Below are 288,358 nucleotides of genomic sequence, written 5' to 3'. Positions count from 1 at the left end.
TCAAGAACAATTATCAAGGAGCCAAAACAAAGAGATCTCCAGTCCAGAAAGTAGACAATGAAATAGAGACCAGAGGTCAAGTCCAGGCCTCAACAAAGGGGAGTTCCTGGAATCTACTGCACAAGAGAGAGAGCCATTCACATTGTAGACACAGAGTGATTTGTGTAGCAGTGAGTGTAGAATATGGAGATTCTGAGCCTCCCAACCAAGTCCTAAAGTGGAAGGAGAGAAACTCCTCTTGCATAAACCCACACTGACACTCACGGTCACACACATACATGTTCACATACCAGAGGATACTCACACACACTAACCAGTGCTTGCAGGGGCATGGCTGTGCCCTGTCTGGTCACACACTCTCACTGTTCTCTGCTGTCATCTGTCTGCCACTCCCCAAGGCCAGTCTCCACTGGGCAAAGGCATAGTAGGACTGGAAGCATCCTACTATTCATGGCTTGTCCACCCTGATCTCAAGGGTTGATGAACAGGTAAGACCACATATGAGATTATGAGAACCTAAGGTAGCTGTCTCCAGGGTTGAACGTGACCCCAGTACAGAGCTATTGATGGTAATCCATAATATACTAACTTGAAAATATTCTATTTGAGGAAGGAGTGAGCTAGCAGAGACTTGGGTCTAGTTCATGGTCTCTGTATTCAAGAAGAAGCCAGAGACCCAAGTGTGAATAGAAAAGATGGTAATGGAGAATTCGGCATTCATTGCAAGGAGCAAGCTGAGATGTGAAAATCCTTTCCTTAAGAGCTTCCTGTCTCAGCTCTACATGTTGCACAACTCTGGTTGTTTGTTTTAACTTTTGTTTTATTTTCTGTTCTTTAGATGTGCTCCCTCCTATCCCCAGGGCTTTTACACAGAGCCTTCCTTCTACTTGAGAAGTTCTCTCGTCAACCCCAATCTTTTATTTCTCCACAGAGATCCTTTCCTTCTTACTAAACACTTACAAATCCATTAGCTTCAGATCAAGCACCATGTTCTTGGAGCAACCCTCTCTGACAGGTCCAGGGGATGTCTGGGTCCCTTCTTAGGAGAATATAGAGTTCTGTTCTTTCTTTCACATCAGTTTGTAGCCATATGTGCATTGAGTGGGATGCTAATGACTGATGTTATAGAGGGGTTGCAATTATTGATAATAAAAAAGTCAAGGTAATATCATGAGATTGAGTGGGTGGGGCGAATGAAAGACAAAATATTTAGAGGTCAAAGAATAAAAGTCAGCCTACAGGAAAAGTCATCTCTATGGGTATTTGAATCACTGAGGAGTATGATGATGGCAATAGTTGGAACAGAGAGATAAAGAGTTGGGAGCTGGGGATCCCTGGGTGGCGCAGCGGTTTGGCGCCTGCCTTTGGCCTAGGGCGCGATCCTGGAGACCCGGGATCGAATCCCACATCGGGCTCTCGGTGCATGGAGCCTGCTTCTCCCTCTGCCTGTGTCTCTGCCTCTCTCTCTCTCTCTCTCTGTGTGTGACTATCATAAATAAATAAAAATTAAAAAAAAAAATTAAAAAAAAAAAAAAAAGAGTTGGGAGCTCAAGGAATTAAGTGCAGTTACTTGAGGAGGGGAGGTATGTGTCTACAAAATAAGGAAGTGGCTGCTATTGTCTGATGTAAGAAGGGTCTAAGGTGGATGAATTCATGGAAGAGAAAGGAAAGATTGTCTAGAGGTTACAACAAGCAGCAGTGAAGGTACTTGTGTCACCAACAGGCCCCAGATGGATGAGGATTTGGAGAGACAAAACCATGAGAAGCTTTGAGAAGTTTATAGGGAAAGCAGTTTCATGAAGAGAGAGTCAGATTTCACTTACAGCAGGAAGACTAAGGGAATGCTCAGAGAAGAGGCAAAAGATATGGTGGATTTTACTAATGACTGTCGTAGGTTTCCAGAAGCCTAGAGAATTAGTTTCACAGGTTGGGACATTGTGGGAGAAGGGGTCAGAAAAGTTTGGAATGCTGTAAGAATTAGCGGTCAAAAGATAAGCAATGGTCTACAGTCCAGAGCTTCTTTGGGTGACCACCAAGAGCAGGATAAGGTGTAATAAAATTAATCCTGGATATCCTCACAATCCCAAGGCTATAAACTCAAGGGTAGGGAGGACTGTAGGACATTCCCCAGAGAAGGAAGAGTTCTCATGTGTCCACTTGGTTCCTGCTAATGGAAGTGAGGGTTTCTGAAGTGATCATACTTTGAATATGGGGACAGTCTCAATCCCTGGCAGTAATGGTCTACAGAGATGCCAATGCAGATATGTGAGTGACAGACAGAGTCAGTAAGAGGACTTATTTGGAGACATAGATTCCTTAGCTCTTGCTGATGGCAGCTTTCAGAAAGGTGACCATGAATAACAGAATCATTTCTACTTTGTTCTATATTTTGATGGCTTCATGGGTGACTTCATTGTTTCAAGGCCCTTATTCTGTCCTTGGTGCTAAGGCTTGGATTGAATTCGCCAAACACTATCCCAGAGTAAGAAGCTCAATTTCCTTTCAACAACAGAAAGTCTTCCTTGGTCTGGCAGCTTATACACTGCTCTATTTTTCACCTGCCACTCATCATCAAACCTGTCCTGCCTTTGGGAGACTGTTCTTACACCATGAGTAGCTTCCATGTAAACTGCGTATTTAATTCTCTTTTATTTTTCAAATCTTTGACTTGCTTTCCAATTAAACAATGCTGACAGAGAAGCTGGACCCCCAACTGGTTATTATTTCCTTCCAATTGATTATTGCCATATTTGATCCATCATGGATCAAATTCGATTCATGCTCTCAATATTCCACTGAGCATAAAGTGTAACAGACCCTATATTCCCTGTTTTACTGAAGTCACCCTTGCCATGCCCAGCTGTGATGAATTTTTTTTTTTCCTGAACCGTCATAAACTCTCTTCTAAACATAGCAGACATTACTACTTGGAGCAACACAGTCTGCTGTTTTTGTGATTAAAGTTTACTAAAAGCAAGCAAATGAATGACAACCATACCTGTGGGGTTATTTTTGTTGGAATCTGTATTTTCAGTATACTTTTTTGTTGTTGTTGTTTTTTACTGATGGCTCTTTTGTCAGTAGAATTCGCTAACTCATTAAATTCTGTTGAACTTAGGTAAGAAATAAAATATTCCTAATTTCTAATCTTCATGTTTGAAAACATCTTTAACTGTTCACATTACTTCCTATGACTTTATTCTATGTGCTATGTTACAAGATTTTGCCAAACATGGCTACCAACAATTTGCCATAACCTGTATAATTTATAAATTTTATTAATCAATTTAGATAATATTTACTAAATCTGGAATTAGAGGCAAATATTAAGTGTTTTTTGGTTGTTTGTTTGTTTTTAATTCTTAGCCATAATCTTCTGGGGTCATCAAGCCCATGGTAAATGGATCACTAAAGAAATTTAAGGGCACTGCTGTTAATTTTCCCTAATGTTCCCAAATGGCTTAATTGTGCATCTAATACCAGAAACACTAAAATATAAAGAAGAAAGAAAAAGAAAGAAAGAAAACTTATTTTGTGGGTGTTGTAAATAAATCAAGAAGTGATATAAACTGCCTTCACTGTTACTATTCAACCCAGTCTGGTCCTGGAATTTTATTTTCCCAAGACCAGGAATGCTTCTCCTTCAGATGGAAATGGTTGATAAAGAATGCGGCATGAATGACTCTATCTAAGTTACGACTAAGTTCTGTTTCCCCCCACTATTTTCTGCTTGGGATGGAAAAGAAGAGATGACTAGATTTCAATAATTCACCTGAAAAATGGAAGTAATAATTAAATTCAACTGTTTTCCTCCTTTATCAGGACCTATTCATTTATTCAACAAATATTTATTGAACACTATTCATCCATTTGACATACATTTATTCAGTGCCAATTATGTACCAAGAGCTCCTCTGCATGTTAGGAATACAATAATACATGGAGACAAACATGATCCTTCCTTATAAGTAGCTTTGCTTTTTCCCCCAGAAAGAAAGAGTGAGGGAGGAGGGCAGGGAGGGCAGAAGGACAGGGAGAGAGAATCTTAAGCAGGTTCCATGCTTATCCTAGAGAGAAGGCAGGACTCAATCCCAGGACTTTGGAATCATGACCTGAGCCAAAACCAAGAATCTAACACTCAACTGACTTAGCCACCCAGGTGTCCCTCCCTGTTAGTGTCTTGAAGTTTGGCAGAGAACACCACAGTGAAAAGAAAAATAAATGAACAGTTATGTCATGTAGTAAATGTTATAAAGGCAAGTTAAATAGTTGCTTACCTGAAGAAGTGATGTTAGAACAGAGATCTAAAGGTGAATAAAAATTAACCAGAAGAAAAAAACATGCAAATGATCAGAACAAAAGCCCTGAGGTAGAAGGAAGCATGGCATAATGAAGGAAAGGAGAACATTAGAATGGAAAAGAAAGTCAAATAAATAGTGTTCGTAGTGACCACACCATGCAGTGCCTTGCAGGTTATTATTCATTCAAGGAGGAGGGAAAAACCACGTAGGCTCTTGGTCAGGAGTCAGTGGTGGGAGGTGGGTGACATGATGAGATTTGACTTTGAAAAGATTCCTTTGGTGGTAGGATGGAAGGGGGGGCCTCTCAGTGAGGAGGCCACTCTGTAATTTAGAAGAGGGATGATGCTGGCTTGGAGGAGGAAGTAAAGATTCATGAAGAGATTAGAGACATTGTAAGAAATAAGCAAACGTGTTGATGGGTTGGATTATAAGTGTAATAAATGGCAGTGGGAAGACGCTTTCATCCCCACCTAGATGGTGGTGGCATTTACTAGGGTAAGGTACCCTGGGGGAAGAACACACTGGGTGGATATGGGAGGACAAGGTAGCAACTTTAGTGTAGACTGCTAATTTGAAGCACCCATAGAGAGATACTGAGTGTGTAGTGAAATTATATTCAGATTTCAGAAAGTAGGTCTGGCCTGACAATAAACATTTGTGACTCATTGTCAGATAAGTGATGATTGAATCCATGGATGTGAATAAAATTGTTTAGGGAAACATAAAATGAGCTGTGAAGGGGGCCCAGGATGGAGCCTTGGGCAACTCCTAAATGTGAAATTCTTTCAATTATTTTCTCCCTTCACTCCATCCTTGCCTTTCTGCGCGTGGGCATGCACACACGCACACACGTGGATGCATTCACATGCAGACACACCCCCGTGCACACACACATGCATGCACATATACACACACATGCACGCATACACACACATGCACACACATGCATAAACTTATGCACACATCTACACCCACACACCTAACTTCAGAAGAAGGGCTCAGCACCATTTCCATCATTCCCCAAATTTTTCCATCTGAGGTGGAGCTATTGCTTGTCAATATATTTTTAAGGCCAAATCATTCTAACTAGAGCAAAATTAATTCTAACCCATTTTAATCAAATATACATTTGTTATAATACTGTTCTCCTTTCTCTAATGTGATATAATTTATGATCACATTTAGGGGTAAATTTCCCTTAGAAAATTGTTAAGATCTGTAACCTATTTTCCCATGGTGATGAAGGAACACCTGGAGAGTACAGTAAATGGGACTTATCACTTCTTTGAGGATGATAGTCATCATTTGTCTCTTTGCTCTTAACAGAAAAAAAATTAATTAATAATGCCCATGTTGAGTTCAATTCAAAAGATTTCGATCAACTGTGAAATGGAGTGTTAACAACACTGACCACTAAACTCTTTTCATGTCCTCACCCCACTGCCTTCTCTCCAGCTTCCTTCTTCTTCTTTCTTTGCTGAGCCCAAATGCAAGGTTTAAACTTTATCAATTTCAAATGAATTTTAACAGCCAGGCTTCGCCATGGATGTGTGTCTTCCGGCCCTGCTTGCACAAGTCCTGCTACTTGGAATGCCCCTCCCTTGCTTATTAGCCTGGAAAAGTAGTAGCCACGCTGCCCTGCCTCAGGTCTTAGCTTGGGTGTATACTTCTGTGAAAACCCCTCACCCCCAGGGTGGTCCCCGAGATGCTCCTGCCCCACTATGTACTTGTTACATCTTTTATAGCCTGTCATGCTCATCCTCATTGCCTTATGGTTAAATCAGTGTGTTTTCTTTCAGTTTCTCTGTAAAACTGTGGTAACCCAAAGGCAGGAATAAGGGCTTCCTTATTTTTTGTATCTCTAGGACCTACTGTTTTTGTTTGCATATCATGTGACTCCAAAAATATTTTAAATAATCAGATAGCATAAGAAACCATAGAGTTGTATAGAATATTTGGTCCAGTCTCTGCCTTAAAGGTGAAAAATATTCAAAGTTTTGAGCGGTTAAAATGATTATTTTTTCCTAAGGGAGGGAAAGCAAAATGCTCACTCTCACCTTGTTTAGGAGTTTTAAAAATAAAAATCCAGGGATGCCTAGGTGGCTCGGTGATTGAACCTCTGCCTTTGGCTCAGGTCATGATCCTGGGGTCCTGGGATCGAGTCCCACATCAGGCTTCCCGCAGGGAGTCTGCTTCTTTCCCCTGCCTGTGACTCTGCCTCTCTCTGTGCCTCTCATGAATAAATAAATAAATAAAATATTTTAAGAAAATCAAGACAATCATTTGTTCACCTATTGAACAAATGTATGTTGTCTGCTATGTATCAGCCATTGTTATAGGCTCTGAAAAATATCATTTAAAAAAATGAAGACAGAGAGAAAAAAACATGGTTTTTATGACTTTCATGAGGTACAGTGAAGAAGACATAAGCATATGAAAAAATTATGCAAATAAATGTTAAATTAAAACTATGGCAAGAACTATATAAGATAGTTGATGGAAAATTACTGGGTGCTATGGAAATATTTACTAGTAGTTCTGAGGCTGTTATTTGAGGGTGGCAGGGAAATGTCCGTGGGGAAGTGGTAATTCAATGAGTTTTGACAGAAAGGTAAGAGCTAACCAGGGTGAAGGAATGGGATGAGGAACGTGGGGAGGACCATAGAGAGGAAAAGAAGGTTGCCTTTGTGTAGTAGTCAGTGTTTGGCTCTTCATCCTAAGTGCAATGACAAGCTTTTAAAGCCACATCTTCTTAAGTGGCACTCTGAGATACTTAAAAATGTGATCACAAGAGTTAAAATTTATACACAGTAAGATCTACTTAGTATAAGTTGAGATGATAAAAACCTTTCTGGATGCTTGATTGTCTACCAAATGGGTGTAGGAAATGTCTACGATCAAACTGCTCCCCTGAGGTGACAGTGGCCTACCTCCACGAGAAAACATTGAGGAGTAGAGGTCTGTGGGGGATCTCTTGCGATTTTAAAAGGCATATAAACCACGTTTTGAAAAAATAAAATATGAGCTTTCCTTCCTAAGCTGTAGAACTTTTTAAACTCTGTTCGCCTCATACCTTCAGGCAGGAAGGAGGAAATGCAATATTGGCAAAAAAATTCACTAGAGTTGGCCGGGAATGATGTGTTTCTGGCACTCTGAGATACTTAACACCTTTCAGAATAGAGGAAAAAAGTGCTTTGAAAATGTTTCAGCAAAGCACACATGGAGAATATTCTTGATCAAGACAGGCTGTCAGCACCATGTTTTACCACTGCTGTGCCCCCACCCAATTCCATCACTAAATATATTGTGTTATTCTCTCCGATGGGGTCAAAAGTCTAAGAATTGACTATGGTTTCTGCCCTGTCTCAAGTAAATTTATTTGCAAAAGCTGTAGGAAAGGATTTTCTTTCAAAAGCAAACCAACATGTAGGTATATATGGTATTTAATTAGACAGTAAAGATGGTACTACATCAGCAATCTTCCAGAACATACACATGAGTTTAGAAAAATAGGTTCAGATGAAATAAAGTGTTTTTCTTACCTGGGTCAGGCTCACAATCCCTCTCTATCTTACAGAACTATTCTGAAACACTTCACTGTAGTAATAGTTTGATCTCTTGATTACATCGGGATTTATTATCCACCAGTGTACATCTTTACAATAAGAGAGCTGAAATCTAGTGTGTTGGAATTCATTGATCAAACTGGTCACATTTGCTAAAATTGTCCAGAGAGTGCTAGACAGCACTTCAAATTTGATCTGATAGTTGTAGCCCAATCTTCAATGGCAAACGTTTGGAAAATGATAAACAGATGGGAGTAATCAAATAAGAATGGACACAACTTGCATCTGTTTTGAGGAGCAGTTGTGATTTAAGTGAAAAGAATGTTGGACACGGAATCAGCACATCTGGATGTGAATTTGAAGTCTGGTTTACTTATTAGATGCTTAATTTGAACCAACTCACTTAACCTCTCTAAACTCCAATACTCCCTATTGTAAAATGGTGTAGCAGTGCCTATCTCGGAGTGGTTTTGTAAAGACTAAATTGCTTCAGCATATTAATGTGCCCAGCAAGAGCCTGGGGTACAGTAAGCTTTCAATGACTGGTGGTTGAATCAAAATGGCATGAGTTCAACCTGAACATTGGGAAGCATGAATTTTTCTGGATGAAACTAAGATATTGCTTTGTAAAAGGTGAAGGGCAATGGCTGAAGTGGGTGGCCAGCCTGTGCCAAATGATGTTTTGGGGTCTTGATAGAGTGTTTGCAGAACACCTATTCTCTCTGGGTAAGATGAGCCTTTCCAACCTCACACCTCATGTTCTCAGTGTCATACTGGGCCACTCAGAGCCCAAAAAACCTCCCTAAACTCGTGAAATTATTTGTTCCAGTGACCATGGATGAGTTTCCCTGGAAAAGAGAAAAATTGCTATTCCAAGGAGTAATCAAAGGTAATCCAATCTCAGTAACAGTGACTGTACATATTGCTGTACAGTGCAAAGCATGAAGTACATGCTGAAACAGAACCATAAATAAAGTTTTATTTGCTCATTGAGGTAAGGAATTTAAGAGAAAGGTGGGGTTTTCAATACATGGTATTGTATTTGAAGAGCAGAGTTTCACATATATGGAGATGTCCAAAAGCATCTAGAACTGAGCGTTAGAACAAGTTAGCAGAGTCACAATATTAGAGCAAAGAGCTTGTGCAAAAAAAGAAAAAAATAGAAAAGAAAAGAAAAGAAAAGAGCTTGTCCAAAGCAGACATTTCCAATGCATTTTTAGTGCTTTCTTTCTTTTTTAAGTTATTTATTTATTTATTTATTTATTTATTTATTTATTTAGACTGGGGGAGAGGGCTGGCTGGAGGGAGATGGAGAGTCTCCAGCAGATTCTCCACTGAGCATGGAGCTTGATGTGGGGTTTGATCCCAGGACCCTGAGATCATGACCTGAGCTGGAATCAAGAGTCAGATGTTTAACCAGCTGAGCCACCCAGGTGCCCCAAGTGGTGTCTTTGGTACTTTCAGTTTCCACTTTTCCCCTCCATTTTATCCATTTTTCTCTTTTCACCTAGAAATCCTAGACAGCTAACACCTGCATTTGTAACCTGTGCTCTGGTTCCTCTAATCAGAAAGGAAACCTCCTCCATAAATTCAATTAGATTAGTGTTACACCCCTCCCCCCAACAGGAGATTTTGTACTCCAGAAGAGGAAGCACTAGAATAGAAAATGAAACAAACCATACTCCATACAGTTTCAGTGTCCATAATGAAGGACATGTGTGGGAATCGGGTAAAGATGGCAGGGAGGGATAGAATGCTTTCCACCATGGCCCTGTTGGTGACTGGCTACTTGTCCAGGAGTAAACTGGCCGTGTGCCTTTGCATAGTGATGTCTGATAAGGGGGGGGGGGTGAATGTAAAGGGGCAAATGAAGCCACCAAATGCTCCAAAAAAATGTGCTTCTACTATTTTTTTTAAAGATTCCAGGTTGATTTGGCAGCCGACGTTAGGAATAGGGTTTTGGAAGAGGGTAGGAATGTAGCTGGTGTCCATGACCTATTAGGTGCAATGGAAAGCCGTGTTTGAGGAGTTGAGGGGGGCAGATAGGATGCAGAGCGAGAACCCCTTCTGAATGTGAATCCCACATTCCAAATTTGTTCCCAGAACACCTGACAGAAAAAAATTCTTACATTTCTATGATAACAGGTTGAGATTCAAACGAACTTTATTTCCTTGCCCTTCATTGCTAGTATCCATGCACTTCATTAAACCACTGTCATTTTTTTTTCCTCCAGAGATGACTGCTTTTCAGTTCCAGGTGAAGTGACAGCTAAATATAATGGAGCATAAATCAATCTGCAAACATCTGCTCCAGGGGCCTTTGGAAGGGAAGGTGAGGAAGTATACATACATATGTAGACTCTCTGTAGCAAGACTGGATTTATTGAGATGCTCCCCACATCCTTTCAAGAGTCCAGGATTCAAAAAAGTGTCTACAATGAAACAGGGGGAAAACCTGCGTATTCAGTATCAGACTTTCAAATCTTTGCAGCAGGAAGCATGGCATTAAAGTTGCTCATGAAGCTTTCTAGTGGAAGAGGTGATCTTGTGTGTTTGAGTGAAAGAACATAACCTAAAGCATATGTAAAGAGTAATATTTAACATAAGAATACATTATTAAAAATGTGTTAAAAAAACATGGTTCTCCTAAGGAAAAATATTACAGGAAAATGTATGACTAGAGCTCAAGTTTAAAACTCAAATATCAACATTCACGTTTTCTTTCTTCCTTTTTTCCCTCTCTCCCTCTAAAAAGAAGACAATGCAGAAGGTTTCAACTGCAATTCTCACAAAAAGTTTATGATTATTTTTCAGTGATACCACTAAAAATGATGTGCATTTAATTTTTATTTCTTTGCATCAGCACGCTAAAAATTCAATCTGTAAGCATTAAAAACTTTCTGAGTTATTGAAAATAAATGCTAATACAATGGAAAATTGCAAGCATGATACAATGTAAAGGTAATACATTTTAACACGTGTTATTCTGGTGTGCTGAATCATAGAAGTTGGGCTCATACACTGCAGGTATAAAAGCCCTCAAAATGTTTGCTACCAAATATGGAGGCAACTCAGGAGGGTGCTTTGCTACAGAGTATGTATTTTATGTTTGTCTTCCTAAATCTTGCCAATAGTTATTAGTTATAAACCTCAAGACAAATTTGCAATAGAATTTTCTGTCTTTGCTAGAAAATCCAATTGGCAAAAATCTTGGCTGGTAGACAGGGCTTGGGGGTTACCCAATCTTTGGGTTTGAAATGAGTTTGGAGTACATACCTATGATTGCTTATTTTTAAATCAAGAGTATACTAGTACTATAAAAAAGAGAAAGTAAGTACCCTGCAGGATACATATCATAAACCAAGAGCAAAGACATGTTTCTTACCCCTGGATTGAGTGAGGCCTGCCTATTTTACCATTATAACTGCCTCAACTCTCATGATCATCGTGTGTACGAAAACTGACGGTGAGGGGTACACCTGGGTTCTAATCCAATGTTGTCAGATCCTGGGGAAGTCATTTATTCTGATTCCTCAAGTATAAAACTTAACAGCATGATTTTTGTTATTGTCAACTGTGATACAATATGTGATGCCCTGATCCGATGTGGACCATTAGTAGCTATTAGCTCTTATCCCCTGATTAGGTAATTATGTGAGGTGATGGCTGTATTAACTAACCTTACTGTGGTAATCATTTCACAGTGTATGCATGTATCAAATTATCACGTTGTATGTGCCTTAAATATACATAATGTTGTATGTCAAATATATCTCAACAAACCCTGAGAAAAAGACAAATAAATAAATAAAAGCACTGATTTCACATTTTAAAAAAATTGGTCATACTTGCTCTCAAGACACACAAAAAAAGAAACTGTTCAGCAAGTAAGTATTCAGTACCTGTGGTGTGTTAGAAAATGTGCTGGGTACCAGGGATATATTTGTAAAGAAGAAGAGAAAGAAATAACATTTATTTAAGAGTTGCAGATACTGATCTAGATATTCTACATTAAATCCTTGCCCTCCAGGAACTTACATTTGGGTGGCATACAGATGAGAACATTGGCTGATGCAGTACAGTGCAGTGAGGGCCAAGAGAAGGTTTTCTCAATGGCAAAGGGATCATATTCCCTTGGGCAGTTAATCAGAACTTGGGAGGAGCAAGATTTCTGAGACAAGATGGTATCAATGTGAACTGCTTATGGGAAAGAGAAGTCCTCACCCTCTGAACTTCTGAATGCTGGGATAAAAGCCGTAGCATGAGAAGCAGATTGCACACTTGCCACCCTTGCAATGCTTTCTCTGCCCAGGGGCTTCGGTCTTGACCATGACTTGCTTTGGTCAATGGAGTGTGAACAGTTTTTCTGGGAACACAGGCTGTAAATATGCCTGTGTGGTTTCACTCGGCTTTACTACTCCTGCTATGCATCATGATACAAATGTGCCCAAGGATGCTCACAGTGACTACATGTGGAAAAGTCCACAACCTGATCTGAAGTAGAGCTCTCCTGTTCAACTCATAGACCAGTCCACAGAGAACATAAATAAACAAACAAAAACATGTTGCTCGTTAGAAACCATGAGATTTGGAGATTTGTTTATTATGTAATTTTTTTTACAGGAAAGAACACGGACTCATAAAAAATCTTGTCCTGAACAGATATTCTTTATTCTTTCCATTTCTTTAAGGGTGAGGCTAGGTGTCATGTCAGAGAACAGCAAAAGTTAGTTCTATCGAAGGCTGTGGCACAGCTTAGGTATTCCACTCAATCAGAAGTTCAGGATTCTCCTGGACTACACTCCTTAGTAGCAGTTCAGTTATCAGATGATATTAACACCATGTTTAAAAGTATAAGTTTTGAATCAGTCTTCCTTGAAAGGAACCTTAATTCTGCTACTTCCTAGTCAAGTAAATGTGGGCAAGATACTTGTCTTGATTTGCCTTTCTGTTTGAATTTGCATATAGCAAGAGAAGTTTCTTTCTAATAAGGATTATGATAATGAAGATATACTGTTCGGTACAGTTTTGTCAAATAGTAAATTGTCTAAAAACTGGGCATCACCACACGATCATGACTTTTCTACTCCCACCTCCAGTAAGATTTTCAGGATGTTTCATCCAACTTTCTTCTTCCGTCCATTATATTTCTGTGATATTTTTGTGCCACTGTGGCTTTTTAGTATTCCTGGGATGGTGGTACCCTAAGGAGTGCCTGGATTCCTACTCTTGAATTTTGGCTGACCTGCAGAGACCTAAACATCCTTAACAACTTGAACTTATTTTTTAATAGACAATGCTAATACCAGGTAAAAGCTGGGTAGACTCTTGAGAAGACCATACTCTCTGAGATTAACTTCAGCTTCTTGTTGCTTTAGAAACCTCTGCAAAGAAGAAAAGAAGTGGTTGTAGCTTTCTCTAATGGAAATTTTTTCCCTGGCAAATACACTCTTTGATTGCATAGCAGCATTTAATTCACAAAATGTCAGGGAGAAATACTGCTAGCTCATTTGGCCCTCCACAAGGAACTGTTTTGTCTAAGATCGGGTATCTTAGTCATCAAGGCTTTTTATTAATGTATATTTCTAGGCAGCCGCATGTAGCAACCACGTGGCAAGGTTATGTTTCAGAAACGTGGCTGTCTTATAATAAAGATGTTTCCTTCATGAGGTAATGTTCCTGAATTATATGCTGGGTAATCCATGATCCACTAAATCCATGAGGTAATGGGTCTAAAATATGTGCCATAAACCACAGAATTTTTTTTGATGGGAAAACTGGACATGGATTATTCTATTTCCCCGAATATCAGAGTGGTCAGGATGACTAAAACTGACTCCCCCTCCCCACTTTTCCTCTTTTCTTTCACAAAGATAGACAAAGTAAAAACTCCCCATTATCTCAGAAGGAAAAGTGATTTATTAAAAAATCTTCCTGCAAAGAAAGAAGGAACCACAATCTGACAGTTTGAGATGTAGGAAAGTATGTTGTGACAAATCCCCCTCCCCAACCGGCACACATTTAAGCCATTAATATGAGTTTTTATCTGTTAATTAAGTTACAGAAATGAGGATAAATCTTCACTTTGAAAGAAAAGGCATTAGTATAAAATCAGGACCAATGATTTCAAAATGAACGTATCTTTCCTTAGAAAGAGTCACCATACCCCTTGCCAGTGACTCTCCCTTCTGGAGGCACAAAACTGAAGCTACTTTAAACGCAAATATATAAACATGTATGCACATATACTTCAAGAATCTTAGTAACCAACTGGCTTAAACCCTTCATTTTGTAGATAATGAGACAAAGAGCTAACATTTTTAAATGCCATCTGTGGTGGTTTTAAAATACATCCATAATTTTTTTATAAGCTCCCCTCAAAAGATAGAATCTAATTATTCTGTCCTTGAGAGTAAGACAGACTTAGAGACTTACCTCTAAAGAAGAGGCTGCAGCCAAAATAACAGCACATGACTTGAAGACGAGGTCATAAGCGACATTGCAGCTTCCTCCTAGCTTGCTCTTGGATTGCTTACTCTGGAGGAAGCCAACTGCCATGTGTCCATGTCTGTGGAAAGTCAGTGAAGTGCGGCAGGCAGGATTCTGTGGTCCTCAAGCTTCCCACACCCTGGTTTACGCATCCTGTATAATCCCCTCCCCTTGAATATGGACAGGACATAGGAATGGGATTTTAGATTACTCTCAGGACCATTATGGTTCTACAGAAAAGATGATAGATATTCATTCCCATGATTATGTTATTTAAGACTGCCATAGCAGACTGGAGAGATTTTTTTGAGGAAGTAAGTTGTCATGCTCTGGCAGGGGGGGTAGGGTGAGGGTGGGGTGGTGGTGGCATGTGACTTTGAGGAAATAAGCTGCTATGTTATGAGAGGGCCATGTGTGTAGGACCTGAGGATAGCCCTCAGGAGCTGGGAGAGATGGCTGGCCAACAAGACGGCTTGGCCAGCAAGAAGATACCGACCTCATTCTTATAGCCACAAGGAGCTGGATTTATGTGAGCATGGAATGGGACTCTGAGCTTGAGATACAGCCTAGCCAACATGTCAATTTCAGCCTCAGGAAGGAACCCAAAAAGAAGACCCCATTTAACTTGTACCCTGCCTTTTTACTCATGGAAACTGTGAAATAGTAAATTTGTGTTGGTTTAAGCCATTACATTGGAAGCAATTTGTTACAAAGTGGTAGAAAATTTATACAGAAGTAAACTGAGGTCTCCTGCCAGTAACTGGCACCGTGTGAACCAACCATCCTGGAAGAGCATCCTCTAACGCTCTCAAGCACTCAGAAGACTGCAGTTCTGGCTGACATCTTAACTGGAACTGCATGAGAGGCCCAAAGCTAGGGCCACCCAGCTAAACCGTTTATGGATCATGTTTTTATTAATGTTTTTTAAAGATATTTTAGGATGTTTTGAAGTCTCCCTAGCCTGATGGGGAGAGGCTATCTCTCAGGGCTAGCTAATTCCCACGGATAACAAACAACTCATCTGCCATCACAAACACGTTGCACCTGCAACTGACCAATCCTGAATCCACACTACTTACTACCTCCTTTGTGTAATTCTCACACACCAAACCAATATTTCTCCTGCCTTGAATCAACCTAGGGCCAGGTACCAGACAACTAAAGACCACCCCTACAGCTCACAGCCCACTGATATTCTACTGGCCTATCCTAAGCTTTATCCCTTGTCCTGCTTTGTTTTTCCTGCAGAAAACACAGTAAAGGCTCTACTTTCTCCTTCCCCTTCTTTCTGCCTCCTGCCTGAATCTGTGCTTCTTCTCCATGCAGCCCTGCATGGTGCGGCAAGACCGCTTTCTCTTGGCATTAGCGTCTTCCTGTTGTCACTCCATCATCTCCATAAATTAAAATCCCCTGAGTATTTTTTCACGCTGCTGCTCCTTAATTTCTAATCCACAAAAACCATGTGAGATAATCAACATTTTCTTCTATTTTAATCTTCTGAGAATTAGGATAATTTGTTATGCAGCAATATATGACTAATACACCATCTTTGCCCCAGTTCATTCATTGGCAGGGCCAGAGAAATGAGCCCAGGTTCCTGATCCTCCTGGATGCAGGGTGAAGTAGCAGAATGGCACAGGCTCTGAATTCAGATTTCAGTTTAAATAAAAACTGCTGCCTGCTGTCTTCTTGAGTGTGGTCATGTTCCCTTAATATCACTGGAGCACTATTTCCCCATTAAAAAAAAAAGATTTAATAACTTATTTTAGAGAAGGCGGAGGGGCAGAGGGATAGAGAGTCCTAAGCCAACTCCTCACTGAGCTCAGAGCCCATGGGGATGATTGTGGTGGGGGTCTTGATCCCACCAGCCTGAGATTTTGACCTGAGTCAAAACCAAGAGTTGGATGGTTAATGGACTGTATCACCCAGGCACCCCTACTTGTTTTTAAAACTGGAATCATACCTAACTCATCAGTATTTTATGAGATTTTTGAGAACTGAGCAAGATAAAGCTTATAAAAGGGCTTTGCATAGCACTGAAGTTCAGTAAATATTAGTTCTTTTTTCTCTTCTAATCTCTCCATTGCCATTGAAATACCTACAGTTAATAATCAGTTGCTAATACAAAGAAATTTTGTCAGTCCTAAGATCCCTGCACAAATCTCCTTGTATAAGCAACTAACATTTGAAGATAATGGTGAAGGACTACAGCTGGAATAAGAGGAAGAAAAATAACAAGACATCAACCTGCATGTGAACAAAAAGACAAATCATCATCACCATCCTGAGAAGTTTTAGTATCCCGTTGAGTGTATTTCATAATCTTGGATTGCTGAAGTGAAAGGGGCCACATTGTTCAGATGGAGTTGGAACATTGTGCCAGATCATCACTGTTCTGAAAAAGAGGTGGGAGAGAGGAGAAACATTGTGATTTTTATTGCCTGTGCCTCCCCTGTCTATTGCTAAAACCCCCATCCCTGTCTTCCCATCTTTTCGGTGACCTACTTCTTCCTGAGAGATATCATGTAATAAAAAAAAAAACAGATCAATGCCAGTTAGCTTACTTATGTATCACCTTAGCTACTACATCATGTCAGCAAGATGTATCAAAGATGACTCACAAGGAGTTTACATCTAGTTGAGATAAAAGTTATAATATTTTTTAAAGATTTTATTTATTTATTCATGAGAGACACACAGAGAGAGGCAGAGACACAGGCAGAGGGAGAAGCAGGCTCCATGCAGGAAGCCCCATGTGGGACTTGATCCCAGGACCTCAGGATCACGCCCTGGGTTGAAGGCAGGCACTCAACCACTGAGCCCCAGGCATCCCAAAAGCTATAATATATAAAAGTAAAAATAAAAACCATGTGATAGACAACTAGATCTCAACAATGATCATAAAGTCCTAAATGGGTATTCTAGGTTGGTTATTTTGAAAGGAGATCATCTCCAAAATCATAATCAATTTTGATATTTATCTTTTCAATACTGTAAACAAAACTCCCTATACTCTAACCAAAATAAATTTTTCTCTCTTATGGTTTGTGCTATAAAAGAAATTTTTGTATAACCAAATACTGTGTGTGTGTGTGTGTGTGTGTGTGTGTGTGCTTTTTCTGTGTTTTCTAGAAGTTTCGTAGTTTTGAATTTGATGTTTAGGCCTATGATCCATTTTGACTAAGTTTTTAAAATTTGGTATAAAGTAAGTATGGCTATCCAATTGTTCTAAAGGTATCCATCCCTTCCCTATTGATTTTACTTGAGAAACATTGCCAAAAATCAAATGGTCACGTATGCATTTATTTTGAACTTACCTATGCTGTTTCAGTGACCTATATGTCAATACCAGATAGCCTTGCTTACAGTGGCTTTATCATTAGTTCTGAAATCAAGTAGTGCAAGTCATCAAATTTTGCTCTTCTTATTAAAAATTATCTTGGTTTTTCTATGTCCTTTATATGATTATGTAAGTGTAAGAAATGTCAATTAATTGATACAAAAGTTGTGTCAATGTTGATTGAATTTAAATATATATATATATTATATTATATATGTGTGTATATATATCACTGTGGGGAGAACTGATATATTAATAGCATAGAAACTTCCAATCCTTAAGTACAGTCTATGTCTTAATGATTTAAGTCTTTAATTTATCCCAGTAATATTTTATAATTATAAAACACAGATATTGCACATGGCTTTTTAAAGCTATTCTTATATTTTCGCAGTATAATGCTATTATAAATGTTCTTTTAAAATTTAATCTCCAAGTTTTCATTGCTAGTCTGTAGAATTGCATTTGAATTTTATAGATAGAACTTGTATCCTGTGACATAAACTTACTTATTGGATCTAGCAGATTATTTTAGTAAATGATAATGTTCTTTGATCAAAAAAATTTAGCTTAGTTTCTTCTTTAAAATCTGTATGCCTTTTATTTCATCTTCTCCTCTCTTGACACTTTCCAAGTCTTTGAGGTAAAACATACAGTTTATCAATTTTGAGAGTAATGTTAGCTATATAGATTTTTCATAGATACCCTTTGTCAGGTTAAGAAAACTCCTAGTATGGGTGTGGAATTTCATCAAAGGCTTTTTGCATATTTATTGAAATAACCATATGATTTTTACTTTTAGTCTCTTGGTATGGTGAAGTACTTGGTTGATTTTTCCAGTATTGAACAAACTTTTACTACAGAGATGAACTCCACTGGAAAACTTTATATAACCATTTTGTTTCTCTGATTATATTTCATTAAAAATCTTTTTCTTTTTTCCTGAGAGATATCTGTATATTTATTATAATATCCTTGTCTGATTTTATCAGAATAATGGCTTATTACATAATTTGAGAAGTGTCCTCTCTTCTCTTTCTCCTCATCCTCCATCTTCTTCCTCTTCTCCCTTTTCTTCAATATTTTATTTGGAAGTAATGTTTCTCCTTAAGTTTCTTGGTAGGAATTACCAATGAAGTCAACTGCACCTGGAATTTTTTTTTAATTGTATGAAGTATTTGTTTGTTTGGATTATCAATTACATTTCTTTAGTAGCTATAGAACTACTAAGGTTGTTTCTTTTTGGATTTAATTTAGTAGTCTGAGGGCACCTGAATGCCTCAGTGATTGAGCATCTGTCTTTGGCTCAGGTTGTGATCCTGGGGTCCTGGGATCAAGTTCTGCATCGGGTTCCCATAGCGAGCTTTGTTTCTCCCTCTGCCTATGTCTCTGCCTCTCTCTGTATCTCTGATGAATAAACAAATAAAATCTTAAAAAAATTAATAATCTGTTTCTTTTAAGGAATTTGCCCATTTTGTCTGAGTTACTGAATTTATTGTCATAAATTTGCTCATGAAATCCCCTTATGATCCCTTTAATGTCCATAGAATGTATAGTGATATCTTTCATTTATTTCTGATATTGGTGATATCTATCTTCTCTTTCTCCTGATCTATCTGACCAGAAGTTTGTCAGTTACATTGATCTTCAGAGAATTAATTTGCTTTCATTGATTTTTTTTTTCTGTTTTGGTTCAGAAAACAGAAGTTTTCTATTTGATTAATTTCTCATTTTATCTTAATTATTTGCTCCCTCCTGCTTGTTTGAGTTCAATTTGTTCATTTATTTCTAGCTTTAAGGTAGAATCTTAGATAATTAGCTTTAGACCATTATTTTCTATTCTATGGAAACATTTGATGAAATAAATTTCTCTCAAAATATTGCATTAACTTTATCCCATAAATGTCTATATGCTCTGTTTTTATCTTCATTTGGTCTAAATTCTTTCTTAATTACCTTTCTTTGACCATTGGATTACTTAAAGTGAATTATGTGATTGCCAAATATTGGATGATTTTCTACGTATGTTTTTCTATTGTTGATTTCTAATATAATTCCATTGTGATTAAAAAAACATATGTTTTGTGTTTGCATAACTTTCATCTTTTTAAATATACTTAAATTCATTTTATGGCCAAATATATGCTCTATCTTAGAGAATATTCCATATGCACTCGAAATGTATGCTCCCTTTTAATGAGTGTTAGTGTTTGAGTTTAGTTTTTGAGACAGCCACTCTTTCCCATCCTTATGCTGATTCAAACATTAAAAAGAAATAGATTGAAATGGGATATTTACGGGAAAAAAGATCCTATGAGTTTAAAATGAGGGCCAATGTATAATTTGTTGGAAAGACATTGTAAATTGTCATTGATAACATATAAATTTAGTTTTATTAGACACCATAATAGTTTTTGGTACCATAGTTAGTTATGATACATTTGGTTTAAAACACTGCAAATGTATTGTCTTACGGTTCTGTAGGTTAAAAGTCTAACCTGGGTCTTGACTGGGTGAAAATAAAAGTGTTAGCAGGGTTATGTTACTTTCTGGGGAATACTTTTCCTTACCAGCCATCAAGAAACCACTACATTCTTTGGTTTGTGGCTCTCTGTCTCCATCTTTAAGGCCAATAACATTGCATGTCTTTGACCATTTTTCCATAGTCACATGTAATTTTGACCACAGCTGGGAAAGAGTCTCTACTTTTACAGACCCATATGATTATACCAGGGCTATTTGGATAATTCAGGATAATCTCTCCACCTCAAGATTCTTAATTTCATCTGCAAGGTCTCCTTGCCAACATATTCACAGGTTCTATGGATTAGGAAGGAAACGTCTTTGGAGGAGCCATTCTTCTATCTATCACATCCTTTCTATGTACTTTTTTTTCACAATATATAGTATTTCTAAATGGTGCTTCTGCACTTGGTTCGTTGTCAAATCTGTACCTCTGTGCAGGAATGCAAAAGACAGTAAGGCAAACGACTTTCTTTGGATTGTAAATGTGATGCCAAAGCATGGAGTGTGACACCTTGGAATCAATCCTAGGTGCTTATGACATAAGGCTCTGTGTGGCCTGTGATCCAGAAGAGCAGTTCTGTCACAGACACACTGGGGAAATGCAGCTGGGTTACTGCAAAGCCTGCCCACACTTAGGCAACTAGAAGCTCCATCCTAATCAGCTCTGTTTGAGCCCCATCCCTGTAGCTGTCCTTACTTTGGACCCTCCTCTCACACAGGGTTCTGCAGTAAGGGAGGAAAATGACAAGTGACATGTCTGGAGAGTCACAGAGAAGGGAACTGGCACACTCTACGCTTCTAATCCTTCACAATGTACTTGTTCTGCTTTGGAATGCTTTCTCAATGTAGGAAGACTGGTTGAAAATCTGCTACAACTTTTTATTCTTTACACACCTCCATAATCTGCCAAGATTCACTAATTCATTTCCATGTGGGCCAAAACATTGTTTCCTAACTGAGATTTCATATTTTTCTTCTGAAGATGGAGTCGGTACAATGTTGTAATTCATGGAAAATACATTAATAGACTCCTAAATGAGCATTTTCGTGCAACCCAAATGGAGATCTTAGGCAACTAATTTATTCCCCATAGTTTCATCATATCATTTATGTATTTGGACTCACCTCCTTTCCTTATATTAAAATAATTAGAAGTGTTCATGAAAACTAGAAAGTGTCTGTTACAACAGAATCTGTTGTTTGCTGTGTACTAGAGCAAAGTATGTTTGCTGGGATATGCATAGCTTGGGAAATCTGTTCTTACTCCTAAGGGCAATTCTGGCTATGTGCAAATAGAAATACGAACCAATGGCTCACTGCCTCCTGTGGTCCTGTGTGTCCAAGGAATACCACTCCGACTGCCATCTGGTTTCTCAATTACAGCTCAACAGGACAACTGGTTTTCTGCCATTCTCTGATAAGGTAATTGGTTACATGCTTCTATCCATCAAAACTTGATTTGAGGGAGGTATAGTATTGCTGTTATTGCTGTTTTAATACATACGAGCCATTGTGTCTATAATTTTTGTTTCTCATGCCCACCTCATATCCCCTAACACATGTTTATAGACAAGTTTCTGAATTATCAAAAGCTTGTGCCCTTAATAAACACAGTTGTCTTCAGAATCAGATTGTGAAAGAAAACCAGATGGTCTAATAATCACAGTGTTGAAAGGACATTATCAGAATATAATATAAGTTGAATTCCTGTGGTTGATACCATAGATAATTAGAAGCTACATTTTTAAAAAGCTAACTAGTTGCCAATGGACCTTATTTTGTAAGCTTGTTCAAACACACACTGAGAAAGAAACAAGTTTGAGAACTATTTGCAAAAATTCAAAACTGTTATAATTAACACTAATGGAGAACCAACGTTTGATTTTCTATGCTCTTTACTAGAGTTTTAAGTATAAGCAATAGAAGGGATATAATATAATTTTATCTCCTTTTCTACCCTCATGTTTTTTGGGGGACATTGCCATCAGGTGAGAATAGAGGGAGGAAGATAAGTTGACAAATGTTCAGTCTATTTTAAACCAATCCATACAAATAAGATGATATGTATTTAAACATGTCTTTTCCTCTTTTCCCCCGTCTTTTTCTTAGAGAAAAAGAAAAGATCTCTAATCTATCTATCTCTCCTTCTATCTCTAGATCTATACCTAGATATAGATCTAATTTTATACTACCTAGGTATAGAGGGATAGATTAGGAATATATAGATAATCAGAGGTGATAGATAGATAGATAGATAGATAGATAGATAGATAGATAGATGATGGAATAAACACATGCACAAAAGCCCTACTTTTTCTTATAGAATTAATTCCTCTACATATGGGACATGTCTAGGTTAGAGTCATGTATGTATGCTTATGTGTGTTGGGTGTGTGTGTGTAGGGAAAAAAATAAAATTATATTTCTGTAGTTAAAAATATTTCTGAGTAACAAAATGAATTAAACACCTCAATCATAGAAAGAGAAGCAATTCCCTCATTATGGCTACTCATTGAAATTTGATGGGAGTCGATCAAACACAGAAATGTTTGCCATGATTTTAATTAATTTCAATGGCTAAGTAGTGTCTCTGCCTTGACAAAATACCATCAGAACTCAGGAGTCCAAAAGCACTGGTGTTTGTAAAATAGTTTTGAAAGATGGATCACATTGCTGAATATAGAAGCATACCTAAAAACAATTGCATGTGGCTGTGAATCAATAAGAAACAAGGACAAAATACGAACAATAAATTGGGGTGGATAAACTGCTGAGAGCCATCTCCAGAGGGCAATACAAATAAAACGGCAGAAAAGTTCCCTGAAAATTATGACAGAATCAGGGCAAAATGCAGATTTTATAAGATTCTTTGGTTAAAATAATTTAATGGAATGCATATGCACACACATAGGTAGAATGTGTCTGTAAGGCAATGAGACCTATTTAACTAATTTCATATACAAATGTGGTTCCATTCAGATGTTATAAATTGAAAACTGTCAATTTTCCTGTGGAAAGTTATGGCACCTATCTATAAACAGGCACTTTTTATATTGACTTGGCTATAAAGGATGTTGACTGGCTCTACTTCCTGGTTTCAAATGGAACAATTATGTATTTTCCAGTCAAGCTTAAAATAGGTCACACTGAAACTTTAATGAGATTTCTTCTCATGAGGAACTTCTTCCTAAAGACTTCAAGGCCACTTTTATGAGCAAAGAACAGGAACTATTCTTTAAACTCAAACATTCAGATTCATTTTCTTAATAAATCCAATTATCCAGATGTTCTTCGCCATGTGAGGCCAAATATCTGGATGCTACTATCTTTTTTTTTTTAATGCTTCACATAAAATAAGTAAACCTTTTCAGATGGTAGTGTGTGGATATACATCATAAGCCTTATATGGTTTTCTTCCCTCAAGTGAAGCTTTAGCACTTTTGAAGTTCAGTTCTTTTGCATGTTAGGACAGCCTTGGAAAGTTGACTTTTCCCTGAAGAGAATAGCATGACCTAGAGTTTGAGTGATTTGTTTCTGGTTAATGACAAGGACCCTTAGCAAATCGAACACAGGAAAGCCATGGTCAATCACCTATGATTATATTTAGGATGTCTGGAATTGAAGCAGTTTGAAAACTAATGCCTGCAAGCAAAGAATCAGATAATTTGGCAAATGAACAATATCCTCTAAATCATCTTCTAAAATAATCATGGTGTTTATCATATTTTAAATTTTCAGAAAAGTTTTTCCCATATTTTCTCTTTTTTAAAAAATATATTTAAAATTTATTTTAGGGAGAGAGAGAGTGTGCATGTGCATGCACACGAGGGAGAGTGTAGGGTGGGGCAAAGAGTGGGAGATTGAGAGAGAGAGAGAGAGAGAGAAATTGTAAGCAGACTCTGCACTGAGCGTGGAGCCAGATGCAGGGCTCAATCTCACAACCCTGAAATCAGGACATGAGCTGAAACGAAAAATGGGACCCTCCACCAACTGCCTTACCCCACATGCCACTCCACATTTGCTTTTTGATATCCATCCTCAAGTCAAAGTTCACCCTGAACTAAGCAGAAACTCCTCATAGTCTACTTTTTATTTTTAACTTTGTGGTGCAAAGGTAGGTGCCAAACTTTTAAGATTCCAGTCATTATTGTATATTTTTTACCTTTATTGATTTTATTGCTACAAGCCTTTCTGCCTATTTCTTAATTAAAGGCAAAGAAATTGTATGTAAAAGCTGTTGCATGATAGAATCATGAGGATTTATTTCAGCAAGGAGTCTTCACTGAATACCACTGGTCATCATTGTGGTATTTGCTTTTATTCAGTTTGGCCATTTTTTATTTATCCTTGCTCTGGATAAATATTGCATGTTTTAGAAGCAGGATGCAGTTATTATCGACAAGTTGATAACATTCCAACTCAGGGAGTTTTAGTAACCTAACAAAGGTTGGACCTCTCCATCGATACAGGAATCCTCATGAAAGGATACATAGCAGTCTGCAGATACATCTGTGAAGGGAGACAGAGAATTCTTTCATTTTTAAGTAGGAAATTGGTTAACAATTAAAAGTGCTAGCAAGTTTGGCCAAAGCTTTCAATCACATCAGTCATATATGGTCTGGAAATTAGTTCAAGTCTATGGACTATTTCCTGATACACTTAAGATCCCATTAGTAACCCCAAGCATCAGTGCAATTAGACCAGAATCAATATTGCTGTAAAGCATGGGGAATACACATTATTGCTCGCTTCATGGTTTAAATCCATCATTTATTCACTGTGTGGCCTTGTTCAAGCTAATACCCCTCACTGCGATTTAGTTTCCTCATCTGTAAAATGGGTAACATAATGCATATTTTACTAAAAGGGCTATCTTCAGTGCTTTAGTCATTAGGATCCTACAGGCTGTTTTTAACATGGCAAGAACATAGCAGCTATAAAAACTGAAGTTATCTCATCTAATACCATTCAAGATTTTTCAATGACTCCCTATTACTTTTGGAGTGAAAGCTAAAGTCCTTAAGATGGCCCAAAAGACTATATAATCTGTCCTCATTCCTGGTCTCTTATCTCTTTATCTTCATTTTCTACAGCCTCTCATGGCTCCAGCTATTCAAGACACATGGTTCTCTTTGACTCTTCATAAACATAGTTATGCTTCTATCTCAGGACTTTTGCACTGTCTCCTCCCCTGCACAGACTAATCTTCCTCTAAACAACCACATAGTTCACTTCTTCAACTCTTGGCTCTGCTGTCACCTGCCCAGTGTGGCTCCATTTAAAATTACAAACTCACTGTTAACCTTTTTGTTTCTCTTTATCCTTTTCTGTTTGTGTCTGTGATACCTGATACTCTCTTTACCATGCTACATAATTAATTTGTAGTGTTCAGAATTTGCTTCATTTCCCCCCGCTAGAATGTTGAATCATGGACGTAGATTTTGTTGTTGTTGTTGGCTTTGTTCATTAATTCATCCCTCACGCCTAAAACAGTGGTTGGCATAAAGAAGGTACTCAAAAAATATTTGACTAATGAATAAATGGTAGTGAGTTTTTGTGTTATGATTTGGCCTAATTTACCTTCTTATGACTTGGTTCACTGCCACCTCCTCTATCATTCTATTCCAGGCTGTAGCATATGGCAGGTTAATCATTCTTCCCAAGGAGGTACAGCCTGGTCAAGAGCACAGGCAGCCTCCAGCTACCTTGGAACACGATAATTCCCCATTTCTCTGCATTTGCAAAATAGCTGCACAGCAGTATGCCTTGAGTGAGCATCCAAGAGGCTCCATAGAACACTGCTTTCTTTGTCTTGCTTTGGGGAAAAAGAAATTCTCAACCAAACTCAATCCTGCCAAGTGCCACAATTCCCCTCCTTTTCATGCCCTGCAATATAAAGTCAGCTCAGGATCTACTTGTCAGCCATAGCTGACAGCACCTTGGTCCTCATGTCTTCACTGGACACTGTGACAACCAGCTGTGGATAAAGCCTCTGATGGAGTAAGTCCAACTTGACTGTTGTTGTTAAGAAGAGCTGTATGCAGTGACACAGAATGCTCCTAAATCGTTTGGACACGTGAATGGTATCAAAGAATGGCAGAAATAGTGAAGACTTTAAAGATGACTTTCTTTTAAGTGAAATTCTTCAGTTTACCTCTCTTCTCCTCCTTCATTTTTCTATAAATACAAAGAGTATAAATTAGGTTGAGGGAGATGACAGATGGTCTCAGAGAGAAAATGTGAACAAGAGTTGCTTTGTTTTCATTTGGGCAAACAAGATGAGGGAAGCTCCCACCCCAGCATGTGAGGGACAGGTATGGCTGCTGAAGAATGATTTACAATACTCTAATAAACTTTTTTTGGATTTAAAAATAAATGTCTGCTCATGAAATCAATATTGCTCTACTCTGCAGTAACATTGAAGAATAAATAAAAACACCTCCCCCAGAAACTGGGTTGGGGAGGAGACTTCCCTGAGTTAATACTTAGCAAGTTTAAAATCACAAGAGAACACAACTGTGTATGAATTACACCACATAAAATTATTCCAAGTGGATAATTTCTGCAAGTAGGTGGAATGACAAGTAAGCATAATGTAGGTATGGCTCAGTGATTGGCATGCCAACTCTGTGACTCATTCGTGATAGCAGTTTTTTCATTAGCTTACTCAATGGGTCCTAGTGTGCTAAACTTTGGGGGAAAGATAGAGAAAACAACTCTCTCCTTCAAGGAAGTCACGGTCGAATATGGGAGAAAAACACAAAATGTGATTTGCCTTCTAACGTGGTTACTGTCAAAGATATGGTAAGGAGACATAGAGAGACACCGAGGGTGCCTATCTCAAGTGGGAAGGCAAGCATGGCACACATTTCCAAGAGGTTGTCACAGGTCAGCAGAATGTTGAGAAATGCCAAAATTGGGAGAGGATATGACTAGCAAAAGGAGAAGCTTGAGTTTAGGATGAGGGCAAGAAAGGGCATGCCAGAAGGTACACAGGGCAACAGGTAGGGGATAGGTTGTGCTTTTTCTGCTATCCCAAGGCATTTGAACTTTGTATGGAGAACTATGAAGAGGTTGTGTGCAAAGAACAGACATGACTAACTTTTTTCAAAAACTAATAACACTGGCAATACAGGGAACATATCAAAATTCAAGCCAGTGGTTAGATGATGGTTTAATTCATTGAGACCAAGATCTAAAAAGTGAGTATTTCTGAGGGAGTGGCAGGTCAAAGTGAATTGCTGCTGAATTCAGGTTGTGATTCCTGAGCTTAAATACTCCAGGAAATGTTTAGAATAGTTGAGGAGAGTGGGTTTGGACTTAGGAGAGATCAAAACTTGAGAAGGACAGTTGAGATCAGGAAGCTCTTCATGATGGCATGTATGGCCTCTGGACATGTTCACTATTTCCTATCTTCTCTTATTAGAAATAAACTCCACGAAGGCAAGGACTTTGCGTGCTTATTTCTGGATCTCCAGCACCGAGATCTATGCCAGGATCACAGTGGGCACATAGGAAATATTTTCTCCAGTGACTTATTTAGAATCATAGTCGGAGGAGCTGTGTTTGGATAAGATCACTTCTTATTTGGAGTGGAAATGAGAAAGGGTGTAGAGTGGAATTCTAAGCCAAACACTGAGTGAATGATACCATTCAATGCTGAGAAGGAAAGTCCAGGGAATTAAGAGATGGTGGTGTTGCCCAAGACAGTGGAAGAGACTGTGGAAAACAGTGTGAGATGTCACAGAGCACTAGGAAAGAATTTATGAATGACCGACCTCACGGAAAGATCTAGAGTGGGTCCAGTGCATAGGTGGAAAGCCAAAGTGCCGAGAACTAGGCGTTAAATGAACAAGAATATCATTACTCTTTTTAGACACTTGAGATGGAAAAGGAGCACACAACGGCTGCCAAGACATATTGGAAGGGAGAATTTTCTGTCTGTGTAGTTATTAGGGGCTGTTCAGGAATGGGGGACTGGGAGTGGAGTCTGATCACAGAGGAGAGAGAGAACTGGAAGGAGAAGACCTACAGAGGGTACAAGACCAGGTTGTCTCATTACAAGCTGTATCCTGAGTTTCCTGCAAGCACTGACTACAGAGAAAACATCCCACAAATCCTTATTAAGCAAATGAATATATTGTCACATGAGATAATGATAAAATAAATGAATATGCAGGGTCCAGATGAGGAAACAGGTAGCTTTGAATGGGAAGTGGGGTGGTTGGTGTCTCTGCCTTATTTCTCCCAGGTGATTATGGCTTGACTTCCACATACATTTATTTTTTTTTCCAGATATTAAGGGGCTAAAGGTTTTCTGGGCCCTTATTGCCTTTTCTTCTCCTAAACTCGTACTTTGGTGTTCTGTCCTTACAGAAAATGAGGCGTGCCCTGAACACATACCTGTGTCACTTACCCTCCTCCAGCTAAGCTCTTTAGTCCCCCCTGGTTCTTCAAGCCTCGTGTCACTCATTACCTCCTACTTAGGTGTGTACATCCTCAGCTCTAGAGAGACAAACCACCCTGGTGGCAAACCACCCCCACACCCTGCTTGGCGTCACTATCCCACTTCTGAGCATTGTATGGATTATTTGAGATTCCTAGGGAAACTTTTCTGTTGTTTTGCAATTAAACCTGTTCCCTGCCTCTTGTAAAATGTAAGTGAAAACCTTGCCTCCTCTATGAAATTATCAGACTCCTCACAAAATATTAGCTGAATGGTGTAACTCATCTTCTGTTTTTATGAATTGACTTCCAATCATTTTCTATGGAAACAAGCATGTCCTAGAACATTTACTAGCATAGTACTCTTCAAGGGCACACCTGGGGATGCCGATCATTTTCCTGAACACGTGCTGGAACTTCTTTTTCTCCTACTCATAGGGATGCAAATAAGATTTATGCTCAATTATCCCTAATAAATTTCATAAACCCCAACATAGTTAGTAGTAACAATTTTTAAAAAGATTTTATTTATTTATTCGAGAGAGAAAGCACATGCAGAGGAAGGGGCAGAGGGAGAGGGAGAAGCAGGTCCCCCACTGAGCAGGGAGTCTGATGTGGGGCTCGATCTCAGAACCCTGAGATCATGACCTGAGCTGAAAGCAGATGCTTAACCAACTGAGCCACCCAGGCACCCCCAAAATATATTTTTAAAAATCACACCAATTTTTCAGACTCTATGGATAGATGAGAGCACAATTAAGTCAGATTTTATTCTAAAGGATAGAAAAATTTACTCTGTATGGCTGAAGACTGAACCCTAAATTCAGACTAGCTATCTTATCAATCTGAATTTCTAACAACACGTGTAATTAGACAATTAGTCCCCTCACTAAATTAATCACCAAACCCAGAATAGCAATTCAAATGTTATGCCTTGTTCTCCACTGAAGAGCAATGTAGATAACGTTAGTTTACCTTAAGAAGTTGTATTAATTATCTCTTATTGCGTGACAAATTACCTTAAGACACAGACATTTAAAGGACATTGTTTTGGAAATTGTCTCGCATAGACTGCATGGACCAGGAGGCTGGGAGCAGTTTAGCTGGGTGATTTTGTCTCAGGATCTCCATCTCCTGTCAAGATGTCAGCTCAAGAGTCTTTTGTATTTGGCCCGAGATCACACGAAATCATATTTGCACTATTTTATTACTTATTCAAGTAAGTGGGAGGGGCTCCACAAAGCATCAATACCAGGACTCAAGAGAGTGGCTGGGAGTCCTGTTAGCCCAAAGTCCAAAATTTTGTAGAACTAATGTAAGAAAGAACTACATGTATGCATACAGAGGTATATCATGTATTCAAACATTTTTAGAGTATGTGTTCATATATCTGGTGTTCCTAATAGGATTCCTCTTATAATAAAGATGCCTTGTTTACTTCCAAGTATTTACACTCTCATAATACTTAGTGCCTCCACTATAATTAGTGCTCAACAAAGATTTACTGTTCATAAAAAGGAGATGTTAAGATATCTATATCTATATCTATATATAGATTTAGATTTGCTTTTAAACATTTCAGAGAGAGCTAGAAGTCCAGATTGGTTTTCACTTTGGCCAAGTTAGTCGGCTGTATTTATTCCAAATGCCCGTGCATGATTTCAAGGGCATAATGGATACTACAGAGGCCTTTAGCCTTCCTCCAAGAAAGCTGGAACCCCTGTTGGGATGTGGATAGCAGATGTGTAGTCCTGACGCTGGGGATTGTACTCTATTTCTGGATTAGATGTTCATTAAGGGAAAGTGGTGTTGATGAGCTTTATACTCAGGATTTACCACTAATGCTTTCCAGACCCACAGGAACTTTATTCGTTTTTCTCCGCTAACCTGATGGTACTTAAACACAGCCCCGGGAAGTCTGAGAAGTGTCATCTCTATGTAGATTTTGTCACCTAATCTTCCAACTTGAGGCAAAAGAATGACCTAATCAAACCTAGTTCATGCCCCATGTATTCATTTGCCCTGATCGGATATGTAATGCAGAACACCGGTGCGGGCACACTGACACGGGTCAGCATCACTCCAACCCCCCTGTACATTGTGCTGTAATGAGCTGGTTAGGACTCTAGTCCCAGAGGCAAATTATTTCTGGCTCCCAAATCTCTGTTGCCTCCTCACCTTGTAAAAATAAAGAGATGATGGCTGACACATCTACAGGACTCTCGTGAAAAATGGCTAATAAAAATCCAGCAAAAGCCCTCTATAAATACAAAACAGTACTAGATGGAGCATGCTCTGACATGATGATAAGTTCTAACAGACATAAATGCTTTCAGGATAATTCCCTGACACTAAGGCCTAAGTAAGTGCATTTTCAAGAAATTCATTCTGTGGTGGACACTCCCAGGAAATCAGTATGTACCTTATGGCTTTTTTGTGTGGCAAGACCAGTGATCTTTGTGTATGTGGGGTCAGTGTATGTGGGGCCAATGCCAGTGACACATGGAGCATCAGGTAACAGAAAGGACTGATGGAAATAGATTTGTCACTGATTGACTTTGGTCCTGGTACCTTCAGCTCTGCCCAGTTGGCTCCCTTTGAATTCTGCCTGTGAATAATGATACTCTGGGTTTGTCAAGTGAAGATTACTGGCTTTCAACCAGATATTTTCCAGACTGTTCTGTTTAAAAGGAACCCTCGCACACTGCTGGTAGGAATGTAAATTGGCACAGCCACTGTGGAAAACAGTATGAAGGTTTCTCCAAAAAATTAAAAATAAAACTACCATATGATCCATTAATTCAACTATTGGGTATTTATGCAGGGAAAACAAAAACACTAATTCATAAAGATACATCCATTTCTATGTTTACTGCAGCACTATTTACAATAGCTAAATTATGGAAACAGCCTAAGTGTCCATCAGTAGATGGAAGGACAGGGAAAATGTGGTATATGTACACAGTGGAATATCACACAGCCATAAAGAGACAAGCTCTTACCATTTGAGACAACGTGGATGGACCCAGAATGAAATAAGTCAGATGAGAAAGACAAATGCCGTATGATTCTGCTCATAAATAGAATCATAAAAAATAAATAAACAAATAAAAAGCAGGATTAGAACTATAAATACAAAGAACAAACTGGTGATTGCCAAAGGGGAGGGATTGGGGGTCGCCAGTGGGAGAAGAGGAGAGGGAGATACAAGTCTTCACTTGTGGAATGAGTAAGTTAGGGAAATAAAGCAGAGTGTAACAGTCAATGATATTGTCATAGCGATGCACTGGAAGAGATGGTGGCTACACTTGCGATGAACATAGCATGATGTATGAACTTGTCAAATCACCAATTGTATACCTGAAACTAAAGTAACATTGTGTGCCGATTATATTCAAATCAAACACACACACACACACACACACACACACACACACACACACAAACTGAAACATAAAGATAAATGAAAGGCAACTCTTGGGTCACCTACTTATTATGTACCTGCACCCTCCCCCCATCCTTAAACAAGGGCAGATTCATGGAGTGAAGATGTCAAGATAGCTTCTATTGAGGAAGCAGGATGGAGGTAGGAAGATGTAATCATATTTGATTTTGTAGTATCCTACCCTTCTTTATAAATATGCTTCTTGACAGCACATTCTTAGTGGATTGAAATTTATTTTCTTCTGAAGGGCTGGAAGAAGGTTAGGAAAGTTGGAAAGAATTATGTTAAATCTCCAATAATAAAGAGAAAATTCCTGGAAACTAGCCCAGAAATAAGGAAGGACATCAGAATTAGAATCCCAGGTTTGTCAACTATTAACTGTGCAAAATTGACAAGTGGTTTCTTACCATAACTTCATAGAGAAGAAAAATGAGACATAAATATTAATACCTACCTGTGTATGAGGATTAAGTGAGATAAATGTGGGTCTCTATTTTGAGGATTTTGAGGTCAGCCATGGATTAGGGCTTTTTAAAAACTTAAATGGGCCTATCCAAATGTGTGATTAAAATTTTGGGAGGGATATTGTGTGATATTTACATCAAGTTAAGAATGTATTTAAAATTGATTCTTAATCATATTTTCATTCTTTTAAACTTGTTCTGCCTCATTTTCTCTGTGATAATAACTATAATTATATCCATTCCTCATTATAAAGCTACTCCTTTTTCTTCCTTGACATTCTGCCTTCATTGACTAATGAGGGTGAAGCTAGGCTTGAGATTATTTATAAAATTCAAGAGATTGCAAAGGAAGGTTATATGCAGTCTGCATTATATGCTATTCCAGTTTTATTACCTATAAAACAAATTTGCCAAAATTTGCATTTGTGACAAAAGCAAGAACCTATTTCTACATGTGTGAGCTGCTAAGAATCAGGTCAAAGCTCTCCTGTCTAATTTTGGCCAGTGCCTCACCATTGTCTTATCTTGAGATCAATTTTACTATTCTTCTCTTTTCCAATCCCTCAAGCTTTTCAGTTATTACTGGAGTATCTTTTTTCCCTTTGTTTTCATCTTATGTCTGGAGTCCTCAATAGAGATTTGGGATGGGTAACATTCCACTTACAGTCTAACTTTTCATGGTTAAAATTAATATTTCATAAAGGGAGAAGTCTAGACTATTATTCAGACTTTTAAGGCTTTGGAGAGCAAGACTTGTGGGGAAAATGACTTCACACATTTGCTTGTAGATATATAACTGTGTGTCTATAACTAATAGATCATCTACAGGTAGTTCATTTTCCACTTATGTATTGCCTGCTAAAAATGACCTTGTGTTTCCTGACACATTTTCAGGTGAAATGCTTTTAATAAGGCTATTCCTATATTGCTACATTGCTTCATCAAGTAACATGTCAATTTGGCATTTTCTACCTGTCTTCTAATCCTCCCTTTTATTTGATGTGATTATCTGGTTGATATAAAACTATTTACTTTGGTTACTTAATTATTTCAAAGGGAAAGCAATTTTAGTGTGCCATGATTTTTTATATATTACTTACAGACAGACTCAAAATGCTCTCCACCCTTATCCCCTTCCCTATCTCATTTCAATTCCCACTCCCATTCCATGGCCCCCTAGCTTATTGAATACACTTACATTATAGCATTCCCTTTTAGCCTGTATTGTAATTGTGTGTTTTTCTAGTCTGTTGTCCATAATCACAGTGAATTTCTTGAAGGCATGGACCCCATTTCCAGCACACAGTATTGTTAGTGACCATAATTAGTTCCGGAAATATTTATTGCAAATAAATAAATAAATGTCAGCTACCTTTCATTCATATTCAAAGGTAGTTTTATTTATTGTCATTGCTGCTTTTACCCAATTTCACTTCTTTTCCCAGTTAGTTTCTAAATAACAACATAAAAAAATGAAAATAAATTTATCCTTAGGCCAACACACAAAGTTTAGAACCAGTTTCACTATATAGTTCATTTTTTTTAAATTCAAAATGTTTGTTTCTGTATTATTTACTATTCTTGCCAAAGAAATCTCTGATCTGAACACCAACTCATCGGATTTTTATTTTGTTCCTTAATGATACTCTTTAAATCTCAGCAACTAATCTTGATGGAAATTGATTAAATGACATATCAAACATTATACAATTCTATTATTTGAAAGTATCTTGGAGTTCATCTAATCTGTTTTTTAATTGATAATGAAACTGATTTAGGTTAATTAATATTCATGCACCCAGGAGAGGTGGAATGTTCATTTATTTTACTTGTTCCAAATAGAAGGTATGGAAAGAAACTAGAAAACATATGAGTTTTCAGAACTGAGTTCATGTTTACAAGACTAAGTCTGGACCACAGTGTGATTTAGAGGTGACATATTAGTTTATTTCTGATTCACACAAATCTGGGATGTTTGGCAGAGGCTTTTCTCCCTTCCAGGCTTCAATTCCACATGCATCCATCATTCATCAGGGACATGGCCATGTAAGCAGCTATGTGGGTGGTACACCAACTCTTAATCACCTGAGACCTAAACAACATACATCATTTTTGTCTTCTGTATTTGGCTAAAACTAGTCATATGGGCCTACCAGACCTTCTCCCAGCCAGTCTCTACCAAGTTATACCTCCTGATCACCACACATTAAGTGCCCCATTTTCTTATATACATAGTAGACTGACCTCTCTCTAAGGAAGCCAACAGAAATACCATCAAATCTCTTCATCCAGTTCAGAGGGCAGGGTCACTAATTATGCCCATCAAGGAGAAAGGGATCAGAAATGGAAATTCACTGGCAATCTCTCACCCAGATTGTTTTGATCAAGTATGCGGCATCCAATGCCTTTGACGATCAAAACACTGTACTACACGGTAAAGCAAATTTTTAATATATCACGATTCACTTGTCTGTAGAGACTAAAAGCAAAGAACAGCAAATGCATGCAAAACATCTCCATGACAGAGAGGCCTGGGTGGCTCAGTGGTTGAGCATCTGTCTTCAGCTCAGGTCATGATCCTGGGGTCCTGGGATAGAGTCCCACATAGGGCTTCCCACAGGGAGCCTGTTTCTCTCTCTGCCTGTGTCTCTGCCTCTCTCTGTGTGTCTCTCATGAATAAATTTTCAAAATTCTAAAGAAAAATCCCCATGACATTACTTTTTCAATAATTTCTCATGGAAAATGCCAGTGTTGTTGGTTCATACTTTTAGAAGGAGTAGCTATAGCAGGTCAATATTTAACATCCATTGAGTCAGGATGATTGGCTTGCTTAACTTTTATTTTTTATTGCCTTCAGCAAAAACTGAGGTGAGCATTTTTAGGCACTAGTTAAAAAGTGGGGTCATTTCACTAGCTATGAAATGATCCCTGGATCTGCCCCATTCAAGTGCTGCTGTGCATAATACGATGACAGAGGCACAATTAAGATTAAGACCTCTCTTTATGAAGGCTAAACTGATAAAATTGTACAAAGTAGCCTGAAAATAATTTGATGCATGGTTTTTGCTTTCCTTCACCTTCAGTCAGATCCTCAGAATATTATACAAAATCAGATGCTGCAAACTGTAGCAAGAGGTGGCCCTACAGCAGTGTGTGTTTTAAGGTTTATCTTCTCTGAGCTTTTTGAGGCTGAGCAAACATAGTTATCCATGGAATATTTCTAAGCTTACATTTGCCTAAAACCTAGGCTCAAACCAATTAGCAAAGTTCAGCTATTCAATAAAAGGACTAGGGAAATGATCATAGGGCCATTTGACACCTCTTCAGAAGAACAGCAGCTATTAGTCCATCACTTAAAACTTTTCTAAGAATAACTTGTAGCAGCAAATAGTTCAGTCTGAATTTTCATTCTTATACTTTTTTGTTGAAGGCATAAACTATATCTTTAAATGTGAACAGGACCCCCATATGATTCCAGATAGTGCCTTCTTAACTAAAGGGGCTGTGAATGGACCTATATGCAACTCAGGAAAATTTATTTTCTGGCTCTGCCTCTTTTTTTAGTGGACAAAATCCAGCCTCAAATTTCAGGCTGTACTTTGCAACAGAATAAACAAAGAAATGGTTCAGTTAGTGCATATAAACTAAGGAAGGAAAGGAGGAAGGAAGGAAGGAAGGAAGGAAGGAAGGAAGGAAGGAAGGAAGGAAGGAAGGAAGGAAGGGAGGAAGGAAGGAAGGGAGGAAGGAAGGAAGGAAGGAAAGAGAAAAAAAGAAAATAGAAGAGAAGGAAAAAAAGGAAAGAAAAGCACCAAGTTTTCTCAGTCAAAGATTTTTCTGGAATTGGCCACTGGAAGAAATTTCTCCTCTGCGGGTACTACATATAAGAGGAATGAATTAAGTCTTTTACAACTTATTGACAATAAATGTGACATTAAACTTTCAATGACTTTTTTTTCAATTGTGTCATGATTATAGTTATTAGATCTTACAATGTCCCATAATCCATTTATTCAACAACCATTAGTTGCCTATATAATCAGTGCTCAGTGTTAAGAGAAAAATGGTGAATGGAACACACTGTCCTTACCCTCAGGGTGTTCAAGACCTAGTGGAAATACAGAAATATAGGCAATTAGGCCCTATTATTGGAGAAGCCAATCCAAGAGAGCAGAGGGACTGGGTGTCTGGGTGGCTCAGTGATTGAACATCTGCCTTTGGCTCACATCATGATCCCCAGGGTCTTGGAATTGAATCCTGCATCGGGCTCCCTGCAGGGAGACTGCTTCTCCCTCTGCCTATATTTCTGCCTCTCTTTGTGTGTCTCTCATGAATAAATAAGTAAAATCTTTTCTTAGAGAAAGAAGGCAGAGGGACAGAGCAGTGATGGGAAGCATCTTCTAAGCCTCTGGTCAAACCTACAGAGTCCTCAAGGGAAGAAAATCATGGCCATTCTGCAGGAGCCAGGAGAAAGGATAAGAGTCAACATAACAGGTATAAGCAGGTACTTAGATTAGGAAAAGCTGTGTTAAAGAATCTGATCTTCTTCCTGTGGACAGTGAGCCCAATGGAAATTTAATAAGTAATTCTGTGACTTAAGAAAAAAGAAAGGAAGAAAAGGAAGGAAGGAAGGAAGGAAGGAAGGAAGGAAGGAAGGAAGGAAGGAAGGAAGGAAAGAGGGAAGGAAGGAAGGAAGGAAGAAGGGAAACCTACCACAACTATGTTGAACTCCATCCATGCTATTGTGATGATCTTTAATAAAACAAAGCCTTTATGAAATGCTGCAGGGAGCAGGAGAATTTAATGCTTGTGGCATGACCCGGTACCCGTCCTCAGTAGAGCAGTTGATTCCTACTCCAGGAGAGACTAGGTTGCAAAAGACATTACCAGTCCCCTTGCAGGCTTGTGTCTCTTACAGTAGATTCACACTCTGCCATCCTAGCATAGGCCACACATCCAGTGTGGCTGCTTGTAGCCACAACTGCAGTGAAATTGCACCAATGGCCAAGAACATCTGTGGTCTTGTGACCTGGGCTTATTGTAAATGCCTCACACTTTCTGCTCTCCAAGTGAAGGAAGACAGTTCTCTGCATCAAAATGAAAAACAACAGCTTTGCAAACCATCAGCAAGTTTTTGATACAGCTATGTCTTCAATGGACTAAGGACGGAGAGTGTTACTTTCCTTAGAAACGTGGGTACTGGGAAATTTATCTTCCCTGTGTGTTACGAGAAAGAAAAAACATGTGTCCTATATGCAAGTGTCATCCTTTCCAAGGATGCACCAAGTCCCCCCCCACATAGTGGCCTCATCCTTGCCCAGATGCATCCATATCCGCCAGAGAATGCTCTCTTTTGGAGCTGGAATTTAATTTCTTTACCCAATGAAAAATTAAAATACTTAAGCAATAGCATTCAGTAACATTGTCTGCCATCTGATAATGCACAGAAGTGGGGCAATTATGCTTCGCTTCGGGTGGCTGATGAGGCCACTTCAAATTTCAGGCATTATCTAATAATATCCTTGCCTGTATCCAAGTGCATCGTTATAATTATTAGCCATAAAGAAAGTGGAGTGTATGTATGGGGGAAATAGCTTTAATTATTTAATTTGATGGTGTGACAACACAGTCTTGCCACTACAATTCCTGCAAATTCACATCCAGCCCCAAACACACCACACCTCATAGCTTGGTACCTCTCTGCATGGGTTCTAATTTAAATTCTGGGAAACCATATAATTATCACTTCCAGTGAAGAGGGCTTCAGAGTGCAACTGCTATCAAGGATGTATTAAAATAAAAGTAAAAACATACTGAGGGACCAGGGGAAGGATGTGTTGGGCAGTGCCACTGGTTCAGGGGATCTTAACGCTCACATCATTCACAGATTTCTCAATTTGGGGCTTTTTTCTTTTCTTTTAGAGACATCTGCTGCTCACAGATAAGTTAATGTCTCCTCAGGTTGGTATAGCTTGGGGAAGAAGTCATCCTTAATAAGGTGGACATACGTGCCAAAGAGAACATGTAATAGTGTGAAAGCACCTGACTTTCAAACCAGTGAGTGTAGTTTTGACCCAGTCATGATCTCCTTGACGACCTTTTAAGTCCCAATAGAGGGACTTGTGACTAGTCTCCAGGACACTAGATTTCCAAATACAGTCTGCCCCACAATATTTGAGGTTAAGCTATTTGGCTGACTCAAAAGGATTGGAAATAACAAAGCTGTGCATGTTAATCATAGAAAAGAGTGAACTTAGAACATATAATTGTTGTCTTCCATCATCTGCTAGGTTGGTCAACAGGAAACTGAGGTTTGATTTATTGATCCTCATTTCTCCGGTGGGCACACTATCTCTAAGAGGTAAAAACAGATACTGAGAAGCAAATTTTCCCTCAATATAAGTTTTGTTATTATTTTTTTATATAAGTCTGTGACAGGGATCCCTGGGTGGCGCAGCGGTTTGGCGCCTGCCTTTGGCCCAGGGCGCGATCCTGGAGACCCAAGATCGAATCCCACGTCGGACTCCCGGTGCGTGGAGCCTGCTTCTCCCTCTGCCTGTGTCTCTGCCCCTCTCTCTCTCTCCCTGTGTGACTATCATAAATAAATAAAAATTTAAAAAAAAAAGTCTGTGACAACACAGTCTTGCCACTACAATTCCTGCAAATTCACATCCAGCCCCAAACACACCACACCTCATAGCTTGGTACCTCTCTGCATGGGTTCTAATTTGTCATACCATTTGTCATACATATTTTGTAGAGAAGTCTTCTGCCCTGGGAGAGGCAGTCGCTTAGGACACCTGTAGAGGCCCTTCCAATTCGACTCAATCCAAATTGTGTGGAAGGGATAAGGAACAAAAAGAAGAGCTAGTTTCAAAGTCTATTAGTAAATTTAAATCTATGTCATTGAAACAGGTCTCTGAAGGATGGTAACCTGACTTTCCCCATCTATACCTCCACTCTCCCTACCACCCACTCCATGCCCCACTAATGGTTTCCAATGGCAGAAGTCCAAGATAGAATAATCCTGTTTGTTTGATGACTAGACATCCTTTATGCCTAGAGGATCATCTCTAACAGCCAAACAAACTGAATTAGCGCCTAATGCGGAAACCAGAGCACTTTCTGGACTTGAAGAGAGCAGCCCAAATCATCCATATTGCCAGCCTGATTGGTGTCTCCCTAGAGGAAAAATCACTTTATCTTATTTCAGTTGATTATGACATGCTTTAGGGGATATAATTGACTGCAAGGGCACTGAATTTAAAATGTATGTTGAGGTTCTTGGGTAGCATGAATCCACAAATAGTGTACATAGAGGCTATAGACTGACATATGTTTCTCACTTCCTAAAAGCAAATGTTTTGATTTGACTTGATTTGCATTTGGGGTAAGTAAAGTGGAAACGGGAGACGAAAGTCTAAGCTGTTTGGAAAGAAGGGACTAAGTCTGATCTGAATTTTGTAAATTAATGGAAATTAGCCCAGTAGGGAGAATAATTTAGTGTTATTGATTTGTCCTGCTCATAGCCCAGCTAGAGCTTATGCCAACATAACGTTATTGTATGAAATCTCCCTGCATTATATAAAAATCTTTCATTTGTTCAGATTACTTTCCCTCCTAGACCTAGATGAGATGGATTTCTCTCTGGTAATGTGACATTGTGGGGAAGTTCAGACCTTAAGGGATTCTCTTGCTGCTAACTATTTATTACGAGGAAGCAAGAGAGGACCCACTGGTTGTCTCTGGGTTCAGTAGATGAAGACAAAATGCACACTAGAAGAAAAGAAGAGTGGATAAGACAAAGCCATACACCAATAGTTTCCACTAAATAATACTTTTAGGCAGACTTTCATGATGCTATTGTAATATAGAGATTAATGATTTATGAAGTGACAGGATTGAATGATATCCCTTTTTGACTCTTTGAGTGCTTTCCAAATTCCAGTAACCCTAGCATCAACTGACTTTTTAAATAATGAAGACCATACAGATAGGGATCATATTATCATGGCTGTTAATGCAGTATGACTAATATTGAAGAGAAAACTTTTATTTCAGATATCAGACTTTAAATATTGTTCTCTTTAATATGGAATCAACAAGTTTTAGAAGAGTAGCATATGTCATTTCTTGCTATAGATTCAGTATGTCACTGCTATTAAAAATGGTGGAACTCCATTTCAATCAGTTCTAAATTAGTCTGAAATTCTTATCAAAATGAAAAATAGAGCACTTAATAATCAGCCTCTGGCTCTTGTTCCAAGAATAGAGCATGAGCAGGAAGCCTCATTTTCATCACAGGTAGCCCTGAATGTCATACCCTACCAACATTCTGTCATAGTACGTTTGGAGAATATCTTCTTTCAATAACCTTTCCAACTACTCACAGTACTGTGAACCATCTTTATAACTCTGTGAAGTCATGTAATATCCCAAACCAAGATCTGTTTTGTTTGTCTTCCTCTATGGTAGTCTGAATAATTTACTTTTTTTTATTTTTAAGGGGGGGGGGGAGTTAAATAATTAAATCAGAATAGTTTATCGAAGTATATATGCTGCTGCTTAATTTCTAATCCAACATTTGTCTTTAATGAAGAAGAATTCATTTGTTATATCACCAGGTCAAGTTAGCATTTTGTTTTTTCTTTCTCCCCATTCATTTTAGAATTATGATTATTCTTCATTCATTCTCATATTCAATTAATTGGACAAATCTGAAAACCGACTAAACATTCTGCTTTGGCTTAAAAGAGTGAGAGGTAGGGAAAAAATAGAAGAGATGGAAGAAAAAGGGAAGGAATGAAGTTTTGAGCAATGTCTTTGTCTCTTTAAGCTCTACTATTTATCCTAAGTACATAAGATTGCTAAACAATTATGAATATCATTTGATTATCACCACTTGTGGTAAAAAGCCAAACTCTGAATTGCATTGATCCCTTTTGCAATTTATGAAATCAGGGATTCCATTCAGATTCAGGGGTTTTTGGAACCATAGGGTACTATCTTCATGTCCTTTATTTTAAAAAATACTCATCACATAGCCTCCTTGATTCTCTTTCTTAAGAAATAGTATTAAATTTTGATACTGTTAAGAACATGTTAGTTAATTTTAGGCATTAGTTGGAATTCAGATATTGAGTTACCAATAAGTAATCCCTTATGTTCATATGCAACCTGCAATGCAGTTTCAAGTTTGGTTGTAATACAATCCAGTCATTGTGTATTTGGACAGCTGAAATGTCAGAAAATGTTTTAGATAGTCAACCAGCATGGGAGAGAGTTTTGAAACCATGACCTGACATTTCAAAATATAATGCAATAGCACAATAATCCTAATCATTCAAATATTCACCAATAATAAATATTGAATATAAGCACAGAGTTTTTAAAATTCAAATACACCTAGAGCAAAGATATCACACCTAAGTACCTAAGTCATAATCCATATATTTTCAGAGACATAAGGATGAAATTATCATTCTTCCTTATCTAAGATGGTTAATTCAGTTGAAGTAAACAGCCATTCAGGGGTGTTTATCATATTAAAAAAAAAAAAAACAAAAAAAAAAACACCTCACTCTGAAATGTGACCAGTCTCCTATGCTTTGTTTTGAAAAATTCCTTGACAAAATAAATCAACTAGATGTGTAAGTAAAACTGTTGCCCTGACTCTGAAGAAATAAATCATAGTAAAGAAATTGCATACTGATTTGTTTCTTCTCCTTAATTAGTTGATTATTTGGAAATAGGTGGTGTGGCCAATAAGGAATTTCTTGAACCATTTTCTCAGAAAAGATCCAGGCTGGAGTTTTCTTTTCTTTTCTTTTCTTTTCTTTTCTTTTCTTTTCTTTTCTTTTCTTTTCTTTTCTTTTCTTTTCTTTCTTTTCTTTTCTTTTCTTTTTTTCTTTTCTTTTCTTTTTCTTTTCTTTTCTTTCTTCTTTTCTTTCTTTCTTCCTTCCTTTCTTTCTTTCTTTCTTTCTTTCTTTCTTTCTTTCTTTCTTTCTTTCCTTCTTTCTTTTTTAAAGGACCTACTTCAAAGACAAATGTTTTCATTGGATTCCTATGTCATGTGCCACATTCTTGGGTCCCACTTCTGTGCCTCTTTGTAGGCCACACAACCTCATTCTTATTTCTTGACCCTTGAGTAGAGAAGAAGAGAGATAGGAAGAAAAGGAGTCATTTTTGTGGATGAACAGATGCTTTTGAGAGGGCTGAAGGGAAGAGTATGAATTTCATTTTCCAGGACAGTTCCTGAAGGATGGGGTGTACTTCTAGCCCATGAGGTGACTGATAGTGATGATGGAAAGGCTGATATGATTTGTGAGAGAAACAGAAGAGATGGGGAAAGAAACTTTAGATATTGCCATGCTCTATAACTTCCCTTTGATATTGTTCAAAAAATTCAAGAGTTTTCTTTATTTTGAAATTACTTTTTTAACTGTTGAACTTTGTTATTTGAGAGTGATACAGAGATAGAGATGATAGAATATCATTTTATTAGCATTAGAATTGTAAAAGAAAACTCCCATGTCTATTTTCTAGCAAATTCATAGCTCATTTGTTATGTCACAGCTCTTTGTTTTAAATAGAATGCTTTGAATTGTGTATTATATAACTGCTTGATTTTTCTCTCAGAATTCTGTTTAGTTTTTTAAAATACCCTGAACAAAGTCTTATACATTATGTTGAATAATTATATACTATTCCATATTTTAACTCTTTTTTATGAGAAAGCCGAAAAAAGGCCAAGTATAGACATCAGTGAGTCTATATTTCTACTAAAAACCATTAAAATAACTTAAATTCCACCCACTTATATACAAGAAAAGACAAAAGCCATTTCTTATTTGTTTGCATTGTTTTTGTTTTGTTTCTTTGGGGTTTTTTTGGTCCTTATTCAAGGACAAAGAAAACATAATAGCATATCCTCTGCATTTTACAAAACACATATGTTCATCTGTGCAATTTAAATTGAATAAATAGGCATGTAATTGTATGTATCTGATGTTTATACAACAGTATTTTGGATGCTACTATGACTATAGGAAATATGACTCAGCAAATACTGTATCTTTTGGAAAAATAGTTCACTTAAAAGGAGAGGTTATATGATTCCTTACATTTTACATAAGATCAATTATTTGTGGTTTGTAACATGTGTGAAGACTGTAAATTCCTGAGGAGTATGAATGCATGTACATATACAGATATATTCATTTATATATATCTTATGTATTTTATATATACAGATAAATCCTCATGTGTAATCTAATAATTATATACATGAGGATGTAACTATGTGTGTATGTGTATGTGTGAGTATAAAATCTATTTTTTTAAGGAAAAAGCATACAGAGGGAGAATCTCAAGCAAGCTCCATGTTCAAGCATGGCATGGGTCATGGGGCTCGATCTCAGGACCCTAAGATCATGACCTGAGCCAATCAAGAGTTGTTTGCTCAACAGACTGAGCTATCCAGGTGTTCATGAACACACACTCACACACACATATACATATATATGTTTTAAAGATATATATGTGTCTATATGATTTTAACATAATATTGAAAAATAGCACTTTTAAAAAGCCTTTAAATGAAATAGTTGTGAGAATCTGCGCTGTTAAACTGTTATTAGTTTACCAGGTACTCATCTACATAAATTGGGATAAAACAAATGTCTTGATCTGACATGTTTATTTCATTCAAGCAGGCCTAATAATTGAGCTGTGAAAGCTTAGCACCATTTGGTTTACTCTATTTACTTTCTGTTCTTTAAAGTGTGACACCGTTCTTCATCTAAATAAAAGTTCTATTGAAATTCTCTTTCTTTTAAAATATTCTGGCACCTTACAAGCATGCTTCACAAGAAAATTTTTGATTGCTGGGTTTGGGTGTTTGTTTGTTTGTTTGTTTGATATCAGCAACTATAAAAGAATACCCTCCATGATTGAGAGGAATTAAGCCGTACTTGTCCTGGGCTTGTTTTGATAAAGCTATAGAATCAAATGCCTGGAGATTTTCCTAGACCTTAGTTGGTGTTTCTCTCCATTGTACAAAGGAGACCAGGGGTAGATGCACAAGTAAATTGAAAACCAATAAATAGTGAGTTTAGAGGGTACCTAGAATTGCCGATAGGAAGTGAAAATATTAGTCATCTGCGTTTTTGTGCAATGCTATGTGTTGACAAGTCCGTCACAAGTGGGAGTGATGGTCAATTAAATTATCGAAAGTCAGTTATGTGCTCAGTGGATTTTCTTAGACATATGGATATTTGATGTTTTACAAACATAATATACTTTCTACCTGACTAGATTGGAGTTTAGCAGTCACTCATTGTATTATTACATTTCACAGTGAGTTCATTGCACTTGGTGCACTTTATGGCTAATGTACTAAGAGGATCTCAGTTAAAAACTGCAATTATAAATTTATTTGAGAGGACTTTTAAAGTGGCTTTCAAATTACTGAAATACATGTCCAAGCATTTCAGCCCTTAGTCCCACTCACCAGACTCCCTGTCACCTGGATTAAACAGAAGAATTCATGATACACAGACCCAAAACTCTGACATGAAGTCATTACCTAGTTTTTTCTAGTACTACATGAACATAACAACTGATATAAATGAATTCTTAGTTTAAAAATCCACTTAGTTGTGAGCTCTATTGTTTGGTGCTAAATCATCATTTTAAACAAATTTTTGACTTTTTAATCCATTGTTTTTGCACCAGTTAACTAATTTTGAGAAGGGTGAAAATGTTTATGCATCATGAGGATAAAATTATAAATTATAGGGGGGGATCCCTGGGTGGCTCAGTGGTTTAGTGCCTGCCGTTGGCCTGGGGCATGATCCTGGAGTCCGAGGATCGAGTCCCACATCGGGCTCCTGGCATGGAGCCTGCTTCTTCTTCTGCCTGTGTCTCTGCTTCTCTCTCTTTCTCTGTGTCTCTCATGAATAAATAAATAAAATCTTTTAAAAAATTATAAACTATATAATGGTAAGAAAATACTTGGAGCTGACATGATATTGACTTCATTGGTCAAAATAAATCGCTCTTTTTCAATAGTTGCACAAACTTCAAGGATTGATATTCATGAAGCCCATGCAAATAGTTGGAGATGTTAATAGGTGAGTGTGAGTGTATGAGAGAGAAGGAGGTGGAGGGAGTATTAAACCACTTAATATATCACAAAAGTGGAAAAGTATGAAACTAAAATTTTCATCGATCCACCAGTATTCTGATAGACAAGGCCACAAGTATGCAGTCCTGTTTCCTTTAGGTTGACCTGTCATCAAGGCAAGTGAATATGAATCTGAATTTCATCTCAGTGTTTGAAGTCTTGGCAGAATATCTGTCTCCACGATGCTACCAGGCCATATAGAGTGTTGTCTAGGGATGATTGTACCGGTTCTGGGCAAAATTGTGGCCACCCTTCCCTGTCCAGAGTCATACATTGAAGTCCAAACCCCCAGAGTCTCAGAATGTGACTGCATTTGGAGATAGAATATTTACAGTGGCAATTAAGTTGAAATGAGGTCCAAAGGTTGAGCCTGAATCCAGTCTGACTGATGTCCTTATAAAAAGAATTAGGACGCAGGTACACAGAAAGAAGAGGATCAGGGAGGAGAAAAAGGCCATCTACAAGTGATGATAGAGGCCTTAGAAGAAACCAATCCTACCTACACTTTGATCTTGGACTCCTAGCCTCCAGAATTGTGAGAAAACACAATTTGTGTTGTTTAAACCATCCCATTAAGTACTTCTTTTTTTTTTAAAGATTTAATTTTTTAATTTTTATTTATTTTTTTTATTTATGATAGTCACACAGAGAGAGAGAGAGAGGCAGAGACACCGGAGGAGGGAGAAGCAGGCTCCATGCACCGGGAGCCCGACGTGGGACTCGATCCCGGGACTCCAGGATCGCGCCCTGGGCCAAAGGCAAGCGCCAAACCGCTGAGCCACCCAGGGATCCCCCATTGCGTACTTCTTTATGGCAGCCTACCAAACTAATACAGTATCAATTCCAAATCTTAAACAAGGCAGGTATTTTGTGCAGGAAAACAATAGAATATTAATAAAGTCCCTCTGACTTACGTTTTTTTTTTTTTTAAAGATTTTATTTATTTATTCATGAGAGACGCAGAAAGTGAGAGGCAGAGACACACACAGAGGGAGAAGCAGGCTCCATTCAGGGAGCCCGATGTGGGACTTGATCCCGGGTCTCCAGGATCATGCCCTGGGCTGAAGGCAGGCACCAAACTGCTGAGCCACCCACGGATCCTTGATTTACATTCTTCTGAGAGTTTGTTTTTCTTCTTCATTTCTCCTATATCTGTTTTATGATACTGTGCTGAGTAGATAAAGGTAAACGTGATCAAGGATTTCTAAATATTGCTCCCAAAGTATTCATCTCTTTGAATATTAAACTTTTGGCCTTTCCCATAGAGTCAGAAATGTCCTGATATTGATTATTTTGCACTACTCTAGCTTCAAAGCTTGGAATGATGTTTAATATAATGATTTTTTTCATGCTCTACTAAGGAATACCTGCCATGAAATCAAAGGAAGACATTGATTTATGCTCTAAGAAGAATGAATTGAAAATTGAATAAAGACAAGAGAAAATAAAATTTCTTAGACCAAGAACAAATGGAAATTGATTTAATTTACTGAAAAGAAATCACCTCTCTGAGTAGTCAAACAAAGCATTAGAATCTCACTGACTACCAGGAAAGGACAAATTAGAATTAGAAGCATCTATGAGTATGTGGCCTCCAAATTACTATAATACCATTCTGGTAAATTTCCCCATTTTACACAAAACATTATGTAACATTTCAGGGAATCGTGATTTTTCCACCAGTAAAGTATAATGATATTAAAATGTTTTCCTCTCTTGCCTTTTAAAGAAAGATTAAATTATATTCTATCTTGCGGGCATACAACACATGCATTTTTGATAGTGGTGCTTGAAACATATGGACGTTTCAGCTGTCTGTGGTTTTCCTGATAACTTTTCACTCTCATTAAATAGACTTCATTCCCAGAGCCATGGATTGGAATCTTTGGATAGTGAGAGATGCGGATGGTCACAAGTAAAAGATAGATTCCTTACTAGCATAGAATTGATCCTAAGCAACGTATAGGATGAGAGGAACCTGGCAGCTTATTGACTATAAGAAAGTGACGAGGAAGCTAAAGAAAAAATTTTATTTATGTATTTATTTATTTATTTATTTAGATTTTATTTATTTATTCATGAAAGACACACAGAGAGAGAGAGAGAGAGGCAGAGACATAGGCAGAGAGAAAAGCAGGCTCCATGCAGGGAGCCTGATGTGGGACTCGATCCTGGGACTTGATCCTGGGACTCCGGGATCACGCCCTGGGCTGAAGGCAGATGCCCAACCCCTGAGCCACCCAGGTGCCCCAGAAATTTATGTTTAAATACTCTGTTCTGAAAAATGATGTGGTAGATTTGGAACCAAAGTGTAGTGTATGAAAATCCTGATGACCTGAACTGGTAAGATCTTGCCTTGGAGGAAAATTGCAAAAAGAGGCTACACGGGACTTAGCATGGAACAAAATCTACTGAAGCTCGGCATCAGGTATGAGGTGTAATTTATGACAGAAGAGGGCACACATTTGGAAATATACATGAGTATCCATCTGACAGTCGCCTCTAAACTTTTGTTTTGGGGTAATTCCCCCTGAGGGTCCCAGCAGTTGCAACCACGCTCTATATTTTACATTTGTCATTTCCCCAGCCACCTTTAATGTCGTCTTATTGATAGCTCAGAGGAAGCTGTGTTTGGGTGAATTAAAGGTCTAATAGTGCCCATGTTTGGGACAAAACAATTTCTGGCAGAAATATGGAGGCGTTGATCTGCAAGAGTTCAACATGAAATGATTTTGCACATCAGGGACTAAGGTGGCAGTCAACCACCAGCATGAATTTAAGAGCTCACAGTAATTACTTCACAAGAGGATAGTACAAGAATGGGCTTCCAAAATCTATGGATAGAAGAGTGCATCGTGTGGACATTATAGGAAGAACCTCCTAAAGACCACAAGGAAGCCAGAGATTTCTAACTTAGACTACACACGAAAATCATCCTGTTCCCCCCACCCAAGAATTTAGAGAACAGAAAAAAAATTACCCCTAATTAAAATGTAAAGGCAAAGCACAGTCAGTCAGAGCCCATTGCCCTGGACCAATGAGGCATTACATTAATTCTAGTAAAGTTAGTACCGTGTGTAAGTAAGGGAACTAATCATTAAAACAGGATGGTCAGCCTAATGGAAGCGTGGAAAAAACTCTCAAAATAAATGGATGGTAGGACCTATCTGAGGACTGTCTAAGCTATAGAAATGCTTAGTCAACACCAATCTTATTCTGGGTGCCATTGACAAGATCATTTCTATTGTGAAATGAATGTGTATGGCCATCTTAGTCTGATATACTAGGCTGTACATTAAATACTTAATTCACACAGATCTCTTTGTTTTGAATATACATTTTCATTAGGTTTTGGCTTCTCATATACATCTATGTCATCAGCAGATTCAAAACTTTGATATGGGAGGATATTTGGAGTAGCAAGGTAGTTGGAAGAATGGAACCGAAGAGTAGACTCAAGGTCAAGCTTCCATAATGTGCACATCCTCAGGAAATTTATTGTATTTCTGAGGAAATTTGCAGAAGAACTATTAGAAACCCTGTACATGGTGTTTCTTGGCACTGAAATTATTTAGAAGGAGAGCATGGTTCGTCTTGTCCCCTGACACTTCATATCCTTGTTTCTTTTTACTTCATCTGCTTGGGACATATCATTTTCTGTTTTTGACCTCTTGCACTAGAATGCTGTCTCCATTAAGTCAGGGAATTTTGTCTCTTTGAGCACTATTTCCCTAGCACCCAGAACAATGTCAAGGACATAGCTGATAGTCCTGAATATTTGTTGAGTTAATCCTATAATAATCACATGCCTATAAGCAATAGGTGCCATCTTTGATATGGGAGCCTGGAATTCTTACAAAAGAATTCCAAATATTTTGTTTTCAGATAGAATCGTTCCCACTGTGAGATGTGCTGTTGTTCAGAAGGATCATAAAACTTTGGATACCTAACTTTGAGGGTTATAATCCACTTTTTTGGTTACATAGAAGTCTGCTTAATTTCGTAACTCTAAATACCTTATTTACTGATATATCTTAATTTCTTCAAGCCAAAGTTCTTTCCTGCTTTCTCTGTCGGTTTGTTTTGTTCTACCTTAATTTTACTTACTTTAGATTGAAGGCGTTATCACTCCAGGTTATGTTTGGAAGGAAGGATATTTCTTGTCAACTGAAATTTCAGTTTTCCCCCAAATTTTGAGGAGATGATGTTTCTGTTATGATTTCACAGAAACTTCTTATGCCTTTTTGCCTTCAGATTGCCTGAGAGTTTTGTTTGCTTAATCTCACAGGAGGTTCTCAGAATCTGTGTATCTCAAAATTGAGCTGTAATTGCTAATTTGGGATTTAGGAAACAAGAAGTTGGTATGGAAATGGATAGAAATATAAACATAATTCCTAAGTCTTCCCTAGGTCACAGAAAGTGGCTACATTCCCAAGGAGTTCAAATGTTGAATACGTCACCTTCTTCTTCCTCATCTCCCAACAGGTGCTTTAATCCCTGCCATCACATCCTTGAACATCAAAAATCGCCTTGAACATTTCCTCTGACAGGAAGCACATTGTCTCATATGTTGTCCATTTCATTATCACGTGGTTCGGAAGGATAGCGAGTTCTCAATATTGAAAGCTCTGTCTCCTGGTGCTCATTCTGCAAGCCACACTAGCCTGGCTCTTGTCTCCACATTCCTCCACAGGGGCCACTTGTGGCACTTATGACAGTAAGTCCAGTGGCCCAATGCCAGAATTATCTTATTCTCTCAGCAGTGTTTGACCCAGTTGGCGTTCTTGACTTCTGGATGTCTCCTTCTGCTTTTCCCTCTTGCTCTGCCACTTTCTCCTGGACATTTGCCCACATCTCTGGGCATTGCTGTCCAGTCTCTGCTGCCAATGTATCTACCTCACTTTCAAAAGAAAAAAAATTAATTTCCAGAAATTCTTTGTACCAGATAAAATACATACCTAACTGTTCATGTTTTTACTTAGAAAAGCACCTAGCATTGGGCCTGCGACATACAAGGTGCTTGATAAATTGGAGCAAATTGATTTTCTACTTTGAAGGATAACGTTCATTAGGATGAATTTTTTTTTAATAAAAAATGAAACGTCAGCAAAAAAATTAACTGATGATCTCACTCTGTTATTGAACTCGATTGAGTGATAGTTAATATTTGCAAAAGTCTGAAGCATTTATTTTAGTTAACTGATGGTATAAGAAGTACCTTAGTGATGGTTAATGATTTAAACAGACTCAGGATATATGAACTTAACCATTTTTTTCTCAGTGTTCAATTATGCTCTCAGTTTAACCTGCAGTAATTCAAAAGGAAACAAATCCTTCCTTAATGAAGGAAAATTGTGCATGTTTTACAATCCACAAATGTGGCCAGATTTGCTTTAATGGATTCTGTGTCTTGAGGAGATAGCTTAAGGCAAAGTATGGGAAAGATTTAAAGGAGAAGCAAATTCCTTTGTCCTTTTCTTTAATAAACACCATCACAATTGACCTTTAAAGCTGATAAAGCTATAAGGAGAGACAGGAGCAGATGCAATACTCTCCCAGACCTATTCGAATATATTTAACAGATGGCCAAGGCAGTGATTCTTTATTCAAAGAAATTTCAAGTTGATTATAATTTCTGTGCCAGTACTTTGTACTATCAAGGTCTATCTTACAAAATAAATTGAAACAGGAAGTTCCCTAGAAAATCAAAGACCCTTTTCTTTTGCTGGTCTGGGTTTGAGATAAAGAGGATGATAGTTGCAAGTGGATTCAGAGGTGGAAGACTCCAGCAAGCATCTGCGCTTGCTAGTTCGGTGCTGTCCTGAACACTGATCTCAGTATAACCCACAAAGGTGTGGGAACTCGGTTGCTTCTTGCTTGAACTCAACAGTTTTGATTTGTTATATTGTTATTTAGCCTGAAAATGTGCACCTGATCTTTCCAGACTCTTAAAATCAACTAGAGTGCTATTGATCCTCCCATCATTCTCCTGCCTTTGGAGAGTATGTGTGAGTAAGACGGTGTGTACTCTTCTGGAGGATCTAAAGCTATTCAGTATGCTCTTAATTATAAATAGCTCTTTCTAAACTTACTACCGCTATGAACATCATCTACTGATAGATACATATATAGTCTTTCTCTGATACACCCATGCACATTGATATTCGTACTTTTACAGTCACATATGCCACACATTTCACTCCCAGATGTCTCCCTGCCATAGCTATTCTGCACTTACCATCTAAACTATCTGAAGCCATTAATAGACACCTGCTTTGAATGAATTGCACACACGGCTCCCCGAGAAGCCCCGGGAGGAAGGAAGTTTCTCTGAGCTGGCTTCAGTTCATTTGTTTTCGAATCTTTCAGCTCTGGGTAAGAGATATCACTCAGCATCGACTGGATGAAAAATTGAAATATAGCACAAAGAACATTCATTACTCTTCACTGTTTTTCAGTTATGATTAATATTTTTCCATTATTGCTTTCCTTCTGTCTGTATGTTTTAATACTTTGTGCTTTTGTGGTGGTGGTAACCATTTGGAAGTGATTTGCAGACCTGACATTTCACCTCTAAATACTTTCTTTGCGTTTCCCAAGAGTGGAAACATTTTCCTACGTGACCACAATACAATTAAAACACATCTGATCATTAAAATTAATTTAATTATACCTAGTTTGGTCCACAATGTTGAGCAATGACATGAATTTTTTAGAGTTCAGGCCAATTTTCATGTTGATTGTCCCATAGTCTGGCTCTCTTTGTTCCCTCATGACTGTCTCTCTCTCTCTCTCTGTATATATATATATATATATATATATACACACACACACACACACATACACAAACACACACATATATATATACACACACATTTTTTTCAGCAGAAAGAACCACATGGAGGATGTTGTATATTTTTTTATCGCCTCCCTTCAAATGGAACCTAAGTTTTATTTCACTATTGCTGATGCTACATTGGGTCACTTGGATAAACGTCTGTCCACTCAACTCATAAGAAATAATCCACGAGTGATTGATATTTTTAAACCCAGAGAACATCAGTCACCCAGTGCTTTTAGCATCAATATATTGCCATCTGAATTTTCAGCTTGTAAGTAAGCCTTTGTTAAATTTTCTAAAATTTAAGTTTAAGAATTTAAAAAGCTGACATAAATTAATGGATGATATATTTAAATCAAGGGTAAATACAAGCTAAGAATACTTTAGAAGAATTGTGTGAAGAACAACTACCTTTTTTTTCATTACAATAAACATTTTCATGTATTTTCAGAGATAGCCTCTTTAGAAAGTTACGCCAGAGCCCTATAGTTCTATGTTTTAGACCATGCAATTTCTTATTTTTGAAATATTACTTCTGCTTTCAGAAAAATGATGAAAAACCAGAGCTATCCATTTGTGTGTTTATTTCCAAATCATTATAATTTTTCTTTAATAAAATAAAAAAATACACTTTAATAAAATAAAAATAATACACTTTCATTTCTGAGAATAATGAGGATTAATGGTATCATCTCACAACTGATAAGTGGTTGCTGCTAACATTTAGTGTATTTCTTCCATTTTTTCTAGTTATTTACTTTTATATTCATTTGTACTGTATTTTTAATTTTTTTAAGTTTGTGAATCTGCATTATATAAGAAGAAGAGCATCTAACTATATCACATATTAGAACTTTTGGTGAATAAAATAAAATAATGAAACAAAAACTCCACTAGCCAGTGTTACACTTCCTATCTTTAGTTGGCATAATTCTTGGAGGGCATAAGGCAATTTTTCCTATGATTCAGGGGATCTTCTGCGTGGAAACTTCAAAAGTGACTCTGAGATTTGGCGAATGGGTTGGAGGGGCATGACTGACATCCAGGTCAAGAAAGAACAATGATTGCCCCAGAGAAGAGCTCACTGGTTTTTCCACCGGATTCTGGCACTTTCTGGAGAAGGCCTAATGAGCTCAGGGTGTGTGGCAGAAGCTGGTACCACTCAGGGTTCAGCTATCCTACCATAGCCCCATGTTTGCAAGATAATTGCCAGCCTGTGAGTGTGAACACCAGAGTCTAGACTCTGTGCAGAGACCTTGGCTGCAAGGGTACTGTGGTGCACACAGCTCCGCACAACACCAATATGGAAGTCATATAAGAAAGAGTGATCGTGGATTCTAATTTCACTCTTTCCTTTTCTGGCTTTTGAAGACAAGCCTAATTCCTTGAAACTGAGTATGTCTCTTAGGTCTTCAGACTTAGATTGATTAAGAGGAAGATCTTTGGACTGCCCATTGATGACAAGCAATGATTAAAGGTGGAAAAACAAAAGCAAACAATTCAAACAAATATAGTAATGTCTTTGAACTGTGAGGCAATATGTCTAGTGATGTGAATCATGTGATTCAGACATGAAGGAGAGTCAAGGAAGCTAATGGCCCCACAGAGTTGCTCTTGCCCAAGTTACATTTGTTCTCAGTACAGAGGAAATTAACCAGGTAGAAGCATCTGACATCAACAAAGATGCACCCATTCTCCATCAAAGAAAAACAAAAGCTCAACCATGAAATGAATAGAAAGTCAGGCTGTCTTTTAATTTTGCTTTCTTAGCATTTTTAACTAAATAATGTAAATCTATATGAGGAGGAAGGCTGAGTATTCCACTTTTGAAGGGCAAAAGCAATCACTGCTACTATACTTTTCAGGTCTACTTGAATGAGAACATATATTTGCTAAAATCTGTACCTTGTTTAATTCTGAATCTTTACTTGACTGATTCATAGATCATTGGTCTTAACATGGCCTATAATCTGTTCATGCTTTATTTAGGGGGGAGACTATAGTCCTCCAAAGAGCCCATGGTTATCTTTGTTTACTGAATTATCACCTTGGTAAAGGCAATTCTCACTTTTTTGACAATTAAGTACATATTTTCAGAAATGTAGAGTTTCCCCCAATCAATAAGGTCTTGAAAGTTAACTAAATTTTAACTGTTAGCAGTAAAAGACTAATATGTTTTCATGCCCCCCTTCCCACTAGTCTTTGCGAATAATTATTTTTTAAGGAAAAAGAAAAGAAACTCCCTGCACACTTAATCAGGCTAGACTAGCCTATTTGGTAACTGTCACTTGAAATGGATGTGGTGTCACCTTTTCGTGAATGGATGAAAACGTACTCCTTAAATAAATGATAAACAGGAACCAGCAGTGACAGAGTATAACGAACAGGGTGAGAGGGTGGAGTGGGTATAATAAAAATAAATAAATAAGTGAACCAGAAGGGTTTTGCAAAGTGCAAAGATAAATCTCCCTGGGCTCTTGTTGTTTCGTTTACTTGAAAGACAGGAGGCATCATCTGGGTGCCCCTTGAACCTTTTATCTTTACCTGTACACAGTGTGACAATTGCCTTCTGACCTCAGGGACAGAGAAAAAAATGGAAGAGAAAAATCAAAACAAAAGAGAGCAATAAAAGAGGGACCGAGCTCACAAACTTGAATTATTGCTAACAACACAGCAATATTCCTTCTGGCCAGACTTACCCCAGGATAGGATCCAGGAACTGGGAATCTCACAGGAATTTGTATCCACTACTTCTTCAACTTTCAAAGATGGGAACAGTCAAGCTGAGTTACTACCTACATAGAAAGAACAATGAAATATTTGAAACCGCTGAAAAACGGTAAAGCTGATGAAGTATATTGTATCCCGGTCAGCTATTTTCTTCCTATAAATTCTGGGGTGGAAGTAGATTTGTTTAAAGGATAAAAGGACATAAAATACTTTTTAGAGAGATGAAAATATTTATCCAGAAAGTGGTAGAAGCACATCTAAGGAGAGATCTCTTATTATTTGAGAAGGCATTCAAAAAACCCTTTTCATTTTTTTTTCCAGAATGAGGATTAGAGCATTATTGTAATGTCTCCTGTCTTTGTTAAATCCTATACCTCTGTACGAAAAGTAAACCTATCAGGGAATAGAAGAATGGGTAATATATACTAAAGTGGGCATCTACCCCTAGTGCTTTCAATGAGAATGCTATTTTCCCAGTAACCTGTACATAATGCCCAAACTTCCATTTTCCAACATATTGGGAAGCATTTCAAGACATGATCACAAACCACAGACCCTTGTGAGTCCTTGGTTAGAATTCTGGACCATGAGTAGGAAAACTCAGGACAGAGTCTCCAAGGTCCTTCCAAGTTGAAGTTGTCCCTTGGTCCCAAAACCACTGTCCCATATTTAGGTTTGCAATGGCAGACCCCTTGGTACTAATGTGTATCAACATGCCTCCCAGTTACCATGAACACATAACAAATCATCCCTGAACATAGAGTCATGCAGTAACTATTTCTCATACTCATGGATTGTGTGGTTCAGGATTTCAGGCAAATTAGAGCAGAGAAAACTGCCTGTGCTCCATGATGTGTTCTGGGAACTCACTGGAAGACTCCAAGGCTGGAACTGGAATCATCTGAAGGTTTAGTCATTCAACGTCTGGCTGTTACTGCTGACTATGGGCCAGAGACCTGAATTCCTCTCCCTGTAGGCCTCTTTACTTGACCTCTCTAAGTGAACTAGTCTGGGCTTCCTATCTGCATACCGCTGGATTCCAAGGAGGAACATCTCAAAAGAAAGAGAGCGAGCCAAGAGGAAGCTGTATTGCCTTTTCTAATCTTGCTATGGAAGTCACATAGTATTATTTGTGCCATGCTCTATTGACTGGAAAATTCAGAAACCTGTCCAGGTTCAAGCAGGAGAAGGGGAGGGTGAGAGGAGGCTTCACTTCACAAGGAGGGGCAAGGTACTGGAAGAGCATGAGGAACTAGAAATATTACTGATATTTTTGGAGCTAAAGTACAGAATAGTTAAGAGATTTATTCAACAGATCCATATCTGGCAAGTAGTGGAGCTAACAAGCAATTCTATTTCTCACACTCAATGATCTGTCTTCTTTCAAGTACACAACGTGAAAAATATTATTCTCAGCTGAATGAGAGTTGTCTTCAGTGAGGGGGCAGATGACATCTTTAGGGGAAAAAAAGGCTCATAAAGAGACAAAAATGAAAGCGCCCTGAGCTACTTTACAAAATCGGCATCATACCAGCCTGACCTACAGGAATTATATATTATTTGAATGTGTTTTTGTAAAGAATGTGCTTTGTAAGGTTGTGTGATAGGTCTTATAAAGTTTTGTGATATAGTTGGTAAATCCATTATTTGGAATGTGTTTAGCCATGAAAAGGCTTTCAACCTCAAAACTCTTGAGTTTTAACAAAAAAAAAAAACAAAAAAAAAAACTCTTGAGTTTTAAACTGACATACTATGGCTAAGATCTGAAGATGTAAAGAGCACCATTGATTTTAATATGCTGATAAGAAACGAGTACTCAAGGCATGGAAAGTAACAAATCAGGACCTAAACAATATAATGTGATATGAGATATTTATCAGTATCAAAGGAATGTCACTGAACAAAACAAACATTTCTGTTGTTACTCTAATGAGCTAAAATACAAAGCCTATGGAATGAAACTGACCTTTTAAAAAAACTGTTAGTTATTTCTGAGTGTGGCTGTTTACATTTTATGTTTATATGTTAAAAACATATATGCATTTTAATAAAGTTATTATACATAAATATTATACTATAAGGCCTATATTATACTATAACCCCATATTATATTATACCATATTATACCACTTTATTAAAAATATCATAGCTACAAAAGAGTCAGCGTTAAGAAAAAAAAATGTATGGCTAGAAAGAGGAATAACTCAGTCTGGTTTCTCCCAAAGCAAAGCAGGAGACAGCTCCTTATATTCAGTTAGTTAATGTGGGAATGTGTTCTAAGGATGCAAGTATACAGAGAATGGGATTAAAGAGCAGGCAGAGAAAACACCACCACATGGTGAGTTTTTGCATTAGTCCCTGAGAACACTGACAGAATGGATCTTCGCTCTCTCTGCCTGGAGAATGAAACCCAGTGGACACTGGCGCTCATTGGACATTGTTGCTCAAATGGGCATTCAAAGCCTTCCATTCCTGGGTTGTACATGCTGAGAGCAGAGCAAGTTCCATTGTGTTCCTTTCACCATTTCAGAGGCCCCACAGGGCAGAGAGAGAGAGGGATGCAGCAGAGGAGTTAGGCAATGTGCTGTCCAGAGACACCTGTGCAAGGCTGGAGCATCAAAGTGTACTTTACATAAAATTAGATGTGTAGGTCTTACGTGTCCAATTCAAGAAGTGTTAACCGTTTCATGTATGGTCACTCTAAATTAGGTATGACTGTCATTACTATAACCCTACAAAGTTATATGAAGTCTCATTCTCATCACTTCTCCCCAATTTCAAGGTAACTACTTTCTGAATTCTATCAAATTAAATTGGGAACTTATTTTCACTTAAAATGCAATTAGTGTGATTTATAACAATGTAAATATATTGAAAATACATACACCATCGTATGGCTTCTTTTACTCAACATGATGCTTTTAAAATTCATTCATGCTGTTATGTAGGTCATGCTTTTATGTATCTTGTATATTTCTTCGTATTGTTTTATTTGTTACCCAATTTTATTGTCAAGTAATATTTTTCTTGGAATATACGGCTATCTTTTTATCTATTTTCTCATTGATGGTACAGTGTTTTCCAGTTCTTAAGAATTATGAGTAAGGTTCCCATGAAGGTCCTTGTATGAGTCTTTTGGTGGACATATGTTTGCACTTCTTTGAGTAAATACCTGAAAATGGAATTGCTGGGTCATAGAGTAAATATTTACCACAACATTGCTGAGCAGATTTACATACGATGGTGCTGTTTTATACGACTACCATTTGCTCTACATCCTTGTCAATTATCTTAGTGAATGCAGACTGCCAAGAAAACACCATAGATTGGATAGCATAAACAAGAAACATTTATTTCTCATGGTTCTAGAGGCTGAGAAGTCCAAGATCAAGCTGCTGGCTGACTTAGTTTCTGGTGAGAGCTCTCTTCTTCGGTAGCACATGGACACTTTCTTGCTTTATCCTCACTGAGCAGAGAAAGAGAAAGGAGAGAGAGAGAGAAAGAGAGAGAGAGAGATTATCTCACTCATGTTTTTTCTTTAATGGGCATAAATCTCATTCTTGAAGGACTCACCCTTATAACCTATTTATTTCCCAAAGGCTTCACCTCCAAATATCATCACATTGAGGGTTAGGACTTCAACATTTGTACTTTGGTAGATGCAATTTGTAGCATCAGTGTTTGCATATTATTTGCTTTGTTTTGTTTGTAATAATACCCATTCTAGTGGGTGCCTAATTCCAGGGTTAGTTTGCATTTTTCTAGAGAGTTATGGAGTCCAGCACCTTTGTAGGTTCTTATTGGTCATGTTTTATCTTTTGTGACATGTCTGTTCAATGCTTTCCATTTTCAATTGGGTTGTGTAGCTGTGTTCTATTGCTGCTGTAAGAAAGTATCACAAACTTAGTGGCTTACAACACAATTGTATTGTCTTACAGCATCTGCCACAGGTCTCACTAGGGCTGATATTGAAATGTCACAAGGTTGCATTGCTCCCTGGAGGATTTAGGAGGAAATCCCTATCTTTGCTGTTTCCAGTTTCCGGATAATACTTGCATTCCTTTACTCATGGCCCCTTCCTTTATCTTCAAAGCCAGGAAAGTCACATCTTTCTAATCATTCCTTGTGGTCAAGGTCACATCTTTTTTTCTTTCTGAACTCAGCACCGACAGTATCTCTAATTGTAAGAACACTTGTGATTAGATTGGACACACCCAGATAATCCAGAATAATTCCTTTATGTAGATATACTTGTAAATTCGTTTTGCCTTGGAAAGGGACATATTCACAGGTTCTGGAAATTAGGATGTGGGTACCTTTTTAGGGTTCATTATTCTGCCTATCAGGTCACTTGTTTTCTTATTGTTGAAATAAGTAATAAGAAAATTTTGGACACTCACACACACACACACAGAAGCACGCACGCACACGCACACACACTATTTTTCTTGGTCTGTAGTCCCTTTTGGGGAGTAGAAAATTTTAATTCTGATAAAGTCCCACTTGTCCTTTTGTTCTTTTATGTCTTTTTCATTTTTGTACTTTTTGCATCCTATAAAAACGTTTACTTCTTCTAATACTGTTAAGATATTTTTGTTTGTTTTATTCTAGATGCTTCATTGTTCCAGCTTTATGGTTAGGTTTATGATCCTTCTTTAATTATATTTGTGTATGAAGTGATGTAGTGGTCATAGTTCTTATCTGGTTTTTCCAGCACCATTTGTTAGAAGATATCCCCACCAAATTGAATTGCTGCTATAGCTGTCATTTAGGTCTGTATGCCCATTAGGGCCTGTAGTTCTGCTACACTTATCTGTGTCTACCCCCACCCCATACCACACTCATGATTATTGTAGCATTGCAAGTGTTGGAATCAGGCAGGAAAAGCCTTCAATTTTGTTCTTTTAAAATGGTTTTAGTTGATGTATTTAGTAATTATTTAGTATTTATTGTTTACATTTTTATGTAAATTTTAGAATTAGCTTGTCAATTTCTACCACAATCATGCTGAATTTCTTGTTAGGGTTTCATTGTGTAAATCACAAAATGTGAGGAGAAAGGCTATATTGAAAATATCAAGTCTCCAGATCCATAGATATAGAATTTCTCTCCATTATTTAGGTCTCAGAGTAAATATACTTTCTTATTCACAAATTTGGGGAAACACTTGGAATACTTCACTATTATGAAGTTAGCCGTAGGTTTTGCAAAGATGTCCTGAATGGTCATTGCCGGGCTTTGTTTCACAGTTATCAAACCTCACAAAAATGAGTTGAGAAAGTTTTTCCATTTCCTCCTAAAATTGGTATCATTTCTACCTTCTTTAAGATAGAAATAGAGATAATAATTTTTACATCTTTCTTCTTTCCTAGTAAACATACTTATAGCTGCTTATAGCTGTTTCCTTTGAAGCATTATTTTTTCTTATCACTCAATAATTTTTGATGTTATATTTTCATATTCATTCAGTTTGAAATGTTTCAAATATCTCTTCTGATTTCTTAAACTGTTTAGAAGTAATTTTGCTTAATTTCCAACTATCTGGAAATCACTTGTGTCACTATTATACCATATTATATTATATGGAAATATACTGTGAACCATAAATATAATTTAAAAGTTTCAAACATCCGTATAAAAAATTCAGATGAAATAAATGAAATTAAATGTAGTGATATATTTTATTTAACTCAGTATGTCCAACATAAATCATTCCAACATCTAATCAATGTAAAATTAGATAAAAATACTTTACATCATATTTGTACTAAGACTTTGAAATTTGATATGCATTTTACCCTTATAACCTAGCTCAATTTGAGTGAGTCACATTTCACGTGCTGGATAGACACATGGCTATGGGTCACCTCATTAGACAGCATAGCCCTAGCAGGCTGATACTCTACTTTTTCCTGAGAGCCCCATTTTAGGTCTTACTATGCTAACATACTTGATTTGGAAATGTTAAAAGAACAGGAAACCAACAAGTTATCTCTGCTAGGGGCTAGGCCTAGGTTTCTCTTATCTAATCCATGCCTCTACTTTTCCCAACAGAGGTAAAAACCGTTGCCCCTGTAGGTAATGGATTGATGAAAGTAGCATCTCCAGCTTACACGGGAAGTAGATGAAATCAGTGCCTCAGGAAGTTGAGCTTGGGCTCACCCATGGCATGCTGAGAATCCCCGGGGAGGGCGGGGGGGAATAGAAATAGTTCTCTTTATTATACAGAATAATTTAGCTTTTCTATGCCCCAAGCTGTATACCCAAATAATCCTCAAATGGGAAGTGGGGAAAACTGTCTCTTTGACACCACCCAACCTCTAACCAGAGGAAGTGGAATTAAATATGGCAAGCACTTCTTGTTAGTTTTGAATCATGCCTATGGTTATTCTCTTAGCAGTCTCCTGGGTTTTGTTTTGCTTTGTTTTATTTTTTTTTTTGTTTTTGTTTTTGTTTTACCATCTACTTCCTAACATTTCTGCATAAATTGTATTGGTTCCTCTCTATTTTAAAATGACTATGCAGGCAGCCCCGGTGGTTCAGTGGTTTAGGGCCACCTTCAGCCCGGGGTGTGATCCTGAAGACCCAGGATGGAGTCCCGCGTCAGGCTCCCTGCCTGGAACCTGCTTCTCCCTCTCCCTCTGCCTGTGTCTCTGCCTGTCTCTGTCACTGTCTCTCTCGCTCTCGCTCTGTCTCCCATGAATAAATAAATAAAATCTTTAAAAAAATAAAATAAGGTGACTATGCAATCATTTTTTGTAGTTAGAACCTATTTATCTCTATATATTCATTCATACATACATGTATGTATATATCTATACCTACATATCTGTGTGTGTTGTGTGTGTGTGTGTGTGTGTGTGTGTGTGTGTGTGTGTAAAAGATTCTCAGACTCATTCACCTAAATATAGCCTTTCCAGATTTCAGGGTAATATTCTTTTCTTATGACAGCTCTGATTTTTAGCTGGAATTTATGCTTTCAGTTAGTTTGCAAAATTTCTAACTCTTGTAATGTATAATATAGACCTTATTTTTAGCACTAAGCCCCTTGTCTATATAAGAGGAAGGTCTCCATAAATGCCACTGCAGAAGTACTCTGCTCTTGAAACATGATGATACTTAACTGACCTTGCCTTATCATTTTCTTTTTTCAGGAATTCCAATAAAACAAAACAAAAAAGCCACCTAACCTCACAATCCTATTTATGAATGCCCCCATACTGTTGAGGTGCCACAGCTATCATATAACACAGTGCTTTGCAAACTTTACTGGCATCTGAATTACCTGAAGGACTTATTAAAACAGAAATTGCTGGACCATACCAACTTACAGTTTCTGATTCTATAGGTCCCATGTGGGGCACAATAATTTGCCTTTGTAACAAGATCTCAGGCATTGCTGATGCTGCTTGTTCAAGGATCCAACTTTGAGAATCATTGTTACCATGATGCTTCATTTCCTGCCTTTTCCTTTTCCCAGTCCTCCACAGATGAGAAAAATGTGCAATCATAATACTGCCCAGGGATTTCTGAGGAGCATTATTAATATCCCTCAGAACACTCTACCCCAGAGGACAAAAGAAGGAAACACTGATCCATCAGCTCCTCTATCCCACCAGCCAAAGCTGGCCCCATGGACATGAACAACCCTGACCTCGTAGATTGCCCATCCATGAATGCAGAAAGGTTGCTGGTCATTTCCTACCACATCTTAGAGAGGTCCCAGGGAAGGGAACAAGAGAAATACAGTGCTAGCCTGAGGTGAGGCTTTGTCTAGCTGCACCGTGTGAAGCTGGCGAGAGTCTGCATGAGACCAGTTGTAGCAACAAAGGCTGAAGGTATGAAGTGAAGGGGAGGGGTTTTGCGGGAGGGGTTTTGAGTGAGGAGCAAGTGTCCAGCACAGTGGCATTTGTGAAAGCAAGATTCTCTTGATTTTATTGTTAAATTTGAATTTCATTTTATAGGAATATTTCTAAAGAAATACCTTTCTGACATAGTTTATTGAGGCTTTCAACTGAAGAGAAATTTGTCACAAAAGAAGGAGATAACAAAAAATCTTACTTAAAGAAATTGATATGCTTAATTTGGAGGATTTTTAAAAGTCAGGAAAAGGAACACATGGAATTACTTTTAAATTCATTCAAAACTTCAAATGCATTTTTTAAATTTATAATACCCTGGTATGGAAATCAATAAATTTGGCTGAAGTGTGTATGAAAGGAAAATACTGAGTGAAGAAGATATAATTTTCTTTTTTTTAAATAATTTTCAATATTCTAAAATTAAATTACTGGTGGATCCCTGGGTGGCTCAGTGGTTTAGCGCCTGCCTTTGGCCCAGAGCATGATCCTGGAGTCCCGGGATCGAGTCCCGCATCAGGCTCCCTGCATGGAGCCTGCTTCTCCTTTTGCCTTTGTCTCTGCCTCTCTCTCTCTCTCTCTGTGTGTGTGTCTTTCATGAATAAATAAATAAAATCTTTAAAAAATTAGATTACTAATAACCTTGGGAATCATGATTTATCTTTTTTCTGGTACATGGAAAATTTTGATAATATTAGTCATAACTAGTTTTTTTTTAATTTAATGGTTAAATACGATGATAATCCTAGGTGAAATATGTTTTTATCTATTCACCCATTCTTTTATATATAGGTCCTTAATCAATGAATGTATTGGATAAAGGTTATGTTTATAATTGGAGAAAGTGCCAAAATAACTTCCCAAGACCTTTATTTTATAGATTTCTCAAACTTGAATGCTAAGATGAAAAAGAATTCAGTATGTACTGAGAGTTATAGCAACTCCTTAATATTGTAATAAAAAAATTAGACCCTGATATTTGGGATAGGGGTATTACATTTTTTTTCTGATGCCTAACATTACCGCTTGGTTTATTAAGCTGATGTTATGGGTCAACTAACAGTAGGATGTGAGATAAGAAGAACTATTCCTGTTTTAGTATTTTCTTTCCATATATCTACACTGTGAACTGATTCTGCAGAACCCAGAATCATGCTTAGTTCTTAAAAGGGGCTGCTACATACATCACTGTAGAGAAGATATATAGCTAGAGTTAGCTTACTTTTTTTTCCCCAAAGATTTTATTTTTAAGTAATGTCTATACCCAACACGAGGCTCGAACTTACAATCCTGAGGCTAAGAGTCACACACTCTACCAACTGAGGCAGTCAGGCACCTAAGCTTAGTGCTTTTTTTTTTTTTATTTTCGAATATTTTACTTATTTATTCATGAGAGACACACACAGAGAGAGGCAGAGACACAGAGAGAGAGAGGCAGGCAGAGGTAAAAGCAGGTTCCCCACAAGGAGCCCGATGTGGGACTCGATTCTGGATCCCAGGATCATGCCCTGAGCTGAAGGCAAATGCTCAACCAATGAGCCACCTAGATGTCTCAGACTTAGTGTCTTGAATGATGTACTCACCTGGCTCCTAAGTATGTATAACCATTTTAGTGTATGCCTTCTAAACAGCTGGATAATTACATTGGACATTTACTATTTATTACTTTACAGATATTCATCAACCCTTTTTTATTCAAGTATAAGTAACCTACAGTGCTATAATAATTTCGGGCATACAATATATAATTCAATAATCCTGTACATTGCTCAGTGCTCATCACAGTAAGTCCCCTTCACCTATTCCATCTCTCTCCCAATGCACCTCCCTTCTAGCAGCCACGAGTTTGTTCCGTATATTTAAGAGTCTGTTTTTGTTTCCACCAACTATTTTTAATAATGCTGGGCACCTGGCTCTCTGCTCAAACTATCAGAAAAGAATCAATATCTGTCCCTCTGAGAGCTCATTGCCCAGTGCAGATGCCACACCCATTCACAGCTGACATTAGAATAATAATGTGAAGTAGAAGGCTGTGTGTGTGCACAGCAATTATGGGAGATTAGTAGAGGTTAAGGTCTAGTCAATAGGAGGGAAACAGGGACAATCAATGGGGAGTTGGGGGTAGTGCATAAGGTGGGAATGATTAGAGGACATGCAAGAGGATGAGAGGAGGAAAGGCCAGTGGGGAGCATTCCTAGGAGAGGTACATTTAGGCAACACCCAGGGATAGTATCACTGTGGAATAAACTTCCAGTGGTGAGGCTCTGCTGCGTTCTACAGTGGGAATCAGGAGGAACATTTGATTCGGTTGGAAGGTCCAAGAGAGGTTTTGGACCCTTGTCTAGGAGTGTGGCCTTCATCCTGAGGGCAAGGAGCTTGTTGCTACATGTGAATATCACAAAGACTAATGTGTGTAGAGATCCAAATGCCCTATTGCAGGGTCCACACAAAGCACAATTTAGTGACCTTAGTCCTGGGGTCTGGTAGTGACAATGGCTAACTCATTGACTTACGGTAGTCATTTCCCTTCTTTGTTCTCAGTTACCTTAGCTGCTACGAGATGGGCCACCCTATGTTTCAAGGCACTGTTGGAGATATTAAATAGAATAGCAGATAAAAGCAACTTCTAAGTATATTCACAGGACACACATGATTCATATCGTTTCCAGTTCTTAGGAGATGGATGTTTGACACACCAAAGCATCCCCCTCCCATGCAAATGATTCAGATGTTCATTTAACTGGATATAGTCTGTACCGGTGCCTAGGGAGTAAAGCAGGAGAGAACTGATGTAGGATGGACCAAATCTGAGGGTATAAAGGACATTTTTGGGTATTGCTTTCTTTGTGCAGTTGAGTGAAGAAATCAGTATGCATTTCTCTTTGATGCTGCCTTTACTTATCTATGTATATTACACATTCTCAGGAAACATCCACAACTTAGGACACATGATTCCAGGTTTACAATTTCTTTGAGGAAGCTAAACTCTAAATGAACATTTGGAATGATCTGCTTTCTGACTGCATGAGACAAGAAGAATTGGGAAATTCCTGTATAGCGTTTGCACAAAATTACAACAAATTTTCCCTTCCCTTAGGCTTCTTGACTCCCTACCTATCACTCTTCATTACCCAAATTCCAACTTGCCATGCATTCATACTGGAGAAAGAAAGAGTTGGCAATCCCACGGGTCACCCTCACCTTCCATCTTGTCCTGTCATCTGTGTGGAGAGCCATCACCCATGCAGGCCCTTGCTTATTTTGTGGCCCTGCATGAGGCACCAGGGGCCCAAACAAGTCACTTCCAAGTCACATGCATATGGTGCTGGGCAGCTTTCATGTGTTTCCATCTCCTCAACTTCTATCCTGTGTCCTCACCACACATGTGCAGCTCTTGGCTTCTCTTGAGTTTAATGAATGCTCTTAAACATCACGGGAAAGAGAAGAGTCAGGAAAAACTGGGTGCCCTACAAAATGTGCAGGCAAGGTAGACCTACCTCAGCCTGTGCTCCAGTGGAAACCACAGCACCATGGCCCCTCTATAGGTTCTTCCCACGCCCAGTAAAAATGAAAACAACATGGTAATAAATTAGCTGGAACTGTACTTCCCCAGGGTTCAGTGACAGCATGATAAATAACCCTGCACACGCACGATCTGGCTTTCCCTCTGCCAAGGTTTTCTGCTGTAAGATTTTCAGGCCTTAAGTCATGGTCATCAACACTTGATTAATACAGGGAGGGAAAGTTAAGATAACACTGGGGATATATTTCCTTGGACAATACAACATATTAACAGTAGAATATTAGATCTAAGTTAAGTATTTATTGATCTTTATAAGGATGATCATTTATATATATAATTAGTAGTTGAAATGCTCAAACCTTTCTTGCATAGTAGACATGTTTAAAAATCCTAGAGGCTCATCTTAGATTTGTTCATCTCTGATTTTTGAGGTTATATTTCCTAGTATTCTTATTTTTTTTTTTAATTTTGGTAAAGTAGATGCTATAACCTTGCCACATTATTTTGGGCAGGATTTATTCCTCAGTACTTTTTCCATTTTATATATAAATATATGGAATATATATATGCATATATATAAATTATGTATATAACACGATTGTGTTTTATAAATATTTATATCACATTCACTTAACCTCAATCCATCAAATAAATTCAGTTATATCTGTATAACTTTCACAGGGAAGGAATAACTTAGCATATAACTTTTCTAGCTAAACTACTATTGTCAGAAATAAATCTGTATTTACTGTCTGTATCCTAGTCATCTTTTTTTTTTTTTTTTTTGGATGAAAAAAGCTAAGTCATAAACATCCCTTTGCCATTAATTATTGCAACAGGGAAAGTGAGTGTTCAGGTAAATAACAATAAGGCTGATTTTTACTGATTAGCAAAGCTAGATAAAGAGAGAGTAAAGGTTTTGTTTTTATTTTTTGAGGGATGGCTTGCATAATTAACTCTGGACACTGAACATAATCTAGTCACCATACATGCATTTCTTCCTTGTAAGACTTTTCATCTCTTAGGCCCTAAAAAGTATGAGTCCAGACTCTGATGATTCTATTTGGGCTGACTGTGTTTGCATATTTGTGTGAGCAGCTCTGCTGTGTGTTTCTGCGGATCTATTTAAAGAGTGTAATAATAACAGCTATTATGTATTCAACACCTAATACACGGCAGCTACTATTTTAAGGGCTCTATGTTTTTTAACTTATTGAATTTTCAAAAGTAACCCTGTGCATAGATACTACCGTATCCTCTTTTTAAAATTGAGGGAACAGGAGCAAGTAATATGTTAGCTGAAACCATTCAGTAGGAAAGTGGCAGGACCAGAATTCAAAACCTGTAAGTCTGGATCAGGGGCTTTAGCTCCTAGCCAGTGCATTCTGCTCCACAAAGAAGAGATTTGGCATCAGAGGCAGAGAAAACAGCATAATTATCTCAAATAGCTTTTCCCTTCAAATATATTTTCTTTATTTCTCAAAGCTGAGTATAACTGGATTTCATGGAACTCTTGTAAATCCTCCTCAAGGAGAAATTCTTCTTATTAAATTCACCACATTTCCATCACTCCTTTACTATGCTCATTCCACTTCACTTGAATAAAAAAATCAAATTAAAATTGGGCAGATCCGAATGATCATAAAACTTGCCACAGTACATCAAGCTTTATTAACATGGAAACACACTGCTGTTGAATATTGAAAATTTATTTGGTGTAAGACATGACCAGTGAAGGGGAGTTTGGTATAACAAATGACCAGTGAAGGGGAGCAGGATGTATGTTTATTTATTTTGCAAAAATAAACAAACAAACAAAAGTTCACCAGATAGGCACCATGCTTTCTTCATCTTTAGAACCCTAGGACCCAGTTCCAAGTATGATACAAGACAGGCACTCATTAAATATTTGTTATATCACATATGCCTAATTGACTCTGACATACTCATCAAAATATTTTATTTCATAATTTGGATCATAGGAGATTTACCATGGAATAAATAATCAAAGTTTTAGAAAGACTTTGGTTATAAATAACAACAAATAATTCTTGTTCTATCAAAAATAAGAATTTATTAAAAAGGACACGTGGAACTCAAGTTCAAAAATATGAAACTGGGTTTTACCAGGCACTGGAAACAAACCAGAGGGGCTCCAGGAAGCCAGCTGATTCTCCCTTCTGGTCCCACGTTCTGTTCCTGCATTCATTCACTCTTGTCTTCAGTGATGGGTCTATGCCTTTCCACTAATTCATAGACATGATAGAAAGCAGTGACTCCAGCCTGATTCCCACATCATCCTGGCGTTGGTGCCACCAGCTAAGTGAGTCAACACTCCCTTTTCCAAGCCTGACTTCCTGGGAGTCAGAGCTCAGTTGGTCTCACATGGGCCAGACATCTATCTGGGGGCTGCCTGGTTTACTGCCATTCAGCAGAGACCATGGAAGACAAGTCCTGAAAAAGTGAGGGCAGGCAGCTGCTCCAAAAAACAAAAGCATGAGGGTGGGGCGATCATAACTCCTAAAGGAAACGTGACCAATTTTTAACACCTTTGCAGCCACCTTGACTAAAGCCATAAAAATGACGTCATTTTGCAAGGGAATATAATTCTATCTTCATATATAACTTTCATGTTTTTACATTCATAAAGTGGTATCTACATAATATCAACCTCTCTAAGAAGTTTAGGGAGAACAAAATCAATGAAATATTTATTTGGAAAACAAATATTCCAAATTCAGTGCTGCAAGAGTGTGTTGCTCCCATTTGCATCAGTTAATCCATTTGAAACAGAATAAATAGAAAACACCAAAACACTTTGGTCATTCAGGCTCCACTTCAGGTGTCTTTATTCCATCATGTGAAGAAGAAGTTAACACAAATACTAAATCAAAATGCATCCTTATTGTAATATGGGGTCCCGTGGGACTTTGTGCTCAGCGTGGAGTCTGCTTGAGATTCTCTTTCTCCATCTCCCTCTGCCTCTACCCCTGCCCACTCCTTCTCTCTCCAAAATAAATAAATTAGGGACGCCTGGGTGGCTCAGCAGTTGAGCAGTTGCCTTTGGCTCAGGGCATGATTCCTGTCCAGGGATCAAGTCCTGCATCAGGCTCCCTGCCGAGAGCCTGCTTTTCCCTCTGCCTATGTCTCTGCCTCGCTCTGTGTGTCTCATGAATGAATAAATAAAATCTTTAAAAATTAATTAATTTCTTTTAAATAGCAACTTTTTATTCTATACTTTAATTTTAATAAAACTGGAGTTATGAGGATATAGCTAGCTAAATATTGCTTTTGTCATTCTATTTACTTTGAAAGAAATACCCTTTATTCTGTGATCATGTCCATTCTGCGTTTTTTATGTTAAAATGGACAAACTGCTAGTTTTGTCTTTTAGCATCACTACTTGGCAAATTAAAATATTGAAGTATTAAGTAGGTGCCAACAATATCACTTTTGTTTAATTTACTTGTTAATAAAAAAATACTCCTTTGTACTAAAAACACAGATACGATAAGGATCTTAGCACAAATCAGAAAATAGAAAAGGAGTAATTGCAGAAAAACGTCAGAAGGAAAAGCAAAATTTGCAATTATGACAACTGAGAATATTTTGAAACCCTGAGTTTTGCAGAAGTTGAGTCACAAGAAATGAATTCCTCTCACGTTCTCATTGCCACGTGTTGTGGTAGGCAGGAAAGTAAGACACTAGGGCCCTAGTTCTGTGTCCTGTTACCTTACATGGCAAAAGAGACTTTGCAGTTATTACGATTAAGGATTTTGAGATGGGGATTGCCTGGCTGGGCTCAATCTAATTGCAAGTCCTTAAAAACAAGGAACCTTCCCCAGCTCCAGAAAACCAGAGTAATGACAGAGTAAGAATTGAACACTTTAGGGCACCTGAGTGGCTCAGTCAGTTAAGCGTCTGCCTTCGGCTCAGGTCATGATCTCAGGGTCCTGGGATCCAGGCCCCTGTCGGGCTCCCTGCTCAGTGGGGAGTTTGCTTCTCCTTTGCCTCTGCCCAACTTCACTCTCAGGGTTACCATGTTTTATTTCTTTGCTGGACCTCCCTATTTGTTGGTATATTTCCAACTTCAGGTAGCTGTTTTTGTGTAAGGTCACCTAGTTTTCATGCTGAATGATCAGAAGGAAACACAACTACGGGCTTTACTGTGTGTGGACTGAATCTCTACTGTGTGGGGACCAATCAAGGACTTCAGAAGAAGTGATGTGATTGGTCCGAAGCATGGCTGTTCATTTGTTATGATATCGTGATGGGTGGGCTGAAGAGGGGGCCGCTAAGCGTGTACTCTTTGCCATTACTCATATGTGGTCCTTGAAACTGGAATGTATCATTTGGGCACTCGTGTTGTTTAAACCTGGTCAGCTGAAATCTGTGCATACCACACCAGGCAAAGCAAGGGCTGTCGAAACTGGGATTGAGTACATAAGGAGGTGGAATAATGAAAACTATCAGTTTTGAAAAAGCCTTGAGGGAGAGAAGGAATGAATCTTTAAAATAATAATAAGGCTTAAAAAAACCACATTAAACAAAGTAAAAATGCTATTGAATGCATATAGATAATTCCATGCAATATGGGATTAAGAAGTACTAGCACATGGGATATGATATAAAAGAAATATCCCTCTCATCTTGAATAGAAGTGACAAAAGAAGACCCCTAAAGAAATCAGTATGGTCGACTACAGAGAAAGGGTTGGGGGAAAGCCAGCCAGGATATGCACATGGGACATAAAGACAGTTTTATAAAGGCAAAACATGCTAGGATTTTTTTCCCATAAAGCCCTTGAATTATGATAAATGTGAGTGCTATGTATGTATATTTGGAAAACCAACTGTGCCTTCTGCTTTAGTTGCCTTTTTTGCACCAATAATTTCTTAAACAATATTCTATTTCTACAGCATAGCTCTGTCACTGTAGTGTAGCCAAGCTTTTCTTTGACAAATCAAGTACTAAATAATTCATTGGTGCTCTGAGGGGAAAAATATCCACAGCATACTGCTACAGAAAGTTTCCCTTCCTCATAAACAGAACAGCTTAGCGCAGATATGCAGAAGCACGTCCTCTCCGTGTGTAAGCACCTTGGAAATGAATCAGGATGGAATGTGTGCATTAGGAAGGAGCTGGGCCCACTGGTCAGCAGTCTGTTCATCTTATTAATTCATCTTTGCTGCCATTGTTCTTTAACTGGGGTTAATGGCATTATATTGGCTTAATTAGCTAGGCATAAAATACATTCTTTCATTAAAGAAATATGGTTTTAATATGGAATCAAAAATATGGTTTTTAAATAAGAACCAATAATCATTTATGGGGTTTGTTTTATGTATTCTCAATCCCTTTATTTCAGAGAGTTTCCTTATATATTCTTAAAAGATACAGAGGACTGTAGACCAGTAGGGAGAGAACACATGTGCTTGAATAAGAAAATGTTGATACAGAATGATTGCTAATGGCTATTTGCAAGGATTCAAATATATTAGATATGGGAATACATAGTAAGGATATGGCTATCACGTCAATCACTAATGAGGACATGAAAAAGGTAAAACGGTTTTTAGAAAAATATTACGTTTCCTCAAAACCTAAAGAATGGAGCCAATGAAATTTGATTCTATTTTAAAAGAAACATCAATGTTTTTGCTAGATAAATGCGTATATCTTTCTCTCCCATTTGTGAGGTACAAAATGAGTTGAAGAAATAATGTACACCATCATAAGATATTTATGCTGCATATCTCCGGGGGTCTTGAAGTGCTTGACAAAACTCATACCATTAATTCTTTCTCTATCCCTGTGAGATAGGAAGCCAGCAGACATTATTAGACAATAATATAACTAATGTGCATATGTGGAAGCAGGCGGGCTGGTGAGTCTTCAGAGGAGCCTGGATCAGCTGCTCTTCTGCCTTTGGGGGAAGAAGAATGACTGCAGGGAAACTGTGCACTTTCCCAAATCTGCTATCCCTTCCCCTGCACTGGGATTTCTTTTGCCTCCAGTTTTTTAATAACTAAATTTATTTAAGTAACTCCCTAAACTGAATGCAAAGATGAGTCGTCAAGGAAGTGAACTTTCTCTGTCTCTTTTTACTTGCTTTCTCTCCACCTTCCGATAGCAGATTGTCCTGTAGCTTGAGTTTCTTTGTCCATAACCAGTTTCCCAATGAGGACTTTCACTCAATTGTACATCTCAGGCTCCACCTCCACTGGTTCAAAAGGAAACCAGGGCCTTCTTAATTTTATCTCCACCATTTCTGCAAATCCACACAAGTTGGCCCCCCTTAAACATTAATTCCTTACAAATTCAAGTCCCTTCAAAATTCCATTGAAGAACTCTCCTTAAGATCCTCTACATTGACATCACTTCTCTTTCCCCAATGGGCTGTAGAAGTTTGGCTGTAACAAAGGAGCATCTGCGTATATAACAAATTTGAAATCATCCCTGCCCTGTGCTGTATTCAGAATCATCCCTGCCCTGACTTTGGCCTTTGAAGGATAGTGGCGTTATCGTAACACCCGAATGTCTGTGATAATAATAGTGTTACATTTACCATGGGTTTCGTAATGTACTAAACACTTTACATTCACTGCCACATAAAATACTTATGAGGCTGGTATTTGGATTATATGCATTTTCCAGTTTAAAGAGTCTTTAAGCTCTGATTTTAAATCATCCTCAATTGCAGGTGTGGACTAGAACTCAAACCCATGATTCTTTCCTACGAGTTATATGTTCTGAACCACTAAATTCTAATGCTGCTAAAAATTCCATTTGCCAGCCAATGTTAAGCTATACATTTTTATTATTAATAAATAATTTCAAGAGGGCAAGAGGGAGATTCAAAATTGAGGTGTTAGGATTAGTTAAGTAATATGCCAATTTTCTTACAGTTTTTCTTTTTCTATCTTCACAAAAATACGTATTTTGTGCTGTAGCAGAATGAACTTGACTTATGTTTCACAGCTATGTAGCTGCTGCCATATATTGCTGATAGCACTATCATATTTCCAACAAATATATTTGCTCTCCACCCCACCTGCAACTTGAAACCTTGTATTATTAGAAACAGGTTTTACTCCATCATGATGTGTATGAGATGACAGAAGGGCACATAATGAATAAGTAGAAGTAGGAATATGACCTCAACTTCCTGACATTTTGAAGAGGACATAATATGTCCCTATTGCTTTCCTATCAAGAAAAGAACACCAGATTTGTGTGGTAGCTGTTTCAGCAGTGCAATGCATATGGCAGCAGGTATTGCTTGTTCTTTTCCTTCAGTACTGAAGTTGAGGTTTTCGGTAAAATATGAACATAATATTATCATTATGTCAGAAGAAATAATGTATTTGGTATCAAGGTTTCTCCCACCACTTAAGTAGTATATAGAACATAAGCCTGGTGAATTTTGACTGTGCCCTGTAATTTATTTAAATATGCTTTCACTCTCCTGGAAGTCTTAGGGGATTATTTTCAGAATTATTGTTTTGCAATGTACAGGTAATGTTGGGGTATTAAGAATTCTTCTTTTACAGCTTCATACCAGTTTAATTGGTATGAATTAAACATAACAATAATATGAATGATCACAGACCTCCTGGGTCTCAGCTTCCAGTGGTACTTTATTTAAAAAAAAATCAAATGACATGGACTAAATAAAAGAGATGGGTAAAGTGGGTTGAACGGTGTTCGTCAAAATATCCACAGCCATTGATTCAAACATGATGATGTAGCCCAAACCGGAAGATATTTACTAATTTCCCTTTGGCTCCTATTTTTAAATTCTTCTGAATTTTATTGAAAAGATGAATCTGTGCATTGCTGATTCTTTTTGACTATATTTACCTCAACTACATTTTTTTTTATAATTTCTAAGTGCTCATTTTGTGTAGACGGAAAGCAAGTTACCTTATGCCTAAAAATATGATTTTATATATTAAAATCCATAATTTTCATTTTACAAGATTCCCTTCCTTTTTAAGGCTGAATAATATTCCATTGTATGTATATGCCACAATGTTTTTTTTTTTTAATTCATTTATCCACTGATGGACATTAAGTTGTTTCCACATTTTGACTGTTGTGAATAGTGCTGGAATGATCATGCAAATGTTAATATGTCTTTGAAATCCTTATCTCAAAAAAGAGGGAAATCTTGCAATATGCAATATTGTGGATGAACCTGGAAGACACTATGCTAAAGGAAATAAGCCAGTAACTAAATGGCAAATGCTGCATGATTCCACTTACAGGAAGTAATGGTAATCAAATATATGGTATCAAAATATGATATCTAGTAATGGTATAAAAAATAAACTCATGGGAGCAAAGAAAAGGACTTTGGTTGCCAACGGTTAGGACAGGAAGGAAAACAGGGAGTTGCTAACCAATGGGTATACAATTTTAGCCATGTGGAAAAATAAATTTTAGAGATCTTCTGTATAACACTGCACCTATATATAATAACACTTTGGAAGTATTAGAAACTTGAAAATCTGTTAAGAGGATATGTCTCATCTTAACTGCTCTTAGGACAGTGAACTAAAATAAAAAGATTTTTCTAATGTAATAAAGAAGAGCAGGCTAAGGAGTAGACTAATCTACTAATTCCTAACCAATGCTACTTACTAATGAGTGATCATATATGAAAGTAAATAATAAAGTATGACTGATATTATCTAAAGTTTATTCAAGTAATATTTACTTATCAGTTATTATGTGTTCAATTCTTTGTAAGCCACTGGAAATATAAAGTTGAAAAATTACAGTCATTGGTTCAAGAAGTTTAAGTTGATACACAAATCACCATAGATAGTGAAAGGACTAAGTCACCAATTATGCTTGGGATGGAGTCAGGGAAAGATAACAGTTGTTGACAACTGAGTCGTAAAAAGTGAAAAATGGCATGAGATGAGAAAATAGATTCCTAGACTGACTAAAAATACTTTTAAAGTATTTTTAAATGAAGATACGGCATGATTCAGGGTCTTCAGATGTTTTAGTGTGACTAGGACAAATGTAACCAGGACAGGAAGGAGTGAGGTGGGGGTAGTGAAGCCTAAACTCCTGGGTGATAAAGCTGATGGGAACATGCTAGATCTTTGTTCTAGAAGGCAGGCTAAAGAATTTAATGGTTATTCTGTGGCAATCAAAAGGCACCAAAAAAGAGCGCCTTTTGGAATGCTTGTGGCTCATGGTTGAGCATCTGTCTTCAGCTCAGGTCATGATCCTGGAGTCCTGGGATCGAGTCCCACATCAGGATTCCTTCAGGGAGCCTGCTTCTTCCTCTGCCTATGTCTCTGCCTCTCTCTGTGTCTCCCATGAATAAATAAATAAAATCTTTTTTTTTAAAGGCACCAAAAGATTAAAACAGGCATATAGGATATAATGTCTTTGCCTCAGTAATAAAATGATAGCAACAATATGGCAGGGGAATTGATGGGGGGGGGGCAGAGACCAGGGCTTCGGGGACCCCTCAGGGTACCTTTTCAGCAGTCTAGATCAGAGGAGATAAAGGCTTGCATGAAAGCAGCAGGAGTACAAACAGAGAGAAGAAGAGAAAACTAAGAATTATGTAGTAGTATAATTTGAAAGGAATTAATAACCAATTACATGTAGATTATGAAGAGGGGAGAAAGATCAATAATGGTTGAGTTAACTGGCTTAGGTTACTGTGTTGATGTAGTACTCATTAAAAAGGGACATGAAATTTTAGAATATAAACTGATTCCAAGGAAAATAATGAATTCAATTTTGGAAAAATTCATAAGAAGAGATTCATAATTTAGAAGTCAAGCAACTCATTAGAGTTAGATTTAAGAGTCATTAGCATTTCTGTGGTAACCAAATCACTGGAATAGATAAGATCCTCAAGGGATCATACAAGAAAGGCAGTAGAGAACAAGGATAAACATCAGGAAGCACCATCATTTTAAAGGCAGGTAAAGAGGGAAGAAAAATGGTCAGAAAGAACCAGAGAGAGGGCAGCCGCCAGGTGTTCTTAAATCCAGGAAAAGGTCAAGAGAACTGACCCCTTAAAAGAAAATACCACTAGAATGGAAGGAGTTCCATTGGTTTTAGTGATGGTTGATATAGCAGCACAGGTGAGCCTAGGAACCAGATGAAATCACAGGAGAAGGATATGACATGTAAACCGGTGGAGAGAGGGAGGATAAAAGATAAAATTATCTTTTCCGTGATGGAGGAGAAGGGAGTGGATACCAAGAAGAAAAATAGAAGTCAGACAGTAAGAGTGACTTCACCAAGCTCAGCAGTTGAGAAAAAAAGAAAAAAAGCCTGGGAGAAATGTCATGGATAAAATAATTGTGTGGGAGATGGAATATTTAATGGTAAAGATCCAGGAGAAGCTGGAGAGGAGTGGAACGAAGAATTTGGTTGGGAAGCATCAGCCTTCAAGCAAGTGGGGAGAAAATGAAGTTCCAGTGCTTTCTTGATGGGTGGAGACCAGGAGGTGAGAGAGTCCCTGCCTGAAGCTCCCTTAATTTCTGTGTTTTCCAGGGTATTGGCTGCGGGGGAGGTGACAGCAGGGGAAGGCTTGATCAGAAAGATTAAATTTTAGAATAGCCACTGAGAGACCAGGTAGAGAAAATTAACCAAGGGAGCACTGGAGCACTGGCTGAGATTTCATTTAGTAAAAGCATCGTGATATTTGCTCATTCATTTATATGTTAATGTATTGGACAAATATTTATCAAGCATCTACTGTGCCCAAAGATTGTCAGGTGTGGAGAAATTAATGATGAGTAAAGACAGAATTCTTCACTCACATGGAGTTGAGGAAGTAAATAAGAAACACACACACACACACACACAAAAAAAAACCCACAATGCATCGTAAACTAAATGCTGCTGTACTCTATCATCATTCCTTGACTTTTTCCTACCAAGGACTACAGTTCTCATTTTTACAGGTTAATGTTAGCTTTAAGTGAGCTCATTTATTTTGAAGGCACTTTTTATTTTTATTTGTTTCAAAGATTTATTTATTTATTTGAGAGAGAGACAGAGAGAAAGAGCGAGTGCAGGGAGAGGTGGAGCAGAGGGAGAGGGAGAGAGAGAATCCCAGGCAGACTTCATACACAGTGGGGAGCCCAGTGCAGGACTCTATCTCACTACCCTGAGATCATGACCCCAGCCAAAACCAAGAGTCAAATGCTTAAATGACCGAGCCACTTAGCTGCCTCTTGAAGGCACTTTTTAAATTCTAAAGGGATCCACAGGTGATAATCCATGACCCAGATCTTGAAAACAAGTGCCATGGGTAACATGTAGAACCTATGGACACAAGACAAGTAATAGAGAAGAAAAGGGAAAAAAAGGACACCCACCACAAGATAAAAAATTATTAAGCCTAACTTATGAAGGAGTATTAATATCAAGAGAGTGCTTCGATGTGCCTGCTAAGCTTTGCGTGTGCCTCAAAGAGCTGTGACCGCAGCCCAACGACTAGGGACCTGACAGAGAAGAGTCTAGTCAGGGATGCAGATGCTTGAACAGGCAATGCTACGGCAGTGCAGGAACGCTATAATAGGGATCCAGAGAAAGTGCTAAGGCCTTAGGGCAAACGATGCTAAGGCTTACTCTTGAATAATGTAAAAAGCAGCAAGTGACTCAGCCACAAGCATTACAGTCACATGCTGTTTCCACAATTATATTATGCAAAGACAGAACATTAAAAGTCCTGTGTAATAAAATTGACATTCCTTGCAACAGGCTTTGACCACCGCCACCTCCCCGCAATGTAGTTCAGTGGCCAAAGTTTGTTCCATACTCATGCCCAAGGCCCCACAGGTGCTGGTCTCCTACCAACCTTCATGAAAAGGGAGGAGACCAAATAAAACAGGGTTAACAACCACCCTTCTAACACACAGGTTTGTTGAGAGATGGTTTTTCCTATTGAATCTTCTCAGCAGACTGGGTCTTCATGCTCTTCAAAGTATTTCATTTAAATTACCATCAAAGTAAAGTTAAGTTGGTATTAACCTTTTCTATTCAAATCATGCCCCTGAAAAGTAAGCACACCTTTCTGACATGCATGGAAATGAAATGATGGATTGATACACGTGGCACCTGGGATGGATGGGAGTCCTTCTAATGAGTGATCACCTGTGGTGTGACTGTATTGATTGTGTTTGTACATGTCAAATGAGGCTGGCAAGGATGAACTTGAAGAAATCAATCTTGGAACTCTCTAGGATAGCAGCCTCCTACTTTTCACAGGTACTAAATCATGAACTTACAAAAAAAATTTTTTTAAACCCGAAAGAGGAAAAAAAAAATCCCTGCAAAGTTTGTAAGGTACCAATCTCTTCCTGACACTATTTGGTTTGGCGGAGGATTTCTTGTCAACTTAAAAGACAAACATGTGCTCAGAGAATGATTTGTGGAGGACAAATAATTGCATGAGTTCATTTGGAGACACACGTTCCTTCAACTGCTGTCCTCTTGATACTCTGCAGAATTGTTTCTATTTCTATTTATTTTTCTTATAATTACAAAAATACATCAAGAGACCCATGTTCTGCACCCTCTTCTTTCAATATAACGATGAGTTATGTCTATGCTTCTCTCTTAAGGTTGGACAGAAGATTTAGGAGAAGAAATGCGTGAAAACAAAGGTGACAAAGTTTGTATTTTTATATTTTTACAGAAGTGGGTGGTTGTACATTAGTGAGCACTGTACACGCATACACGCTCATTCATTCACCTGTTGTGATGGAGCGTGTCACTTAGTAGTGGTTGGCTGGCTCAGTGACGTGTGACTCCCCACCTGCCTTCTTACAATGTCAGAATGCAGGTGAAGAGAGAGTCTGAGGACCTGTGGGACTCCCATCTGCCTGAAATAACTTTTGCATCTATCCAAGAGGAAAGCTTCCTAAGCAGATATACGGAGAAGAATACCATCCGAACAGATAAAACAATGCAGGGCCTATGTCCTGAATTTGCTTCCCTTTCAAGACTGAAGCATTGGTTTAGAAAAAAAAAAAAAAAAAAAGGCTCTGTGGCCAGAGGTTAGCCCTCTCTTTCTGCTAGGGAATGATCTTTTCATGTCTTTCTTTTTCCTTTTAAAAAGAAAAGAAAGCCATGCATCATGTCTACATCATCCTGACACAGCAGCCTGGCTGAGCAATGAATTTCTAAGTGTGCCTGGTGAGGTTTTTTTCCACACAGGAGTGAAACAGGCCAGTTCAGGGACACATAGACTTTCTACTAGCAGCAAAAGGGCATCTACTCACCTGTCACTTTCATTGCTTTGAACAAATGCCTTTAGATACTTTACGGTCTTTTTTATAAAGAGTTTATTTATTAGAGAGAGAGGGAGAGAGAGCAGAGGGAGAGGGAGAAGCAGAGTCCCTGCTGAGCAGAAAGCCTGCCCAGGGACTGGATCCCAGGACCCTGAGATCATGACCTGAGCTGTAGGCAGATGCTTAACCAACTGAGCCACCCGGGCACCCCGGCACCTCATTTTCTGAATCTCTGGCAAAAAAAGCACCTATTTAATCTTTCTTTATTAGTCATTTATTTAATATTTAATCAATCAATTAATTAATTAAACTGTATCAGTCATTATAGGAAAATTTACAGGAGAATCAAATATTTTCTATAACGGATTTGGCAGCTCTTCTTGTTTGTGAACATCATGTCATCCACGTTAGGTTGAAAAGCAGAATCACAGAATTGCCTGGGATGGAACATTCCTGGGGAAAAGTTCGCATTTGGTGGCTCCCCGGGCCATCTGGCTGAAGTGGACAAGGGATGTCGCGGACTATAGTAGCAATAAGGATTTAGCATGCTCACCTCCTTAGCTATAGATCTCAATTCCTATCATAATTCTACAGACCTCTCTTTCTCAACCTTTTGCTCTTAGACAAAGGTTCAGCTCAGCAGGGGAGTGGTCATATCCCTTGTGTGATACATCGTCTTAGATGCGGGGATCACATTCTGAATCTATAAATAAACACATGACTTTTCAGAAAGGAGAGTCTAAAAAAATCACACTAGATGCATCCCCTCCTTACTATCTCAACTATGATACATACTAAATCTAGCCGAAATGAAATTGAAGAGCCTCCTTAAAGGGGAGAATTTAGCAAAATGATGCTGACCATGTGTAAGAACAAAGGAAAGATGAAACTTTCACCACAACAAAAGATTTCTTGTAACATTTTTTTTCTTAGGAAACAAGGAAAAAAAAAGAAGGAAATAGATGCATTTTACTTGGTTTTACCAACTTACAGGCCTATGAATTAATCTCAGTTTCTTTGATAAAGAATACAACGTGAAAAAAAATTTGAACTCTTCAATGCTCAAAGATTGTTCATCTCTTTTTTTCTCTTTCACCTTAATGAATATTATAAATACTTTGAAAGATGATTGGCAGCTTCCTGAATAAAGTAATGTTTACATGAGTTAGATACTAGGTATATTTTTAATCATTTTGTAGTTCAACTAAACAGCTGGACCACTGGACCAAAGGATTTTCATTTCCAATTTTTGGATCAATAAAGGCATGAAATTCATTTTTTGTCTTTAAAGAGCAATTTGTGTAGTGATTGTGACTATGGATTTTCAATTTGGCCAACATGTGGGTATACTTAAAATGTTTTCTTTTAAGTATATTAGAATTGTAGTAGTAACAGTGGTGTGTGTGTCTGAATCTGTACCCATTTTGTGAGTGAATTAGTATTAGAGCTTGACCTTCTTGAAGGCTAACTAAGAACTAGTACTGATCAGTGTTGGAGACAGCAGAATTATCTCTCAGATAAACCCTGGGCTGGGCAAAAATAAAACAAAAATTGAGAACCCAAGCTAAGGTCAAATGTTTCAAAAAAAAAAATAGAAATAGTCATTGTAGCATGAAATGCAGTCTTCACTTTACTTTTCTCTTGAATACAAATAATAACACCAGCAATATAATTATCATTATAGAACTATAGGTTCTACATTATAAAGGTAATTTCCAGATTGCAGAAAATTCGGGAAATGGATAGAAGCTTCTAGAAAAACAATTAGATCACCACAAATCCACCCATCAGACAGCCAGTGTTAACATCACACATTCTATATGTGCGTCCATTGCTACCCTATGCATGACTTCCTTAGAATTCTAAAAGCTTTGGGGTGCCTCCATCCTACTCTTTACTAAAATTATGGGAGCAGTTCCTAAGCCACTGAAAATTAGATAACTGAATAGTGAATCTCAAAAATAGATTGAAAAAGGTGAATAAGGGCACTGTTTCATTAAGTAATGGATTTTGTCTTAGTGTGTATGTGTGCATGCTTGTGTTTGTGCACGTGTGTATGTGCACATTTATGCATGTGTGTGTGTATGTGTGTGATATTTGGAGAAAGTGTCATTCAAGGCACTCATCATGTGGATCTTATATTTCATTTTTTTAAATATTTTATTTATTTATTCATGATAGAGAGAGAGAGAGAGAGACAGAGACACAGGAAGAAGGAGAAGCAGGGTCCATGCAGGGAGCCTGACACAGGACTCAATCCCAGGACTCCAGGATCATGCCCTGGGCCAAAGGCAGGTACTGAACCGCTGAGCCACCCAAGGATTCCCCCTTATATTTCATTTTTGATGGGATGTCAGAATTAACTGAAAAGTAGATGTAGGACCATAGACATACATCATCTGGAGCATAGGATACTACTTTTACAAATAAATATCTCATAATAATTCAACTCACTACTATAAAATATCACATCTAAATTCAAAGCACCTGGTGGCCCAGTGGGTTAAGCAGCCAACTCCTGGTTTCGGCTCAGGTCATGATCTCCTGGGTCATGAGAAAGAGCCTCTCATGGAGCTGAGCAGCATGTCTGCTTAAAAGTCTCTCTCTCTGCCCTTTCCCCGACTCATATGCTCTCTCTCTCTCTCTAAAGTAAATAAATAAATCTTTAAATTCAAAGCAGTATACCAAAGACTCTTTAGAACTGTTATATCTACAGTCTTTTTTGCACGAGGTCCCACATCTGTTACCAAACTTCGCCATCCGCACTTTTTCTGCATTCCTTCATATCAAAATTTTAAGTGTAGAAAATAAGCTCTGGATTTCCTGATGAGCTAGAACTCAAGTTGCTTGTCCTGAAAACCAAAAAGGATTGTTAATATTAACCTAACAACCACATCTTGTTCAGTAATGACATCTGTTTCAATGACTAATTATAAAAATGGCTTTATAATTGAAAAAATCCCATTCCACAGCTCAGTGACCTCAGAGTTGAATCCAGTAGATTTCCAGCTTCCATCTTTTATCCAGTTGCTCTGTCCTTGTCTTCCTCCTTGTCTGTGCCATTTTTATTCCTCCCACCTTGTTTCCTTCCTGCCTGCCTTTCTGTTTTTCTTCATTCTTCCTTGATTCCTGTTCTCTTTCCATTCTGTACATTTTTATGCAGTAAATTTATTCGAATGAGTTGAATTTGTTGAATGTCCTGAAATGTGTACAAGCACGGTTTGTGTCTTCCCCTGCAGCCCGGAGGCTTGTGCTCCTTTTATCAGCATTACAGACATGACTCTGATATCAGGAATCCACATATCAGCAAGGAAGAATCTCTGTTACAAACTCGACTTCTCCTCTATAGACAGAACAACAAATGAACTGAAAACTCCACCAACCTTGGAGAGCCTTCAAGGTGCTAATGTCTGACAGCTGAGCTTCTTTGCAGGCTGCCCGGCAAAGCAATAAAAGCCTTAAATGGTTTGGGGACCACCAGTCCCTGCTTTGTAAAGTATTCATGAAATGGAATTACGATGACCCGCTACCTTGATATAATTTTCAGTTGCCTCAAGCTCTCTCTGCATTCGGTTTGACCTCCTTTGCTACCTTTGACATTGATCTATTCTTGAGATTGTAGCTATAGGCTTTCTGTTTGAACCTGAGATTAAAGTTGGAAATAAAAGTCACCATCATGTCTCTGCCTAGAGGTTGATGGGCTGGCATTGCTGCCGTCTTTTGTTACCAATTCGGGTGGTGGCTGAAGTGTCTACTTGGAAAACAGGATCTTGTAGGACTTCAGCTGCCATGAAACTACAAGTGGGTGGTTGTGGACGAAAGGAACAGTGTGGCTCTGGACACTGCTCCTGAACCAGAGAAGGAAAGCAGAGGCTCGCTGTTCTTTTGTGTTTGATATGGGCTCGTCCAGTACGTTCAGTAAGAAATGACCAGATCCATTTCTTTCTCCCTTTTCTTTGGGGGACTTGCTACGATGCGTGGCTGGATTTCATTTCTATTATTCTTTCTAGTCTGCTTGCTTTCCTGTCAGGTAGTTTTTTGTTTTGTTTTATTTTGTTTTGTTTTTTTCTCTTCTATGCCCCATCCCCAGGACAGTCTGGAGTATTTGTATTTCTACATCCCCCTGTGCCATTTCTGGCACTTACCATGATCTGCAGTTTGCAAAAGGGAATGAGTTTCTCTTGTCTCTTCTCTTGTGTTCTTCTGCTTTCACCTCTCATTCCCCTCCCCTCTTTCTGGGACCATCCTTCTGTTATTCAGAATAAAAGGGAAAGCTGCCTAGTTAGGAATGTAATGCCAAGAGGAAAATACAGTTGAATCTTGCAGATGTTGAAAAGAGAAGCAGGAGAGGAAAGCAAGGAGTCTGAGAACCTACCACCCTGGCTTTCCAGCAAAGGGGCTCCTTTCTCTTGCTAATTTCTACTTAGAAACAAAAGGTTTTTCAGAGATCAGGGAAATTCAGATGGTCCAATTTGCATTGCTGCTCACATAATATTCCTGTTCATTGACTAGAGAAAGCTTCTTTTTCTTTCTGCTACAAACGGAAGCACCTGTTTAAAAGAAATTGAATCAAATTTGATCTCAATTGCCGTTTTTCTCAAACTTGTCTCTGATGATCAAAGAAATAAACTCTGAAACCTATTAGTTTTCCTTTTTCTTTTTTCAAATCTGCACGTAATAACTGGAAGATAAGATGGCATGGCAAGGGAACATTGTTTCAAGAGTCAGAAGATGTAGGTCCCACTCTAAACTCGGTCATTAATTGTGTGATATTAAATACATCATTTAAATTTCTCAGTCTCCATTTCTTTTCTTATGAAATTAGACATTTGTATTAGATAATCTGTACCATCCCTTCCAGTTAAAAAAATAGTTTGGTTGTCCTTCACCTGTATAATTCAAAAACCTTTTTTTCTGAAACTTCAAGCGCTCTGATTGAAGAGCTATACTTGCAATGTGTTTATCAGATTCTTTGGGCTGCCATCCGCTGTGGCTAAGGCAAGTCTAGAACAGTCCTTGGGGCTTTGAAAATGTGGTTCTTTCCTGCCGAATTTTGTCACATTAGTCATTCCTTAAGGAGTTGCTAGTGAGGTAGGAAACTGGAAATGAGAACTGTGTTAGTAATGGTTTTAAAAGGAGGAAATGCATTTTTAAACCCTAGCCACTTAGAGTAGGAATTCCTCATGAAATCAGAGTATAGGCTTTTGAAGGCATGGACATAATTCCATTATCTCCTGATTGGCACATTGGGGGTCAGGCACTCAAAAATCATCCATAGGCAGTCAATATATTTGAGACTGATGACTGAGAAATGCTGAGAATTCTGACATTTTTAAAACAATTTTAAAGTAACGGTGTTCTGAAAGTGAGGATTTTTTTTTGAGTTTTAAAATATGAAAAAAACACCTCACAACAAACAAAAAAAAATGCAAAAAACAAAAACCAAAACCAAAAAAAACATCAAAACCCCCCACACAAAAACCAACCAAACAAAAATAAATAAAATATGCAAAATGCCATTTATTCTGTGGAAAAGAATAAATATAAACTGCTATCTATTTGCTAAGTTCTTTAACTTTCTTCCTCGTGTCCTCCCTCCCTCCACCCTTAGCATCCCTTCTATCTTTGCTCCTCCATTAGGAAGGAATTAAGGATAGATCCAGGTGAAGTGGACATGCAGCAGTCCCTACCTTAGAAACCTGCCCCTGCCTCCTGCACCCTCAGCCCCTCATGACCAGCACTCTGCCCCTCTACCCCCAACTCACTCCTGTATTTTCTTCATGACTCAGGCATGGCTTTGTCTCTTTCTGGAAACCTTCTTTCACAGCCAGTCTGCTAAGATGCCTTCTTATGTGTTCACAAAGTATCCTGACCTTACCTTTTCCAGGAGCGCTAATCACACTCATAGCTAATAGGATGGCTTCACTTGTGTAAATCAGGGACCTATACTGCCATAGAGGAACCATGGCCTCTGGAATGTGTTCATAGGACAGCTGGTGACACTGACAACATTCAGCAGAGAGCCTCCAACCTATTCCACCAGTTTTCCCCAATTTTCTCCTCTCAGGAATTTCCCATTCTCCACAACGTATTTGGAAATGCTTAGTCTTGGGGCTGACCCAAGTTCTTTATAGCAAAACAGAATCTTCACATTTTTTCTCCAATTTCTCCTACTCTTAAGTCTCCACTACTTGGCTCAGGGGCACAGAGAACCGTGAAGATGCTATAGAGCTGCTGCCCTTTCCACAAGTGTGCTAGCAGCTCTTGTGGCAACCGGTTGACCTTAAGATTAAACACAAATTCCAACACGTGGGGTTCCTGGGCTGTGTGCCTTCCAGCTGTGGGCTCCCACCATCTCCTGCTAGAAGTGAAAGCCCTTTCTTTTCCAGACACACAAGCGTTCAGTTCGTGTCTCTCTCCTATTTCCAGATGGTCACCTCCTCTTGTTGTTGCTCATCCTTGAGAAGAGAAGCTTTCAGCAGCCCCGCTGTATCCAGAAAGGTAATTAGATAAAGACACACACACACACACACACACACACACACAGACGTCTCTGATGGCCAGGCGTCTGATACACTGGAAAATGCACAAACACTTACTGAAACCTATGCCCATGAAAATAAAGTAACACTAGAGGAAAGAAGATGATCTCATTGGGTGATTTTCTGGAGAACGAGATAAAACAAGTTTATTTTTTATTTCTCTTTTTAAGTTTATTTTAAAGTTATTTATTCATTTAGAGATTGAGAGAGAGAGAGAGAGAGAGAAAGCACAGAGGGAGAGGGAGAAGTAGACTCCCCACTGAGCAGGGAGCCTGACGTGGGGCTCAATCCTGGACCCTGGGATCATGACCTGAGCCAAAGGCAGATGCTCTACCGACTGAACCACCCAGGTGCCCCTTTTTTATTTCTTTTGTTATTTTTGTCCTCTAACATAACTCAGAGTTCCCTTTTGAATTCCCTGATACTTGTGAGATAGACCCCCCCCATCTAATCCTGCCATGGTGGAACACACAGCTGGGAGAAAACATACATGCTACTAGAAGGATTCTGCAATTCTGCTAATGCATGTGGGATGCATAATGAATTCATTTCTAATATTCTATAATAAAATACACCTGTGGTATAAATTTCAAACATTTATAATAAGATATACATTGCAAGGCTTCTTGATATTTCAAATAAACAATAGATACATATTTGTCACGATTTTAACGAGTAGATGTTCAAGCCATACATTTTCACATGTATGCTAATTACTGTACTGTGAACATCCAATAATTGATTAAAAGGTATTTCTGCAGGTGTTACATCTGTACGAATACATGATCATCAAAAGCATTTTAAAAACCCAATAGCTAAGGGCAGAGATAGAAAAATAATCACATTCCAGTTACTTTAATAAAGGAACAAATGAAATGTATTTCCTATTTCCTACAAAACACTAAAACAAAATGTATTTGTTATTGTGTTTAATGATACTATTATCGATGTTATTGGAATCACACGTGGGCAATCTGTCTTTAACTCACAAATGTGGGAGCCCCTCTAGTTATTGAATGATGTCAGGAAAGTAGGTCGGTAAATGTATGCAGTGCCAAAAATGAAATAGTTTTGAAATTTATGAAGTAACTATGAAAATATGGAGTAGTGATCAAAGCAAACAACTATAATATCTATGGAAAAATACTACTGACTACTTTTAATCTCTTATTGGATATGTTGAGGTATATTAGGTTTAACCTGCTAACGGATTAGGTAAAGAAAAGAAGAAACACCTCCTTTGTGCACTCTCTATGCCAAGTGTTATCATATAGAGATGGATCTATCAATCATCTACATAGTAATCTATTTATCCATCAATCTGTCCCCTCATTCCTGTAAGATAGTTAATATTTCCCCAATATTACAGATGAAGACCTAGCAGAGAAAGTTCATCATATCTTGCCCAAGGCCTCCCCAGCAAATCGGGGGCTTGAATTCATATCAGCTTATTCCCAGGCTAATACCACCTAAGGAGCCTTCTTCTGTTTGGGTGATTTGGTGTGCAGTGATGACCACATTGTATCATAATGGGCTTTCTGAGTGCTGTTTTTTTCAACACCCTGTGGACTCCTAAATGCAGAGGTGATAACATAATTATTATTATATCCATCTCCACTAGCGACAAGCCTGGAATTTAACAGGACTTCCACAAATACTTATTGAATTGAAATAGAAACATACTACCTGTGCTGATTTAACTACATTATAATCCTCGATGTTCCAACAGTCTCCATTTTGGAAATAAGGACTGGTACGAACTGGCCTTGTACCAAAGCAGCTAGTTATTTTCCAATGTCCTCATTGTTAAGTTCAGTGTTACCTGATATTAACTCAATTCACATGAGGACAAAGGGAAATTTCACCCCATGACTTTTATTTTGGCAAATTCAGTTTCCATTTCCTTTTTTTATGTTGTTCCTATTCAAATATTTATTTCTCCGTCACTCAGGAAAATTTTATTTCTCATGTTTTCAAAACAATGGCAGTCATTGGTTCAGCTTGTTACAATTTTATATTTTCACTGGGGGCTCATATGCTTGAAATTCAAGACAAAGTAAATAAATTCTATTATCACAGGTTGTTATTTTTATCATTCTAGTCATACATGTAAGGAAATGTTACAATTCACAGTGAATGTTGCTGGCATGAATACAGAGACCACAGTAGAGATATATTCAAAGTGACAAGTGGGTTTTGCCTTAAGCTTTATCGGGACATACAGGGGAGCACCCCCTTTTCACAGGGGTTCATTGTCCTGACTTACACAGTAATTATTTTCCTTATCTACCCCAACAGACTACTAAAATAAAACTTCAGATCAAGTAAAAATGATCACCATGGCCTGCCTAGGAACTGGGAATGCTGTGATTCCTGGTTCCCACTGACCAACAGTCTATGGCTGGAGAGCAGTCAGAGCAACAAAAAGACACTGAAGAGAAACAAATACCTTTTACCTCTTCCCCTTAACTAGCAAACCACACTCTCTTAACACAAGGTGAGAGTCTCAAGCTGGTAGTTTTTATACTTGCTAATTAAAAAAAATCAATTATGTCTGTTGGGATGGAAGCCTAGAAAAATGACTTTATCACCAAAGTGAGTGAATGGCCAGAGCAGGGGTCAGCAAACTATGGCCTTGGGCCAAATCCAGCCCTCTATCTCTTTGTATAGCTCACAAACTAGGGTTTGTTTGTTTGTTTGTTTGTTTTTTCCTTTTTCCTTTTTAAAGAGTTTAGTTAAAAAAAAAGAAAAAATACATAACTTTAGGGTTTTTAGATGACTATATTTAATTTGACTCTAATATACAGCCTAGACTATTGACTAAAGATTAGCAAAATTTTTAAGGTTTTCTAGGCTATATATACCTCTGCATATTTTTTTTAGTTTTTCCCCCAAACTCCTTAAAAATGTAAAAAAAAAAAAAAAAATTACTATGGAGCAAAAACAGAAACACATGTGTGGGCCAGATTTGGCCAGGAGGCAGGTTCCTGCCGTAGTGGATGGCTGACTCATACAATAGAATGGAATCACCACGTGGAGAAAAGCACTCCATCAACCAAGAATTCTTCCCAACAAGATCATCTGCCTTGCACTGTTATGCACTATTATGAGATTGAGAAATAAACATCCATGGTACGTGATCCAGGATACATGTCAGGTCTATGTATATATTATAGTAACTAGCCTCCCCTAACTAATACCAGGAAGGATAATCAAGGCAGGCTGCCCCAAATGCTGACTGTTAAACCCAGATCTAGAGGGGAGAAAGCCATGTAGATACGTTCGAGAAAAGCATCCCAAACAGAGGCTCTGAGCCAGGAGAACATCTATAGTGTTTAAGGAACAGATAGGAGATGTGTCTGCAGTAGAATGACCAAGATGGAGAACATTAAGATTTGAGGTCAATGGAAGAAAGAGGCAACTAGATTTTTTTTTGTAGATCCTCATGGATCATTGGGTCTTTCCTCAGAGTAAAATGGTAATGGAGAGTTCTGAGTTGCGTAAGGCATGATTAGGCATAACAGTGTCACTCTGGGGACACCTGGGTGGTTCAGTGATTGGGCACATCTGCCTTAGGCTCAGGGTTTGATCCTAGAGTACCAGGATCGAGTCCCACATCAGGTTCCCTGCATGGAGCCTGCTTATGTCTCTGCCTCTCTCTTTCTCTCTCATGAATAAATAAATAAAATCTTAAAACAAACAAACAAACAAACAAACAAACAAATAGTGTCACTCTGGTTGTTGCCTGAAAATGTGTAAAGGGGATCAATGGTGGATGTGGGAGCCAGGTAGGAGACCATTGCATCACTCAAGTGAAAAACGGTAAGGAACTGGAATAAAATCACAGCAAAGGATAAGATAGAGCCCACAGCACTTGCTGACAAATTGACATTGTATATGACAGCAAGGGAGAATCTTAAGATGACTTTACCCATTTTGTACCAGGTAAAGTTGATACTTACTGAATTGAAGAAAAGTAGAGGAGGAATAAATCTGGGAAATATTAAGTGCCCAATTTTTTGCATGCTAAGTATGCAACGTCTATCAGACATGAACTGGAGATTTCACATTAGCTGTTGGATAGAAAAGTCTGGGACTTACGGGAGAAGTTAATAGGCTTCCTCTCCAATCTATATTCTTTTCTGCAGCACTATTTTATTTTATTGTATAGGAATATAACATTTTGTTTGCATTATCTTCCTCTCTTTCTAAGTTGTTTACTCATTGAAGGAAGGACTTATTTATTTTTAAATGATTATGTGTCCTGTAAAGCATATAGTGCACTCAATGAATGTGTTTCAAATAAACAAATGAGTGTAGGTAGGTGAGTCTATAAATGCCAGAGACAGTGTGTCCTTAAGTAAAATTCTTGCACTTGTTGTACATAGTAATTGGCCACAGACTGCTCCTGCTCCAAAACACAAAACATTTTTTAATGGGGAATATCTAAGACTTTTAAGAAATAGTGAAGAGCTTATGTCTAAAATATTCATATGTTCTCTGGGTAATTGTAATGCTAGCTAAAGTTGAGGACTATTGCTCTAGAATTATGATTATAGTTGTACATTCCTATATGTGAAAGTATTAATAGCAATTATATTCCATATCCAAGTTTTATGGGAAACTACCACCAATTAAGCATTTTATTCCCGCCCTTGGGCTCAAGATCTGTCTGTGAAGGTCACGTCCATTTAACTGTAGAAAAATCGCCTGGATTTTGTGATTTTCTGAGAAAAACAACAATGAAAAATGGAAAGGGGGAAACATCACCCATCATGCCACCTGAGAAATTTCTTAATGTCTGCTGAAATAAGTTTACGAAATGTGCAGGTTACCTATGGAATATATTTATTACATTAGGGACAAAATCAATGCTGAACTTCACAAATGAGTTAGAGGTTACAGCTTTCCTTAAACAATAAATTATACCAGATATTAGAGGATGTCTTTGGATTCACAAATGCACTTCAGCATCTTTTTTCCCCCTAGCTTCTTAGGGAGCACTCGCAGGGACCTTCAAGCAATGTGGTGTTTGTCACCAGTCACACCTGTGCATATGCTCTGGTGGGTGGAAATGAAACTTCATGACTTAAATAGATTATGGAGTAAGAAGGGATCTTTAGCAGGTTAAAGCAATTACTTAGTTTCCCTGGCTGTGATAGATTTTCATTGTTTCTGAACATAACCCTCCACAATGAAAGGTACATGTTGACTTGCTTATTCACCTGGGCAGCTGACTCATCTTTCTTCTTCCACAAGTATCAGACATAGACTGGCACGCCCACCACACACACACCCCTGCACCCCCTCACCCACCAGAAAGCCAGACAGCTAGCACATTAGCAAATATTTCTAATCTATTTGGAGTTTGTAATTTTAAAATGTTTTGATGTTAAAAAATTTTTTAGTCCTTGATTATTTGTGAATATTCTTAATTCCTAGTTCTAGTCCATTACCAAGACAGGGATCTATCTCAAAGAATGATGTCCATCACAGAAATTCTACCAAATCTGTCAGACTCCTGGAGTTTTAAAAGTAAACGACAGCTGTAGGTTTGGCATATGAATTTGCTGTATTTCACTTCAAACATACTGACACTTTGGAGTTACCCATATGGATGAGTAATGCCTGAAATGGAAAAAAAAAAAAACCTAATATATAAAAAGGTAAGTGCAAAGTGCATATAAAAATCCAATGAATATGACAGTGATAACTCAAAAAGTTAACCCTAATCTTCTCAACACTGAGTTTCAAAAACCTTTTCTTGGGGGGAGGGCACCTAGGTGCCTCAGTCAGTTGAGCACCTGCCTGTTGATCTCAGCTCAGGTCTTGATCTCAGAGTTATGCGTTCAAACCCCACGTTGGACTCCATATTGGGTGTGGAGCCTACTATTTAAAAAGAAAGAAAGAAAAAAAAAAACACCTCTTTTTTTTTTTTTTCTTTATTGCCAGTCATCTGGGCAGAGCTTACTGAAAGAATAATATTCCACCTCCCATTTCCTTGGTCACATTGGTTTGGGACAAGATAGATGGTGGGTGCTTAACACACACACACAAAGCATCCTGCATGCACTTCCCTGTCAAACTAATAGGTTAAAAAAACAGTAAGGGTAAAAGCTTTTAAGGACTGTGACATAAATGACATTTGATGGGGCAGAAAGCCTTACTGTCCATACAGCTTCAATTTGAGACTGGAAGATACTCAAGACTAGGTTTTTTAAAATATGTTTTAACATCTAAAAAACGACTTATGTGATTAGAAGCTGGGATAGTTTTGTCTCAAGTTTGCAATCAGCTTCTTTTTCCTAGACACAGAAATGTCATCCATAGTAACTAACTCTGATCCTTTTTTGTTTACATTTTAAATATGAGTGGCATTGAAGACTGAGGGTGGCCTCTGACACGTGGCACAATCCACAGGATGAGTTCTATTGAAGTAGTATTTATAAATTCTAAATGATAGAACTCTATTGTCTATGAACATCACTTTGATAGATATGGACCCCAAATTCATTTATAATAAAGCATACAGTATATTTAAGTATTTAAGTGCATGAATAAAGAATTGTAGCTAACAATCATTTTTCTTCACCTATGTTGCAAATAGTACTAGGGATTTAGCAAACAGTCTCTTCACCCTCTCCCTTCTAGAATGCAGTGGTTAGGAAAAAGAAAACACAAAACAGGTTATATGATTGAGTTTGAGCCACAGATATTTTGGTCCGTGATTCTTGGCCTATTCTTGAATGCTGCCCTTCAACCTCATAGCAATTTCAAAACCCTGTTCTAGAATGAGAACTAGAAAGTGCCAATGCAAATCTGTAGCTGGAAAACTAGAAATTGTTTTCAGCTCAGCTCATCAAAGTGTATAAAAGTATTTTTCAAATGTTGATCAACAAAAGTGACTTTGATTCACAAAAGACGTGATCAGTGTAAAATGTAATCAACAAAGACCATGAATAACAGAGCTTCCCCTCTTTTCATAATTGAATGTACAGTGATTGAATTTTAGAGCAATCCAGACTCCTAGCACTTGGCTCGGGATGACCATATCACAATGTAGAAAACTCCCATGTCCATCTGGCGCCCTTTTGTGTCCCTGATCAACTCGTGCAAATACTCAAGGCAATACGATAAATTTCAATCTCCTAATGTCTCTCTGTCTCTATTTTTCTCTTTATATCTCTCCATCTCCCTCTTACTTGCTACCCTCACCTCCAGCCATTAGCAATGGAATTTTTGTCTCCTACTTGGCTGAGAAAATTTAATTCATCAGACAAAACTTTAAGTTCTCATTTAAAAACTTGTTTATCTAAGAGTATTCTATCCTCATTCATTCCAGACTTGTATGTCCAGAGATCTAACATCTTCTGAATGAGTAAAAGGCATCTCATCTCAAAGGTAGTCCTTTTACAGTTCTGGATCTTTTCTGTTGGCCTCTCTCTGACAGATAATGAAAATAGTCATCCACCCAGGTAAGAAAACCATGTACATGATGTCATTTTTGAAACTTTCTGTCCTACTCCAATATAGAAAAAAATCCTTTTGCTTTTATGTCCTAAGTATTAATAGAAACCCATCCACTGTTCACTATCCCTGTTCCCATCAACATAGTTCAATTGTCACACAACATGTAATGATAACTTCTTCTGTGATTTGGTTTCTCAGTATCTTCTCTTATGCCCTCCAGCTCCTTCTTCACAATGCCCTAGGGCGATCATTTCAAAATGCAATGTAGTTAAAATAATTGACTTTTCATTTTGTTCTTATACATGATCATATGTCTTGATTTCCTAGTATGGTCTTGGTATATGCCTGTTGTCCCAGCTGTGTCTTCATTTCTGAATTTTTAATAAAGTAGCATCAGTAAGAGTTGCATTTTTAAAAAAGCAGGGGCAGGGGTCAGGGTGCTCCTGGGTGGCTCAGTCGGTTAAGCCCTGGACTCCTGATTTCAGCTCAGGTGTTGGTCCCAGGGTCCTGAGTTCAAGCCTTGCACTGGGCTCAACGTTGGGAGTGAAGCTTAAATAGATAGATGATAGATAGATAGATAGATAGATAGATAGATAGATAGATAGATAGCCAGGAGGGAAAATGAGTCTGTGTTTGGTAGACGTCTATTTTGTACTTCTAGTTTCTGCCAATGCCCATCTAGTCACGTGTGAAATACATAGGCAAGAGACAGAGTTCTCACTTTAAAGTCTATTACATTTGTAATACAGCCAGCAAAAAAGCTCATGTCTCTTTTTCTGAATCAGTACAACACCTCTCTTTCAATTACAATGTGGGGCTCTTGCTGCTTGAAAAGATGCATTCAGACACAAGCAGCTAGAGACAGATCACAAAGTCCTATGATATGCGTGAAGTCTCCAGGCTGCCAGTTGGCATAGTCAACAACAAAAAAATAGAAAACTACAGGTGTATAGGAGCCCAGAATTCATTCTGTAGAGGTTGTGAAAGTAGTTTTAACTCCTCTGCTACGTGTTATTTGTCAGCTTTGGGTACGTATCTATAATTATTTTATCAATTGTAAACTTTTGTGTGGTAAATCTTCCATCAACAATTAGATTACAAAATAAAATTGCATGTGTAATGAAAAATTAAATACTGACAGGTTTGTTTCTTTTGGAAGTTGATCGTGAATGTGTAACAACGCAAAATGATTTTGTCAATATTTAGCATCCATAATAGTGACAGCAGCTATGTTACAGATAAAATGAAACTAAGTCAAAGATCCAGTGAAGATAATCGGTATCTACTTCAAGAGTTCACAATTATTTAACTCAAATAAAGCTTTTCCATATCTTTATCTATGAAAGTTGCATTTACCTGTAACTGTGTGAACCATGACTTTTTTAATTAGATTGAATGATTATTTTAAAACTTAATTTCACTCATCTTAAATTCCAAATGTCCCTATGAACTAATAAACCCAAAATAATAGAGTAGTTGTCTTGGTCCCATTAGCATAAATTCAAATTATTGCAACAATGCAGTATTCTAAAGAGAAAATTATTTAGGTGGATGATAATATAAATACACATTTTGAGAAACATTTCATTACTGTAAAAACAAAACAAAACAAAACAAAAAAATGCCATTACTGAGTAAAATAGCAATGGAGAAGAAATTTACTTGGAATACAGAGTGTAGTAAGATAAAAATGATGGCAGATTTTTAGCTACTCCTCTTATTGAAAGGTAAAGGCTATTTCCCTTCCCCTCAAATCTGTACTGGACCCACTGACTTGGCTTGACAGTACAATATAGCAAGCTGACATTCTGCCCTTCTGAGGTTAGTTCAAAGGAAGCTGTGCAGCTTCCATTTTGACTCCTTCAAAGACACATCCTTGGGGAAGGCAAAAGCTACGTAACAAACTTTGAAATCAATCTAAGCTCTTCCAGCCATGCTCGCACAGGCATTATCCATGGAAGCTCAGTACATGAAATGTGGAGAAGAAACAAAAGAACACACCTCTGGTTAGAAGTGAGCCCAGACAGGTAAACTGTCTGGGATACCTCCAGCCTTCTTGTGAGCCATTGCAGTTGAGATCCTAATAATTATAGAGCCAGAAAGGACTAATGCCTGTTATGCCCTGCCAAATCTTTCTCGAGCCTATTCCCTTCCAGCTTCTAGTCACCAGCCAGTTAATGCACTGTGACTCATGATTGATTCAACCAACATCCCAGATGGTCACCAAATGGGGATTATCTTGTCCATCTTCCTTCCTACATTTAGTGTCAGAGATTCTATTGCAAGGAAGAACTTTTCTTTCTTCTTCCAATTTTATACAATCATTCATGTTTTAATATCAGAATGATTCCAATTCCATTCAATGAATTTGACTGGATAGACTCATTATTTATTTTGATTCTCAAATTTCTTACATTTGGCTCTTCGAGCTGACTCCTGGGTCTTTTTTATGTACCTCCATTGGTATTTGAGAAATTTCATTCTTTTGAGAAGAGAAAGAAATGCCAAGCTTATTTCCTTTCCCTTTTCCAGGTATTTCTCAGAGCATTACTGGTTTTCTTTTTTAGTGAGGTTAAATACTTGGTGTGTTCAGTGCTACTTGGTATCACCGCAATCCCAAGCCATCGCACATGGAATTTTTGTGGTCCTCCCAATTACTCTTTGTAAATAACTTCTCAGACAGAATAATAACTTTCATTATTCTCCACTTACTTCCTTGCTCCATCAGTTAACATATTTGAGCAATATAACCAGTCACTTAACCACCTCCTCCATCTCTAAACCTTGCTCCTGTCATCCAACTTTTGGATACCAATGTTTCTGTTAGGAGAGAAAGAAGAAAGTAATATAACTCTGAATCATGAGGAGTCAAAAAAGAAATCACAAAGGAAATTCAAAATATTATGAACTGAATGATAATGAAGATATACAATAACAAACTTATGGGCCACAAGAAAAATATTAGGGTCTATGAAAAAAAAGACAAATATATCAACAATTTCAATATTATTTAACTAGAAAACACACCCTTCCAACAAATTGCAGATGATTTTATGAAAAACATTAAAATAACACTGTATTAATTTTTTTTTGGTATATTCTTGACAAAGTACCAGAGACATATACAGCTAAGAAACGGGTTAAAGTGACGCGGAGCATTTTCTCATGTGCTTTTTGGCCATGTCTATGTCTTCCTCTGTGATTCTGTTCATGCCCTTTGCCCATTTCATGATTGGATTGTTTGTTTCTTTGGTGTTGAGTTTAATAAGTTCTTTATGGATCTTGGATACTAGCCCTTTATCTGATATGTCATTTGCAAATATCTTCTCCCATTCTGTAGGTTGCCTTTTAGTTTTGTTGACTGTTTCTTTTGCTGTGCAGAAGCTTTTTATCTTGATTAAGTCCCAATAATTCATTTTTGCTTTTGTTTCCCTTGCCTTCATAGATGTATCTTGCAAGAGGTTGCTGTGTCCAAGTTCAAAAAGAATGTTGCCTGTGTTCTTCTCTAGGAAACGAACAAGGGGTAGTGGAAAGGGAGGTGGGCAGGGTGTTGGGTTGACTGGGTGATTGGCACTGAGGGGGGCACTTAACGGGATGAGCACTGGGTGATATGCTATATGTTGGCAAATTGAACTCCAATAAAAAAATAAAAACGAAAAAAAAGAAATGGGTTAAAGAATTTTAATATGTACCATAAATAATTATTATATGTAATTTTAAAGTTCACAGAGTAACACAAAATGTTTTTGTTTTTAAATTTTGCTTTAAATACATAAAAATTCTAAAGTTCTTTAAAAGTAATAAATAGGGGATCCCTGAGTGGTTCAGCAGTTTGGTGCCTGCCTTTGGCCCAAGTGTGGTCCTGGAGTCCCAGGATCAAGTCCCACATCAGGCTCCCTGCATGGAGCCTGCTTCTCCCTCTGCCTGTGTCTTTGCCTCTCTCTCTCTCTCTCTCTTTCTCTCTCTCTGTGTCTCTCATGAATAAAGAAATTCTTAAAAAAATAAAAGTAATAAATAAAATAATTTTTAAAAAGCTGAGAGATTGACACTTGGGGGCCAATTAGTTAGGTATTCCTTCTAGAGAGCATGGTGCTGTGTTAGAGGTGGGAATTATGGTGAAGGTGTATCTCAGCCCTCCTTACCCATTTCAATGTGGGTTTTTTCTGGTACACCTGCTGTTGTAGGAGTTGCTCAGCTAGTTTCTGAATTTCTTTCAAGGGACTCGCTCTGTGAAAAGCTGTACATTCACTGAATCCATAGAAGGAGGGTAGTAAAGGAAGCATCTATCTAGCCAGTCTGATGAGAACTATTTTATATAGCCACCAATATATACTAAGACTAGTTTTTCATTAGCCAATCATATTTCAAAAATACATTTAAAATATCCACATATTTGATATAATTTATATGTATATTTGTTGTATATACATATATATGTATATTTCTTCTTACCATCTCCCTTAAATTGTCAACATGCCACTTTGAAGAACTCAGGATAATGTATTTTTTTTAGTCTTTCCTCAACATCAACCCCTTTCCTTTCTCTTCTGAGATTTGCAAACCAGATTTTATTTATTCTTCATGTACCAAACTTCATATGCCAAATTGTCTCCTCCTCAGGTCCTTGGGAAATGCTCCTGTACTTACATGAAACATTCTTCACTGTCTCCGCATAGCTAACTTCTACTCATCTTTCAGGCTTGTGTTCAATAGTGACCATCCTGATGAGGTAGATCTCCATTATAAAATCTTTCAAGGACACCAAGACACTACCCCTGCTTGGATTTATCACAGTTGGAAGTTTGTAGGTATTTATGTGGTAATATGTCTCACACACTATAAAAGTAGCCGAGAAAAGGCAGAGAGCACATCTGTGATTTCTCACCATGGGTACTAGCACAGTGCCTGTTATCTAATATGTGCTCAATAAATATTTACTTGGTGAGTAAAGAAATAAATGAATGACATTTTAAGTTAAACTGCTCTTCCATTTGGGTCCTTATATATTCAAAAGATCTTGCCTACTCTCTCCTGGGATTCCTTTGATTCTAGGTGGCACCACAGAACCACCAAGAGTCTTCCTGGATAATATTTTCTATAAATTGAGTTAAATAAATATGTTGCTACAAAACAAGCCATTAATGAACACTTTGAAACTGAACAATTATATCAGTTAAAATATGTAATATGTAATATGTAAAATATGTTAATAATGATTTCTACAAAATTTTGGACATGAGGTCTTTCGATCAAAAATGCAACTTCATGGGATAAAACTATCTTAAAAACTTATCTCTTTAAACTTACATGATTTTCCAAGGAATCTAACTGTAAGCAGTATTGAAGACAGGTGTGCTGGGCTTGAAATAACACCTTTAATTAGGAAGATTATTTCCTTACTTTTTTATATTTTTTAATTAAATATTTGTTAGAAAAGCTAGTATTTTTAAAACTCCTCTTGTAAATCAAGGCTGCAGTTTGGATTTTCTGGAGCGTTAACTCTGAGACAGAGTTCAGTGTTCAAGATGTTGTAAGGGAAAGCCCGTGAGATCAGCACAAGCTCTCTGGAAGGGAGGGACAGGAAGCAGATGCAGGCAAAGGATGAAGCTGCAGCCCCAGCCATCTCCACTTGGAGCTGCCCAGCTGAAACCACCTGTCTCGGTTGTCCTGCTTTGGGCCTAAATGGCAAGACTTTTGCACCTATACTTTGGTCAATGCACATGGCTTCGCCCAAAGGATGCAGTATCTCTGGACAGCAGACACAATTCCAGAAAGCATTGGTATTCTGACCACTTTACAGCAGTGGGGGCCTCAGGTCCTTCGTCAAAGGAGATCTATATGCACACCTCCATGCTACTACTAGCAATTTGTTATTTCATTATCCATTCTTGATTTTTCGATAAAAATAGCTCATATTTATTCAATGCCAAATATGAGCTAGATACTCTAGTAAGTGTTCTAAATGCATTATTTCATTTGAGATTTATAAAAACTCTATAACCTACCAAAATTTTAGCTCCTTTTCACAAATAAAGAAACTTGGACACAACACTTAGATTTCCAAAGGACACATAAATAGAATTTAGACCCAGAGACTCCAGCTTTAGACACAGAACTTTTTAACCCTATGGTACAGCTGCTTTCTAAAAAAATGCATAGCAACATAAAGGCAATAAATCATCTTGAATGTCCCAAATTCATTTTTGGTTCAGTGTACCCATTTCCATTTAGATCTTATTAAGGTGAGTTACATTTATATGAAAAAGAAAATTTTCTCTAATTATGCTATTGGGCTTAAGACGATGACCCTTGTAGTGATTAATGTTTGATGTCAGAGAGAGGACAAATACAAATAAACACATACAACCTGATGTAAAAAAAAAAAAAAACAAAAGCCAGTATCTCCATCTAAAAGTGCTGCATGGGTAATCAGAGATATAAGAAGGCAGAATGATATAGGATCCCCGAAGTGATTCTTTTACATTTAGGCCTCTTCAGGTGACTAACAGGAGATATGGTACGAGATATGCATGCGTGTGTGGGTGTGTGGCGGGGGTGGATGTGGGTGTGTGTGTGACAAAAATTGAGTTTTAAGGATCTAAATCTCAATGAGAGATCATGTTAATGAAACAATTTAAAGCATATTGCCATGGATTTTGCAGACATTTAGAAATAGCTTATAAATCTGAAAATGTACTATGCATTTATTTCCCTAGAGAATATTCTGTACAAACCTCAACCAACATATTTTGTTATATACATTAAGGACTAAATTTTAATGCTATGAGAAAAGAAAATAGCTAAACATTGAGCTATCATTGTGTGGACAGCTTTCCCACAGGATCAGGATATGATAGATGAATCCACACTAGAGTTATTGAAACCAAGAATGGACAAAGTATATTTATGGGGTATAGAAAAAGCAGAAAGGAACAAGTTGCCTTAATGGTTCATTTCTATTTCTCAATTCCTAGACTGAATGGTTATAAATTATATTAAATAGATACAGAAAATATTAGACACAGATTATTAAATCATTAACAACCCATCAACAACCACTAAAACACATTTATTTTATTTTAAGAGTTACCCATTTCATTATAAATGGTTTTTTTTAAAACTTACCCAAGGAATTTAATATAACAGGCAGTCTTTAAAAATAAAGTTAAGTAATTGAATTTAAATTAAAAAAAGGAAAGAAAAATAAATAAATAAAGCAAATGCATTTGAAATGGCTTGATATGTTATACCTGCCATATGCCCAAATAAATTATTTCCAAGACTTTTATATAAACTGTAGTCTACTCACACCATTTCTATAAATATATTATTACATCTTCATAACTCAATTCTTATACAATAATATAACTAGCACAGCTATTTTAAAGAAAATTTTAAAAATAGAGGTCAAAGTTGGCATAGACTTAAAGGAGACTCAGACTACAGGTATGTGTGCACATATGTGTGTGCGTGTGCATGCATACATGTGAACGCACAAGCACTTGTGTGCATGCACACATGCGCGTATGTATATCTCACACATACTTTCTTGGATGCCTACCAATACCACTTTTCTGAAAGATTTATGATACTGTAATGTGCCAATGCCAAGTATATTGAGAAACCAAAAGCAGCCAGCAGATAGATGATGGTTAAAAGTTACTTTTTCAACCAGTGACTTTGACGAGAGTGTGAAAAGTTTTACCTTTAAACTTCCCATCAGGACTTGCTCCAAACTTTTTTTTTTTTTAAGATTTTATTTATTTACTCATGAGATACAGAGAGAGAGAGACAGAGACAGAGGCAGAGACACAGGCAGAGGGAGAAGCAGGCTCCACGCAGGGAGCCCGACGTGGGACTCGATCCCGGGTCTCCAGGATCATGCCCTGGGCTGAAGGTGGCGCCAAACCGCTGGGCCATTGGGACCACCCTGCTCCAAACTTTTTAACAGATATCTATGACCACCCTGTGCTTCTTAGAACATTTATTAAACACACAATAAAAGTGTTATTTTAAGAGAGATAGTGGAGAAGCCTGGGTGCCTTTGTCTTCTATGGACACCTCCGCTTCCCCTCTTCACTCATTTTCCAGCCACAGCATGACATGCTCAGAGCTTCTCTTCTGTTTTCCCCATAATCCTGAAAAGCCCCACCCTCTTGTACATTTAACTATCAACTGAGTTATTTCCCAATCAAACCTTATCAAGAAGATATTTGGCAATTTCTCAGGTCTAAACAAGCGACTACAAGTTGCTCTCTCCCTTGGGTATCTACATGAGAAATGGCATTCTTATTCTTTGTGTTATTTTTTGTATCAAAGTCCTTCATCATAAGATTCCCAAGAATAGAGGCTTTTTAAATTTAATTCGTTGAAAAAAACAAAAAAACAAAAAAAAATAAATAAATTTAATTCGTTGTACATTACATTTAAATCAGTGCTGCTAATTCTTCCTATAAATACAAAATTACTGAAATTCTGTTTCCTAAAGGATCTCAATTTGCCTGTTTTCTCAGCAATACATTTTTTAATAGCAATTAAACACTGAGCCAGAGAATTCCTCTGAGATCAGGAACATCCTATTTGTCAATTTAGAGTAAAATACCTAAGCTCTTTTTCCCCCCATGAGCTCATATTTTTTGCCACATGGTATGCTTCCAATTTGCAGCCTGGCCTATGAAAATGCCACATTCATATTTCTAAACACACCTACAGATTAGAATAGAATAGATTTGTGGATGACAAAACACTGCTGTCTGGATTAAGCTCTGTGGGCATGACTCCATGGAAGCCTGCACAGCTGATAAGGGTAGAAATTTAATTTCTGCCTAAATGGAGCCTCAGTGGGAGAGCATATCTCTGAAAACTTCAGAGGTAAAAATCTGATGATTATAATTTTACCCAGATGGCCTTTCTTTTTTTGTATTCTAACTAATGTAGAGTAAAATGTCTTTAAATGAGTTTTCTAATTGCAGGTGTTCCATTCAGGGAGTATCACATTTCTCTAGCATTGATCTGTATTGTTGAACAAGATTCCCAATTTTCTTAGAAATATTCTTTTTGAAAAAAAGGGAAATATTCTTTCTGCAATTTATTTTTAAAAATAAACAGGATATTATTTTTTTAAAAAAAGGAGGTTGCATACGGAAGTATAGAAGTCAGTTAAACTTTGCTCCTCCAAGTATCATCTATCCCATCATTGCCATGACTAGTACTAGCTCATTCCCCTAGTCATGGGTGGCTTTTTTCTCACTCTTTAAAAAGATTCTTTTCCCGCCTACATGGAAGTAATTCATGATAAAAACAATTTTATCTCTAACATGCAATGATTCATGCACCAAAAAGGCAGTCAAATAGCTGGTTCTCACATCCCTGCAAATGAAGCTAAAATAATAGGTAAGTGGATGGGGCTGAAAGATTTAGAAAGTCTGTGCTGAGCTTAGCTGTTTACTGACATGCACAGTGTGAAATTAATGAAGATATCCTTTGATGGCCAAGATTTCTATTACTTTGAAATACTATAATGTAGATAAGGTACACGTATTTTAAAACACTATTACTGGAATCCATATCTTGCCTTTTCGGGAAATAAATTCAGATTTATGCCCTTCATTAATGAGAAACCTAATTCCATTTAAGATTGTGCAAACCATACTACAACAAGAAGGTGTATATGGCAGTTTTGCTCCATAGAAGTTTAATTCCACCCCTTAAATGGAACAATACTTAAAATGCAATTGTTCTAAAATTTCTTGGCAAACAGTTTCCCTAAACATTGGCCCAGTTTCTCCATCACTGCATTTAAGTAAGTTCCCAACTTTATTAAGACTTCAGGCTCTTTGTTGCCAAAAAGAAAACCCACTGAAAAAGTAAACAATGGGAGTTGGGTTTTCAAATAAATTTGGGTTTGCTTAGGCTGTTTAAAATTTGGTTTGGAAGAAATCAAACATTATTCAAGCTTTCAGAGATGAATTGTGTCAGAGTACCCCATTTTTATGAGCTTTTCAACTGAATGATTGCCTTTGGACTGGAAAAATTTATTTTCATAATCATTGCATTAAGCAGTCCTTTTATTTTAACTAGGCTTTAATAAGTAAAAAAAAAAAAAAAAAAAAGTGAAACAGCTTGATTGCTTCAGGGTTTTTTTTTTTCTCTACCAAAACTATTTGGCGATACTAAATGTAGGATAAGTTATAATCCCCCAGGAAGTAATTTTTATTGCCAACCTGGCTTCATATGCCAGAAGACTATACATCAACTACCAATGAACTATGAAATACTTCCTAAAGAAAACAAACAAAGTTTTCCTTTGTGATATTTTGCTGTGCCTGATTATAAGTGGATACAAAATACTAAGCACTTAAAATTTCAATCCATAGAGATAATTAGTGTTATATAAAAACTAAAGATGAGAGGAAAAAGTTCAGTTGGAGAATATCCTATTCAAAATTGAGGGCAGCCCCAGTGGCTCAGTGGTTTAGCACTGCCTTAAGCCCGGGGTGTGATCCTGGAGACCTGGGATCGAGTCCCACATCCGGCTCCCTGCATGGAGCCTGCTTCTCCCTCTGCCAGTGTCTCTGTCTCTGTCTCTCTTTCTGTATCTCATGAATAAATAAATAAAATCTTTAAAAAAAATTGACACAGACTATAGTAAGACTTGGCAAAATGCTAAATAAAATCCAAAGGTCACACACATGGAAGATGTTTTGAAAAGTCTTGTAGTGCTAGAGCCTTTAAAAATGACTTACTTTCACTCTTTGCCTTTGCACGTCAGTTATATGGATCTCTTCTCTATTTTTAAACAGTAAATAAACCAAAAAGAAAACAGCATTGTAGTTTGACCATCCATTTCTATCTTTAATCTCAGACAACTCCCCCTTACTAATATATTTAACCAAATCCCTCATGTAGCATTTTGTTATCCCCTTCTCATCCTGGGAAAAAGCTTGCCACCATTATCAATTAGCTAACACTGTGTATTTTTAAAGCTATTTTGAAACCACTTCTTAATCACCTCGCTTCCAAACTAAATAATCCCAATTCCTTTAACCTTCCCTCAGAGGTCCTGTTTTACACTCTTTAATCATCTCTGTGGCTCTTCTTTGGAATCCCTGCAAGTTCCCAGTGTCCCTAAAAGGCTTTGAAACCCAAAACTCAGTAATAATTTGTCTCTCTTTCATCTGTTGTCATGTGGTGAGAGCTGAGGGTTTGGCTTCTCCTATGACCTAGATTGTAGACAATTTAAGGATAAACATTATCTTTCTTTGCTTAAGAAGCATTTTTGCTGATAGTAATTTCCTATAGAATTAGGTACATCATGGATGCTTACCCATCCTTTTGGTCTTGTTTTGTTTATTGTTGTAGTGTCATGATCATTGAGAAGAGAGATGTCATGACTCTTGTGTTATATAAACTTATTTAGGTGCTCTGATCCCTTTTCCTATTTGGTTCTGCCATATAAAAGACAAGAGCTGTACTCTGTTGAGAAGGCTTATGACACAAGTTCTATGTAATGTAACAGTTGTTAAGCATGACTTTGTTTTATATTTGTCCTTACATATATTGAAAAGGAAATACGTATTTGTTAGATAATATCTGCCAACTTCTTTTCAAAATGTAAATGAATAATCTTGTCAACGCAAGCTACTGTAAAGACATTTGAATGGGGGAAAAAAGCCCCCAAACACTGATTTCTCTTTGAATTAAATACACTTGTACTAAAACTGACTAGTAGGAACACATGGCAAAAACCTGGCTACACACCAGTAGTAGCATTCATTAATTCCTGCCAAAACACTAAAGATGAAAATAGCCTATTGAGCATGGAATCTAGACCTTCAATATGATAATGATAAATAATAGAATATAAAATGATTAACAGTACATCATGGAGTGTCTTGAAGAATTTACCTTGAATGAACTAGAGGAATGGACAATAATACTGGCTTATGTTGAAAACGTGTAAAGAATAATAGTAATACTTATATAACCCAAATTATTTATTAAAAGTACTTTCCAAATGTATATTCATAAAAGACAGAGCTTGGTTGATTTATCAAGTATATTCATAGATTCTGAGTTATACATCAAGGCCATGCCTCTATTAGATTCATTCACGAACACTTATGTATTGAGTACTTTGTGATATGGCTGAGGCTGTTCTAGATTTCACAATAAACAGACAAACAGGCAAACTCTCTGTCTTCATTGAAATTAAATTATATTTATGAAATAGCTTGATAAAGCAATAAATATGTAATTCACTAGTAGGTTGGATATACTGAAAAGAAAGAAAAAGATAAAGTGGGTAAGAGGACTTGGGAATGTCAGAGATGGGTAGGTTGTTTTATTTAGGGTGATCAAGAAAATATGATGCCATATTGGCAGAAACCTAGCAAAAGTGAGAGAGTGAACTTTTCTGAGTCCTGGGAAAAGACAGTTTGGGCACAAGAATCATCAAGTGCAAAAATTACAAGGGCTGGGTATATTTGGCCTGTTCAAGAAAGGAAGTCAGTGTGACAGCAGAAGAATCAATGAGCAATAGAGACAGAGAGAAGATTTGAGAACAGAGTGATGGTAGAGAGGCCAGATCAGATCATGCACAATCTTCCAATCCCATGGTTATGACTTTGGGCTGTACTCTCAGTGAGATGAGCAGTCATTTGAAGACTTTGAGTCAAGGATTGATACCATCTTTCTTAACTTTTAAAATAACTCTTTTGTCAACTTATACAATAATAGACTATAGAGCAAAGTGTAGAGGTATTAAGACCACTTATGAGCCAATTGCAACAGTTTGGATAAGGTGTGGATGGTGATGATAAGAGCAGAAGAGGTGAGAAGTAGTCAGATTCTGGGTATGCTTTGAGAAAGAGTGGACAGGAATTTCCAACAGATTGAACTAATGTGTGAGAGAAAGCAGAATCAAGGGTGACTCTAGTTTTGGGCTTCACCAATGTTGTGTCAGGTCCAGTATATTGAAGGTAATGCTCTCAGCTAGGAATACCTGAAACCCTCACCCAATCAGAATTACTGATGGAGAGACCCCACAGACATGAACACACCCTTGTAGTTCTTATTACGATCACAGGATGAACTTCACCATGAAACCATCAGGGAACTTTGAGGAACAAGATCTATTACTTACAAGTTCCATGGGGTACACTGTCTGCCTGAGGGCCACACAATGATTTCACTGGGAGAGAGAGACAGATTGAGAGAATGGATCTGGTACTCTGCCTTTATTAGGGTGCAAGGTTGGGAAGTTTATGGTTTCTGGGGTCACTCATTACTGGCTAATTTGAAGCACAAAAGCAGGAATTAGGGCATGGGAGAGTGAATGTAGGGTAACTGAATCAGTCGATTATTTAGGTCACCCAGGGTTTTTTGAAAGAGGCACTACTTGGGTGGTGATTTTACTGGTAGCTGTGTCACACAACTGGTGGTATATTTATTCAAGAGAATGTCTTTTGAGGGAAGCTGGGTGGCTCAGTGGTTGAGCATCTGCCTTCCGCCCAGGGCGAAATCCTGGAGTCCGGGATCGAGTCCCACATCGGGGTCTCTACATGGAGCTGCTTCTCCCTCTGCCTATGTCTCTGCCTCTGTGTGTGTCTCTATCATGAATAAATAAATAAAATCTTTTTAAAAAACAGAGAGAGAGAATGTATTTTGAAATGGATGCCTCAGCACTGAAGAGTTTAATGTCAACCACTTATAGTGTAACCAAATAAAAGGATGAAGATTCAATTAACTGTAGGGATAACTAGGGGAAGATCAGTCCTTCCTTTGTTGAAAATCAGTTCTGCTTCTCTGTATTGATTTGTCCTGTTCCATTTTTTTTTCTTAGTTTCTTCTTTTTTTTTTAATAAATTTATTTTTTATTGGTGTTCAATTTGCCAACATATAGAATAACACCCAGTGCTCATCCCGTCAAGTGCCCCCACCTCAGTGCCCGTCACCCAGTCACCCCCATCCCCCCGCCCTCCTCCCCTTCCACCACCCCTAGTTCGTTTCCCAGAGTTAGGAGTCTTTCATATTCTGTCTCCCTTTCTGATATTTCCCACACATTTTTTCTCCTTTCCCCTTTATTCCCTTTCACTATTTTTTATATTGACTTAAGTACCTATCCTTCTGCCAGGACCACACTGGTTTGATAACTGTAACCATAAAATAAGTCTTAATACTGAGTATTCTTATTTCTCCAAACTTATTCTCTTTTTGTCAAAATTGTTTTCACTACTCTGTTTTGCCTTTCCATATTTTTTTTAGAATCATCTTATCTATATTTTCAAAAAATCCTGTTGGGATTATGACAGCAATTACATTAAGCCTACCGATCTATTTGGAGAGTATTACCATTATGTTGAGTATTCTAATCCATGACCAAAGTCCATCTTTCTGTTTATTTAGATCTTTGTTTTTTTCATCATCATTCTGTACTTTTCACTATACAGATTGTATACATATTTTGTTAGATTTTTACCTAAGTGTTTAGCTCTTTGGGTTACTATCCTAAGTGTTTTTATTTTTAATATCAGTTTATATTTGTTCAGTACTCAAATGTAGAAATATGAGTGCCATCATCAACTCATGACAGAAAAGTTCCCTTTCTTTCTTATCTGTATGCATTTAATTTTCTTGTTTTATTGTATAGGCTAGTATTCTAATCATATGACGAATATGAATGGTGAGAATGAACATTATTAACTTGTTTTCTGTGAGAATGACAGCATTCAGTCTTCCATCAACGTTAATGGTATGTTTTCTTGTACATGCTTTTTAACAGGTGGAGGATGTTCCACTCCACTCCCAATTTACTGAGAAATTACACCATGAGTGGTTGTTAAGTACTGTCAAATGCTTGCTCTGCATCAATTGATATCATTATGTACTTTTGCTTTTTTTTTGAACCTTCATTTGCAGATTACTTTGAAACATCTTTAGAATATTGATTCATTCTTGCATTCCTGGAATGAATTCTGCTTGATGTTAGTATGTTATTCCTTTTATATGTTGTGAGATTCAATTTGCTAATATTTTGTTGATAATTTTTGGGTCTATGTTCATGAAGGATATTCTTCAAAAGTTTTCTTATATTTCTTCTGTCTGGTTTTGATATCAGAATAATGCTGACTTTATAACATGACTTGGGAGCTGACATCTTCTGGAAGAGATTATATAGAATTAGTGTTATTCTTTCCTTAAATATTTGGCATGATTACATTTTAAAAGATTATTCTGGCAGAATGCACTGAGAAGATGTTCAAGCAAAATTGAATCAGAAAGGCATCTATTGAAGTTATTTTCCTGAGAGATAAAGGTGTCCTGGACAATTGACAAATAATAGGGATGGAAATAAATGACTATGTGTAGATATGATACCTAGAACACATGCTGGCCCAGTAGATGGTCACTTTAAGTTTCTTCTCCATTTTCCCTTAGCTGAATTTTCCTGGAAGAAATATAAATAAATCAGATGAATCTCTAGAATAAAGGTCAGCAAACTATGTCCTGTGGGCTGCATGTTTCTGTAAATGAATTTTCAGTGGATCACAACCACACCCATTTTATACATATGGCCTTTGGTTACTTTTGCACTATGATAGTAGAATTGAGTGGTTGCAACAGAGACCATAAGGCTCATATGCCTAAAATATTTATTATTCACCTTTCTGTAAAAGGAAGTACCAATCCTGCTGTAAACAAGTCTAAAAATGTGATAAAAGTTGTTAACTTATGTGCAGAGGTTTTCAGTAGAAATTTTTCCCTCAGAATAGAAGCTGACATCTTTACAATTATTTCTCACAATGACCTATACCAATACACTTTCCCCCTTGCATCCTTGCCCTCATACCTCTCTGACCTCAATACTTATTACTGTTGCATCATGCTGCCCATGCCAACCTCCTTAGTCTTCTCCAAACATTTAGACACTTTTTCTTCTTGGGACCTTTCTCTGGACATTTCCTCTGGCTATAATTTTCTTCCCCAAAATGTCCTCATGACTTGCCCCTCACTCCCTTCCATTCTCTGCTCCAGTCACCTTCCTCATCCCTTCATGAGGTCCACTCTGATCATCCTATTGTCCTTAGACTTCAGGAACTCTAAACTAATCTCTAAAACTTTGACAACGTCCAAATCTCTAGAACATTTAAGTTCCCATAAACGCTTAACAAATTATAATAAAAATGCTCTTTACATGGATGCTTAGATTGTACCATCCCCTAGTATAAGTATAGCCATTTCAAATTGTTTAAAATTCTCCTTTGCTGCACAAAACCTAATTCTTCCAGTAGTATGGAACGGCTCTAATATGAGTTGAGGTTGGTGAACATATAGTTAGATAGTAGTCTTGAATGTCTCCTTATTGTCTCTTCTAAAATTATTCTACTGGGAGCTGAAAATATGAATTGAACTAGTATTTAAGGAAAACTTAGTTCAAAATGCCAAAGGGATCAGTGAGATCTTTTTTTTTTTTTTTTTTTTTTTTTTTTTTTTGTGCCAAGGGACTATTCTTTCAGGTGATGCCTGACACAAAATTGGCTCACCTGGGCAATTAGCTTTCCTTCACAGAAGTTATCACATTAGGAAAAGCGTCATCCCTACCACCTCATTCCTTAATTCTACACATGCACCATCTCCTTTAGATAAATGTCATTCTTATCCTGTGAAGTGTAAAAACAACCATGATGTTTGTATCTGAGAATTCCAATCGAGAAATGACAAGAAAGCAGAATGGAAGATTTGAGAAAAATAAATCATAATTTCATTATCTCAGTTTGGAGTTAAAGTTCAGGAGGGCAAACCATCTAATACAATGTCAGTCTCAGAAAAAAAATGATGGAGTGAAATTTTTGCTTTCATGATGGCATCACTTTTTTCTACCAGCTAGTCTATTTTGTTTAAATTGTGTATTAAAATATTCAGAAAAATGTAAAAGAGTCTAAACCATTTAAGAAAGAAAAACACTGGGATATCTTTCAAGAAGCCAAACTATAAAATGCAAAATAAATCGAATAGAATTTTTTCAGTTAATCTATGTAAACTAAGTTATACTTCTTGAAAGAGAAAATGAAAGAAAAAAAAAAAAAAGAGTAGCTGGTTGCTAGGGTGACCGTGTCCTGATTGGAACAGACAGGGTCATGGGTTCTGATGTCATTGAAGCAAGTCAGGCCACGACTGTGTTTTCTCTCATCTGCTTGGAAACAGGAAGAAGACAAAGTCAGGACAGGCTGAAAGGATATTAATTAAAGCATCCCACAGAGCAGAGGATAATGTACAGCAGGAACTCAAGTATTTTTCTAGAGAATTGTTTGGATAGGTAAAATAATAATGCTGTGCATTCATAAGCACACTACAGTTTACAAACACTCCATTGCCTCTCATATGCCTGTAACCTCCCAAAGTTATTCAATTCTCAAACATCTTCCAGTGTCCCGTGTCTAAGAGCTCTTCTGCCTTCTGTCTTTCAAAGCAAGATCATCTCTCCCTTCCTAATATTTTTCATAGCTTCCTCCTTCCTTTCCATTCCCACTTCCATTTACCATATACCAAAGCTTCATCGGTTCCATTTTGGATTTTGGCAGCAGATTGCTAACTGGTTTCCTTGACCCCAGTCCCCTTCCCACCCCGATTGTAATCTCTCTCTTCCATTTCCATTAGATTTAAATTATGTTAGATAACACACAGGTATTGTTTAGGGCAGTGCCTGGGTTGAATAAATGTTTATTATTATTTTTATTATTCTACTTAGCAAACAGATCAGACAGCATTTCCTGTAAAAAGACTAACGACCGCTTTGGCTATATGCATATGTGTACAGACATTGTAGTCATATGTATATATTCATTTGTAAATACACACATATACATATAGAGAGAGAGGCAGAGGCTCTTAAACAGCCCATTCATTAGCTTGAGTGAGTTTGAATACTGTGAAATATATGCATCCATGCACATATACATTTTCATTTTTATTCATGAGTAGCCTCAAACCTACCCCAACCACAGTTGTAGTTTCAAACCCTAACTAGAACTTATAGCTCCAACCTTAGCCCCAGTGTCCACCTACATCACAGCACCAACCCTGAATCTTAAACCTCACGTGACTTCTGCTGTAAGTCCATAGAATTCCATCCAGCATTAAAGGATCTGCATGATCAGCCTTGCCTCTGTACCCAACTTGATCTACTCAAAACACAACTTCCTACGCCCGTGATGCTTTTTGCCTCTTCCTTCTGTGCACATTTTCTCTCTCTGCACCCATTACTTTGCTCAGGCTCTTCTTCCACCCCTGAGTGGAACCACTTTCTGCTCCCCTTTGTTTGAACCTGTGAGATTGACCCCAACTGCTCCCCTCCCATGGAAACTTCTCTTACTTCAGTTGATACTCTCTTGCTTTTTCCTTTCTTTGATGAAAATCCACCATTTGTGTTAGGAGTATGATATTGTTTATTATTTACACACTGGTGACAGGACATGGGATATATTCTAAATAACCAGACCTGAACTGAATGACTAGAACTGTATGTGAAGAAATGAGTAAATATAGAAAGATAAGGTGAGGACCTTGAGTGATCATTTGCTTAAAACCTTATGAACACATTCCCAACTTAATTGGTAACTCAACTAGGCCAAAAAGAATTATTATTCTATCACCCACTGTACACATGGAATTCTATATGGAATCAAATAGTTATGAAGCAGAAATCTTTCTAAATGCCAAGAACTAGGGAAGCATTTTACCCACATCAAATTATTTCAACCTAATGGTAACCCCACAATATACTATTATCATTATTATTACACTATTTTTATTTTTATTTTTTTTATTTTTTTATTTTTTTATTACACTATTTTTATACCAACTTAGCAGATGAAAGAACCAAGTCTTTTTTTTTTAATTTTTTAAAATTTACTTATGATAGTCACAAAGAGAGAGAGAGAGGGAGGCAGAAACATACGCAGAGGGAGAAGCAGGCTCCATGCACCGGGAGCCCGACGTGGGATTGGATCCCAGGTCTCCAGGATCGCGCCCTGGGCCAAAGGCAGGCGCTAAACCGCTGCACCACCCAGGGATCCCTAAGAGAACCAAGTCTTAAAGAGAAATGTATTCAATGTCACACATTTAACAAGTGGTGAGGCCAGGACTAAATCCTCAGTTTACTGACTTCAAGATCTATGCTTCCTATTTCTACACCTTCCTTGATGCGCAAACAACAAGAACCCTGCTTTCCATTCATATATTTGTTTTACTGTAAATTCAATCATTGATTTTTTTTTTTAATTGGCCTGGAAACACCTGGCCAATGATGCAGAGGGGCTTAATGAAAACAGAGATGCCTGGAGATGCTTGCTTTGGGTTAGCCTGATTCACATCAGCTTCAGTGACAAGTTCTGGCTAGTTGTTCTCCTGCAGAAGGCTCTTTTGCCACCTTTTATTATCCTGAATCCCATTACTTATTAAATAGGGATGCTTCTTTCTGAACATTTTGATCTTATAGTGTTCTGTGAACATAAAAAATATATGTTATTTTGACTGATTTTTTAATCTACTGATCCTGGAGGTAGGAAAGATAGAAAGGAATATATGTGATTCCAATATTTTGAGGAAAGCCCAGATAGATTCAGAAATGTTCCAGTATTCAGAGAAAGTGCTAACTGCCATGAAATCCTCCATGCTCACAAAAATACTATGTGAAACCTAGCAAGATTAGAACTGGGAAAAATGATTAAAGGGCAGGATGAGAGAACTCTTGTGTTTTTATTTTTATTTTTATTTTTTTACACTTAAGCTTGAGTAGAAAATATAGCCCCTTTGACCTAAGATGATGGCATCAAGAACCTTCCCCTTTTTAGCAGCCCTCAAAGGAAGACAGAGAGTAGGAAGGATAGGCTTGGTGTGGAAGGCTATTTTGCTACTGATATTGTTTAAAATTGCTGGTGCACAGTAATAATAAAAACCAGTGCTATTTTTAGTAAGGTTTACTATTATTTTTAATTCTCTGCAGATGATATACCCCCTTGTTGCCTTTCAGGGACAGCTCACTCTCCCTAATCCCCCCACCATATGCCACTGCCTGCTTAATGCTAGGAGAGGTCAGGACCTCAATATCATGTCCCAAGATTATTTGAACAAGCAGTTCTACATCTTCTGTACTACACAAGAGAACCCAAGGGAGCCACATACAACAAAAGGGCCCAGTATGGATAACAAAAGCATGGAATTCTGTAATATTTAATATATATTGATTTTAAAAAGTATTTAGAAATAACTTGCCATCAAAAATTCTAGAGTAAATGTCCCAGGATTCCAATATCTTCTTATAAGTCACATTATAATTGAGTCTGCTTTTAGACACTGGAATATATGGAAACATCATTGGCAAAGGATAGAGGCAAGAAAGAATTGGTAGAAGGAAAGGTTAATTGCCTATTTCTCTTAATAGAATGATTCATAAAATTTAGGGAGAGAGAATGTGAACATAGCAACACCTCACAACCCCGTGCACTGTTTCTGATCAAAATTAATGAGTTGTGATCAAGTTGGATAAACGAGTAGCTAGCTAATTAAGAAAAAAAAAAGTTTTGACTGTTCCTTCCAAGTTGGAAAATGCATCTACTTAAAGTACAACAAGTCTATCCAAGAAACTGTCAGCTGGGATTATCAGGATGGCCTCTCAAGACTTGACCCATTGCCCGGGAGGCCAATGCATGACCTTGATCTCTGTGGTAAAACAATATCTATAAATAATGCATTAAGCATTTTCACATGCAGGCTGAGTAACATTCTTCATATTTGCTCATGAATTCACGCTGCTTCTTATGATGCTTCAGTTTTCTGTATAGTAACCTTTAAAAGGTGATTACACGCTCTCCTTTAAAATGAGAGCATAGTACCTGTGAATTCCAATATAAAGCCCAGGGCTGTGAACTGTCAGAGAAAAAAGAAAAATAACATTTCTCTAACATCAAGTTAAATGTTTGACAAATTTGTTTTGATAAAAATATTTTACCTTTTCACTGCTTTATATGCAAAATGAATTAGTGCCAGTCCGAGTAGAGTCATTTTTTGCATATTTTTCTCAGATGGTTCCCACTTAGTAGGGCATTCTGAGGCTCTGGATTACCTGACCAAGAATATTTTACAGAAACTGGTTTTGTCTCCCTCTAAGTCCTCAGCAAATCTGCAGATTTACACAAACACAATGAAAAGAGGTCCTCATTATAACAGGAGCTTTTAGATTGGTTTGGTTTTCCTTCCAATCATTCTATTCACAATTAGTGGGCAATACACATAAGGCTCTCAGTTTGCATCTGACCATCTCTGTCTATAAAATCCAGATTAATGTTGCATAAAAGCATAGCCAATCTGCTGGAAGAAGCATAGAATTTGAAAAAACAGAAGCAACTGGCATGGCTGACTTCCTTTCTTTCTCAGAAATACACGTTTACCTTCTCACTTAAGCTTAGATTTTTGGCCCAACCAATTTCCTTTTGTAATTAAACTATATCTGAAAAACAGTAACAAAGAAACAAACCAGTAGACCACTCCTCCCCCACCCCCAGCAAAAATCCCCATAATGCCTGAGCTTTCAATATTGTTTAACATATATTTTTTTCCTTACCAGCTTTAATTGTATATCAGCTTTTCTGAATGAATCTTGTACAAGATGAACGGATTTTATTTGCATGTTTTATTCCATATTATTCTGGACAAGAAAAGGTTGTGTGTGGGGGTAGGGGAGACAGTAAATGGATTCCCAAACTGGGGTATTACTGCCATCTAGTGTGATGTGCCGTAACCCAGAGGGGAGGGAAAAAAATATCTAGGAGACAATTCTATTTGAGATTGTGGAGGTTTACAGGAAGGAGAGGGCATAACTGGGAAGAAATACCCACCAAACCAGTGCATTCACCATGTAATGAATTCCTTGCTACAAAAGCTTTCATATATGTGGTCAAACAATACAAAATAGTCTATTTCTTCCAGCAAAATGAAAGAACTCTGGTCAAGTCTAAAAGCAAGTTCTTTATGAGAAGGCACATTCCAACTGTAAAGGTTGTTAAACAGCAGGCATGATTTGTTCAAGGGGTGAATATCCATATCCCCTGAAAACAGTCCAGATTCTCCTACATCCATAGCTTTCTGTAAGGATGGCCATGTTTGCACACCGCTAGGCAGACAGTTTTGGTGGAATCTTGGTTTCCTTTTGAGCCCTCAGCTTCCTTGAAAAGAAAATAATATTTGCCACTCATTTCCATAAGCAGCTCATAATATATCTGCTGCTGACAGATATTTGACATTGGTGAAGACTCAGAGGATTCTCAGCTAAACCTAACCACAAAACAGAGGACATGATACACAAAACTCTGGCCAAAGATTTTTATTTATTTTTCCTTTACATAGTACAAAAGTATACAAAAAAAGTCAAGAGGGAAGAAATACTGTCTTTCTATAACCTTCCATAATTCTCCCTTTTCACAATTTTGTCCAGTTCTGGTACAGATTCAATCAGGTGTTAGTGGTGGCCTTTGAGGCTGATATCCAGCACCATTTCTTTTACTATTATAGGACAAATAATCAATTCTTTATTTCACTAGCTACCTCACCCCTGTTAACATATACACATATCCCTTCCATCACATCCTGCAGGAAGGTATGACCCCATAACCTAGGGACTTTGGTGCCCTGGCTATATTTAGAGATTTTTGACTTTAAAAGCTCAAAGGGGAAAAACCTATAGGGATAGCAGGAGCTAATTTGGAGAATTGTTAAGTGTAAAATCTAAGCTCAGAAGAATTTTAAGTCATTATCTATGTCAAAGTAACCTAGCATTACAGAGCCTTTCTGCTGGTTTAAAAAGTGACCTGTAGCTCCAGGTATCTCAGATAAAAAAAGCACTGCTCTTCCCACACAGGGCCAAGACATTCAGAAGGTAGGATGCTCATTGCTAACCATGCTCTTGAGAGAAGAACTCTAGGTAGGAGGACATGATGACCCCATAGCCCAGACTAGCATAATCTCCAGCTTCTCAGGCCACCTTTTGAATAGAAAAATATAAATGGGATTGTTTCTAGAGCTCTTCCCAGGTTTTCATAATCAGCTGTGCTTGAGAGGGGGATTCAGGTAAATGTTCTGCTGGTGCTCTCCTCACATGTCAATTAGGAAAGCAATAGGATGAAGAGTTGCTCCCTAGAGAAAGAAGACATGCAGAGATGGGGTGTGAGGCTGATGCATGTTTTATAACACACATAACATGGGGGATCTGATTTAATTGGCTCCTGGTATCATTTACAAGAGTGGCATAGAGATGAAGCAACTTTTGTCAGCCACAGAGAAACACAGATAGAACTGTTGTCTTGGGTCATGTTATCCAATGATCTGCCCTTTGTTTCGATTCAGTATATTGTATAGTTGAATATAAAAGTAAATCAGTTAATTTATCATTAAACATAGATCAGAAACAAATAACATCTTAACCTTCGCACAGAATTCAAGTTGACCTGCTTCATCAGAGACTCTTGGATTGAAAATTGAGCCCCCTGAAAAAAATTGTACCCCTTGCTCTCTGGAGCCAAAGCCCAGATTCCCCTGCTTCCTCATTTCATTTTTCCTGCCGCTCTGTATTTGTACGTTTGCATCTGACATGAATAATGTTACAACCTGGAGAAAACACAGCCCTCTGGTAAGGCACTCACCCAGCTTTTCTAGGATTAATCACAGACTAAAACCCTAAATAACATACTGATATATTAACTCCATTAAAATCTAATTCAGTGGCAATAACTTTTAGAAAGCCAACAAAGGGCTTAAGAAGAACAAAGTGAGAAAACACTAAAAAAAGGTAAATCAATGTTCGGTCTGAAAGTAAATCAGAATTAAAGACAAGAGTATGAATTAAAAGAAACCAGTCTTGAGTCTCAATCCTTACCACAAACTCATATATTCTTGCGAGGTTTACCTTTGAATCTACACATAAATTTAAGCAAGTAATATTGATGAGCCCTCAACTGACGACAGGCTCACACATGGTAGGATGCCCTATTCAAAATCTAGGAAATATAACATTGCCAAATGGATTCCATTTCCACTTTCAAAGACCCTTACCTAATGGTTTCATTGTGGATAGCTGTTACTTAACTCTTTTGAAGGCTTCTACATGGAGGACAGCCTTCTAGATTGGGGCACGAAGAAGTAGAGGAAATCAAGTATGTCTCAGCTGTCGTAGAAGTTGCCAGGATAAAGAACACGTGGAATAGCACTGAAAAAAATCCCAAGAGGGCAGACAACAAGACATTCATTTGAGAAAGTACAAAGAAAGGTGTGAGGACATAGGGAGAAGACAGCTATCTCTCAGGCAAGCCGAGAAGCCTGGACCACCATCTCCCTCACAGCCCTCGGAAGGGAACAAACCTGCTGATATCTTGATCTTAGGCTTCCACCCTCTAGCACTGAGATGATACATTTGTGTTATCTGAGCCACTCATTTTGTAGAACATTGTTACAGCAGCCCTAGAAAGCAAATACAAATTCTGGATCTGTAGGATTTAGGTCTGATGTATAAAATGCAGACTGGGATTACACCAGGGACCAGGAGAAAGACATTCCAGGAGGCTGGGCCAGGATGAGCAAAGGTACTAGGTGGGCAGTCACGGTGCACTTCTGAGTACTGACTCACATGGCCAGAGGTGCTACTCATGTCATTCCTATGGCTCAAAAAAGTTGCCATTCTTACTAGTTCAATCCTAATTTTATAGGAGACAGAAAACATCCAATCCCCAATTATTTTCCACTGGAAATGCTATTCCTCCCAATTTTATATTTAAAAGAGTTTTGAACACAGACCAAAAAAAGATGAAAAAAGAAATGCGTAATGTAGATATTTCTGAAAATGGTTTTTCTCATTGTATATAGTTTTGGGTTGGACCCAGCTCACATCAAACTTCTAGAAAAAAAAAAGAAATTCTGTAAGATAGTATTTTTAAAGACTTCATTTTTAAAGTAATCTCTACACCCACTGTGTGGCCTCAAAATTACGACCACAAGATCAAGCGTTGCATACTCTATACCAACCAAACCAGCCAGGCCCCCCAAGATAGATGGTATTTGATTTCATTTAGCTGCTGCCTCTGTTATACATTTCATCAAGAAACAAAGATTAGGGGTTCCCAGGGAGGCTCAGTTGGTTGAGCATCTGCCTTCAGCTCAGATCTTGATCCCAGGATCCTGGGATCTCCCAGCTTTGGGATCTCTGTTCAGCGGGGAGCCTGCTTCTCCCTCTCCCTCTGCCACTCCCCTCTACTCATCTACTTTCTCTCTACATTTTTTGGTACCACAAATTGCCCATGTCCATACGCATATATGTGTGTGTGAACTTGTAAACCTGCACTCATTTTCCATGGTCTGATGAATTTAGTCTCTGATGCTACCAAATACTAGTTTGCAAATCTGCTGCACAGTGAGTGCAATGAAAGAGCATTGTGTAAGACTCACGTAGTGATTCAAGTTCTCACTGGCAGGTAATTAGCAGACCGAAGGGGAAAAACTAGTATCTAAGACCTCATTCCACAGAAAGAACTTAAAAATGTGCTTTTTTGGGTCCCTTGAGACTTTGCTGAATGCTTTAGAGAAGGAAAGAAACAGACTACATTGGCCTCTGTCTTATTCTCTACTTCTCCCTTACTAGTTGACTCACTATCCTTGAGATAGCTGGTGCCCTGTCATGTGCATCAGGATTCAGATCACCAAAAATTCCTTTAAACTATCCTTTGTGTTTTAATCTGACAACTAATATTTGAGAACGACTCTTACAAAGCATCATGGTGACAACAATTTTAAAGGCAGCGTTGCAAGTTAGTGGAAATTGCACACTAGCATAAAATTTTCTATGAAATTCCCAGTATGTTTATTGGGATGTAAATAATATTTGAATCAATACTTGAAGAGAGGAATTATCTCCATCTAGGGATGTCAATAGGAAGGTATTTCATTTCACTGGTGTCACTGAGGCCGGATCTTAGAGAATGGCAAGAATTGGACTTGCAGAAATTCAGAAGCTTTTAGGCTAAGAGAATAGCATGAATCATGGATGGAGATAATGTAGCAAAAATTGATATTGAGAAGCAGAGACATTTTTCATACTACTATGAATTGGGCAAGAATTAACTGGGAACAGAGGTACCTGGGTGGCTCAGTCGATTGTGCATCCAACCCTTGATTTTGGCTCATATCATGATCTCAGGGTCATGGAATTGAGCCCCATGTTTGGCTTTGCACTCAGCACGGTCTGCTTGTCTCTCTCTGTTCCTCACCCCTCGCCCCACTCGTGTTCTGTCAAATAAAAAAATAAAATCTTTCTTAAAAAAGAATTAATTGGGACTAAATCACAAGTAGTCTAAGGGAATCTGGCACCTTTTTTCAGCCCAAACTATTAAAAATTATTGATACAAAATGTTCATTTAACATTGCAAACATAGGGAGAGGCTGCAGGTTGGTAATCAAAGTTTCAATGAGGATTTGTACCTGGGGAATGACAGGGAAAAGGAGATACAAGAGCTGAAACAGAACTGACATGGCTCATCCATAGAATGAATGTGAACATCATGAACATTGAACGAATGTGACAAAAGAAGTGAGTGACCACAGAAATTCCAGGCTGTAAGTCCAAGTGAAGGCAAATCTCAGGGAGAAAAGACAATGGAAAAGGCAGAGTGGAGCACTCCCCTTCTTGCTCATAAATGTGTTAGTGAAGTAATTCAGTTTTCCTCTCAGAGCAGGTCTGAGACCTGGAGGGGTAGAGAAGTCAATAGTATTGGTCTAACTAGAAGCACCACAGCTCAAGTGACAGAGAAGGTGAGGTGTTTTCCACTGCCCCCAGGAGGACTCATAATATACATTTAAAATGGATACAATGGAAAAAAAGATGGCCAAGGACAAAACCTTCCTTGACACTCAGACTTTGACACTCTCCCAGCCGTGCCCATTTCTGTCACTGTCATGTCTTCATGCTCAACTACTCAAGCCAGACATCTGGAAGCCATCATTAGCACTCTCAACTCCTTTGCTTGACAACTTCAATCTATCTCCAAATCTATTGATTTAATCTCAAAATTGTGTCTTGGATATGTCTGCTTTTCTCATCTCCAAGCCACCATATGGACCAGGTCCAGGCCACCATCACGTCTCACCTGAAACTGAAGTCATCTACTTACTGGCCTTCTTGCTTCTATTCTTGCTTCTCTACCATCAGTTCACCACGCAACAGCAAGGATGATTTTTTTTTTTTTAAATATAGGGTAAATTGTCACCTCCTGCTTAAAAGTGTCTAAAACTCAGCCTCCAAATTCTAACCACAGCTTGCCAGGCCCTCAGTTGTCATGGTCCAGCCCTGCTCATGTCTGTTTCTCCTATCACACTCCCTACCATTCGCTCCTATATAACCTCACTGGCTTCCTTTTACTCTTCTTAATGCCAAGATCCTGCCAGTCTATGGGTCTGGCACTTTCTACTCCCTTTGCTTTGAATGCTTTGTTATGGATCTTTACAACACCAGATCTTTCCAGTAATTCCCATCTTCAATTCAAATATCATTTCCTCAGAAAGATTCCCTTTACTTCATCATCAAAAGTAGTCCCATGTCCCACCTCTCATTCACTCTATTATGTCACCTACTTTACTGTTTTAAAGTACTTACATTATGTTTGTTGGGGAACAGCATCAAAGAGATGTGGTCTCTTTCAAAGAGATGTGGCCAGTTGACTCATTAGCTGGGCCTGGGCCCTTGGAGATTGTTTACCCTCCCTGTCCTGGGGATGTAGGTTCCCCTTGCCTCTCCTGCTCCCAGAGGCTGCTCCAGGGACCCAACCTTGAGTTGGTGAGGTGGTGTGAACACCTGCATGGTACACATGACTGAGCCCAGTTAGGATCTCTCTATAAACTTTTAAGATTTGTCAAATAGGTACAGGGATCCATTGGTCTCACTGGTGCCCATTGAAGTTCCCTTTGCTTATTAAAATTGATACCTGCCAACCTGAAGTGGGCCTTTCTCCTTCTTGGGTCTCCCTCTCCCCTTCTCATAATGGGGCAAGTTTCAGATCACTCCCAGGAAGCTCCCAAGATGGTTGTGAACCAACAGTGTTAAGGTATCTTATTGGTGTTCATGTTTTGTGTTTATTAGTCTCCCCATTAATTCTCCTCCTCACTTTCACAGCATACTGGAGACTAAATTGCATGAAAGCAAGGGCCTTTGCTGCCCTGTTCCTAAAATGTTGATGTAGCATTGCAAAGAACAATATACGATGGATAGATCTGACTACAGCTATCTGGACTGAGGTGCAGCCAAGGGAGAGAGACTTGGGCATGCATGCAGACCGGTGGGGAGGAAACCCAAGGAGAAGGAGGTATAGAGAGACGTTGGTAGAATAAGGCTTCATGCAAGGGGGTAAAGAACTTACTAAGTGTAGGGATTTATCTCGAGAGGACAAGATCCAGATCTTTCTGGAATGTAGGAGGTACACCCGCCTTTCCTTAGGAATCCGCTATCCATTAACAAAAGGGATTGACTAATTTTGCTGCACTTGCAAACAATGTTTTGGCCAAAAGGAAGTTTCCTGTTTCCTGTTGACTGGCTCTATATGTCAGATGCCCTGAGCATTGGCCCCCAAATTCCCAATATCTAGTTAAGAACTAATCATAGCAGAGATGATTTTACCTCTTCCTTAATGGCAACTTTACACAGAACACATGCAGAGTTCACCAGCCTAATCCACCTATGGCCAAGGGTATGAGTTTAATAAGTGAATTATAGGATTTTATTTTGATGGAAACTTAAAAATCATATGGGCTATACTATATAACCATACTATATATTACAAATGAAGAAAAAGGTTCAAGAGTCTGGCTAAGGCTAACACACTCGCTTCTGATTCCTAATTTAAGGCTGTTCCCACACATCATGTCTTGAAGAAAAAGCCAAAATCTTTGCTGTTATCTGCTCCTCTTCCTTCTCTACCCCAAGGAAGGTCCCAAAGTGCTACATAAGCTGGCACAAATCATGGTGGAAATCACTTCTGTGGAGGTCTGCCAAGTGACTTGAGTGTTTCCCTTCCAATTCAGCCAAACCCAAGGAAATTCTTTTCCAAGTTTCCCAGACCTCGGTCTTTTTTCTTGGTGCACAGATCATACAGTTTCCAAGGCTGCTCAGAGCACATCCTCCAGTGCAAGCACAAAACACTGACAGGATGGTGTGGCCCATCTATCTGTGTGTTCAGGGCAGTAATGACACTCCCTGATTCATTTTTCATGCTAAACTCTGCTTTTAGGTTTTCAGACATGCCAATCCCCTTCCTTCTCAGGAGTTGTGGTTATGCATGGGGTAGATGCGACATTTAAACATTTCACTCATTCATTTCGTTTGTCACCTGTGCAGAATCTTTGGGAGATCAAGGCTTCTTTCTGAGCTCTGGGAAGTGGCTCCCTTCTCCAGGGAAACGCATCAAAGACAAAAGTCCCCTCCTCCACAAATAACCAAAGAAATCCGAATAGAGGCAGAGAATGAAATGGGAAAGAGAGGTGCTGCTGAGTGCATCAGCCATGTGTGTGTTTTCAGAGCGCTCCAGCTCCTGCTTTGTCTTCTCTCTGGTGGCGGCTTTACACACCGTTGACTAACGCAGCAGAGTGACACCGGAGTGTGATGGACTGGGCTGTCCGATTTGTCAACTTTCAATTGCCTGCTGGAAAAGCAGAGTTGTTTGTCCCTTCTACTGCCCACGGCCTCCTCTGCTCTTCCTCCCCCTCTCAGAATACACGCATTTCTGATCATCTTAGGGATCCTTGCTGACTCTTTCTTGTGGTGTTTTGTCTGCTAGAATCTGATTGAAAAATACTACTGTTCCTCTCCCACCCCCACCTTGGCCCCCAGAAAACTGGCAGTCTTGACACTTTTCTGACATTTCTAAACAACCCAGGCTCTTCCTGCCAACTCCCAGTTGCTCCCTAAACCTTTTTAATCCTGTAGAATGCAAACTAATCTACAGAGAGAAAGGCGCCAGGCCTGGTCTGGCAGCTGGAGCTAGGAATGTCAGAGTGAGGAAAATGATAAATACACCTGCCACAGAGAAAGAGGGAGACACGGCCAGGCTCAGCGCTGCAATGAGGTTATTTAATGTACGGAGATAGGCAGGACACTCACCAGTACCCTCGAGTGCAAACTGCATAGAGGTGATTTGTTCAGAAAGAAAAATGACAGCTATTAATAATGTGCACGGTCTGGAAGTGGCCATGTTGAGGAAGACAGGGAGATAAAGGAGCAGAAACCTTCCTGCATCCCCTCAGACCACTCTCTGCTTCTTCTTCTTCTTTTTTTTTTTTAATAATAAATTTATTTTTTATTGGTGTTCAATTTGCCAACATACAGAATAACACCCAGTGCTCATCCCATCAAGTGTCCCCCTCAGTGCCCGTCACCCATTCACCCCCACCCCCAGCCCACCTCCCCTTCCACTACCCCTAGTTGGTTTCCCAGAGTTAGGAGTCTTTATGTTCTGTCTCCCTTTCTGATATTTCCTACCCATTTCTTCTCCCTTCCCTTCTATTCCCTTTCACTATTTTTTATATTCCCCAAATGAATGAGACCATATAATGTTTGTCCTTCTCTGATTGACTTACTTCACTCAGCATAATACCTCCAGTTCCATCCACGTCAAAGCAAATGGTGGGTATTTGTCGTTTCTAATGGCTGAGGAATATTCCATTGTATACATAGACCACATCTTCTTTATCCATTCATCTTTCGATGGACACCGAGGCTCCTTCCACAGTTTGGCTATTGTGGACATTGCTGCTAGAAACATCGGGGTGCAGGTGTCCCTGTGTTTCATTGCATCTGCATCTTTGGGGTAAATTCCCAACAGTGTAATTGCTGGGTCGTAGGGCAGGTCTATTTTTAACTCTTTGAGGAACCTGCACACAGTTTTACCATACACAAAGATAAACTCAAAATGGATGAAAGATCTAAATGTGAGACAAGATTCCATCAAAATCCTAGAGGAGAACACAGGCAACACCCTTTTTGAACTCGGCCACAGTAACTTCTTGCAAGAGACATCCACGAAGACAAAAGAAACAAAAGCAAAAATGAACTATTGGGACTTCATCAAGATAAGAAGCTTTTGCACAGCAAAGGATACAGTCAACAAAACTAAAAGACAACCTCTGCTTCTCTCCTTGAATTGGGCTCACAGAAATCACCAGTGCCTTATGAGCTACGACTCCACGCTGTGGAAGGAGATGGGTGGCTGCCTTCTCCACAGAAGCAACTGGGTTAACTTGGTATCAGGCTGGCCCAGAAGCAAAAGGGTGATATCAGGGAAAGGTGTCTTTCTGAGTTCTCTACTTCTCCCTGGTCAGGAGCACTGTGCTGGGCAAAGCACTGAGCTTAGAGTTATACTTGAGCTGAGAAATTGTGAAAATGCTTCTTTTGTCTTTCTGGCTTAAGTCAATCAATTATGCCAGGTCTATGGCCTACTAAAATGTTGCCTCCTAAGTAAGATACAGATGCATGCCTTTATGTGTGCACATGGAAACACACACACACACACACACACACACCACACCCCATGGCAACCTTCTGCTCTTTCAATCAAAGATAATATATCTGGTGATAGAAATTTAGAAGGGGGCTCAGGAAACAATCACAGGCTCAATCACACACACACAAAAATCACAGATGGAGATCTGCAAAATTGCCTTAACCAAATCTTTCTAAGATTATAAACTTCTAGAGGGCAAAAACCGTATCATTTCACTTAATTTTAAACCTGAAAACATGGAGCCATTTGTAGTTAGAGTTGGGGGAGATTATTTGGATGACAAAGACACTAGCGACAAGATAGTTTAAACTGTTAAATGCAAACAAAGTTATGACATAGGCAATTTAGTGAATTTCTTAGAGCAAAATGAGATTGGTTGATACTTAAATGGATAATGACAGACTGAACACTAGAAACTAGTGAGGCAACAGAGGAATATAGGACTTAAATAAAAAGCCAGTCTTTCCTTTCCTATCAACACAGACAAATCAACTAGCAACTGGGCCTTCATATGGAATCAGAGATTCCAGGTCTTCTTTTTCTCTTATTTTTTTTTTAATAAAGAAAATATGGCCACAATTTTATCAATTTTACTTAGGTTGAAAATAATGTAGCCTGGGCAGCCCGGGTGGCTTATCAGTTTAGCGATCCTGGAGTCCCGGGATGGAGTCCCACCTCGGGCTCCTTGCATGGAGCCTGCTTCTCTCTCTGCCTGTATCTCTGCCTCTTTCTCTCTCTCTCTCTCTCTCTCCCTGTCTCTCATGAATTAATAAAAATCTTTTTAAAAGAAAAGAATGTAGCCTAATGAATAATATGTGTCCATTTTCTTTCAAAATGCTGGCCTTATAGAAAGCTGATATTAATAATAATAATAATAATAAGTAACCTGATTTCCTACAGTACTTTTTTATGGAAAAATCAAAGTATGTCCTAAGGTCCAAAAAATTAATTGCAAGTTATTTTGAAGTGTACAATCTAGCCTTAAGAAATAGATTTCTTTTAAGAAACAGATTTTATAAAAGTATTTTGTAATAATATAAAGACTAGCACAAATAAATTTTTAATTTAAAAATTATTTTTCTTTGACATTGAGGTCAATATTTTTCAATGTTATAGTCACAAACCTCAAAGGAAATGTGTGTTACTTTATATTTCTGTTCTAAGTCAATGGAACCAGCCAATGGGACACAGAAGCCAAAATGTACAGTATATACAGTATATTTGCGATTCTTACAAATTCTAGAACCAGACATTGGTGAGTTTTCCACCTCTGAACCCTTTATGAGATGGTTTCTGCTGAGAAAAATCATAGTGACTTCATTCAAAAGGAGGGGAAGTCATGGAAAATTATATTTGAAATTAAAATATTTTATAGATACATAAATTTATATTATGTTAATTATATATAGTATATATACTACATGTATTATATACAAATATATAATAAATAAATATTATATATATGGTATATATAAAATTACTTTGGACAAGATTCATTGTGCTCCCCAGTCAGGTTTGGTTTTGTGAGTTTCTGAAAAAAAAAGGGAGACTGATCTTAAAATTTAAACAAAAGTGCTATCTTATCATAATAACGTTTCATTCCCCATGATCCAGAAAGGATGAAATTCATCACACAATATGCAGGGCTTTACCTTCAAAAAGTCAGTGAAGACACTCTATAACAACTTTATCTCCTAAGGGTGAATCTGTGAGATTTTCTAAGCAACGTGTCTGATTTCTGTATTCGTTAAAGAAATATCATGAAGTTCATTAAACTCAACACAGAGTTATTGAACACTTATTAAACTACCAAACTAAGTATCCAAAACATTCAGACTAAGCCTTAAAAACAAAATTACTCCAAAAATGCGTCAGAATCAACAAATACCTCAGATTTATGTCTAGTGAGACAACATTTCAATGGCTAAACGAGGGCCCTTGGGGGGTTCAGTTGGTTAAGCATCTGCATTCAGCTCAGGTCATGGTCTCAGGGTCCCGGGATCGAATGCCGCATCAGGCCCCCTGCTCAACAGGGAATCTGCTTCTCTTTCTGCCCCTCTCCTTGCTTGTGCTCTCTTTCTCTCTCTCTCTCTCTCTCTCTCTCTCTCTCTCATTCTTTCTCTCTCTCTCAAATAAATAAGTAAAATCTGTAAAAAAAAAAAAAACAAGCAATATATACTAACCGTACATAAATCTATCTCAGAGATATTATTTAAAAATTAATCAGAAAAGATGTATTTCATTTGAAGTCATCTGAATAGCTCAGTAGCATTCTGTCTAATAAGACACATTTTTTAAAAGTCTTTAATAAAAACATCTTATCTAAGTAAAAGGGATATGGGTTTCACTGCAGGAATGATAGTGCTCAGGAACTCAGAACAGATACTAGGAGATCAAATAACTTATTTTTGATTGATGAGGAATAACATATTTTTAAAAAGAATATTCTATTATTCTCCTACCTGCATTTTCAGTTTCAAATCTGCAAACTCCATAAATTTCCACTATACTTTTTTTTAAGTAATTCTGATCAATAAAATCCTATGAAAAAAAGCCGAGCAAATAATCATGAGACAAAGTGTTTTAATTGAGTCAATACTTTCTTCCAATAACACATGAACATATGGATACAAATTTATTTATTCATATTAAAAATAAAACAATTCCTCATTTAAGGTAACACAGAGTTTAAGTAGAAGCAACAACACTCTGCATAAACTGTTTGAAATTGACAGAAATTTGATTTCTCAGCATCCACTACAATAAGCAAGCATTACATGGTTTTGGTTGAAGTTGATTCAACTTCATAAAACATGGTTCTATGCAGCCTGAGATTATACTAAAATAGTTTATTCAACTCACCCTATAGCACAGTCATGAAGGAATTATGTTATCCTTACGGTTAGGATAGAAAGCAACAATAGCCATCTGTATGAAATTCATGATTTTATAACACCAAGAACATAATTATAATCATTTTCTATTAAAGGCACAGGTCAATAATTTGAAGACCATTTTCCATATCCAGATAATACTACAATCACAGCAATTATTTGCTTTGGCCATTACCCAACTCTGACCTGGGGTTATTAATCTTTCATTTACCCTCCACTCTTACTTACACAAATGTGTTCTTTTTAATGTACAAGAAACCACGTTCAAGCATTTAATTAGAACACAGGCAAATGTTACTGCTCAAGTGCTGTTCCACATTTGTAGATATGTAATCACTTCTTCTGGTGTCTCCTTACTGAATCGGAATTAACTTGGAATGATTGATAACTGAGAAACTAAGGAAATTTTAGAGAAAGCAATCACATAGGACAATATCTGATTTCATACTAAGTGAAGGAGAGGGGTACACCATGTATAAATTATTATTATAACTGAACATCCTAAGTAAGGGAAATCCCCATGAACGGCCTCAGTTGTGTACTGAGTTGGTAAAACACATATATAATTCTCATTCTGCTTTTCAATGTTGCCAGTTTTTCTTAGTGTCTATTACTTTATATATTTGCTCCTTTTTTGGAAAAAGCAAGAATGTGTCATATGTTAAGGATAAGGATATATCATTCATGTGAGCATCTCATAGATAGCAGTGTGTGTGTATATATATATGTACATATCTGTGTGTATATATATGTACTAATAAGCATAAAGCAGTGTTAATGGGTTTCAATTTTACCTGCTTCTGGATTATTTTCTTTTTTTAAGATTTTATTTATTGGGGGATCCCTGGGTGGCTCAGCGGTTTGGTGCCTGCCTTTGGCCCAGGGCACGATCCTGGAGTCCCAGGATCGAGTCCCACGTCAGGCTCCTGGCATGGGGCCTGCTTCTCCCTCTGCTTGTGTTTCTGCCTCTCTCTCTCTCTCTCTCTCTCTGTCTATAATGAATAGATAAATAAGTTAAAAAGATTTTATTTATTTATTCATGAGAGACACAGAGAGGCAGAGACACAGGCGGAGGGAGAAGCAGGCTCCATGCAGGGAGCCCAATACGGGACTTGATCCCAGGACCCCAGGATCACAACCTGAGCTAAAAGCAGATGCTCCACCACTGAACCACCCAGGCATCCCTGGATGATTTTCTTCTCAATATTTAAAAAAGCTCTCTTAGAGTAACTGTTGAAACAGTTGGTTTTAAATATCTACTCAAACTGTAGGAGCAACAAAATGTTTCATAGGATTTTTTTAAATTTATTTATTCAGGACAGAAAGAGAGAGGCAGAGACACAGGCAGAGGAGAGGGAGAGAAGCAGGCTCCATGCAGGGAGCCTGACGTGGGACTCAATCCCGGGTCTCCAGGATCACACCCCGGGGTCGAAGGTGGTGCCAAATCGCTGGGCTACCGGGGCTGTCCTGTCTCATAGGATTTAACAAAGAATGTCCCAAGCATCCAAACCAAACAGCCAGGATAAAAGTCTGAATTTATTCTTGAAACCAAAGGGCAATGTGATAAAGAAAGGACACCAGCATCTTTACAGGACACCCAGAAGCTTCAGACCTTGAGACAGACGGCCCACTTTGCCATAGGAACACTTAAAGAATAAACAAGCAATCACAGAAGCATTATGGAGAGTCAGTTATGCGTTTTCAAATCTATGGTGTAATAATGCTAATTCAATATGAAAATCATCCCATTAGCCATTTCAGTAAAATGGCAAATTAACCAATCCCTTATTATAGAAAGTGCCATTTTCACAATTTAATAAAATACAAATCCATTATGGCAAATAAGGTTAATGTGGAAAAATGCCATAGAAAGTTTAAAAAGGAGACTTTGTAATGTGCTAATGAATTCTCCTAAAAAAAAGTAGGTCATTTTGGCTCTGCTGTGCCATTGTTCTGAAACTAGTCTGGGAAGAAATATAGAGTAATAACATCAAAAACATAGAAACAAACACTAATTTGTGAACTCATTTAGATTCATAAACCTCTTTGCATATTCCTATAAAATATTTCTTTCAACAACAACAACAAAATGTTCCTCACAGCCCAGGATTTAGAAAGAGGAAGAATGGAAAGATTGTCATGTCTTCTCTGTATTCAGGTGATTACACAGACGGTATCATCTTCTTCCCAAGTCCCCAACTACCTTGCTGTCTTGTCACTTGTTAACTATAATCTCCTAATACATTTTATTACATTCTTAGAGAGGCAAAACATATTTTTAAGGCTCTGGCAATACAGATACTGATATAAAATTTTTTAAAAACACAGAGCAAATTTTAGCTTTGATTAACTTAAGATTTTTTCAATCTAAAATAAAGCTATTTTAGGTTGCATCCTAAATTTCGTGCTTTATAGTTTAGTGTTGCTTCAAACTAGAATGCTAATAAGTCTGAATGGAGAATCAAGAGAATCAGAGATGTTTGGTCAGAAGTCATAACATGGCTTTATGATAGAAAAATATAAAGGGTAGAGAATACAAAGTCAAAGGTATTTCTAAGGATTTTGGCTAGGCAAAATAGAGGAATAATCTATATGAGATGGGAGAAAGGACTAGAGTAGAACAAAAAACATGTTACCTTTGATCTCTGTTTAAAGAGGCCATTAAGAAGCCTTAAACAATTTGATCCCAAAGATTGCATATAAGACATCCCAAATTGTATTTGGGTCTAATGATGAGGTAGAGGAGGTCATTATTAGATGGACATGGCCAACTAAAAATACATTTATAACTTGTCCATGGGTAACTCAGACCTCTCTTAGCCCCCATGCAAAAGGTTATTTTTTAAATTTTTTTTCATGCAAAAGGTTTAATGATACAATATTAAATGAAACAGTCAGATAGGTTAGTATGTACTATTCTGTTTATGGTAGTGCCGTTTAGTTTTGTTCTCATTGTCCTAAGGGTAGTAATCTTTGATCTTAGAAACATAGGAGGATGAATGACAATCTGAGGTACTCATGCCAAGTAACTGGACTCTTCTGCCATACAAATAAACAAATTAAAACTCATTTGGCTTTTTGGGGGTTTTTTGTTTTGTTTTCAGTCACTTTGATCATTTTTATCATGAGGAAAGCACAACCTTCTAGCTAATTAATGGGATGTGCCATATTGGTTGGGAGTGAGAAGGTAAGGAGGAAAGAATGAATTCACGGGTGATTGGTAAATTTTAATTGTTGGAATCAGCTCTCAACTTCTGTTATGAATTCTAAGTTTTTGATCAGTAGATTGCAGGCCTCCAGGAGGTGAAGTGTGAGGAAGAGAATATTCAGGAGTAAGTGACATTTTGATACTGATGGTAGCTTACCAATGTTGAGTTAAATCTCTGCATCCCCTCTGGGGTTTTAAAATCCTGTGTTCCTGGGGCCCAATTCCACTTTGAAAGTCCACAAATCCTTCAGAGTCCTACTGTGTTTGCTTGAAGGAATTTAGAATCCATAATACACTCTTTAAAAAAAGAGAGAGAGAGAGATGGTGAAGAAACTGATGCTCAAAGACTATTTGATAGGTCCAGGAAGACATGACTAAGTAAAAGCATGTCCCAGGGTTTTCAGTTAAACTCTAGCATATATAGAACTGGTACATTGCCACTCCCAACCATACAACAAGAAAACAGTCTGAACTAACAGATTATCAATGACTTTTCTTAAATAATCAGAGACCTGTAGTCCCAGGACAAACCAGCATTCTGGAATCTAAAGAGACAGGTACATCCAGAGAGATGCAGATTCTGACGTTTGTTCATCTGGAGTAGAAGCCACTGGAATCCACACCTTGTAGTAATAGTTGAATGACTATTTTAATAAATAGAAATTGAGTTTAGACTAGTGTGAAAATGAGACAGTGTTGGGGGTAGCCATCTTAGGGAAGCCCCACACTCATGCAAACTTTCCATTTCAGAAGTCCCACCAGGTTCTCTTGGTGAGGATCAGAGAATGATCCCCTCTTGGCAGGCTGGGGGAAGGAAAAGTAGTCATCTTATCATCTACTCAGATTCTGTACCCTGACAAAAGCCTAGACCTGACAGGGGAGGGATTCACCAGATGGCAAACTTGAAACCTAATCCCAGTTCAGGAAGGAATCCTGCCCCAATTACAGCCTTCCTGTCTTCCTTGGGAAACAAAAAATGTCAGGTAAATAGATTGGAATTGTGGCAGTCAGAGAAGGGACAAGAAGAATGGGGAATGAAAAATTGTACTCCTCGAGAAAGAACAGAAGCAAACTGGGCAGGTTTTACCTCTGAGACACAGGCCCACTAATGACTGAGACTTAATGAGAAAATTATAGAAAGTCCCCTCCTCCTCCAATCCTGCAATAACCGACAAGTATCCAATATAATAACAGTGGATTAGAACTGAAAGACACCCAGCTATAGTTGAAGGCTTCCACATCCTTCTGTCAGTAATTGAAAGATCAAGCAGGCAGAAAATCAGTAAGATTATAGATAACCTGAATGACACTATCAATCAACTTGATCTAATTGACATTTATAAAATATTCTATTCACCAGCAGAATACACATTTTTCTCAAGCTCACATGGAATGTTTACCAGGACAGACCACATTCTGTTCTGTAATGTGTACCTTAATAAATTTAAAATTATATAAATCACACAAAATATGTTCTTAGAGCACAACAGAATGAAACTAGAACTCGAGAACAGGAAAACAGCTGGAGAATCGCCATGTATTTGGAAATTAAACAGCATACTTAATGGGGGTATGGGTAAAATCAAAGGAATGTAAAGAATATTTTAAACTAAATGAAAGTGGAGCTACTCCCTCCAAATTTGGGGGCTCCAACTAATAATATTTGGTAATAACATATATTAGAAAAGAAGACATATCTATAATCAATAATCCCAGCTTCCATCTTAGTAAACTGGAGAAGAAGAGCAAATCAAACCTAAAGAAATTAGAAGGAGGAAAACAAAATTTATTTTTTTTATTTTTATTTGTTTAATTTTATTTATTTATTTATTTATTTATTTATTTATTTATTTATTTTTAAAGTATTTTATTTATTCCTGAGAGAGAGAGAGAGAGAGGCAGAGACACAGGCAGAGGGAGAAGCAGGCTCCATGCAGTGAGCCTGACGCGGCACTCGATCCTGGGTCTCCAGGATCAGGCCCTGGGCTGAAGGCAGCACTAAACAGCTGAGCCACCAGGGCTGCCTGGAAAACAAAATTTAAAGCAGAATTCAATCAATTTAGAAATGGAAAAGAAATTTTAAAAAATAAGTGAACCCAACTGCCAGTTCTTTGAAAATGATAAATCTCTGGTCAGGCTAACCAAAAAAAAGAGAACAGAGCACTTTACCATATCAGGAATGAAGGAGAGTGTAATCACTACTGATCCCATGGATAGTAAAAGGACCATAAGGGAACAATAGGAACAATTTTGTAAATCCAAAATTAATAACTTAGATAAAATGGGCTTTTTATCTGGTGACACACAAACTATTAAAATACACCAGTAGGGCAGAAATGGATAACCCAAAAGGTTTTATAATATTTATTGAGGAAGTTGAAATAGCAGTTAATAATCTTCCACAGAAAGAAAATAGTCAGCTCACATGGTTTCCTCAGTGAATTTTTTAAACATTTGCCTAAAAATAAACTAATTCTATATAATCCCCCCCCCCCAAGTAGAATAGGGACCACCTATTCTCACTTTATGAGGATTGCATGACCCTAACACCAAAATAAAATAAAGCTATTGCAAGAAAATGAAAGCACAGACTAATTTCTGATGAAGATAGAGACAAAGATCTTTAACAAAATATGAACTAATCTAATCTCGCATAGCAGAATAAATCAGCACAACCAAGTTGAACTCATTCCTGGAATGCAAGGCTGGTTCATCATTCGAAATGTGACCAACATAACTTATCACACAAACAGATGAAATAAGAAAAACAGTGATCATATCAACATATTCAGGAAGATCATTTGACAAAATTACTGATTCATAATAAAACTCTTTAAAAAACTAGGAATAGAAGGAAATATCTATAACCTGATAAAAATGCAAAAAAATTAAAAATCTACAGCTAACGGAATACCTAATTATGCAACACTGAACACTTTCATACTAACATTAGGGACAAAGCAAGGACTCTTAGCAGTACTATTCAACTTTTATAAGTCATAGGTAGTGCAACAAGGCAAAAAGGAGAAATAAAACTATCTTCTATTGTACATGGCATGGTTGTGTGTGTAATAAACCCCCAAAACCTGTTTTTTAAAAATCCCTGATAACAAAATTCAAACATGTAGCTCTATATTTTTACTCTCCCTCTGCCAAATACTTAATGTTTTTGTTTTCATGATCTACATTTTATCTTGTGTTAAGAAATTTTATAGGTATAGTTATTTTAACTTTTGTCTTTTCACTTCCAATAAAAGTCTCCAAGGGCATAGTTGTTGTTGTTTTCTAGGTCCCTTGTCTTCTGAAAAAGAATAAAGTGGGAAGATTTGCATTACCCATGACTTATGGTTAGGTTACCAGAATCAAGAAAGTGTGATGTTGGCAAAAGAAAAGACATCATTGGTAAATGGAACAGAATACCAAACCCAGAAATATATCCACACAAATGTGGTCAAGTGATTTTTGACAAAGACACAGGACAATACAATGAAAAGAGGCATCTTTTTGACATATGGGACTAAAACATTTGTCTATATATATGTGTCAATATGAGATATGTATATAAATAATATACATATATGTCCATATGCAAAAAAAAAGAACATAAACACAAGCCTCACTCACAACTTACACAAAAATGAACTAAAAACGTATCAATTTATAAATATAAAGTATAAAATACAAACAGTCTAGAAGAAAACATAGGAGAAACTCTGTGTAAACTTCACTTTGGTGATGAGTTTTTAGATACAACATCAAAGCCTGATCCATGACAAAAATTGGTAAGATGGATGTCATTAAAATTAAAACCTTCTGTTTTGTGGAAGTCATTGTCAAAAGAAGAAAAGGACAAGTCACAGATCAAGAGGATATATTTGTCAATCACATATTGGATAAAGAACTTGCATCTGGAATATATACAGAACTTAATTTGGCAATAAATAAAATCCATTTGAAAAATGGGCAAATAATCTGAGCAGAAAACTCACCACAGAAGACATACAGATGGCAACTAAACATATGAGATACTCAACATCATTTGTCATTAGAGGAATGTGAATTAAAACAATGAGATGGGGATCCCTGGGTGGCGCAGCGGTTTGGCGCCTGCCTTTGGCCCAGGGCGCGATCCTGGAGACCCGGGATCGAATCCCACATCAGGCTCCCGGTGCATGGAGCCTGCTTCTCCCTCTGCCTGTGTCTCTGCCTCTCTCTCTCTCTCTCTCTCTCTGTGTGTGTGACTATCATAAATAAATAAAAATTAAAAAAAATTTTAAAAATAAAACAATGAGATACCACTACATACCTAGTAGAATGGCTAAAAGCTAGAGAGAAAAAAACTCTGATAATACCAATTGCTGAGGAAAAGGAATAACAGTAGGAGCTCTCATTCATTGCTACTGGAGATTCAAAATGGCTTAGCAATAAAGAGGAATGAGCCATCAGGCTATGTAAAGACATAAATGGCTATAAAAATGAGTGTTGTTAGGTGAGTAAAGCCGGTCTGAAGAGGCCATTTAATAACATAGGATTCCAATTCAGAACCCTAGAAATGGAGAACAGATTAGTGGTTGCCAAGTTTTGGGGAGTATTATGGTTGAATAGGTAAAACACAAAACATTTTTAGAATATAACCATTCTATGTGATACTATTACACAATATTATGCATTTGTTGAAACCCATAGAACTTTCCAGTACAATAAGAGAATCAATCAAAGGAATGAGGGCTTTTTGGAGAAGTGGATGGTTCTAGGGTTGGAGCAGAGAATCTAGAAGATGAACTAAGTCCCAGAATTTAAAGATGAGCTAAAAAACAAAAACAAAAACAGTGAGAGAATGTTCATAGGACACAGAAGCCAACTGAAAGATTTCTTAATGACTACAGCTAGAACCATTTGAGCAACAAAATAAATAATATAGTATTGAATTATAAACCAAAATATACAGTATATATCCCTATGTCCATACTGATATGAATACAAGGTAGAATAAATAAATGGAGTATAAATAAATCTCCCAAAGAGAAACATTTCAAATAATTTTGGTAATTGCTCATGCCTCAAACTGTTGGTGCATAATTCTCCCCTCATTAGTGTGACCTGCACATAGTAACTTCTTTCCAAAGAGGACATGAACATTGAGGAAGAAGGGGTAGAACCTAACAAACACTGTTAAAAGATTAACACTACTTCAGACAAATAATCAAGATTAATAAAAGTGTAAATCATGTTTTGAACAGGTACCACATATCTTTGCTCAACAAAAAATGGTTTTCCACTGTGATCTTTCCTCCCCAGACCCACAAACCTTGTGTAACCACGAGAGAAACTTAAAAAAAAAAAAAAAAATGAGGGACATTCCACCAAATACGTGACCAGCAATCCTTAAAACTGTCAAAGTCTTCAAAAACGAGGTAAGTCTCATAAATTTTCAGTCTAAAGGAGCCTGAGGAACATCTTGAATAAATGCAATATGGGATCCCATATAGGATCCTAGGACAGCCAAAGGACATTCAAGAAAAAAATAGTGATGTTGAAATAAAGTATGAGCTTGAGTTGTAATAATATATGAACATTGGTTCATTAGTTGCAATAAATGTACCACAGTAAGGTTAACAATGGAGGAAACTTGCAGTGTGTACAGGAACTCTGATCTATTTTTGCAACTTCCAAAAAACAGGTTATAGCATACCACATACCACACTAGACTGCCTCCACTCATCCAGGTATTTTTTTTTAAATGTTGCAATCCATATTTTTTAATATTACATTTTATTCTGTCCCTAGTGCTCCCTAAGTAACAGTCACTCAATAAATATATCCTGTATGCTAGTAGAGTGTCCTTTCTTAAATTCCCAGACAAAAATATTATTTTAAGGCGGAAAAAAGTTACAGTCACCAAAAAAATAGAAGCTCTTCATCACCACATTCCTTTAAAGGGATTCTTTCAGATTCTACTTACTTGAAAATAGAGGAAGAACCAAATTAATCTCTAATCAATGATAGCATGGAAGCCAGAAACCATGTTCTTTCACAAAACTTTTTTTTCCAGTCCTATGAGAATCGCAATAAAAGGCATGGAGCATTTTTAAATGGAAGGAAGCAAAATAACAATACACGTGAGCTTACAAAATTACACAGTGGAAAGGTTCATGAAGGCTTTTCAATGACAAAATTAATCCTGGAGTAGAAGAGAATCCCAGATTCTAGAGCTCATGTCTGAGAATCTTATTTTTTTTTTTTTTTTTGTCTTCCTCTCCCTCAGTGCTTTTAACTCTGTCTTCAACAGGCAGCTGTTTTAACTAAGTGGCTTCAAGGGGATGAGGTGGGTAGAGGGGTTATAAGGTCTCACCTGCCCCAACAAAGTCCCAATTTACAAGGGGTCTAAAAGAATTAGGATTTCATGACATTAAATCACGGAATCGCTGAATAATTCAAGTCAGTAATTCTCACTATGCAGATATATTTCACAAACATCTGTCCCCAAGTTGCATGTGGACAAATGAATAGTAGTAACTTGTTAGGTCTCACTTAACAATGGCATATTCATTAAGGGTCTCTATTTTGCCAATCTGGAAAAAATTAGAAAATGAAAATGAAAATCTTTTATCCACAGTAACATAGGATTGGGGGGTGGATACTGTCCTTTGGAAGGGACAGGAGAAGAAGTGGTGAATCTCTTTGTATCACTAGTATATTAGAAAAGCTTGCCTCTATTTTAAAATTGGAGATCTCACTGGGATCTTTTCTCCCATGGCTCACCTCCTTTGTCACCCTTTCCTTTATGAGACCAGGATACAGCTGGCACGGAAACAAGCATGAAAGAAAAGGAAAAAAAAAGTTTTCACAATGAGTTAGAAAATCCCCAGTTTATATGCTTCACTGTATTTTTATTTCCTAGTTATATACTTAAGATGCTCCTATTTAAACATTTTATGGCTTCCTCTCTTAAAGCCCTTTCTTTTAGTGGTTAAGTACCTTGAAGCCAAGATCTTACATTAAAGTAGAATCTAATTAGACCTTTCAATTCAGACAAGCTACTGGACTCTTTTAGCTGCATTATAGAAATGTACAGTAAAACACTTTTTCCCCTCTGTGGCGAAAATAGCAGTTATCTTCAAGGAAAAAAGAAGGCAAAGACATGAATTAGCCCTCCTCAATTTAAGCACAAGGCATAGGTAGGTGACCCTGCCTCTTTGTCCTTCTACATAAGAAGGATTTCAAATTTTGAGGCAGCAACCGGAAGTGGAAATGTGCCTTGTTGCTGCTTTTAAGCCCTTAAATGCACCACATCTAAGATGCCTTCACACTGAAAGCATGAAAATTGCAGTAACTACTTCAATAAGCAAGTAGTTTAAATATAATTTCTGGCACCACATATATATTCACCAGGAAAATGAGTTAAGAAAGACATTATTTGGTTTCATAAGAAGGAAAAACATAAAATTCTAAATATTCCTGCCACTGTGCATCCATGAGAGTAACATGATTTAGAAAAGAAGAAACGCTATTAACTAAGATTCATATTTCTGGCGCCACATGTCCCTTGCTATAGTTTGGCTCCTGGATAGGGTGCAGCAAAGAGAAAAATACCAAATAGGTCCCCAAGTATCCTATCATGATGTTTAAAGATGCCCAACATTTATAGCCAACCTGTCTCTTGGAGCTCCGAAATCCACATTATTTGAACTCAGTTGTAAATATTTAGGTCAGGAAAGTCAGACCCAATAAATAAATAAATAGATAGATAAATAAATAAATAAATAAATAAGAGGAGACAATGGTCATTTTCACTGTTTGAAGTGAGCTAAAATGTGCCCGATTTTTAAAGATGTCAGCATGCAAGAGTGCAAGACAAAGAGCATGGGATTTAGCAAAAGCATCTTGGTTTAATCCTGATGTGAGTGCACAGTGGCTGAGTGATATTTGCACGCCACTTATTCACTCTGAATTTCAGAGTTCTTATCCACGAGATGAAAACCAGAGCAGCACCAACCTCTGGTTGCCTACCAATGTGCCGACCCTATGTAGCAATAGTAGAAAACACAGTTTAGAATTCACTATCCAAAGATTTTGAATTTCCTGATGTTTACTGAATGTTTAACCTGGAGACATTTGCACAATTTCAAAACTTTATTTTTTTAAGTCTTTTTTTTTTAATTTTTTATTTATGATAGTCACACACACAGAGAGAGAGAGAGAGGCAGAGACATAGGCAGAGGGAGAAGCAGGCTCCATGCACCGGGAGCCCGACGTGGGATTCGATCCCGGGTCTCCAGGATAGCACCCTGGGCCAAAGGCAGGCGCTAAACCGCTGCGCCACCCAGGGATCCCAATTTCAAAACTTTAATGTAAGACTTAGCTACTGTTAATTATTAATATTGTTATAAAAACATTGTGGGTTTTTTTTTTTTCCACAAAATTCAACTTCTGCTTTTTAAACTGCGGTTGCCCTCATCACTATCATTATAGTTACAAATTCAGGTTTATGAATGCTATTTTCACCTGCTCACTTTCCTCTACACTCACCGGGGCATGGTTTCTAGTAATTTTTAATATTTTATTTATTTATTTAGAAAGAGAGACAGAGCACGCACGAACATGAGTTGGGGTATAGGGGCAGAAGGAGAGAAAGAGAGAATCTCAAGCAGACTCCACGTCCAGTGTGAGGACCCCCATCTCGGGCTCAATCCCACAACCTCGAGATCATGACCCAAGCAGAAGTCAAGAGTGCCAGGCTTAACTGCGTGAGCCCTTCAGGCACAGGCATGGTTTCTAGTATTTTGCACAAGAGGATTGTGCTATGTGGGGGTGGTTTAATGATAAACATTATTGATTATAGATACAGCATTTCTTGGGCTAAGCCAATCCATTAAAAAACAACAACAACAACAACTGTGTTTAGAGGAAGAATTGTATTTGCATAGTACAAAGAAGGCAAGCAAGTGCTATGGGAAATGCAATAGGATAGGATAAGATAACAGGATAACAGGCACACCCGAATCCTCTCCATGATGTGTCACAGCAATGCCACTCCTACATGTCTGCTAAAGCTCTTGATTTAGAAGACAACCTGCAAAAGTCCCTGCCTTAAGCATGGAATCTTTAGAGGAATCAGAAAAAAATTTGCTTGCTTTTTCATTTATTTGTTTTTGTTGTTATTTCTCCTCCATAGTTACAAATGGCATTATAAGACACTTCCAAGGGCTCCTGGGTGGCTCAGTGGGTTAAGCTTCTGCCTTCAGCTCAGGTCATGATCCCAAGGTCCTGGGATTGAGCCCTGCATCTGGCTCCCTGCTCAGTGGGGAGCCTGCTTCTCCCTGTGCCTCTCACCCTGGCTCATGCTCTCTCTTTCTCCCTCAAATAAATAAATAAAATCTTTAAAAAAAAGATACTTCCAGAATAGAAGGGAGCATATAGATGAATATAAACTAAAAAGGACGTCAGAGAAATCATTTTGTAATATATAAAAATAATGAATCACTATGATGTGTACCTGAAACTAATAGGATATTGCATGGCAATTATACTTAAATTTTTAAAAAAGGATATGCAATTTTCAGAGGCAAGAAATTAAACAGTATTCTTTGTCTTCTGGCCATAATTAAAGTACCACAAAACCTATTCTATTTAGCAACTTATTTAGCAATGATCAAAAACTTTGAAAAAGGTCTATATAAAGGAGAAAATACTAGAAATACAATGCTCAGGTGTACCATGAAATTATTTTAAATGTGTCATCCAATTTTAGAGGATCAGAGACAAAAATCTTTACGTTCTTTCACATAACACGATTTATTCCTTTAAAAATTTTCATTTGATCCTTGAAAACAAATTATTAATGCATTCATCCAAGTACCAACTTTGCCATTCCATCCATAAAAAAATGTATATTTCAGCAGAATCTGGGCAAATTCAATTTCTTTTTTTCTTTCAAATGAGGAAATCGATTATTTACCCTAGAAAGCCAAGATTAACAATGCCACATGAGGGTTATTATTCAATCAGAAGGGAAGGTAAAAATGAGGGGAGACGGGGTGAGTGGTAAAATTATAAACATATTGTGGTTAATATAAATAAAGACTAGTCATTTTTCTTTCAGTTTTTCAATTTTGCACAAGGAATATTCATTTGTTTTGTTTTGTTTTGTTTTTCCCTTTTAGGTCTTCTAAACTGCAAGACCAACTCTGAAGAGGTTGATTATATCCTCCAAGGGTCTAATTTAAAAATGGGACCAAAATGGGACCAAATAGAACACTATTAATGGAGGAGATCCATGGTCTACACACTGTAACATACCCTACCCCATCACAGCCCCACCTTTCCTCCTGCTACCCTGGTTCCTCCCACACTCTCCAGCCACATTGGCTTCCTTGCTCTTACTCAAAACTCCTGTTTCTTGTCATTTTAGAGGTTTTGCATTGATTTTTCCTTCTTTCTGGAAATTTCTTTCCCCAGGAGTCAGGACTAACTCTGCAACTCTGACAACCTTTAAGTCTTTCTGAAGATTGCTTTTCGATGGTATTTATACTGAGCACCCTGTTGAAATGTGCAACCCTGTTGCAAGGACCACACTCCAGTCAATTCTAACCAACCACTACATTCTTCTTCATGGTGCTTCTAAGCTTCTGACATATAATTATGCACTGTTACTGTTAACTCTCATTCCCTCTTCTCTGCTGAAAGGTCTATGAAGAAATCTAAGGTCTCAAATGATTTTAGCTTCCACCTTAAGAAATTAGAAAAATTAGAGCAAATCAAATGCAAAATAAGTAGAAAAAATAATAAAAAACTGAGCACATATCAGTATAATAAAAAAGAGAAAATCAAGAAAATAAATGAAAATTTTAAAAGTTGATTTTTGAGAAAATCAATAAACCTCCAGGAAGACAGATTAGGGTAAGAGAAACTAGACAAACCATAAACAATGGGAATGAGAGAGGAGCCACACTGCAGAGTCCATGGATTTAAAAGGCTAAAAAAAGAATATTTTGAACAACTTAATGCCTTGGAATTTGATATCTTGAATGAAATGGACAAATTCCTTAAAGAAATAAACCACCAAAGCTCAATCAAGAAGCTGATCAATTGAACAGCCCTGTATCTTTTTTGAAAAATTTAATTAATATTTAAAATCTTTTCCATGAAGAAAGCATCAAGTCCATACAGTTTTCCAAGAAACCATATGTGAAAGGAAGGAAACTCACCATTATACATAAAGTCTGAAAACCTGAAGAAGCTATTTTCCCAACTCATTCTATGATGATTGCCTTACTCAAAGACAAAACAAAACAAACCCACACACAAAGACATGGTAAGAAAAGTAAATTACAGACTAATATCTCTCCTGAATATAGTTGTCAAAATTCTGAACAGATTCCAGCAAATCAAAACCAAACCTACCTAAAAGTATTAATAGGCTATGATTAAGTGGGGTTTATATTACATATACAAGAGTCACCTAGCGTGAGGAGACCAATCAGTGTGATTCACATCGTATTAACAAAATAAGGAAAAACAGGCATATGATTACTGAAATAGATGCTGAAAAACATATTTGACAAAATTCAATACAAATTCTAGAAAATAAAATAAAAGAGCTCTCAGCAAAACGGTAACAGACAGGAATTTCCTCAACCTAATAAAGGACATCTATGGAAAATCTACAGCTTACATCATGCTTAATCACAAAAGGCCTCCTTCTCCACCTATATCATCCAGAAAACCCAACAGCATCTACTCTCAGAATTTCTATTCAACGTTGCACTGAAGGCTCCAGGCCCTTCAGGAAAGCAAGAAAAAAAAAAAAAAGGAGATCTCCATATCAGAAAGGAAGTCGGAAAATTTTGGAAAAAAATCTTAACGTCCTGTAAAATAATAGCAAAGCATGTAATGTTTGAGCAAATGGAGTCCAAAGAAGAAAGAAGAGAAAGAATGGGGAAGAAAAATATTTAAAGTAATCATGACCCCAAATGTCCAAATTTGGGGAGAGACACACATTTATGCTTGTGACCTGACTACCAAATCCCAAACAGAACAAATAAAATGAAACCCCACTCTTGAAATCCAAAATAAAAAGATGGCAAGGTCACCAGAACACATAATCTGTGAAGAACTGAAAGACAGAATAACCTAAGACAATCTAGAGTTCTACTCCCAGACAAAAATATTCCTCAAACATTAAGATAATATAAAGACATTTTATTAAAACTAAAAACCGGGATCCCTGGGTGGTGCAGTGGTTTGGCACCTGCCTTTGGCCCAGGGCGCGATCCTGGAGACCCGGGATCGAATCCCACGTCGGGCTCCCGGTGCATGGGGCCTGCTTCTCCCTCTGCCTGTGTCTCTGCCTCTCTCTCTCTCTCTCTGACTATCATAAATAAATAAAAATTTAAAAAAAATAAAAAATAAAACTAAAAACCTGTTGCCAATAGATCTGCGACACAGGACAAAGGAAGTTCTCTGGGCTGCAGTGGAGTAATGACAAGCTACATTAGAAATAATGACAAGCACTGGAAATGATAAATATTTGGGAAAATACAAGACGTATTTGTTTTCCTCCCAATTTAGAAAATAAATATTTGTATATTCCAGGATGGTCTTTCTGCCTGCATACACCCAGGAGAAGCAGTCTGCACTTCAATATCTTTAAAAAAAAGTATTTATTTATTTATTCATGAGAGACACAGAGAGAAAGGAAGAGACACAGGCAGAGGGAGAAACAGGCTCCCATGGGGAGCCCGATGCAGGACTCGATCCCAGAACCCCGGGATCAGGACCTGAGCCAAAGGCAGAGGCTCAACCACTGAGCTACCCAGGCATCCCTGTCCTTACCTTGTTTATGTAAAAAGCTCCTCCCTTGACTGCAGTCATAGTAATGTTTGCTTGAGGCTAATTCCCAATAAAACAAACAAACAACAAGCCAACAAAGACCATCTCTACTCAAGAGATATCTATGCTGGTCTGCTTAAGTCTCCAGCAGCACAGTTTTCCCAGAAATGTTTCATAGCTTTTTTTATGGACCTTAAAAGAAAGAAAACAGGTAAAGAGGCAGAGGTTTATGTCTCCAGTGTCTGATGGCTTATAACGCTGGCTACTGTAGTAAATAAGCCCTTAAATCTCCACGCTGTCACACCATACGCTTATTAGTCACCCAAAGCCCAATTGGTTGGGATGGGGAAGACCTGGCTGATCCTTCAGGAAAGCAGATTGACAGGGGTTTTTTCATCCTCGGCCAGAAGCTTCTAGGCTACCCTTTGCCTTCACATCCAGCTGGAAAATAATGTGATGAAATCTGGTTGTTCCTCCTTGAAAGTCTCCACAGAGTCATGTTTTTTATAAGAAGCTAAAGAAAAGGAAAAAAAAAAAAAAAACCAATGTGGAAAATTTATTTCAAACGATGGAGAATGCCAAGCTTTATAAGCTGTTCTAGGCCAGAATTTCCCTAATAACTGTCTCATTGGTACCTGTCTTTAACACTGACAATGCTTTCGCAATCCAATTGGGCAACCTAATTGAAAGTGCTCATATATATTAGGTGAGCAGAGAGTTGATGGACGGTGAAAAAGCCAGAATGATTAGAATGAAGGGCATTACAGGAGCTCAGCAGTAAATGAAAGGCAGATGGGACCAGGTGTCAGATATGAAGACAAATAGTGATAAGGAAGAAAATAAGGTTTGAATATGTTAAACAACAGGGAACTTTGAGAGGATGCAGAGTCTTTAATTAGGGTATAGATCAGCTAGATCTTTGAAACTCAACTCTGTCGATGATGTTTTATCATGAAATAGTTGGTCTACAATCACGGATGCTCAGTCTGCACACTCCTATCACCCCCCTCTCCCTTCAGACTTCGTCCTTTCCACAGCTTCTGAAGTCCTCAGGGAAAGTCTAGATCTTTAAGGACTCTGTTCAAAAATTGCTGACTGCTATGTAACCGGAGGTCATCACAGTTCCCCATCATTTCATTCTTGGCAAAATCCTATACATTGCACAGTAACCAGCTCCCATGTCACTATCTCTCTGTCCCTCCTCCAAAACCCAGGAAGAATCCACCCCTCTTCCTCTTTGACCCTACTGCATCATGTCCTACTCACTACTAATATTGGTTGGTGTTGCTGCCAATTGTCTTATACACTCTTAGCTCCTCTAGCCCCTTTATATTCTGTGACAAGGGCAGGGCCCCATCTGTGGCATGGGAGCTGCAAGTGGGAGCTGGAATGTCTGAAACTGAATGGAACTGATGTGAATGGTGTTGAGCTCCTCTGAGTGGAGCTGAATCGGCCAAATGAAAGGTAGAACTGCACCAAGGTAGGTTTCTGGATTTCTTGAAGAATCCAGGAATGGGAAATCAGATGACCAGAGAAAATGGATAGAACTTCTAAACATCACAAATCCCAACTTGTGCCTGACAGGAGTCAGTGTTAACAGTTTGAACTGATGGTCAGATATTTCCATGTACTTTTTATGCAGTAGAGACCCCACAGTGAGAACCAAAGTTGGTTCTGTTCACCGACAATTGTTGATGTCAGAATGTGGTAGGACTGCTGACTTAGTGTTCAGCAGAGTGGGAGCATCAGGAGAAAATTTTGTCAGAATGGGAAAAAGACCATCTTTCTGACACAGGAATGTGAGGAAGAGGGAACACTCCAGATCTCGTATTACACCAAAAAAACTGTAGGGAAGGGAAAACCAAATGGTAAATTCAAAAACATTTTTGAACACACACTGTGCCAGGCACTCTTGGGAGGTAATTTTAATACGTGATCTGATCGTCTCTCCCAACATCCTTGAGGTTTTGTAGAGGACAAAAAAAGGACCCATAGGAAAGTTAAAGGACATGTTCAGGTTTGTGCATCTGGTGATTCAAACAAGATATGTTCAGTTTCAAAACACGTGCCCTAAACAGGAAATCAAACACAAGCCTGCATGTCCTGTCATCATTCTGTTATAGAGGAAAGGTGTTTAAGGTGAACAATTCTTGATGTTTTTGACGTTTTTAGTTTGTTTGCATAACTTGGGAGTATGCAATACCACTGTAAAGGATTATAAATATAATTACAAGGTTAACAGTAATGACCAGGTGACTTCCAAGTTGCTGCAGGCACCAGCAGGTATATAATAAACAACTTCCCCAAATCTCCTCCCCAGCAATATGAAATAATTTCACATCTATGAAAATTCAAAGCAAAACCACACTCAAAATTAGTTGAAGACACAGAAAGCAAACGTGGCGCAGCGGTTTGGCGCCTGCCTTTGGCCCAGGGCGTGATCCTAGAGACCCGGGATCGAATCCCACGTCGGGCTCCCGGTGCATGGAGCCTGCTTCTCCCTCTGCCTATGTCTCTGCCTCTCTCTCTCTCTCTCTGTGACTATCATAAATAATAAATAAATAAATAAATAAATAAATAAATAAATAAATAATAAAAAAGACAAGCAAGTGCCAGTCACACATGGGACTGCCCCATCTCTGCCCTTGGTATGATCAGCAGCATAGATTGAGAAAACAAAAACAAAACCAGAAAAAATAAAATAAAATAAAACAAAACAAAAACAACCAAGGGGATCAGAGTAGAAAGATTAGCCAAGGGGCCTGACTATGAGCTGGTGTGACCATCAGAAAAAAGTTAATTTGCACCAAATCTGGGAGAAGTAACTGGGCAGATCAGAATAAGAAGGGCACAGAAGGAATTTCAAAGTATGTCTTAGAAGGGAAGATAACCAGAAATTTAAAAATAGTCACCACCTTCATGAAGCAACAGTTGCTGGAAATGTAGGTGATATGGGGAGAATAGGAGACCTGGTTTCACTTGGAGGAGGCAAGTAAGGTATGGCAGAGCACCATAAATGTCTATAAGATCTACACTAAGACAATCAGCAAAATTTTAAAATCTATGATGGCTGAACATGAAATTTTAAGTAAAGACAATAGCTAGCCTTTCACTTCCTGCCTCTCACACATCATCATGATCCTGGCCCACATTTCAATAAAACTTTATTTATAAAAACAGAAAACTATCCCATAGGCTGTACTTTGTGGGTTTAATCTTTTGAAATACTGCATTAAAATATTGTTTATCTTGATTACCGTGTATTGGGGTGCCCCATTATACTTTCTGCCTAAAGTGAGTACATCAATCACCTTTCCCTTGTCTTATAAGACACGTAAAATTCCAGTTATTAAGTAAAAGGACAAAACATCGTTAAGGAATCATCCCCATTAAAAAAAAAAAAAAGACTAAATGGGTTCACAGGGGGATGCTACCAAATTCTTCAAAGACCAGATATTCCTAATACTCTAAATTATTCCAGGCACTGAAAAGGAAGGGAAACTACCTGATTTCCTTTTTTTTTTTAAGCCCTAATAAATAAGCCAGATAGTGATAGTACAAAAAAAAAAGAGAAAGAAAAAAGTGTAGACCCATATTATACTCCTTAAATTCAAAATTCTAAAGAAAATATCAGCAAGCAGAATCAAAACATTATTAATACACTAATCAATACATCATAATAATATACTATGATATTTCTGCCTCTAGAACTTTGAAAGAACACATCTGTTACATTAAGTTGTCAGATTTGGGGTAATATTGAGACAGCCTTTGGAAACTAACATAGACATATATTTCCCAGCTCTGCCTTCTATAAAAGCCTAGAAACACTGACAGGAGTTCTAGGTTTCTCAGTCCCATTCTCCGCAATGAAGGAACCAGGATTTTTTTGGAGAAATGACTGACTCCAGGGCTAAGGCACAGAAAACACAAGATGAGTCTGGGACATCTGATGGTATCACAAAGGAAGAATGTACTCAAAATAGATGTGGGCTTGTCAAAGCAAAGGGGAGCCAACCTGAGGATGCCCCCAAGAGACAGAACTGGAATAATCTGAATAATAAAATGCATAATAGGAGTGTTAGATTTTGATCCACAGACTAAAATATTTAAAAATAAATAAGTAGGAGAGAAGGAAAAGTTCTTCCTTACAGAATTCCAATTAATAAATAGGAAAGTATGGAGTGCCTGGTAGCTCAGTGGGTTAAGCATCTGTCTTCAGCTCAGGTCATAATCTCAGGGTGCTGGGATCCAGCCTCACAACAGGCTTCTTGCTCAGAGGGGAATCTGCTTCTCCCTCCCCCTCCACCCTTCCCCCTGCTCATGTTCACTCTTTCTCAAATGAATAAATAAAATCTTTTAAAAAAATAAGGAGGAAACATAAAGCTCCAGTAGGCAAATACCACAATGCTAATTGCTACAGACAAACTCAGCCACTGAGTGCTACATTCAGTGGGCGAAACTTTGAGGAGAAACCGGATTCACACAGTCTCAAAATATCTTCCCTGAGTTTATGAACTACCCAGGGTACGATGGTAGCTTTATAGTGGGGAAAATCAATAGAAACCATGTTAACCAAGTAATCTAAGTCAGTGTCACCAGCAATAAGGTATCTGAACCTTATTAGCCCCATGATATATCAAGATGGAGTGAGGAGAACACCCCATTTCTGTGATACTCTTGCCAAAAATGTATAGTCTCAGCATAAAGACTAGAAAACATTGAGCAATCCCAGATTAGGGGGAACACAGAGGAAAGGATAACTCTATTTCAACCGAGTATTACAAAATGTGTTTGAAATATTTAACCCCACTTAAGGAACACTGGAAAATTAACTGATCAATCATCTTTTAAAGTGTCAAGGTCATGAAAGACAAAGGAACATGGAGGTACTCCCACAGCCTACAGGAGAGTAAGGAAAAATAACAACGAATCACAGGGTAACAACCTGGATAGGATGTTGGAACAGGAAAAAAAAAAAAAGAATATTGGCAGTAAATTTGTAAGATTCAAATGCAGCTGTTAGTTAAATTACTAGTATCGTCCAGAAGGTTAATTTCCTGGTGCAGATCCTTCCGTAGAGACTAAGGAAGATGTTAATGGAAGTTGAGTGAGGAAAACCATGCTGCTTTTGTGACTTTTCTGTAAATCAGTTTGGTTCACAATTTTTAAAGGCGACTGAAGACACAAAATAGATGAAAATAATACAGTTTACTAAACAGTTTTTTTTAAAAAAACACATCCACAAAATTGAATCAATATTACTAGAGGGTGAAGATCTTCACTATTTTTTTCCTCCCTACCCTCCCTTTTCTCTATTTTTCTTCTTTCCTTCCTTCCTTCCTTCCTTCCTTCCTTCCTTCCTTCCTTCCTTCTTTCTTTCCTTCCTTCCTTTCTCCCCTCTTTCCTTCCTTCCATCTTTCCTTTTGTGCTGGATGAGGAAACACACCCCATAGCAGAACATTTGTTCAATCTTGTTACGGTTTTGGGAGACTTTCAAAAGCCTCATTAGAAGGACTCAAGATACAATTATCTGATTAAAATCAAGCCTGGAAGTAATTTATTTCCATTTGACAAACAACCTCTTTTCTCTGAGCCAGGTTCAGCTCTTCTCTTCAGACTGTTTAGGGCAACGGTAATCAATAGCTACTTACTTCCAGGAAGCTGAGGAAAATAGGAAGAGGACATAAAAACAGAGAGAATCGTTGGAATGGGGACAGGTTTCAAGAAAAGAAGGAAAAAGACAAAGCCAGTAAAAGTTCTTTTCAGAAAGCACTTTTGTTCCATGATAAGTACAAATTGGACAGTTTTCAATAATTATTATAGATCAGGGATTTTGAGGAAATGCATAATCTTTGAAATAAATATCACTAACGGACAAAAATTTACTTAAATTATAAAATATAGGATTAGGGGCACCTGAGTGGCTCAGTTGTTGAACATCTGCCTTTAGCTCAGGTCATGATCCCGGGGTCCTGGGATCGAGTACTGCATCAGGCTCCCCACAGGGAGCCCGCTTCTCCCTCTGCCTGTGTCTCTGCCTCTCTCTCTATGTCTCTCATAAATAAATAAATAAATAAATAAATAAATAATAAAATCTTTAAAAACATAAATAAATAAAATATAGGACAAGATCTATGATTCCTTTCTGCCAATGGGTGCATTTGTGTTACGTGGGAAACAGAGGTCAATTATCTATCTGTTCATACCTCTTATAAAATATTTCAACCCTCTCATCATCACCATCATTCTAAAAAAAGTCTGTATGTAATAATCTCATAATCTCCCTGCCCATGCTGTTATAACCACAATCAGATGGGCAGGACAATTCCATGGCTTTAAAAAAAGGGGCTGGGTTTGGTTTTCTTTGTGTGTGTGTTTTGTTGTTGTTGTTGTTGGGTTTTTTTGTTTTTTGGTTTTTGTTTTTTTGTTTTTTGTTTTTTTGTTTTTTTTTTTTGGTCCTGAAGAAAAGAAGAATCTATTGTCAAATGGAATATTAAGGAAGGACTAATCTCTTATATCATATAATTATGATAATGTCAGGCATTTTTCATGAAGCTAAACTAGATAAAAGAATTAACAGAAAATGATTGGAAGGCCATGTGCTATGCAGTAGAGGGAAAGCTTTGTGCAAATAACCAGAACACCTGGGGTCGTGAGTCCTTAGGCAAGTTAACTTTTTCAAATTTCATTTTCCCCTCCAAAATTAGGAAGCATAATTATATTGTTAAATGCTCTCCAGACCTCTAAATTTATGCAATTTCAGTAAGTCTGTTGAATTTGACTGCAAATCTAGTGATGATTTTGTTCATACACTCGATTCTTTCCAAATCCTTTTTTTAAGTCTATGATTTAGTTCACATATTTTTTTTCTTTCTCTAATCATCACACTGCAGTTGAGAAATTTTGTTTCTAAATATATAGAGAGAGGGCACATATTATATGTAGTGCACTTACCTAAGTACCCTGAAGAGTACAAATTACAGTTGAGACTTAGGTTCTTAAAGATCAGAAATCACAGCTTTAGGTGAGTTTTCTCTGAGAAAAGAAAATCCATATACAATCCATATATAATGTCTAATCATTGGATCCTACCATACCCATTAAACACTTGATAACAGCATAATGATAACCTCATTTTGCAAATTAGTGGATACTTTTCAGTCCATATTTTAACTGATGTGGTTTACAAGTATCTTTACTTGAAAATAATAAATAATATTACTAATAAGGCCTAGCTCTCCTGGTTCTTCTCATATTAATACTATTCGCTGATACATGATGCCCTCTGTTCCTCAGCCTTCCATCTTCAACCTACACTTCGCACCTTCTCAGTGACTGCTTGTTTCAACATTTATTCTCTGGATTTGTTTTCATCAGTAAGGTGACAAACATGTGACAATACCTTTGAAAGCACCATTTATTTTTTAGATTTCATGAGAGAACGCGGCATCCATCCCATAAAGGGCCACATGGGAAAACACCACGTTTTTGCCATAAGATGAGGGGAGAGCCCAGATTAGAACTTCCTTTGGGGTTATCTATGGGATAAACAGTTTAGGATGGGCTAGTTTCAATCATTCTGGTGCACCCTCTGACACAGGTGCTCTTCCTGGTTGTCTGCTACCTGGCCCTGGGTTGATTTGGGGTTGGGGGATATATGGGTTTGGTGTGTTTATTAGGTAAGGAAAAGATGCAGAGAATGGGTTCCAGACCACAGATGTAAACAACCTTGGTCATTAGTTGGGCCCTGTAATCAATGGATGCCAAATAGACAAATACAGAAACTAAGAAAACACAGCCAGAGTTTACTGCCTACTTTTGGATTTTTTAACAACACATTCATCTAGACCTCACTAGATTCTGCAACCTTCATCAATTAAAATCATCCTTCTATTTATGACCATTCATCAATCCCTTCAGTCTTTATCTCTTCAATATGTTTTGATTCGGTACACTACTTTCAATTCATGATCCCTTAATTTCCCAGACTAAGTATTGTTGCATAACAACACTTGTCACATGTCTCTCTCTGTCTAGTTCCACACATTATGGACTTTGTGTTTTCCACACAAAACAAAGGGAAGTTAGTTGAAAATATAACAGAGGAAAATAATTCCACTGTTACCACCCAAGACTTGAGCACTAACTTCTCTTTTGCACTTTATGCTCAATAGTAAAATAGCTGTGATTCCTTTTTAAAAATTTGGTTTTTTTTAAACCGTCTCTCTCTATTTGAGATGTCCTCTGTTTCCGCCCATCAGTTTGGCAAGTTCTTTTACTTAAATGTCCCTCAGAACCTGCTAAGTTTTCATTTCTTTTTGGGAAATGTCCCCCACACACCCTGTTTCTCTGTACTGGTTCATCACTCCATGCTTCTCTTTGCAGCTTTCTTAGTGTATGGAAAACACTCAAACTACTTCTTACCCACACCCCATGCTTGAAGTTTCTAAAGGGCAGGGCTATTTTACATATCTGTATCTTATTCCTATTCACAGTCTGTTTCCTGAGTCAAATTGATCTAAAATTGAAAGATTCCAGAACACTTCTCTGACTGGGGCTCCCAGCATTACAAGTTATGGAACAATTTTGTTCCCAATAGAGAAGCTGTTTTTCCTGGTAAGTCTATTGCTGGCAGTCAAGTTGAAATATTTTTCTATCTTTTATACGTATATTTTTTCTTTCTTTTTTGGTTTCATTATTAGGCAGCTGTAGGATCATGTACAGCTTCCACATATCAAACAAAGCCTTGTTTGTTAATATGCAGTATATTTTATACCAAACCAACTGCACCCAAAGATTTCCCCTTCTAGAGAATATACAGCGGGGGGGAAATGCTGAGAAAACAGTTTGTGTGAATATACAAACAAGAACTGAAGAGCAGAATGTTACAACAGACTCTAAAATCCTATGAAAACATAATTTCTGTGATTTAAGAAGCTTCTTTAGGGAAAAAAAAGGGAAAACTCTTCCTTACAAGAAGTACCAGGTTTGAAAAGTATCCCACAATAGTGTGTTTTAAAATATTTATTAAATACATTCGATAATGTTTTTTAAGCTACAGGCTTAGGTATTTAATTCTTCAGAATATAACCAAATTCTCTTTTTATCTTAATCTATTACTAGGCAAACAAGTCAAATATTCTTGCCAGTAATAAAGTCTTTAAGTCAGTATTCCAAACGGTGCCTTCCCCTCAAGCTGGGTATGTCTAAAATAGCTTCACTGTAAGGAGCAATATGTTTTTTTTAAATGTGTATAAAAGACAAAATCAAGACCGGTAAGTTAATATGTCATAGTAAAAATAAAGTTGAGTAATCTTAATATCAAGGGTTTCTTAATATTACACAGAAAACATGAAGGTAAATCATGTTCCCTAGATTCATAATTCCACTAAGTACTAAAACGATAAGAGAATCAGAATTCAATATTTATACTATAAAAGGAATGGGGAAAATATTTCTAATTTTTATTTAAAGACATTTTTTCTATGTAGCAAACTATTGATTCTGGAGGAAGGTAGTCTTATTTTGTTCATTAAAATACTATCTTAAAATATATCCATTTTGCTAAAATTAAATGAACAATTGAATTACTTTAAAATTCTTAATAGACTTCTTGAGAGTAAGACAATTAAGTGCTCAGTAGTACAGCTATACAAAGATTTCCATTCTGCAAAATTAGAAAGAAAAAAGTCCCTAGATTTTGGTAATAACAAGTCAAAATCAGCAAATAATACTGTATTTACCTACCAATTCCATAATTTATTAAATAAAAATGTCAGCATAGTTGAGATCTTGGCAATATATAATCTATCACTCCTTCTCCTCCCCTTGTCCTTTTTTTTTTTTTTTTTTTTTTTGTAGTTGAGCAACCTGAGACCTCATAGTTAGAGTCACATAAACAAATATGTGAAGCCATTAGATGAGAGGTAAGGAATATGCAAGAATGCAATATGTTTGCAAAACGTCTAATCAGAATCTTACAAGCAATCACACCAGTGCAGGATTTTGGGTTTCTATAGTAGTTTAATACATAGTAATATGAGTCAATGGTTTGGAAATATTTTTTCCCTTAGTCAACTAATTTGACTTCTAGAATATAATTTTTTTGGGGAGGGCATACAGTTAAATATGAAGAAAATAATCACACCTTTATTAACAATAATAAAATTTTAAAACCTAATTGTGTAACTTATTCTGTATTGATTGGAGAGCACATAACTATTCTGAAAAAAAATATTTTTTTCAATTAATATTCAGAAAGTTGGGTAGGTAGGACAAGAAAATATTCTTGAAATATAAATATGGTTAATATGGAAAATTTTATGTAATGTATATTTTACCATGAATAAAAAAAAAAGAAATAAGTGATTACAACAAAGTACCTGAGTAGCTAAGGTACTAAAACCAAATGTAATATGGTATCTAGTTACATTCCTTAACATATATTTTCCCTGAAACAATAAAGCACTAGTTATAGAAATAGTGGAAATTCATAATAAATAAGAAAAATCAGTCTGGATACCATTGCCTTGTCTTTAAAATGTAGTAAGTATTGACTGAAGGAAATAAATATGTACCTAAGGATAACAGTCTTCAAAATAATATTTAGAAATTCATGCATGAGAGATATGTCAGGTATTTACCTTTCATATCTCTTTTACAATGTTATTTGAAAGTTCAGAAGCTACTGAATATTTCTATTTTACTTTATTTTAATATTGAAAGGAAGTATACAAACCCTAAGATTAAAGAATAATGTTGGTAAACTGATTTCTTTATTAAAGTGTTTTATAGGAGTGTAATTTTTTTTTTTTTAGTATAATGCCTTTCAGTATTGGGGAAAGGGTATACATGAACTTTTGAGAAAAATAGACTTGTTTTTCTATTTCACTCAAGTTCTTATAAACAACAACAAAAACATAGGCACAAGACCTATTTCCTCTGAGTCTCAAATTTTCTGGTTAAAATTGGGGTAAAAAAATGACTTACTGGTGATATTAGGACCACTCAAGGCATATTTAAAGGGCTCAGTGCTTGGCAATTAAGATAGCTACTTTTGTAAATATTTCTCATTGTAGCTGAAAACTAATAATTGGACGTCTTCGTATCATTCAGCAAAATAATGACCACATATTTGAATATTGAGAGAACCTAGTTATAATAGATACATGATCCACAAAGGAGACAACGACCTACATGGATATTGAATAATTTTCCTGTGAACAGTATAACAAGTTATTCTACTAAGTACAGTAAGAAGATAATGCATATTTCTGAGTGCAGGAAAAAAGTAATTACAAAAATAACTTCCAGGGTTAAAAAAAAAGGGGGGGGGATGTGCATATTTCTGATGCCTGTTTTAACAATGTTTGTTTTGAGTGGATGGGGAGGATTACAAGACATTCCAAATCAACCAAGATGGCAACAGAAGAGACTCTTGATATATTAAGAGACTCATGGAGTCACTGAATGTACAGCTATACATGAGATAATTCCTTCTGAAAGAGATTTAGAAACTAGCTGAGTCACTTCTACACATTAGATGCATGAGAAAATGCCCACATCACAATGGGTAAGAAAGACCTAGATACATTTTTGCCATAAACCCCACCTCTAACCCAGTAGCATAACATCAAAACGGGACCCCCCCCCCCAACTCCTACTTTCTCCTTGACAAGTGAGGGATTTGAACACCATGTAGCAGTCCAAATTTTAAACCTTCCAAGGAAGAGGTAGAATCCTAAAACACAATAGTACTTGTGCCTGTGAGATTGGCAGACTATAGCAAACAAAGAAGCAATTCTTAACAGGTGCCTGAGCATTCACAGCCCGTCCCCCAGGGCTCAGCAGCTAGGGAGCAGAGAAAATCTCCCATCTCTCAACATTCACTAAAAGAGGCTTATCTGCATACTTTAAAGTTTCTGCCCTGAGGGCCAGGCTTCTAATTTAGCAAGTCTCTAAGGGCAGCTGTGATTTTTGTTTTTTCCTGGAGACCAAGGAAGATGGCAGACATCTCCCTCCAGTCTACTCCAATAATAAAACCAAGCCACCACTAACTCCATAGAAGGAGCTAGTATACACATGTGGCACCAGAACTTTTGTGTCATTCACCTGAGAGATGAGGCCTTGTATTGCTAGGCTCAAATAGCCAATGGGGCTTGCATTCACAAGTCCCACGGGATTGGAGCAAACAAACAAACAAACACAGTTCTTAATGGGCACTCTGAGAGCACCACTGGAGCTATAAACTTGGGCCAACACAGAGAGAACAGGCAAAATTGGCCATCTGTCAGTTTCTCACTAGAAGAGACTTAACTACATACTTTCCCAGCTGCTGCCTCAGAGTCCAGCATCTAATCAGTCTTCAGCTAGGTTTTGATTGCAATGCTCTCCTTTTGGACACTGATGAGTTTTGGCACACCCTCAACTACTCAGCCACTAAGAACAAAGAAGGCAGCTTGGACAATCACAAAACTTTGAGAGACAACTAGAAACTATTGAGTGTTGGGCTTATTTCTTACACAAGACCTCTCCATCAAGAGTAGGAGAGGTGCCTCCTTTATCTAATGCACTGAAACTAATAGAGTGTCAAGGAAAAAGAAGAAAGAGAATATGTTCTAAAAGAACTTGTTCCAAAAGAACATGATGAAACTCCAGGAACAGATCTCAATGAAATGAAGATAAGGGATTTATCTCATAGAGAGTTCAAAATAATGGCCATAAGGATCTTTACTGAGGCCACAAAAGCAATACATGACCAAAGTGAGAATTTCAGTAGGGAGATATGAAAGATACTTTTAAAGTTCCAAACAGAAATCATAGAGCTAAAGAATACAACAAATGAACTGTAAAATTCAGTATAAGAATCAACAACAAGCTAGCTCAAACAAATGAAAAATCAGAGAACTCACAGGCAGGGGAGTCAGATTCATTCAGAGATGCAAAAAAAGAAAAAAAAATGGGGCACTGGGTGGCTCATTAAGTGGTTAAGCAACTGCCTTCAGCTCAGGTCATGACACTAGGATCCTGGGATCAAGCCCTGCATCGAGCTCCCTGCTCGGTGGAGTCTGCTTCTCCCTCCCCCTCTGTTCTTCCCTCTATCACTGTCTGAAATAAAATAGAATAAAATCTCTTTGAAAATAATTTTAAAAAGAGATGCAAAAATTAAAAACTAATAGAAAAATAGTCAAGACAATTTAAGGCACTAATGGGATACCATTTAATGAATCAGTATGTGCATTATAGGGAGTCCCAGAAGTCAAAGAGAGAAAGGAGTAGAAAGCTAACTCAATGAAATAATAGCTGAAGATTCACTAATCTGAGGAAAGAATAGACATCCAGATCGAAGAAGCATACCAGACACCAAACAGAGGAATCTGAAGAGGCCTACACTGAGATACTTCATAATAAAATTGTCTAAAATTAAAGACAATGAGATAATATTAATAGCAGCAAGAGAACAACTTGTTGTGTACAAAGGAATCACTATAAGACTGTCAGCAGATTTTTCATCAGAAACCTTGAAGAGTAGAAGGGATTGGGGTGATATATTCAGAGTGCTAAAAGGAAAAAAAAAAAACCTGCAAAATAATAATCTACCCAGCAAAGTTGTCCTTCAGAATTAAAGTAGAGGTAGAGCTTTTCAGACAATTAAAACCGAAGCACTAGAACAGTCTCACAAGAAATTTTAAAGGAAGATCTTCAAGCTGAAATGAAAAGGTGCTAAATAGTAACACAAATACATATGAGAGAATAAAGCTCAGTGGTAAAGGTAAATATATAGTTAAATTCAGAATATTCCAATGTTGTAATGATGGTGAGTAAATCACTTATAACTCTGGTATGAAGATAACAAGAAATATTAAAAATATACTATAATAATTTATTAATGGATACACAGTGTAAAAAGATACAAACTGTGACATCAAAAACATAAAATGTGGAGGGTGGGGAAGCTTTTTTATATGTTCAAAGGTTAAGAGATTATCAACTTCAAATAGACTATTATAAATATAAGATGTTTTATGTAAGTTAATGGTAACCTCAAAACAAAAACCTAAAGTAGATATACAAAAAATAAAAGAATTAATGCGAATCACTATAGGAAATCATCAAATTACAAATATTTGTAATTGAGACTAAAAGAGAGAGAAAGGAACAAAGGAATTACAAAACAACCACAGAACAATTAGTAAAATGACCACAGGAAGTCCCAACTACCAATAACAACTTCAAAAGTAAATGGACTAAATTCTTCAATCAAAAAAACAATTGAAGAAAAAAACAGTCTTCAATCAAAAAGAATGTGTAAATAAACAAACCAAAACAAAACCAAAAAAAAAAAAAAAAAAAAACTAAGAACACAAGGCAATCAGCTCAGCTTTGACACACAGACTGAAAGTGAATGGATGTGAAAAGATGTGCTATGCAAAAGGAAGTCAAAAGAAGGCCATTCTTATATCAGACAAAATAGACTTTAAGCCAAAGACTGTAGTAAAAGATGAAGAAGGTTATTCAATAATGATAAAGGAGTCAATCATAAGAAGATGAAACAATTGTAAGTATTCATGCACCCAACATAGGAGCACCTAAATATATAAAGCAAATATTAATAGATCTGAAAGAAAAAACAGTCAACAATACAATAATAGCAGAGGACTTCAATGCCCTACTTCCAACAATGGATAGATCATCCAGACAGAAAATCAATAAGGAAACAGTGGATTTTAACAATACTATAGACCAAATTGACCTAAGAGTCATTCCAATACAGAGCATTCCATCTAACAGCAGCAGAATACACATTTTTTTCTCAAGTGCATATGAGACATTTTCCAGGATAAATCATGTGAGGCCACAAAAAACATGTCTTAATAAATGTAAGAAGATTGAAATCATAACAAGCATCTTTTGCAAACACATTGGTATGAAACTAGAAATCAGTTAAAAGAAGATATAACTACATGTCTGATAAGGAGTTAATATCTAAAATATGTAAGAAACTTATGCCACTCAATAGCAGAAAAACAATCCAATTTAAAAAATGCGCGAAGGACACACATTGACATTTTTCCAAAGAAGATGTACAGATGGTCAACAGACACATGAAAAGGTGCTCAACATTTCTAATCATCAGGGAAATGCATACCAAAATCACAATGAGGTAGCATCTCACACGTGTTAGAATGAGTATTATCAAAAAGACAAGAAATAATAAATACTGGCAATGATGTGGAGAAAAGAGAACTTTTGTACTCTATTGGTGGGAATGTACATTTGTTCAGCCACTATGGAAAACAATAAGGAAGTTCCTCAAAAAATTAAAATTAGGACTTACATATAATCAAGCAATCCTACTTCTGGGTATATATTCAAGTGAAATTAAATCATTATCTCAAAGAGATATTTAATTCCATGTTCATAGCAGCATTTATTCACAATAGCTAAGGTCTAGAATTGTCTAAAGTATGGAAATGCCCTCAATGGATGAAGGAAAGGGAAAATAATTTTTTTCTCTGTTTTCCATTCCCCATATCCCCCAGCAGGAACAAAAATTTACTGAATCACTTTATACTGAGATCACCTCTGATCTCTTTTTTTTTTTTTTAATTCAGATTGACTTTCTGTCTCTAGTTCTGCTAGATTTTGAGAGTGAGTACCAGTATAATTGAAATGAAATAGTGGAGAGAAACTGGATTGCCGAATACCTCTGCTACATTCTATACTTAAACAATTCCAAATAGTTTTGTAAAAAGCTACCCGAAATGTACTATCTTTCCTCATCAGAAAATAGTTTATAGTCTCAAGCTATAAGCTTGATTAGAAGGAGATTTATTTGTGGCAAAACTCCTACTATCTCAATGTTGTCTCTATGTGATCTCTACCCCCAGAAAACGTGCAAAGAAAGAATCTAAGCAGGCAACATCTTGAGAATTTACAAATATTCTGCAAATGAAAGTCTGTCTGGGGTGGTATGTTTACAACATGATTGCATTAAACTGCTTTTTTTTTCCTTTTTTTTTTTTTTTTTTTTTAGAAATCCATCAAACCACTCCAGGACTTTAGCACAGACAACGGCCTCAAAGATCTTCCAGGGTCTAGGGTTGGCTGGAAAACCAAGTTGAAGGACTTTATAGGTGTATTGAGCAGTGATGCAGTTCATTTAAAAAGTAGTCAAGAACAGAAAAGCTCTTTCAAGTCTCCCATCAAGGAATTTTCATATTGATTAAGGACAACTCAAGGAAAAGCATTATCCCTCTCTTAAGTAATAGTTCAAAGAGACGTATACAATATTCCAGCTGAGGATAAACTAGTATGTATGTGTCTCCCACACAATATCAGAGCTATTAACTTTGCTTATATTAAGCATAGGTGTACTGGGAGAAAAAGTTATGTTAACTGTAAAAGAATATCATTTTGGAGTAATAATAATGAATATAATAATAATTAAGGTGGCATAGCTTCCTCCAAAGTGAAAAAATCTGATGTGGAAGCCAATTAAAGCAAGAAACAGAAGACAAAGTCCCAGCAGTGTTTTATGTATTGAAGAACATAAGAACAAAAATTCAACAGAAGTACTTTTCAATAATAAAATGATAAAATTATGACATTTTATCATAAAATGATAAAAATGAATGGGAATGTTTCAGATCATAAATACGGAAGTACAATAACATCACCAAGCTAGACTACTATAGCAGTTATTAGCACATGCATGGAATAACATTTCCTGAATTTGAAGTCTAACTCGTCCCCTTACTAAGTGCAATGTTGAGCAAATTACATAACCTCTGGGAGATTTCATTTCTCATCTCTGAAATGAGAGTAAAAATACTATCTTCTGATGTGCTAACTAACGTGGGTATGGTTAAATAGATTGCAAAGGACATGGAATAAATCAGATTGAGCTGAAAATTAATTTAATGGAATTAAGAAAAGACTTGAGATACTTTCAGCAAGTTTAAAAAAAAAAGGGAAATTAGTAAAATTAAAATAACATGATAGACTTCAAAGGTTAGATATTAGATTGGATATATGCAAATAAGTTCACCCCATTCTAGAAATCAACTGTATTACAACTGCAATTACAACTGTAATAAAGATATTCCTTTAACATAAGCTCTGAAGGAAGTTGAGAATACAAGAAGTAGAAATAGTGATAACTATTGGAAACTAGAAAACATATTAATGTGCACTAAATATCCAAGCATGTGAAAAAGTCTAATTCATATTCTAAAAGCCTCAAAAGTCTCAGGAACCTAGAAGACTTTATTCTGTCCCACTATTCTAGAGCCCGACACTTACCTTCTAGTCAGGAAACTAAGAATCCTCTTTAAGGAAACCAATCATCCTTTAGAAAAGATCTAAAGATTCTGACCTTAGGTCCAACAAAGAGCCTAACATGTTACCATATAGTAAAGCTCAGTTTGACAGCCCTCTATGTCCACAAAACCTCTAATTAGGCTTTTAGACACACACATACATACACACACACACACACACACACACCCCTTAATCATGAGCTTCAAAACTGAGAATTTCCAAACTCTTGAAGAAAGCTTATGTATAACACAGAGACTCAAACAAGAAAATAGAAGGAAAAAAAATGGTTTGTAGAGAGAAGACAAATACAAAAAGGAAAATATTCAAAATCCATTATTTATATCATTAGAGAAGTAAAAGAAAAATTTCATTTATGGAAGAAGAATGGAATAAAGTGAAACAGGAATGAGGTAAACAAAGACCTTCAGCAATTCAAATATATCAGTGGTTATTTTCAAAATACCCTTCAATTACAGAAAGTTTGGAGAGTAGGATTGAGAAACTCTTCCCAAAATAGAGTAAAAAAGGGGAGAAAAAAAGACAAGATTAAGAAAACTGGGATTACTAGTCTAGAGAGTCAAATATCTGAACAATAATAAATCCCTCAGAGAGAACAACAGGAAAAAAATAAAGAGGAAAAATAATTCAAGAGTTTTTTTTTTCACCAATAGCCCATTATTGTGAAACTTCATAGTGCCAGGAATCAAGGGAATAGATTCCATAAAGTTTTAAAGAAGTCACAGACTAATGATCAAGGATCAGAATAATGATTTTACTAGCACTACTGAAAGCAAGAAAACCCTACCAAAACTAAGGAGTAAACCAACAGTAGTATAAAGTGGAAAAATAACAAAAAGAGAGAATCCAAATAAGAAAAAAAAGGGGGGGGGGAGAATATAGCAAGACCAGTAATGATGGGGGGGGGGGGCATGTAGAATAAGCATTGTGTAGCAGGTATAGAAGACAGCCAGGTGAACTGGAGCAGTATGACCCACAAGATAGACACCATGGTGTCCTCTGCATACTGTATAATCTTTGTGACCTAACAATATAACTCCAGAATGGGAATGGCCAATATACAGGCATAAACCAATAAAGAGGATGATATGAAAGTCGTTAATTAAGGATACCAACACAGAGTTATAGTGAAGGATGACAGCAAAAGAAATCTCAAGATGAAACTCTGAAGTAGTCCTGGAGAGAAACCAGCCCACATTAGAAGGATCATTGATGTTTCCAGAAAAGAAATTTTCATTAAAAATGGAAAGCATATAGTTCAGCTGATATGATTAATACTATGGGAAATTTTAGTGATAGGCTAATCTATGAGAGAATACACAGTAACATTTAATCTTGGAAGACCAGGGTTTGGTGTCTATCAAGGCATTTATGTATTAGTCATCATTCCAAGTGTAGAAAGGCAATAGGCAAACTTTCTCAAATAAGAAAAACCTCAGAGAAAATAGCATATAGAAGCCCTTTGCAGACAGTTGGGAAAGGAAAGGTGATGAAATCCATCCAAACAATTGTTAAGTCAGAAATAAAGGCCACAGGAATCAAGAACTGGGAGGAGGGGGGTGGCTGTCATGGTGGGGAAACATTAATCCTTCTAACTATAGAATACGCACTAAACAATTATAAGAATTATGATTATAGAATATAATGTCAATTTTACAAATACAAATAGAAAAGTAATTTTAAAATACTTAGTGTGAAAGTACTGATGTCTTATCCTTTAATTTCCTTTTATTTCTACTAATTGAAATAAATAATGAAGTTTAGAAAGTAACATGGCTTCAATTTCTCCTTATTTTTCATGATCATTTACCTTGAGAATTCATAGAAATAGTATTTCTCACAGAAAAAGAACATGGGGAAAATGTTTATTTGGAATTTGGAGACTACAGTCCTTTTATTATAACTCATGTTTCTTCTGATTAATGCAAGTGAACTGATATATAGCACCTTTATTTCTTTTAAAGCATATGTAGTATCATATCTTTTTATAAAGTTATTTCTATTTATCCATTCCTCTCTTTGGGTAGCAAAACTGCGTCTGGAATCATGTGTTAATAGTGGTTACTTCTATAAATTTGGGGAAATGTATTGTTTCTTCGTGTTTTTATATATTGGCCAATAAAGGGATCATGGATCATTGTCATAAAAAGTTAACAAAAGTTAGTTTTGTTTTAAAATCTCTGCATACATAGTATAGAGTAAAAAGTAAACTCCTAAAACTTACAGCAGAAAACTCAAATACTCCATTCTTGGAAAACTAATACATGTTATGTGGTATGAACAACACAAAATTTCAATGAAACTGATCACTTTGGAAAATAAGTCCTTGTAATGAGATAGGACTTGAGAACAAGTATACAGCACTGGGTGGAATATTAGTTTTTCTCTGAGCATGCTTCTCTGGGATATGTAGAGTGTCCACCCTGAGTTATGTTTTGAAATATTCAGAGTTTGATAGAAATTAATTTAATGGATTCCCACTGGCATCAGGAGCTGTCAACACAAAACCTATTCGCTAGTGAGGGAGAATATTTTTGACCTTCTCTCTAGAGAATGAAGTGTTTCTAGAATGGTAAAAGGGCACCTATTCTTAGAGATACCCTGTCAAATAGTCTTCCTCTGACAGTGCAGATGATATGTGAAATTCAACAAAGTTTCTCAAGACCACATTCTGGGCAAGAGTGTCCATACAGTGAGGTCATATCAGCCGCATACATAAGAGACACTGTTCTTCATTTCCATATGTTCTTTCAGGAGGAGAGATAAAGTTGGCCAACAAACCACTGAAATCCCTACGTGTCATTAATTTGAAGCAAATTCCACTTGAGTTAATAAGTAATGGAAGAGGTTAAACAAAATCACATATCTCTAAGCAGAAATGCATAGGTGTTTCTGATAAGGCATTGTTTCCAGTTAACAATGCATTATTTATATAGTTGAGATATTGCATCTTAGCTTATATGCCTTGCCCGGAGTCTGTTATATAGGTTGGGCGTTGGTACTCCCTTTCCTCCCTGTATTATCTATCACATTTCTCAGATGGCAATTATTCCATTCTCCCAACATAGAATTAACTTCTGTTGCTTATCTAGCTCCACCATTTTTAAAATTGAGATGTAATTAACAAATAACATTGTGCAAGTTTCAGGTGTACCATGTGTTGATTTGATACACATACATATTGCAATATAATTACCACTGTACAGTTAGCTAACACTTCTATCACCTCACTTAATTGTCTTTTAGTTTTGGTGGTGAGAACAATTAAGATCTAGTCTCTTAGCAACTTCACAGTTATAATACAGTATTGTTAATTATAATCACTCTGCTGTACATCAGATCTCCAGAACCTATTTACTTACTAGCTTCAGCCCCTGGTAACCTCTACTCCCTATTTCTAAGGGTTGGATTTTTTAGATTCCACATAGAAGTAATATTATATAGTATTTGTCTTTCTTAGTCTGATTTATCTCACTTAGCATAATGTCCTGGAGATCCACCCACATTGTTGCAAATGGCAGTGTTTCCTTCTTGCTTATGGCTGAACAAAATTCCGTTGTGTGTGTATGCACACTCATGAGTTTCTGGACACGTATTTCCATATGTTGGCTATTGTGAATAATGCCGTAATAAATTGGGGGGGCGGTGCAGACACCTCTTCAATATTCTTTTTTTATTTCCTTTAGATATATACACAGAAGTTGGATTACTGGATCATATAGTAGTTGTATTTTGAATATTTTGAGGAAACTCCATACTCTTATCCATAGGGACTGTACCTGTTCATATTTAAACTAACAATGCACAAGGGCCACCTTTTCTCCACATCCTCCCCAACACTTGCATCTCCTGTCCTCTTGATGACAGCCATTCTGACAGGGATGAGGTGATATCTCACTGTGGCTTTGATTTGCATTTCCCTGGTTAGTGACGTTGAGAATAATTTCATGTGTGCTAGCTTAGTTATCCAAAGAATTATAAACTTCTGGTGCTGAAGTCATTTCTGACAGAGAGTGCAATGAGAGGCACAGAGTAGATGTTAAATACATATTGATTGATGGATTCAGCACAATATTACCAAAACAAAAAACAAAAAAACAAAAAAACAAAAAAAAGTACTAGGCCAGAAAAGAGGAAAATAAGATCGATTTTTTTTTCTTCTGGATCATCACCAAGAATCAGAGAGCTTGTGCAGTCACTACCTTTCTGGGCTTCAATGTTCTCATTGATAAAAATAAAGCAAATCTAAATTTTTAAAAGAGGTACATAGCAAGTCACCTATGAGAACCATATGGATGATAGCTCATATATGAAGGGTAGATAACAGAGAGAAGTCCTTTTCTTTCTATTTTGTCTAAATTTAAACCTATGCCTTTCTTTTTTACAATAAAAAAAGGTAAACAGTCTTTACCTACTTAATAAAAAAGGAAAACGTACCCCTCCAGGTCAACTCTTTCTCATCAAGTACAGCTGAGTGTAAAAAATTTAACATATGTCAAAACACATCTTGGAGACTATCCAGAGCAGTCTGTAAAAATCTGTGAGCTTCAGGCTCCAGGCAGCAGCTTCTAACATCGTATGTTCTAGCTATGTGTATCTCATGCATTTTTTAAAGCTCTGCTTTACATGCAGGTTTATCAATAAAAATGCCACCAGAAAACAGCTTTGAAATTTTAATCTCTTCCTGAAATAAAAGGTTTCCTCAAGGCAGGCCTGGAACTGGTTGTGTCTGAACACCATCCACTTTCATCATACAAGAAATTTTCTTAACAGCTGCTAAATCCTAATTTTGCAAAAGTTAAAAAAAAATGTGACTCTGTATCTCTCATCATCAAAAGCAGCATAATTTGGGCCTTTATTGTGTCAGTCATGAATTGTCTCCCCTGTAAGCTCACAATGTCATAATATTCTTTTAGATTAATGAGGATCCCTACAATTACAGAGTAGAAACCGTCACGGTGCATGGTAGACCTGTCTAATAGCAGAAATTAATGTGAATGCTAATGCATTAGCCAAGAATTACAAGAAGAATTACTACTGTCACCAAATCTAAAGGGCCTACAGTAGAAAGATGGACAGCTTTGCCATCTCTCAAAGTGATTCTGGGTAGAAGGTGAACTACTGGGGGTCTTTTTATTCCTTTTTTTACATATTGCGGGGAATATCCCCACTGCCTTGGAAATTAGCAAAGATTTTTTTTTAAAGGCTTTTATGCCCTAAGGAATGCAATGGCTTTACTAACTAGCTTGCACAAACAGAACTGAAACATATGTGTAATTCTTGTGCATAAACTCAACACGGTTGAGTTGGTTTCCTCAACTCTCAAATCTGGGTTACTGTGCTCTTTGGCACATACCATATATATATTAACAGAGTGCTGGAATAGGAAACTTTGTTCTGGGCTCCCCCTACTCCAATTATTTCTATTCTGCCTTCAGGTAAGGTTATATTTTATTTTATTTTATTTTACTTTATTTTATTTTATTATTTTATTTTATTTTATAAAGGTATTTATTTATTTATTTATTTATTTATTTATTTATTATTTATTTATTTAGAAAGAGAGCACAAAGGGGGTGGAGGCAGATGGAGAGGGACAAGTAGACTCCCCACCAAGCGCAGAACCCTGAGATCATGACCTGAGCAGAAATCAAGGGTCAGATAGATGCTTAACAGAGTGAGCCACCTAGGTGCTCCAAGGTTAAGTTTTAAAAGTATGATCTCACTTACATGGGGAATCTAAAAATGTCACACTCATAAAAGCAGAAAGTAGAATGGTGGGCTTGATGCGCTGGGAGTAGGAGAAATGCAGAGTCAAAGGATACAAGATGTCAGTTACACAGGAGGACTAAACGCCATGTATGGCCTGATGACTATAGTTGATTTTGCTAATATAGTAGGTCATAGGTGTCTGGACACACACACACACACACACACAATGGTAACAATGTGAAGTGATGGATGTGTTAATTAGCTTGATTGCAGTAATCATTTCACAATGGATATGTATATTAAATCATCAGGTCACACACCTTAAACATGTACAGTATTTGATCACTTATACCTCAATAAAGCTGGAAAACATAAATTAAAAAAATTTTTTGAAGTTTCGCTCCCGTCTTTTTACTCAGGTGGACAAGAGTCACGTTGCCCCGCTCCATGAGTTATCTTTGGAGCCTCACTTATCCCGGGACCAGGACCCGGTGCTTGAGCTGTCTAAGGCATTTCCTTCTCTCTTCTGTGCCTTCACACATGTTATTCTGATATCTGAAAGCTGCTCTCCAGTCTTGCAAAGCCCCCACCCCCCATGTCCTTGTTTTCTGTGACTGTCACTGACTCCACTTTCCTGCTAGGTGCCCATTCTCAAAGTATTCATTATATGGAATTAATGTGATGGTTGTTTGCTAACTTTTCCTTATAGAACTGCCCTGTCCAATGCATGGTCTGAATTTTAAATTAACTCAAGGGAAATCCATTGTAAAGTTCAGTTTCTTATTTGCACCAGCCACATTTTAAATACTCAAGAGCCACATGTGGCTAACGGCTACTGAATTGGGCAGTGCACAGACAACAACTCCATCATCATAGAATGTTCTATTAGACAATGACACCTGAGAATGTGCGAGTGGGGACCATTCTGTCTCTTACAGTCCAAACAGAAAAATAGAAAATCTATAGCAGGTTGAATGGTAGCCCCAAAGAGATATGTCCAAGTCCTAACTCCCAGAACCTTTGAATGTGAACTTATTTGGAAATAAGGTCTTTGCAAATATAATTAACTTGATCTCAAGATGAAATGATCCTGGATTGGAGATAAATCCTTAATCCAATGACTAAAGTCCTTCTAAGAGAAAGGAGAGGGTTCATTGGGACAGAGAAACCCAGAAAAGAATGTCATGTGAAGTTGGCGGCAGAGATTGGACTGATCCATCTATGAGCTGAGGAACACCAAGGATCGCAGACACCAGCAGAAGCTAAGAGAGAGGCATGGAACAGATCATCCCTAGGAGCCTCCAGGAAGAACCCACCCTGCTTATATTTTGATTTTGGGCTTGTGACATTCTGAACAGTGAGAAAATAAATGTTTTAAACCACCCCGTTTGTGGCAGTTCATTAAAACAGAGGCCCCAGAAAACAAATGTATCCACCCCCTTCCAAACAAAGGAATATTTTAAGGACACTGTGGTTGCAATGGAGAGAAGGGGCTATAGAGAATCAACTACACAGATCATGAATTTTCTGAGAGTGAATCGGGACCCGTAAGGCAAATATTGCTTAGATGTCCCAGGAAGTCACAACCACACCAGACTGAAGAGATGAAGGCTACAGAAAGTTAATGAGAAGTTTCTGGAGCCCAGGGGCTCAGGACATACCTGTCTCAAGTAGGGACACTGCAAGCCTGAAGCCAAGGAGGAGATGCACCTACCTTGTTAAAATATGACAAGCTTTAGGAAAACTTACATAGTTACATATTATTTCTGCAGACTTCATGTAGAATAAATTATTGTAATGAAAGTTTACAAATATATTTCTTATTCCTTTGCTCCTCTTTCTTAATTCCTCAGTAATTAAGAATCAAATATCTTTGTCTTTCCTGATTTCTCCAGGCACTTCCTCAAGTTTAGATCTGAGTGCGTTTCCCGCCACCTTAGGACATTCAGAGTGTGGCATTCAGAGCTGGGTATACTTCTGATTTTCTTTTTTAAAAATTACTCTAAAAATTTTTTTTAAAAAAAATGTTTACCCTACATACTCAGTCCCCAGTCAGTTCTTCTGTAACCCAGCTGATTTCATGGCTTGAAAATTTGTATCTTTTGACACATCATTGTCCTTCTGATCCCCAGATGGTCTCTCAGCCTGGTATCAAATCACCTCACCTTTTCTACCACCCTGGTCTCTTCCAGTTTCCTTTATATTATCATTTTAGCACATGAAAAATACTTTTCATGCTTCTCTGGCAGTGTTCTTTGCTTCTGTTCTGAAATACTCTCCTCATTCCTGACCTCCTCTTGCAACTTTAAATTCCCCAAAGCTATTTCCATATAAAATGGCTTCTGTGGGGATCCTTGGGTGGCTCAGAGGTTTAGAACCTGCCTTTGGCCCAGGGCGCGATCCTGGAGTCCCGGGATCGAGTCCCACATCGGGCTCCCGGATGGAGCCTGCTTCTCCCTCTGCCTGTATCTCTGCCTCTCTCTCTCTCTCTCTCTCTCTCTGTCTATCATGAATAATAAATAAATAAATTAATTTAAAAAAATAATAAAATGGCTTCTGTGATGAGACTGGGTCTTACTTAGATAAGCATGTGTTTGAGGGAAAGAATATTTTTCTTTCAACCTTCTATCAATCTATCTTAATTGTTTAACTTAGAGAATCATCTGTATGTGTAGGTAAATTCTAAACTCATGGGATATTGTAGGATACACAAATTATTTCAACAGCGGTGAAGAATATGTGGTCTAGGGATAAACTGTGGTTTTGAATCCAGTTCTGACCTTGACTAACTGTAGAATCATGGAGAGCTTGTTAAGCTCTCTGTGGCCTAGTTTTCTCTGCTCTGTGTATGGATAATGAAAGTGCCTAATACATAGTTTTCTTAAATTCAATTACATAACAGGGTTGACCCTTGAACATAGAACCCTCTGAACTGCATGGGTCCACTGATGCATGAGTTTTTTATAGCACAGCACTGGGAGTATATTTTCTCTTCCTTATGGTTTTCTCAATAACATTTTCTTTTCTCCAGCTTGCTTTATTGTAAAAGGACATTATATAATACATATAACACACAGAATGTGGTTTAACAAATGTTTAGGTTATTGCTAAGGCTGATGGTCAACAGTAGGCTCTTAATACACAAGTTGTTGGAGAGTCACAGGCTATACCCAAATGTCTGGCTAGCCCTGTGTTATTCGAGAGTCCGTTGTATTTGCAAAATACAATATAGTAAGTGCTTCACTCGTACCTCTGGGACATTTCTTCTCATGACTGTTGTTACTTTGGGAATTAAGACAAGAACCGTGGGCACTGATGAAGAGAGGTAGGTTGTATGAACTCCATCAGGGCTACAGTTTGAAAGATGAAAAAGCCATTTGAAAGGGGTAAAGGGATATGTACTCAGAATATTTTGGTTCTGAGACACAGACCTCAAAGAGGCTTGGGATGTTTAATCTGATCATGTGTAAGGCTCTGCACCAGGCTTTTGTTTGTTTTATACATTATCATGTGCAATCCTCATTGCCATGAGCTAGATTTTCAAACCTTCATTTCACACATGAAGAGAATAGAGTTCAGAAAAAAAAAGATATAGCACAATGAAAACACGTGGATTTGGGATCCAGTCTTAATCTCAGCTCCGCTATTTATCAGTCATGTGATGTTTTGAAAGTCACATCACCTTTCAAAACCACCCACATTTTATGTGTAATACAGTGATATTACTACTGATACCACAGAGTTTTGTAAGGATTCAAGATGCTTGCATAGGCCTTTGAAAAGTGCTCATGCATGATAGGTTCTCAATGGTAGTTATTTTTGTTATTGTATTGTTTTAACCATTAATATGTAACCTGGTTTATCTGGTGTCCTAGCTAAGGAGAGATCACCTAATTACAGCTGCCATAAAATTTTGAACTTCTCCTTCATAGGATCTTACTTGTTTCTTCCTTGCCAAGAAACAAGCTCCATGAGAGCAGGAACCATATTTATCTTGTCCCGTCTGCCCATCTGATGGGCTGAGTTTCAGAGAAGTGTTCTGGGCAAAGAGAAAATCAAATGCGGTGTGGCCACAGAATGAGCCAAGCATGGAGCAAGCACTCGTGGCAAGCATCGGTGGCTTTGGGAATTGCCATGCATCGTCTACCATGAGCAAAATGCAGAGATTTCAGAGGCAGGAACTGCCCATAAATGTCAGGGAAAGTGGGCTAAGAGATCCATCTGGAAGTGTCACTGTATATTCTAAGACAATTTTTAGAATTGTTGACAGTTTTTGATTTCTTCCATCTCTCCTCTCCGTGTGTAGGTCTAGCTCAATAGTTTATAACTCTCACATCATGTTTCTACTCTCAGGGAGGTCTTCTGTTCCCTTAGGTATAATTAGCAATCCCACACAGGAAATATCTGCAACATAACACATGCCATATCATATGTTTGTGTCTGTAGAGAGCTGACAGAGAGAGAACTAAAATTTAGAGTAGATCATATCCAAGCAGACTCTGCTTTTACTACCTAAATAAAGGTTTAGTGATTTCAACCTAGGATTCAGTAGCTTCCAAGTCTACAAGGGAAAAGAAGTGAACTCCTAATAATCAGAGGAACATAGACCCCCGCTTACCTTGGATAGTTCTAGCTTTCCTGAGATAGTATCAGTTTACACCCATTATTCTAGAGTAATTATTAATGGTCCCTCTTTTTACTTTTGTACATATCCCAGTTAGGATAATAAAATTCATAGTTTCCCTGTTTATGAGGAAATTTATAATCAGGTTCTTCTGAATCCATCCTAATTTACCACCTGTGTACCCTGATATATGACCCTGTGATTATCCCATTTCTGATGTCTTTCCCACACTGCAATAGCTTATTGGTCTCCTCTTTGACTGCCCTCTTCCCTTTCAGCGTTTGTCATCAATCTTTATCCTATTTCCTTTGCCACATCATCCCTAGGATGTACTCCATTGACTGTCCTTGACAGTGCGTTGTTAGAACACTTTTCATTGGCACCATACAATTTGCTTTGGTTACATATGTTTGGCAATTAACCTCTGATTGTCTCCCCAGACAGTTTGCAAATCTATCAACAACTGAGAATTATTTGTACATTTGGGTCCCATTTCTTTCCGCTTATTTTTTTTTTCCTTACAGAGTACTGGTTCCTGAAGAAGCATAAGATAAGGAATCAGAATTTGAAAAGCACTTGAGATTATGTAGTCTAGGTCCTTCAACTGAAACATGAGGAAGTGCATTCATGGGTGTTGAGACATAAGTTTAAAGTCTTAGAAGTCATCAGAGAAAAAGTCGGGCTTAGAATACTGTTCTCCCAATATTCAGTCCAGTATTTTTTCCATGTTACAATTCTGTCCTCTTGAGTGTTCTTTAACTGACTTCATTATCTTATACATTGTTTTTTTTAAGATGAAAGTATGTTTGTCATTTTGTCTCTCAGAAGGAGACTCAGTGCATCAATTCCAGAGCAAATGGGACAATCAGGCTGGCTTCACAAGTAAACAAAAAAAAAAAAAAAAAAAAATACACTGTGTGAGGTCAATAGTGCCATCTGCCTCCACATAGTCTAAGCACATTCTCAATGGCTTCCTGGCACTGCACTTAGATACTACAATTTAGAGATACATTCTTTTTTTTTTTTTTTTAGAGATGCATTCTTTTGATACAAGATCTACTCTTCAACTAAAATGCCCATGGGAATGATAGCTAATTAAATCTAACTCTGCATTTATATGTGGCAATTTTGATTTATTAAATTCTTTACTGAAACTTTGAAAGACTGGAGAAAGAAGAAAGCAAAATAACATTAGAGCTCTGTGAGAATAGGAAAAGGAGGCTTCCCTAAGGAATCAAAGGGCACCAGATGAGGGGGATGTGGACACATACATACCAACTCAAGAAATTTATAACTGAGTCCAACTCTAAGGATAATGATCTGGGGTATTTTAAGAGAAACTATCTTTTTTTCTGCACTGATTTCTAGGGTGAGCATTTTTTTCTCTTGTTAGAATGGGTTTTCTTATTTTTATCACTCTCTTCCTAAAAAGGGAAAAATGCATTGAGTTGAACTATATTTTAGACCAATTTAGAGTTAGCAAAGGGATGATCCAATAACTAAATGCCTGAGGTTAAGTAAATAAACATGTCACACTTCCATATTTAGAAAGCCCTGCAAACCAAATGACTTGGGAAAAATTAATAAACTTTGGGAACAGCAGATTTCTGAAATGTTTAATAAACCATGAAAGACTACACAAAGCCACAGAATAAGGATATGGAAAAAAATGAGAAGAGAGGGGACTTAAGTAATAGACAACATTTGTTAGTAGTCTTCTTTTATGGAATGTTATTGGGACTTTATATCATTTTTCTCTTCTCTGTGTTTGTTCAGTTGATATGGATCTCCTTTTGGGGTTAGTCAAGACATTGCTGGTTTCCTACTCAACACCTTTTCCTTACTAATAGAACCCAAACTTTGTTCAAATATTTGAGAATGAGGAAGGTACTGTGTTCAAGAAATGTAAGCTCAGGGATCCCTGGGTGGCGCAGCGGTTTGGTGCCTGCCTTTGGCCCAGGGCGCGATCCTGGAGACCCGGGATCAAATCCCATGTCGGGCTCCCAGTGCATGGAGCCTGCTTCTCCCTCTGTCCATGTCTCTGCCTCTCTCTTTCTCTCTGTGACTATCATAAATAAATAAAAATTAAAAAAAGAAAAAAGATAAGAAATGTAAGCTCAGCTTTAAGAGGTGAACATATTGCACCTAATTCAGCCATGTGAGTCCTGCTCTCCCTTGGCCATTATGGGTTGGAAGTGGAGATATTGCTGGATTTTTTCCCAATGCAACCTGAGGGTACAGTTGACTCTTGAACAACATGGGAGTTAGAGGTGCTGACCCTCTCTACCCCAAGCAGTCAAAAAACTCCCTGTATAAATTTGGACTCCTCAAAAACTCTACTACCAATATCTTACTATTGACCTCAAACCTTACTAATAACATAATAAATTAATGCATACATTTATGTTATATATTATATATGTTTTATAAACTATTATTACAATAAAGTAAGCTACAGAAAAGACAATTCCATTAAGAAAATCCTAAGGAAAAGAAAATACATTTACAGTATGGTACTGCATTTACATATTTTTAAAAATCCACATATGAATGGACCTGCACAATGTACACCCATGTTATTCAAAGGTCAACTGTATATGTCCTGAAGGTGCTCCAGGAAAGATTTTCTTCCCTAATCAAGAGAAAAGTATGAGAAGAAGTCCCCACTTCCTGCCTGCCTATGGACCTTGACATGTAATAATATAATGCTTGGTGCTATGGCAATTGACTTGTCATTGTGAGGCCCGAGAGCCAAGAGAACAGCAATCAGAATTCTTCCTCAAGAATTTTGAATTGGGATAAAGTAACTGTAGCTCAACCTAGCTACAGCCTAGCCTAGTCTTTGGTTTAAAAAATAAATAAATAAAGTGTATCTTGGAACTGATGATAACATTAAGCAAATGTCACTTTGCATAAAATCTTTAGTGGTTTCCTATCTCATCAGGAGTAAAAAATCAAGAGTTTCACCATGGCCTGCAAGACCCATGACCTGGTTCCAGTTACCAGTCTAACCTCAGGTCCTATTTGCTTTTTTCTTGCTCATATTGGTTCAATCATACAGAATTCCTTGCAGTCCCAGAGAGTAAGCTTCAATGCCTCTGTATTTGCTATGACAGATACTTGGATGACTTGCTTCCTCTGTTACTACAGTAGAAACCTTTCCCTTAATCATCATAAATGCACACATATACACACATAAATACATATTGCTTTGTTTTCTGTTCTTCCTATATTTTTCTTTATAGAACTCATCATAAATTTACATCACATATGCATATATATTTATTGTTTTTCTCCTCCAGAGTCACCAGAGCCCACTCCACCCACTGAGGACTCCTCTGACCAACTATAAGCAGGTCAGTAAAAATTCTCTCCCTTTCCTCACCCCCCCTTCTTTCTGCTCTTCGGATCTAAGGAGTAAGGGGGAGAGAAAGAAACCTTAGATTGATGAAATTTGAGCCTCTATGAAGAATTATGAAATTCTACTTTTGATTCATTTTGTGACTAATCTCTGGATCAAAGAATCAACTACAAAGAAAATCTAAGGAAATTTAATTCGTGTTTTGAATGTTAACCTGAAGCCATATACTCAACTACTTCTCCCTAGCACATGGAAGGAAGCCCTTGTGAATCACCACTTAAGCTGCTGTGTCTCTCCATGGCTCAGTGTGGAACCCAGAATCCCAAATGAGGATAATATTCATCGATCACCCTTGTTACAAGGCCACACATTTAAATCTTCAGTGTTATAAAGAACATTCGACAAACAAGTTACTCAGATTTTACTCCTACTATAGTACATTCTTTTGGCATTTACTCTCATCTGATTGTGTTCCTTCAAAATTCGTATGTTGGAAACCTAATGCCCAAGTGATGGTATTAGGAGGTGATTAGGATCTCTTTTGGGAGATGGATTGCATCACAGGTGAGGAGCCCATATCTTTTAAAAGAGGCTCCCGAGAGATCCAAACTCCACCTAAGTCCCTTCCACATGTGAGGATATGAGAAGTGTTTGATCAGAAAAGAGCCCCCATCCAACCATGCTGATACCCTGATCTCATACTTCTAGCTAGAACTGTGAGAAATATATTTCTGTTGTTTAAAAGCCCCCTCGTCTGGGTATTTGAACTAAGATGGCACTCTTTAAAACTCACACAAGAGCTCTTATGGACTGGCTTGGTAGAGGCAAGCGAAAAATCCTGGGCTCAATCACCTTAAAATGACTACTACCCTCTAAATCTGACACTCTTAAAATTGAACCAAGCCTAATTAACTTGACTTTATCTTCTCTAAGGTTTCTTTGACCCATACATAAGAAGAGCTCTGGCTCTAGCTAATCAATCTCGTTTCCAAGGATGGTCTCTATAGTTCAGAATGTTAAAGGGAGAACAGCAGTGACTCTCAAATATGGCCCCTTCTTGAGAAGGATCTACCACAGTCTTTGAACCCCAATTGTTTGCTAGGAAAATATTAAGAATATTTAGAAGTTATTTTGGCTGGTTACAGTCAACGGTGTTCCCCAAAGGGGAAATTCACCTCAGAAAATTTAATCAGCATATTCAAGAAACCTGTGCTTTGGGCTAGAAGTCTCCGATTAACCAAAGAACTCAAGCTTTTGGGATTTTTAAAGATAGCATAAATGTCTATCTTTTTTTTTTTTTTTGAAGATTTATTCACTTGTTTTAAAGAAAGAGTGGAAGAGAGAGAGCATGGGGGGAGGGGCAGAGGCAGAGTGAGAGAAAGATTCAAATCCTAAATAGGCTCCACACTTGGTACAGAGCCCCACACAGGGCTCCATCTTATGAGGCTGACATCATAACTTAAGCCTAAATCAAAAGTTGGATGCTTAACCAACTGAGCCACCCAGGTGTCCCAAATAGCTGTCTTGTTTTAATCCATGTCTCTCCAACATACTTGACCACAAAAACTTTCCCTCTCACGCATGGGAAATATTGAGGTAGTCCACTTCTTTGCTTCTATAGGGACACTAAGGCTGATTTCTTTTTTCTTTGACAACTAAGGAGAATGACTAAAGAGTCATAATTTGTGGATTTTGATAATTATACAATTAGCTATACATCTTAAAGTTTTAAAGAAAAATGAGCAGAATTCATACTCATCTCCAGGCATGTTGTGAAAGTTGCTTTTAAAAAAAAAACAACTAAAATTAATTTGTACTTTAAGAGATTGCTCATTCTATTAAAATTAAATTATTAAATTAATTTATTAGGGTAATAATTTCATTCCGATTAACCAACATTGTTCTTTTTATGTCTCAGCATTCAGCCACAGGATACATAAAGAGATCTATTAATATGTGTACAAAACAGTGCCTTTAGGATGAAAAAATGCATAAGGAAAGTGAAGTATATTTATAGATCTCCAAGGAAAGATTGCCATAATGGAAGAAAAAGTCAGAGACAAGTATTATTCATAAAGCAAAGAACATTCTATAGTCATTTTATCACTGCTTATTTCAACGACAGTCAATGAGACAAGTAATAATTGGGCATTGATGATTTTTCTCCAGTATAGCCTGGCAGAAAGTTAAGTTGTCTCCTTCTGAAATTACCTGTCTTCACACAAGTTTAGTTCCTTGATTCTTCTCCGTGAGGGTTCAGAAACAATATTTCAGAAAACTCCATGTATATCCCTGGAGCCACTTTCATTGAAACTTTGCACACTTGAATGCTACTGACTTATCTAATCTTGTAAAGTAGAGCAGATAGATAAACTCCAGAGGGACGTGATAGATGTTGTTCATTACACCTAGGTAGACCTGGGCAAAAATCATTGATTTTGAAATGCCAAGACTTTTTTTTTTTTTTTTCTGGTACCTCAAGGAAGTCTTCCAGAACCAATAGAAAAGTTATAGGCAGAAATATAAGTGAAGGATATCCACCCATTTCTATGAGTAGGCTCAGGATCAAATTTTCAACTCATCTTTAACAATTAGGTAGAAAAAAAAACAATTAGATAGGAATTCCTGGCATTCGTTTTGATTGTCAGGTTTATTATTTTATTTTATAATCCTTTTGCCTTTACATAAGTCTCTTTACTTATGCTGTTCTATCATATTATATGAGCATTCTTATAAAGCTACTCATATCTTTTTTTAATATGATTAAGGAAATAAGTACTCTTATTCACCCAAGACTTTGCTCTATTTTGATTGTTCTATATGCAAATAAAAATCTTTGTCTGACAAATATTTTAATGAATATTTTACTTACTGATTATTAAGTACTCAAAAGTTATACTTTGTAATGAAAAATTAAAAGGAATCATCCTGTTTTAAATGGCTTATATTGTTTCTTAGGAAAATAAGATTTTTATACATTTCTATGTATTCTCTCTCTCTCTATATATATATATATACTCAGCTCAACATGCATTTATTATAGATTTCTGTAATAGGCAACAGGGAGAAATAAACATTGACTAAGCTCCTGTTGTACATCAGGTACTTGGCATGTTTATTTCACTTACAATTCAAAACAACCCTTGGTGGTATGTAACATGGTTTCCATTTTACAAATTAGGAAACAGAACCAGAGAAGTTAAATAATTTTCCAAAATCACTTAGTTCATTTCCTAGTTATAAAAATCCTGGATGGAAACTTAAGTGTATAAACTCTACAGCTTACATTCTTTCCCTTAATAGTCACTTATAGTGACATGAGGTATCCTCTCAGTAGGTATGATATTACTTTGTACAATGATTCACAGAAAACAATCAGTGTAGTCTGACATAGTAGGGACTGACTTCAAGAGGTAGGATTTGATTTAAAGGATGGATAGGAAGAAAAAAAGTCAAGAGGACTCCAAGTAAGTTGATCTGCACAGGGAGACACAGAGAAATAGGAATGAGTGTAGCACATTTGGTGATCAGTGAGATGTCCATTTTTGTGGACTGGTAGATTCCTTTTTCATCAATATAATGGGGACCTATGATTCTAGAATTATTTTAACTATGTTAATGCACCATCAGTTATAATAATAGGGATGAACAAAACCAAAAATGATGATAATAGTAATAAATTGCAATATACTCTTTGCCAGTCTTCACACCAATGGTAAAAGATTGTACTAACACAGTATTTTACAGTTGAGGAAACTAAGGGTCACAAATTAACATCTAAACCAGGATCAAAAAAAAAAAAAAAATAAATAAATAAAAAATAAACCAGGATCACACAAAGAGCAAGCCCCTATGCTTACCTGCCATATACTGCCACACTGTGGGTTGACTTTTGGGAGCTCTATCAAAGGTACGGAGCCAGACACAAGTGAGATTCTCCTTGTCAAATCATGCTAGAGTTTACAGATTTACTAACTAATACTAATTAAGAAAATTTTAGAGACCTTTGGCAATGACATACAATGTAACCTCTTTTATAAGAAAGAAAAGGCCCAAAGAGTTTAATTGTCCATGTCATATAGACCGGGCCATGAACATAGTATTAACTGCAGGGTTTCCAACCTAACATCATTTCCATTGTTTTTATTCTGACTCAAAATGCTGTTTTAGAAATATTTCTCATGTTCCCTCTCTCACTCTCTCTCTCTCTATTTTGCCAGTTTTTCAGTCTAAAATTACAGAGTACAACAGTGTTGTAAGGCTCCCTTTGTCAAAATCACCTTTACATTCCAACAGAGATGTTTGCCTCTCTCCATTCAATTAATAATAGTTTTTATGATTATCTGTATTTATTAAATAAATCACACTAAAACCAAGATGTCTTTTCCCAGAAGAGATAAATTAAACAAGTTATAAAATTGAGATACATTTTGCTAGTTTGATGTTTAATATTTTTAATTAAAAATAGTGAGAACTGCCTAGTGAATTTGCCTCAAGTGAGAAAACTAAATTATGCTCGGATGATGTGATTAATAACATCTGGACCAGAGGAGGAAATTATAAAGGTCACAACACCTATTCCCTTTGAAGCAGAAGCCCAATTACAGAAAATATTCTTGTCCATCTTCCCCAAAAGTAGGGGTCCACACAGCTTCTTGGGAGAAAACAAAATACAAATTAACTTAAAAAAAGAAAAACATATCCCATAAGCAGATAGGTAAAACTAGTATGGGTTAACATCTGAATTTTTATTTATTTTGAAAGTAGAATGTGTTTTTTGTTTCAAGTTTTTTATTTTAATTCTAGTTAGTTAACATATAGTATAATATTGGTTCAGGAATAGAATTTAGTGATTCTTCACATACATATAACACCCAGTGCTCATCACAGCAAACACTCGATTTTTATTTATTATTAATCTTAAGGTTTTATTTATTAATTTGAGAGAGAGTATGAGTAGGGGGGAGGATCAGAGACAGAGGGAAAAGCAGACTCCCCACTGATCAAGGAGCCTGATCGCAGCTTGATCCTGGGACCCTGAGTCATGACATGAAAGCAGATGCTTAACCTACCGAGTCATGAGATGCCCCAAACACCTGAATTTTTAAGTGGTGTTTAGGGAAAAGAACAGCAAAGCATGGAAAAGGAGAAACAGCAGAATAAAGGATAAAAGAAAGAAAAAGAAAATGTTAATTACATGTCATTTTACTCTGTGAACTCTTGACATATTTTTAGGTGGACTATATTTTCTTTGCCCTTAGGAAAGTACTTTTATGTACATGACCTTGGAATAGTTATTTATAATATCCCACTTAATTAGGACTTTATCAGTTTGGTTGACAAATTATGTGCTCGCTCTTCTTATTTTGAGTGAACTCCAGTTATATGAATTTAAAAGAGGTTCAGGCACTCTCCAAAGTGCACAAGGGGGGAGGACAATCAACAAGAAGGAGCATGATAACTCTTAACTCTCCACAGTTCATTTCAGACAATGTTAGCATTGAGAGGGAATACACCTATCCTTCAGTTATAAGACCAACACTTCTCTCTGACCATCATTAGTTGAAATGAAGAGTTTGTCTAGGGTGGTTGGCAATAAGTAGTCCTAACATCTCTATTTTAGGAACCAGAAAAATATCGTTAAGCTGTGGTCATTGTAATAGGTCAGGGAAGTTTTCATTATAGATGGTAGCTGTTGGGCCTTCTTGATGCTTTCTTTTTTTTTTTTCCCTTAAATATTTTATTTATTCATTCATGAGAGACACAGGAGGAGAGGCACAGACATAGGCAGAGGGAGAAGCAGGCTCCCCATGGGGAGTCCCATGCAAGACCCGATCCCAGGACTGAGAGATCACAACCCGAGTCAAAGGCAGACCTCAACCACTGAGCACCCAGGCACTGCCCCTCTTGATGCTTTCTTAGGGAAGGAAAAGAAAGTTTGGGGATGTGACATGGGTTTAGGAAGGGATGAGGTAAGGGAAGAGAAAGAGTTGAGGTAAAAGAGTGGAGTAAACAAATTAAGACCGAGATTAAGAGTGGAGTAAATGATGTAGGGCCCAATCTAGAGGGTTAATGGTTTTTTTTAAGATTTTATTTATTTGACAGAGAGAGCAAGCAAGCAAGAGCAGGGGAGGGTCAGAGGGAGATGGAGAAGCAGTCTCCCCACCAAGCAAGGAGCTCGACGTGGGACTCAATCCCAGGACTCTGAGACCATGACCTCAGCTGAAGGCAGATGTCTAACCAAATGAGCTCCCCAGGTTCCCCAGAGGGGTTAACATTTTAAGCATTTACTGAATCTGCCTAACTCTAGCCCAAATGATATATCATGTTGTGAGTGAGTTACCTAGGATAAGATCTCTACCTTATATAAAAGTAGTTGTGCTCCCAGATGAGCAGAACAACAGTGAATAATGTGTAGGAAGTTTGCCAATTAAGAAGGAAAAAGCCATGAGGAGCAGTTTTTAAATTAGGATAGGTTTTTTTGTCTTTCGTTTTTTGTTTTAATTTGGGGGAAGAGAGATGTTGTCTGTAAAACATGGGCCAAAATAAGCCAACCAGCTGAGAACCAGCTAGGCAGTCCCATTTCAGGGTAGCCTTTGAGGTGCCATTTCCTTACAGATAATTACACAAATAAATGCTAACTGGAGGGAGCTTACCATTTCATTTTTTTTCTCATGCTAACCAATCCAAACAATGGGCACAGCTGGAAGGTAACTATCATAGAGGAGAGATCCCTTTACTTACTCTTTAAACACAACCACAGAAGATAGCTCAAGAAATAATAACTAGCCACCTGTTCTAGAAAATTCCTAGGTAGAAGTTAGATAGTGCCTGATTCTTCTACCTCCTGGAATATGTGAGCTACTGGCCCAGTTATATACACTAGAAAGTCAGTTAGCAGAATGGTCAGGGGCATGAGTGGGCTTCAGAGATTGAGACTTGAGTTCTAACTTCAGCCCTGCCAACTTCTGGCCACCTGATTTCAGTTAAAATAGCGTCAAGTTCTCAGATTGACTTTTCCCCATTTAGGAAGTGATTCTCGGGTTGTTGGGAATATGAATCAAGTAGAGAAAAAACCCTTAGCCCAATGCCTAACAGATAATGCACACTCAAGAAATGGCAGCTATCTGTACGAAAACTGACTTCAAATATGACATTTCATTACATGGGACCCTTCATTCATTTTCTATTGTACTTGGAAAATACACAAAACCCTAAATACATCTCTTCATGATAGGCAGCCCCTATCTCGTCTTGACACTCTCTTTCAATGAGGCACATCTGTTTTCCTTCTGTTTCTTGCTGGTCCTTTGGTGTAACAAACTCTTACCCCACTCTCTGCACCCCCAATGCCGAGTACAGTGACTGGCAGGATGCAGGCTTCCACAAATGTATGCCACATCATGAGCCCACTGGCCCAGGTCACAGGAGTATAATACAGGGAAACACTTAGCTCTAATTTTGTGGTCCAAAAGGATTACTGCAGTCTCTGAGTGCCTGAGCATATTATGTAGACCAAGGAAAGAAAAAAAAAGACATTTTACTGAGTTTTGGACAAAGCATATTCCAGGCATCCAGTTATTAGCACTTTGGTCTCAGTCACTTCTTCATGTTTGGCATTAGATTATCATTCCAAAACCACTACAAATATGTTTGGTGTACTTTACTGTTTTTATGTACTTTACTGAATATTTTTCCTGTTCAGGAATGTAAATATGCATATGTACCTCTGTGTGTCTGTGTTTGTGGGGAGAGACAGACAGACAGACAGAAAGACAGACAAAGAGGAATGTGTGTATATATAAAACTCTCAAAAAGTCACAAAAATAAACAAGAAAAATGGGGTTTCATATCACATTTGTTTTTATTCTAAAGGGTATAGAATATCTCCTTTTTCTCTGAGTCAGTTCACAGCACACTGTGACTTTCTGTAAATACTTTTTATTTTTAAATACTTCTATTTAATCAGGGGAGCCTGGGTGACTCAGTGGTTGAGCGTCTGCCTTTGGCTCAGGTCATGATCCCAGGGTCTTAGGATTGAGTCCCACATTGGGCTCCCTGCAGCGAGCCTACTTCTCCCTTTGCCTATGTTTTTGCCTCTCTCTGTGTCTCATGAGTGAATAAAATCTTTAAAAAAATAAAAGTACAATACTTTTATTTAACCAGTATTAGAATCATATGACACAGAAAAAGCTATAATGCATTTTTATATAACTTCATTTCCTTTGCTTTATATAAATTGTCCATGTGGGAGGGGGGTGTTCTTATTTTCATTATTAAATGCCACATTCGTTGTTATGAAGAAAATAATTTTAAACACATTTCCAAAGCAAACCTCTCATTTCATATTTTTTTCTCTTGCTTAGTCAAACTAAATTGCACACCCAGTTGAAAAGTGTCAGGGATTCTCATTCTGTTTCATTAACAGTGATAAATCAAAAAGGAATCAAGATGCTAGTCCTTTAAAACAAAGCAGAGCCACTCCTAAGGAGTAGAACAGAGGGTCCCAGGGTGACTCCAACAATGCCCACCCACACACGTTTCCTATGGAGCAGAAATCCTGCATGCAGAGATGGCGAATAACAAGGATAGAGCAGTGGTTAGTTCTCAGAAGGGAATTAAAGCAAAGGTATTACACCATTTCAAACGACTGTCACAGAATTAATCATTAAAGACTGTCAAAAACTCCTCCATCCATGGGGTCATTTCCAATCCTTGTTAAAACTGGGAACCAGGGATGCCTTGGTGGCTCAGCAGTTGAGCATCTGCCTTTGGCTCAGGAAGTGATCCTGGTTTGGGGATCGAGTCCCACATCCAGCTCCCTGTATGGAGCCTGCTTCTCCTTCTGCCTGTGTCTCTGCCTCTCTCTCTGTCTCTCATGAGTAAATAAATAAAATCTGAAAAAAAAAAAGAGAACCAAGAGAATATTGTATCTGATATTTCCCCTACCCCATTTCAGTATAGCAAATTAATCTTTCATTGAAGCCAGTTCTTAAGAATGCTTTTGTTTTATTCTAAGGAGCAAATGACTTAGCAGCTGAAATGTTATTAAGTGTTACTACCTCTACCACTACTATACTACTAGAGCACTGCCACTAATGCTGCTGCTGCTTCTATACTAATACTACAGCCACCATGTGTTGCCATGTATGCATCAGCGTGATATACACACACACAAACACACACACTTACACACAGATGTATCTGTGTGTATATAAGTAATGGTATTTTTCACTTCCACTTTCTAAAAAGGCATTTTTAAGATAATTATAATAACTAATATTAGCATAATGGTTTTCAGTATAATCATCACCTTATTTGCAGTGATGTATAAAATCACCACTGATTTTATACATCTTTTATAACAAAAGTAACAGAAGGACATGTCCAAAACCAAGACCAACATATTCTGACTCCAAGTGACTTCTCTTTTTCTGTTCTAACTGATCCTCTCTTTGAAGAGGTTGCCCTTCTGAAGCAAGGAGGAATTGGGGATGCAGCATAATACCTTCAATACCTACCTTCAAATACCCATGAAAGTACAAAGAGTCAACCTGAGAATGGTGTTTCCTGACATATTTTTGGCTCTATTCAGATAACAAGATTAATACACATAACAATAAATTAGGGACACCTAGGTGACTCAGTCACTTAAGCATCTGACTCTTGGTTTCCATTCAGGTCATGATCTCAGAGTCTTGAGATCCAGCCCCACATGGAGCTCCGCACTTTGTGGGGAGTCTACCTCCCCTCTCTCTCTGCCCTTCTCTCTTACACACTTTATTTCTCTCTCTCTTCTCTAAAAAAATAATAAATAAATCTTTAAATAATAATAATAATCCATACTTGAAGTGCAGGGACAAAAAAACTGCAAGTGAAACAAAACAAGAAGCAGAGAAATATACCCACACATTATTTGAAAACAATATATGACGGAGGTGAAGTTAGAAAGAGTAGACAACAGCCGCTTGCTGCTGAGATCGTAGGTCACACAGTTAGTTGGAACAATTAAAGTTTGATCCCTACCTCACACCATAAAGAAATAGAACTATAGCTGGAGCTAAAACTTAAATGTGAAAAGCAAAGTCAATTGGCTTTTATCAGAAAATAGAATATTGTATATATATCTGGCCAGGAAATCATTTTCTGCTTAAGACTTAAAAATTAGATACTAGGAAAAAAAAATACGCTTGACCACATTAAAAGTAAAACAACAGGTGCATTTTAAAGAGTAGAAAACACAAGCTGCCATTTGGAAGAATATATCTGCAAATACTTAATCAACAAAGGATTAGCCTTCAAATTATAAAATTATCTTCTCCAAATCTGTGATAAACAATCACTCCAAATGGAAAATCATTAAGTATAAGGAACTCCCAAGTAAGGAAATTCAAATGTCCAAAAGAAACAAAAACATGCTCAATTACATCCACAAGCAGAGAAACACTAGTTGAAATACTAAAACATAATTTAGCATCTATCAGAGAGGCAGAAATTAAAAATGTGTTGAGAAGATATAGAGAAAGAAGTCTCATACTGAGATAGTGGAAGTCAGTATTAATTAAACTTCTTGGGAGAGCAATTACAACAACAGTTGGTAAAGTTAAAGATATGAATGAGCTCTGATCCTATAATTCTCCATCTTTGTATATATCTTAAAAAAACAATATGCATCAGGAATCATGTATAAAAACATCTACAGCAGCATCTTATAATAGTAAAAGTAATAGAAATAATTTCAGTACTCAGCGATAATTTGAAAATCTTGGCATATACACACTAGAATGCTAAATGAAGTTAAAATGATTGAAACAGAACTGCATTATTAATATGAATATATCAAAATATAATGTTGAGGGACACCTGAGAGGCTCAGTTGGTTAAGCTTCTGCCTTCAGCTCAGGTCAGGATCTCCCAGGGTCCTGGGATTGAGCCCCGCAGCGGTCCCCCTGCTCAGCGGGGAGCCTGCCTCTCCATCTGCCTGCCTCTCCCCCTGCTTGTGCTCTCTCTCTCTCTCTCTCTCTCTTTCACTCTTGCTGACAAATAAATATAATCTTAAAAAGTATATAATGTTGAGTAAGAAAAACAAAATGCACAACATACACAGTATCGTCAGTTTATAAATTTTAAAATTTGCCAAGCAGGGTTACATATTATATGTAGATACCTATTTACATACCTATTTGGAGATATTCATGACAACAGTGAATACTAAATTCAAGATGGTTATTATCTCTGTGTAGAGAAGAAGCAAATTTTTACTTGGATACGTAGGGGTCTTCAAATGCTTCTGAAACATTTTGTTTCTTAAAAGTATCAGAAGCAGGAGGAGGGGCAAGACGGTGGAAGAGTAGGGTCCCCAAGTCACCTGTCCCCACCAAATTACCTAGATAACCTTCAACTCATCCTGAAAATCTACGAATTCGGCCTGAGATTTAAAGAGAGACCAGCTGGAAAGCTACAGTGAGAAGAGTTCGCGCTTCTATCAAGGTAGGAAGACGGGGAAAAAGAAATAAAGGAACAAAAGGCCTCCAAGGGGGAGGGGCCCCGCGAGGAGCCGGGCTGAGGCCGGGGCGAGTGTCCCCAGGACAGGAGAGCCCCGTCCCGGAGGAGCAGGAGCTGCACCGACCTTCCCGGGGGAAAGGGGCTCCAGGGAGGTGGAGCAGGACCCAGGAGGGCGGGGATGCCCTCGGGCTCCGGGGGACAGTAACAGACACCTGCGCCCCGGGAGAGTGCGCCGAGCTCCCTAAGGGCTGCAGCGCGCACGGCGGGACCCGGAGCAGCTCGGGGGGCTCGGGGGCGGCTCCGCGGAGGGGGCTGCGGGGCAGGAGCAGTTGGGGGGGGGCTCGGGGGCGGCTCCGCGGAGGGGGCTGCGGGGCGGGAGCATGAATCCAACAGCGCAGGCCCCGGAGCACTGGGCGCGGGACACAGCCCGGGATCCGGCCTCCCCCCGGGACAGGCAGAGGCCGGGAGGGCCCAGGACAGCGAGGACGCTCCTGCCCCAGCTGAGCAGATCAGCGGCCCCGCCCGGAGCCTCCAGGCCCTGCAGACGGAGAGCTCCGGAGCTACTGCTGGGGCTGACTCCAGGGCTCCAGAGCTGCCGCCGCCACGGTGGTTGTTCCTCCTGGGGCCTCACGGGGTAAACAACCCCCACTGAGCCCTGCACCAGGCAGGGGGCACAGCAGCTCCCCCAAGTGCTAACACCTGGAAATCAGCACAACAGGTCCCTCCCCCAGAACACCAGCGAGACGGACCTGTTCCAGGGGACGTCAAGGGACTTAAAGTATACAGAATCAGAAGATACTCCCCCGTGGTTTTTTTTTTTTTTTTCTTTTTGATTTTTGATTGCTTCCGCCACCTTTTTTTTCACCTTTCTTTCTTTTTCTTTCTCTTTTTCTTCTCTTTTTTCCTTTTTTTCTTCCCTTTTTCTTTTTTCTTTTTCTCTTTTCTTTCCTTCTCTCTCTCTCTTTTTCTCCTTTTCCCAATACAACTTGTTTTTGGCCACTCTGCACTGAGCAAAATGACTAGAAGGAAAACCTCACCTCAAAAGAATCAGAAACAGTCCTCTCTCCCACAGAGTTACAAAATCTGGATTACAATTCAATGTCAGAAAGCCAATTCAGAAGCACTATTATACAGCTACTGGTGGCTCTAGAAAAAAGTATAAAGGACTCAAGAGACTTCATGACTGCAGAATTTAGATCCAATCAGGCAGAAATTAAAAATCAATTGAATGAGATGCAATCCAAACTAGAAGTCCTAACGACGAGGGTTAAGGACGTGGAAGAACGGGTGACTGACATAGAAGACAAGTTGACGGCAAAGAGGGAAACTGAGGAAAAAAGAAACAAACAATTAAAAGACCATGAAGATAGATTAAGGGAAATAAACGACAGCCTGAGGAAGAAAAACCTATGTTTAATTGGGGTTCCTGAGGGCACCGAAAGGAACAGAGGGCAGAATATGTATTTGAACAAATCCTAGCTGAAAACTTTCCTAATCTGGGAAGGGAAACAGGCATTCAGATCCAGGAAATAGAGAGATCCCCCCTAAAATCAATGAAAACCGTTCAACACCTCGACATCTGATAGTTAAGCTTGCAAATTCCAAAGATAAAGAGAAGATCCTTAAAGCATCAAGAGACAAGAAATCCCTGACTTTTATGGGGAGGAGTATTAGGGTAACAGCAGACCTCTCCACAGAGACCTGGCAGGCCAGAAAGGGCTGGCAGGATATATTCAGGGTCCTAAATGAGAAGAACATGCAACCAAGAATACTTTATCCAGCGAGGCTCTCATTCAAAATGGAAGGAGAGATAAAGAGCTTCCAAGACAGCCAGCAACTGAAAGAATATGTGACCTCCAAACCAGCTCTGCAAGAAATTTTAAGGGGGACTCTTAAAATTCCCTTTTAAGAAGAAGTCCAGTGGAACAATCCACAAAAACAAGGACTGAATAGATATCATGATGACACTAAACTCAGATCTTTCAAGAGTAACTCTGAACGTGAACGGGCTTAATGACCCCATCAAAAGGCGCAGGGTTTCAGACTGGATAAAAAAGCAGGACCCATCAATTTTCTGTCTACAAGAGACTCATTTTAGACTGAAGGACACCTACAACCTGAAAATAAAAGGTTGGAGAACCATTTACCATTCAAATGGTCCTCAAAAGAAAGCAGGGGTAGCCATCCTTATATCAGATAAACTAAAATTTACCCCGAAGACTGTAGTGAGAGATGAAGAGGGACACTATATCATACTTAAAGGATCTATCCAACAAGAGGACTTAACAATCCTCAATATATATGCCCCGAATGTGGGAGCTGCCAAATATATAAGTCAATTAATAACCAAAGTGAAGAAATACTTAGATAATAATACACTTATACTTGGTGACTTCAATCTAGCTCTTTCTATACTCGATAGGTCTTCTAAGCACAACATCTCCAAAGAAACGAGAGCTTTAAATGATACACTGGACCAGATGGATTTCACAGATATCTACAGAACTTTACATCCAAACTCAACTGAATACACATTCTTCTCAAATGCACATGGAACTTTCTCCAGAATAGACCACATACTGGGTCACAAATCGGGTCTGAACCGATACCAAAAGATTGGGATCGTCCCCTGCATATTCTCAGACCATAATGCCTTGAAATCAGAACTAAATCACAACAAGAAGTTTGGAAGGACCTCAAACACATGGAGGTTTAGGACCATCCTGCTAAAGATGAAAGGGTCAACCAGGAAATTAAGGAAGAATTAAAAAGATTCATGGAAACTAATGAGAATGAAGATGCAACCGTTCAAAATCTTTGGGATGCAGCAAAAGCAGTCCTAAGGGGGAAATACATCGCAATACAAGCATCCATTCAAAAACTGGAAAGAACTCAAATACAAAAGCTAACCTTACACATAAAGGAGCTAGAGAATAAACAGCAAATAGATCCTACACCCAGCAGAAGAAGAGAGTTAATAAAGATTCAAGCAGAACTCAACGTAATCGAGACCAGTAGAACTGTGGAACAGATCAACAGAACCAGGAGTTGGTTCTTTGAAAGAATTAATAAGATAGATAAACCAATAGCCAGCCTTATTAAAAAGAAGAGAGAGAAGACTCAAATTAATAAAATCATGAATGAGAAAGGAGAGATCACTACCAACACCAAGGAAATACAAACGATTTTAAAAACATATTATGAGCAGCTATACGCCAATAAATTAGGCAATCTAGAAGAAATGGACGCATTCCTGGAAAGCCACAAACTACCAAAACTGGAACAGGAAGAAATAGAAAACCTGAACAGGCCAATAACCAGGGAGGAAATTGAAGCAGTCATCAAAAACCTCCCAAGACACAAAAGTCCAGGGCCAGATGGCTTCCCAGGGGAATTCTATCAAACGTTTAAAGAAGAAACCATATCTATTCTACTAAAGCTGTTTGGAAAGATAGAAAGAGATGGAGTACTTCCAAATTCATTCTATGAGGCCAGCATCACCTTAATTCCAAAACCGGACAAAGACCCCACCAAAAAGAAGAATTACAGACCAATATCCCTCATGAAAATGGATGCAAAAAGTCTCAACAAGATACTAGCCAATAGGATCCAACAATACATTAAGAAAATTATTCACCATGACCAAGTAGGATTTATCCCCGGGACACAAGACTGGTTCAACACTCATAAAACAATCAATGTGATTCATCATATCAGCAAGAGAAAAACCAAGAACCATATGATCCTCTCATTAGATGCAGAGAAAGCATTTGACAAAATACAGCATCCATTCCTGATCAAAACTCTTCAGAGTGTAGGAATAGAGGGAACTTTCCTCAACATCTTAAAAACCATCTACAAAAAGCCCACAGCAAATATCATTCTCAATGGGGAAGCACTGGGAGCCTTTCCCCTAAGATCAGGAACAAGACAGGGATGTCCACTCTCACCACTGCTATTCAACATAGTACTGGAAGTCCTAGCCTCAGCAATCAGACAACAAAAAGACATTAAAGGCATTCAAATTGGCAAAGAAGAAGTCAAACTCTCCCTCTTCGCTGATGACATGATACTCTACATAGAAAACCCAAAAGCCTCCACCCCAAGATTGCTAGAACTCATAGAGCAATTTGGTAGTGTGGCAGGATACAAAATCAATGCCCAGAAACCAGTGGCATTTCTATACACTAACAATGAGATGAAGAAAGAGAAATTAAGGAGTCAATCCCATTTACAATTGCACCCAAAAGCATAAGATACCTAGGAATAAACCTAACCAAAGAGGTAAAGGATCTATACCCTAAAAACTATAGAACACTTCTGAAAGAAATTGAGGAAGACACAAAGAGATGGAAAAATATTCCATGCTCATGGATTGGCAGAATTAATATTGTGAAAATGTCAATGTTACCCAGGGCAATTTACACATTTAATGCAATCCCTATCAAAATACCATGGACTTTCTCAGAGAGTTAGAACAAATTATTTTAAGATTTGTGCGGAATCAGAAAAGACCCCGAATAGCCAGGGGAATTTTAAAAAAGAAAACCATATCTGGGGGCATCACAATGCCAGATTTCAGGTTGTACTACAAAGCTGTGGTCATCAAGACAGTGTGGTACTGGCACAAAAACAGACACATAGATCAATGGAACAGAATAGAGAACCCAGAGGTGGACCCTGAACTTTATGGTCAACTAATATTCGATAAAGGAGGAAAGACTATCCATTGGAAGAAAGACAGTCTCTTCAATAAATGGTGCTGGGAAAATTGGACATCCACATGCAGAAGAATGAAACTAGACCACTCTCTTGCACCAGACACAAAGATAAACTCAAAATGGATGAAAGATCTAAATGTGAGACAAGACTCCATCAAAATCCTAGAGGAGAACACAGGCAACACCCTTTTTGAACTCGGCCACAGTAACTTCTTGCAAGATACATCCATGAAGGCAAAAGAAACAAAAGCAAAAATGAACTATTGGGACTTCATCAAGATAAGAAGCTTTTGCAGAGCAAAGAATACAGTCAACAAAACTAAAAGCCTACAGAATGGGAGAAGATATTGGCAAATGACGTATCAGATAAAGGGCTAGTTTCCAAGATCTATAAAGAACTTATTAAACTCAACACCAAAGAAACAAACAATCCAATCATAAAATGGCCAAAAGACGTGAAGAGAAATCTCACAGAGGAAGACATAGACATGACCAACATGCACATGAGAAATGCTCTGCATCACTTGCCATCAGGGAAATACAAATCAAAACCACAATGAGATACCACCTCACACCAGTGAGAATGGGGAAAATTAAAAAGGCAGGAAACCACAAATGTTGGAGAGGATGCGGAGAAAAGGGAACCCTCTTACACTGTTGGTGGGAATGTGAACTGGTGCAGCCACTCTGGAAAACTGTGTGGAGGTTCCTCAAAGAGTTAAAAATAGACCTGCCCTACGACCCAGCAATTGCACTGTTTGGGATTTACCCCAAAGATACAGATGCAATGAAACGCAGGGACACTTGCACTCCAATGTTTATAGCAGCAATGGCCACAGTAGCCAAACTGTGGAAGGAGCCTCAGTGTCCATCAAAAGATGAATGGATAAAGAAGATGTGGTCTATGTATCCAATGGAATATTCCTCAGCCATTAGAAACGACAAATACCCACCATTTGCTTCGATGTGGATGGAACTGGAGGGTATTAAGTAAGTCAATCGGAGAAGGACAAACATTATATGTTCTCATTCATTTGGGGAATATAAATAATAGTGAAAGGGAATATAAGGGAAGGGAAAAGAAATGTGTGGGAAATATCAGAAAGGGAGACAGAAAGTAAAGACTGCTAACTCTGGGAAATGAACTAGGGGTGGTGGAAGGGGAGGAGGGCAGGGGGTGGGGGTGAATGGGTGACGGGCACTGAGGGGGGCACTTGACGGGATGAGCACTGGGTGTTATTCTGTATGTTGGTAAATTAAACACCAATAAAAAATAAATTTATTAAAAAAAAGTATCAGAAGCAACAATGGCAAAACATTAGGATTTGATAGATCTGGGTAGTGGGTACATTGGTATCATTTTGTTATGCTTTATGCTTTGCATACATATGAAATATCTCCTAATATCAAAAGGCAAAAAGGTTAAAAATATAAAATAACTTGAATTAGTATCACAATAAAATAGAATGCATTTTATATTATTAAATGTTAAAGTATCTAAATTGCACTGTGCCTGTCCAATTCCTAAATATTGCATATGGAAATGCATTGTGTAAATTTGAACTACATTAGTACAGGGTTATTTTGTTTTTAGGAGGAAAATTCCACTAACTTGATGTAGGAACATCAACATGCAAATTAATAATATACCCACAGCTTACATTACACCAGACAAAACCCAATTGTCACAGTGGGCTGAGCCAACAAACAAACCACCTATATCCCAAAACTCAAGTTGATAAACCAGAAACGTGGTTTATGATTATTATATAATCATAATAAACCTCATTGGACAGGCAATTGTGAAAGTTATTGTGCTGCTAGTCCCTTCACGAGCCTGAATTTGGATTTCAGTCAGGAGCTCCACATTCTTCTTCTACGACGTGGATCTCCATCCTTGGAGCTGGTGGCCAACCTGGCCGGTGGCATCATCCTATATTGGGTATCTCAGAGTATCTATGCATTGTTATTTTTTATAATATTTTCTTTTTTTTTATTTTTATTTTTTATAATATTTTCAAAGATAGTTCTTGAATATGTATGGTCACAGCTCTTCATAAAGTAGTTTTTATGTATCTTGTTAACAATACACTGGATTTTAATCAGTGGTTCTTTAAATCATCTTATCTAATTTTCTGAGCAGCATTCTACGTATTTTTATTACTCTCATTTTACAAATCAGAAAAATGTGGCTCAGCTATATTATACAAATTGCTAAAGAAATGACAGAGCTTTGATTCAAATGCAGTAGGACTTCTAACATTCAGTTACTCAGCAATTCCCTTCTACCAGCCTACTCCCTTAAGAGTGGGGATAAGAAACCATTGCATCAGTCCCCTCGGGCTTTTAGCAGATTCACAAGCAAAACTCATACAATATTATATTATGGGAATCATAGAAATCATCTCTTTTAATCATCTCGTGTTTTTATTGTCTTATTTTTATATTTTTACTTTCATATTGCAGATATTACATATAGTTAATTCAATGCAGACCTCATATAAACAAAACTTGAAAACAAGAGCCTCTGAAATGTTCACCCATCAGTTGTAACACTCTGAGTAATTCCATGCATGTAACTACAATGCTTTTCATGAGTCTTAATATATTCTCCATAAATATTAATACTGTCTTTACACATGAATAAGAATATATTCAATATTTTTCAACTTGATTTTTTTCAGTTCATATGTCTAGGACACAGTTTGCTCGTCCATATATTACCTACTTCTTTATTTTCAAGGGCTACGTAGGTTTTCATTATCTAACCAGTTTCATATTGGTGTGCATTGAGATTATTCTTTTTCTTTAAGATTTTATTTATTTATGAGAGAGAGAAAGATCTCAGGCATAAGCGGGAGGGAGGGGCAGAGGGAGAGGGAGAAGCAGACTACCTGCTAAGCAGGGAGCCTGACATGTAGCTCAATTGCAGGACCCTGGGATTATGACTTGAGCAGAAAGCAGACATTTAACCAACAGAGCCACTCAGGCACCCCTGAGATTCTTTTCGGTTGCTTTATGAAGGAAGCTACAAGAAACTTTCTTGTAGATGTCCTCTCAAACATTTGTGGAAATGTTTATGCAGAATAAAATCCAAGTAGAAGTGCTAAATATAAGGGTATAAACATGTTTAATTTTTATAAATATTGCTGAATTGCCCTCAAGTAAAGACTATCCAGTCCCACTAACATTACACTTTTAAATAAATTTTAGCATGCTTCAAGGCTGGTGAATTTCAGCACTAAAAATGTGGCAGTTCATGATCCACTATTAGAAAATGTTATTAACAATGTTTGCCAAGTCTTTCTCTCAGCATTGCTATAAAGACCAAATAGAACACTCTGCATGTTGTAAGAGCTCTTATTCCAAAACCCAGTCTCTTAATAAAGAGTACCTATATATAGTAAAAAGTACCTGCATATGTATAAACAATATGAACAAGTTTTACAATGAAAAGTAAATATCCCTTCCATACCAGATGCCCAGTCTGTATCTGTGAAGGCACAGAAACATTGTTTAAGCCTAGTGTAATATGCACATATATGTGTACCTCCCCCCCACCCCAACACACACTAGATGATGTTTTTGATGGTGTGGCAGATTGTATTCAAAACCTATTTTTAAACTTCCGACATGCAGATGTGCAAAAGCCTATATTCTCTAGAATTCCTTATAACTAGGATTCCAGATGTGTTGTATTCCCTGCTACAATGATACAGTGCTGTGAGATTTCCAAAAAGAAAACGGGGCAATGGTGCTGCTTTTACGCTTTTGCATTTGCTGCTGAGGAGCCAAATCGTGGAGGCCTTTGGTTTTTCCTGGCAGCCTTAGCAGAGATCTCGATACCAAGTAACTACCCATCAAGAGTCAAGGTATAGGACACCCATCTTGATGCAGACTGGTTCTGGCCAGGTCATTAAAAGGAAATGCCTGGGACGCCTGGGTGGCTCAGCGGTTAAGCATCTGCCTTTGGCCCAGAGCGTGATTCTGGAGTCTGCAGATCGAGTCCCACATCAGGCTTCCTGTGTGGAGCCTGCTTCTCCCTCTGACTGTGTCTGCCTCTTTCTCTCTCTGTGTCTCCCATGAATAAATAAATAAAATATTTAAATAAATAAATAAAAGGAAAAAAGCCTTATCTTGATGGAGACAGAAATATGAGTCAACAAGCCAATGGGACTTATGGTACCTATCACTTCTTTCCAACACATGCATCACACATAACTTCAGTCCGTGTATTATGTACCTGAATGTTCTATGTGACATTTAAGTATTTTTTCATAATTCCAATAGTGTAATCTGATTTAATTTAATCTGTACTGAAATAACTTTTTCCACCTTTTCATTTTTATAGTTATTGAATCATTTTGTTGTCAAGAATATATTTGTATAAATATGATATAGCATCTGATGACTAACTTGAATTATACCTGATATGAATTTTCTTTTACCTTTATCCTTCTCCTATTCATTCCATATACTGATTTTACAAATCTATAATTATTTTTTATTCTAAGATCTCTGAGAACTATTTGTTCTTTTTTCATAACTTTGTTTACTGAATTGTATTCATTTATTTATATGCTTTATTATATTTCCAGTTTTCTCCCTTATCTAAGGTTTGTGTTTAATTTTGTTTTCATTAAAGTATAATGTAAATGCATTAAAAACAGTACAGCACTCAGTTCTGCAAGTTTTGACAAACACATAATCATATAAGTACCTACTGCCTCAGTGAAGATACTCCTCACCTGAAAAAAAGTCTTCCTTGTTTCTTTGAAACTAACCCCTGGCTTCACTCCTGTTTCCTAGTGACCACTGATAGCTTGGCTTTGCAAGAATGTCATAAAAATGAAATCATAAAATATGTGGCTCTTGGAGTCTGGCTTCTTTTGCTTAGCATAATGCATTAGCAATCCACCCATGCTTTTGAGTGCGTCGGGGATGTGTTGCTTTTTATCACTGAGTAGCAGTTCATTGAATGGATATACCACAATTTGTTTACCCAGTCCCCAGCTGCAGGTGTCTGTATGTGCATACATCTTAATTTCTCTTAGATAAATGCGTAGGACTGGGATTGCTGGAGCATACAGTAAGTGCATGTTTAACTTTATAGGAAACATCAAATGTTTTTCCAGAGTGTTTTAACCATTTTGCATTGCCATTCACAATACATGGGAGCTGTAGTTTTCCACAGCCTTGTTAGTTCTTGGTAATGGCAGTTTTGTTTCGTTCTGTTTTGTTTGCCATTCTAATATGTATGTATTGGTGTCTTATTGTGGTTTTAATTTGCATTTTCCTAATGACTAATGATAGTGAGCATCTTTTTACATGTTTACTTATCATCCACAGATCTTTTTTTAGCAAGTAACTGCTCAATTATTTTGTCCATTGTATTGTTGAATTGTTTTTTTTTTTGCATTATTTTTGACTTCTGACAATCCTGTATATATTCTGAATATTAGTCCTTTAATCAATATGTAATTTGTATATCGGTGATTGGTCTTTTCTATGACTTATTTTAATTATCTTAGCAGAGTCCTTCAGAAAGCAGATATTCATATAATTGATAAAGTCCCAATTAGCAGCTCATTTTCTTTATGAGTTCTGCTTTTGGTGTCACACCTAGGAAATTTGTGTGTAGCCCAGATCACATGATTTTCTCTTCTATATTCTCCTAGAAGTCTTATAGCTTTCGACTTTACATTTAACCCTATAATCCACTGTGAGTTCATCATTCGTATGTGATGCAAAGTATGAACTGAGGATTATCCAGTGTGTGTCTAGTGCCATTCATTCCTTATCCCGTCTCCATTGAAGGTGTACTAGCTGTTTTAAAAGTGTGTATTTATTTTCCTCAGGTGTAAGTCATTGTTTTTAGTGAGTTTGACATTCATTTTTTTTGTTCTAGCTTCTCATTAATATTTGGTGAATTTCGATTCTGTTTTCATCTTTGCAGTTGAGATTGTTATTCAAATTATCTGCCCCCCCCGCCCCGTTTGTGTAGCCCGATTTGGTGATGTAGGGATCTCAGCAGCAGGTCTCATGGTCATAAATGATTCATCTCAGACACTGTCATCCTCCTCGGCAGAGATGGCATAATCAGCTTGCTTGCTCAGCACTTTCATGGGGAGACGCACATTCTTCCCACTGCTGAGTAGTCTGCCTCCTGCTTCTACTCCCACTGGCTCTCTCTGCACCCCTCCTAATGCTAGTTTCCATCAGGTAACCTTCATGTTGCTCTCCCACTTCCATGATCACGTCTGTGTCTGCACGTCCACATTTTCTCCCTGTGAGAAGAACAGCTACTCAACAGATATCCTTAAAACAAACCAATACAAATGAATTCATCTCAGGGAATTTCATAATGTCCTGTATACTGGTGTGACTTGAAGTGTCTCTAAAAGAATGTGAAGACTAACCATGTGAGGAAGAGGAAGAAAATCCAACATCAGAAGCTCATTCTCACGGGTGGTCTGGAAGTCACAAAAGCTCTTTGGCTTCATACTTCTCTTCTGCTTCAAGTTCTCAGATTCAATGACACTATATCAAAAATGTGTAAAGCTAATCACTTTAAATTGCATTCAATTTGTGTGGTATGTCTCAGTGCTTCTCCGCACCTAAATAATTAATATCTACTTATCCTGAGTTATGTTAAATTACTACATAGCTGACCTACTTTATAAGATTAATCTTTAGTAATACAATTAAAATTAAATGCTTATTGATTATGTAATTTTAAGCTCATTGCTAAGAAAAATTATTGTACATATTTGTTGTCCCCAGTTCTTCCTTGGCTTTAAATAACTTAATCAAATACTTAGAAGGATCACATAAAGTGCTTGTTAGAAAGAGAACCAATGTATTGTAAAATAAAATTAAGTGAAACTATGAGTATTTCTTAGAATAAAACCAAAGCAATATGCTTATATTCTGAAACCCTAAAAAAAAAAAAAAAAAGAAAGTTTGAGAAGGAACTTTCTTTCTCATTGTTTATGTGAAAATCATCACATTTTCTGCAGTGACATGCTATTCAAGAGCTTGTTAGACAATGTTAAACTTATGGGTAAGGTAAATCATACAAGAAGATGTGATCATTTTACATACATTATGGTATCTGTACATATTAACATGATTAAACATTAAAGAAATTTTAAAATATAGAGGTTTGTATTCCCATAAGGAACTGAACATTTAGCTAAAAGAAAAATATTTGGATACCTGATTTTTGGAGCTATCATTTAAACGAAGGTAGAAAAAAATTATCTGGGTTATCATTTCATAGTTCTGTACAGAAAATAGAATTTTCTCTACATCAGAGCATCCAAAGGAGGAAAGTTTTGAGATCTCAGTACAGAACTAATTGGATTTGCCTACATTACTAAACCCACGCATTATATCCTAAAGAGAGATACATAAAAAACATTTCATATTTGGGAGCATCTGGGTGGCTGAGTCCATTAAGAGTCTAACTCTTGATTTCAGCTCAGGCCATGACCTCAGGGTCTTGAGACTTCATCAGGGATACTGCTTAAGATTCTCTCTCCCTCTCCTTCCATCCCCCCACCCTTTCCCCACCCCTCAAATAAATAAATCTTTAAAAAAAAATTACTCCACACTTGCTGAGATGGTTAGAAAAGCTAGCAGAACCAATATCATCACGTTTTCCACTTTATTTTCAGAAATTCACCTTTTCAGGCAAATTCCAATAACTTTGAATCAAGAGCTCAAAAGTCATCAAGTTGGATAAGGAGGGAATCAGAGACCCAGTGATGGCCAAGCACAGATAATGATCTCTGTCTTCTGGTTAAAGTGCCTGTCCCAGAAAACCGGGTGTCAAGGGCTTCACGTTCTGAGCACAAGATGATAGAATTCCTCCAACACATCATGAAGGGTAGACCTGACTTCACTTCCCCTGAGCAAAGAGGACAAATGAAGGACCCGAAAAAATACACTTGTGATCCTGAACTAGAGGAGGAAACTGTAGATGCTGTTGTTGGTGATGGAAATATCCTAGGCCTCCCAGCTAGATTAATTTCATGTCAGCTACATGAATAAGTGTTCTTCACTTGTTAAAAAAAAAAAATCTGTGCTTTGATAACGCAGCAAATTTCAACTCAGCAAAATGCTGACAGGACTAGTTCTGATGTTTGCCAATTATTTGAGAGAGCTCCATTTTCTAACACAAATGGCATTTAAAATATATGAACTAAAAACTTCAAACATGTGTCACGTCAAGCCCTCCCCTTTGACTTTTTTGGTCCACATCTCCTAGATCATACAAGCAGTAGTAGCTCTTAATGCTCTTTATAGTTAGTTTCAAATGGTAACTACTATTCTTGCTTAATACCAATTGTTATTTTCTATGCAACGGTCTTATCCTTAAACATTTCTTTTTTAAACCTAAATTTAGGCTTATATTTTACAAATGAATAATTACCATGAAAACCTGTCTAAAAATCCTTAATAATATTTTAATGATGAAATTACTAGAACAAACACAAATGTTAGCGGGTTTATATTTGGCTTATGTTTAGATCTCCAGTGGATTTTAATCTACTCATAGTTATACAGAATTTTTCTCAGATACTGACTACTTACCCAAATTATCTGACCCAAACAGAAAAAGTTACCAAATTAACAGTATTTTAGGAATCGGGAGAGACTATACAAATAAGATAGTCCATCATCCTTATTTGACTACTTAGGAAATGGAAATCAAGAAGTTACTGAATCACAGAATGGCTAAGGTTGCATACCTAGCGAGTGACAATGCCCAAATCAAATGTAAGTTCTGTAATGCCCAAGTTATAAGTAATTTTATTATTACTTTTTATTTTGTTCCTTTGTTTTTTTTGTTTAGTTTTTATGTTTATTTTGCCTGCTTGGTTTCATACCCAGAACTTTAAGAGAGAAAACCAAGATGATTTTCTTATGAGACTTTATCAGACAGAATTATTTTATTTAAAGTGTATTTTAATTTTAAAAAATGTATTATGATTTATTACATTCTCAACGAAATCTTTGAGGAAGTGTAAAAGAAAGACAATAAGGATTCCCACATGATAAAAACTATTATTATGAATGACCAAAAGAAAAAATAACCTGAAGTAAATAAGTATTGTTGAATCTGACTCTTTAGGTAAAAAAACAAAGTCTTACACAAATGCAGATCACCTTTATAAAATAATCATTAAAAATTCATTAGCATTGATTAATAGTTGAAAATGAAATTAGAACTATTTCAGAGACTCTTAGAAGTCATACTTACATGAAGCAAATGTTTTAGGGAAAAGGAAACAAAAAACTCAAAGTCATCACAGAACCATCCGTTATTGAGAGAACATTTTTTAAAATCAAGATTCAGATAAACAGACTCTAACAACACATGGAGTCAGGTGGGAAATAAAAACAGCAGTTGTTTCTAAAGGGCAGCCTGACTGTTGGCAGATGGATGGTATGCCTCTCAAGGGAAGGGAAGGAAACACGTCATCCATGTGGACATGGGGTAACTGTTCTCCATAGTTTGGGAGGACCCCGTTTCTTGAGGGACAAAGGGTCAGAAAGGAAGCACCAAGATCTTGCAGGGGGGTCCAAAACAGGTGAGATTGCCTCAGAGAGAGGCCACCAGGTAGGGATGCATGAGCAGCATCTCTTGGTCCACAGGAACAGGGACAGCTCCTGGCTTCCTTGCTGAGGAGGAGCCCGCTCCTTCAGGGAGCCCAGCCAGGTGCGTACCAGCCCGTGCCAAGTGGACACGTTTGGGGAAGTGAAGTGTGGCAGCAGGGCAGTGGTGACCGCAGTGCAAAGTGCTATGACTCTCTGGAATCCTGGGAACTGTTTGTGCAGGAGAACCACTGCATGACCCCAGCAGCCTCCTGGACACGGGGAGACAGCTGCTGCCAAGTGCCCTGGGGTTTGACATCCTATGAAGCCAGAAGGAAAAATCTATAGAAACTGCCATTCCAGCAGGCATACTTGTTTGCTCAACATGGAGTGACTCTTGTTATTCTCATACTTCCTCAAGTAAACCCAGTCGAGAGACCTGGCTGCTAAAAAATTTAAGAGGACATCACTTTACCTTCTTTTCCAGTTTTCTTTGTGCCTCCACTATGTTATGCTAGGCACTTTTTCAAAACAGCTCGATTCTTTATTTCAGTTCAGCAGAAGAGGGATCCAAAAGTTATAGTAGATTCATAGTTGGAATTAGAAACACGTGTTTTCTCTGCATTTCTATGAAACGAGGATGAACATATCAATTTTTCAAATAAAAGCAAAAAGTAGCTTTGAATTAAGGGAAAGATGGGTATTCATTTGATCAGATTTAACCTCCAATTACCTTTATGTGTATGCACTGGGAAACAGGCAAGGAGATAAGACTCACAGTGGCAGGAGAAAAAAGAAGAATCCTACTAACTCAGAAGCAATTTGGGTTATTCAGACGACAACAGTTGACACTTAGAAAATATGTAATATTGAGGTCTTATGAATCTGTCCTGCTTTTAACAGAGTGTTGATTTTCCTGAAGACACTCTGGACTTTAATTTTAGCCTGTAAAATAAGCTTCTCAAGAGTCAAATTCTCTCTGGATTTAACAAAATCTATGTACCTAGATTGCTTTCTGTTTTAAAAGTAAATAGGTAATTCTAGAACAAAGATCATCTGGTATGTGAACAGTGAGCAGATTCCCAAAAAATTGGTGATTGCATATAAATTAAAAATATGTATTATTTCTCTTTAAAATTACATTTACACTAAATTTCTCTCAACTGTAGGCTTGGATGTTTTGTTATTTGGGGAGTTCTAAAACACATGAAAATCAATAAAGACCATAGATCAAAGGACTCAATATTTTGATAAATTCTAGAATGTGTAATCCTGCATCTTGCGCCTATTCACTGAAAAACTGTTCACTAGCCATGCAGGAGTCCAAACCTGTGTCAAGGTGGAAAGATCTGTGAGGGAAAAGCGGCCTTCCTAACATTCTATTTAGGGCCTACTTTGGATTAGAGTATTTTGTCCAATGCCAAGGAGTCACAAAGTTTCCAGTTTCTTTCCTCTGCCTTTTCTTTTTTCATTTTTTTCTTTTTTCTTTTTCTTTTTTTTTTTTTTTTTAAGGTCCAGTTTATTCTTCACAGCCCCTAGCAAGGTTAATTCGGCTGTCCTGAGTGATTAATTGCTGTGCTCAGAAGTAAATATCCTGTGCCACATCAATTTCTTTGTATGTACTGTGTGTGGTCCCCTGCATTCATCTACGGATATGTGTATGTGGGACTGAGTGAAAACATACTCTCTCCCACCCCCACCTCTTTTTATCACAAAACAATCCCAACGTAGACATATTCCAGGAGCAGTATAGCTGCAAAGAGTAGAGATTTGCTGTGTTACAAAAGCATCACAATTAATGGCATTTTATACAGCTCAAAAAGTGTTTTTATCTGAAAACTTTCCTTTTGTGTGTTGTCAACATACCTTAATTTGAAGTTGGAAATCAAAGAATGGGACCGGGCAGCTTTTCTTTTTTTTCCTATATTTTTAGCATTCATCCAGCCAGCCTGTTGATGTTCAAAGACTACACACAAAGTACTTTAAGCAAATGGGCAGAATTAGCCTACACTAAATATTGCCACCAACACAAATGCTACTCATTATGTTAATGTCCGTACAGCTCAGGGGATCATGGTAAACTGAGGACAGGAACATCTTAGTGATTCGGGGTTGACCCAATGAGGAAGGATATCGGAAGTGGTGTCTTGACCATAAGTTATTGTGCAGCTCAGAATAAAATAAGTTAAAGGCATACAGAAGGAATTGTTTGTATATCTAGTTGGAGGTGTGAATCTTACTGCTGTGCAAATTAGAATGCATCTGCTTCTTTGTACATAAAGACATTTGTTGTACAATAAGTGATGTGACTGCAACAAGAACTCTGAGAAATGAACCACTGTTGCATAAAGAACTATCATTTTAAAAAAAAAATAGTAAGTTGAAAGTATCGTATAAAGGATGCCTGAGTGGCTCAGTGGTTTAGCACCTGCCTTTGGCCCAGGGCATGATCCTGGAGTCCAGGACCCAGTCCCATATCAGGTTCCCTCCATGGAGCCTGCTTCTCCCTCTGCCTGTGTCTCTGCCTCTCATGAATAAATAAATACAATCTTAAAAAAAAAAAAGAAAGTATCTTACAGTATATATATATATATGTATATATATGTGTGTGTGTGTATAAAATCTTCAGTTGAAAGAAAAAAATATGCACCATTAAGAATTTTAGCTTATATTTGAAATAAAAGATTAGTAAAATATTAATATTTTGCAGACTATATCAGCTAATCAAAATGGTGTGGTAGAATTGTGGAGAAATCATCCTGAGTCTGGAATATTTTAAGGAAGTAAAATAATAACAATAATCTTTATTAGCTGTCCACAAAGACCACATTTAGCCTTTAAAAGCTCCACTTCTTTAGTCTGTACAGATGATTTTCCTCCAACATCCTCCGGACCACACAGAGCAGAACTGCAGTAGTAAATACCCACCAGATGAAAGTTCTTCAGGAAGGGGAGAGATTTTTGGCAATAATTTTGAGGAAAGGCAGTTACATATTATCAAAGGAGTATCCTGAAATTCTGAGAGATTGATACAAATGCAGGATGGCCTTCTGATCAGTGAGTCTGCAAGAGCTGAACTCTCTGGCCTGGGGAGGGCGGATGCAAGTATTTGAGGAGGAAGCTAGATAGGATTTATTGCAGAGATGAGCAGATGTAATAGGTCAGATCAGGTCACTTTACTGGGATGAATCTCTTGTGGGAGAGATTTGCAAACCAGAAGCCATCAGAAACCGATCTGGAATAGAATGGGAATATGAGATTACAGTGCAAATAGCAAGCCTATCAGTTTAAGACACGCTTTTTTATGTGTTTTGTTTTATTTGTAGTTGATGATATAGAGCAAAGCAGCCCAAGTTAATACCAACCTGTCCTGGGAGGAATAACTAGCCAAGGAAACCAACCATGGTTATCATGTCCTCCTCGAAATATGGAAGCCAACCTCTCTTTTTGAAGATTTTCCAGGAATGAATAAGAAAGTGTAACAAAATGCTAAAACAGGAGTTATTCTTCTTTTTCATGAAGGATTACTGTGTGTCTAAACTTTATATTTCATTAGAAGTGCAGGAAAAGCATATTGGATCGGAACTTCATGATGACTCTTAAAACTAGGGCATGTTTTATAATTCCTGTTCCACAGATGAGAAATTTAACACTCAATCAAAATGAAGGTGGCAGAAACACTGCTGATCAGCTATCCACATGCTCCCCATCTATTTTGCAGATGCTCTTGCCCTGAAGGTAGAGCCTTTTGATTTGAGTGGCCAACAGACCAGAAGCAGAAATGATGGTGTCATTCTGAGCTGGGGCAGTGAGCCTCCTCCCAGTCTTTCCCTTGCCCTGAGGGTTCTGGAACACACACAAAGTCTGTGTGTTCCAGATGGCCTCTCTGCACAGTGGAGGAGGCTGCCCAACATACAGTGGATAGCACGAGCAGGAGAAATATATCTATATGATATTATCCACTGGATTTTAGGGTTCACACTGGTAGCCCCAAGAGATAAGTATTCTGACTAATGTAGAAACTGTACAGAGGATGGACTGGCACACTGGTGATTTAGGTTAGGAAGACACGAAACATCCCAGGATGGTGCCACACACGCTCCTATGGGAGGTGAGCCACAGGCCTATTGCTTTTGCAACTTAGTGAAAAGGCTTAAGAAGTAGAAAAGTGTTTTGTAAATTGCCCACTATTGGTAATATTTGGTAAGATGCTATAGATGTGAGGTGAGGAAATGAGAGGCAAGTAGAAATTTAAAGAAATAGATGATGTTCAAAAATTCAGGGACCAGATATATTGAGAAACTGAGTGCTTATAAACTCCAAGCAGGTGGGCAGGCCAGCATACAAACAAATGGAAATCCAAGGTTGGACAGGGGAACTATGAGGTCAAGAAGGCTTTAAGTGGCAAGAGTTCCATAAAACTTTGACTATATAGGAAAAGCCTGAGCTCAACTGTATGAAGAAGTCAGGATCACACTAAGGGAGTCCTTCCACCACCACCACCACCACCACCACCACCACCACCACTACCACCACCACCCCGCAGCCAGCTCCCACACTCCACTAGCTTACCCTACCTAGGCATTCATCAGAAGTGGGGCCTAAGCAAAAAGCTTGTATGCAAAAATCTTATTTGGGAAGAGAGAATGAGGGATATGAAGTGAGTCAAGAAAAAGGAAAACCAATAGGGAAATGCTTTCGGAGTTGGCCACTGCTCTAGACAATGCCATTAAGTTTTGCACAGTATTGTGAGATTTGCAGAGTTCATCTCAGAGCTGTATACCAAGGAATAGAAGGTGAGAGACTTTATCCATTGTGTCCCATTCCCCAAAATCCAAGAGTGGATACATTTAGATTCATTTCTTCAGCAATTCTACTTCTGGTGTATGAATGTGAAGGGTCCCTGAGGAGGTCACATCCAATATGACATCAAAGAACCCTGGAAGAAGAAGGAAAAGATACTTGACTCCAGTCTGTAGAAATGTACTGCTTGATTATGCTTGGAGGAAAGTGATCAAAACCCACGTGGGCCTGGGTGAGCAACAACAGAGAAATCAAAATATGGCACCCAGGCTTGGGCATGATGCACATGAGGGGGCCAGTAGAAACACAGCTGAGTTGACAGAAGTAAGCATCTAAGCAGAACAGAAAGGAGGAGGGAAATCAGATTAAGAACCATGTTTCAAAGAGAATTTTGAGTAGACTTACTGGCCCATAGAACAGATGGGATGCAAAGAGACTGGAAGCCTACTAAGTTTTGTTGGTGGGGGTAATTGATACACTATTTTTCCAAATGAATTCCAAGCCTTAATCAAAATAAATAGGAAAATAAATAAAATCCCTTTCACACTTTGAAAATTGACATTCTCTGTAAGCTCCTTATTTTCCATATATATGGAAGCAGATCGCAAGAAAGTTGTGCAACTTGCCAAGTGGTCACATTCCTCAACATCTTTTTCAGATGTTGCCAAAGACGATGATGGAAAGGGCAAAACAGCCAGGAGGGTACAGCTGGAGTTCCCAGAAAGAAATGGAACACAGAAGAAATGTCTCAGGGAGAGGAACAAAAATGTAGTCCAAGTGCCTCCCACAATACAGGGAAGGGGGTTTTGCAGCTTCTGCTCTCTGTGATTTCATCACTGCCACAGGACATTTACAGCTCTATCCCATTCCTCTTCCTCCCCACTGGGGATTCTATTGCATCTCTCACTCCTGCTTCAACATTATATGTAGCGGATATATGTAGAGGGGGAGGAGCACAGATAATTTGCCATGTTTCACCCATGGGCCTCTGGAGCAAAAGGAACAACATTTGGGTGAAGAAGATATGGCCTACCCAGAAATCTTGGATTTGAGCTAACTGTGGTAACTAGATGGGACTCGGTGTCATCTCCCTTGAGGAGGGAGGGGGGTGTGATTTCTGTGCTGGAAGAATTGAATAGGATATTGAGTGACCCAAGGATTAACAGGCAGAGGTTGTTAAGGCATAACAAATATCTCTGTGCTTCTCTCTATTCCTCAGCCTTTCTGGAAGTTGGGTGGGAGATATGAAAGTAACCTGACCAAGGCAATAGGAGGGAAGGAAGTCATTTCTGATCTCAGGGAGTTCAGAAACACTGTGTCCCATCCTCCCTATCTGCCTGTGCCATAGTGAGGGGACTTTGGAGGCTTCATGTTCCACTAGATGTAGCCTGAATCCCACTGTTTAGAAGAACTCTTCTAAGGAGTGGCATCACCAGCCACAGATATTGACATGATTGAGAGTTCATTTTCTGTTACACCATGGAGATTTGAGAACCTGTGTGTTGTATTAATTACCCTCGCTAATATAATGAGAGGACTCAAACCTCATATGTGTAATTTGAAATCCCCTATTTTTTCAAGCATAGCAAAAAATAATAATTCATAATTTAAATTAGAGGGTTTGACAGCTGTCATCTATCTGCCCATTTCGTGTATCTGTTTCAATCAAACCCTTCTGAATTACTACCATGTCCATGCAATCCTGGTCAAACTGATGAGGGATGGGGAGGTCTGGGGAGGGATGGAGAAGAGGTCTGTGTTCGCCTTTCAAGTCTCAGCTCAGAGATGGCCTCATGTATGACTCTGTTCCTGACATGCTTCTTCCCTGAGAAGAGCTGACCATCTGTCTTGGTCTCCCCACTGAACTATTTAATCTCAAACACAAGAAACCAACTCTAGCTAGTTTATCCAGAAAAAAAATATTTATTAATATATATTGGGTAACTTATCAATCCTTTGGTAGGACACAGAATAATCATAGATGCACTGAATCTCACATAGATGCACTGAATGCTCACAAGCACATCATAGAGCTGTTTCAATAGAGATTTCACTGTTACTATCCTGAGCATGGACCTTTCAGCTTCTACCACCAGCATGACAGTGTTAGGCATTTTATTAAAGGGGCTCCTCTCCTTCTGCTGCTCTGGAACTCAGAGCTGCCACCACCCACACAAGCCTGAGACTTTCTTTCACTAGCTTCCTCTTTAAAATCTAGCCTGTACCATAACTGAAAAGCAAAGCTGAAGAAGTGAACACGATGTCCTGAGAGAGGAAGGAGTAGGGAGCAAACAATTTGGGGGATTTCCCAAACACAAGAAACAGTTTCTGGGTCTCAGTGGCCAAAAGAAAGGACCAATTCCACTACATCCACGTACATCCTGCTCCCTGGAACCATTGCAGGCATGCAATAGACACTTAATAAGTATCTGTAGGATGGACGAAAATAACAAAGAGTGACCAGGATTGGAGCACTCAGTTATTGCCATTCACACAGCATCACTTTAAATGACACAAGAATGATTGCACTATACAGCGGGCCATATGGCTCCCGTGGGTTCAACCGAATTATTATTTCAGTCCCATTCAGTTCAATAGCAATCAAAGCCAGAGCTACAGAGAATGAGCTCCAAGTGACACACTCAGCCCCATCCTATGGACCAAGGAGAGGAGCTCAGCTTTAATAGGACGCTGAAGAAAACAGAGTAGGCTCCCACTATCAAAGTGAAGTGGGGAATTAGAGCAATTTCCCTGACACTCCAGACAAAAGTGGGCAGTTTGTCTGGATTATCTAGGTCACTGCTGCAAACTCTCAGATTCATTTTGCCCGTGGAGAGCTGTCCTATTAGCTCCAGTTACCACAGTAACTAACTCAAAAAAAAAAAAAAACACGCAGGATAAAAACATCCTCATTCCTACCAATCTCCATTTAACTATATTTAAATGTCCATAAATTTTGGTCATATTGATCTAGGCTGGATTTAAAAGAGCAACCCTTGGAGGTGGATTGCAGATGCCACACACTCTCCACCTGCTATATTGCGGAGCGCAGAATGCGTCAAATCAAGCTATAAAAAATGAAGATCCAATTCTCTCTCAGGCTGACTTGCAGGATTCCCTCATGATTATGATGGGAATGAATCATCCGCAATGATATTTAGGTTAGTAATGCCATTATAATAAAGTGTGTAATTTAGGTTAGACTCCATCATGTCGGGAGAATTGCCACAGACTCACCTCCTTCTCTGGCTCCTCGGCTTTGCCCCTGTGGCTTACTCAGGGCACTGTTAATTGACACAATTAAGAGTGAAGACTGATTTACAGGACCCAGAGGAGCCCTAGGAGAGTGAGGTTTATGTTCTCGGGAGAAGGTTTTATATACTCTATATTGACTTCCTTCCTGACATCCCAGTTCTTCTCCAAGTGCAAGAGCTAGGGTGGGGGAACCCACAGTAATACTTTTCCTGAAACTGCTCTCACTCATTCTAGTTTTATTTACTTAAATCAAATACCCTTTCCTGGTTCTGGTTTCCTTTTAGGGTTCTATTCCATTTGCCCATCCATTTGTCTTTTCCTCACTTATTTCCTGATACTGCAATATATAATGATAAAGCATCACCGAAAGCCAAAATATTTTCCAAATTATTTCCCCATGCTTAGAAAGGAAAAAAAAAAAAAAAAGCAAAAACACAATGGGATAAGTGCATTCCCCTCATTAGGTAAGGGAAATTCATTTCTATTCCCATTAAGTGAGTTTAGCTTTTGAGATGCATACGACATTTTGCCTTTCAGCTCACTGTTGAGATTCTTATTTACCAAGCGACCACTTGATCTGTCTAGCTTAACATCTTAACTAGGAAAATGAAAAAAGCCTGGAATTAAGTGGTTGTTTTTCACATGCAGAGTCAGAGAACAAAAGCAGAGACCCACATCTGTACTTATTTTAGTTCTGTGAGTCTTGCATCTCTTCTTAGGGGATCAGCACTAGCAAACTGCTGTTAACTGGGATAATTATACAGCACTCCGAGCAGTGAGCATAATAACACTGTGAGTGTCCAAGGGTTTGAACAATTTGGACTGATTTTGTATAGTGTATAATTTACAGTAAAGATTCAGAATGCCTTGTTTTCTTTTAAGAACAGCTTTCATCCTTTTGCTCTAGATCATTATATATGGAGACACATATTCATAGTCAGAGTTGATACAGATAAATCTAAACATCTGTGAAACTAGAATAATTTCATTGGCATTTACACTATGAAGCGGTGCCTCCGGCCTTTTCTGTAGCTGATTGTCAAAGCCCTAGAAGTCACCTACGTCTAGAAATGTCTCAAATCGGTAGACTGATATCAGGACTCTAATATTATTGTTAAAAAGTTAGTCAATGGGATCCCTGGGTGGCGCAGCGGTTTGGCGCCTGCCTTTGGCCCGGGGCACGATCCTGGAGACCCAGGATCGAATCCCACGTCGGGCTCCCGGTGCATGGAGCCTGCTTCTCCCTCTGCCTGTGTCTCTGCCTCTCTGTCTCTCTCTGTGTGACTATCATGAATAAATAAATAAAATCTTTAAAAAAAAAAAAGTTAGTCAATTAAGAAATATAAGTGAGAAAGATCATCTAAAAGTGGAATTTAGAAACAAGCGCTCAAATATATAATCAAATAATATACGTAAGACCTAATTATAGTGCTATAAAAAACACTACATTTTTTAAAAGTATGCTTTAGTAAGTTTTACTCATTTGCTCATTCATTCAGTCATTCAACAAACATCTGCTTGCTTTGGGGAAAGAGGGGTACTCTGAAGAGTGCTGGACACTACATGGTTGAACCAGATGGTCTATCCTTAGCTCAAAGATTAGCTACTGGGTAAATACATTTTTTTAAGAAGGTAGAATAATAGCAATCGATACATCTAGGGTAAAATGGAATTTCACTTCTTTCATAGATAATTACTTAAATTAACTTTTGTATTAAGTGATGATGCTCAAAGAAATGAAGTCCATAGAAAGTCTAGTATACAGGTAAAGAACAAAACAAGAACACTATCACTCCTGCAATTAGTTCTTTATAACATTGTTTTGAGTTAATTCTAGCAACTGTTTTAGTAGCTTAGCCCATTTGTAATAAAGAACTAGCTAACCAAAAATTTTGGCATATTTACATGAACTTGCTGACCAGTTAGTCATTGAAAATTTATTTTTCATACTGGATTTATTATTTAAGAGCCATCAAGATTAACTTCAAAAGTTGGTTTCTTAGTATTTTTGTGTGTTGCCTTCTAAATCAAAAACTGAGTTTCTGGAGATAAAGAATATCAGCAATCTTGGAAATTATAATCAGTTTTTAATATTTCTTTTTTTCCCAACCAAGTCTAAAATTTAGAAACTGGAATGGAGAATATGAACAGAAGAGATGAAGTGAATTGCATTGTTTAGTGGACATAAAGAAAGCAGGTCTTCAAACTTTGGTAAAGTTAACATGTAATGTCTCCATAGGGGTGTGAGCATAATGCCTTTGTTTTTGTTTTTAAAGATTTTACTATTTATTTGAGAGAGAGAGAGCATAAGCCAAGGGAAGGATGGGGGAGAGGGAGAAGCAGACTCCCCGCTGAGCAGGGACCTTGACATGGGGCCCAATTCCAGGACCCCAGCAAACACTTAACTGACTGAGGATGCAGGTGCCCTGAGCATAGTGCTTTAGATGGAAGCAATTAATTCCATCTTCCACAAAACTTTTTCTCCTCACATGATCTTCTTGAAAAAGTGCCTACAGTTAGGGTGTCAGGCTATTATTCTTCCTTTCCTATGCCTCCTTCTTATTTTACATAAACCTATCACAATAGCTAAGATAAACAATATTGACAATATCAATATCAGGTGATAGTAAAGTGATAGAAAAATGGTAATTTTCATAGAAAGCCAATAGATGCAAAATTGCATAGCCACACTGGAAATTGGTTTGGCAGTTCCTACGTTAAATACATACTTAACATAAGACCCAGCAAACCCAATACTGCATATTTATCTTACAGAAATGAAAACCTATGTTCACACAAAAATCACACAACCGTTTGTAACAGATCTGTTCATAATTGCCCCAAATTAGAAACAACCTAAATGTCTTTAGATGCGTGTATGAATAAACAACTGTGTTATATCCATACAACTGAATACTACTCAGCAATTAGAAGGAATGAACTTATAGGAATCTTAAAGGCGTAATGCTAAATGTAAAAAAAAAAAAGTCTCAAAAGGTTACATAGTATATGAATGCATCATTACAACATTCTGGAAAAACACATATGTGGTGATAAAAAGCAGAATAGTGTTTGCCAAGAGCAAAAGGAGGTGTGGGAAGAGAGCCTGAATACAAAGCATCAAGGGAGTGCAAAGAAACTTTTTGGGAGAAGGGGCCGATACAACTTTCTGTTTCCTCCCTGGCACAGGGTTCATGTGCCTGTGGTAGAGATCCACAGAGCTATACATACAGAAAAATAAGAATACATCCAAACTAAAATACATATAAAATAATCTTTATTTAAAGCAAAAGAAAAAGAAAAACAAATAAAAATTTGCATATCCATTCAGAATTACACCATGGAACATTGCTCCAAAATATTAAAGTTCCTTGAGTACCGAAGGACAGCTTAAAACATTGCAGTTTATTTATTTATTTATTTATTTATTTATTTATTTATTTATTTGCAGTTTATTTAGAAGGATAAATGAATCTCCTGACTATACAACATAATTTTACGTGGGGTTTGTGGTTCATAACACTTTGCTCTCAACAAGATGTTCATAGGATCTCATCTTTTTGTTAATTAATGTGTGTTTTAAAAATTTTAGGGATAGATCTCTATGTGGTTTTTGATAATAAGTGTTCATGCAGTTAAGAGCTACAAGGAAATTTCCTCCATTCTCATCTACTTTTTTATGTGAACAAAGTTTCTCAGCTCTTAGATCTATAAAAAATGGGGGAAAAACCCCCATGTAGGAATAGAACTGATGCTGACCCCTGACTCAATCAGAACACCTGTTTTTGTTTGCAAATGTCTTGTCATATCTGTCCAAAGACTCGTTTCTTCATTTCCTTCATCCTACATATCAACTTCTTTGGTTATCTTCTCAATCTTTTTGTCTACATAGATTTAACAGTAAAGCATAAATAGGAAGACCAGAAGCTTTGTCTACATTCATGGAGCTTGGCGGTTTTGTTGGTCTAATGAGTTGGATTGTGTCTACCCTCAAATGGACATGTTGGAGTCCTGACACCCAGGACCTTACCTCACAATGTGACCTTACTTGGAGACAGGATATTTATCATAAAGTTAAAATGAGGTTATTATTGCAGGGCCTTTCCTCATAAACAGGGCAAATATGGAGACACAGATGTGCAAGGAGAAGCCGGCCATGTACGAGCCGAGGAAGGAGGTCTGTCTGGGACAGATTCTTTTCTCACAGCCCACAGAAGGAAGCAATGCTGCCAACACCTTGGATTCAGACCTCTAGACTCCAGAAATATGAGACACTTAATTTCTGTTGTTTAAGCAACCCAGTTTGTGGCACTGTGTTCCTGTGGCGTGAGAAAGCAGTACCATCGGGAAGCCTTGTGTATTGGTACCTCGCACTGTCCTGGCTGGTTAGGCTCTGTGAAGTTCTGCTGGGAACTCATGGACCCGGCTGCCAGCATTCTGAGAGCTGATGGAAGGAAGAATGCTGAGTTCTTAACATGGAGTGTGTGTTTCCTTCCAGTAAAATTTTAACTAACAGCTGAGCCTGGTGTTACCCAAGCCAGAGACTCTGTTACCACCTCTCCACAGGGGTAGCCTCCTGCCTGCTGCCAGTGGGAGAAGCAGTTTGGGGCTTCTCATACAAATTTCAACAAATTTCTGTATATTTATCCCCAAATTTACCCCAATTACTAGATACCCAATGCTACAAAGTCCTGAGCCTTTTGGGAGTTGGGGGCAGGACTGTGTTGTATAAATAAGGTCATTTCTTGGCTTTTCCTGCTTCCAGCTTAGAATCCAGCTTTTTTTTTTTTTTTTTTTTTTTTTTTTTAGGGGCTGTTCATTCCATTATCATGAGTATAAAGCTTCCTGGCTTCCAAAATGTTAATGCTGTGGTTCCATTCCCATTTTCCTTCAAATCAGGAGTCTCAAGGTTCATTATTCCTACGACCTCAGCAATATATTATATATGATACTTGATATATTTTGGTATATGTTTTGAGTCAGGAGCTATTTTTAGGGTGACTACTCAGGCATATGGCCAGAAAAGGCATGTTGTAACTATAACACTTACTTACGGTGATCAGAAGATATTAAATCATCTCTGAGTTGGGATCTGTTCCTTTTTAAGCACCTAGAGTTTATCAGGGCTTATGCACAGATGCACTTATTTTCATTCAGCACAGTTTGAATTGCTACCTAGTAACACATCACAGCTACCTGGAGCTACACTGATGTTCTAGGAGAGTTTATACTCAATCACTAGCCATCTGTGAAAACTGAATCTGGAAATGGGACTTCTTTCTCAGGCTCCATCATTTATAGTTGTGTGCTATTGAACGCGTGCAATATAACTACAATCTCAGCTTCTTCTTCCATAAAACATGTAACTCCAGAGAAAAATTCTATAATTATATATTTTTAATTGAAAAAATGTCCATCCTTTTTCATGACTAAGGCATGGAATTGGTCGGTCGTATTGTAATTTTGTATTTAACTTACTGAGGATCTTAAAAACTGTCTTGCACATCAGCTGCACTATTTTACATTCCTACCATTATACATTCCATACTGGTTACTATTTGTTTTATGTAGTTAAATGCTCTGATGTTGGGTGTACAAATATTTACAATTGTTATATCTTCTTAAGGAATTGATCCATTTATCATTATATAATGAATTTTTTGTTTCTTGAGACCATTTTTGGCTTAAAGTCCATTTTGCCTGATGTAAGCCTCATTACCTCTGTTTCTTTGGGTTATCATTGCCTGAAATATTTTTCCATCACTTCACACTCAGCCTCCATATCAGTCCTTAAAGTCAGATTGAGTCTCTTGTAGGTAGCACATCATTGGATCTGGCTTTTTTTTTCTTATTATTATTCATTCAATCATTCCGTCTTTTGATTACAGAATTTATACATTTATATTTAAAGTAATTATTTATAGGTAAGGATTTACTATTGCTATTTTGTTGTTTTCTCTTTTCTATTTTGCTTTGCTTTCCCTTTCCATATCATCCCTTGTGGTAATATACTTTATCATAATCTTTGTGGGCTTACCACAGGTTTTTCTTTTGTGTACCATGATGTTTCTATAAAAAACCTTATACTTAAAAATCCTATTTTATGCTGATAACTTCAGTAGCACACAAACACTTTGTTCCTTTACTTTTTCCTCCCCTTGTTACCTTTTAGGTTATTAATGTTAAAATTTACATTTTTGGTATTACATAGCCAATAACAAATTATTATAATTATGGTTGTTTTGAATATGCTTTTTTAACTTTTACTTATTTTTTAAAACATTTTATTTATTTATTCATGAGAGAGGCAGAGACATAGGCCAAGGGAGAAGCAGGCTCCTTGCAGGGAGCCCATTGTGGAATTCCATCCCAGGACCACAAGATCATGACCTGAGCAGAAGGCAGTTGCTCAATCACCGAGCCACCAAGGTGCCCCTGTTTTTTTAACTTTTAAACCAGAGTTGTGATTTATGCAGTACTATTACAAAATCAGAGAATATAACTTTCACTATATATTTCCCTTATCAGTGGGTTTTACATGTTTATGTGTTTTTACAATGTTAAATAGTAACATTTTTTAGCTTGAAGAATGTTCTTTAACAAGTCTCGTAAGTCAAGTTTAGTGGTAGTGAACTTTCTTAGGTTTTGTTTGTTCCAGGTCTTTATCTCCCCTTACTGCTGAATGATACTTTGGCCAAGTGTAGTATTTTTGGTTCACAAGGTTTTTTTTTTTCCTTTCAATATTTTGAATATACCATCCTCCTCTCCCCTGGCCTGTCAAGAGAATCCACTACAGTTGAAAATCCACTGATTGTCTTATGGGTTTCCCCTTGCAATGACAAGACACTTTTCTTCTGCTGTTTTCAAATATCTTGCTTTGTTTTTGACTTTGATAATTCTGTTATAATGTCTTCTGCTAAACTGATTCCTTTTGCTTCACTATGTCTCTTCTTTCACATGACTCTTTTTACATTATCAAGTAAAGTTCATATTATCTCTCTGCTTAAAATCCTGAATGGCCTTACATAATACCCTGAGTAAAAGCCATGCTCTTATATAAGCTTGTAGGACCATATGTGATCTGACCCAAAGAACTTCTTTTGACCTCACTCCCTACCAGTTTTTTCCTTGATCACTATGCTCCAGACACACCTGCCACCTTGACTTTCCCTAAATGCTCCAGCCCCGCTCCTGTCTCTAAAGGGTTCTTCCAGATATCCATATGATTTACTGCTATAGTTCCTTCATGCCTTAAGCTGGGTATTATCTTATCATAAAGGACTTTACTGACCAGCTTATGTCAAATAGCACTCCTTTCACCCTCTGTTCCCTGCTTTATTCTTTTCCATACTACTTATTATCTCACAGGGTATTTGTTTGTTATCCATCTACCTCCATGAGACTAACCAATCCGTGAGAGTAATGTTCAAAATATATCTTTTGTAAGAATGAATATAGAGGGATCCCTGGGTGGCGCAGCAGTTTAGTGCCTGCCTTTTGGCCCAGGGCATGATCCTGGAGACCCGGGATCGAATCCCACATCAGGCTCCCGGTGCATGGAGCCTGCTTCTCCCTCTGCCTGTGTCTCTGCCTCTCTCTCTCTCTGTGACTATCATAAAAAAAAAAATTAAAAAAAAAAAAAGAATGAATATAGAAATAGAACACTTTGGAAAGAAGATGATAGGTTTAGTATTGATCATGTTGAATTAGACATGAGCATTGCATATGTTTTTTTTCTGGAGCTCAGGAGAGGACTAGCTGCATACAGATTTATAAGTCATTAACATATGTCACAGTAAAGTCACAAACATGGACATAAAATACATAGTTTGTCATTGATAAAACCATTGGCTCAAAATTAAATAATTATAGATTTTGGCACTGACTCTAGGCAGTGTGACTCCTCTTGTGGACATGCCAATTAACTTGGCCATTGAGAAGTATAGAGGCTATGGGACCCATAGTCAAGAGTTCCTGAGGTCATTTATGTTGAATCTCATAAAATGCATATCTTGTTAAAGTCTAGTATCAACACCTAGAAATTGAGCATTTCCCCAAATTCTAAACAAGTAGAGTCTTATGATGTCCCACTTTCCAAATTAAAAAAAAAAGATTTTTTTAAGATAAAAGAAGAATTATATCTTATATTTAGGAGATTTCAATCTTTGCAATTGTAACAGAATGTTCAGTAGATCCTTTGCTGTTGCTCCAGAATTAGTGAATGAGGTCCAAAAATGAACACAAGAAGTGATGATTACTACTACATTAAAAGGAGTCAACATTGAAAAGTCCAGATAGCTCCCCAGAACTTAAATCAGGCAATCAAAAATGGTCTGCTTCCTCAGCCATTTTCCCATTAATCTCTTCGAGCAAAAGTTATAAAGTAGGAGAAGATTCAAGGCTATACATGGAATGGTGGGTCATTGGCATAGAGTAGAGAGTTCTGGGACCCTTCTCTATTTTCCTGTGTGGTAGTAGAATGGGGACATGTTTTTGTCATCTTTTTTATAACCAAGTAAGAAGTCTCAAAAGAGTGGCATCTCATTCCTGACCATTCAACTTCTTTTTTTTTTTAATTTATTTTTTATTGGTGTTCAATTTACTAACATACAGAATAACCCCCAGTGCCCGTCACCCATTCACTCCCACCCCCCGCCCTCCTCTCCTTCTACCACCCCTAGTTCGTTTCCCAGAGTTAGCAGTCTTTACGTTCTGTCTCCCTTTCTGATATTTCCCACACATTTCTTCTCCCTTCCCTTATTTTCCCTTTCACTATTATTTATATTCCCCAAATGAATGAGAACATATAATGTTTGTCCTTCTCCGACTGACTTACTTCACTCAGCATAATACCCTCCAGTTCCATCCACGTTGAAGCAAATGGTGGGTATTTGTCATTTCTAATAGCTGAGTAATATTCCATTGTATACATAAACCACATCTTCTTTATCCATTCATCTTTCGTTGGACACCGAGGCTCCTTCCACAGTTTGGCTATCGTGGCCATTGCTGCTATAAACATCGGGGTGCAGGTGTCCCGGCGTTTCATTGCATTTGTATCTTTGGGGTAAATCCCCAACAGTGCAATTGCTGGGTCGTAGGGCAGGTCTATTTTTAACTCTTTGAGGAACCTCCACACAGTTTTCCAGAGTGGCTGCACCAGTTCACATTCCCACCAACAGTGTATGAGGGTTCCCTTTTCTCCACATCCTCTCCAACATTTGTTGTTTCCTGCCTTGTTAATTTTCCCCATTCTCACTGGTGTGAGGTGGTATCTCATTGTGGTTTTGATTTGTATTTCCCTGATGGCAAGTGATGCAGAGCATTTTCTCATGTGCATGTTGGCCATGTCTATGTCTTCCTCTGTGAGATTTCTGTTCATGTCTTTTGCCCATTTCATGATTGGATTGTTTGTTTCTTTGGTGTTGAGTTTGATAAGTTCTTTATAGATCTTGGAAACTAGCCCTTTATCTGATATGTCATTTGCAAATATCTTCTCCCATTCTGTAGGTTGTCTTTGAGTTTTGTTGACTGTATCCTTTGCTGTGCAAAAGCTTCTTATCTTGATGAAGTCCCAATAGTTCATTTTTGCTTTTGTTTCTTTTGCCTTCGTGGATGTATCTTGCAAGAAGTTACTGTGGCCGAGCTCAAAAAGGGTGTTGCCTGTGTTCTTCTCTAGGATTTTGATGGAATCTTGTCTCACATTTAGATCTTTCATCCATTTTGAGTTTATCTTTGTGTATGGTGCAAGAGAGTGGTCTAGTTTCATTCTTCTGCATGTGGATGTCCAATTTTCCCAGCACCATTTATTGAAGAGACTGTCTTTCTTCCAATGGATAGTCTTTCCTCCTTTATCGAATATTAGTTGCCCATAAAGTTCAGGGTCCACTTCTGGATTCTCTATTCTGTTCCACTGATCTATGTGTCTGTTTTTGTGCCAGTACCACACTGTCTTGATGACCACAGCTTTGTAGTACAACCTGAAATCTGGCATTGTGATGCCCCCAGATATGGTTTTCTTTTTTAAAATTCCCCTGGCTATTCGGGGTCTTTTCTGATTCCGCACAAATCTCAAAATAATTTGTTCTAACTCTCTGAAGAAAGTCCATGGTATTTTGATAGGGATTGCATTAAACGTGTATATTGCCCTGGGTAACATTGACATTTTCACAATATTAATTCTGCCAATCCATGAGCATGGAATATTTTTCCATCTCTTTGTGTCTTCCTCAATTTCTTTCAGAAGTGTTCTATAGTTTTGAGGGTATAGATCCTTTACATCTTTGGTTAGGTTTATTCCCAGGTATCTTATGCTTTTGGGTGCAATTGTAAATGGGATTGACTCCTTAATTTCTCTTTCTTCAGTCTCATTGTTAGTGTATAGAAATGCCACTGACTTCTGGGCATTGATTTTGTATCCTGCCACGCGACTGAATTGCTGTATGAGTTCTAGCAATCTTGGGGTGGAGACTTTTGGGTTTTCTATGTAGAGTATCATGTCATCGGTGAAGAGGGAGAGTTTGACTTCTTCTTTGCCAATTTGAATGCCTTTAATGTCTTTTTGTTGTCTGATTGCTGAGGCTAGGACTTCCAGTACTATGTTGAACAGCAGTGGTGAGAGTGGACATCCCTGTCTTGTTCCTGATCTTAGGGGAAAGGCTCCCAGTGCTTCCCCATTGAGAATGATATTTGCTGTGGGCTTTTCATAGATGGCTTTTAAGATGTCGAGGAATGTTCCCTCTATCCCTACACTCTGAAGAGTTTTGATCAGGAATGGATGCTGTATTTTGTCAAATGCTTTCTCTGCATCCAATGAGAGAATCATATGGTTCTTGGTTTTTCTCTTGCTGATATGATGAATCACATTGATTGTTTTACGGGTGTTGAACCAGCCTTGTGTCCCAGGGATAAATCCTACTTGGTCATGGTGAATAATTTTTTTACTGTACTGTTGGATCCTATTGGCCAGTATCTTGTTGAGAATTTTTGCATCCATGTTCATCAGGGATATTGGTCTGTAATTCTCCTTTTTGGTGGGGTCTTTGTCTGGTTTTGGAATTAAGGTGATGCTGGCCTCATAGAACAATTTGGAAGTACTCCATCTCTTTCTATCTTTCCAAACAGCTTTAGGAGAATAGGTATGGTTTCTTCTTTAAACGTTTGATAAAATTCCCCTGGGAAGCCATCTGGCCCTGGACTCTTGTGTCTTGGGAGGTTTTTGATGACTGCTTCAATTTCCTCCCTGGTTATTGGCCTGTTTAGGTTTTCTATTTCTTCCTGTTCCAGTTTTGGTAGTTTGTGGCTTTCCAGGAATGCGTCCATTTCTTCTAGATTGCCTAATTTATTGGTGTATAGCTGTTCATAATATGTTTTTAAAATCGTTTGTATTTCCTTGGTGTTGGTAGTGATCTCTCCTTTCTCATTCATGATTTTATTAATTTGGGTCTTCTCTCTCTTCTTTTTAATAAGGCTGGCTAATGGTTTATCTATCTTATTAATTCTTTCAAAGAACCAACTCCTGGTTCTGTTGATCTGTTCCACAGTTCTTCTGGTCTCGATTTCGTTGAGTTCTGCTCGAATCTTTATTAACTCCCTTCTTCTCTTGGGTGTAGGATCTATTTGCTGTTTTTTCTCTAGCTCCTTTATGTGTAAGGTTAGCTTTTGTATTTGAGTTCTTTCCAGTTTTTGAATGGATGCTTGTATTGCGATGTATTTCCCCCTTAGGACTGCTTTTGCTGCATCCCAAAGATTTTGAACGGTTGTATCTTCATTCTCATTAGTTTCCATGAATCTTTTTAATTCTTCCTTAATTTCCTGGTTGACCCTTTTATCTTTTATCAGGACGGTCCTTAACCTCCACGTGTTTGAGGTCCTTCCAAACTTCTTGTTGTGATTTAGTTCTAATTTCAAGGCATTATTGTCTGAGAATATGCAGGGGACAATCCCAATCTTTTGGTATCGGTTCAGACCCGATTTGTGACCCAATATGTGGTCTATTCTGGAGAAAGTTCCATGTGCGCTTGAGAAGAATGTGTATTCAGTTGAGTTTGGATGTAAAGTTCTGTAGATATCTGTGAAATCCATCTGGTCCAGTGTATCATTTAAAGCTCTCGTTTCTTTGGAGATGTTGTGCTTAGAAGACCTATTGAGTATAGAAAGAGCTAGATTGAAGTCACCAAGTATAAGTGTATTATTATCTAAGTATTTCTTCACTTTGGTTAATAATTGATTTATATATTTGGCAGCTCCCACATTCGGGGCATATATATTGAGGATTGTTAAGTCCTCTTGTTGAATAGATCCTTTAAGTATGATATAGTGTCCCTCTTCATCTCTCACTACAGTCTTTGGGGTAAATTTTAGTTTATCTGATATAAGGATGGCTACCCCTGCTTTCTTTTGAGGACCATTCGAATGGTAAATGGTTCTCCAACCTTTTATTTTCAGGCTGTAGGTGTCCTTCTGTCTAAAATGAGTCTCTTGTAGACAGCAAATAGATGGGTCCTGCTTTTTTATCCAGTCTGAAACCCTGCGCCTTTTGATGGGGTCATTAAGCCCGTTCACATTCAGAGTTACTATTGAGAGATATGAGTTTAGTGTCATCATGATATCTATTCAGTCCTTGTTTTTGTGGACTGTTCCACTGAACTTCTTCTTAAAGGGGAATTTTAAGAGTCCCCCTTAAAATTTCTTGCAGAGCTAGTTTGGAGGTCACATATTCTTTTAGTTGCTGCCTGTCTTGGAAGCTCTTTATCTCTCCTTCCATTTTGAATGAGAGCCTTGCTGGATAAAGGATTCTTGGTTGCATGTTCTTCTCATTTAGGACCCTGAATATATCCTGCCAGCCCTTTCTGGCCTGCCAGGTCTCTGTGGAGAGGTCTGCTGCTACCCTAATACTCCTCCCCATAAAAGTCAGGGATTTCTTTTCTCTTGCTGCTTTAAGGATCTTCTCCTTATCTTTGGAATTTGCAAGCTTCACTATTAAATGTCGAGGTGTTGAACGGTTTTTATTGATTTTAGGGGGCGATCTCTCTATTTCCTGGATCTGAATGCCTGTTTCCCTTCGCAGATTAGGAAAGTTTTCAGCTAGAATTTGTTCAAATACATATTCTGGCCCTCTGTCCCTTTCGGTGCCCTCGGGAACCCCAATTAAACGTAGGTTTTTCTTTCTCAGGCTGTCGTTTATTTCCCTTAATCTATCCTCATGGTCTTTTAATTGTTTGTCTCTTTTTTCCTCAGTTTCCCTCTTTGCTATCAACTTGTCTTCTAGGTCACTCACTCGTTCTTCCACCTCGTTAACCCTCGTCGTTAGGACTTCTAGTTTGGATTGCATCTCATTCTATTGATTTTTAATTTCTGCCTGATTAGCTCTAAATTCTGCAGTCATGAAGTCTCTTGAGTCCTTTATACTTTTTTCTAGAGCCACCAGTAGCTGTATAATAGTGCTTCTGAATTGGCTTTCTGACATTGAATTGTAATCCAGATTTTGTAACTCTGTGGGAGAGACGACTGTTTCTGATTCTTTCTTTTGAGGTGAGGTTTTCCTTCTAGTCATTTTGCTCAGTGCAGAGTGGCCAAAAGCAAGTTGTATTGGGAAAAAGAGAAAAAGAGAGGAGAGAAAGAAGGAAAGAAAAGAGAAAGAGAAAAAAAGGGGAAGAAAAAAAAAACCGGAAAAAAAAAGAAGAAAAAGATAAAGAAAAAGAAAGGAGAAAAAAAAGGGGGTGGGGGAAGGAAACAAATCAAAAAGCAAAACAAAACAAAACAAAAAAAAACAAAAACAAAACAAAAAAAAAGGAACCACCGGGGAGTATCTTCTGATCCTTAAAAGTCCCTTGGCTTCTCCTGGAACTTGTCCGTCTAGCTGGTCTTCTGGGGGAGGGGCCTGTTGTGCTGATTCTCAGGTGTTAGCACTTGGGGGAGCTGCTCTGCCCCTGCCTGGTGCAGGGCTCAGTGGGGGTTGTTTACCCCGTGAGGCCCCAGGAGGAACAGCCCCAGTGGCGGGGCAGCTCTGGAAACCTGGATTCAGCTCCGGCAGGAACTCCGGGGCTCTCCGTCTGCAGGGCCTGGAGTCTCCGGGGCGGGGCCGCTGATCTGCTCAGCTGGGGCAGGAGCGTCCTCGCTGTCCTGGGCCCTCCCGGCCTCTGCCTGTCCCGGGGGAGGCGGGATCCTGGGCTGTGTCCCGGCGCCCTGTGCTCCGGAGCCTGCGCTGTTGGATTCGCGCTCCCGCCCCGCAGCCCCCTCCGCGGAGCCGCCCCCGAGCCCCCCGAGCTGCTCCGGGTCCCCCGCCCGCGCTGCAGCCCTTAGGGAGCTCGGCGCACTCTCCTGGGCGCGCAGTTGCTGTTACTGTCCCCGGGAGCCCGAGGGCATCCCCGCCCTCCTGGGTCCTGCTCCACCTCCCCGCGAGCCCCTTTCCCCCGGGAAGGTCGGTGCAGCTCCTGCTCCTCCGGGACGGGGCTCTCCTGTCCTGGGGACACTCGCCCCGGCCTCAGCCCGGCTCCTCGTGGGCCCCTCCCCCTTGGAGGCCTTTTGTTTCTTTACTTCTTTTTCCCCGTCTTCCTACCTTGATAGAAGCGCGAACTCTTCTCACTGTTGCATTCCAGGTGTTCTCTCTTTAATTCTCAGGCCGAATTCATAGATTTTCAGGATGATTGGAAGGTTTTCTAGGTAATTTGGTGGAGACAGGTGATTTGGGGACCCTACTCTTCCACCGTCTTGCCCCTCCCCCCCTCAACTTCTTAAGAAGAGCTCTCTGATCTGCCTCCTGTCCTCTTGAATGGAGAAGGGGGTAGGAAGTGAGGATAAATGGCTAAGCAAAGAAAGGAGAGCACAGTGAAATAATGTGCAATAGTGTAAGTTTTGAGTAGTAAGGCAGAGAGATCTTCTGTGGCTTAGATAGACATAGAAGAAAGAAGACAGTCTTGTACTATTGGGGGCAGTCATGTATTATACAAAACCTGGGAAAAGAGGTATGTGGTTGTGGAGTACCTAGCTAGAAAAGGCAGTTGAGGAGGTATTACTGAATATCAAAAATGAAGAGTTTTCCCAAGAGCTCATGACAGAACCAGTCCATGAGATGCACCATGAGATGGTTCACAGGCCCCAGGAAATACTCTGCCTTAAATACCAGTGACATTGGCCCCAAGACAAGTCCACAGTCTGAATACCTGCAAAAAAAAAAAAAAAAAAAAAAAAGGCCCTATGATATCCCCAGAGGCTGCATACCTGTGTCATAAGCAACCCAAAAAGATCATAGTGGCACTTGCTAATGAAAATATATTTGATGCTCTTGTTTAATCTTTCCCTTTCAGTCCAATAACTTAAAAGAAAGGGACACAGAAAAAAGAAAGAAGACCAGAGTAATATAACAGGCCACTCATCCACCCACTCCTAGTTGTCAACTAAAATTTCACTGGTAGCAGTGGAAGGGCAACAATGAGTGTTAATTGGATGTAAAATTAAGAATTTTAAGAATTTAGAACATTTTTAACTCTTGAGATCGAAAAGCCATGGAGGTTGGCAGAGACATCTTACAGTCAATAGGGTAGATTTTTCTAAGCATGATTAAAAACAGTGAGAAAAGAACATTAGAAAGTTTTGGTTTTGTATCTGGTTCTACAAAACCCTTTAGAGTTTCATCTAGTACAGATTCTCTAGTAACAAATTCTTATAGTTTCTTTTATTAAGTGCCTCTATTTTGTTTTCATTCTTTAGAGATATTCACACACTAAGGGTAGTATTCCACTAGCTGTAGGACTCCGTTGTTTTGAGGATAAATCAGAGATCATTTGAATCATTTTTTACTTTTATTAAATTTGATTTTTTCTGGATACTTTCAAGATTTTCCCTCTATCTTTGGTCTTTAGCAGTGGACCGGGATTACCTAGGTATATTTTGGGGGGATTCATCCTACTTCAGCTTTGCCGAACTTCTTGAATGTTTAAATTTATGTCTGTCAACTTACCAATACCTATTCTACCAAAACACTACTCTGTTTAGCATTATCCAGTATTGAGTTTTAAATATTTGCTCTTTGGGGTATCCTTGAAATTATCTGCCAGAGCATTGGCCCAATAGATGCTATCTGGTTACTTCCTACATAAGAACACTCTATTGATATTTTCCATGCTGTCAATATTATAGCATAATATTCTCAAGCTACATCCCCTCAAAATAAATATATTTTTAAAGATTTTATTTGTTTATTTATGAGAGACAGAGAGAGAGAGAGAGAGGTGTAGAGACCTAGACAAAGGAAGAAGTAGGCTCCATGCATAGGACTGACATAGGACTCAATCCCAGGTCTCCAGGATCAGGCCCAGGGATGAAGTCAGCACTAAACCACCAAGCCACCTGGGCTGCCCCAAAATAAATATTTAAAACTGAATATTGGAGCATGTTGGGTAAGAAAGTGTATTGCTTGGTATTGTGCCTAATGAAAATTATTTCAAAGCTTTCTTTTCAAAATAATTATAACTATGATAATTACTGTCATTATATACTTTAATAGAATAACTAAGTCTTATTATATCCTTTAATTTTTCAAGTAGTGTTCTAAATGCTTTAAATGTATCAATTTATTGAATCCATTTTAAAAAAAACCACACGAACATGTATATACTATTATTGACTCAATTTTAGAGATGAGAACACTAAAGTATAGAGCGTCCCAAGATCACCAGATAGTACGGCAGTAGAGAGTGGTACTCAGGTACCCTAGCTATATGTACAGGATTTGTATTTAACCATCAGTTTAGAGGTGATTCTTAGAGGTGATTCAATATCTAACTGCAGGAAAGGAAGTTTGGCTCACATTGTTTCCAGCACAATTTGATGATATAAAAGATTTCCCCTCTCAGAGCATAGGAACACTGAGAACACTGTAAATTGAGACAAGAAGTTAGGGAAATAGAGGTCTGTGCATGTGTGTATTTCCTTAATGGAATGGGATAAAGAGCTCGTCAAGAGTTAAAGGGAAAATCAGAAAGTACTTATTTTTGGGATTACCTCCATCATCATGATCTTACTTTACACAAACATCAGTCTACTGATTTATTCACCCTAGTCAAAAGGAGAACTTCTTGAGCCTCAACAGATTTTAAAAGAGCTATAACAGGACAGTATGTCCTTACTGTGGGGAGTCAGTGACTGATTTTAAAGAACAATTTGATTTTGGTGACTAATTTTGAAACACATGTGGTAGTGGTAAATGAACAAGTTAGTAGAACTCTAACAAAACAGAAACATCATTTTGGGGATTATGTTTTAAAAATAAGAAATTCAGTACAGAAAGCAACATAATTATGAGGGCTCTGATTCTACCTGACATTCAACCTTTTCCCAACCTGAGACTTATGGCAAAACAGTTCATAGAGAAAAGGCCATTACCGTTACCAGTATGGAAAACACAAGTCATGTGCATACCCCAATTTCTCCAAAGATGAATAGCCACTGATGAAGGGTGAATATTCATCTTAAATAATAACAAAAAATTTAGCCTACATTGCTCTACTCTGAAATACTTTGAGATTTCTATGTGGAGGAATTTGAAAGAGGGCTTATTTTAGAAGTGCAAGGCTAGAAGAGAACTTGAACATCAGACTCTATTTAATTTTAGTGATAAGGAAATCTTAACCAAAGTCCATAGTAAACATCACTTAATCCATTCAAGAAACATTGGCTAAGCTTCATTTACACGCCAGCCACATGATCATATATGTATGAATACATGGAAAAAGTAAAAGATAAATTCACAGAATAACACAGAGATGGGCTGAGAATTCAGATCTGGGGATAATTCAAATCAAGCACTTTCTCCAGAAGGAAAGTGGCTAACTCAATGAATGAGTGGTAGCATCTGAAGAATCATAAAATTTAATTAGATTTGATTATAAGAAAAAGAGACTTTTTAAAATCCAAAGCTTTCAATGGAATGTTATTTAGTAGGGTTTGGTGTACTTTTACTATCTTAAACTACACTATCACCTTTTGAAAGCAATGCAGAAAAAAACATTTTGCTTTCAGTGAATCCTTCAAATACCTCTGATTCAAACAGAGCAGTTATCTCCTCCATATAAACATATCACTTCCATTAATTTTGGAGACTTGCATTATTCGTTTTCAAAAAAACTGTTTAGGATGCTAATTGGTGTTTTAAAATGTTGGATAAATGGCAACTACTCTATACATTCTACTACACAATGAGAAATCTCATTTTTCCACATACCAAGTGAAAGGTATTAATTTGAATTAAATGACCAAATTATAAAAGGCAACAGAGGTTAACTTTACACAGTGTTTTCCAACACATTTGAAAGTGAACACAAGTTTGGAGGACCAACTTCAACATGAAAATGTTCCCAAATACTGCATTCCCCAAATACTTGCACAAAATTATTGAAATCAAAATAATTCTGAATGCTGAACTTTTTTTTGAGAGAGAAAGTGTGTGTGTGAGAGAGGGGAAGGAGCAAAGAGAGATGGAGAGAGAGAATATTAGGCAGACTCCATGCCTGCAGATGAGGGGCTGGATCTCACCACCCTGAGATCATGACCTGAATAGAAACAAATTAAGAGTCAGACCAACCTTCTGAGCCACCCAGGAACCCCTCTGAAAAAAAATTATTTTGTAATGAGGGCATTAATTTACATTATATTAATGTTTGCCCTATGGAATCTGAGATTGTTTTCATTATTCTGTTATAGTTTAAGGCAATGGCCAAGTAATAGAGCTAACATTTTGCTCCAAGTTGATCAAATGATGATACTAACATGGAGTGAAGATTTACTATATAAATAAGCTACGGAAAGCCACACTGTGCTCTCTCTTCTCTGAAGTCCCAAATTTGAGTTTCATTTCATTTCATCAGTGACTTAAACCATACTTATTTTATCTGTATAATATAGTGCCACGTGCTGTGGAAGATAAATTGATGACTCAAATATAAATATTTCCTTCAAGATATTTAGAGATTAATAGCAGAGATAAAAAATATATGTAAATTAAAATGCAAGTATTCTTGAGGCTCCATTACTGTGTAAACAGTAACAAATCAATGGTAAAAACAATGCTACAAAGCTGCCAAGAGCTATCACATCCTGAGTACACAATGTTTTCCCCCTGGGAGCTACTAAGAGTTTTCTATCAAGCTAACTTTAGGTTGGGGAGAGGGAGTTGTTACCTTTAATTTTTTTATAAATTTTTTATTTATTTATGATAGTCACACACACACAGAGAGAGAGAGAGAGGCAGAGACATAGGCAGAGGGAGAAGCAGGCTCCATGCACCGGGAGCCCGACGTGGGATTCGATCCTGGGTCTCCAGGATCGCGCCCTGGGCCAAAGGCAGGCGCTAAACGGCTGCACCACCCAGGAATCCCCAAGTTGTTAACTTTAAAAAAAAAAAAAAAAAAGAGAAAGAAAAAAAAGAAGAACCTTTGCAGAGAAATAAATTTGAGAGAGAATGAAGCTTACTCTACAGCAATGCATTCAGTTAAGTAAGAGGGTGTCTGATGTTCCCTGCCAAGCTCTGGTAGCTTGAGAGAATCACCACTGGCCACCAGTGGTCTTCATTTGAAACCCAGCATATGATGTTGGAGAAGGACTCTCTTCACTGACAGTCTCAATATAAACTATCTCAATGGTCAGGAATTCTTCTGAGCTCTTGGTTGAGAAATTTCTCAGATTCCTTCCTTGGAAAGAAGATCCCTGATTGGACTGAGTATTCTACTTCTTCAAGGATTTTCTGTACTTGGTGGAATTATTTTGGCAAGGTAGCAATAGGGAATAGATTCTTGACTGAAAAGAAGTCCAGGATACCTCAGAGCAAGTCCAATGTGGGTAGATCTGTTAGCCGCTTACCTGAATTTGAGAAGGACCATCAACTTCACTACCCCAAAGAGAGAACACAGCAACAACAACAAGACACATCTCTTGGTAGTATACAGACTGCCAGATTAATTATATAAACCAGATGTTTCAAAAGACTTCTCTGTCTATTCTTCTTACTCTAGATATTCCTCTTGGGATCAAGTCTTTGGAAAGCCCTCCAGACCAGACTGGAAATGCAAGTAGGAATTCATTAATTACTTTACCTCTTCTTTTATTCTACAAGTATTCATTAGGCAGCACTTCCCTGAAAAGGTGACCTTTCCGCTGACTTTTGAAGAATGTGTAAAAGGCAACTGGATTTTGTAATGAAGTGTTTCATACAGAAGACAGTCATATGCAAAGACATGGTAAGTTTATGAAACAAGTGGATATATCTAGAATCATAGATTTTGGGGATGGTGATGCTGGCTTTATTGACATGAAGTCATGATGGTGCCTTATCTGCTATGTCAGAGCTGGGACTTTCTCCTATAAGTTACAGCCTGATTGAAAGATATTAACAAGAAATGCATGAACAATCTTTCCATTTTAGAAAGAATCCTCCAGAAAAGTCTGAACAATAATTGGCACTCAATGAATAATTTTTGGATGAAGCAATGAATGATGAGAATCATAATGAATCCAATATCAAAGAAATAAAAAGGACAATTCTAGAGATAACATAATGATATGCTCTTTAAAAACTCAAAAATGACTGAAGTCTGGATTGAAAAAAATAAGAAAAGTAAGTATAGCTGTGTAATAAGACAAAACAGAAAGAACAAAACCTCAGGCTTCTTGTTTAGGGCTTTCCCAACACACTTACCCACATGGACAGGACCTCATTTTGGATACACAAATGCTGATGCTCTCTACCCATAATTGGCATTTATTGAAGCTCTAGGGTGATAGTGGATACTGTGGGACTTATTTAATTCAGCCTAGATAGCTCTCCTACAACTTCTTGGATGGATGCACCATTTAAACCATGTCCTCAAAATTTCTAGCAAAATTGGCATATTGTCCCAGCAAAAAACAGCTGCTTTGATTCAAATAGTTCATATAAAAAGCAGCAACACAAACTTAGTAATAGCACCAAAATTTAAAAAAAGCCACAACAACCCACAAATGGTAAACAAGATTCTTTGTCTATTTTTAACATTTGTTTTAATATTGAGAGCAACACATTTTTGAAACAAATAATATTCACTTTTTCCTAAGTTGTTTTCAAATGCAAATCTTTAAAAACACTCTGAGGCAAGCCTTTGGAATCTTTCAACTTAATAAACTCCAGCTGCCTTAAAAAAAAAAAAAAAGCGATTTAATCTTCCACTATTTGCCTGAACCTCTTCTGATTTTAGATGTAATTGAATTGGTCCAGAGTTATATTACAAAAGAAAAACTCTAAGAGGATTTTGGGAAAAAGGAGATGAAATGTTTAAAGTTATTTTTTAGTTCATTTGGAGGACAGCCATATAGACAGAAACTGTCATAGCACTGAACTCTAAACAAGTAATCTCAGTATACTTGCAGAACTGAAAAAGAAATTCCTACTGTAATCCATTTTTAGTTTTAGAAGAGATGAGAAAGGACTATGTTCAGTTATGTATCAAACTCTTTTTTATTTATTTTTATTTTTTTAAAGATTTTATTTTTTTTCATTCATGAGAGACACAGTGAAAAAGGCTGAGACATAGGAAGAGGGAGAAGGAGGCTCCCTCCCTTCAGGGACCCTGATGCAGGACTCTATCCCAGGACCCTAGGATCATGACCTGAGCTAAAGACAGACGCTCAACTGAGCCACTCAAATGCCCCCAAACTCTTTTTTATTTATTTTTATTTTATTTTTTTCAAAGATATATTTATTTATTTGAGAGAAAGAAAGAAAAGAGCACAAGCACAAGCATGAGTTGGAGGGAGAGAGGGAGAGAGTCTTAAGTAGACTCCACAGTGAGCATGGAGCCAGTCTCATGACCCTGAGATCATGACATTTTGTGTCCCTTGATATGATGTACTATGAAAGACACAATGTCATTTTGTAGTATTTTTGATAAAAATGCATAAACTCAGTCTAATCATAAGAAAACATATTTAGCCAAATTGGGGAACACTTGAAAAAATAACAGTGCTCTTCAAAAGTGCTAAGGTCATGAAATACTGAGAAGATGACATAAACAGAATTGAGAAGGTGGGGGCACTTGGGTGGTTCAGTTGGTTAACCGTCTGCCTTTAGCTCAGGTCATGATCCTGGGATCCTGGGATCGAACCTTGAATCGGGCTCCCTGATGAGCAGAGCCTGCTTCTCCCTCTGCTCCTCCCCCTGCTCATTCATGCTCTCTCTCTCTCTCTCTCTCTCTCATTCTTTTGCTCTCTCACCCTCTCTCTCAAATAAATAAATAAAATCTTAAAAAAAAGAGAGAGCTAGAGAAAGTGCCCCTAGCATAACAAAACCATTGGAGAGGAATACGGTGTGGGAAGTCCTTGACAATCACACTGAGGTTTATAAGAATCAGTGATCAGCAAGAGCTCCACCTCTTATGGAACCCAGAGTGGGTGCTGGGGGCAGAAGGCACAGGCCTCCTAACCCGTTTCCTATCCAGAGCTGCTGAAACAATCACGTCAGTTGAGTGCATGTGTGAGTTGAAGGAGACAGAGTCCATAGGTTGTGACTGTGTGTGGAAGAAAACACAGCGGCCATGTCTATCACTAATTCTTGTGCTGGAAGACTTACATGGAAGAAGAATGTTTTGCAGTGAGCCTCAGTATCTGATATTTAGTTTGCTCAAAATGATGTGAATTTGGTATACTGGATCTGGGCAGAATAAAAGTCAAAACCAGAGAGGCTGGGGGAAAAAAAGGAAGAATGCACAGAAACCAGAGGTCTGGGTAGGGAGAGTCCAAAGATAACCAGAGAAAGCTGCACCGGCATGCATATGCATCTATTGGAGATGTGCATTCCCCTTTCTCCCTTGTACTCTGTAAAAAAGAATCTCTCAGGATCCTCCTAAACATATATTTTCTCTTTTTTTAAGATTTTATTTATTTATTCATGAGAGAGAGGCAGAGACACAGGCAGAGGGAGAAGCAGGCTCCCTGTGTGGAGCCTGATGTGGGACTCAGTCCCAAGGACCCCTGGATCACAACCTGACCCAAAGGCAGATGCTCAACCACTGAGCCACCCGGGTGCTCCCAAATATGCATTTTCTTGACATCATCTCCAGAATACACTCTGAGATACAATGGCCTAAAACTAAAGGCTTATGGTTAGATTTGGGGGCAGGTCTGGATATCTCGAGTATTTTATACACAATTTTGTATATGGGAGTTTGCCCATGTTTCTACACTTTGATTTATAGCGTCTCTAGATTTTCAGTGAGCCAAAAAAAAAAAAAAACAAAGGAAAAACCATGTGAACCATCCCCTGGTTGAAACAGGAACAAGAGGTGCTGGCACTACCTCCTTTATTTTTGTCAGTAATAGTAATAACTCACTATAATTTGACCACAACCATGCACCACTTGCCATGTGCTTTACAACATTAGTTCACCTGGCTTTCAGGAAAAGTGATACAAGTGATAACCATCTGTTTTGCAGATTGAAAACCCAAGGCCAAAAGAGGTTAGTTTCTTTCCTGGACTACAAAGCTAATAAGAAGTAAAGCTCAAATTAGTATCCAGGTCTATAAGATTCCTATGCCCCTGACTTTTAAATTGCATTAAGCTATTCACTGCAACCTAATACTTTACTACAAATCTATGTAAATTGTTAAAACCCACTTAATACTATAAAAATTTTATTTTTTAATGGTTCTAGTAAATTTGGAGAAGTTGTCTATTTGCCTGATTAGCTGTGAATACAGCAAACGTATTTCAGCAGCTACTTTGGAAAGAAATGAACCAATATGCATTATTATACATTTTCCAGATTCTTCATCTGAAATGATAATAAAATCCTTTGCTACCCCAATTTTTCTGTTGTACAAATTCTCTTGATGTGATCACTTGAGATTAGCTACTAATCTGCTTGTGGACACACTGATAATTGCCAATGTCACTGAAATTCTTTTGCCTAGGCAGTACAGGCTTCCTGAATTCAAATAATTCATCTTGCTGCATCATGATAAAGTTTTGCTTATAGTAAATTGCCTTCAAATATACACTATGAAAATGTTCTAAATTTTGAAAAAAAATGACTAGGTGGTAGATGCAAGGAAAGAGAAAAACTAGAAATCAGTATTTACCATCAGTTCCTATTCTTAAAACAATCCAGTATTTATTTACCCTAATCCAGTGTTAAACTCATGATCACCTTCTTTAAGTAATAAACTTTATTTTTTAGAGTAGTTTTAGGTTCACAGCACAATCGAACGGAAAGTATAGATATTTCTCATATCTCTCCTGCCCCCACACGTGTGCAATGTCCCCAACTATCAACACCCTGCACCACAATGATACATTCATCGATGAACCCACATTAATGCATCTTTATCTTCTAAGTCCATAGCTTATGTTAGGGCTCACTCTTCACATTGTAGTTCTAGGAATTTGGACAAATGTATAATGGCACATATCTAGCACTATCCTAAAAATCCTCTCTCCTATGCCTATGCATCTCTCATCTCAACTACTAATAACCACTAACCTTTTAACTGTCTCCATAGTTTTGCCTTTTCTAGAATGTCAAATAGTTGGAGTCATGCAGTATGCAGCCTTTTCAGATTGGTTTCTTTCACTTAGTAATATTTATTTAAAACATCTTTCCATGTCCTTTCGTGGCTCGATAGCTCCTTTCTTTTTAGCACTGAATCATAATAAGCCATTGCCAGGATGTACCACAGTTTATTTATCCACTTACCTACTGAAGGGCATCTTGGTTGCCTCCAAGTTTTGGCATTTACACATATAAATTTGTAAGAACACCTTTGCATGGCATTTTGTACAGACATAAGTTTTCAACTCATTGGAGTAAATACCAAGGTGGACTACTCCTGGATAAGACTGTCTTCCAAAGTGACTTTACTACCCATGATCGTATTTTAAAAGATCCAAAGGAAAAAAAAAAAAGATCCAAAGGTCTCTATGAAAATCATTTTCTAATTCTTAGGATAACTTAAAAACTCACTATAAATTTGCAGGTGGCTCTTTTTTAAAACCTGTGAATTTAAAACATGTAAACACCCAGCTCCACTCAAAATCAACAGGATCACAATTTCTGAATGTTTTAGAAGTTCTCTGATTCTATCCGGCAGGTGGGTAGATCCACACCAAGGAGGTGATTACCTAAAAATCCCACACCACCGCATGAATGCATTGCTGCATTTGTACACATACTTCTATTTGTGACAAACCATCTAGTAACATGATGGTATTTAACGTTTCATGCATTGGTAAGTATAACTGGCTGTCATTAGGCTGCTGTGCTCTATTATCAGAATGACAATTGTACAAAGGCAGCCATTTACTCCTGCTGAATTACGTTTCCAGTCGTGAAAACAACCCTCTTTGCACTAGTCATTCACAACTAAAACATATCTTCACAGAAACAACACTGGGGTTTAACAAATGACTTTTTAAAAAAATGAGACTTGCAATCAAAAGAACAGCATAAAATACATCAATTGCTCATCAATTGTTTCTGGCATCTGAGAAAAGAAGAAAGATAGATTGAATATGAAAATGAAATTTTGGCAAGGGAGAGCCAAATGACCTTTGAACTTGTTACATCAAGAATATCTCACGATACATGAAAGTAGTAGAATTGACTCCTCGAACATCGTATAGTCACATAGACAACTCCATGTCAAAAGGTGCTGTTTGCTAGTGGTGGGTAAGACCTAACTGAATGTATCCCATCTGTGCTAATGTGTAATAATCTGTTGCTAGTAAGTGCAATGGTCTAGACTGAAGATACTAGCTAGGACATGAAAGCAGGTTCTCTTCTGAAACATAAGGTTTCTCTGATGACTAACCTTGGCTTGATAACTCCCTGGTGGCCTTACAAGCCTTCCTTAAGCTGCTTCCCCTAATCTAGAACGCTTCCAGTCAACTTTCTTTCTGTCAGTCCTCCACGGGCTCAGACTTCTATCAGACTTCCTGGTCCTCTCCCTATTGTTTCTCATCTAAGTTTCTCTTAATGAAAGTCTCCCATGTTTATTATGGCCTCTGTTTCTCAGAAGACCTAGGCTAACACATGGGTCCCCCAAAACACTATAAGCTTGGTGGCTGAAAAATGATATTTTTTTCTTCAACGCACATCATTAATCATTTTAAATTGATAATCATTGTAGTGTCGAGTTGTTGATTTTCTGTGTTTAGGTGAGTTCTATCAAACTGACTCCAAATCAATCATTTTTTTCAGTTCAGCTACCTTACCTCCAGAGGTTAACCCAGGCAGCATGGTGAATTCTCTCTCCAAACATAATTCCCACTTGTGTATACTCACTCCTGCTATAAAACTAAACCACCATCAACTGCTAATGTGTGTTTTGCTAAATGAACCAGCTCCACCCAGTCTTGCTCATTCACCACAACCCAGTTTTTTTAAACACCACTCAGATTCCTGCTTCGACCATTTGTGCCCATGTTGGCTGGGTTCTCCAACAATTTAGGAAAAGTCTGGAGGCCAATGAACAAGTAAACTTAAACAGCCACAAACCACAGTGCCCCAAGTCTAAATTACTGAGTTTGCTTATTTAGTATACCTCAAGCTGGGGCAAACCCATGGCCAGCCTTAGCTGGAGGCCAATGAACGTCCTGAGAATGCCAGGAACACACTGCTTAACATCTCTAAAAAACACATGGTCTCCCCTATTCAGAGATCCAGCTATGAACATAAAGCAATATTTCCTTTATTGCTCCATAACTATATAATCATTGCTACCATACTTAAAAAGTTCTTCACTACCTTTGGGATCTAACCCACTTTTCATTTTAAAGGACAACTCAGGGTGGGGAGATGGATAGGAAGAAGCACTCCAGATTTTTGGCATTGCCATCTTTGTTACTTGTAAAGGGAGCTTACAGCAAATAAGGAAACAGAAGCAGAAATGCAGACGCAGTACAGTCATCTCCATCACTGAGAAGAACAGTATGGCATATGCCATGAGAGGACCAGGCTCTTCCCACGTTTCCGAGCTAGAATCACCTGGCGAGCAAGAAGGTGACATCTGGCATCTCTGTTCGTATTACAACCATACAGATGGGCATGGACTTAACCCATCTCCCAGAGCAATGAAACAAGACTTTCTGGGGGGGGGGGGCAGTATCCAAGAAGCATCATCACCCCAGGTGACTCCAACTTCCATCACATTTAAGAAGAATTACACTAGGCCTAAGACATTAGTTCTCAAACTTTATCATGCACCAGAATCACATAGACACTTGTCAATACAAAAATTGCTGGGCTTTACCCCCAGTTTCTGATTATGTAGTCTAGGTAAAGAATTTGCATTTCTAACAAGTGCCCAGGATTTGTGAATACTGCTGCTGGCCCAGAGACTTTGAGACCCAATACTCTAGGAAACTCTAGGTTATCCAGAAGGTCCACCTAAGCACACTCCTGCTCACATTTTATCGGCAATGACTATGTCACCTGAACATCGCTAGCCACAAGCGAATCAGAATATTAAATACTTTTATTGAGCATAGTACTGCCCCAAACAAAATCAGAATTCTCTTACAATACGAAAGGAAAGAAGAGATATCTGGCAGGTCAGTATTTCCTAAAAATGTTAGTATCATGTGAACATGAAAATGATGTTCTTTCTGGGGCACACTGGATGCTGATGCAGGTACTGCAGCCACCCAGGTTCTGTTCACCCCTGAGGGGATCTGAGTTCTGTCCACGCAAGTGATGAAGCTCTGCACTGGCAGGTAGCAGTGTCAGCTACGGAAACACACCAAGGTAAACTCCTGACACCTGATCTGTCTGACTGCTCCATTCTTTGAAGGAAAGAAAAGGTTCATATTCAACAACTTTAGCAAGTGTCAATTTACATAGGAGCAGGTATGATGAAGATGTGGCTCCTTATGGCCAGACTCCCACTTTCCTGGGCAAACTTCATTCCAAGGGTCATGAGTGAACTGGCTATACCACCAGGGGGCCAGGGGATATGTTTGCACTCTACTGTCATCCTCAAATGCCATTTCCTTCATATTTTTTTTCCTCTATGAAGAGATCTCACAAACTCCTGGTTCACACCATGTAACTTTAGAGTTTTAGAATCATTGCCAGGAGATTAGCTGAGTGACTGGGGGAGCACCTATCAGCATAATGTGCACCAATACCCCTAATTCTGCTCTTGCCTCTGCCCACTGAGCCCATTTGCAATGATTGCAACGCTTCCCATTTTTCTAATGGTTGAATCTGAAAAGGAAGTGGGCCCTGAAATGCCTTAGTGCAGAGCAATTTTAAAAGATTTGAAAGCTTTTTCCTTCAAGCCACAAAATGTCCTGAAAGCTTCTGATCACTTGACTGTATTCTATCCCACCCAGATCTGACCAAGCCCCAGTCCATCAGCCTCACGCTGAAAAATATGTCTTTAATCATTAAGATGTTCCTACTGCTTCAAACGACTCTATCGTTCCTATAAAAGCTAAAATTATTTTCACTTGAGAAGGCTCAGGCCTGTGATTTCCTTTGCCAAAGGAATAAGGCCCATAAGTAAAAATTACATAAAAGCAAAGGTTTGCATCCAAAATGTCTTACTGTATATAAATAAGATGTAAGGACTTCTAATGTATATTGGTCTCCCTTGTTAAAAAAGGAGAGAGAGAGAGAGAGAGAGAGAGCATGAGCACTATAGTAATTGCTACAATCTTGATGGCATTACTGCTGTCACTCTCTGGGTGATAGAAGGCTCATTGCTGGGACAGTCACAGAGCCATACACTCACACTTTGGTCTGTGGCCCCCCCGCAATTTCCAAGGCTTACTATTGGGTGAAATGCTACATCTTTGTTTCTCAGGCTGTTAAACCTTTGCTCAGAATTGATCACCTTGGCTCTGATGGCCATTCACTGACAGCGCTCCTCCAACTGCTCTGGGCTTTTACAGTATATCAGGGGCTTTTTAGTAAATGTAATAGTAATGAAGAATTAGCAAATTCTGCGTTAGGTGAGATTGTTAGAGCTCCGTGATCACACAAAATTCTTACTTCCACCTTCTCTATTAATTTTCAGTATTAAGATTATTTAAAAATATGTTCACATCATCATTCCCTTCCTAATTTCATGAAAGTGAAGTTGCAATGTTTTGCTGTTGGCAAATCAGCCTATTTCCTTTCCTACACATTGACATATAGGGTCTTTTATTTAATAATTGATAAAGAAAACATCACATCACCTCAATTAGAATTAATATGAATACATTCTTCCACCAGTCACTTGGAAAGTATTTATTGAGTGTCAGCTACATGTAGACTCTGTGCTAATTGTAGGGGATGCAGCAGTGAACAAAACAGTCATAGTTACATACTCAGCAGGCTCACATACATCCAATACATTGATTTATACAGTGCATATTTAATCATCTAGGTTTCTTAATTGGGCTCTTGCAATCACGGGATGAGTTTATTTTGGATAGTTTTCTAACTGTGGTGGGGGAAAGTAAGCAACTGAAAATGATCTTTCCCTAGCATCCAGTGTATATGCTTCTTTTGAGTCTTCTTTCCTTTGGCCTCATTACCCTCCTTCGGTTTTTGTCCTTGGTCCTCAATCCACAAAGGAAGTTAGTAAACTAATCATTTATTTATGTCTTTCTCCCTCTTAGAGGATGAGCTCCATTCTTGAGCACAGAGAAATAACCCTTCATGCACGGTACTTGCCTCTCCCTGACATTTCTCGCCTCTGACACAGCACATATAGGAGCCCCCATCACTGGAAGAGCCCAAGCCCTGTTGGATGGATGGATGGATGGATGGATGGATGGATGGATGGATGAGTGCATGCCCAGCTGTGCCCAGAGAACATGTCTATGAAACTGGTACTTTGTTAAAGTCACTACCACAATTTATTTAGTCCACATGGCATCCTTATAACAACAAACTCATTTCTTCAGGTTTCGAAGGACTCTGTGAAAGCAGAGTACTTGGGCCCTGTACTCAGTACTCAGGGAAGGGACATCATATTTTCCCACAAAGACAAGCTCTTCATGGGATCTGGAAGGCATCTCAGAGAACATCCAGTTCAACTCCATGATTTACAGATGTGGAAAGGAGCCATGAAAGATGAAATGTTCTACCTGAGGTTATGCTACAGGTCAGACACCAAACAAAGATTAGAACCAATAAGTCTTTACCTCGAGCCCAAGGCTCTTCTCTGTGCACAGTACGGACCCCACTTATAAACAAGACAAAATGAGGCAAAATTAAGAATGTCTTCGATAATGGACCATAAACAGGGATGGACAGATGGTTCACCAGGTTTCCTGGATGCCAGCCAAAGGTCCAGGGAGAAGGACAGGGCACCTTGAATTTATATTTGCTCAAGAGGCTACAAAACGTTTACCCAGAATGTGTAGCAGATGCTACGTCTTCCCATCTGCCTTGGCTATGCAGCTGAGCCCAAAACTCTGTGAGGCCACTTCCTATGCAATAATTCGGTTGTGCTTCATCCCCACCAAAAGCAAATTTAAAAAGACAGAACAAAATAACAACCCTGACAAAAACTTAAAGATGTTATTTAAACCATGGTAGATGTTCCTTCATTATAAAATAAGTACAATCTGGAACACAGTGGGGCATTTTGGGATAAAAAGGAATCGTGGTACAGAAGAGCATGACAAAGAATTGTTAAAGAATGGCATTCCCTTGGTTATCAGAATTAATAGTAAAGCTATATCGTTTTTAATTCACCCAAAGTGTAGCACACACAGGTGGAGTAGTCTGTACACATCTGAGAGGCAAATAAACTCTGCTGGCCCGCAAACAAACTTAGGCAAATTTCAGCATGAGAAAATCACCCCTTTGGGCTTAAAAGTCTGGTCTTCAAAGTACAAATAGTTGGAAGAGTTGTATCATAAAAGCATATAATTATACCATCAAATTCATAACCTAACGCACTTACCTTTAAGGACATGGTGCAAAATGACATTGCCAACCCCCTCCCTGGTGGAGTGGGCTATTTGTTTCTCTGACAGGAGGACATCCCTAGACCAGCAAAGTTCCACATTGTGTACATGTTGTAACACACTCTCCTTCCCCAGAGAGCTTTTAAAATTATTTCAGTTATAAGTCAAAGGATAGCTAACTCAAACTGGCTTTTTTGCCTCTGTATTCATCTCCGATTTTGCCTTTGTAGCCAAACGATGAAGAGGGTAAGCAAGCTTCAAGTGAGATTCTCACATCTTCCCCCTGTTTGTCATTTTGGCTACATCCTCAGGATGGCTTTTCCATCAGAATGGCCAGGGCCACTCTACATGTCACACCATTCATAGCAGGAGACATCACCTTGTCCCCTGTTCTATCCTTAAATAAAGTCATGGGATTCACTCTTGTCGGACCACATTCCAGTAGATGTCTTTCCCTACACCAATCACTGCATCCAAGAGGATGGACTATTCTGATTGGCTAGGACTGATTGTGGTCAATGTCTAGAATTTGCAACTGCATGGGGGCAGAAAACGGGCATTTGCTGGGACAGTCACTGCAGAGTGTACTATGCTAAATGTGAACAAATGGAAATTGTCATGCTGATAGAACATGGGAAAAGAGAACGTAAGTTCAGAACCGGGAGAGTACCAGAAGAGGATAGACACAGCTGTATTCCAGGATGGGAGTTCTGTAGTACCAGACTGATATATCAGTCTGCGGCTGAGGAAAGGGAAATGGTTGCTTTGAGTTGAGTTTTAGAAAGAGATGCAGTGTTTTTTAGTCCACAAATGCCATAATTTACAGATGCTTTCTGCAAATCTCTAGCTCGAATGTATCAGTAGTGGATGGCAAGTACCAAAACATTCACGTTTCTCCTTACATCTCTCTTTCCCTATGGAACATAACTCAAATTGAATAACAATAGGATTCTACAGGTCATTCACCACATTCTGGGTGGGAAAAGGATAAAGAGAGAAAGTAGAGTTCCTCATAACCTTATTGATCCATATTGTACTCTTCAGATATGGCTGTTTAAGATCATTGTTAGGCTTTTCTTTGAAAATTAGAGGTTCATTTGCTTGTTTTGTGTGCAAAATCTTTGTAACTCAAAGGATGAGCCTAAAGATGACTGCTCCTTTTCTTTGTCTTGCTCCTGAGAAGTCATCATGTGCCCTCCCTTCTTGATTCTCCACATGCATCTCTGAATATGCCTTATCATACAAGCATTCTATGAAGTTAATTCAGGGTAATAAATGCTGCAGACAAATCAGCAGTTCAGAATAGTAACAAGTGCACACAGTTGCTCAACGTCGAGCCTAGGAAACCACTGCTAACTAACTGTGTACTTTGGTCAAGTCCTTCCTTTTTCATGGCTCCTGCAACTATTTTTTCCTGAGATAAGAATATTAATGCCTTACCTGCCTAAAAGCAAAGAGCTGGACAAGATAATCTCTTGATTTCCCTGTAGGATGAAAATATCTATGATTCTTGGGGAAAAGTCAACAGATGACACTTGCGAATGACATGGTAATAATCCTATGATATTTCAAAATGTTAGTATTAACATAAATGGGCTACTGGTGTATTCATTGATGGTAAACAAATTACCACTGTGAGGCAAGTTAGCAAAGGGCAGCCTTCATTCTGAGATTTTTGTATCTTGTGTCTCAATCAATCACTCTTCTTCAATTTTGAGTTCAGTTTTAGTTGTAACTTTTTGTGATATGTCAGCATATAAGATGAAAAATACAGCGGTTTCTAGAACCAAAACATTACGCTAGACTGATGACTTCTCCCTTACCCTATAATGTGCCAAGTATTTAAACTTAATCTATTAAAAGGCACTGTTATTAGTTTGATTACTCTTTCTTGAAAGCTGCTTTTGTATTTAGCTGTTTCCTGCATTGTCCTTAGAGGTGTTCAGTGTAAGACCGGCACTAAAAGCTAATTTATAACACATGTGTGTAGATAAACAGTCATCTACACACATGCATGCATTATTCATACATGCAGGATATACAGTATGTGGCAGGCACTATGCTAGGAGCTAGTTATGGAAAAGTAAGTGAACAAAAGCTTCCCCTGGCTTCATGAAGCTCCGAGCAAATGTCAACAACAGCATAAAGGAGGATGCATTGTTCTACTTAGAGAAACCTGAATGGATTCACAAATTTGTATGAGTATCCTCCATATATCCATAATAACCAAGTAGGTGACATATCCCAGGAAAACAACGCAAAGCTGGAAGATAGGAAAATGGAGTGCAGAATATGGTGGAAAACTTAGATTTTAAGAAACTGGTGGAAGAGGACAGAAAAAAATAGTGAAAAAAATACAGTCAGAGAGGTACAGGAAGAATCAAGAGGCAGGGTATTTCAGTGATCAGGGTGGAGAGAGTTTCAGGAGATCAACTCAACCTCACATGGTATGGAAAATTCCAATAGGATAACATCACAGACAAGGGCTTAGATTTGCATGCAGGTGGGCACTGGTGTTGTGTGGGGGCATCTTTTAAAGAGCAGCTATTTTATTTACGCTATCCTGGGCATCTCTCAGACCAAGAGGCCACATTTAGGTCATTAAAACATTCTCAAAAATCACAGTAATCAGTTCACCACCACCGGTTGATCCTGTTTTCTGTCAAGGGGACTTGATAGCCAGCACTAGGGAATAGGAACAGCATCTATAATACACGGTGTCTTTCCTTTAACCTCTCAAAACAACTATTTCCTTTCCTTCTAAGATACTGAGGGCTATTCACATTCCTGGACAGAGCCTCCCTGATATTCTTCTTCACCTTCCAGAGAAAGGAAATAGATTGTACCAATGTACCTGAACCTGGGTTGGAGGACACTTCTCAGGGTGATAACTAGCATCTAAGACCTGGCTTGAACATCTCGAATCTCTTCTGCCTATCGGCATCCTAATTCCTTCACCTTCCTCCCTAACGTTTCAATTGGAGTCTTTGTCTTGGGTCCTCGACTTTGACAATTATTTCTAAAATCATCTTGTCCTAGGAGACCAGCCAAGTCTTCAGACAAATAGAATTTTTGATGGTATAAATGCCAGAGATGCTATAGTTGATAAAATTATGATCCTCCACAAATTTTTCAAGATCTATTTTGCAGTTTGAAATCAAGCCATTTATAATCAAAACTGGATCGTTTCTTCTTATATTAGGATAGGTTTGATTAGAATCAACTTCAGATTCTCAAATAAGTATGCACCATATAATTTGCCCTATTTAAACATGAAATATTAACCAATTCTATTTTTCTTGGCATTTCCTTTCCTGTCTGGCCCTTACCTCAACTTTGATAGTAAAGTTTTTTTTATGCTTATTGTGTCAAGAAAGGTATGTGTGACAGTGGAACAGAAGAAAAGAGAGAAAAAAATTTTCCTCTGGGTGAATTTTAAAATATTCCACTCATAGAGTAATTTAAAAGACTTGTGGCCTAACATAGATTTTTGTGGGACAAAAAGAGTCAGATTTTTTCTTTTCACCATACCCTTCCAAGGGCAAGGAAATAACTTTTTTCCTTTTTCTTTTTTTTTAAAGATTATTTATTTTTTCATGAGAGACAGAGAGAGAAGTAGAGAGATAGGCAGAGGGAGAAGCAGGCACCCTTCAGGAACCCAATGTGAGACTCGATCCCAGGACCTCAGGATCACGACCTGAGCCAAAGGCAGACACTCAATCACTGAGCCACCGAGGTGCCTGTAGAAAATAACTTTTTTAGGCTAAGAAGAGGGAGGACACTCAAACTGGAAGTGAACAGAGTGTGAGGTTGGTGGGCACTCAAGAAAGGGGATTGGTGTTTTACTGCTTCCAAGGTGGAACCTTGAGGAGGCAATACAGTCTCAGATCGGTTTGGGGATATAAGAGAAGAAAGGAGATAACTCTTGTTTCCTGGATAGAATCCTGGGAAATGGTAAGAATCCAGAGAGAAGAAATGCTCCCAACTGTGTCTATGTGGAATGGTCCTTACCCAGTGTGTTGGGATTGTCACTGCCTCCTGTGGGTCAGGATATCATAGTAGGGTCATCAAGAATTACAACAGCATAGATAATTGAAAGAAGGCAACATACAGCAATGAATGGCTTAGTAGATGTCTGTATTGACAGATGAATGGTGTGCATGGAATAGACACCTAGAAGAGGCACCCTCAACGCCCACCATGTTCTGCTGGTGAGATCACAGGGTTGCAGAGAGTGTCGGTGAGGGCTGAATGCTTAGCCTCAAGCTTGAAGGCTATGTCCCAGCTATAATTCAGTTCTATCACTACATAGGAAGTATATTTTTTGACAGGAGATAGCATTCTCCACTACAGGCTACCCGTCATGTCACCAAATTTCTACATAAACTTCTCCTTATATGTAAAACACTATCAATTCTACTCAAGGGAAATAAAAAATTCCACCCAGTTACTTTATCCTACGCAAATTTCATATTTTGTGGGTGATTTTCTGTCCTCCATCAGGTTGGGACATGGCTCCCTGTACACAAAAACTGATTCATAAAAACTACCATTTAGAAAACTGAACAAAAACAGTAGATGAGGTAGGAAGTGCAAAGAATTCCTGATCTGGGAGTGATGACTTACTTCCATGCTGGCCTATACAGTTAACCTTGAAGGAAGATTCTGAAAAACAATAATTATATCCAGTTTTACATGTTTTCTATTATATTGTATTTCTAATTTTACGTGCTCTCTATTATATTGTATTTTACATGCTCTCTATTATATTGTATTTCTTCTTGAAAACCAGCCAGTCATTGCCTGAGTTCATCATTCTTATAATTCCTCAATATAATCCTCAAGAAGCAAATTCATGGGCAGCCGTGCTGGCTCAGCGGTTTAGCACCGCCTTCCGCCCAGGGCGTGATCCACAGAGACCCGGGATCGAGTCCCACGTTGGGCTTCCTGCATGGAACCTGCTTCTCCCTCTGCCTGTGTCTCTGCCTCCCTCTCTCTCTCTCTCTCTCTCATGAATAAATAAATAAAATCTTAAAAGAAAAAAAGCGAATTCACTCTTATAATATGACGCCAAGTGCTTCCTTTAAAGCCAAGGATGTTTACGTACATTGTCCACCTTCCAGGTTGTTCCAAGGGTAGTTCTACTAAATATTTTTCATTGCATAAGAAAGATGACCAGCTCTGCAGGCTGCAACATGTGTCTGCCCCACATAGCCTGACAGCTTAGCTAAGGCCATGTATTTGAGTCTTGTGGTATTATTCAAGCTTCTCTGTTCTTTGTTGGCCTAAGAGATGCCAGGTTAAATCAACAGCATAAAGAAGTTAGAAATTCATTTCTCTCACAAGAGTGAAAAGAAAAAGTCTAGGGGCAGTTAGGTCAGTTCTTCCCAGTCAGTCAAAGACCTGGGTCCTTTCCATCTTGTTTCTCTGCATGTGCAAAAATGTGTGGCAAAGCTGAGTCTCAGGCATGTCCATATTCCAGTTCATGGGGAGAGGAAAAGTCATACAAAATATTGAAGAGCAGGCCTATAAAATGAAACATCATATTTAATTCTAGTCAATCTCCAAAACTTAGGCATATGGTGGCCCAGAGCTTCAAAGGATGTCCCAGCCTAGACAATTGCATTCCAGCTAGAATGCTACCATTGTGGAAGAAGAGAAGACAGGGTCTGTGGGAGTAGTTAACCATCTATTGCTATGAAACAAAGACAGAATAGGCTCTCGTGGGCAATTTTCAGCTTCTGCTAAAGCATGTTCCTTTCCCTTATAGTTTACAGTCTTATTGGAGAAACACACAAGATTAATAAATGTATTATATATAAATAGTCTGTTAAAGACTATGACAACTGGGGATCCCTGGGTGGCTCAGCAGTTTAGCGTCAGCCTTCAACCCAGGGTGTGATCCTCGAGTCCCAGGATTGAGTCCCACATCAAGCTCCCTGCATGGAGCCTGCTTCTTTCTCTGCTTGTGTCTCTGCCTCTCTCATTTGTCTCACATGAATAAATAAATAAAATCTTTTAAAAAAATAAAGGGTATGATGACTATAAACGCAACATGATGTTAAGAACAAAGTAATGAATCCAATCTGACCTTTAGGGATCCAGAATTCTTCTTAGAAGAATATATAAAAGAAGTCCTAAAGGATGAATAATTGTTTTCCTGCTTTGGGGAAGAGAGGGGAATCAAGGGTTGGAGGAGAGAACTCAGTCCACATGAAAACCTGAAGACAAGACAGGGAATGGCACTGCAGGAAAATCAGAGAATCATATGACTGCACATAAAATTTTGTTTGAGAGATGAACTTGTAGACTGTAGAGAGCATGGGGAAATGGAATGCCATGAGACTGAGCAGTTAGATTATAAGGGACCTTACAGTACCTATGACCTCTAACTCTGCAGTCCAGATTTAACCTGAAGACCATGGGGAGGCAAACAGCCCAGACAGCCTCCATCCTGGAAGGGAAGGCAATTTCTTTCTTTCACCTCCCTCCCCAGCCTAGAATGTCATTCTTCAGATCTCCTACCTATCATTGGTCAATACCCCAAAGGTAAATCATCTTCTCATCTGGCCCATGTGAGAGGAAATCTGCATATGTTCTCATTTACAGCTCTGTACTTTTTCCTGTTCAAGGAGAGCCCAGATAATTTGACTCCAGGTAGAGGTAGGGGTAAACCCAGTTGTGCTGGAGATTCACTGTGAATTATAATGTCTCTATAAAATCTCAGCAGTATCACTCCTTGGTAAAGCATATTCTTTTTGTTACATCAATTCAAGGCTGGTAATCATAACCAACGCAGCAAGTATCCTTTGTAAATACTGTTCTCCTAGCTGTACTCTCACAAAAACTATTTTACTGTATTTCCCCAGGGCTATTGCAAATAATATATGACCACTGCTCTTGCCAGGACTGTGAAGGCACGAGCAAATTGTACTGTAGAAAACCCAAGAATGAGGTGAAAAGCCAAAGAATTAAGATAAATGCTCAGCAGTATAGCCATCAAGGTGTTTTTGTTTTGATGCATCTCCATCTTTATCTATTTAGAGAAGAAGGTTGCAGTAGAAGATGGGCTGATTCTCCCTTATTTTTATTAAGGCACCATATGATTTCCATCTTTATCCTTCTTTTCACCTACTGGCATAGGGAATGTTGGCTGTAACCTTGAATTGTTTTGTCCTTCAGGGAGACATGGTTAAGTTCCTGTGCAGGTTTTGTGAAGGAGAATAACAGACTTGACTTTAGTGGCCAGGGGTCTCAGCCACACGTATGTGATGCTGGATCTCATGTCCCTGACTCACATGGACCCCTGGGAACAGTGCTCACTTCCCTCTGCTTGCCACTGGGGCTTCCTTCTGTCAACTGGTACATCTTTGAACTAAAGTCATGCCTTTGAGGTTCCTGACCTTGTATCACTCTCACTCAAAGCTAGTCTCCCCAGATACCCTAATTTCAACACCTGCAGAACAGAACATCTTTCCATCCACCACTCCTAGCACACAACCAACCCTGCTGCTCACCTACCACCATACTTCATCAAGTCTAAGATATCCACTTTTCTCATTTAAAAATATCTGAAATCAAATTTGCCTTACAGTGGGTGGCATCTTAAAATTGCAGCTGCCAGGCAGAAGTTGCAAAAGTTGACCTTGGAATACAATAACTTAGTCCTAAGTGTTTTATATTGATGAAGAGCCTTAACAGGAATCTCTCTGTATATAAAGTAAATGTATTCCTCAAAAACAGTCTCTAAACTAAACTAGAATACTCTACCCTCATTTTTCTTTTCACTTATTTGAAAAAAATCATATTCAATAATATGTCAAAGTCATTCTAAGTATATTTCTAATGCAAACCTAATTTTAAAATTAAATGTTAACATCCCAGAAAAAGTCAGAAGATAAAAATACTGAAACTAAAAATATGATGATCAGCAGATGAAGAGGTGGAAGTAACACATCCTAAGCTTTCGTGATTTGACTTTAGGTTTTCACCTGCTACACATTTACACTTCCAATTTTAGTAATTATTTTACATTCTTATTTTTCTACTATCTGCTATCATTACCATTTGGCGTTCCTCAGACTATTTTGACCCCAGCTAGTAAATCAATCAGTCAATCAATCAATCAATCAGTAAATGTCTTCAAAGAAAATCTCAGCAGCTAAACAGGGCATGTCACGAGGTCAAACAGATCCAAGAAACTCTAACTACTCCTACACTCAAGATGTATTTTAGGTTCTTTGAGCGATAAGTCATAAACACATCCCAGCCCACACAACACAGATGTGCAATAAATGTCATTGCATAATAAAAATTTTATTGACAGATAATGACAGTAATAAATTAATACCAACAATAAAATGCAACATATGACTGTTTCTCATAAGCAGTGTAGGTCTTAAGAGCTCTATGCTTTCATATGAGGGGAGATGGCTAAGGCCGACCTTATCAGAAGGTAACTGGGCTACAGGTGAAGTGCTGCAGGTAGCCCACAGGGTCTCCATGCTCATTAGAATAAGGCACCCCTTCCTCAGACAAATACAATCCTAAATTCTGTGGCTTCCCAAGTAAAATATAGGCTGGATCTTAGCTCCATTCCATACATTTGTCTAGATCCTCTTGTTCGGTTAACATCTGAACAACTATGCATGGCAGCTCCAGAAAGAGAAATTCTAACTGAAAAAGCACAGAACACTTTTCCTGGGCTACAATTTGTTTTCCCAAATTCCTCTTCCAGTCCAACAATGACCATAACTTTTATTTCTTTAAAAATGTTAGTGTCCTCATGCTTAGGGCCATCTCACTCATGACCCAGCAACATGCTTTATTACTTCAGATGACTCTGAAGTCATCTTTTGCCCCCCTTTTTCCCCTCCTCTGTTTAAAAAGTCATCGAATATCCCCACAGAGAATATAAAGTCATAATAAAATTTGTATGAAAAAAAATTAAAAAATAAAATTTGTATGAAAGTATGTATTTTGTATGTAATAATTCACTCTCTGCATTGGTTTTTATTGTCCTCTTTAATTTTCCCAGCCATCTGTGCACTGGTGTGAGCAGTGGCCCATTTTACAGATGAATAAGTTAAGGACCTGAGAGTTTCTGTGACCTATTAGCTCTTGCAGGAAGAAATTATTAAGATTTTATGTATTTATTTATTTATATTTTTATTTTATTTTATTTTTTTTATTTAAGAAAGGGAGAGAGCAGGGTGAAAGGGCAGAGGAAGAGAAAGACTCTCAAGCACACTCCATGCTGAGCAGCAAGCCTGACTTGAGGCTCGATCCCACAACTGTGAGATCATGACCTGAGCCGAAATCAAGAGTCAGATGCTCAACCAAGCCTCCCAGGCATCCCTGAGGGTGACTTTCAAATGGACATTCTGCTGTCCTCTTCACTGTACTTCATGTCTTCCTAATAATTATAGCACTTCAATACTGTTGCAGTTTATAAAATAATCTTCTGTACATTATTTTATTGAACCATGGACTAGGATTGTTTGTCCTATACATCATCTTCTCCTAAATGAGTTTTATAGGTTTATTTTGTTGTTGGTGGTGGTGGTGGTAATTGATAAATCTTAAAAAAAAAAAAAAAAAGAAAAAAAAGAAAAGGAATAAACAATAAGATAGTGAAACCTCAGGATATTGGCCTACAATTAAAAAAATAATTCAGATATTTCCTGGAGTTAAAGAGAAAATTCAAAATTTCATACATACGTAATTACTAATGCTTCATTAATTCTTTGTTTTATTTTTTTCCAAAAGTTTTCATATAAGGAGCACGATTATTCCACAGAAAGACTGAATAATGTTTTTGAATTTTTTGGTCAACTACATTCTTATTTTTCAAGAAGTTAGAGGCTTGGGTTTGATGTTTTATAGATTTATACATATTTTTTCTCTATATGATTTACTTAGCCTACTAACTTCCAATCTAAGTTTATTGGGATGATTTATTGTATTTTTAAACTATTATCTAATTTATATCCAGGAAATTTTGAAAATATTCCTAGAATCACTGACCTTGAACGAACTTTAGTGCTTTAGTGCATGCTACAGGGTTTCTCAATTATTCCTCAATGAATTTGAATCCACAAGACTTTTAGGTGACCTTTAATATTACAATACTACCTGAGTCATGATTATGTAACCTTGTATATTTAGATTTTCAGGAATAGATCTAATGGAAATATATTTTTATTTTTTTTAATTTATTTTTTATTGGTGTTCAATTTACTAACATACAGAATAACCCCCAGTGCCCGTCACCCATTCACTCCCACCCCCCGCCCTCCTCCCCTTCTACCACCCCTAGTTCGTTTCCCAGAGTTAGCAGTCTTTATGTTTTGTCTCCCTTTCTGATATTTCCCACACATTTCTTCCCCCTTCCCTTATATTCCCTTTCACTATTATTTATATTCCCCAAATGAATGAGAACATATAATGTTTGTCCTTCTCCGACTGGCTTACTTCACTCAGCATAATACCCTCCAGTTCCATCCACGTTGAAGCAAAAACTCAAAGACAACCTACAGAATGGGAGAAGATATTTGCAAATGACATATCAGATAAAGGGCTAGTTTCCAAGATCTATAAAGAACTTATCAAACTCAACACCAAAGAAACAAACAATCCAATCATGAAATGGGCAAAAGACATGAACAGAAATCTCACAGAAGAAGACATAGACATGGCCAACATGCACATGAGAAAATGCTCTGCATCACTTGCCATCAGGGAAATACAAATCAAAACCACAATGAGATACCACCTCACACCAGTGAGAATGGGGAAAATTAACAAGACAGGAAACAACCAATGTTGGAGAGGATGCGGAGAAAAGGGAACCCTCATACACTGTTGGTGGGAATGTGAACTGGTGCAGCCACTCTGGAAAACTGTGTGGAGGTTCCTCAAACAGTTAAAAATATACCTGCCCTACGACCCAGCAATTGCACTGTTGGGGATTTACCCCAAAGAGACAAATGCAATGAAACGCCGGGACACCTGCACCCCGATGTTTATAGCAGCAATGGCCACGATAGCCAAACTGTGGAAGGAGCCTCGGTGTCCAACGAAAGATGAATGGAAATATATTTTTAAAAGACTGGAGAACTGAGGCCCTTGTGTGGCTCAGGGGGTTAAGCAACCGCCTTCAGCTCATGTCATGATCTCAGGGTCCTGGGATGGAGTTCTTCAACCTGCTCCTTGCTCAGTGGGGAGTCTGCTTCTCCCTCTTCCTCTGCCTCTCCTCCTGTTCATGCTCATGCTCTCTCTCTCTTTCTCAAATAAATGGAAAAAATCTAAAATAAAAAAAATGAAAAAGAAAAGTCTGGAGAACTGAGGGAGTGCTGCTATAAAGTTAAATGAATTGCTATACACGCACTGTTTAAAACACTGATTAGTCATAGCACTGTGAAAGTGTTTTGCTATTATTATAATGATCATCTGTATAGTTCCTTTATTCACAAAGATTCCTTTGAGCATATATTTTTTCTCTCTTTCTCTATCTGTCTCCCCCAGGTGGACATCTAACATTTTGTTTACCTAGGCCACCACTAAAGGGCATTTGTGATATTTCCAGTTTTAGGCAATTGTGCTATAGAATGGCTGTAAACATTGTGTATATATTTTTGTATCAACATAAATGTTCATGTCTGTAGTATCTTTTCAAATCTGCCCACTGTAAAATTGAGTTTTTTGTTTTCTTATTATTGAATATTGAGTGTTAATTATATATTATTAATATTAGTCCTTTGTCAGAAATGCTATTTGGAAATATTTTCTCCCCATCTGTAACTTGTTGTCCTTAATTCTCCTAGGAGTGTCTTTTAAAAGGAAAAATTATTTAATTCTAATGTAGTCCAATTTATCACCTTTTTTTTCATGAATTAGTGTTTGGCTGACTTATCCCAGGTCACAAAGGTTTTCTCTTATGTTTTTATCTAGAACCATTTAGTGTTACATTCTACATTTAGATCTATGAATCTCTTCTAGGTATTTTTATAAGGTATAAGGCTAAGCTAATTTTGGGGCATATGGCTGCCCAATTCCAACATTATTTTATTAAAATGACTATGCTTTCTCTATTGAAATTCCTTTGCACTTTTGTCAAAAACCAGAAGTTGTATTTGCGTGGGTTTGTACCTGAATTCTATTCCCTACCATCAGTTGTGTCTGTACTTTCAGCAATACCATCCTGTCTTCACTACAGTAGCCTCGTAGTAAGAGTTGAAATTGGGAGATAGGATTCTACAACTAAACTCTCCTTTTTCACAATTGTTTGCCTTTCCTTATGAATTTTAGAATCATTTAGAACTATGAAAAATATTTTTGTATTTAATTCATTCTTCTTTCTTTGGTGTTCTCAACTTTAATGTTCTAAAATTTCCCTTCAGCACTGTTTTAGCTACATCCCACAGATTTCAGTACTTTTTTTTTTTTAAGAGAGAGAGAAAGAGAGCACAAGTAGGGTTGAGAGGGAGGGGCAGAAGGAAAGACAGAAACCCAAGCAGGCTCCACACCGTGCACAGAGTCCAACATGGGGACCGACCTCAGGACCCTGCGATCATGACCTGAGCCGAAATCAAGAGTGAGATGCTTTGCTGACTGAGCCACCCAGGTGCTCAGTATTTTCATTTTAATTCTGTTTACAAAGTTCTATAATTTTCCCTTGAGATTTCTTTCATCCTTGGATTATTCTGGTATATTACTTAATTTTCATGTTTTGACATTTCTCTGTTACCTTTCTGTATTGCTTTCTAGTTTTAATTCCATTTGAGTCAAGAAGATAGTTAGCCTGATCTAAATTTTTCTCACATTTCTTAAGTTTTATTTTGTGACCTAAGTTATGGTCTATGCTGGTGTATGCTTTACATACACACACACAAAAAATGTGTATTCTGATAGTCCTAAGTAGTGTTTGTAAACGTCCGTTATATCCAATAGGTTGATCGTATTTAGTTGTTCTAAATCTTTGACGATTTTCTATCTACTGGTTCTGTATGCTCCAGAGAAAGGACTGTTGAAGTCTTCAGCTGTGTATGGTACAATTTCTCCCTTTAGCTCTGGTAGTAGAGTGGGAGAAGTATAAGTGGACACAACCTCACCCTCTTGAAGCCACAACTTGACCCAACAGAAAGGAGGGCTCACTTTCCCCAGCGTTCTGACTCTTAGGGCATCCTGTAACTATCCCTGCCATTTCTGACACACATAACAGAGGAAAGAATAAAGAAGTGCATTTCTTGACTCTCTAAAAAGGAATCTTCTCATTTCTTAAGCCACAGCTAGAGGTTTCTCCTTGAGCTCTGTCTACACCACTATTAATTTCTGCTTTCCTAATTGTTTTACCTGTAGGTCAGGAGATGCCAGAAAGAAAAAAAAATTGGTTTTACCTTCAAATTCTGATGTTCTTCTCAATTTGCCTGTTGCCATTTACTTGGCACAGTCTTCAAACAGCTGTTCCATGCATGTTGTCCATGTTTCGTAGCTGTACTCAGGCAGAAAAAAGTGTGTTTACTCCATCTTACCTGGAACCAGAACTCTGAACATTTCCATTATATACATACATATTGTGCTCCTGGAAGGCAGGCCCCCGGATATCTAGAATGGTATCTAGAATATTACTCTTTTTTATTCCCTGGATATCTAGAATGGTACCGGGGACATAGTTCTGTCCCTGCAATATTTATTGACTAAAAAAAACATAACATTTCTCTAATGGCATATGGTTTATAGTCTATAATATCAGACAAATGCCAACTTAAATTATTTTTAAATATTAATTTATTTGTGAGAGACACAGAAAGAGAGAGAGGCAGAGAAATAGGCAGAGGGAAAAGCAGGCTTTTCACAGGAGCCTGATGTGGGACTCGATCCCGGATCCCAGGATCATGTCCTGAGCCGAGGGCAGCCAGTCCCCCAACCGCTGAGTCACCTAGGCGTACCTGCCAACTTAAATTAAATCTTCTTTATGAAATTATGATATTTTGAAAAGCCCCAAAGCCAGTTTTTTATGCACTTATTGATTCAAAGTGTAAAAATATCTCCACTTACCTAATGAAATGGAGAATGGCAGACTTCCCACAATCTTGGAAGATTATGGGATCTAAATATGGAAGGTTGAATCTAGGAACCAACTCACATGATCTGAAATTCATAGAACAATGGTTGTCAGAAAGAAAGAATGAAGAATTATACCAGAAAAGAGACAGAAATATGACTAGTTATAAGGAAAGAGTAATGTTAAACCAGATTGCCACAAAGTTGGAAATCTCTCCTTTCTGTTGTAGAACAGCATATCATTTTAAATATGGCTTAACTATTGTCTGACCAAGTCAGTAAGGTTGGAATCTTTCTGATTGCATAAGAGGCTACACCATGAACATCTGACCAGTCTTCTATAATTATTTTTATTACAGTAGAGCCCAGAAAGAGTTTTTATAGCAAACCATTTAGAATTAAACTAAAATTCATTAAATATGTCCTATGGACATATATTTTAAAATCTCAGAAACTAAAGTCCTGACATACTTCATTAATTCCTTTTTAGATGGTGCACATTATTATGCATCTCTGTTGACATTTTTATTTATCTGAATATAAATACTGAGCTTACAGAATACTTCAGAGTATGCAAAGTTGTCTCTACCCCTCCTCAAGGTTGATCACCTTGTACAGGAGGCTAGAAAAACACAGCAGCCCATTAAATAGCACTTCATGATCCCCCAGACTAGACAGGAAAAGAAGGCGTGTGTAAGTGTGTGTGTGGGGGGGGGGAGTGTGTTTGCTTATGCATGCACACTGTCCACCCCTTCCACTGAGTAATAGCTTCCATATCAAACATTCTACATTGTTACATAGATTTCATTACCAGTTTCTTTTTTCTTTCTTTTCTTTCTTTCTTTCTTTCTTTCTTTCTTTCTTTCTTTCTTTCTTTCTTTCTCTCTCTCTCTCTCTCTCTCTTTTGTTTACAGTCAATAAAACTAAAAGACTACCTACAGAATGGGAGAAGATATTTGCAAATGACATATCAGATAAAGGGCTAGTTTCCAAGTTCTATAAAGAAATTATTAAACTCAACACCAAAGAAACAAACAATCCAATCATGAAATGGGCAAAAGACATGAACAGAAATCTCACAGAGGAAGACATAGACATGGCCAACATGCATATGAGAAAATGCTCTGCATCACTTGCCATCAGGGAAATACAAATCAAAACTACAATGAGATACCACCTCACACCAGTGAGAATGGGGCAAATTAACAAGGCAGGAAACCACAAATGTTGGAGAGGATGCGGAGAAAAGGGAACCTTCTTACACTGTTGGTGGGAATGTGAACTGGTGCAGCCACTCTGGAAAACTGTGTGGAGGTTCCTCAAAGAGTTAAAAATAGACCTGCCCTACGACCCAGCAATTGCACTGTTGGGGATTTACCCCAAAGATACAAATGCAATGAAACGCCGGGACACCTGCACCCCGATGTTTATAGCAGCAATGGCCACGATAGCCAAACTGTGGAAGGAGCCTCGGTGTCCAACGAAAGATGAATGTTTTTTTGTTTTCGTTTTTGTTTTTGTTTTTGTTTTTGTTTTGGTCAAACCAAATGTAACGAAAATTACATGGGAGGGAGATAAAATTAGAGGTGTGGTTTGGAGAGCCATTATCCTTTCATATATGTTGGGTCAGAGATTAAACTGCAATTTCAAGTTTAAGTAGAGTGGTATAAATGACATAACAGGACTTTAGTATGTTCAATGAAACACATAAAGGAAGATAGGATAATTGCTCAAACTGCTTGATTATCTTTTAAATGACAGAATAACAAAAAACAAAACAAAACAAAAATCTCATCGGGGAGATCAGGAGATCACCCCCTTAGAATAACCTAACAAAATTAACTCTGAGGAAAAAAATGTGCTGAATCCAAGTGGATGTGTTGAGTAATGGAAAAGTAGCATTAGAAACAGGTTGAGAGTAAATTCCTACCCTGCTAGCTCACCAGCATCTCTTCAATTTCTTTACTGATAAACTGAGGATAATTATACCTCCACGAGCTGTCCTCAGGTTGTTGTAAGGTTTAAATAAGATGATGCAAATAATGCCATTTTCACCGTCTGGATCATATAAACACATTCGGTAATGCTAATTGCCAAGACAGGGTCAAAGAAAAGAAAGAACAGAGAGGACAGGAAGATACTGGAAAAAACCCAGAATTAAAATATCCCCATTTACAAGAGGGTGGAGTGTGAGCCACGCTCATCTCTGACATGCAAGGCAGCATAGTCCCTGCTGTTTAAAAATAAATGTAGGTCCAGACTCTATAAAATGCATTGGGAAATGCAAAAAGAAGTCCTAACCATAAAATGATTTTTTTTTTCTTTAAAGTTAGGGGAAGGAGTGTGGACTGACAGTGGTAAAGACAGATATTTTTAAAGTCATCTTAAGGTTTAGCTGTAGTATTAGCATTCCTATTTGGTGGCAGATTCAGATAAGTAATTAATGATAGCACACATCTCTATCATTGGCATGGGGCATAGGAATATCCATTTTTCATGCTATAAACAGAAGTATGAAAGGCATCTAAACCATTCCACCTTAAATTACTAATTTCTGAGCTCAAGTCATCAAACTAAGATTTGAACAAAATCCTCACACACCTCAAGAAAGAGATTTCCATTTCAGAAGTGAATATCTACACAACCCAATTCCCTGGGAAGCTGCCCGCCCCTGAAATGTCTACAATTCATCTTTCACAACCACAAATTACTAGAAAAGTTGCCAGCTTATTCTCTGCAAGATTTCTGGAAGAGTTTGCTGGCCCGCTATGTCCTATCTTGAGGTTTGCAAAAGCGAAAGGACAGTTTGACAAAGCCGTGTCAGGGAAATATTATTCCACCAGCAAGCCAAAGGTCAGACTGCAGTTGAAGCAGCAGTTGGCCTGTCAAGGGTGAACACTCCCTGGTTTCATCTCGCAAGCAAGGAGAAAATCAATCCCTTAGGAATCTTCAAGTGCAAAAGTTTAAGTCAGGACAAAAAAAAAAAAAAAAAAGTAAATTTGTTTTGCCTTTTTTTTTTTTTTTCCCTGATTGGTCAGCAGACAGCTTTGTTTGTTTTGTTGACCACGTAACTTTTTTCTCCATGTCAGTAACATTAGACATTTCATGTTTTTTTAATGTGCCTTTTCTCTCTCCCTGGTCTCAAAATATGCCAAAAACAGGGAAACTAAATGTACGTTTGGACCCCAGGAAAATCACTAGCAATGACTACCCAGATGTTGATTCCAATGACTTCAAAATTGGAGAACAACCCAAGTGATTTGCCCATAATTGTTTGCATAAAGATAACTTTGTAGCTACCCACCTAATTTCCTTAAGACTCATGGGCCTGGATGCAGGTTCTCTGGAAAATATAGCCCTAAATGCAATGTAACACTTTGGGAGAATTACAATGAAAACAGCTTTCTTATCCTGAGACCAGGATAGTTGCTAGAATTTGACTGAACTTTCAGTTTGAATTCTAATGAAGAGCACTTTACCTTTTCCCATCATTTCATTAATAGCATTGTGTTTTGGCTTCCTTGTTTTTGTTGCTCTGTTGTTACCATGCTCTTCACCTGACTTCGCTAGTGGTCTGTTTGGTTTAGCCATGTTATGATACTGCTTAGGTTTCATGATCTGAATTATAAAAACAATACATTCCCATTGTGCAGAAAATAATCTAACCATACAGAAAAGTCAAACCCCCAATTGATAACTGGAAACCGAATGGAATTCTTAGGCCCTCCCTGAGAGACTCAGCCCCAAGCCAGTGCCAGGTTTTTTATTTCAGTGCGAGGAAGAATTCAAGGACCAATCAGAGGAGAAAATGTAGCAGCAGGAGCTTTATTGCAAAGTGAAAGTGCACACTCAAGGAGAGAGTGTGGGCGCATTCAGAAGGAGGATCTCAGGTGTGCCAGTGGATGTGGGGCTCTGACTCTTCTGGGTGGTTATAATTGGACACAGAATATTTGTGTCAAGTTCTAGGAATAGGCAGGGATTTCCAATAACTCTGCAAGATATTGCTCATGCTCTATGCTAGCTGCTATGTCCAGGCGCAGTCTGACTTTTGCCTTGAGAATACCCCATGTACAATCAAGATCTTTTGGGTGCCTCTAGCGCCCCCCCAGTGGAGGGGCCGTTTCCAGTCGCTTGCAAAATAACTGGGTCTTGGTGCTCATGTGTTTCATGGGCTTGAGCAGCAACCGGATGCTTATGGCCATAAGACTCCGCAGGACCATGACAGGGTTTACTCAGTTGTCAGGATCAGTTCCCCATCTTTTGTTTCTCCTACAGTGCCCCAACATTTCCCTTTTCTACCTGCCTCACAAACAGCAAATCTTAGCTATGCTGACTTGAATCCTTTTCACCCCTACTAGCAATACCTCCGTCTTGCCCAGGGACTGCGGCATAGCTTCCTGCCCTCTCCCTGCCTTCTCAGACTGTGAGCTTTCTGTTTCTCAGGCCATAGCCATCAAAGCCAGGTCAGACTATGCTCCTTTGATGCTTGCAACATTCTGGTGGCCTCCCCTGCCTTGAGATGGACTCTGAAGTTCTTCTTTTTGCCAACCAATCCCCATGTAAACAGCTGTCTCCTTTCTGGCCTTCCTCCCTTCACACTCACTACTCCTCGAGTTCCCAGACACCCTCCTGGCCAGAATCTGCCCTGGCTGACACCTTACCTGGGAGACTTTCCCCAGATACTTGCTTGTCCTCCTCTGCATTCAGATCCCTGCTTGGAGGCCAGCTTATCTAAAATAGCAGTCCCTGTCCCTCCAGATTCTCTTATCATCTGTAATGTTTTCCTAATAGTATTCATTACAGATACTGTATTTTCTTTGCCTCCTTCCTAGAAGATGAATTCTACAAGGGCTAGGACTTGTTTACAGTTATAGTCTCAGCACTGGACTCGACAGCACCTGACATGAGCAGGCATTAAATATTTACTGAATGAAACTGACTCCCCCGAAGTGACCACTATCAATATTGTGGTGTAGGGGCACCTGGGTGGCTCAGTGGGTAAAGCATCTGCCTTCAGCTCAGGTCATGACCTCAGGGTCCTGGGATCAAGCCCCACATCAAGGTCCCTGCTCAGCAGAGAGATAGCTATGAATCTAGTTAATCAGTGTATCAAAACTATTTGTCCCATAAATCCCTGGAAGTTGGAAATAGTTCTTTTCTGCCATTATACCCCAAAGGACAAATGTCAGGTACTTGAATGAAACTCTATGGGCAGCAACTTTCCCATTTCTAATTAAATAGCGCTGTGGTGAAGATTGATCTAATTGACTCTTCCATTTTGAATCTTTAGGGTGCTTGGAGTTCTCTGCTCCTATCCTACAAACCCTGATGTTGGGTCGTAAGCCCTCCATCTTGTATCCTTGCTACTTGGGTCTGCTTCCTGCTTTGTTTCTGTTGCCCCTGTTTGCTGTGGAACTGGGTTCTACTCTCCTTCTCCTCTTTCATGTTAAGTGGATTCCACTGCTACATGCAGCAGCATGGCACTGATTGCCTCACTGGTTCTAGGTTTGCTCAGTATTTCCCCAGACTGGATCCCTTTGATTGTGGATATCTATACACAACTGAACCTCCAGCTGCATGTACCCTAAGCACATGGAACTTGTCTATCTTATTTATGGCTCTATCTGCTTTGCATCTCTGCATTCGGAGATGCTAAACAGGTAGTTTTAAATGAGTAAATAAAGAAGTGAGTGGACTAAAGTAAATCTGCCGTATTTCTGTTTGAATTTTGCTTCTGTTTTCAACCTGCTCCTAAGGGAAAGAAGCACCCATCCTGCATTTCACTAGGCATCTGCTAGCTTTTGGCTGATTTTCCTTCCTCATTTCACTTCTACTTTTGTTTCCTCTGTTCAGATAGACAGCTTCAACCTGAGAGGTCCTCTAACTCCTTTAAATGCTGTTGCTCTGTCAATAAGACTGGAAATAATTAGGAAGTATAGCACCTGTTGCTACTGGTGATGTCAGGAAGTGGGTGTTTGCTTGCATTGCTGGTGGAAATGCATAGTGTTACAGCTCTGGAAAACAATCTGACAGCACCAATTAAAATACACAGACTCTCAAACCAGAGGTTCAACTGTGAGAATCTCTACCATAGGGAAAAAAAAAAAAAAGAGGCAATTTCTATATAAAAGGCCATTTATTACTGGATTGCTTATAATAGTTTAGAAAACTGGAAATAGATGCAAATAAAGGACAAACGATTTAATAAACAATGTGTATCCTCATCATAATGCAACCGTGAATTCATGCAACAGCAGATTACTGAAGGGATTCTTGAATGAGAGAAGCAGACTGTAGAAAAGCTTGCATATGATGATATCACTATAAAATGAAACAATTACCAACTTTTCCATATATATATGCATATTCTTTGTAGAATTACATGAGTACAGGGGGGTGCCTGGGTGGCTCAGTCTGTTAAGTGTCTGCCTTTGGCTCAGGTCATGATTGTGGGGGCCTGGGATTGAGCCCCATATTGGGCTCCCTGCTCAGTGGAGAGTCTGCTTCTCCCTCTCTCTCTGTCCCTCTACCTGCATGTGTGGGCTTTCTCTCTGTCAAATAAGTAAAAAAAAATCTTTTTAAAAAAAGAACACATGAGTACAGAGACAAATACAGATAAATCCTTATGAGATGTAAATATTGATGCATGTGTGCCCTGAGTATGGATAGAAGTGAGAAGAGTGGTATTGATGTTAGTGGAAGGGGAGAGAGAAAGATGGAAACCAAGTCTTCTCTCTTTCAAAAAAGACTACTTCTTAAAAAGCACATAAATTTTCACATTCATCCATTTCTATATAAATAATAGCAAGCACTCAGATGGTTCTTACTTTATGCCCAGTATTGTTTTACTGTCAAATAGACTAAATCATTTAATCTTCCACCAGCAATATGAGGTAGTTACTATCAGAAACCCCCTTTTCACAGACAATGAAACTGAGACACAGGGAAATTAAGGACAAGCTAAAGTCAAGTCACACAGCTGGAAAGTAATGGTTTGAATTTGAATCCAGACAATCTGGCTCCAGAGACCATATTCTTTTCTCTTTTTTTAAAGATTTATTTATTCATTTAAGAGAGAGAGAGAGAGAGAAAGTGTGAGCTTGAGTGCAGTGGGGAGAAGCAGAGGAGGAAAAAGAATATTTCAAGCAGACTCCACGCTGAGCATGGAGCCCTCGTGGGGCTCAATCCCACCGTGCCCAAGATCATGACTGGACTTGAAACCAAGAGTTAGTTGCTCAACGGACTATGCCACCCAAGTGTCCCCAGAAACCAAATTCTTCACCTGTATGCTATGATGCCTCACAAGGTATGTGCCATGTATAAAGAAAAGAAATAAAAAATAATTCTTAAAGATGCACACACAAAGTGGAAATTAAAATAATATTGCTTTTAATATGTAAATGATGAATCACTTAATTCTACTTCTGAAACTAATATTACACTATATGTAAACTAAAATTTAGATAAAAACTTGAAAAAAATAAAAAAATAATTATATTGTTTCTAAGCTGCATTTCCCTAAACCTGACTGATCTTTTCCTTCATTTAGAACTGATTGCATTTTTTTAAGTTTTAGCTTTAAGTATATTTTACATGAGCTAATATTACTTTTTAGCTAATGTCTGGTGTTCTGAAGCATTAACTCCTCCTGGGTTGTATCAGTTAAACCCACAATGATCTTGGTCAACACAGTCATCAAAATACCTCAGTATCAAGGGTCTCATTTCAATAGGAGAGTGTAACTACTTGTTGCAGGTGCTTTTCCCATACAATCGATCCTCTTCTTCAGCGGAAGGTAGATTATCCAAAAGTTCTCTGGGCCAGAATGAAAGAAACCCACCGTGATTAGTGCGAGGAGTTTACAGTATGTTGCTCTCTATTTCATGAAAAGGGACCAAAGTGAAGGCAATAGCACTCCCCAAAATGGAAATTAGAACAAAATCTACATAAATGACCACCTGGAGAATGACTTGCTATAAGGGGTAAGCTTGCAGCGTGAGACCCGGATTCAAACCCAACTCCGGGTGGATCTAAGTTCTTCCCAGGGAGAAACTATATACCAAGAGGCAGTCTTCGAGTCCTCATTCAATCAGGTAACCTTCAGAGCTTTGACTTGATTTCTCCTGAACTCACTTACCCAGTAGTTTCTTCTCAACCAGAGGAAATTACTGATCTGGCTCACTTGAGAGACCTGTCATCCACTTTAAATTCACTCCCTGATATTCTGGTTTCCAAATCCACTTTGGTGAGTTCCTTTGGCCTGAATTTGTGCTCCAAAGTCTAATCACCTCTCAGGGAGCTGCTCAGTGGAGATTCTGGGCTCATGGAGAGGAAGCTTCCCTCCTATGTCACCTCCCAGGCCTTGTCGCCATGCATCCAGGCTCCCTCCTACAATTTGACATCTATGAGCTGCAATGCCTCTCAGCCAAGAGCCTCTGACCACAGAACTGTCTGTCTTTAAAGATACATCTTGATCTTGACATGCATCAAAATGCATATTCAGGCTTTAGAAGCATGTGCCTGAGGTGATTCTAAATGATGGAATGGAAGAGGGACAAAATGAAAGATTCTTTCATTCTCAAATAGATTGGGCATGCATGTGAATGCCCAGAGGAGGCCTCTGATTGACAGAGAAGCTATATATTGGGACAGAGGTTAGAGGTAGACAGAGAAGTTTCAGAATTGTCAATGTAGTCATTGTCACTAACGCATTCAGCCAAAAGAGGCCACAAAGAGATGTGGGGAGAAGGAAGGAAGCCAAGGGGTCAAGGACAGACTCTTCTGAATGGAGAAGAAAGACTCGGGAAGAGGAAGAGAGATGAATAGAAAGAAGTAGCATCTGCAGTGAATGCCTTTGCTAAATACGAATGAGCGGATTAGCAGGGTAGCTGGAAGAATGGGTGGGTTGACATCAGGAGAAAATCAATGGCTCTTAATTAATACCACCCCAAAGAGTAAGGATGATGGGGGCAGAGAAATGGATGATTTACACCAAAGAAGGGGTCAATCCTGGTAAGAATAAATTATACCCTTTATAGATGGCCAGGCACACTGTGGCTTTTGTCTTATTTTTTTTTTTTTATTTTAATTTCTAACTATTGAGTTTATGAGTAGAGGAGCATATGAGCACAGAACAGGAGCCATTCACATCAAAACAACAGTCTGCCTTCGTAAATAAAGTAAGCTGCCATTACTAAAATAGGGAACAATGGCTAGGTGACCCTGACGCCCAAGAACCAAAGGTCAACTCACTGAAAGGCTCTTCACATCATACATGCTTACTATAGCCTGGCCCCGTTCCATCTGTCATGACTTCATTCTGCACTCCAGGTTTTCTCCTGCCACGGGAAATAACAAATCTGAAAATCTCATTTTAGAAATCCATGGGAAAAAAAAATATTAAAAATATAAATTTAAAGAAGAGAAAGGTTTAACTGACTTAAGAAGAAGATGCTCATAGGTGTTTAAATATACCCTTCACATATGCAATGGGAAGAACATTTATTAGCTCTTTATAAAAAAAAGCACAGTAGTGAGTGATATAAGAAATAGAAAAGGAAAAAGAAGTTTGAACACAAAGCCATTCGTTAGGCTCACAATTTAGGCCCTCTGAGAACATTGTGGAAATGGGTTGCTGAGGTCCTGTCTGACCAGTACCGGACAGAACAGAGCAGGGCGAAAAAAATATGAGTTGGCCTCCAAAATATCTGCTATTTTCCCCTTCTGATCATCAAACAAGGAAAAAGAAATGTTGAATATTGAACTCCCTAGAAAAGACACTCTAAGATAGAAAAGACACAATCTCGGTGTGTTTAGCCAGCTTTCAGTTGTCAGTTTTGATGCAAAGTGCTGAAGACATTTAGAAAGGCTAATATTTAAAATCACAGAGCTACCAAAAAACTGACTTAACAGAATTGTCCTAGCTCTTCAAGCTTAGAAACAAACTATTTAGATATGAAAATGAAAATCAGGATTAAATTGACTCAAATGGTAATTGATGACAAGGGAAATAAATGGTATTTATTTGGTGCCTTGTTAATGTATTATTTTATAGCTCTTCATTAGCAGGGAGCTAATCAGTCTTTTCTTCACTGCGGTAAGCAATCCAGAGAAGTGTTCTAATATTTCTATTAGCCTTTGGCAGCATAGTGTTGAGCAAAATCAAAAACAAAATTGATGTGTAGAAATGGGTTGTGAGATTTTTTTTTCAAAATTTTTACGGTTTGGATTTTGTTAATTTCTTTTTATCTCTATTCCCCCGGTTATTTGCTTCTTAGTGCTTCCCCACTTTGCTGAAGCCCCTGCTACCAATACTACCTCGTGATGGTTTCCAAACTTTAGGTACAGATTTTCAGGAAGAAATAACAAGAACTATATGAAAGGATCTCTATTTCAAGAGTTATACACTAGCACTCAACCAATAGAAATTATTATTAGAAATATTTACTGGGTACCCCTGTGTCGCTCAGTGGTTTAGTGCTGGCCTTTGGCCCAGGGCATGATCCTGGAGTCCCAGGATCGAGTCCCACATCAGGCTCCCTGCTTCTCCCTCTGCCTGTGTCTGTGCCTCTCTCTCTCTCTCTCTCTCTCTGTGTGTGTGTGTGTCTCATGAATAAATAAATAAAATCTTTTTTAAAAAGAAATATTTACTGAAAAAAAGCCTGTAAAAAAAAAAAAAAACTGTGTCTTTACCCATCCAGAGCAAACGATTATTATAGGAAAACCACAGTATAAATCACAAGATAAAAAGAGCAACCAGAATAAATGAATCATTAGTGACCTATGAAGATTCAGTATTTGTTTTAGGTTGGCTTCCTCAGACTTGAAAATAGGATGATGGGTCAGGGACTGTACATGTGGCCCTAGCTGAGGGGGGGTGCCCACAAGATCCTGGGGCATGACAGGGAGTATGTGTTACCTGCTGGTACAGCTTACCTATCCCCCTTTGTTTGCTTATGCCCAGTCTTGAATTAGAGATATCAGTGTGAGGAGAGCTTAACATCTCCCATGTGAAGACAGATTGCTGCTGGGCCCATTTAATCTTATGATTTGGTAGATCTAGAGGTCCACATTGTGATTTTCCTAAATGGGCTTTTTGGAAACTCTACGTGTTTGGATATAAACTCCACATGTTTTTCTATTCTTCCCAGCAAAGATATCTCTAATGCAATGAGGTTTCCTGGGTTCTATTGCCCACACGGAAGGCTCTCTATACCACAGCTTGGGCCTGATACAGAACCTTATCCTACTCAAGGGTCCACACAAGTTGGGAACCTTCTGTGCCATTTGGTAAATTGGTTGGAGAAGTCACCTAAAGTTGAAAGGCCTTGAAGAGGCCTATCAAGCATTACCTTTCCTTCCTGGTGGTAACAGGTGTAATACACAGCTAATAAATATACTTATATCTGGCCAGCTGCAAACGGGCCAACTGTTTGAATGGTGGTAGTTGACTGTGATCTTCCAAGATCTTTTGGATTTTTGTAAAGACCAGAGTAGAGTATTAAATGTGAATGTAAGGGAAGCAACAACCTTCCAATCGCTTAGGTCAGTAAGTGTGGCAAAACTCTGTCAATGTGTAATGCAGTTTTATATTTACTACCTTGACTTGGGTAGGCATGAAAGGATGGTTTTAGAACTTCAGCTTGGCTTCCCCACTGTGGCAGCTCTAACCCCATAGACCAAGAAATCAACATGATGGTTCCCAAATATGAACATGCCTATTATAAATTTGGGTGCTGGGAACATAAACATGGGACAATGAACTTCCTGTGACCTGAACCGGAACTGGAACCAGGACTCCACTCATTATCTAACCCCACTCAAAGTCTGCCATTTCTCAAAATGTTGAGGTATTTTCCTTTCCTCAGTGTATGGTTACTTGAGGATATGGCCACAGGTACCCTTAGGGGAAGATCTGGAGCAACCGGTGCTATATTTACAAACTGAGATTTTTATGGGGCTCCCTCCTTCTGGGAATCTTGTCTCTGCTTCAGTCTATGAACTCTGGGTTTAGAAGCTGGCTAAGTTACAGAAGGCAAGGGAGCTTGGCTTCTTACCAGATGGTTGCCCTCCATCTCCTGACCACCCTTTTAAAATTTCTTCTGTGTCTGCTGAACAATACTCAGGCTGGCTGACCATCTATTTTGCCCTCAGAAAGCCTATGTTCAACCAACCATCTCTGTAGTTTTCTGCAGGTCAATTTCCCATGGCTGTCATTCCAACCTCATTGCTCTTTATGATAATTGTGCCCGCCTCACTTATAACAGTTAAATGTTGCCACCTGGGTTCTCACTGCAGGACCTTCCCATCTCCATTGCTATCAGGGAACCTTAGTTTTTGAACAATACCTCCTATTATATCAGCCCCTTGGACAGCCACCATTGGGCTTCTCAATGATGTTGATGCTTCTCTCAAGAAGCTCATTGCCTGTTGCTGTGGAAATGGAGTATATCATGGAGAATTCCATGGAACATAGTCAGCCAATGGGATTTCTGGTCTATATCGTGGTATGCACATTCTGGAATGCCTTCTACTGAGTGGCCTTTTGATTTTTTCTATTCCCTGCCATTGCAGTTCTGTACTTTCATTTTACTTCCTTAGGCCATCACTTTCCTAAAATGTCCCAAAGCCATTCTGGCAGCATGTTAGCACTGCCTCTGGGACTCCTATCTCAAGGGATAGTGCTCACTTTGACCAAGTATTCTCATATTAGAATCCCATATACTTTTTCCTAGCTCATATTGGTATGTGCTGCTTCCATCTTATAGTTCCTTCAGAGTATAGAACACAGCAGGTCAGCATTTCGTCAGACAGATAATGTTTCACTTAACCCTAGTTAATGGTCTGTTGTCCAGGAAGAGCTGTGTGGGCATATCCTGAGTGGGGCACACTTTGTCTTGAAGAGGAGATCTTTGCAATGTCGTAAAGCAAAGAAGGAGAGGGACTAGTCTTGAGTGAGAAGGAATGGACCACTTTTGCCAGCCCAGAGGATTCAGAAGGATCTAAAGATTCAGGAGTTTGAGTGCATTGACCCATATATCCTATCCGCAGTCTCCCTCAGATTGCTCTTCCTTCCATCAGGGCCCTCACCTTAGCACAGAAGTCTTTTTGGGACTTAGAATTCAACTTTCTCTAGGACACACTTTTACAACTGCATTCTAGATTTCCCTTCCTCTTTCTTCATAAGATGATAATTTTTTTATATTTGCAAGGAAGTACTCTAGCTATTACTTTTTTGCTTTATTTCTTTTCTCATAGAAGTCAATTTTAGGGAGTGTCATACACACACACAGACATATACACACACACGTCAGTGTGTATCACTCTTTGCTTTAAACTAACTAATCTCCCTCATCTTTGCTTCTCCACTGCATTGCTAGCCACCCATCACAGCCATCTGATCTTATAATTTCTATTTTTCTGGAACCTCTCAAATGCCTGGGGTACTTTACATGTTCATACATCCCTTCCACTGCTACCTCATTCCAGTTCCCCAGTTCCCCATGGGTGGAAATTCTTGTAATATGACACTACTTTCCAGGAGTTATCAGTATTTTGTTGACCTAGAGCAATGCAGTCCCTGGTGTAGGGGGGCTGGCAAATGATCCAGCTCCAAGATGTCTTTTAGAGTCTGTTTCTTAGGACCACCCCTAGCACTAAGTGCCTTACATTGGTTTCTTGAGAAACAAACACTAAAATGGAGATTTATGTTTAGATGGCTTACTAGGGTATGCTCTCAGAAACACTTGTAACAAAAAGAGGGAAGCTGGATTGCCCAGGGAGAGGAGTTGCACTTAGGTGTACTTATAACAGAGGCCTCAGGTGATCTCACAGGAAGCTCTGAAGTGGGGATGGTCCCACAGAGATGTTCCTAATAGAGACAAGGGGGCCCAGAATTATAGTCCTAAATTGACCAGTTATTGAATGTGGCCTGTGTCCTGAGTGAGGGTATAATATTAGGCAAAACTGCTTATTTTGGCTGAGGGAAATTCTTGGGGGTAGGAGTCAGCTATGAACTGTCAACAGGCACCATTCTTCAGCCACTGGGGAAAAGATTACCTCATATCTCAAAAGTGGATCTTGGTAGCACAGCAGAGTATCCACTATGATATCAAAGCAACAGGAAACATCTAGCAATAAAGAAAACTGATGTAGGGAAAAACATTAGGGTTCAAAGCCCATGACCAAAAAAGAATTCTTGAGACATCTTTGGTGCAAAAAGGTGATTTTATTAAAGCACAAGGATAGGACCCATGGGTAGAAAGAGCTGCACTGGAATCATGAGGAGTGACGCATTATATACTTTCAAATTGGGAGGGAGTTAGTAAGAGCGTAAGCCTATAAGGAATCTGGAAGCAAGGTTACCAGGACCTTGAGGGTGCTAGCTTTTGTTGGGAAAAGGTCATTTATTACCATCTAATAAAACCTTAGTCACGAGACCCTTCAGGTGTATATCAATAGGCCATATGCTTGGGGGATGATTGCCAACACGTATCTTGCGGGGTAGAGATAAAAAAAGGAATTTTTATACATTAAAGTAGGCTTATAGGATCCTGGGGATTGGGCTAAGATTGCCTGTTGCCCTTAGAATATTATTAATATCGAGGCAGTTGAGTCCCTGGAGGAATGTCACTCTGCCTGTTTCAAGGACTTGTCAATGGTCTGTAGGTAGTAAGAAAATTTAATAATATTTCTTCTGCCTTTGTTTCCCACATCAAAAACCAGGTAATCTGCTCTGTGCCTCAGATGGCTGTAGCCCAAAATAACTTTCACACGCAAATCCTGGATGACATCCCTCTTAGCCAATCAATCAGGCAGAGCTGCCTTGACCTTCACCTTCTCAAAGAAGAAAAGTTGCCAATAACTTGCCAGAGCAGGGCGTATTTTCTTCTGTAGCAAAGTTCTTCCATAGTAATTGGAGTCAGAATGGGGTAAATTACCTCCCACCAATGTTCCTGAACATGTCTTTATACACTATGAGTAACTACCTGGTAGACTGCAGTCCCACTTAATTAACATCCATGCTTCCTCTGATCTGGGAGACAGAATGAATTCCAGGGGATTCTAGTAGACTTGTTAGACTTTAGCAAAGCCAAATGCTCCACATAATTAAATGTAGATTGGGAAGAATTCTGCCTGAAAATCAGAGCGAAACAGCATAACATATGGCCCGGGTGTCAAATTTAAAAGGATATTTGTAGAAAGAAGTGTGCCTATCTGGAGGCAATTGGCCATAAAGCTCATGAAAAGGAAATCTTGGAAGAGTTTCAAGGTTAAAACTCAGTGCTACAAAGATGACCCAGAGTATTAATGGTGGAATTTCCTTCTTCCTCTTCCATCACCTTTTATTCTTTGCAAATCTAAGTAAGCTTCATATGTCTGTTCTGTGAGTTTGAATTTTGGAATTTGGAATGAGTACTCCATAATGAAAGGGGAAGAGGAGCCAAGTTTTCGACTCAAGGTTGAGTATGTGCTTATTTGCAATGCAAAATAACTGATAATGGAAGACAGAGAAATGACGAGAAAAACAAAAGTATTCCGTTTAGATTTAATACAGGTATTTTTCACTCATACAAAAGTGTGCTTATCATGCTTCTTTGATTAAAACACACACAAACAAAACAAAAACTGTCAAGACTTCAAGAGAAAACTATACAGTACAAATGGGGTTTTCTTAGTCATTGCAAGTTAACCCTCTTGCACAATGTGAGGGGGCTTCTGTCTTCCCACTCACTCCAAAGCCTCTGAATCCCCTATTTCCATACTCCCTCTCAGAAGGTGGACTCAATTCTACATAGCACTTCTAAAGTAAAAATTGAGGCTACCAACTGGAATTTCTTCACCTTCGTGTAGTTAAACCTTTTTCCCACCTGCTTAATAAAGGGGAGTTCTTCCAACTACATAAGGCCAATTTTGCAGCCTGTGGTCCGCATCTCATCCTCTACAAAATCCTCAGATGCTTTGTGCTGGTGATTAAGCCCTTTCTTCCTGTGCTCTTGTTTTTTCTCTCTCTCCACCTGCTTCTATATTTTCATTTCACAAGACTCTGTAGCTCGCCTGCATATTGTCCACCACTGGGAGGCTCTTGCATTTCAATGCTGTTGAATACTCTTTGAATTTACAGTAGGTTTTATTTTTCCCTGTTGACTAATCCCCACCTCTTTGACTTCTGCGCTAATTAAGCATCCTTGACCTTTCCCTTTTCCTCTGGCCACTCCTCACTACCCAACCTTTAGTGTTGGCATTCCTCCAGATCTGACCCTGGTCCCTTCCCCATTTGACTTTTCAGTAACCCCTTAAATGAGCTCATTGTCTCAGATAGCTACTGTGGCACAAAACATAATGAAATATCCATGACCTACATCTCCCCAATACCTCTGTGGCTCAGTTAGTCTCCAGTCAATTTGGGCTGAACTTGACTTGGTTTGTCTTCAGGCTGCAGGTTAGGCCCAGATCTGCTCATGTCTTCTGTACTTCCCAGATCAGGAGCTCACCAAGGCTGGTGAACGGCTAGAACACGATATAGACAGCCCAGTTCCATAAGCACATTTCAAGCCACTGACTATATCATATTTGTTAACATGCCGTTGGCCAAAGCAAGTCACATGGCAAGCTCTAGGCCTGGAGAAAGGGAAGTAAATGTCTTTCATGGTAGCAGACAGGGGAGGAAGTAGGTGTTTTGTGAACAGTGATCTAATCTTCTATATTAGTCATATATTTATGGCTGGTGACTCTCAATATTTATATCATCAGCTCAGAATTTCCTAACTCTTGAGCTATACATACAGCTGTCTACTTGACATCTTCAGTTAGTTTTTCAGCTACTTCGACATTAACATATTCAAAATTCATCATCTTCCTTGTCAGATTTCATCTTCCTTCATGATTCTCTACCTCAATGAATAGCACCATCATTCACCAAATTGTATGATCCAGTCAACTAGGAGTAACTTTAACACCTTCTTTTCCTTAACTACTCCCAAGAAAATATAGTTAGTCAACAACTTACATCCATTTTAACCCTAAAATATCTTTTTTAAAATCTCCAGACACACATGGAAACTACCAACACCTTTTGTCTGCATTATAACAATAACTTCCTGACTATTTAACCCCACATGAACTTTGTCCCATTAAACTCAAATCAATAATTTACCCTTATATTTTTCTTTCTTTCTTTCTTTCTTTCTTTCTTTCTTTCTTTCTTTCTTTCTTTCTTCTTTCTTTCTTTCTTTCTTTCTTGAGAGAGAACACAAACATATGAATGGGGGGTGGTGTGCAGAAGGAGAGGGAGAGAGAGAATCTTAAGCAGACTCCCTGTCCAGCACAGAACCCAATGCAGGACTCAGTCTCAGAACCCTGATATCATGGCCTGAGCCAAAACCAAGAATCAAGTGCTTAACCCACTGAGTCATCAAGATAGTCCTACCCTGATATTTTTTCAAATGGGAATATTTTCCCTGCTCCTGCTCACTGACCACACACACACACACACACACATACACACACAAATCCCTTCAATAACTTCAACAGTCTTTTCTTGTGCCTCTTTGTATTATTTTGTGTTCCAGTCACACTAATCTTTCTTCTGTTTCTCAAAAATTTCATGTTTCTTAGTTTTTTACACATTTAGAGTCTGGAACTCCTGGGTGTTTTTTTCTATGCTATCTCCAGAAAATTAAAAAATAACTAACTAACTAACTAACTAAATAAATAAATAAATAACTATGTTTCCTTAGAACTTACAGGTTAAAATCAACATTATAAGCATAAGTATTTATGTCCATGATATTCTTAGAAGATGCAGTATTGCATAAGTTAAATGAAAGAGTAAATCACTAAGAGAATCAAAAGACAAACCATACACTGGGAGAAAAATATTTGTAAAACACTTAATAAAGGCCTGGTATCTATAATATAGAAAGAAGTCTTCAAACCCAACAGTAAGAAAATGAACAATCTAATTTAAAAATGGGCAAAATATCTGAACAGACACCTCACCAAGAAAGATGTATTATAGAAAATAAGCATATAAAAAGATGCTGTACATCATATGTCCTCAGGGGATTGCAAATTAAAACAAGCAATGAGATACTGCTACATACCCATTGGCCAAAATCGAAAACACTGACACCGCAAACACAGACAAAGATGAGTTATGATAAGAACTCCCCCATTTCATCGCTGTTAAAAATGCAAATGGCACAGCCACTTTGGAAGACAGTTTGGCAATTTTTTATGAAACTAGATTTTTTTTTAATCACATAATCCAGCAATTTTGCTAGTTGGTATTTACTCAAATAAGCTGAAAACTTATGTCCACACAAAAACCTGCACACAAAAGTTTAGTGTGGATTTACTCATGATTGCCAAAAGTTGGAAAACTTCAATCAGTGAATGGATAAGCAAATTGTGGTACATCTGTGAAATGGAATATTATACAGTGATACAAACAAATAAGCAATCAAGCCACAGAAAGAAATGGAGGAAACATAAATACATATCGCTATGTGAAAGAAGCCAATCTAGAAAAGCTTTGTACTGTATGATTACAATTATATAACATCTTAACAAAGATAAAGCCATGCAGACAGTAAAAAAAAAAAAAACAGTGGTCACTGGGGTTCTCAGGAATAGGAAGAGGAATAAAGCATAGGAGAGGTGAAGGGGGATTTTAGGGTGGTGAAATTATTCTGTATGATATTGTAATTGTAGATATTTGCCATTATACATTTGTCAAAAACCTACAAAATGTACAGCACTGAATAAACCGTTGTGTAAATTATGAACTTTAGTTAACAATAACTTATCAGTATTTACTCATCAGTTGCAATAAATGTACCATCTAGATATTAATTATAAGAGAAAGCATGGGTTGGGGTGGTAGTGAGAAGGTATACAGGACTTTCCATTCCTGGCTCAGTTTTTCTATAAACCTAAAATTTCTAAAAAAGTTTCCTATTAAAAAAGATGCAGGAAACACTCATATTTTTAGTCTGTTGTTAACATAGGATAAAACAAAGAAATTCTTTACCCCTTAGCACCAAGATCATTGTACGCCAAGTGGGCCTTGGGGCCCCTGGGTGGTTCAGTAGGTTAAGTGTCTGACTCTTGATTTCAGTATAGGTCTTGATTTCAGGGTAGTGAAATCAAGCCCCATATTGGGCTCTGCACTGGGCATGGAACCTGCTTGGGATTCTCTCTCTCCCTACTCCTGTGCCCCTCCCTTCCCCCAATCATAGGTGATCGTGTTCTCTCTCTCTCTCTCTCTCTCTCTCTCTCTCTCTCAAAAACAAAACAAAACAAAAACAGAAACAAACAGAAATAACCAAAAAACAAAACAAACAGAAAAAATCCCCCCAAAACAAAAACAAGTGAAATAAATACGGGCCTCATAAATTAGTAGCATATTGAGCCAGGATCATGAATGATAGATGTGGAAGTAGTCTATAGAGAACAAGTAAAATTTAAAAATTGGTTAAAAATAAGTGTGATATAATCCTTATTCTCTACTCTTGGTAAATAAATTAATGACAGGATACTGAAAATATTATCATTGATTTACTTCCCAGATGATTGTTTAGTGTCCTAGTAGCAGTCCTTAACCAATATTTTCTTGCTCCCATTGAATTCTTTCATAAGACGGTGAACAGATGCTTCCCAGCTGTTGCCCTATATCAGGAAGCAGCTTTAAAACTCTGTCTCCCAATGAAATAAATACAAACTGTAGGCTATAGAAGTTCCAGTTCTCACATCGGTGGTATGTACTGGGAATGCTATAATGGCTACCACCTGATACATGCAGAGGGAAAGCAAGTACGAAAAATGTTCCATGCACCTCATGCCTTGCTGAAAAATGATAGCTTTCCCCCAAGACATATGGAAACAACTGCTTTCCTGAATGTGTAATGTCTCAGGGTACAGATGAAGCCAGTCGGCTTGACAGGTAACAGCAAGAAGAGAAATATATGAACATTTCTCTTTGGGCCAAGAAGCAATAATGTGTCTTACTAGAGTTACTGCCTCTATTAAAACTAGATACAGGATATTAATTGTATTACTACAGGAGATAGAAACAAGGACTGGGAGCACAGCTCCAAAACAACATGGAAACTATCACTTCCCAGTTCAGCCTTCCCTAATTAAGTCCCAATGGGGTCTCCTGTTCGTTGCAGTAATGTGCGCTTCTCAGGATAAATGATATTTAAACACACAGAAAAAAAAAATCCCTGCATCCAAATTGGTCACCAATTCAAATTCATACTAGATGGCAGTAGCTTCAAGTCATTAGACGCGCCTCCATTGTCTGTTTGTTTACCAGTGAGCACTTGTGAGTTAGTGGGTTCTCTGCCTCCTCAGAACAGCCACCAGCTGTATTTTAAGACCCAAGTCATCAAAGGCCAAGCCAGACCCCAAAAAGGGCAGAACACCAGCAATATGGAGCCACATGGAATATTCAGTCTAGAAGCACACAGTACAGAGTCAGAGTGGTTGCTGTCTGCTTGCCATTTTTGTCATTTTCAGTTTAGCTGTTTTGAGGTGGCAAGGGAGAGGTTGGAGGGGCGGTCTCTTTTCCTTGAAACCTTCAAACCAGATCTGATACCTTTCTCATGAGGACTCCAACAATACTGAGAGTATGCACCTGCACCTTGTGTTGGCTCCCCCACATGGCTGTACCTCTCCACCCAGCGGTGTCTACCTACCTCTACTTACCTGCATCCTGCAAGTCTACTTTGCTCTCCTTGCTTCCAGCATGAGTCTAGTCTTCACCCCAGCACTCAAACACTTTTTAGTACTCATGTCTCTTTCCCTGGACATTCTCGGAACTTAACACATTTCCAAAGACATAATATAACAAACAAAACCATGTCTCTGATTGAAACCCACAAAAACTGATTAAACATATCATGATGGGCACTTATTTGCCCCTCTCCCCCTTTTTTGTAAATATTGAGTTCCTAGAGGTAAAAATTACATTGTTTTCCCAAATGAAAAATCTATGAATAAATATATAGATACAGAATTAAAGTTAACTAAGTAAGTTATAAAGAAAGTTTGCCAGTTCTGGCACAAAACCATCTACGAGAATGGACCTGATAACTGTGATGTACGATTGAGACCATGTCTGACTTGAACAAGAGGTGAATTGCTGATCTTGAAGGGAAAGCCATGTACTCCATTCACCTGGCCGTTTGCATTCCCCAGAGCCTTGCATACTTCCCTGCTGCACTATTAATAAAACAAGTGGGTCCTGTGAGAACATCTATTTTACTAAGCTATTATTCCATAAGGGGGTGTCCTAGGTTAATAAAGCCTCATTAACAATTGCTCACAGAACCCCTCCAGCTTTTCCAAGAATTCATTTTACAATAATGGAAAGAACATCAAGACTTCCCCCCTCCAAATCCAATTTCAGATGCCCTACAGCAAAGAATTGGAAGTTGGAAACACAAAAAGGTATACGCTATCTTTTCAATGTCAAAAGCACGATCATTCGGGGGGTCACTGTTAGTTACTGCACAACCAGTGTGTATTAACGTGCTGCCATTTTTAACATGCATAGTATTTTATTCTTTGTCCCATGGAACACACAGCCCTACAACACACAATTGATGGAGAAAATCCACTCTGTTGGCCCTGGGTGTTCTAAATTTTCCAAAAAGGAGCAAGACATGTTTCTTGAAGCCTTCTAATACAGGCACACTACAGTTGTTGTGCCACATTCTATTGTCGCCATTTATTTAATGCTGGTACCATATTAGTTAGGGTGAATAAGATGCATATTTGCTTGGTGCAAGTTTGAAATGTTCATTCAAAAGGGCTGATGATTATTAACACACGTTATCTCAATAATTAAGAGTTACCCAGGTCATTAAGAACTCATTAATCTGCAAGCATTTTTTTTACCCCCAGGATCAGGTGAGAAGGTAGAAGAGGGAAAAGTTATGCTTTGCTTTTCCATTGGAAATGAAATAAGAGCCATACAGTAATGGGACTGGAACGTGGATCTCTGTTTCATTCAGTTTATATTTCAACTGCAGAACCACTTAATGTTTTCAAGGATGTTCTTTCATTTTGTTTAAAAAGATGTATCTCCTAATGATGGTCCAGATATCAATGTTTCTGTTAAATATGCATAGGAGTTAGCAAAAGTCAGTAATCTTTCCACCTTCGTTTCAACTGTACTTGAGTAATAAAAACACTCTGTAATCCCGTCCACTCCTGCTATTGGCCCAATGCCCTTCAGCCTTGTGCGCCCTTTTGCATCCTCTCATTTTATAGAATGTCTTTCTCTCCACCACTTGCTTTTTTCCCTCTGTATCCAACTTCTCCTCCAAGATACAAGGCCATTATTTTACTTTAAAGAATAAAATCTTCTTTTCTGGAGTGTTGCACAACTGGAAGTCAAAGATTTCTGAGCATCAAGAACAAAGACTTTCATTTTGTAAAATCCTTCATTCTGAGTGATCCTCTTTCTTACTGAGTTGAGAATGTCAATGTCTTGCTGAAGGCTCAAAGCCATTTAAGCCAGGCAGTGCAGTAGAAAGAAAAACTCACAATGTTTTCTTGTAGAATGTTTTTAATGAAATAATGGTCTTGGGAGAGGTGAGCCTGACAGCTCAACAGACAGAGATATTCTGATTAGCCAAAGGGTGAGCAAGGCATGGGTCAGCAGCAGGACACCAGCCTGACTTTTGGCTAGGGGCAAGCTGGCCAAGGGAAAATGCGGTCTGTCTCATCACCATCTGCGGAGCCTAAGCAGAACAGCCCCAATTAGGACCAGCTGTGAGGGCTGGCCTCTTGATGGAGAGATGCTCCAACTCAAAGCTGAGCCGAACCCCCAGCCTGCTGCCACAAAGTGCCATCAGGCCAAAAATCTCTGTGTGCTACCTCCCTAATCAAGCTCCAATCAAAGATCCACCCAGCAGCACATTACTTCCTTCTTTGTCATCTCTTTGCCCAACATCAATAATGAAACCACAAATCAGGTCTGCCCAGTATGCTGTTTTGATCAAGCAAAAAAAGAAAAAAAAAAAAAAAGAAAAGAAAATAAAACTTCTTATCCTCTTTTACTTCATAGTTCAAATTTAGTTTTTGAAGGAGACAGTTTTCTCTATAAATGATATGATTTTGCAAAGATTATTTAAAAAACCAAGTCCCAATGGTTTCTTAGTTCACACATTGGGCCATAGTCTATGAAAAATGATTAATTTTTACAGAAAATGTATTAAAAGCCCTTCATCTCATACCTCTACCTCTGAATTTCCATGGAATGTCACTGAGAAGTCAAACACTGATCATCAATCCACTACAGTGTGGATCATGCCACCAGCAAATCCATACACAGCAGCAGCAGCAGCCATCTTTCCAAAACAATACCAGATTTGGCATCACCGTTGTTTCCTTAGAGTGAAAAGCATTGGTTTAGTATTTAGTTACCAACAAGAGTATATTGTGTGAAATAAACCCAGTGGCTATGTCAGGATGGCTAGCAATAACTTCAGCATACATGAAAATGATGGCAAACCACAGGAATATATCCCAATAAATTCACCTTTATAAATATATTCCTAAATTAACTCCTCCTTAGTTAGTTTACCCTGGAAATCCTATAGCTACCCCAACACCAGCCAATATGGGAGATAATGGGATGGAAGGGAGTTCAGAATGGAATATTATACTTTGTCAAGTTTCATATGAATGCGTGACTAGGTTAAACTTGCAGGCTCCTTCTTAAGGCCATGGAAGGGCCTTAAGAGAAGGACCCAAAGTTTAAGCTTCTTAATTTTATAGCAGATTTCTTCTTATTTTATCATATACTTGGAACTTCTCTACTAAGGTCATTCCAGAAACTGTAATCCAAATGTGACAGATCTGCTGACTTTTCTAGTATGCCAGGCAGTCTTGTTGATAAGTGCTTATTTCTCATCTCAAAAATTGAAATGATGCCAATGCTCTAAAAGAAATGGATTTATCAGGCCAGTTCCAACCTATGGGGGAACTTGGGAAGCGTGTATCTGACTTACCACATGGACGAAACCAAACTGACCTGTAACCATTAAAAGTAGATAGATCTTCTGGGGTATCTTGTGGGAAAGTCAAGCAAGAGGTACAGAGGAGGCATTGCTTGCTGGTGGGGGCTCGCTAGCACTGAGAAGGTACCAGTAGGCAGAAGTTCTGGAAGCTGGACTGGCATCAGGAGGTCTGAGAGGGTCTGTGAGTGAGTTGTCAGTGTTTGGGTAGCACAACAGAGCATGGAGTCAGGTGAGTCTCCTAGGAGAACAAAGAATTGGAATCAGGAAACAAGTGTGACCTTTGGTCCCCAAAGAATTTCCTCTCAAGACAAGTAGGTAGGACCTGTGAGTAGAACTGGAATTACAAGCGAATGAACCAATTTTACCCCAAGTTTGGTCACTAGCTCCCTATTTGAGGCCCTCAAGTCCACGTCTCCGCCTTAGCGGCCCAGGTAGCTAGCATTCCATTTCCACAGCTCCACCAGACAAGGATTGTGCCTTTTTTTCTGTGAATTTATTCATTGATCAGTACAGATGTATTTAAATGCTGGTTACACCAGGCTCTGTTCTAGTTACAGAATCCCCAACACGTGGAGCGTATAATCTAGTGAAAAGGCATAGAAATATGAATAGACTAAATATGCTATGGAAAAAATAACACCAACAGCATAAGGCACATGTCCAGTGGGGGAGTCACTTTCTCTAGGGATGATCAGGAAAGATGCCCATGAGGAGGTGTCATACAAGCGAAGACCAGAGTAATGAGAGGGGCAGTCTAGGGGGAGAGAGTGTTAGACAGCAGAAACAATGAATACAAAACCTGTGGCCCTTGGCATGTTCAGCAACAAAAAGACTTAACTATATGGAGAATGATGTGCAAAGTGACAGAAGAAAAATATAGAGAAGGAGGCGGCCTCCAATTACCTAGAACTTTAGAGACCAAGTTAAGAAGGAGGTACTTTATTTTAATTGTCCAGAAAGTTATTGATTGTATTAAAGCAGGAAAGTGATGGAAACCTATTTATTCTGCAAGATGATTGCTCTCATTTCCACATGAAAAACATCAACATCCCTCTCTCTATTTCCATTTCTGGGTGTTTCTCCTTGGTTTCTGTTATGATCCTTCTGGACGACCTCTTTCATCACCTCCTGATGAAGCCACTCAGCCCATGGAGTCCAGTTCTCTCTGGTTTGGATTCTTTCCTATTGCCAATAGGCCCCATTCTGGGCTCAGTTGGTTAAGCATTTAACTCTTGATTTCAGCTCAGGTCATGATTTCAGGGTCATGAGATTGAGCCCCACATCGGGCTCCATGCTCAGCCCAAAGTTTGCTTGTCCCTCTCCCTCTGCTCCTTCCCCTCTTCTCTTTCTTTCTCTCTCTCAAATAAATAAGTAAAATCTCCTAAAAAACAAAAATGTAACAAGATCCACTGAGCATCACAACTATAATGTACATTATTTAATATTCTTCAGTTGAAAAGTTGTTCTAGAATCTTGCAATAGCAAGAGCAATAAGCATCAATGTCAACTAAAATAAGCCTAGGTTCATGAAATTACATAGTTGCAGAGTTTAGAGTCTCAGAGATAGCAATACCAACAAGGAACCAAACAACTCCTAGATATTTGTATCAATAAACTGAACTTTTCCAAACTTAACCTTCTGGGATTCATAGGATATCACAAGCTGTGCTGATAACTGCAAGGGGGAGAAAATGAAACTCTTTAATTTGCACATTTCATAGGGAAATGAAATATGTTCTGAAACTTTCAAATGTCTAGATTTTTGGGGTGGTGCTGGTGGGGCATGATTTGGTCTTAAAGAGTTGCAAACGTAATAACACAAAAGGAAATATTACATTGCATATATATGCACAAGATATAAAATTTGCTCAAGGATGGAATACTCAGCTCTAGCCAACAAAAACCCAAAGCCAGATTAGAGGTGAAGGCTATAAAGGGGGGGGAGTGGGAAGCAGCTTCCCTAAGGCTAAAGTGGAGTATTGGGTTGAACAATATGTATAAAGAATTGATGTTTTATACTCTCTGTACAGCAAGTTAATCCTATCAGGAATAAGTATTGATTTACATTTCACATCTAACTTTCTTAGCTTCTGTCAAATTTAATGAATGTTGATGCAGATATTGATTTGTCTGGCAAAAGGAAATTAACAGGACATTGTCCAATTTTGACCTTTACTTAATGAGCCATGTATATATCAAAAGCTTTTTAGAACATGTTGTTGATCAGCCACAGAGCTTCAAAAGCCGTCTTATGTACCCTCCCAAAATTTTAAGACTTTTAATGATCTCCAAACTCATAATTACTATAGAGACAGGGCTCAATGGAGATTTCGAAGAGGGCACTCCCCTTGCCACAATCCGGGCAATGAGAAATCTTCAGGGACTTGCAGAATGTGGAAAATGGGATGTGTCTACTTTTAATTCAAATACCGTCTTTTACAAGGCCCTGAGGGGAGTTTATTTAATAGCAATCCTGAATAAAACCTCTGGCTGTGTACCTTTATGTCTAAAAATAAGTTCCAGCACATGTTTGTTTAAGTCACTGCTACTGGAAAAAGCTTGACCTGAGTTTTGATGTCCTTTTGAGCAAAAATTTAGTTCCAGATTGTCAAAAAGAAATCACACTCATTACTGTTGCTCTCCTACTTTTAATTATTTGACTTCTTTTTTCTGCAATGTGTGCTTCGTCCAAAGGATCAGGAGGCATGGAAATGATCAAATAAATATCCAGATCCTCTAACTAAATGCCCTTATAATCCAAAGTAGATGTAGAACTAAAGAGTTGGGATCACATGTTCTATTTAATATGTGATATAAATGTTAATGTAAACTCCAAGAATCTTCTCTCTTTTGCAGACTATTGTAGCATTGTAGTTTTTTATATCAAATTATCCAAAAGCAATAGCTATTACTAAGTCTTGAATATAGTTTGTTGTATAAGTACATATGATGGCATTTTTTTATAACCAGATTCTGAGAGCCCAAAGTGCAAATTACTGGCATAAGACTGCAAGTGAGTCCATAATTTTAGTTGAATTAAATTTGGTTGAATGAATTTTGAAGAGCTTTGCAACTATCTGCTTCACATCTCTCCTTGTTTAAATTATGGACCTCTCAAGCTCAACAGATCTAAGGGCAAACAGAATTCGGAGGCATTCTGTGAAACTGGCCAAAGAAAAGAGAAATACAAAGTGGTAGGATAAGGACCAGATCCAAGAGAGCTGGTCATACATAGTGCAAGGGAATATCAAGACTCTTATAAAGGGAAGAAGGTCATTATCTGCTTGGTAGAAATGTTCAAATAAGTTCCTGGATTACTGAACAACACTGATTTCTTCCAAATATACGGAAATTAAAAATATGCAAATCGTAAATGGTTCACAGATATACGTCAACTGAAACATCGTATACCTCTAAGTTAAGCTCTGCGTTAACCTGTCCTTTCCTTAAATAAATCCATTTTTTAATAAATCCATTTTTAACTGCCTATATTATTTTGAATCCCAAGCTACAATATAGCATGGCCTAAGGAGCCTTCTATAAATATTTCTGATTATATGGTAACTCTGATTATACTAAGGAAAATATTGAGGAAGTTGTAATTATATTAGGTTCTCTCTCAAGTGTTTTTTCCTAATATTTTAAATGAAGTCCAATTATGACTTCCTTTTAAAATCTGATTTTCAACAAATAATAAATAAATAAATTATACTGAATGGAGGAAATGGTCATCTTTTGCAAATTCATGTATCAAGTAGATTCTTAAAATTTGTTGTAGGAATATTCTTTTAAATAAAAGATTCATAATCAAGACATTGACCTGACTTCAGGATCAAATCCCATCTCTGCCCTCTCTCTTACATCCTGTGCTTACTTTAGTTGGCTGTGTAAAATAGTTGAGGTCAGTAATTCTTTTTTATTTTATTTTATTTTATTTTATTTCATTTCATTTTATTTTATTTTATTTATTCATGAGAGAGGCAGAGAGAGAGAGGCAAAGACATAGGCAGAGGGAAAAGCAGGCTTCCTGCGAGGAGCCTGATGTGGGTCCCAACCCCAGGATCCCAGGATCATGACCTGAGCCAAAGGCAGACCCTCAAGCACTGAGCCATCCAGACGCCCCCAAGGTCAGTAATTCTTGACCAAGAAATTCCAGTCTGTATCTTGAATAATATTAGATTGCAGGACGTTTCCTAAAAAAAGTAGGTTAAAAAATATTTTATACAGCTGAGAGATATTAAAGAGTAGAAACAAATTATCAAATGGAGTTTTGGAACTTCAGAAGTTTTTCTTTAGAAGTCTTAAAAATAGGTTAGGAAGTCATATGGGAAGGTAGAACCGTGGTCTCTCTTGAAGCAGAGAATGGACCATATGACTACTTGAGATTCTTTCCAGTTCATTGAGTCTATAATTTTATTTCTTAAATGCACTAGCAATGTGTAAAGACCCTTTAAGAGCTATGGGATTGGGAATGGTCTTATTTTTATACTAATGATACATCGTAGTCACATGATGCTCTTTCCTCTAAGGATCTGGGAGAGCTTTCTTGACATTTTCTAATTAACTTTCCTTGCATTTCTCAGAAGCATGAATAAGGTATATGTTATTATCCACATTGTAGGCACAGCAAAGTTGAGTGCCTAGGGATTAAAAAAAAAATGAGTGAACCTATACTTATAAAGCTTGAATACTCAAATTAAGAAAAAGACTTGCTATGCTTTTAATAAGGCAGAGTTTACAGAAAGTAGTTGCACAAAATCTGAGATCTTAGAAAGGAAAAGAGAAAAGACAGTTTTTGGGACAACTGTGTAGAATCATGGACATGGCACTGGCTTGCTATATGTAGCAAAAGATCTAAGGGCAATTGTGAACACAGCTTTCAGGGAAAAACCCAATCAAAACCAATGGATCTTTCAAGTTATGTATGGTATGAATTCCATTTACCTCAACTAGTTATTTTATTGTATATAAAGTTGTCATTTTAAAAGTCCCATCAATATGTATTAAGGGAAAGTGAAAGTATGAAAAAGACATGAAAGACAATATACGGCCATATTCCGGTAAACAGGGTCTATTTTTGCTTGGATGTGCCACACACTGAAACTCAAATGATGTATTTTTATCCTTACAATAACCCTCATGTAGTGATAGAAATTGAGGTTCAAATAGATAATTCCATGGAAATCATGAGTATTTGTATACGAAGAAGGTTTTTACCCAGTTTCTTTCTATCTTCCAAACCAAACATGAAGCTTTCAGAGTTTGGAGATTTTAGGGGAAGGGGTATCATGTAGTCAGGGCATGTGGTCATTAAGAAATATGCATGTTTTTAAATTATATCCTGTCCTCTTTAAAATTCGAAGTAAAAGTGATGCAAAAAATATGTAAGACAAACAGGAAAGTCTCCTACTTCTTCTCTTTATCTTTTGACCACTTTTTAAATTTAGTTTTTTTAAAGAAATGAGGAATGAAGCGAAATTGTGATTGAGGAGGAAGTATTTAATAGGCAGCTAACAATTTGGAGGACTTAATTCCTCTGGGATCTCAAATCTTCTATCTAAAGCTTCCAGGGCTGGGTTTTGTATCTGTATGGTGGAAAGACACACTTACAGAGGAACTGAGATAGAAAAAAAGAATGATAGAATCATAGATAAATAGATGATAACATAGATAGATGATATATAGATAACAGATAGATGATAGATAGATAGAGAAACATAGATAAACAGAAATAGCTACGAGGGAAGGAAGTTCTACTTCAAGTATGGCACAGTAGCTCCTATAAAACCAATCCTGCTGGAGAGAACAAATATAAATTCTGGAAAAAAAAAAAAAAAAAAACAGAAAGCAACTGCATGAAGATACCAGAGAGTGAATGGAAAGAGACAAACACTCTCTTTCAGAAGGAACATTTGCAAGAAGAGAACTGTAGTGAGTAGAATTATATTTCCCAAAAGATATGTGCAAGTTCCAATCTCCATACTTGCAAATGTGACCTTATTTGGAAATAAGGTCTTTGCAGATGTAATTGAGTTAAGATGCGATTGTACTGCATGATTAAGTTCCTTGAATGAAGAGGGATATTGGACATGAAGACACAAAGGGAGAATGGCATGTGATGATGGAGACAGAGATTGGAATGATAGGTCTATACACCAAAGGGCATCAAGGATTGCTGGTAACCACTAGAAGCTAGGAAAAGGCAAAGAAGTATCCTCCCCTAAAGCCTTCACAGAGAGTAAGGCCCTGCTAGCCCTAAATTTTGGACTGCCAACCTCTAAAACTGTGAAAGAATAAGTTTATTTTTTAAGCCACATCTTTAAAGTAATTTTGTATGGCAATACTAGGAAATGAGCACAGCAATGTCATTGAGTTTCCCACTTCACAGCTTTGACCCTGAGAATGCCCCAATATTTGGTGCAGGAGAATTATAACGTCAGTAGAAAAACCTCAACATTACTGGATTGATAAGTCAGAACGGAATTTGGGACAATCACATCCCTTGGAAAGTGGAATTCCAGAAACAGAAGAATCAGAGAAGGGAGCCTTGGATTTCATGTTTACACTCTCCCTAAGTCTCTGGCTGACCCTTCTATGACATATGTATGATTCAAATACATGCATTATGCAAACAACAAGCATCCCTAGAAAGACTAAAACAACTGAACTGCAAGGAAAAAAAAATAGAATTTTCAGTTTGAATTAAGCCCGCTTAACAGCCTACAAAAACAAACACAGAACTCTTTAGAGGCACATAACTGGCCCAGAATTTTGTGAAATGTCATTTACAATGTTGAGGATACAATACAAAATGACTCAATAGTAAGCTGAGAAATAATAATAATAATAAAAGGAAAACAGGGGCACCTGGGTGGCTCAGTCAATTAAGTGTCTGCCTTCAGATCAGGTTATGATCCCCGGGTCCTGGGATCGAGCCCCATGTCAGTCTCCCTGCTCAGCTCCCTGCTTAGCTTCTCCCTCTCCCTCTCCCCTCCCCCCACTTGTTTTTTTTTCCTTTCTCTCTCTCGCTAATAAAATCTTAAAAAAAAAAAAAGAAATGGAAAAACATACACTCTTCTATATAGAAAAAGCAATGAGTAGAGACCAACTCTATTGAGAGATATTGGAATTAGCACATAAGCAGCTATTATTGTATGCTCAAGATTGTAAAAGAAAATCAGCTTCTATTGAGAAAATCTCAGCATAAAAATAGAAACTTTTAAAAAAAGATCTAATAAAAATTATAGAACTGAGAAATATTTAAAATAAAAAAATTCAGTGGATGTGGTTAACAGCAAAAAGGAGATGACATAGGAAAAATTTCATGAGTTTGAACTGTTCAGTGGAAATGACAAACGTAAAAAAAAGTCTAAGAATGAGCAACCCCTCACGAACTTGTGAAATGACTCATGAGATCTACTAAGGATGTAATTGGAGTGCCAGAGGATAAGAGAAATGATGGAGAAAAAAATACATTAGAAGAAATAGTGGCTGGAAATTTACCAAATTTAATGAAAAACACAAAATTACAGATTAAAAAAGCTCAGTAAACACCAATCAGAATTAACACAAGAAAATCTCTCTTGGGCACTTTATGGTCAAACTGTTGGATTTTCAAATAACATTTAAAATAATTCTATCAACTTCTATCTTAAAAAATTGCCTTGATTTTGATTGGAGTTACTTTGAATTTTTACAGAAGACTGAGACTATAACAATTTTGAAACTCTCAGGGCATGAAAAAAGTACTTAATTTCATTAATTCCGATTTTTTTTCTTTTTCCTCGGCAGTTTTCAGTGTATAGATATTTTATGTGTTTTGTTAAATGTAGTCCTAAATATGTCATATTTTTTATATATTTAAATGTCTTCATTTTCATTTCAACTTCCAATTGGACATACTAGCATATCAACATATGATTAACTTTTACGTGCTCAACTGGTATCCTGTCACCTTGCTAAAATCACATATTACCTCTGGCAAGTTTTTTGTAGATTCTTTTGATTTTTCTAAGTAGAGAATAATATTGTACAAACAAAATTTTTTATTTCTTCTTTCCAAATCGGATGCCTCTTTTATTATTTTTTTTTTCTTGCTCTATAGAACTAGGTAGTATCTCCAATACAATGTTGAAGGAAAGTGGTGAGTGGAATATTCTTGCTTTGTTCCTGGTATGAGGATGAAGGCATCTGTCTTTTACTGTTAAATATAATGTTAGCTCTAGATTTCTCTTTCTTTTTTAAAAAAGATTTTATTTAGTTATTTGAGAGATAAGAGAGAGAGAGACAGATACATAGGCAGAGGGAGAAGCAGGCTTCCTGGAGGGAGCCTGACGCAGGACTGGATCCCAGGACCCTGGGATCCACCTGAGCCAAAAGCAGATGCTCAACCAATAAGCCAGTCAGGTGCTCAGCTCTATATTTTTCACAGATGCACTTTATGAGGTTAAGGAATTTCCTTCTATTTCTTGTATGCTGAGAGTTATTACTTTTAAAGTCACAGATGTATATTAAATTTTTAAAAATACTTTTTTGGCTCTATTGCTAAAAGTATTTTAAAAAAAAGTATTTTTTTCCTCTTTTAGTCTATGAATAGGATGAATTAAACTGATATTCACATGTTATGCTAACTTTACATTTCTGAAGTAAATGTGCATGGACATAAAAGGCTATTATTTTATATGTGCTCATTATGATTTGATAGATTTTTTTTTTACCTTTTTATTTTTCTGATAGTAGTCTGTAGTTTTCTTGTAATGTCTTGGTATCTGGGTAATTCTAGAGTCATAAAATAAGTTGGAAATTCTATCATTATCTTTTATATTGTGGAAAAATTTGTGTAGAAATATAATTCTTTATTCTTTAAATATCATGTAGAATTCAATAGTGAAATTATATAGGGCTAAAATTTTCTTTATGAGTAAGTTAAATCACAAAGTCAAGTTTATAAAATTGATACAGGGCTCTTTGAGGTATGTATTTCTTCATAAGTAAACTCTTACAGTATATGTCTTTCAATTAATTTGTCCTGTCAAAATTGGGCAATGTATTGGCAAAAGATTATTTATAAAACTCCAGCACCAATTTTAATATTTGTAATTTCTGTAATTATTCCTTTCTTTCTTGATATTGGATATTTTTGTCTTCTTCCCTTTTTTCTTGATTAGTCTCTAAAAGGGATTTCAACTGATATTTGCTTTGATTTTTCTCTATTATTTTTCTGTATTCCATTTCATTGACTTTTTTATCACTGATTTTTTTTACTCTTACTTTTATTACTGATTTCCTTCTGCTTAATTTGAATTTAATTGCTCTTCCTTCACTAATTTCTAAAGGTATTACCTTATGTAATTGTTCAAAATCCTTCTTGTTTTCTCAGTTAAGCATTTAATCTTAAATTTTTTCCTCTAATCACAAGTTTAGTGACATTTCACAAATTTGAATATGTTTCATTGTCTTTTAGTTCAAAGTGTTTTCTATTGTGTGTGTGTGTGTGTGTGTGTGTGTGTGTGTAGCCTACGGACTGCTTTGACATCTTATGGTTTTGCTCTTTAGCTTTATTTCTCTGGGGTCAGAAAATATATTTGTATGATCTCAATCTTTTTTAATTTATTGAGATTAATTTTATTTCCAACAAAATGATGCTACTTGGTAAATATTCCATCGTATTAAAAATGAATTTGTATTCACCTATTCACCTATTTTTGGGTAGAGTATTTTATAATTGGTCAAGTTTGTTGATAGTGTTTCAAGGTTTATATCCTTGCTGACTTTCTGACTATTTATTCTATCACTTACTGAGATAAGTTTGTTGAAATTTCTTACAGTGCTTGTATAGTTTTCTATCTCTCATTTCATTTTTGTTAGGTTTTTG

At 37.9% G+C, this 288,358-nt stretch overlaps 2 long non-coding RNA genes across 11 annotated transcripts; both read right to left on the bottom strand.

Moving 5' to 3' along the window:
- Nucleotides 1-12,451: 12,451 nt before the first annotated feature.
- LOC144306573 (uncharacterized) lies at nt 12,452-14,662 on the bottom strand. Its single transcript, XR_013373648.1, has 2 exons — nt 14,303-14,662; nt 12,452-13,251 (listed from the first exon to the last, which is right to left on the bottom strand). It is a non-coding gene; the product is annotated as an uncharacterized LOC144306573 (long non-coding RNA).
- Nucleotides 14,663-58,661: 43,999 nt separating this feature from the next.
- On the bottom strand, nt 58,662-266,895 carry LOC144306390 (uncharacterized). Of its 10 annotated transcripts, XR_013373460.1 has the most exons (12): nt 266,797-266,895; nt 262,154-262,264; nt 254,444-254,536; nt 253,783-253,877; nt 138,458-138,496; nt 131,853-131,992; nt 120,187-120,335; nt 118,113-118,266; nt 115,018-115,188; nt 109,386-109,455; nt 96,720-96,827; nt 58,662-58,796 (listed from the first exon to the last, which is right to left on the bottom strand). It is a non-coding gene; the product is annotated as an uncharacterized LOC144306390 (long non-coding RNA). The 10 variants fall into 10 exon arrangements; XR_013373462.1 differs by lacking the exon at nt 138,458-138,496; XR_013373463.1 differs by lacking the exons at nt 58,662-58,796; nt 96,720-96,827 and adding an exon at nt 108,388-109,167.
- Nucleotides 266,896-288,358: the final 21,463 nt, after the last annotated feature.

Source organism: Canis aureus, chromosome 37 (assembly GCF_053574225.1).
Source record: "Canis aureus isolate CA01 chromosome 37, VMU_Caureus_v.1.0, whole genome shotgun sequence".
NCBI lineage: Eukaryota > Metazoa > Chordata > Mammalia > Carnivora > Canidae > Canis > Canis aureus.
The sequence above is the reverse complement of the archived record's forward strand: the minus strand, read 5'-3'. Positions and strand labels throughout refer to the sequence as shown.